The 266,842-nt window shown below is 39.7% G+C and overlaps 2 protein-coding genes across 3 annotated transcripts; both read right to left on the bottom strand.

The window, feature by feature from the left end:
- Positions 1 to 102,719: 102,719 nt before the first annotated feature.
- On the bottom strand, positions 102,720 to 127,385 carry CCDC34 (coiled-coil domain containing 34; the record flags this gene model as incomplete). The annotated part of the gene is made up of 6 exons (XM_080703961.1): positions 102,720 to 102,934; positions 104,893 to 105,034; positions 105,816 to 105,974; positions 112,828 to 112,935; positions 120,997 to 121,129; positions 126,934 to 127,385. 6 exons carry the CDS (start codon positions 127,383 to 127,385, stop codon positions 102,720 to 102,722), a joined length of 1,209 nt encoding a protein of 402 aa, XP_080560087.1.
- Positions 127,386 to 133,635: 6,250 nt separating this feature from the next.
- Positions 133,636 to 241,670, bottom strand: LGR4 (leucine rich repeat containing G protein-coupled receptor 4; the record flags this gene model as incomplete). 2 transcript variants are annotated; one of them, XM_080695355.1, is made up of 18 exons in its annotated part: positions 133,636 to 134,912; positions 137,698 to 137,781; positions 138,030 to 138,145; positions 139,009 to 139,134; positions 139,437 to 139,508; positions 141,936 to 142,007; positions 142,973 to 143,038; positions 145,081 to 145,152; positions 146,623 to 146,691; positions 147,007 to 147,078; positions 147,267 to 147,338; positions 148,433 to 148,501; positions 150,726 to 150,797; positions 151,594 to 151,809; positions 158,883 to 158,954; positions 160,212 to 160,283; positions 183,824 to 183,895; positions 241,486 to 241,670. In XM_080695355.1, the coding sequence occupies 18 exons, from the start codon at positions 241,668 to 241,670 to the stop codon at positions 133,636 to 133,638; spliced, it is 2,856 nt and encodes a 951-aa protein (XP_080551481.1). The 2 variants fall into 2 exon arrangements, with proteins under 2 accessions (XP_080551481.1, XP_080551482.1); XM_080695356.1 differs by lacking the exon at positions 183,824 to 183,895.
- Between the last annotated feature and the right edge of the window lie 25,172 nt (positions 241,671 to 266,842).

Here is a 266,842-nt window from a genome sequence, read left to right on the forward strand (position 1 = left end):
AGGTATAAGCGAGAGTGGGCAAGACCATAGCTCTGGGGTCCTGCTCCTAAACTTACCTGTTAGACTTATACCTTCTAAGAGCTTAGCCACTGGACCCACTTGGCTACTTTTATATAAATTCATTAAAGAATAAATAAAATTTAAAATTCAGCTTCTTCATCACACAAGACAGCCTAGTTGTTACTGATCAACTTGCCAACTGCATGTGTCTGATCGCCATAGCACCAAAACACGTAGTAGAGCATTTCCACTAGCACAGACGACTCTCCTGGACAATGCTGCTGCAGACAATCTGACCATCTGCTCAGACCAAACCTCTTTCTTTCTTTCTACCACCCAGTGCCCTCATTGTTTTAGACTCCAATGCCTTGGGAATAAATGGGTATTAAATTCAACCTAGTCTTCAATTTTCTCATTCATAAAGTGGGCATAATAAGATATCCATCAACATTAATATAGGAGCTAGTGCAGGTAAAGTGATTAGCACAGCACCTAGCACATAGAAATTGCTCAGTTTAACCAGGAATGGTAGTGCATGTCTATAATCCCTATACTTGGGAGGCTAAGACAGGAAAATCATAGGTTTGCAGTCAGCCTCAGCAACTTAGCTAGGCTCTCCTCAACTTAGTGAGATCCCGTTTCAAAACAAAAAAATAAAATAGGGCTGGAGGTATAGCTCAGAGGTAGAATGCCTCTGGGTTCTATCCCAGTATCAAAAAAAATAAATAAATAAAAGTAAAAATAAAAAATAAATTGCTTTGGAAATAGCTCTTACCGATATTGTGCACAAAATCTCCTCTGTGTTCTTAACACCTCACTTTTCATCTAAACCCATGGGTCTCAAACTCTAAATACCTAAGAACACCTGGAAGGCTGGTCTCAGATTGCTGGGACCTACCTCCAGGGTTTCTGATACAGTTGGTCTTGAGGTGGAGCCCAGTAATATGCATTTCTACAGTCTCCCAGAGCTTGAGATGAGGCAGTTTCAAAACTACCTTTGAAAACTGCTTCTCTAAGAGGCTTTTCATAAACCACTTCTCTTTTTGAGTATGTCCATTCCTTCTCCACCACCTCTAGATGTGCTATTCCTTCCACCACTGAGCACGCTCCTTGTCAATTTTCTACCCCTAACTCAAATGACAAGACTGGCCATAGCCCTCTTTCCACCCTACCCCCTTTCTCCATTCTGCCTCTAATGCTTTGCTTGTTGGCTGTTGGCTGTGGGTTAACAGTTATTTGTTTCCCTGTCTGTTTCCCAGACTGCAGGAGTCGTCTCACTGGTGGTACCCGAGGCAATTCTTTGTGGCACATCAATAATTTTTTCAGTGGTACACAGAGAAGCAAACATTAAACCACATGGTAAGTTATTACTGCCGCTTCTATCCAGACTCTACTGATTACATCAGGGAGAAAGCCTTAGTCTTGGACTGATGTGTTCTCACTCCCTTGCTCATAACCCCTCAGCTCAGAACCTGAGTCAGGTAACTCCGTCACATCATACTCATCATCATCAAAAACATGGGACCTTAACTCCATGTAGGGCTGTCGGTGTGCCTGGCAGTGACCTCAATGCTTTGCATTTCTTTACATATATTCACTCACTTAATCCCCACAACCCAGTACAATAGAAAGAATGAATCACTTTTTCCAGTTTCCTCTTGGAGAAACTGAGGTACAGAGAGGACATATGACATATGGTCACACAACTGGAAAGTAGGAGAGCCAGGATTCCAACTGTTAGTCTTCATAGTGATGGGGGGAGGGAATACCCGAGAAAAGCAACTTGCAGGAGGAAAAGTTTATCTTGAATCATAGTTTTTGTTTATGATCAACAGGCTCTATTTGCTATAGACCTATGGGGTGGTAGAACATGATAGTGGAGCACACATGGGGGGAGCCAAGCTGCCCATCTGATCATAGATCATAGACAGTAAGAAGAAAGAAAGAAAGAAAGAAAGAAAGAAAGAAAGAAAGAAAGAAAGAAAGAAAGAAAGAAAGAAAGAAAGAAAGAAAGAAACTGGATACAAAATACACCCTTCAAGAGCTTTCCCCCCGTGACTTACTCCCTCTAACCAGAATCTACATCCTAAAGTTTCCACCACCTCCCAAAAGCCCATTAAACTACGAATCCACAAATGGATTAATCCACTGATGAGGTCACAGTGCACATGATTTTGTTACTTCCCAAAGGCCTACCTCTGAACACTATTGCACTGGGAATTAAGTAACATACTCTTAACCACAATGACACTGAGCTAGATCTTATTTATTATTTATTCATTTACTTACTTATTTATATATTTAGTAGCACTGGAAATTGAACTTGGGGTATTCTATCTCTGGACTACACCTATAGCATTTTATTTTTTAATTTGAAACAGAGTCTCACTAAGTTGCTGAGGGCTCCATAAATTGGTCAGGCTGGCCTTGAACCTTCAATCCTGTTGTCTCAGCCTCCCAAGTACTGGGATTATAGGTGTGTGCCACCACGTCTGGCCTGAGCTTGATTTTAATGATACTTTGTTTTTACCTGTATCATGTTTTTAATAAGATTCTTCCTTCATCTATTTGGGCTGCTATTTTAAAAATTTCATAAACTATATAGTCATATATAACAAGAATTCCACATATTTTCTGCAGGTCAAAAAGTCTAAGATCAAGCCAGGCATGGTGGCACACACCAATATCCTACAACTTAGGAGGCTGAGACAGGAGGATCGCAAGTTTGAAGCCAGCCTCGGCAACATAGCCCTGTCCTCAACATCTTAGTGAGACTCTGTTGCAAAATAAAAAATAAAATATGACTAGGGATGTAACTCTAAGGTAGAATGCCTCTAGGTTCAATCCTTGTTACCAAAAATTAAAAAAATTAAAAAGTCCAAGATCAAGGCACTGGCATATTTGGTGACTGATGAGGACCTATCTCCTGGTTAAAGAATGGCACTTTCTTACATATTTACATGGTGGAAGAAATGAGCCTACTGTCTGGGGTCTGTTATAAGGGTAGTAATCCCAGTCATGATGGCTTCACTTTTATGACCTAGTCAATTCCCAAGGCCCTACCTCCCAACACCATTACCTTGAGGGTTGAGATTTCAACCTATGAATTTGGAGGAGAGCATAAACGTTCAGGCCATAGCAACAAGTTTTTCTGTTTTCTATTTACCTGGTGATAAATTTGTTTTCTTTTTTCTTTCTACTTAATAAATTTTTTTTTAGAGAGGCAAGTTAAGCAGAAGTTAAGTACCTAATAATAGTGGAGTTGGTTATTGAACTTAATAGCTGTGAGGGTAGGACACATCTGACTGATATTTGGAACAACTGGTCTAAGTAGACTGAAGGGTTCTCAAAGGCAGGTGCTTCTCTGTGTTGACCAGGATCTAGCCAGGGTACAGAGGGCACGCTGTCAGGAGCCAGGTGAGGGGCTACCTGTGGTTGCAGGTGATGAAATTCCCCATGGGGAAAAAAAAGCACAGGAAGCTGCCATCTAAAGGAGAACAAACAGCAAACAGCAACTTTATTCTGCAGACCCATTCTTTGCATAGCCTTTTGCACAAAACAGCACAGGCCCACATCAGCAAGATGTGCACATGCATGTTATGCTTTTATTAGTCATTGCACATGCATGTCACACTTTGATTAATCATTGCACATAACTGCATGCAACATGCATGTGTGATATGTGTGCATACTCACCTTGCATCAGCGGCTGTGAGAAGTTATGACATCACCACCAGCTTGTCCCACATTCACTCAGAGGCTTAACTGAAAGGTTGTAAAGAAGGCAATGTTGCTGAATGCCATGTCACATGTCTGTAATCTCAGCACTTGGGAGACTGAGACTAGAAGATCACAGGCTTGAGGATAGCACATGATAACTTAGAAAGACCTTGTTTCAAAAAATATAAAGGAAGGCCAGATGTAGTGGCACACGCTTGTAATCCCAGTATTCCAGAAGCAGAGACCAGAGGATCACAGTTCACAGATATCCTCAGCTACTTAACAAGGCCCTTCACAACTCAGTAAGACCCTGCTTCAAAAATAAAAACACTAAAAAAAAATAGGGCTGGGGATGTAGCTCAGAGTACAATGCCTCTGGGTTCCATCCCAGTACTACAAATAGTAATAATAATAATAATAATAATAATAATAATAATAATAATGGGCTGAGAGTATAGCTTAAAGGTAGAATGACCCTGGATTCAATGGAAGGAAAGGAGGAAGGAGGGCCAGGGAGTCCTAACTTGCTAAGGCGTAACTACAGAGAGAGACTGTTACCACCAGGAAAGGACATAGAAAGAAAATGGTATTAGCAGAGTATGATGAGATATTATTGTGGCCAGCTAAAACAGTGGAGAAGGGTCACTGGCAGAAGCTGCACTGATGGAGAGAGTGAGACAGCCCGTTTTGCTCTGGCCCTCCAAGCTCCTTCATCCTGGCACCTGCTGGAGATGGGATCCATCTGGAAGCCAGAAATTAAAAGAGCCCAGGAGGTCACCCACAAGGATCAGCCCCAAGGAAAGAAGAAATGGACAACTAGCACTATAGCTACACAGCGTGGTACACAGAGGCAGTGCTTCCAGTAAGAGATCAAGGCACACTTGTTGCTTCGAGTCAAACTGAACCAAATGGAGAAATCGGGTGCTAGTTAAGGGTGCTGTGCGGTGAAGACAGCTGTACTCTGGACCTCTAGGGTTTCATTTCCAGTTTATCTGAGCCAGTGAGTCGTCAAGGTTTTACTGCCCTCTCGGGACCCAAGTCACATATGTGCGGGTTGCTGGGGCATGGAAAGTGTCTCGGGCTGTAATTATATCCTCCACCTCCTCAGAGTGTCTAGACTAAGTTGCAAGAGCTGGAAAAAAATGACTACAGCTTTTGGTGGCTCTCAAACCAGTAAGAATTCTTTGCTTGGGCCTTTATCCCGAGTACACAGGGACAAATTCCCAGAAGCCACCGCAACATCTGCTCCCAGAATGAAGATGGAAAGGGAGCAGACATACCTCCTTTAAAAGTTTCTTCAGGAAAGAATCTGAGGAACACTATGAGGAGTCTTGCTGGTGAGCTCCAGGAAGTGTTTTTACCTTGTTTAACACCAATAATATTAATAACCATACTTCATTTTTATAGCATATTTATTGTGTGCCAAACACTGGAGTAAGCATTTTACATACTTTGTTGAATTTTAACCTCTGCAACTTCGCTGTGAGTAACAATAATTGTGTATGTGTGTATGTGTGTGTATGTGTGTGTTTGGTACTGGGTGTTGAACCCAGAGTATTCTACCAGTATTCTACCTCTGAACTACAGCCCCACCCCTTTTTATTTTTTAATTTGAAATAGGTTCTTACTAAGTTACAGTGTGCTGTCCTCAAACCATGATCCTCCTGTCTCAGCCTCCCAACCCAAGTACTGGGATTATAGGCATGTACTACTGCACTAAGATTGAGAATTCTATTTTTATTTTATTTTTTATTTTTGGTACTGGGAATTGAACCCAGAGGCACTCTACCTCTGAGCTACAAAACACAGTACTTTTTATTTATTTATTTACTATTTTGAAACAAATAAATTGCTGAGGCTAGTCTAGGATCTGCAATCCTCCTGTCTCAGCCCCCCACACACTGCAATTACTTACGCATGTCATCGCTCCCACCTAATCCCATTTTTAGAAAGAGATAACTGATGCCTAGAAAGGCAAAGAGAACTCAATTCTAGCTACAGATGACTGAACACTTGTTGTGCCTGGCCTCCTTTTCAGGGCTTATATTAGGCTGAGTATCACAGCAGTTCTCAAAGTGCAGGTCATGGGTCTCGCTGGGTCTCCAAGGGCATTACTGAGAACTCACAGACTAAAAAAATTATTAATAATAACACTAGGACATTGTTTGCCTTTGCCATAGTGTTTACATTTGCACAGATAACAAAAGAAAAAAGGAAGGGAAAGCTGCCTGTGCCAGAGCACAAAGCAAGGCAGGGCAGTAAAAACTCCTGGGTCAGTGAGTTCTTCACCACCACCCACTTCCAGTAGAGAAATGTGAGCGTTCACTGGGCACTAGGCACATGCCTGTAATACCAGTACCTGGGAGTCTGAGATGGGAGAATTGCAAGTTTGAGGGCAGTGTCAGCAACTTAGATTCTGTTTCAAAATAAAAAATAAAAAGGATTGAGAGTATAGCTCAGGGGTAGAACACCCCTGGTTTCAATCACAAGAGAGAAAGAAAGAAAGAAAGAAAGAAAGAAAGAAAGAAGAAAGAAAGAAAGAAGAAAGAAAGAAAGAAGGAAGGAAGAAAAGTGGGGCATGGGGCAGGGGGTGAGGGGAAGTGGCAGTCCACTCAGGCATTTCTTTGAACCGAATGCTTTCATTATATCTCAATCTGTGAGCCCACATCTTGTTAAGATTCCAAAGGAGGACATGGCAAGACCTTTTCTGTGTGTGTCTGAGTGCCAAGGTTGTCTCAAAGAGAGGCACCTACATGACTGCTGGAGTCACAGTCCGAACCACACTCTCTTTCTTTAAAGCTCACCATTTGTACTTGACAGAACCAACAAAAAATTATGTAGATTAGATGGATGCGTGACTGACATGACCTCAAGAATAAACTAAGTGAGCCAGTTACTTCAAGAGAAACAACTAACAGTGTATGCTGCCAGTCCGAACATTTGCGCTTTCAGGAGAAAATTAGAATTTTGGGAAACATATGCCACCATTAACTTGTCTGCTTCCAACTCTTTTCTAAGCTGGAAATGTAACTCAATGATAGAACTATTCCCACCGGGGATGAGACACTGGGTTTGATTCCCACATAGTGGGAAAAGAAGGAAGGGAGGGGAAGAGGGAAGAGGGAGGTAAGGAAGGAAGCTGAAGGAAGTTGGAAGGAAGGAAGGAAGGAAGGAAGGAGGGAAGGGTGGGTTTAAAAAAATTGTAGTATTGATGAATGTAATCTGTATTCATCAGAATGTAATTTTTATTTTTTGTATAAGGATATGTGTCAATATTTGGCAGATCTGCAAAATTCAGTAACCACTATTTGCCAATGTTCAATGTAGTATGTTACAAGGTCATGACAGGTAAAGCACATATTCAAAGTAAAAAACAGTCCATGGATTTTAAGGTTATGTACGATGAAAACTTCATAAGGGTGATTTTGGATTCTACACTATAGCTTTTGAAAATTTTGCATTAAGTTGTGATATAGTATCAAAAATATATAAAATGTACCTTCTTTTTTCCAACAACATATGTGCATGAAGCCAAATGCTTTCTTAACTGCAACCAAAATAATATATTGCAACACATAAATTCCAAAGAGATTATGAGAATCTGTCTTCTATTAAGTCCATATTAAAGAGAATTACAAAAGTATTGTTTTTCTCACTACATTGTTTTTGGGAAATGTAATTATTTATCTTAAAAATGTTAATCATGTAAGCCAGGCCTGGTGGCGTACACTTGTAATCCCAGACCTTGGGAGGCTGAGTCAGGAGGATTGCACAGGTTCGAAGCCAGCCTCAGCTATTTAGTGAGGCAACTTAGTAAGACCGTTTCCAAATAAAGTATAAAATAGGTCTGAGAGTATAGGAGATAGAAAAGCCCCTGGGTTCCACCCTCACCACACACACACAAAAAAAGTTAATCATGTAACATTTTTGTTAAATAAATTTAAAAATAAAGAGCTGGGCGTGATGGTACACACTTGTAATCCTAGTACTTGGGAGACTGAGACAGGAGGATTGCAGGCTCATGGCCAGGCTCAGAAACCTTGTGAGGCCCTCCACAACTTTGTGAGATCCTGTTTCCAAACTTAAAAAAAAGTTTAAATGTCTCATTTGTAATTTCTACTATAATTAATGGCAACTGATATCACCTGTATTTAAAAATAAAAGATAAACATAAAAATCATGGATCCTCAATAATTTTCTGAGTATAAAAGCGTCCTGGAGCCTAAATCCTTATGAACCACCATAGCAGCAGAACCTCAGAAGTACAATGAAATTTTAGAGCTAAGAGCTTTTCAGAAAAAAACACATAAGACTTGGGTCGAAAAACAGGGGCTGGCTCCAAAGCTACAAAAGAAAACAATAAAAATTAAAATCAATAAATGTCTAATTAAATGTCTACAAAAAGGCACTAACATGCCAACTTCATTAACTGTTCAAGTTAGTATTCACAAAGATTTCATTACATCTAATGCAATTTATAGCTTCAATTTTCTCACTCCACAAACCCTTTTAAGTATACACAGTGATTGTCAGGAACTCAAGCCAATCATAAATTAAATAAAAGGTACACAGAGCCAAATAATTTCTAAAATACAAATATAAAAACCCTTACAAAACATTTTAAGGTGAAAAAATATGTTTAATGTCAGGTAAGGGTGTAGTTAGTATACTTGATGTTGTATACTGGGGCCTCCAAACGCCAGAAAATGTGGGCCTCATGAAGGCCCAGCTTGAAACACAGAATCTCATTCCCTTCACATTATACCCTTCCTGAGAAACCTCTGGGTGAAAGGAGATCTTTTCACTAGGCTAAGGAGATATCTTTGGCAGGTAAAGCACTTCCCCCAATGTTTGGAAGGCCTGGGGAAGAAAAGCACATGACAGAAATACAATAAGACTGTCAGAAGAGCAAGAAAAATCACAAGAGGAAGAGAGACAGGTCTGGGCAATAGTATACCGGGCTGGCCTGTGTTTCCTGGGCAGAAGGGATAGGAGCAGTCCTCAAGCCCAAACTCGTTGGTATGCATGAACTTCCTGATAGCTAAAAAGTCTAGGCATCCACTAGGGCAAGAAAAAGTTTGAAAGGGAAGGCGGGGTGCTTTCCAAAGGCTAGCAGTCTTCCTAACGGCTATGGGACTCACCCAGCAGTGACCTCACCTCTGTTCTGAGTGGTCCTTGCCCTCTCTTTGAACCTCAGGGCTATACTCCCATACCTGTCCTCTCTGGACTTCCTTGAAGTGTCCCTCCCATGCCCTCAGCCCCTCGGACCACAGCAAAGCAGTGTGGGCTCTTCATCTGACTTTGTAGTGTCATGACTCTGAGACATGGTTGCCTTCTACTTATTATTACTATTACTATTATTATTATTATTATTATTAGTGTGTGTGTGTGTGTGTGTGTGTGTGTGTGTAGTACTGGGGACTGACCTCAAGGATACTCTATCACTGAGTTACACTCCCAGCCCTTTTTTTCTTTTATACATTTATTAATGTGCTGTAATCATGCCTTACAGTGAGGTTGCAAGTCATACAAACAAACCTGCACTCAGGTCATTTTTATTTATTATTTTGAAACAGGGGTTTTCTAAGTTACAGTACACGAGTTTCAAATCTATGATTTATGATTGTCCTGTCTCAGCCTCCCAAGTACTAGGATTACAGGCATGTGTGCACCACCGCGTCCTGCATGGTTGCCTTTTAATAGGGGTCTCCAAAGAGTGGGATTTGCCACAGTTCTGCAGGTAACTTACTTTCTTCCTCATCTGACTTTTTTCCTAAAGTTTTTGCTATAAATGCACTCACCTTAATTTTTCAAAATGTAAAAGATCTGAGCAAAGTTTTATGAAGATATTCAGTGAATAGAAATCACCACTTTTTGGCAATTAATCACACAGTGCTGACTTTTCCTGCATCAAAATCAGGCGATCCCTCTGTCAAGAGAGGACAGATTCACTTCCTTTAGCTCAAGCTCCTTAGTCTACTAAATAAATAAAATAGAAAAATGGAAAAACAGGATTATGAAACATGAAATGTATTTGCAACATTTTGTTTAGCAAATCAATGCTTTAAGAATGCAAATACATGCAAAATCACAATCCAATATAACTGTGCAATTGATAATATAATTTCAAGATTTATGTAAATCAAATAATGTTTTATGTAGGCAATGTGGCCTGACAGGGAGACCAAACAGTGGAGCTCTATGATGTACAGAAATCTTTGAATCATGTCTATGAAGCTCTGTGACACAGTGATATCATTTGAAAGAAAGAACAATAGTGTAAAATAGGGATCCACCACCAAATTGCCTTCCTCACACACTCCCTCTTTCCACCACCAATGGGTTCTGTTTGTTCTCACACTCTGCTGTGACTTCTGATTTGCATAACAGACCTTACAGCATACTAATTGAATTACTGATGCTTATTGAATATCAAGCCCTTGTTGTTTTTAAAAGTACAGTACTAGCTATTGGAAAAAATGTACTTCTTTCTACTACAAATTTATGCTTTTCACTTTATATGCTAGAAAATTTCCATCTTCTCCAAGTCCACACCATCTCAGGGAAGGATGAATTCTCAAATCAATCTGTTTTCTTTACATTCTATCCAAATCCTTTTGAGCAAGGACACTATGCCTTCCTCCTACACCCTCTCCCTAGGGCAAACATGAATCTCCTGGCAGCTGCTCCCTTTATCCCTCAGGAGGACAACACCTCCTTGCATTGTTATTTCAGTTGATCCAGTTTTGAAGAAGGCGTCAGATGCACTTTCTCTGAATATTTAACCTCTGATCACTGAAAAGCAAGAGGTTTGGATGCTGTCTCTGGCAAGAATCCTGTCCCATCTGCTTCTAGTTCAGAGCTGGCCTTTGACAGCCCTGCATCTCACACCAGGACTCTAAGTGGGTGTGGAAACTGCTTGGGTCTCTGGCAAGTTGAGTAGGTCTAGGGAGAGCTATTTATTTTTCCTAGCAAGAATGAGGAGGGATTTTGTGTCTTAGCATCATGTAGATGTAAGCTTATCACCAGGTTTTCCAGAACAAGTGTGTCTCCTCTGACATAAGGGAAGCTCTGTTATCAGGCACAAAGGCCTTTTCAATTATGACTTTTCTCCAAGGGAACAACAGTAGTCTTTAAAGATAGAAGCAGCTGGTGTCTCCAGACCTCCTTGGAGAATAACATAAAAAGATCTGTCCCAACCCCATTATTTTCTCACTCTGCTCCCTTTAGTTGAACCTCATCATCCCCTTTCCATAATAGAGGTTGAACCCAGGGTTTCTTTATTCACTGAGCTTGACCCCCCCCCCATCTTTTTATTTTTTATTTTGAGACAGGATTTTGCTAAGTTGTCCCAGCTGGCCTTAAATGTGAGCTCCTCTTGCCTCGGCCTAGAGAGTGTGTACCACTGCACCTGGCCCAAAGTCATCATTTCTTGTCTAGAAAACAATAGCTTCCCAGTTGGTGTCCCTTCTTCCTTTGTCGACATGTGCTGTCTTGTTCCTCCTTGTTTTCAATCTTGTCTTTTGGAAACACAAATCTATGCATCGCCACTGCCTTGCTCAAATACCTGCACTAGCTCCTCCTCGTCATTTATAGGAGAAAATACAAGTTCCTTAGCAAATATACTAGGCTCTCTATAACCTCCCTCACCTGTCTAGCCTCAAGCCCCACCCCTAACCTTCTCATACTTCCTGTATCACTCTGTTAGAGTGATGCTCTCCATCTACTTAGCCACAGTGACAGAGTCTGCAAGGACCGTGCAGGTAGCAAGTGTGAGAATAGGAGGAGATAAAGAAAAAATAACTGATGGAGTCTGTACATCTAATTATATCAAGCTCACTCTCACTCTCTCCTCTCTCAGAAGTTCAGCCAATCCAGACATAACCTGGTATATATTTGCGATGGTGATTGTTAAAGGCAACCTGGGTTTTCACTCACTCCAAGGGCCTCCCTGTTCCCTCTTCAATCAGCTCACTGTTTCTCTCTTAAAACTTTGTTCCAATGCTGTTTCCTTCAAAAATCTTTTCCTACCAGTGAGTCTGGATTAGGTGGCCTCCTCCGGCTCTCAAAGCCAGCTCCCATCCTCTGACAGTGGTAATCAGTGGTAATTGTCGATACTGTGCTTGCCTGACTCCATTAGCACTGACCTCTTGCTGAAAGTGAAGGTCATACTTTTCCCTGAGTAAATACACAGAATGGACATGTGTTCTGTGCACCCAGGATCTCATTTTCCCTTTTCTTGGAAGTAGCAGCTGCTACCCTCCTTTAAGGAACTATCATTCCTCTGCTCCTTTTAGTTCAAGCAAAGCTACTAAACCAGACGACTCTACCACCATCAAGGGAAAGGCATCTGACCCAAGAAGTCCCAACCAAATTATTTTGCTCAAGAAGAAGCATAGTTCACAAAGAGCATGAAAGACAACTGGAGGTGTGTCATCTGGTGGCAGCTCTCTAAAGGAGCCATGAGTGCCCTGGTTCCTATATTTTATTTTTAATATTTTTATATTTTTATACAAGTGAGACTTTGCAGTATAACAAATAACCCCCAAACTTAGTAGCATACAATAATATCTATTTATCTCACTATTATGAGTGTCAGCAATTTGAACTTGGTTGAACTGGGCATTTCTCCTGTACTTGGAGGAATTCACACAGACATCTATAAATTGCTATATTGGTTGGCTGGAGCCTGGCTGGTCTAGAGTGGTTTCAGCTGGAAGTTGCTATTCTCCCTGGGTCTCATCTTCAGTAATTCTAACCTGAGCTGATTCAAACGCAGCTAGGCAGAATTGAGAGAGATGGGGTGGGGAGGGAGAGAGAGAGAAAACGAGAGGGTGGGCACACAAGTCCTGTTGAGGGCCAGGCTCAGTCTTGACACATTGTCATTCCTACTATACCCCATTGGTCAAAGCAAGCCATGAAATCAGCCAAGAATCAAGGAAGTGGGAATTAGGCTTTCCTCCTTCATGAGAAGAGGGGAAAAGCCACCTGGCAAAGGCTGTAGAGAGGGATGGAAAAGCATAGTCAATCTAAAAACAAGCAGAGCTTTGTTATTCAGTTGCCTGTTCCTTTTTTTTTTTTTTTTTTTTTTTTTTTGCAGGTCTGGGGATGGAACCCAGAGGCATTTGACCTCCAAGCTATACCCCCTGCCCAATTTTTTATTCTTTATTTTGAAACAGGGTCTCACTGAGTTGTGGAGGGCCTCACTAAGTAGCTGAGGCTGTCCGCGAACCACAATTCTCCAGTCTCAGCCTCCCAAATGCTGGGATAACAAGCATGTGCCACCACGCCCGGCTTGCCTGTTAATTTTTCAATGCATCTCTTTTTAATGAAAAAGTTAAGGTCAGCTTCTGTTATGTGAAACTTAATAGCATAACTTATACCTGCTCAGAAACAAGTGAATGGATGAGTGAATAGGTGAATGAGACTATGTTCTAAATGAGTCAAACTTTATTAAAAAGAATGATGAAAAGGCAGGAATAGAAAAGTGACAGAGGATTGGGTAGAAAGGTAATGAAGAGGGTAGGGTAGAAAGGTGACCACCAGCCGGGTGTGGTGGTATAGGCTTGTAATCCCTGTGCTTGGGAAGTGGAGACAGGAGGATCACGCAGGTTCGAAGCCAGCCTCGCTGGCTTAAGAGACCCTGTTTCCAAATAAAATATAAAATATGTCTGGGAGTGTAGCCTGGAGGCAGAAGGGTTCCATCCCCAGTACCACCAAAAAAAAAAAAAGAAAGAAAGAAAGAAAGAAAGAAAGAAAGAAAGAAAGAAAGAAAAAAGCAAGGTGACCACCATATTAAAGGGGGTGCAAAGTTATGCTACATGCCAATTCCTGTGAGCTTCTCAGAACTTAGGATACCACTTTCCCCTCCCACCTAACTCACCTTGTAGTCACAGCCTCCAATAGTTTGAAATCCCCAAAGAGCCAGAGGTGAAACAGTAAGCTATTCACTTGAAACTGCTCTCTTGTTGCTACTGAAATTGAATTTGAGACCTTTACTGGGTGCGTATATTAGATGACTATCCTCAGGTGTGTATTAATGTAGCCACATATTATAGTCCAGATTGGCTTAAAGTAAGGACATACTTTTTAAAAAAAAGTATTTAAACAAGGAAAAGTCTTAAGGCTAAAGAGATCCTAAGATAGGGTCTAGCATTTCCTAATTTAAGTCCTCCCCACCCCCACATCATTCTAAGTCAAGCCTCCATTTCCTTAGTAACCGATTCCCAGATACTTTAGGGGAGAAGCAAGATACATGGTTAAACAATAAGAAGGTAAAAATGACTAGTATCTAATATGCTTCAGTTCAGAGGATAAGGTATAATTTGGGGAAGAAAATTTTTTAACTTGGAAAACTTTTTTACATAGAATCTCATGAAACATGAAGGCAACATTTGGGGGGAAGTATAGGCAGTGGTGTTTTGTAGTGGTGGTGGTGGTGGTAGTATATGTAATGAAATACTATCTAATTATAAACATGATATTGTATTTTTGTGATATTTAGAAGTTTTGTGCTTTTGCAAGTCATGGTTACCATGGCCTCCAGAAGGTTCCAGATGCTAATCACTATGATCATTTATAATTTAAAAATTGATAAAAATAGAAAATTTCTCTTAAGTTTTTGCGCTTAAAGCCAACATTATTTTTTTTTTCAGCCCCCTGGAGTAAAGCAGTGCTTTTTGAGTTCCATGAGCACTTCTCACCATCTGTAAACCACAAAACCATCACTCACAGCGCTGAGATTCACATCTTTGTGGGTGAGACAAGCAGGAGCCATATCTGCTCTCACCAAGTCTCAGGCTAGGACACGTGCCAAGGCAGGCAGATAGGATCTCCAGTGCTGTGAGAGATGGTGCGATGTTCCTCTGTGGGCGGCCTCCCGGGGAGGCAGAGTGGTGACCTCACTGGGAAAATGAAAACGGTTCAATAGAGAGCACTTATCTTGGAAATGATCGCCCGCACGTGCGGCCAGTGAAGGGATTGTACTTCCAATGCCCTTCCAAAGAGAAAAGCCAGTTTGGGTTAATTCTGTATGAGAAAGAAAGCCTACAGCACTGCTTCTTGACTGAGAGATCATGATTCGACAAGAAAGGATCTCGACGCCAGTTCTACATTAAGATGCAGTAAGGGAACCCACCCTTTAAAAAGCCAAGGACAGAAGGACAGCCGAGCGTGGTGGTGGCGTGATTATAATCCCCGCGCTTGGGAGGTGGAGATAGGAGCTTGGGAGGCGGAGACAGGATCATGCAGGTTCCAAGCCAGCCTTGCTCGTTTAAGAGACCCTGTTTCAAAAGAAAGAAAGAAAGAAAGAAAGAAAGAAAGAAAGAAAGAAAGAAAGAAAGAAAGAAAGAAAGAAAGAAAGAAAGAAAGAAAGAAAGAAAGAAAGAAAGAAAGAAAGAAAGAAAGAGAAAAAGAAAAGAAAATAGGTCTGGGAGTGTAGCCCGAAGGTAGAAGGGTTTCCAGGAACCCCAGTACCACAAGAAAGAAAGAAAGAAAGAAAGAAAGAAAGAAAGAAAGAAAGAAAGAAAGAAAGAAAGCAAGCCAAGGACAAAGTTTTGCCTCTAAAATGAAAGCAGTGTGTACTGTTGGAAGAACATCCCTGGAGAGGACCTAGCCACACAAGCAACCTCAGTTTTTGGCCTCTGATATTTTCCTCCTGTCTCAGTCCATTTTGTGATTCTGTAGTGGGACACATGGGAACAAATAATGTATAATGAACAGAAATTTATTTATCAGATTTCTGAGGTCTTGGAAGTCCAAGAGTGAGAGGCTGGTATCTGGTGAAGACCTTTTTGCTGTGTCATCTCAGAGAGGAAGAGGAAGGGCTAAAGAGCGTGCACACAAGGGGGAGAGAACTGAACCCACCCTTTCATCCGGAACCCTCTCCCCAAATTATGGGATTAATCCACTTATGAGGAAAAAGTCCTCACGATTTAATCGCTTCTTAAAAGTCCCACCATGAAACACTGTTGTATTGGGAGTTAAACTTCTAACATATAAGCCATACAACATTCCCTCCTAAGACATCTCATAACATTGCCAATGCCTCATATCCAGTGTCATGGTGTCTCAACAGCCTACCCACAGACAAAGAGGCTTTACCTGAAATACAGAAACATAATAGGCAGAAGAATCAAGACAGTGTGGAAAACAAGCTAGAAGCAAGAATAGATTAAAAACAGGTCTCTGACTCCTCCGTGGTTGACTTTCTATTCTGTTCTGAGTCTTCTTTTTGCCTAAAGAGCTTCTTTGCTTTTCTTAGTCCACCAGCCGGTGGGTGTGTACAGGATCAGGAATACCAGTTCTAATGACAGGCAGTTTGGTGGGAATGCGTTATTCTATTACTAGCATCACAACTTAATCACCTCTTCAAGAGATATTTATAGAAAATTAACCTAACCAGAGACATTGTAGTGGGAAGCATCAAAGAACTATCTCTTCTGATTACTTTATAGCAGATTGGGACCCAAGGCCTTGGTTTAATTAGCAAAGGGCTATAGCTAAAAGCACCCAAGAGAGAGTGTGACTTGACAAAAAAAATCCTTAGGCTTTATCTGAAGTCTAATCTAGTCCCATAACTTTCTCAGCTGCTGACGACTACAGACATTCTTGCCAACAACTTAGCCAATAGTCTCTCTGGTTTTTTTTTGCCTCAATAAGAAATCAGACCTAAAGTCACCTAAAGTCTATGTGTTTCAAAACTATTGATGGAGATGACAAGTTTTAGAAGTCCCCTTAGCTCCCTTTTTGCTTTCAGAGCTATAGAGCCCATAGCCAAATTTGTTATTTTCCCTTTGTAGCTGTACAGGATTTTCAGGTATTAGTTTCTGAGTTCTACTTGTCCACTAGTTCCCTTCTATACTTAGCTTCCTCTCTTAATTTATCTTTTTGCCAGTTTTGTCTTATTACTCCTATTCCCAAGTAGGTACTTTTATTAGCCATTTCAATTTTTTTTACAAACCTTATTTCAAAAAAATTATCTGAATTTTTAAAAGAAATTACTGGATATTCTCCCAGTACAATACACATCTTAACAATCCATTATCTGAACTATTTTATAGCCTCATAGTGGCAGGGATTAGCTTAGATATTTTTATATAGTACAGATGAAAAGAATTTATTTCCCATGGAATAGATAATATCATAAATTATGGCCCTGTTCAACAATAACTGGTTTTGTATTTAATGTAGCACTCTTATCCAAATATTGGATACCTATCATCTCAAATGTTCCTTGGACTGGCTTCAATATCTTACAGTTTTCTTCAGTAGTTAATGAGCTAAGTACAATCTTTGATACAACTTATATATGTATGAGAGTAATATATATTTTTAAACTACCGCTAAAAACTATATCTAAACAAGAGATTCAAAAATAAATGTGCAACACTTGTGTGTCTGTGTCTGTGTCTGTGTGTGTGTAAAAAATCCATTCAAATTTTTAGCACAGAGAATACACCATCATGTGTGCCAATTAAAAACAAGTCATTTAGGAGTCAGGGTTATGGAATGTAGAATGTGACGGAAGAATGAACTGTACCACAAACGCATAAAACAAACCTCCCTGAAGATAATGGGGTGGGTGTGCTAACCTAAGTAACTCTGGAAATGAGCACAGTCTGAGGGACTAAGCAGAAACAGAGCCATGTACAGTGCTGTACTATAACTGATAAAGTTATTTCCTGTGGAGGGAGTGAATAGCAATTTTTCAACCACTATACATGAATGAATGCTGGGATTCCCAATTAAGCAAATGAATGGCAGACATTACTTACTCTTGGAGATAGAGTTTACAAGTAAGTTGAAAGAGGCTGATTTGAATTAGAAATATTGCAGCCGGGCGTGATGGTGCATGCTTGTAATCCCAGCATTCAGGAGGCTGAGACTAGAGAATCGCGGTCTGCGGACAGCCTCAGCTACTTAGCGAGGCCCTTCACAACTCAATGAGAATCTGTTTCAAAAATAAAAAAGACTAAGCTGGATGTGATGGTGCGCGCTTGTAATTCCAGTGCTGGGAGGCTGAGACAGGAGGATCGCACAGGTTCAAAGTCAGCCTCAGCTACTTAATGAGGTTCTCAGCAACTTAGTGAGACCCTGTATCCAAAAAAAATATAAAATAGGTCTGGGAGTATAGCCTGAAGGTAGAAATCCTCTGGTTTCCACCCCCAGTACCATTAAATAAAAGAAAAGAAAAATAAATAAAAAGACTAAAAAATAGGTCTGAGGTATAGCTCAGAAGTACAATGCCCTCTGAGCGTTGTACTGGGGTTCCATCCCCAGTACTTGCTGCAAAAAAAGAATTATAAATATTGCTATTAATTCATGTTTGGTTTACTATAAGTAAAGATAGTTACATATATAAATGTTAATAAATACATGGGTTAGCATATATATATATGAAAATATATTTCATCTTTATTCAGATGAAACAGCCTAAAAGCAACAATATCATAGAAACAAAGAGAATCCTATCACTTAAACTCAGCAATTGGTTCCTAATATCAATCTCCAAAAAAAAAAAGTCAAAGTTTCTTAGAAAAATGTCTAATTTTAGAATTGAACAGGAGTTATACAATGAGTCTGAAACATCTTGTAGTTCTAAAAAATGAGTGAAATAAATAATACAAAATGATAAGGATACATCAGAGGGACACAGGAGCCAAGGGTTATAGCTCACCATGACCAAAGATGGAAAAATTTCAACAACACCATAAGTAAACTAGTATTGGATTATAATCCAATGTATAAAATAAAACCCAATGAGTATATATTAATATAAATAAGTGAACAAATAAATGGGAGAGATAAAACAAATACTACATGCAAAACTATGTAGATACTCTTTATTAACAGAGGCAAGAGATAAGAAATGACATTCTCCTAAAGATTATAGTATGGATAGGGTGGTGGAGTGGGGAGAAATTTTACAATAGAGAAACCTGACAAATGCTACTTCAGCTAAGAAATTAGGTCAACTCAACATCAAAAGTCATAAATTATGTTGATGATATGTATCCTTTATATGACATGGTAGTAAGAATGACAATTTACATCTGCATTCCTCCTACCAAAAGGCCATAATAATCTGACTCTAATCAATATAAAAAATATCAAATAAATCTCAGATGAGGGAACGATATATGAAAAGTACACATATATTGCATTTAATAGCCTGCATGGGATTCTGGAACAGAAAAAGGATTTTAGGCAAAAACTAAGGAAATCTTTGTAATCTATGGGATTCAGTTCATCATAACATACCAATATCAGTTTACCAATCGTGACAAATATATCAAAATAAAGTAAGATGTTAATAATAATAATAATAACTGAGTGCATGGTATATGTAACTCTTTGTTCTGTCTTTATAATTTTTACAAATCTAATTTTCAAATCTATTCTGCAAAGTATCTGCCAATGCCAAAAACAAAAAGAAAAATTCAAGACAGAGAATTAAAGAAACTTGACAACTTAATATAATGTGATATTCTCAATTGGACCATGGAACCAAAAATGCACCAGTGGAAAAACTGGTGAAATTCAAGTGAAGTCTTTCATTTAGTTGATAATATTGTACCAATATCAATTCCTTAGTTTTGTGACAAATTATGCCACAATTGTGTAAGATGTTAGTGAAAGCTGGGCAAAGGTATATGGGAACTCTCCATGCTACCTTTCCAACTCTTCTGTAAATCTATACATTTTTTTTTACATGCTAGACACACCTTTAATGAGTGCAGAACATGAGGTCAGCCATAGAGATGAGGGAGAAGGAGGTAAATGGGGGTGCTTCTGCCTGCTCCAAAGGGGCCCAACCTTGCCTGGCTTTCAGTAGCTGTGACTCACCCTGGGAGCAGGCTTCAGGTTGCCAGAGCGTTTTTACTGGAGGTTGAACCCAGAGGCATTCTAGCTCTGAGCTATGCCTTCAGCCCTGTTTTATTTTTCATTTGGAAACAGGATTTTGCTAAGTTGCTGAGTGCCTCCCTAAGTTGCCAAGGCTGGTCTCAAACCCAAGATTCTCCTGTTTCAGCCTCCCAAGTACCAGGATGACAGGCATGCATCAGCACACCTGGCTCTGCCAGAGGTTTTGAATGAAGAAAACCAAGCAATGCTGATAACGATGAGAAATGTCCTCATCACATGCAAGTAACAATTCATAGCTTTTATGACATACAGTAGACTGTTTTCTCTTATATGTGAACATTAGAAACTCAGAAACAAGGGTAAGATCAGGCAGAAGAACACAGACTCCAATGGAGTGATGGGTATGTGAAGGGGAGAGGAAAGGGATGGAGATGTAAACATAAATCTACAATTATTTGAAAGTTAAAAGTTTCAAACAATAATTTTGGCTGCATACTGTATGTGATTCCAACTATATGACATTCTAAAAAAAGGCAAAACTGAGGTGAAAACAAAGAGATAAAAGAATAGCAGAAGATGGAGAGGGATGAATGGGTGGAACAGACAGGATTTTTAGGGCAGTAAAAATACTCTGTATACTACTGTAATGATAATATATGTCATATATTTGTCCATACCCTTAGAATGTACAACAGCAAGCACAAACCTAAGATAAACTCTGGACTTTGGGTAATTATGATGCATCCATGTCGGGTGCCACTCTGTTGGGGGATACTGATAATGAAGAAAATTGTGCATGTGTGGGCAGGGCAGGGGTGTAGACATATGAGAAAACTGTATACTTTCCTCTCAATTCTGCTCTGAACCTAAAATTTCTCTACAAAATAAAATATATTCAAAAATCATCTTTTAAAAGTGAACCATAAGAGCTGTGTGTGGTGGTGCACATTTGTAATCCCAGTACTTGGGAGGCTGAGACAGGAGGATTGCAGTTTCAAACTCAGCCTCAGCAATTTAGTGAGACTCTCAGCAACTTAGTGAGATCCTATTTCCAAATAAAATATAGGGCTGGAGCTAGAGCCCAGAAGTAGACTGCCCCTGGGTTCAACTCCCAGTACCATACACACACACACACACACACACACACACACACACACACACACACGTGAGTGAACATAAGGGATAACAAATATGTGTGTAGACTGGAAGCAAGGTATATCATTACCGTTTACCCACTAGAAATAAAAAGTTGCCACCACCAGAATTAATGTGTTTTTAAAAAAGAGATGACCTCTAAGAGAGTAAAGAAGTAATAGTGATCCCCACCATGAAGATGGAGAAGTATAAGAATTGAGATAACAAATCTTATCCTAGAATTTGTCTGGTTTCACTTCTAGCAAAATCAGTGAATTCTGCTTGTCTTTGAACTCGATGGCAAAATCTACCTGCTTAACATTCTCAATAGGAGTGGTCTATTCCAGGCATTGAGCGTGAGAGACAAAGACACAACAATTAATGAGATCATCTTCCCTACATGGTCCAATCACCTGCCCTTTCTACATACAGAAAGACTAGGAGCTATTCCATCCTGGACACGAGGAAGGCTTTATCTTGTGGACCTTAGGAAGGCCAACCTTTATAGCATAGCCATGATCAACAGAGATTCTATAGGGAATGGGAAGAGCTTCTGAGCCTTTCTTGGCTGAGCTACTCCTCCAGACTTTTCCCAAGGTGGATAGAAAGAGATTTCCTGGAATTATTTATGAGGATGTCAGAAGGTCAGCCAGAGTTCTCAGTCCTCACAGTCATTCATTCTTCCTCCCTTACTGGTGTAACAATACCATATGCTGTTTCAAAAGGATTGCTCACACATACTAAAAATCTGTGCCAACTATACTGGTAGATGATGAGGAGCAGGGAGTAGATTCAGGAAAAAAATGATGATGATGATGATGATGATGATGATGATGATGATGATGTGATAATACATATTCCTAATAGGTTAAGCACCATGCTTACCAGCACTGGCTCATTTAATCTTTAGAATAACAAAATGAGATTAATTTTATTTATCTTGACTTTACAGGTAAGGAAACTACTTCTCCATACAGGGGGCTGAAAATCATAAGAGTTGGTCTTAGGTCAAATAAAAAACATCAAAGTGATTAAGAACATGTTGGATGTTGGACAACTATTTTTGCCTCTTTGTCAATTGGTCAATAAAGGATTAAAATCATAATGACTTTTTCTGGTCTATTAATAATATCTACCACAAGTGTGGAGATGAGAGGGCCCTTGCGTGTGCTCAGAATTTGCCAACAAATGCCAAATGTCTTTTAGGTATAAACTTATTTTTTTCACAACATAATATGAAATAAGAACGTTTTAGTTTCTTCCTCTTACGGTTGAGGAAATAAATGTTCAAAAAAATTAAATCAACTTCTTGAAGACCACCCAACAAGTCAGTGGTCCAACCACAATCAGAATCTAGTTCTCTTCATCTTCCTGTGCTGAGTCTTATCCACTCTTTGTTGTACCCACTCAGAATTACAGGGATTCCAAAATTACCTTCATATCTTCTAAGTAACTTTTTTTTCTTTTTCATTCATAAATTGAGGCCTACCTCAAAAGATTATCAAACTTCAAGCTGAAGGAGTCTCAGATGAATTAAACGGGCCATTCTGTCACTGATGCTAGAAGGATTGATATCAGACACCTTGAAAAGCAGAGACCAGGATGCTAAATAGATTCCAGGCCCTGAGCCAATGTTGCTTACTGGTGATACCTGCAGGGAGAGATGTGTTAAGGAGAATCATGATTCTGCCCAAGTTCAGATGAAATAAACAAACATCCCTTGGCCCATTAGTAATGTGCACCACGAGTTAGGGAGCAGGAGGAGCCACACACAGTCCAGAGTCTGCCGTTTCTGCTCAGGAAATGTCAGTCATGACCTGGATGTGTCCTGCAAGAGAGTTAACTGGGTTCAGGCCCAACAGTGGAGCCAAAATGTGCCGATGGCACCCTGCTTCTGCCCACCTCCCAAACAAGGGCAAAACAGCATTGACGGGAAGAAAAGACCTAATTTGAATTTCTTTGGTTTTAATTATTTTGCGAAGAGAGACAAGCCATCATTGCCAAGACCCTGTAGGAAGAACCCAAAACCAAAGAGATTCAGGCCAGCTGGAGGGGATGGAGGGGGAGTTCCAGCCAATTAGCCTTCCTTTGTGACACACCACCCTTTATTCCATCCTCCGGAAGCCTTCATAACACTCATGTGTCAACAGGACCTCAGGAGAGGGGGAAATGTGGTGAGCCAAACCTCAAGAGTAAGAAAGGGGGAAAAATGTGGAATTTCAACCCCAAACTGGACCTTTGTCTGGCTGAACTGCTGTCATTATTTTTTTTTTTTTAATAGAAGTCTCATTGGGCTTTTCTGACCACCAGGAACCAGGCCTCTGAACTCCAGGGGCCTGTTCTTTCCTCTCTGGTCTTACTAAACAGGCTCGTCCCACCATCTAAAAGTCTCTTCCACCTCCAGCTTCCCCAAGTGGGTCAATCTTTCCATGGCCAGACTATTAAACAGAAAGCGATCCTACTGTTTCCTTTAATTAGCAGCTTTTACAGAGTGCCAAATGCCCTTTAAGAAGCCCAAACAGTCTCCTGGTTTCCAGAAACCTGGGCTTAACCAGAGGCAGCAGGAGGCACAGATACCAACACAGAGCCAGGCAAATTAGTCCCCAGGGAATCTTCTTGATCCAGGCTGGCAAAAGAGGTGTGAGATACTGGAGTTAACATGAATAGTGAGCCCAGATTCTGCTAGGTCCTTGCAAGAATAGATCTAGTCTCTCCAGGGTAGTAGATCCAGAGAAGGTAGGTTAGGAAACCTGTACTACTTGGCTTCTAAAGGAGGTGAGATCTATGAAAGGAAAGTCCTTTTGTATCTTTCTTGAGCACCTTTAGGGGTGCTCAAAAGATGCCAAAAATAGATATGAAGTAGAGCTTGAAACCAGAGAAAAACAGAATTGCTCCACTTAATAAACTTATATAAAACATGGAGTTTGAAAAACCCTCCAGGACACAAGGTGAAAGTTACCAAGAAAGGAGATAAGGCAAGGCATTCTGCACAAATCCTGGAGCTGAGGGCTCTGGGGACAGGGACACCCGACGTTCAAGTTGCAGCTCTTTGCTTTTCATCAATATAAACTAGTCCTCTATCTCCCAACCATATCTTAAAAAGACAATATAATAGTATGCTGTGTATGTTGTGTGTAAAAGGAATATATACAGTGTAACCAATTTCTTTTGTTTGATTATTTATTCTGTGTGTATGCATGTGGTACTAGGGATTGAACCCAGGTGCATTCTACCTTTGAGCTATACTCCCAGCCCTTTTAGTTTTTGTAAGGGATCTCACTAAAATCTCACTACATGGCTGAGGCTCTCCTTGACTTTGTGCTCTTCCTGTCTAAGCCTCCCAAGTAGTGGGATTACAAGTGCACACCATCACACCTAGCTTAATTTATAATTTTCTACCCTTGATGCAACTTTTTCGAAGAGCGACATTGTTCTCAACACCGCTGGCTGGTCTCCGACCTCCTGATGACATAGCTACTTTGTGTTTTCTCCTTTTGGTCCAGTGGCCTTAGAGGTGACTTGAATAGAACTTAGCACATACACATTCCCAGGTTATCTTTATGTTGGGCTCATCATTTTGTTTTCAGTCTAAAAAAAATACCTACCTCAAACCATAGAAGCCTAAAAGAATTTATTTCCTTCAAAAGAAGTTTCAGGAGATCCTGTCTTGCTGCCTTAGACCAATCTAGCTCAATCACATGCACTGTTTCCTAGTCCCTCCTCACACACACTAAAGTCAGGTTTTGAAAAGAGGGATTAGTGTGAAGCAGAGACACTCCAGCTTCACTTTTTCCATCCTCCCTTCAGTACAAAAGCCCTCACTTAGAAAATAGAGCTGAGCCGGCATGGTGGCACACACTTGTAATCCCAGCATTTGGGAGGCTGAGACCAGAGGATCGCGGTTCGCAGACAGCCTCAGCAACTTAGTGAGGCTCTTCGCAACTCAGTGAGACCCTGTTTCAAAATAAAGAATAAAAAATTGGGCAGGGGGTGTAGCTCAGAGGTCAAATGCCTCTGGGTTCCATTCCCAGACCCGCAAAAAAAAAAAAAAAAAAAAAGAGAGAGAGAGAGCTGAAAAATGGGAGTGCAAATTGTTTAGTTAAGCACAGGATTTCAAATCTGTACAGGGGGCAATAAGGAAGATCAATATTGTCCTTGTCTTGAAGATAATTTTGTATACTAAAAGGGAAAGACACTTTAGGACAAAGGGGGAAAAATCAAGTAGCTTTAAATAAATAAAAATAGGAGTGACAAACTCTTTTATAAAAAAAAATGCACCATATTTCATGGCATGATTGGCATGACATTGATAAATGTTCTTTTTACCGTCCAAAGTAATTTCTAAAAGATTAGTTTCTCTAAAAACAAATATTCTCAATACTCCATCATCACCAGAGTTATTTCAGCACTTTTTTTTTTGCTAGCTATTAATCTTACTGTTGGTTCTCCTAAGTAAAAGGAGGAAAAAAATCTCATTGTACCGTGATGTGAAAAATAGCTTCCAAATCAGACCTGGTTTTTAAAAATCACAAGTGTGTTATCTACACTTCATTATGCTTTAGTCTTCCCATAGGTAAAATAAGAAATGTCTGTATCTAGAGTTGTTTTAAGGATTAAATGAGAAACTATATCTATAATAGTAGCTAATACTTGTCATATGCAAAGTGCTTTAGATATGTTAATTTTTAATCCTCCTAGAATCAATGGCTCCCTATGGTATATGCTATTATCAACTTCATTTTGCAGATAAGAATATAAAAGTAAAAAAGTTAAGCAACTTGTTCCAGGTCCCACTGTAACAGTACAATACACTTTAAAAGCTTATGTTCCCATCAAATTCACATATCAAAATCCTAAGCCCTGAGGTGATGGTATTAGAGACCAGGCCTTTGGGAATTGAGTAGGTTTAGAGGGTTCCATTTTCATAAATGAGATTGGTGTCTTTACCAAGGACTGAAAATAGGCCCTACGCCTCTTCCTGGGCCCCTGTGAGCACACAGCAAGAAGGTTCTAGTCTAAGAGGAAGTAGGCCCTCACAAGATGCTGTGTCTGCTGGTTCCTGGATTTGGACTTCTTAAGGCTCCATACCTACAAGAAATAAATGCCCGCTGTTCAGAAGCAACTTATTTTAAGGTGTATTTGTTGTAGCAACCTGAACAGACTAAGAAAATGAGGCAGGTGTGTTTGAAGAGGAAACTGAGAATCTTAATAGATGAACATGAACAGAATTAAGGGAACAAAAACAGTAACAGATCCAGAGACTACCTAAAAGATTCATCCTCACCTTCCAGGCTGCAGGGATGAGGAGAAACACCAATATAGGTAAAAACAGGTGATGGCTGAATATATGGGAGCAAAACCCAGCCAGTGCCCAAGCCACAGCTGGGCAGGAACAGCGAGAACGGAGATGAACACTCCACTCTCTCCTCTCTCACCCAATCATCTCCTGCCAGTTTTTCCCATTGATCACACTAAGCTGTAGGCCAGAGGCCAAGGGAAGGCAGATGACATTGAATCTAGGTAGAGGTCAATGTCACTGAGCACAAAGTCAAGCTGCAAATAGACCAGGAACAGAAAATGGAGAAGATTCAAATCTACATTTTTTTTTTTTTTGGTACTGAATGGAACCCAGGGGCATTCTACCTCTGAGCAACACCCCCAGCCTTATTTTTATTCTTTATTTTGAAACAGGATCTCGCCGAGTTACAAAGGGCCTCACTTAGTAGCTGAGGCTGGCTTCAAACCTGGGCAATTCTCCTGTCTCAGCCTCCCTAATGCTGGGATTACACGCGTGTGCCACATGCCCTACCAGATCTTCATTTGTAATCATTAGCTCTATTGCCTCTTCAGCATAAACTCGTTGTTAGCTTTTCTTCTCCATATCTGCAGAACTCAGAGTACCTCATCTCCTTGTTCACCTTGGAAGTAAACAGCCTTTCACTGAAAGTCATGATTTTCACCAGGAGAGGAGAGTACACAGGGTATCCCCATCTTACCTCATCCTCCACATACAGCAGTCTGGGACCTTTTTTCATCTCCACTTTCTCTGCCCTTCTTTTCTTTCTTTCTTTTTGTCTTTCTTCCTTGTTTACTTTTTTGTCTTCTTTTCTTTCCTTCTTCCCCCTTCCTCCCTCCCCTCTCTCCTCTCTCCTCTCTCCTCTCTCCTCTCTCCTCTCTCCTCTCTCCTCTCTCCTCTCTCCTCTCTCCTCTCTCCTCTCTCCTCTCTCCTCTCTCCTCTCTCCTCTCTCCTCTCTCCTCTCTCCTCTCTCCTCTCTCCTCTCTCCTCTCTCCTCTCTCCTCTCTCCTCTCTCCTCTCTCCTCTCTTCTCTCTCTCTCTCTCTCTCTCTCTCTCTCTCTCTCTCTCTCTCTCTCTCTCTCTCTCTCCTCTCTGTCTCTTCTTCCTTCTTTATGGTACTGGACATGTAACCACCCATCTGAAACCCAGGGCTTTGTACATACCAGACAAGTACTCTACCACTGAGCTTCACCCCGAGTCCTTTTCATTTTGTTTTTTGACAGGGTCTCACTAAATTATCCAGGCTGGCCTCAAAGTTGAAATACTCTTGCCTCCATTCCAAGTAGCATGGACTATAGTCATGTGCCGCCAAGCCCAGCTCCCACTTTCTAACACAAAGAGCCTTCCTTATTTCTCAAGCTGGGCATGGCTTAGCCCTCCCTGGCCTGAAACGTTCTCTTTCACATCTGAGCAGGCAGAAGAAAGTAACTTTTTAACCAAAGGTATCTCTCTCCACAAAGAATTCTCACATCATCTGCCAAGAAAACATTTATTCTTTATCAGTGCCTATCTGTGTATAGGACTTTGCCCAGCACTTACACTAAAGAGACCTCATCACATGGCAATTATTATTATTGTCACTTTTCCTAAAGGAGGATATACAGAAAGCTTAGTGGCTATAGAGAATCACAAACACATAAAAAGGCCACGTCCTGGGAGAGAGAGCAGTGCTCCTATGAGAACATTCCGAGAGACCTCCCAGAAGATGCCCCAGCACTAAAGCATCTTGGCTCAGCCTCTCCACCCTGGCCTTGGCCAACATTCTTTGGACAACTCTTCTCCAGAATCACTCTTCTAGACACCTTGAACCAAATGAAGACTTTTTCTTTCTTTCTCTCCCCCCCCTTTTTTTTTGATAAGTTACAGATGTTCTTCTTTTCCTGAGAAATACCCCAATGCATATTATTTCTCACAATGTCATTTCATGCCATGAAAATCGTATTCCTGGCTTTTGGTTAGCAGGATACAAGAAACTTGAATAACCATGACCAATGAAGGGATAATCTTTTGGGTTTTTTTCACTTTTAAACAGACATTTTTTACATAACCCATAAGTCTTCTACTCTTTCAGACATTTGTCTAAGCTAAAATGCATTTTCCTGTTCACATATATAGCAAGTTCAAGCTTGTTTTCATTACTTCATCATCATTTGCCTCTACAATCTATCACATATTACGCAGAGAAGACACCTGAGCCCACCAAGACTTGTTTGCAGGGTATTATTTTAATTAACTTATTTTCATTGTATATGTATTTAAAGTCCATGTGTTTTTATATGCATGTGCATAGCAAAATTATTTTGACATTAAGCAAATGATCATATCCATCATCTTCTATAGTTACCTTTTCTTCCTCTTATGTTTATTTACAAAGTCTTTACACAAAAATTTCCATGTTCTAACTAGTAGAGTTTGATGCCTACAAAGCAAGTATTTGGTGGGTAGAAATGACAATAGACGAATGGAATGAAGATAATAACACAGAGACAAGGTGCCATGAACTTAGCTGCCTGCCCTCGCTGTGGAAATACCTAGGTGCAATGCTGGTGCCTGTGATTCCAGTACTTGGGAGGATGAAATAGGAGGATCACAGGTTCAAGGCAGCCTCACCAATTCGGCAATTTAGTGAGAACCTGTTTCCAAATTAAATAAAAGGGATGGGTGTATAGCTCAGTGGTAGAACATACCTCAGTTAAATCTCCAGTAACACACCTCCTCTCCTCCAAAAAAAAGAAACAGATATTTCTAGCTTTGTGCAAATTTCCGTTGACAATTTTGGGGTGATTATGGGTCTGTCTTCTTGCTACCTTACTTTTATCTAAATCTGAGCTCCCACCATGTCACACTGCGCTATCTTCTATACTGAACTCCTCCTAGTGTGACCTGTCCTACTTTGCTACAGAATTCCTGCTTCTGTGTCTGCTGTTCAGAAGGTGGGGATGGCTCAGGAACTCTGCCTCCTGTTCAAAGCTGGCAGGGTAAGGGCATTAACATTCAATGGATGACCCAGGACAAATGAACAACAGGAACATAACAATTCAGAGTTGTATTCCTACCTGACCTCTTAGAAAATATAGTGGGATGGAGCCCCAGTTGTCTATAGACTTTATCAGCATCTTCCACACCACTGGACTGATTGTGACACTTCTTAGTTCTTTATTCCTGTTCTTTTATCACTTCCCAAAATGAACTACCTACACACAATCTTTCATCTCAGGCTTGGCTTTGTAGAGAAACCCAGGCAATTATTGATAGCCTCTTAACTTATCCAAGCTACTCCTTTTAATCTTCTACAGACTGTCCTACAGAAACCAGAGTAAATATTCTAAAATATGAATTACCCTGCATCATTCCATCATTCCCTATTCAAGATATTCATTCTAGGGTTTTCAGAACAAAATCTAATTCCTTTTACCAACTCCCACAGCTTAGTATGAGCTAACCATTGGTCCTCTCTGATCCTACTTTATTTTTCTCCATACCACAGTATCTTGTATTTATGTTTATCTGTCATGAACCTTTTCCTCTTTGGGGATATATTTTGTATGGTAGCAGAGATGTATCTATTCTGTGCCACTGTATCCCTGGTGCCTAGCTCAGAGCCTGACATTAGGTAGGCATCAAATAAATATTTGTTGAATAGATAATGGGGCACATGATTTTCATTATACTCATGGTTATAATGCAATAACTAGTATTTTATCAGACAAGAGGAAAAAATGCTTTTTGTCAGCTTCTTTGTTTGGGTGGCTTTGTGATATGCTTAGCCAACAATGGGTGATAAATGGGATAAAAATGGCAAAAAAAAACCTTGTGCCAATAATAGTCTTGGGGATAGTAGAAAAAGAAAGGCCATTCCTCCTGATCAAAAGCTAGACATAATCAAGGCTGGATTTGCCCAGGGATATCTAGCTATATAACCATAAACTTAAAGCTATAAAAAAAATACCAGTATTATTGAAATGCCTGCAGGCAAAATTATTCTATTATGGTGAGTATAAATGGCCCAGACCCAAATCCTCTATTTTCTCTTTGAAATAATGATTTGTAAAGTGACTTATATAAAGAGGCTCCTCAGGAATGCAACTATAATACTATAGCAGGGATCATAGCCCTGCCCCATGAATGAGAGGCAAAGATGTGCTGTATCTCATCTAGAAAAAAAAATGTTCTTCATACACAAAAGGGAGTCTTAGAAAGAGTGAACTATAGAGAAGCCCTCAGAAATCGCATTCTTACAAAGAGATGGACAAAAATGTCTCTATTGTGGGCACATTTGCAAAAATTAAGCATGGCCAACACTCTAGAATATTTGGCAACTACCAGAGGGTCAGCCCTCCTGAATAGCCCAAGATCTGCCACTGACCTTCTACATGAGCCCAAGTCAGTGACTGAGTCTTCAGGTTAAATTCTCTTGAGGGCAAGAACTGTCTCATTCATTGTTTATCCCTAACATCCACCCCGGTGCCTGGCACAGAGGAAAGTGTCCAATATCCAGGTACAAATGGATAGATTTGCAAGCCTAAGAGGGGAAGAATTTGTACTCTTAAAAGGCTAGTATAGCTAGTATAGCTAGCCTTTTAAGAGTATGTTGAGTACATGATGAGTAATTTCTCTACTCTTTTTCAAAATATTCATTTGTAAGCATTTTATTTGCATTCCCTGACTTCTGGTTTTCATGATCAATGTGACTCTCATTAGGATATTTTAATTATTTCACATTAGAAACAAATAATGTCTAATCAATGGGAATTGTTGTGTGAGTACTAGATAAAAACTGTTCTTTATTTAGCAATACTAGGAGTTGAACACAGGGATGCTCTACTACTGAGCAACATCCTCAGTTGCCCCCTCCCTTTTATTTTGAGATAGGGTCTTTCTGTATTGTCCAGACTGACCTCAAACATGTAATCCTTCTGCCTCAGCCTCCCAAGTTGCTAGGTTTATAGGTGTGTGCCACCATATCCAGCTGAAGTCCCCTTTCAAACTAAAGGTATTTTGATGGCTTTTCATAGAAAAAGCACTGGATGCTGAACCAGCAGAGATGAACAAGTAAGGATGAGTTACTTACTCTTTCTAAGCCTCAGTATTTACATTTAAAACGTGAAGACATCTGAGAGGTGCATGATGTTTTTGTAGGCCAAACAAGGCCTGTGTCTATTATAAATACCAGAATGTTTTCAGAGACATGTCAGGAGGTATGTCCATTTGATCTGTCCTTAGGTCCTTTCCTGGGAAGAAAGAAGTTATGTGTTTATTATCTATTGCTGAATAAACAAACCACCCCAACGTTCAGTGTTTTAAAGTAGCATGTATTTCAAGTATCATGCACTATTAAATATATAACATGTATTTCTCAAGTCTATGGGCTGAGGGTTAGGCTGGGTGGCTCACTTGCTCCTATGTTGTGGCTGAGGTCATTCAAATGGTGCAATTGGCTGTGAGCTCAGCTGAAGTAGGAGTGTCCAAGTTGGCTCTAATCCTCCAGGGCCTTTGCACATGCTTTCTCTTCATTCAGTGGTCTACCTTGAGCTCCTTTATGGCAAAGAGCCTGGATTCCAAGACAAAGCTTTTCAAGAGGACATGCTTCCATGTGAAAGTATTTATCTAGACTGTATCACATCATTATTTTATCTTTGGTCAAAGCAAGTCACTTGGCCAAGCTGAGAATCCATATAGGGGGAGGAGGACAACATCAAGGCCTGAGCACCAGGAAGCATGGCTCCTAGTAAGAGCAAGAAGTGCAAAGTGGAGACAGGACTTTGCATAGATTCTGCAAAGAATTATCAGCTTCTTTCAAAGAAGAAAACTTCCTTGATCTCCAGATTCTGCCAGTCCACTGTCAGCTGGTGTTCTGACCAGGTAGATCAACTTCTTGAAATTGTTACGTACCTCCTCTTCAACAACTCACCCACGATCTAAGTGACAATTTCAGCATTACAGAAGTTATCTGGCATTTTTCATACATAAAAACTTTTGTCACCTTTACCATCATAATCTGTGACTAGTAAGGGAAGCCCTATGATCTGAAGGGCAAAAAGAAGAATCAAACAGCTAGATTTTAATTCTGCCTCTGGGAAAACAATAAATATTTATTGAGGCCCTACAGTATACCCAGTATACAGTATACTGAGCAAACAGACTGTGGCAATGTAAGAGAAGTGTAACAAATTTTAACACACCAGACTATAATTACAAGGAATCCTAATTTACTGGCATTACATACGAATACAAAAATAATTATTGCTGGGATTACTGCTACTACTGAGATTATTTTACTTTTAAAAACCACTAAACTGTGTATTTTATATGTGCTAATTCATTTAACTTTCATAGCAATCCCATAAGAAAAGTACTAGCATCCTTATTTTAGAGATGAGAGGGGCTGGGAGACATTAAACAATTTTCAAGGTTACTCAAGAAATTAGGCAAAGGTAGAATTCAATATCTGTCATAATTTATCCAACCAGAATATATTTATTGAATGTTTCTTATGTGATAGATTGCATATTTATTTTATTTTTACCCACTCTGTATTCAACAGTAGCTTCTCAATCACATGCCCAGACGAGTTCCAGAGAATGGATGAAGAGATGCTGGGGTCAGGGGAGATCATTATAAAATTAGTTTCTACCCCAAGTCAAAAGAGGAATCTCTGAAATCCACCATCACAAAGCACCAGCTTTTACCTTATGAGAGGCTACACATGGTTTACTCTTCAATGAAAGCTCAACTCATTGAGCTTACTGATTTGGGCCTCCTGCTACCCTGTAATACCAACAGACCACATGAGTAGGTCCTGCCAAGACTTAGAGTTTCTCTGGCATTACTGACATTTTTTGCTATCATGTCTATTGACTTGGACACATCAAGTTTGGATCCTCTATTCCTGCTTCAGCAATTACATTTTGGAAATTAAAAACTTTGCCAGAATTCTGAATCTGCAAGTACTTCAAAAATTATGGAAACTTTACAATAATTTCCTGTCTTTATTATAGAGATACTAAAGAAGAATCTGCTATCTTGAATGTACTATCAAAAAATCAGATTAGGCTAGACATGGTGGCACAAATCTGTAATCCCAATATTTGGGAGGCTGAAACAAAAGGATTGTAGGTCTGAGGCCAGCCTCAGCAAAATGTAGCAAGGCCCTCAGCAACTTAGTGAGCCCCCATTTCAAAATAAAATATAATAAGGGCTGGAGATGTATGTAGAATTTCCCTGGGTTCAATCTCCAGTATAACACACACACACACACACACACACACACACACACACACACACTATTCAAATTAGTTTTGAGGACACACTTATAGTAAAATGCAACATCCTTAGGGCCCTCAAGCATTCTGATTAAATAAGATTTTCCTGAAATTTGGCCCTTGGAGTCGTGTCTGGATGTGAGGCTGGCCATCTTTAGAAGAAACAAGGAAAAATACAAGGCTGGAAAGAGTCAAGTAAAAGAGACAATAAAGTATAATAAGAATTCAGAGGAGACATAGACTCACTGGGTGTCCTGTCCCCAATAAACATCATCGGGAGCTGGAGAGCTGCCTAGGAGTGGGAAGCGAGGACTGAATTAAGTATCTGAATGAAGAAATAGAGAAAGAGTATTAAGTTCTTCTCCACATGGGATTTTGAAGAGACAAATGCATTCCTAAGATGAAGTAAGTGGCTGCTTACCAGTTTCATTTGAAGGCAAACAGGCCCTTCTTTTAATCTCCCTAAGAAAGCGCTCCTGAAACCCCAATATAGGGAATTAAATGTCCCCCAATGAGCCACTTCTTTCAATTCAAGAGTTTACAGAGCACTGCTAGTTTGGGATGAAAAAGCACAGAAGAAAGACTAAGGCTTTGCCACTCAGAAACTCCTTATACCAAAGAGATGTCTGATGTATTTATTTTTAAATAGAAGGTACTTTCCTAGGTGCTTTAACAATAAATCATGTTTACCTTTTTAACATTTTCCTAAACTTTATGAATTATTACAGTGGTCAATATCACTTTCAGAGGATGAGGAAACAGAAGTCAGCATAGATGAGCTTTGCTGTAGGCAGGCAGAGCTGAAGATGAGGCCAAATATCGCAGAGACACCATGAATTCAAGATACCTGAGGACAGAGTAAGGGTATAAACAGGAGGGATATTTTTAAGAAAACTAATTTACAGATATTGCATGTTTTTCTTAAGAATAACTTTCATAGAAAAACAAAACCATTCAAAGAAAGAAAACGTAGATCTGAAAATAGGATTTAAATCTAATCTAAAGTTGTCTAAGTAGTTGAGATAGAAGGGGGTTGGAGCTAGAGGTATACCTCAATGGCAGGGTGTTTGCCTAGCATGTGGAAGGCCCTGGGTGCTATTCCCAGCATCACAAATAAAAGGGGGAAAAAGATATAAAGGGGTTGTTTTTCCAGTCTCCGAAAGATTGTATGCCTTCTATTACCTAGAAAACATCCCTTGAGCTCTATGTCTGTGAGAAAGCAAAGTTTGTTGTTTTTTTTAATACAAAGTACTGATTTTAACCAGAAGAATGCAAATATCTTTTTTCCCTTTTTCTTCTCTATTCTTTTTTATTATTTGTTCTGGGGATCACGAGTATTCTTATAAACGTATGTTTTCCATTATAAATGTGAAAAACACATATTTCAAAAGGAAAAAGAAAATTTGCTCATAATTTGGCATTGTGCTTTTTCCATTTACCATATATTAACATAGCAGAGTCATGATTCCATGTTGCTGTATTGTCTTCACGATCACCATTTAATTGGCCACCTACTATTTTGTATCACAATTTGAAAGGTTTTGATTTTTTAAAAAATATTGAGTGCATAAAGTAGGGAAGATTTTCAATTGAAAATGTCATCTAGATAGCTCCAGAATAATTCATTTTCTGGTTGAAGCAGTCAACTCTATACTCTCAGTATTAATGCAGAAACTCTGTAATTTTTTCCATGAGCTCATTAAATTATCAATGCCTGAAGAAAGGAGTCTCTCTAGGGGCATGCATGGTATTTGTTTGTGAGTTGAATGAGAGTTTAGCTTGCATATTTGCCAAAGTTGTAAGTGGCCCGGGAGATGGGATGCATAACCACTATGGTATATGTCAGATTATGAAAACAAAAAGAACCTGATAGACAAAAAAAAAATAGGAAGAACCAAACAAGATGACCTTTCAGATGGAAAAAGTTGAACAAACTAAGGATGTTCTCACCAGATAAAAGAAGCTTTAGAATGGATGAGATGGTCATCTTCAAATGTCTGAGGGCTTTTCATTTTGACAAGGAAATTTCTAAGAGAACTGTAGTAAGAGGTAACCATGACCATAATCTTCAAATTAAATTATCATTAAAAATGGAGGTATGCGAGAATTTGCCTAGCATAAGGTTCTATCCTCAGCACTGCAAAAGAAAAAAAAAAAAAGTCACAGATTGTGTGTTACAAAGCAAACTATTCATAGGCCTGAAATCAAAGTTGACAGGAGGGCCCCCCATATACACAGTTGGGCAGGGATAGTTTTTCATGTAGGTGACACTTTGGTAAAGAGCAAAAGTATGCAAGGGAGCAAATTGTATAAATGTTAATACAGACCCAGGCATGACGGCATATGCCTATAATCCCAGTACTGAGGAGCTGAGGTGGGAGGATCACATCGTTGAAGTCAGCCTTAAATACTTAGAAAGACCCTCAGCAACTTAGTAATACCCTATTTTAAATAAAATAAAAAATAAAAAGAGCGGGGGGCATATAGCTCAGAAGTAGAATGCCCCCAAGTTCAGTCTCCAGTACCAAAATAATAATAATGATAACACAATATCTCAGACAACATCTCTGAGACAAAAGAAGAAAATAATGTGAGTCTAAAAAGCCAGAAGGCAGCCAGGCGTGGTGGCACACATTCGTAATCCCAGCATTCGGGGGGCTGAGACCAGAGGGTCGCGGTTCGCTGCCAGCCTCGGCTACTTAGTGAGGCTGTCTGCAACTTAGCGAGACTCTGTTTCAAAATAAAGAATAAAAAATAGGGCAGAATGTGTAGCTCAAAGGTCAAATGACCCTGAGTTCCATCCCCAGACCCACAAAAAAATAAAAAATAAAAAGCCAGAAGGTGAGGGGTGCTGAGACCCAGTAGAAACAGGAGCTGGTAAGAGGTTAGAGAAATGGGTAGAACTGAGCCTTGTGTGCATAGTAAGGAGGCTAGATTTTTTTTTTTTCAGAACTGGGGATGGAACCTAGGGACATTCTACCTCCCAGCTACCCCCCCAAGCCCTAATTTTTATTTTTTTATTTTGAAACAGGTTCTCACTGGGTTGCAAAGGACCTCACTAAGTAACTGAAGCTGTCTGAGAACCGCAGTTCTCCTGTCTCAGCCTCCCAAATGCTGGGATGACAAAAGTGTGCCACCACGCCCAGCTTAGGGGGGTAGATTTAATCCAAAGGAATGGGAAGTTGTTGCAGAAGCCTGTACAGGTGCCTGACTTCACCATTTGTTGGTTTCAGAAGATCACTTTGGCTGTAGTGCAGAGAATGGTTTCGAAAGAGGCTGATAATAGAAGCAGGGTTTGACATTGGTATTTTCACATATGTACACAGCCGATGGTACTAATTCCTTTAAAGAATCTCCCCTGCCCTTAGACCACCTCCACCGAGGCTTTTTGTTGTTGTTGTTGTTGTTGTTGTTGTTGTTGTTGTAAAAAGTTTGTCAGGAAAGAAGCATAAAAGGAAGGAAAGGCCTATCAAAGTATGTTTTCTGTCAAGTGTTGTGTGCATGTATGTCACTGTCAAAATGATTTACTTTGTAATGTGAGACTATAATGCACCAATAAAAAGCATATAAAAATTCAGAAGAAAAAGGAAGAGGAGGAGGAGGAGGAGGAGGAGGAGGAGGAGGAGGAGGAGGAGGAGGAGGAGGAAACAATCATCATGCTCCAGGTAAGAGACCATGGCAGCTTGGACCAGAGGGTAGCAGAGAAGAGAGAAGGGAGCAGACCCAGGAAAGAATTCTGGGAGGGAGTGTGTTCCAGGTCTCTGGAAGAGTTCAATGTGAACTGGAACTACCCATCCTCAAGACGACAAAGACGAAATTCGGATTTCTTTCTGCCTCTGTGAGTCTGTGGGAGTCAGAAAAAATAAAAAAAGATTCTAGAAAAGACACAGCCATCTGAACAAAGAACCTGAGGGTTTGAGTCATTGTTCTCAGCGGTTCACATGCACAGCCCCTATTTTCCTGCACATTTCAGCAACGAAAGATACTTGGTTGGGCCAAATTCCTCCGAAGAGTTAATTGCTGGGCAGGCCCCAGGAGGATTGGAATAAAATGGGAGCATGTGGAAGGCATCAAGCTCACAACGAGCATGAGCAGCACTAATGGGACCAGCCCACTGCCAGGCACCGTCCCCATCATGCTACAAATTAGCCAGAGCCTCAGGAATCCCCGTCCAGCAGCTGCTGCGCAGATGTGTGCTGAGCACTGGGATGGGAGCATGGAAAGGAGGCTGGAGCGTAAAGAAGGTACCTATCAACCCAGGCATCCCGGCCCTTAAGGGAATGGCCACCCTGCTTGTCTCCAGGGTGTAACCAGGAAGATCCTTTCAAAATGCCAGTGTGATCACACCTTTATTCCTATCCCCAGTTTTGAATGTTGCAGTGGCTTAGCATTGCGTGGGGTAGAGACCAGTGTCTCTGGGGGATCTATAAATAAAGTGAACATGCATTCTGGTTTGCTCTGGAGAGCTGAAGTTTACGTCTGTTTTGGTAGTTAGTGATAGCCCCTCATTTACTCTCACAAGCATCCAAATGTAGGCGATAAATTACATAGTTCCCTACCTATAAACTTGCATGCGATCTTTCTATTGCTGATCACTCCCTCCTCTTCTGCTGCCATGCTCGGAGCTGTAGTCCCATTATACTTCTTTTGGGTTCCTCCAAATCTTCATCCTCCTCCTGCTGTGGGGCCTTCACATAAGCCCTCCTCTCTAACTGCAAAGCCCACAGGCTACTTCCTCATCCCCACTGATGCTTCTCCTCCAGTTCCTCCCCGCAGGGACTCCCCCTTAGACTATCCCTTAGCCTCAAGATTCACCACTGGGAGTATAGCTCAGAGTCTCAATGCTTCTGGGTTCAATCCCCAGTAATACATACACACAGCATATGTGTATGTATAATATGCATATATGATAAAGAAAATACATATATACAAAAATGAATATAAAAAGGAAATATATATGAAAAAGAAAATTCTAAAAGCTGATCTGATTGAGATCTTTATAGCAATTTATTTATAGTATATAATATATATATATATATATATGTGTATTTCTGAAGTAAGTATTGACTTTTATAATGGTTACCTGTGTGTGTATGTGTGTGTACATGCATGTGTATGCATGTAGTATGTATGTGTTACTGGGGATTGAACCCAGGGGCATTCTGACTCTGAGCTATACTCCCAGCCCTATTTTATTTTTTATTTTATTTACTTATTTATTTATTTATTCATTTATGCGGTACTGGAAATGGAACCCAGGGGCATTCTACCTCTGAGCTACACCCCCAGCCTGAAATTTTTTATTCTTTATTTTTGAAACAGGGTCTCACTGAGTTCCAGAGAGCCTCACTGTAGCTGAGGCTGTCTGCGAACGGGATCCTACTATCTCAGCCTCCCACATGCTGGGATTACAAACCTGCACCACCAAGCAAGCCCGACTTTTTTTTTTTCCCCCAATACTGGGGATGGAACCCAGGGGCATTGTACTCCAAGCTACACCCCTAACCATGTTTTTAAGTATTTTTTTTTTTTTGAAAAAGGATCTCACTGAATTGCAAAGGACCTCGCTAAGTATCTGAGGCTGCTGGTGAACCACAATCCTCTGGTCTCTGCCTGACCGGTCTCCACCTCCACTTGAATGCTGGGATAACAAGTGTTCGCCACCAATTTCTTTTTTTTTCATTCTTTTTTTTTTTTTTTTTTTTTTTTGGTGGTACTTGGGGTGGAACCCAGAGGCTTTCTACCTCCGGGCTATACTCCCAGACCCATTTTATATTTTATTTGGAAACAGGGTCTCACTAAGTTGCTGAGAGCCTCACTAAGTAGCTGAGGCTGGCTTTGAACCTGCATGATCCTCCTGTCTCAGCCTCCCAAGCCCGGGGATTACAAGTGTGCGCCACCACACCCGGCGCGCCACCACTTTCTGCATGGCTTATTTTATTATTATTATTATTATTATTATTATTATTATTATTATGGAACAAGGTATCCCTAAATTGCTGAGCCTGGCTGCAATCCTGCAACCCTCCTGTCTCAGCCTCTTAAGTATTAGGATTACAGGCATGCACCACCGTGCCCTCTTATAATGATTACCTCTTAAAATCGAACTCTTGTTCCAGATACATGATAATAAAAACTCAGTTTATTTCTAAAACTTCTCTTTGGAATGTGCCAGAAAAATCTCAGTATATCTACTAGATCTCCTCAATAATGGCATGATCACAACCTTCAGATGAAGATTTTGATTTCTGCAAAAGCCAACTGGCACTTAGTGCCAAATTTGATGAACAAGTCTGGATGCCAAGCCAAAAAGGGGTATGTAAATAAAAAATCAGATAAACTCTACTGAGACCAAATCTTCAATGCATCTCCTAAAGGAGGCAACACAAACACTCTCTGAGCCCCGGGAAGAAATACGGAAGTCAGTTCATCCAATTAACTTGGACTTACATTGCCTCACTTCAAGGTTTCAGAGATAGTTAGTCCACACCTATTTAGACAGCCTTTGGCTCAAGATATAGGCCAATTTGAACATGCACAATCCAAGGTTATATAGAAGGAAACAAGCTTCAAGGTGACCATTCTGAAAGATAAACCTTGTTTGATTTGACTTCATTTGAAAATATGTGTGCAAAGTCAGCTTCCAGAAGCAAATTGCAATTCTACCTCATACCTGTGTGGTACTTTTGATCTGGTGAAGTGCTTCCCCAAAGTTGATCAGAGACTTCTTCCCAACAAGTGAAATGTTATTTTTAAAAGACTGCTTTCTTCACTTTGGAGAGCCAGGTCGATGGGATTGAGAAGGCAGAGAAACAGAATCTGAGCTCACACAGGGTCGTGAGTCATGAAAGCTGTGGAGGAATACAACACCTTTCCAGACTAAGCCTGACTGGAAAAATAAACACCAGCTCCTCGAGACAGCCACACAACAGGTTCCGTTCAAGTGTACACATCTCCCAGCACCCTCCTGTTCATGCTCCTTCACCACCAATCCGCAGGGCCCACCCTAGGATTGACAAACAAAACCTGGCTCTGAAAGTCCATTCAAACCATCAGGATATTCACCCTGTGGCTTCCAGGTGAGGCAGGGGGAGAAAAAATATTTCCTGAGCTCCACCTTAAATATTCAAGGGTCAAGTAATAGAGCAGCTGCAGGGCCTGGAGCTTTGGATCATATGATCTGCTTCTCGGCCCGTTCAAGACATCAGGAAGAACAGAGAATGAATATTCTGGGGGAATTCTGGTCAAGCTCTTCTCTGAGGCCTCCCCATTTTGCCACTTGCAATCATATGGTGTCACATTTAATTTCCATTTCAGAATGTCAGTGTAATAAATTAGCCTAAGAATGTTTTGCCACCTGTTACTAGTGCTTGTAAGTTGGCTACTTTCTACCTAAAATGCAAGACATTTCACCTGTTTAGAGCACCTTCTCTATCCTAAGTATAAATCTGGAGACATCAAGACCAAAGAAACCACCAAGATTCCCAGACATGCTTTCCCAGAAGTTCAAGGGCATTAAAAATGCAATCTGGTCCTGGCTAGAGGCAGCATGGCCAGAAAGTTCAAGATTAGACCAAGAAGATAAGGCATGGTCTTCAAACCAGCACCAATCTGGGAACAACACAAAACCTTCCAGTGTCCTTATATATTCTAGAAATTAATCTTTGTTGAATACGTAGCTTACAAATATTTGTGGAGAAAGGAGAACTCTTATACGGTGTATATTAGTCCAGCCACTATGGAAAACAGTATAGGGTGCCTCAAAAATACTAGGAATAGAACTACCATATGATCCAGCAATCCAACTACTGGCTAGAGACCCAAAGGAATTGAAATAAGTATGTACAAGAGACATCTGCACTTCTCTAGCCAAGATATGGAATCAACCTATGTGTCCATCAGCAGATGAATGTATAAAGAGCATGTGGTGTGGTGGTATGTGTACATGTGTATATATACGTATACACAGACATACATATGTTCACACATCAAAAAGTACAATGGAACATTATTCAGCTATAAAAATAATGAAATACTGGCATTTTCAGGAGCATGAATGGTATTGGAAGACATTATGATAAGTAAAATAAGTCAGCTATAGAAAGGCAAATACTCCATATTCTCACTTATAAGTAAAATATAAAATATTGATCTCAAAGAAGTAGAAAATAGAATAGTAGCTATTAGAGCCAGAGAAGAAAGTGAGGGAGGGAGAGGTAGAAAGGGAATGAGGTAATGGGCACAAGGGTACAGTTGGATAGAAGGAATAACTTCTATTGTCTGTAGCACAGTAGGATAACTGTGGTCAACATGATTGACTATTTCAAAATAACTCAGAGAATTTTGAATGTTTCCAACACACACAGAAAAAATGATGAATGTCTGAGTTGACAGATATGCCAGTTACATGTTCTGATCAGAAATGGTATACAGCTACCTCACAGATATGTACAATAACTATGTGTCAATTAAAAATAAAAATATATTTTTAAAAAACTCCTGGTGACCAAAATGTCCTCAATTATCTAGCATCAGAGCCAATACTTCAGCAGAAATCTTTTTTCCTGGCCCTGGCCCTTGGCAACAAATAAAGTCAGGATCTTTATTGCTCTGTCTTGTTCAACTCATTTTTACTGGGTCCCTAGAGAAACCTGCCTCTCCCCTAGAGTCTATCCTACTTGTGTGAGCACAAGTTATTGTTCAAACTGAGACACTTTCAAACATAAAATTGGCATCATCAATGCTATTTCTGGGAAACAGGTATTAAACTGAGACTGTCCCATGAAATTCAGGACTTGTCACACTTCCTCGTAATAGATGCATGCTCAGTGGATGACCTGCAACTCATTCCGTGTTTCCCAGGGGAAGAAAAACAAGCAGAGTGATGCCCCTTCCTGAGCCAACTGAAACCAGCATGTCCTCAGGCTGGCGTCTGGCAGCATGCAACAGGTCCTGAAACCACACACCACATCACCTACCATTACCTGGCAAACAAGAAGAGACCTGATATTTATCAAGACAGTCAGACACTTGCCTTCATGACTAAACATCTTAGGGAAAGCCACCACCTCCCGGCCTGGGCATCCAAACCCCAACATCTCCACCTGCCCCGCCCATAGCCCCATCTGTTTTCCAAGGGAGTGGAGTGTCTGCGGTAACCATACTGGTGGGAAGCATTTGTAGATAATTGGTTTACAGGTTTGATGACAGAGTTTCAAAGGAGTGTTTGATTTAAGGTGACCAATGCTTTCATAGTGCCTCTCTCACACTTGAACATCCTTCAGAATCACTTGGTATCTTGCTAACATGGAGATTGGATCTCAGGAGGTCTGGGGCAGAGCCTGAGCGTCTACATTCTACCAAGCTCCCAGGTGATACTGGCCTGATGACCAATGGCCCACCCCTTGAGTAGAAAGGGTCTACGGCAGTTAAAGACTTAATGATAGCTTAGATATCCCAAGTGTTAATGATGCGAGGAAAATTATGTCGATTAACTATTCCCAAAAGACAATGTAGTGAAAGGAAAAGGAAAGGGGAAAAGAATGGGGGTGGGTAGAAGAAATAAATCAAAAGAAAAGTTGGAAAGGAAAGAAAGGAAGAAAAGGAAGAAGGCAAAAGAAGAGAGAAGAAGGGGAACATAAAAATACACTAAATTAAACTAGACTAGAGAGGAAGAAAATAATTTACCTTTAAGTCTTACCACCTCTGGCAAGGTGGGAAGGCATATTCATATTGCCTATAGCACAAGAGAGGCATTACCTTAATATCTAAGGGCCCACTGCAAAAAAAACAAACAAACAAAAAAAAAACTCAATTTCCATCCTTTTCACAATTGTTGGCCAATTACTCAGACCCATAATGTCCTAGAGGACTGCAGAGACCTATAGCATCCTCTAGTCCAGTGACTTTCAAATTTTTTGCCCAGAGTTCACCTGAGAGACACATTTTACACTGTGACTCACTAGATATTCACATGTGCTCTCTCTACAGATAGGCAAATATTTCCTATTCAATTCAATGTCTTACTCATAGCTCATACCTACTCACTTTTCAATTCATCAGACTACAGCCCTAGTATGTGTGGGCTGGTTGTGAGCAGGTAGAGGTTGTTACCCAGGCCTCCTGCCTCTGTCACCATCTGCTTCATAGTCATTTTGCCTTGCTTGGCTTCACCTGAAAACACAAACTCCATAAATAAACTTAAAGGCAAGTGTAGAATCCCAAGGAGGCCCCTGAATCCTAGAGAATAGCAACAGGGTGTAGGATGTATCTAGACAGATGGGCCCCTTCCAGCCTTGCCCTGTGGCCCAGAGAAGTACATGTAATGTGATTCTGACCCAAATTGACAACATAAAAGGAAGAGAGGATGTTTCACCAACAGCCAAGGCCCAAAGGGCTTCAGATGAAGGTCCCAGTGCCTTGGCGCGTTGTGGACTCACTCAGAATTTAGACAGACATTGAGATGAGTGGTGGGTCCCCACGATGACTCAGATATAGTCTCTACCCCAGAAATCAATGGCCCAGAATAAAAGTTGTTAGTGAGCATCCACTCCATAACAGTACTTAACAAACCATCCCCAAACTTAGTGCCTCAGTACATTTATTAACTCTCTTGATATTCTGAGCTGACCAAGATTAGCTGGGTGGTTCTCATTTGGAGCATCCACTGCATTGCCGCCCTGTGTCAGCTGAATGTCCAAATGGTTCATTCATATGCTGACAGCTGACTATGATTGTCAGCTGGACCCCCAGCTGGACCCCCAGCTGGAACTGTCAGCTCATTGCTCACACATAGCTTCCTGAGTGACCAGGGCATCTCCCAGCATGGCAGGCATGACTGTGGCATTCCAAGATAGAGTGACCTGAGGGAAAATGTTCCAAAAGGCCCAGGGGTCCGCTAAGTAGCCTCTGTACTTCCTGCCCTAGATACAAAATCTTGATGAAATACAGTTTCAGGTTTTCAGTAAGGATAGCTCTAGGCATTACTGAGAACCTTTTTGAGAAGACATAATCCCTGGTAGTTTGTCTTTTTATGATCATAGCCATTTATGATCAACTGTCTAGATAAAATAAAGCATTAGGAGTTCAAATTTGCATGTTCCCAAAAATCACTCTGGCTATAGTACAAATAATCTTTAAAAAGAAAATTTAGCTGGGTGTCGTGGTACACGCCTATATTCCTAGTACGTGGGAGGCTAAGACAAGAGAAGCACAGGTTCAAGACCAGCCTCAGCAATTTAGTGAGGATCTGTTTCAAAATTAAAAAAATAATAAAATATGTCTTGGGGTGTAGTTCAGAGGTATAATACTCCAGGATTCAATTTCTAGTAACATGCGCGCGCGCGCGCGCACACACACACACACACACACACACACACACACACACAATTAATAGCTCAATAATGATTTCAACCTCAAGAAAAAGGACACTCAAAACTAAGCCAAAAAGATGTGGATATTATTACTTCATCCCGACTTGATAATTATAGTAGTCTGTAAAAATAAGTAAATTTAAAAATAAGGGAGAAAACAATAAATTGTTTCAGCATTCTCTTTATCTTTTCTGTTTTTAGTAATGGGGTGGAACCCAGGAACTTGCACCTATTGTGTAGATGCAAGCATCCCACCACTGAGCTATACCCCCAGCCCTTTTTATTTTATTACTTTGTTTTATTGAGTCAGGGTCCCACTAAGTTTCCCAAGCTGGCCTCAGGAGTGGCAATCTTCCTGCCTCAGCCTCCTAAATAGATGAGATTACAGGTGTGCAGCACTTCATCCAGCTTGCCATCCACCTTCTCTGATATTGTTCAATTATTTCATAAGGATTTCCATTTAAAAAATGGAAGTAAACATCCTTTAGAGATTAAAATAAAGTTTGCTTAGTTTAAAACCAGGATAGATAACCAGTGTACAAAAATAAATATTTAGTTCGCTCAAATGCTTGTTTTTAGCCGGGCATGGTGGCGCACGCTTGTAATCCCCACGCTTGGGAGGCGGAGACAGGAGGATCGCGCCGGTTCGAAGCCAGCCGCGCTGGCTTACGAGACCCTGTTTAAAAAAAAATAAAAAAATTAAAAATTAAAAATTAAAAAATATATATATATATATATATGTATGTATGTATGTCTGGGAGTGTAGCCCGGAGGTAGATGGGCTTCCAGGAACCCCAGTACCACAAATAAATAAATAAATAAATAAATGCTTGTTTTTCCTTTCCTTTTTCTTCTCTCTCTCTCTCTCTCTCTCTCTCTCTCTCTCTCCTCTTTCTCTCTCTGTAAAGAAATATTTTGAGCTTTAATTTAAAAAAAAAGGCAGCAAATCAAATGTAGCAAGACTATAAGTACTGTGCTAAAGTTGCTTTTGTTTAGAAGTTTTCTGCACTCAGAACTATGTACCCCATAGCAGAAGATCAAACCGCATCTTGGGAATAACTAAGGCCCAACCTGAGACAAAGCACCAAAGAGGGGGAAACATGATCTTTGGCCCTGACAGACTTTGGCAGAGTCCCCAGCTCTGCCACTCCCCATGTCACCACTGTTGGGGTTCCAGGAGGAGCGCTGCTCTCAGCCTTTGATGGGAACACCTGTGGATTGTTGGCCTGCAGGGACCAATTCAGCAGGTCCCGCATGAAGCCTGAGATTCCCCATCTTCACGCTCCCAGGTGACAGCTATGCTCCCAGACTGGACCACACCTGGAAAGGTGAGGATCAAGGATGCACAAGAGCCACTGTCTCTGCCCTTAAAATTAAAAAAATAAACCTCAATCCTTTGAGTTTTCCCTCCCACTGTGTCCCTATTAGCCCAGGAGTATATCAAGTGACATTGTCTCTGCCTTCCGGATCCCTATTAGTTAAAAATGTTTCCCAGTAACTTTGTAATAACTGGTATCGCTTACCCCTCCACCACAGGGTATTTATGGTAACTCACTCCAAGTAATGCTGCATGTGAAAAGAGAGACCCAGCACTGCCCTATACAAAAAGCAGACAGAGGGTTGGGAAGCCCACCAAGAGGCAATACTCTTGTCTCTGTCCAAGAGAAGCCAAGCTTTACCACAGGGCTGAAGCCTGGGTGGCCCTTTGAGTTTCTAGTCTGCATCAGAGGCAAAAAAAATAATTGCTTTATGATAATTAGCCTCTGAAACATGCTTTCAGGGGAGGCATTATTAGACCCATGTTATAGGTGGAGAAACCAGAGACATGGGGAAGCTATTTGGCTCATCCAAGGCCACCCAAAGTGTCAGGAATAAAAATGAGGTTAAAAAACCCCAAAACTCTGGGGCAATCTGCCATGAGCATAGACCTGGAGACACTTTCTGCAAGGAAGGTTGATGTGCTAGTGAAAGGCCTAGATTACAAGTGAAGGGTAGAAATGTTTAAAAGGATCTCAGGAAAACATTTGGTTATTTATTAGAATGTGTTTTATTTTTGAACTTATGTACCTTTCACAATTATTATTTTTAATGTCTTTTATTATTATGTCCAAATACATTATTTAACCTCCCTGTACCTCAGTTTTCCCATCTGTGAAAAACTAGGATAAATGGTAGGATGTTTTGTTTTGCTTTGTGTTATTGGTACTGGGAATTGAACCTTGGCTCATTTTACCTCCAAGCTGTGCCCCAAGCCCTTTTTAAAATTTATTTATTTATTTATTTATTTATTTATTTATTTTGAAATCAGTTCTTGCTAAGTTTCTGAGAGTCTCAACCAGTTGCTGAGGTTGTCCTCGAACCTGTGATCCTCTTGTCTCAGCCCTTCTCGAGTACTGAGATTACAGGAGTGCACTACGACAGCTGGCAATGGAAGGACTTTTCAAGGACTAAAAGAGATAATACATGGGGGATTTCAGCATAGGCCAGTGTGTGGTAAGACTACATAAGTATTAGTCGTTATGGTTCGCACAAATGATGCAATACATTTCAATAATGACTCACCTCTGTGTTTGGCAGGAGCCTGAGGCTTCACCCTTCTGTTCTCTGCAACTCTGAGTGGTGCTAGACTCAAGGGCAGGGTTAAGAGATGACTTCCTGTCTGATTCCCAAAGCTCTGTGACTCAGTTCCCTCCCCAAGGTTTACACTGTGCAGGCCTACTGCTCTAACTCCCCAGAACAAAGAGTCATCATTACGTAGGAGATGCCCAGTTGCTGAGACTATTTTTTAAATTCTCATGGTTTCCTCATATTTTATAATCTTCAAAGTGATTACAAATATCACCTCATTTAAACGCTAGAGCAATTCAATGAAGAAGGCAAAAACTTTTATTTTCTTCAATTGGAGTCTCACTGTGTTGCCCAGGCTGGCCTATAACTCCTGGGCTCCAGCGACCCTGCAGTCTCAGCCTCCCTAGCAGCAGGGACTACAGGCATACACCACAATGCCCTGTCAGAAGGCAGACTCTTAACGTGTCCACTTTATGGATGGAAAAACCAAAACCCTCTGAATAAAGTAATTCCCCTCTCGGTCATACTGATAAATAATATAGTTATTACTACTTACATGAAGACTTAGGGTTAGCCTACTGCCGCTTCCATGTCCCACCAACTGGCCTTGGGGTCTCTGCCGTTGGGTTAACCCCACAGTAGTGATGTTTTAGTCATGATTTCATGTCTCAGTCATACTTTCTCCAGATCAAATGCTTTATCCCAGACACACATTCTGCAGAGAGCTCACAGCAACAAGCAAAATAAGCCACACCAAGCAATGGGACAATCACAGTATCTTCCAATTGAAAGCAATCAGGTGTGACTGAAGCAGCTGTGGAAAACATTTCATCAAAGGAGGCTCCCAGGTCTCCTGGTGCACAGTGCAGGCCTTAGTGGATCCCTGAATTAGGTGACTGAGCCCCAGCAGAGCCTGACTGGGGAGCAGAGAAGGGGTCTTTGGGCAGTTGTGCTGAGTGGGACAGCCCTCTGCCTTGACCATCACATACCTTGATCATCGTTCCCACTAATGACATCAGGGTCATGGCTGCATCACTGAACGTAGGCTGGGAAGTGTGCATGCTCTCCAACTGTGCCCAGTCACTGCCAGTTCAGGATATCTCATCTTTACAAACTTCACTTATTGTTAAAAATATGTTTCTTTGATTTCTTCAAGCCAAACCCATGGAAAAAATAACGGAAACCAAATGCCAGGGAAATGGAGCCAAGACAAGCACATGTGAGCCCTGAAATAACAGGAGATACTGTGGTCACGTCTGACCTTCTGAACCATGCTATGGGTTGAAGCAAAAACAGCTCTGGCTGCCACTTAAGGGGTGCATGGTAATCGCTTATTTATAATGCGGAAAAGCTTGGGTTTAGAGAGATCGCCTTTTAAAACTGTAGCGCCTTAGCTAAGGGACCAGAAATAATAACACTGAGGAATGGTGTTTTAAAGGATTGACCACCCTTTACCTCTGTGATCAATATGAACCCAGAATCGTCTGATCTTAATCTTTGGAGTGGTGAATATTGAAGATCCCCACGGCTTTTGTACAAATGTTTCTTTTCTGATTACACTGACATTTCTGAGCAGTCTAACATAGCAGCCAGCAGCTTGTTACACATAAATGTTGAAGGGCCCAGATGAAGAAGTAAAATCATGACCCAAGGTCAAAGGGGAGTAGAGAGAAGGCCCTGGCTTTCGTACATACCAGCTCAGTCCCCAGCGATAGGGCTGCATCGGACCTGCTGGGGGACAGCCAGCACTGCCATTGCCATGACACACCAGTATCTGCGTTCCTAGACACACAAAACAAGTCACCAAGAGGAATGTGTTCCATGTTAACATTGCCAAGAAAAGACCACAGCTACAGAGTTCACGCAAACGAAGCCTGGTTCCCATGGAAGAGACTTGTATTAAAATAATTGCTAAATCATGCTAAGAACAACTTTCTCATTGCCATGTTGCTTTTCAGATACCAATATTCTCATCCTTTAGTTATATCATTTTATGCATATCTCAAAAATATTCTTTTTCTCTCCGAGAGTGAAAGGTACACTGTAAAAATAGCTTTAAGTACTGTGGGGGAAAATACCCTATACATGAAATAATCGTGGCATATGCCTAGTATATTTAGTATATGTTCAAGAAGCACAGTAGAGCTTAATTGTTTTTACTTTTTTTTGTAGTATTAGGATTTAACCCAAGGATATTTAACTTCTGAGCTCTACCCCAGCCCCTTTTTTAAAAATTTTGAAACAGAGTCTGACTCATATTGGCCCTGAACATGCAATTCTCCTGTTTTGGTTTCCTAAGTACTGGGATTACAGGGGTGCACCACCTCACCCAGTTTCAACTGCCATTCATGTATCAATGTATTTAGTCCTTAAAAACAGCAATTACTGAGGGGTAATGCTTATAATTCCAGCATTTGGGAGGCTGAGACAGAAGGATCGAAATAGTGAGGCCCTTTGCAACTCAGTGAGACTCTGTTTCAAAATAGAGAATAAAAAATAGGGCTGGTGGTGTAACTCAAAGGTAGAATGCCCCTGGGTTTCATTCCCAGTACCACAGACACACAGAAAAAACAGTGATTACTGTTAGTACCTAGAAATCTTTTTTATTTATTTTATTTATTATTTATTTATTTATTTATTTATTGGTGGTACTGGGGTTCCTGGAAGCCCTTCTACCTCCGGGCTACATTCCCAGACCTATTTTTACATTTTTATTTGGAAACAGGGTCTCCTAAGCCAGCGCGTGCGGCTGGCTTCAAACCAGCGCGATCCTCCTGTCTCTGCCTCCCAAGAACGGGGATTACAAGCATGTGCCACCATGCCGGGCTAGAAATCTTTTTTTAAAGGAGTCATGTTTATCAAATTTTTCATCTGTTCTTTCTAAAATAATCCTCTAAATAATAAAAATAACTTCCTGTATTTTTCTACAAGGTTTATTTAATTTTCATACCAAGGTTTATAATTTATCTGGAATTTATTTTAGGTTAATATGTAAGCTAACAATCTAATATGTTTTTCCTAATGAATAACCAATTTTCCCAGTATCATTTATTCCCAATATCATTATCTTTTCCACAGTAGTAATGCCACATTTGTCAAATGTCGCATTTGGGTTAACATTTAGGTTAACTTCGAGGCTTTGTTCTGTCTCTTCTGGTCACAACACAATCTTAGTTACTAGAGTTTTATAACAAGTGTATATTTGGTAGACAATTCCAACACTCTCTCACACCCATCTTGCCTCTTTTTTTTATACTGACCTTTGTCCTTTCACATAAATTTTAGGATCACTTGATTATGTTCTAGAAAATCTCTGTGGAGATTTTCATTGCAATTTGCAAGGTAATTGGGGAGGAACATCTGATAATGAATCATTACATCACTGGACATAGTATGCTCCTCCATTTCTCTTTTTGCACATTCCTGCGTGTGTGAATGTGTATGTGTTACTAGAAATGGAACTTAGGGGATTCTACCTCTGAGCTACACCCCCAGCTATATTTTATATTTTATTTTGAGGTCTCACTAAATTGCTGAAGACTGGCCTCAAATTTGCTATCCTTCTATCTTAGCCTCCCAAGTACTGGGATTATAGGCCTGTGCCACTTTGCCTGGCAATGCACCTCCATTTCTTTTGTCAGCCATTTAAAAATATTTGTCATAGCCAGATGTGGTGGGTGTGGTGGCGCACGCTTGTAATCCCCATGCTTGAGAGGATCACACAGGTTCAAAGCCAGCCTCAGTTACTTAGTGAGGCTATCGGTAACTTAGTGAGACCCTGTTTCCAAATAAAGTAGAAAATAGGTCTGGGAGTATAGCCCAGAGGTAGAAAGCCCCTGGGTTCCACCCCCAGTACCACCAAAAAAAGAAAAATATTTGTCATAAGGATCTTGTACATTATTTTGTACATGTCCTTAAATGCATTAATTTTATGCTAATATGATGGTATATTTTAAATTTTTGTTTTCCTAATTCTTTTATAAAATTTCATTGATTAATAATTTATATAGAAATCTTGCTGAACTTTTATTTGTGCTAGTAAATTTTCCTTCTATTCCTATTTTGCTCAGAATTTGCTAGAAAGTTTGACTCATGAACCTGGGCATGGTGGGACATACCTGTAATCCCAGTATTGGGGAGGATGAGACAGGAAGATCACAGGACACCTTCAGCAATGTAGCAAGACCCTCAGCAACCTAGAGAGACCTCGTTTCAAAGCAAAAATAAAAAGGACTGGGAGTATAGCTTTAGAGGTAGATATTTTTTCTGTGGAGGCAAAAGTCAAGGACATGAGATTCGGGGAGCTTTGAAGGACTATCATGAAAGAGAACCCCTGACAATAATAACAGCTCTATGATATGAGCTGACATTCAGTAGCATTTGCATGTGATTTCATTGGTGCATTACAGTCTTACATCATAATGCTGCTCACAGTGAGAAAGTGACATATATGCACACAGTATGTATGGTGGGCTTTCCTCTGGCTGCCTCCCTATCCCCCACCTTCCCTACACCAGGTATCAAGGTTTACATCGGTACTCTCACATATGTACATAACGTAGGTGAAGTAATTCCTTCATTAATCCCGCTTCCTCTTCCTCTAGATGATCTCCCCAGCTCCACTGAAGTTTCTTCTCTGTTATCTGAAGTTCCTCCGGTATCTCAGTTACTCCCAGGTTTCCACATATGAGCGAAAACATACGATCCCTCGCTTTCTGTGACTGGCTAATCTCACTTAATAGAATGTTCTCCAGGTCTTTCCATCTTCTTATAAATGACTTTATTTTGTTCTTCTTGATTGCTGGGTAGAATTCCATTGTGTGTATATCCCATAATTTTGTAATCTATTCACCTGTTGATAGACGGCTAGGTTGGTTCTATAATTTGGTTATTGTGAATTGTGCAGCTATGAGGATGGATATGCATATATTACTGAAATTCCCTTTGGAAAGATACCCCGGAGTGGTATAACTGGATTCATTAACATTTAAAGAAGCCAGGCCCAGAGCAAAATGTTCTTCCCATGTTCTCTCATCAAACCCTGAAACCCCATGAGGCGACCAATCTGAGATGCTCGGCAAACTTCCTCTGCTTCACATACCTAGAAAATGGCAGGAATCCTACCTCATTCATCTGAACAGTGGCCTATATTCTCCCTTGAACACTCCAATTTAAATGCCAAAATTTCCCTTCTTTACTTACTACCCCCAGCATCACACACTCAGCATGTATTTGATTGCTTCATCTCTTACTGCATGGAAATATTACACAAATACAAACTTCTGGAGGATAACTTCTGAGTCTGTTGTAGGGCCCACCTCAGATGACATCTCTTCCTGGAAGCCTTTATGGATGACTGCAGGCTGGTCGTGGCTCTTTTCAGGGGTCCTGTAAGCACATTGAACCACAACTATTAATTCCGTGGATCTCCTTGCCTGCAAGTAGAAACAGTCTTCTCTCATTCCTCTCTGTATCCCAAACACCTAACACAGATCTGGACACTTAAGAGACAAAGGGCAAGCATTTGATGATTGAATGAATGAATGAATGAATGAATGAATGAATGAATGAAATTATCTTTCATGGACAATATAGCTCAGCTAAATACATTTTCAAGAATGGAGATTTATATTAGTTTTTTAAAATACCAGTTTATTCTAATTGTGATCTGGAAATATGCAAAAATCTCTCTGGAGACTCATCATTTTCTGGTGTATCTGTTTCAAAATTGCTAAGGTATTATAGAACAAGAAGAATATGCTCAGGGTCCCATGACCAGACTCATCTCCATATATTCCCGTGCCTGACCGTCTGCCTCCTGGGTACCGTCTAACTACGTGTCTTCCACCCAGTAATGAGGAACATTCTGTTTTGCCTTGTGACCAAGCGCTGCTCTCCCCTGTTGTGACAGCAAGACAACCAGATGTTGCTTCCTCTGTGGGTGGCCACTCTGGGAAACCCTCTAAATTTTTTTTCAAACCGAAGCATTTACCCGGAAAGCAGTATTTTCGGTGTCTTTTTATTCCTTCTGTTCCAAAAGATGACTTTCACAGAGATGGCCTTTAAAAAAAAAAAAGTAATACATCTAGGTACAGGTACAAATCCACCTGCCCAGGGCTGACACTGGAAGGAAACTTCATCACTCTTCATCTTCACTAAAGACGATAGACCAGCTTACTTTCTCAGAAATAGCCCAGAAATGTCTCAGTCACCCGGCTCCTATTAAATCATGCCATGCTTCATGTGCCAAAATGTTGTTGGAACAGTTCCCTCATGAAAAAAAGAAAAACCACATATACTCAGGGACATAGTTCTTTTTAATTAGCCCCAGATGGGATTTGTTAGTATGCCTCCTCCCATTCCATAATAAATCCTTATAATTAAATAACAGATACTTGTTATTCTTGTGCATGGAGAAGCCAGAAGAAGCTTTTCTCCGCATGAAAAATAGAAAAATGGAGAACAGAGAGGAAAGAGATGAGCAAGGTGGTCTTTTTTGTGCTTAGGTGAAGTAGGAAGGTTATGTGGACACCGCAGGATTCGTCTGAGGAGTCCTACTGACCTCAGACTTCTGCTCTATTGGTTGATTAGAGAAAAGAGGGCTAAATAGGTTTCGATTACACAAACCTCAGTTTGAACCCTGCCTCTGAGACAGAGTGGTTGTGTGATGCTAAGCAAATTACCTGACCTTCCTGAACTGTAAAGTAAGAATAATTCTGCCTCCATTAGAGGACTGTTATGAGCATTAAATCAGACATCTGTTAAGCCCTAGGCACAGTACCTGAAACATAGTAAGTGGATGTAATAACTAATCACATGTAATAAGAGCTATTATTGTTGTTGTTTATGGAGAGCACTGCAAGTACTGTGTAATGAGGGAGATGTATGATGTGAAGTTGTACTAAGCAACCCACAGACCAAAACAGCTTCTCATCTGTGATTGTATCATGATGCCCATTCCTTCTCACAACAAAACCATTGCCTAAGGGCCATCTGAAAACGTGTGCTTAACGGAATTTAAAAATAATGATGCAGAAGCGGGCAGATAATGCAATGGCTATCTCCCACAGCAGGAAGGATTTGTTGAGGGGACCAAACATCACTGACATCCAAGGTCACACTGGATAAAGCCAGGCGCTGAGAGGACCAAACAGAAGAAATGGGCAAGTTTTGATGAGGAAAGAGGCGGGCAGGGAAGAAACCAGCAGCATATCGCCAAGACATGCAGTGAACCTGCTAAGGGGCAGGCTTGGAGATCAGATCACCATAATGTGAGAAAGGTAGAAAGGTTCTGAGACGTGGAAGAAAAAGAGAATGAAGCCCAACTTGGCCAGTTTTAAAATTTTGAATTAAATAAGATCTAAAAAAGGTAAGTAATTTATAAATTGAAGCTATTTCTAAGACTACTAGTGAATGAGCTGGTTGTGTGAAAAATTCTTGAGTCATCATGAATCCTCACACATTTCATTTAAGGCTTAAGTAAGGCTGGGTGTAAGGAAAAATGCAAGAAATTGTAGGAGGCAGCTTGTAGCAGCTAGTACAACAGGAAAACCACAAAGAACATACCCTTCTGTACCTATAACAGAGGTTTCCACCAGACCCCTACTAGGAAGGCACCTGACACCTGTCCTTTGCACTGTCCCAACCACAAACTGGAACCTGATGAGCTAATATGCTAAGGAAAGGTTGAAAAATTATAACAGTTGCATCCAATCAGCACCTACCCATACTACTCCTCAATTAGGTCCTTTATAGACTGACCCCTCCCCTGTCCTCATCCTATGAAAATGCTCACCTTAGACTGTATGGGTGGCTGTCTCTGTTCTGCCAAGAGAGAGGCCTTCCCAGGTTTGCATTGAAGCTTTTCCTTTATGTTTTCAAGCTGTGTCCCGTTTTCCTTTTCTCTTTTTTTTTTTTTTTAGTGTGCCTTTATTGGTGCGTTATAGTCTCACATCATAATGTAAATCATGTTGACAGTGACATATATACACATAGCACTTGGAGCCCCCATCTCCATTTTCCCCCTTCCCTATACAGAGTACTGAGATTGACATTGGCATACTCACATATGTGCATGTAGTCGATAGTAATATTTCATTAATGAACCTCAGTCTTCCCCCTCCCCTTCCCCTAGACCACCTCTCTGGCTCCACTGAGGTTTCTCCTTCTTTTCCTGTGGTTGTGGCTCTTTTTCTAACAGAAATGGCAAGCCCCTATTATCAAGCAGATTTTTAGGAGTGGTGACAGTCCTACCTCTCCCTGCCTTATGGAATTTCTCACAATGCAGCTCTGAACCCAGCCTCAGATTAATTCTACAAGTCAAGAGTCAAAGACTACTCTGCTGCATGAGGGATTTCCAAAGCCCAGAGAACTGTAAGTCGTTTACCCAGCAATGTCCATTAAGTCCATTAATGTGTTGGTAGTCTATTCAAGACAAAGAAAGCATTGCCCCCAGTAAATAAAACTGGGCTGGTGGGAACAGATCCCAGAGAGACAATTCAGATCCAGTACTAGAAAAGGCTCTCTAACACTCAACTCTATTTAAAGACTAAAAGTAGTAAATCCTCACCACCAAATGTGTTCCAATCAGAGGCAGCTTGTAGTAATACAAATATTAAAGAGAAAATGGGACTCTGAGTTTAAAGTTCACTTCCAAGCCTGGTGTAGTGGCACATGCCTATAATCCTAATAACTTGGGATAAAACAGAAGGATTACAGGTTCACAGCCAGCCTCAGGAACTCAGCTAGGCCCTCAGCAACTTAGTGAGACCCTGTTTCAAAATAAAAAATAAAATATGGCTGGTGGTGTGACTTGGAGGTAGAACGTCCTTGGGTTTAATCCCCAGTTACACACACACACACACACACACACACACATACATACATACACACACATACACATACATACACACACACACACACATACATACATACACACACACACACACACACACACACACACACACACATTCACCTTCAATCTTCCGGTTTTGTAAAATAAAAGGCATAACCTCCAGCTACAATAAATTTACATTTTGACCTAGAAAAGAGAAATTATAGGAATAACAACAGATCTAGAGCAACATAAAATGAGCCACATTAATGCTAAAACACTACTGAAAATCCAAAAAGCAGCTGTTCTGAGATGAGTCAAGAAAAACCTGAAGTTTCTCCACACCTGAAGAACATTTGTCCCTTTGCACAAGCAATAATTGGACTAGACTCCTAGTGGCAAGGAGAAAGATTAAATATACAGATTACTTAGGGCCACAAAACTGGGAGACTGGGGTACACAGCTGAGTGGTAGAGCACCTGCCTCGCATGCACGAGGCCTTGGGTTCAATCCCCAGCCCTGCAAAAAGGGAAAAACAAACAAAAATGGGCACAGAGGCTCTCCTGCAGTCCACACAATTCTGCCTAAAGTAGCACAGAGTGTGATGCTTGCCAACAACAAATAACCTCGCATAAACAGTTTCTTTGCCATTTCATGAGATCTGCTTAGTTCTGTTCTCTGTATGTATGGGCCCTTTAGGTCTAGACTCAATATTTTGATTTAAATGCAAATTTTAATTTGATGAAAATAAAATTAAAATGCAAATTCATGGCTTACCCAATTAATTATTATTTCAGGAGGCAGAATTTGTGACCTTGTGATTTCCCATGGGCTTTGAAGTCATTACTTATTCATCCTTCATTTTCATCAGTTTTGGAAGATCTGATTAGAAAAGGGATTCCTCATCCTAGTCAGGAACTAAAGATAAAGTTGCTTAGTGTTGTCTGAATGCAGTTGAGCTGGCATCATCTGGGAGCGCCTCAGCAACACAGAATCTCAGCCCCTTCCCTTCCAACCTTGGCCCCAGACCTGTGAGTCAGAACCTGCCTTCTCACAAGATCCCCGGGGACTCCTGTCTCTATTAAAGTTTGAAAGTCCTAATTGAGGCAGTAACCTTTCAACCTTTGTCACCTGCAAGCTTTAGGATGCAAGAGCAGCCTCTAGAAAACAAAAAGGGGAAAATTATTCTGATTGGAACCATTAAATGGAATCATTGATCAATTTGTCTTGTTCTAGAAAATTCCTGATTGCTAACATGGTATAGCCATGCTTCAGATCGGCTAGTAGAGCCTTCTGCTGTCGTGACCCAAACCCGCTAATTAGTCTCAGTTTGCTTCCAGACTTCAGGGGAGTGGACAGGAAAGCCTTCAACAAGTTCCCTAGGAAAGGCAGCTGTTTCTTGTAAACTGCGATGAGTAAGCCTAGCCGGGCTTCACGTTTATAACCTGCAATCTCCTGCCTCTCTGTCAACAGAAAGATAGCCCTCCCTGCGGGGTGACTTTAGAGGCACCAAGAGTTGCAATACAAGCTCAAGCCGCCGGAGTGTGGTCATGGAGCTTGTCAAGCATTCCGGTGTGAAAAATATGCAAAATAAAAGCTAAATATTGTTCCAAAGATACTTCCTTAAATGGCCACTGACTACAGGAAAAACTGGATTTCACAACATCTTTTCAGAAAGGTGTTCAGCACTTCCTTAAATAAGATGAGGACATCTCCCTGTTTTTAAAAAGTCACCTCGAGTGAGGTTTGTGGGAGTATATCTTAGGATCAGAAAGACTTGGCAGATCAATGCTTGACAATATCATTGGCCAGTTGCTAGTGTATAGTAGTAACTTCGATTTTACATGGCTTCCTGCAAATGTAAATTTTTTAAAAATGAGGTTCACCATTTTCTACAGGCATTTGTTTTGCCACAAGACCAAAATACAAGCCTGAGCACTTAATGAAGAGAATATCAAGACTCCACCTTCTCCAAATAAACTTGGGTTGAAAATAGAATAAATGTAGGATCTTTGTGCTCCTGCAAAACTTGGCCTTTCGTGATCTAGGTCCTTCATCTGTTCACCAAAAGTGCCACACTTCATAAGGAAAACCATCAAGGTTTGGGTTGTGTGTGGGGGGTTCAATGATGGGGTATTCAAAATTAGGGAGAAAAACTGAAGCCCCTGGGGGACAAACATAGTGCCTCACATACAAGTCAAGTAAAAAATTTTCACTCTATCATACCTCCTCCTTCAAAGCAGCCTGGTCTCCTCTGGTGTAACAGACTCTTGAATGAATTTAGTCCCTCTCATTCTAGCCCTAGAATGAGAAAAATCACACCAGTTAAGAACTTGAGAGAGTATCATTAGAAAATCCAAAGCCAACATTGAACAATATATCTCTCCATCTTTCCTGGGTACAAAAGTCCTCAAACAACATTGCCATATGCCATAGAATTTATAATGAATGGTTTTTGCTAAAGGAAAAGGACTTTCTTTTCTAGAAGAAAAAGATCCTCTTTTTTTTTTTTGCATTTTCTTTTTTTTTAATTTTTTATTGGTGCACGGATTCATACATCATAATGGGACAAAAACTTGTGTAGACATACATGCACACGTCACTTGTACATCATTTTTCTTGCTTTAAAACTGATTTTACGCCAGGCGTGGTGGCGCATGCTTGTAATCCCTGCACTTGGGAGGCGGAGACAAGGAGGATCGTGCAGGTTCAAAGCCAGCCTCGCTGGCTTAAGAGACCCTGTTTCCAAATAAAAATATAAAATAGGTCTGGGAGTGTAGTCCAGAGATAGAAGGGTTTCCAGGAATCTTAGTACCACCAAAAACAAACCTGATTTTACATCAACTCTAGGATTTTTCTAAAAAATAAATATACAATAGAGAAAGTGGAAAGGAGAAATCTCAAGGGTTACCGGGTGAAAAAAAAAATCTGTACAACAAGGAACTGTGGTCATATTTTCTTTTCTATACCTCTGCATAAAAAATCTAACTGGATATTCGCATAATGCAAAGATATTTTAAAGAAGTAATTTCTCATAGAGGCCTCAAGCTTTCAAGAATAGACATCATGACTATTGTTTCTCCTGAATCCTAAAGCTCCCTCTAGTGACCAAGAACACACACCAACTACAGGCATGGATAGTAAGCCTATTTTAAATGCTTTCATTTTTAGATAACACTTTGTTTCTATAGAATTTTTACAGAGAGTTGATGATTTAACATAAAAATCTTAAGAACTGTGAGTTATTTCATTTCAAAGATAAGTAAAGTAGGGCTGAGATGGGACAGGGACTTGCCTGAGGTCACATGGCTAAGAACAAGGAAAGTAGGCCTGACTGCCAGGTTTTCTGACTCCTAGGTTGGCTCCCTGCTGCATTGCCTCATATCCTACAGCAAGTATCAAAGTAACATGTGAGTAGCACCATAGATACTCCTTCTTTTTCACCTTCAAGGTGAAAGACACTTTCAAGAGATATAAAGAAGTGATTTTTTTTTTTACTTTCAACACAATTATGAATGTATAATTACAAACGTTTCCATACAATATTGGAAAATTCAAGGACTACACTGAAGTGTATCTACTGATCCCCCGGGACCTCAAGTTAAGAACCCATTGATATTTACTGGATATAATCTTGAGATGCCAAATGCCCAAAGGAGATGAACACTGACGTTCTCTCCATGAGTATGTGTGAACTTTGAAGTTCTTTACTTTCACTTAATTATGACGTTTTCCATGCCTATTTAGCTGCCTCGTTAGCCCATTATTGAGAGTATTTCAAAGGATTCAACAAATTAGTATATATTTGCTAACATTTAAGAAAAAGCTGGTGGATATTGCCACTAAGGCATTCTAGCGTTCCCACAGGCATGCCTGGGATTAGCAGCAAACTGGGATGTTTCTAGGAAAGTAGCAATTTGGAAGCATTTTTTCAAATGTGAGAGCATACCAGTTTAACTGCCTGGCTCAGTGAAAAGCCTGAGGAAGCAACATAGTGAATATAGAAGGGCTTTTCTCAGTGAACAAAATCGAGTACTGCCTGTACATCCTTAGCTATTTCCATCCAGGCATTCCCAATGGCTTGGGAAAAGCCAAAATGAACAGCCATGGCTTACAAGACTCTTAATTTACAAGAGTCTCTTTTGTGTAAGCCCCATGAGAGTAGGGATCATGTCTACATACTTTAGTCACATTCCTAATATCTAGCGTGGCCTCTGGCAGTAGTGCCCACTCAGCAGATACTTCATGAATCCATGAGCAAATGGTCCATTCTGAGTCAGCCCCCTCTGGGAACCTATCCATCCCAGCCCCTTCCCAATTGATCAGTGGCCTCTAGTTACCTGGGCTATTTCCCTCCAACCCTCTACTTAGGCAGCCTCAGCATAAAAAGTTCCATAATATATTCTTGCTGTCTAGGCTGAGTGAAAAACACACCTAAGCAATACTGAACAGCCTACTTAAACCTCCCCCAAAATATATCACAGTTCAGAGGAAATTTTTAAATGTGTATATAAATGCAAGATCCTACGGATTAGAAGAACATCTCAATGAATGAACAGATATAGAAAAAAGTGGTATATGGACACAATGGGTTATTTATTTGTTGTTTGTTTATTGGTGCTAGGGATTGAACCCAGGGGCATTCTATCTCCAAGCTGCACACCCCCTGGCTCTTTTTTATTTTGAAACAGAATCTTACTAAGTTTCTGAGTCTGGCTTCAAACCTGCAATCCTCCTGTCTCAGCTTCACAAGTACTGGGATAACAGGCAGGCACCATCACACCTGGCTCACACAATGGAATTTTACTCAGCCATAAAGAAGAACAAAATTGTGTCATTTGCAGGGAAATGGATGGAATTAGAAAATATTATGCTTTGTGAGATCATCCAGTCTCAGAAATTCAAGATTCGTATGTTTTCTCCCATATGTGAAAGCTAGAGAGAAAATAGAAAACGAAGGGGTATTTAGATAAATGAGAAGAGAGACCAGCAGAACAGTGGAAGGGGAGTGGAAAAGGGAGGTGAGGGAGAGAAAAGGAAGGCTTGATGAGGGAAACAGTTCAAATAATGCTAAGTCCATAAAAGAAGATATCACCACCAATCTCACTAACACCTATGGGGAGCGGGGAGTGGGGAGTGGGGTGGGATCCAGAGAGAATCACACCAAGTGCTGTGTGCGTGTATTTTTCTATCACATTGAAACTATGATGTATAATTACAGTACACTAATAAAAGTGTTTTTTTTTTTTATTTCAGTATCAAGACAGACTGCTGAGGGTGCCTCTAAGCAAGGAGGGCAGTTCTGGATGACCTAACACCTGTTTGGCTCAGTATGTGTTTCTGTGGTTTCTGAGTTGTGATCATATAACTTCCTTCAGGCTTCTCAGAGGCGCGGCTCACCACATGAAATGTCATCTCAAAAATATCTTCTCCAGAGCCGGGCGTGGTGATGCACACTTGTAATCGCAATACTTGGGAAGCTGAGACAGGAGGATCATGGGTTTGTGGCCAGCTTCAGCTACTTACGAAGGCCCTCTGCAACTTAGTGAGACCCTGTTTCAAAATGAAGAGTAAAAAACATAAGGCTGGGGGTGTTGTTCAGAGGTAGAATGCTTCTGGGTTCAATCCCCAGTACTACAAAAAAAGAAAACAAAGAAAAGAATTTTCTCCAGCTCTCTTGGTTGGCAGCTCCCGCCTGTTTCTATAGCAGAGTTCATACTTTTATGACTGTAAATCCAGTGGGAGAAACAGAAGATGCTGAATTCAAAATGAACCGTAAGCCGGGCATGGTGGCACATTCCTGTAATCCCAGTGCTTGGGAAGCTGAGATAGGAGGATAACAGGTTCGAGGGCAGCCTTTGCAACTTAGTGAGACCCTGTTTCAAACTAAAAAATAAAAAGGACTGGGGTGTGTAGCTCAGAGGTAGAATACCTTTGTATTCAATTCCTAGTACCAAAAAAAAAAAAAAGATCTACAATGGCACCTGCCTGCCTGTAGTCCCAGATACTCAGGAGCCTAGAGGGAGAATCATTATTTGAGCCCAAGGGTTGTAAAACACCCCGAGAAACAGCAAGATCCTGTCTCAAGGAGAAAAAAGGAGGGCTAGGGATGTAGCTCAGTGGCAGAGTGTTTGCCTAGCACATGTGAGGGCCTAGCACCGAAAAAATAAATAAAGTCAGGGAAAGGAAACTATAGATACTTTTCCTTGACCTAACATGAGATTTATGCCCTGAGAAGACCATCTAAGTTAGAAATGCACTAACTACACCTACCCAATGCCATAGCTTAGGGACATGGTCCACTATAGAGTACTGTTTGTTCACCCTCTGTGGCCCAGGGCTGACTTAGACCACCACAGCTCACTGCTGATGATTGGCGTGTGGGAGAACATGGTACCACATACCACCAGCCCAAAAGATGCAAATTCAAAACGCAAAGTATGAATTCTGCTGAGTGTGTGTGGTTTCTTACTATCATAAAGTCTAAAAATCTAAGTCAAACCATACTAAGTCAGGACCCTCTGCCCTCAATATACCTCCTATTCTCCAGTTTGTTTTTCTCATTTTAATTCTAGCAAAACCATATGCTTTTCCTTGATTTGAGAAAATTCAGCTTTTTCAGCAGCTAATAGGTACATCTCTGTGAAGCAGGATTCTCTCAGAGAAGAATGAAGATCTAAACTATGACAGGACTGTGGTCTCGAGTGCAGGTTGGTCAAAGCCCCATTTGCAGGTCTTTTCACCTAAAGTTCCCTTTTTTTCTCCAATAATCCTTCCGGATATTCTATTTATTTATTTATTTATTTATTTATTTATTTATTTATTTGTGGTACTGGGGTTCCTGGAAGCCCTTCTACCTCCGGGCTACACTCCCAGACCTATTTTTATATTTTTATTTGGAAACAGGGTCTCCTAAGCCAGCGCGCACAGCTGGCTTCGAACCTGCACGATCCTCCTGTCTCTGCCTCCCAAGCGCGGGGATTACAAGCGTGCACCACCACGCCCGGCTCTGGATATTCTATTTAAATCAAGCTTTTCCAAATTTTAGGAACTTTGCTGCAGCAAAGTAACACCTGGGCTGACATTTAACAAATGGTTTTCTTTAATTCATTTTTTAAACATCACTTCTTTTGCTCTGTAAGTCATCTCCATGAAATATCAGGTTTGGTATGCTATTTTTCCCAAGCCACATTAAACATAAAAACAATTAAAACAAAAAAGAGGAATTGAAATAAACTCACAACTGTTAAAAATCTTTAAAATCAACTTTGCCTACAAGGTCACGAAAATCACCTCCAAATGACATCAAAGGCATAACAGCTCCACTTAGAGAAATTCTCTTCTAAACCTTCAACACCCTCTTGATGCCTTCAACTCAAACCTACCTATTCTCAGCAGACCATCCCACTTCCTTGAAAAGGACAGCCCATCAGATTTTAATTTCTCCAGCTTGGTTCTCACCGTATTCACACACACACACACACACACACACACACACACACACACACACACACCTAAAAGCACACCTTCGTGTCTTCCTGCCCTCAAGTCTTCCTGCTCTGCTCTCAGGAGAGGAGCGGCCCTTCTTTTTTGCCCAAGAAATACCCGTTCCCTTGTGCTCTGCAATCTATTCCAAGGTGTTGCCTCAAGGACTCTACTCCACCAGTCAGTTTTTCTCATGCTTTTGTTTCTCTTAGTTATTTTGCATTGTGAAATATTTCATGCAGGGAGAACATATCGGCATATCCATTCAAATCAAATAAAAGTAACAGTACAAGCACATGTGTGTCTATTGTCCACATTAAGAAAACTCTCTTGCTACCTTCAAACATGCTTTCTGCACCTCCCCAAGATATTTCCCTCTCTCTCTCACTCCAGAGAGAGAGAGAGGCCAGAGGGTCAGCTCTGGCCTTTCTCTAACAACCCTTGTGTGTAGACTTCAGCAACATATCACTTCGTTTTGCTTTAAGTTTTATGTAAATTAAATTTTTATTCGGGGCTTATTTTCTTTGTCTCAATATTATGCTTTGAAGGTTTATCCCACTTTGGCGTGTACAGCAGTCATTCCTTTATTTTCACTTCTCTTGAGTGTTTCAGGACTAACGCACAAGGTCCCTTCATTTTTATTCTGTAGAATATTAGATTACATGACTAATCCACAATTTATTCATCGTGTTTCTGTTGTTAGATATTTGAGCTGCTTTTAGCTTTTTGTTATTCAAAAGCAACACTATTGTGGACATTCTTGTAATTGTGTCTGGGCGTTTACGAGGACTTCTCTAGGGAGTTGGCTTTCAAAAAATGTTTAACACAATTCACTATGAGAAATTTAAACATTTTAAACACAACCCCAAAAGAGTAATAAAATAATATGAAACCTTACTATTTAGCAACCCAGAAGATTAATATCACATGAACTATTAGCAATGCATTCTCATGTTTTCTGTTTCTATTCAATTGTATCATGCCCTATTCTAGTTCTTTTTTTTTTTTTTTTTTTTCCTGCGGGTCTGGGGATGGAACCCAGGGGCAATGGACCTCTGAGCTACACACCCTGCCCTATTTTTTATTCTTTATTTTGAAACAGGGTCTCACTAAGTTGTGAAGGGCCTCACCAAATAGCTGAGGCTGTCCACAAACCGTGATCCTCCAGTCTCAGCCTCCTGAAGGCCGGGATTACAAGCAGGTGTCACCATGCCCGGCTTAGTTCATTGTTTTTAGAAATGCTGGTTAAGCCGAGCATGGTGGCCCACGCTTGTAATCCCCACACTTGGGAGGCTGAGACAGGATGATCACACAGGTTCAAAGCCAGCCTCAGCTGGCTTAAGAGACACTGTTTTCAAATAAAATATAAAATAGGTCTGGGAGTGTAGCCCGGAGGTAGAAGGCCCCTAGCCTCCATCCCCAGTACCATAAAAAAAAAAAAAAATGCTGGTTAACCCATCTGTCTAAACTGACACAATTCAAGATAAGTTAGGACACCTGGTTTGCAAAGCGCTTGCATGGCTTAGCTTTCCTCGGTAATGATAAACTGTTTGAATAGGACTTTCAATTTATACTACCCCCAAACAGAAAATATAAATAACACTTTCCTGTGGCTAATTTGCTGACAAATAAACTTCTAAATTTCTTTCCGATTGGTGGGCATTTCCTGATATTTCACTGTCGTTTTAATTCGCACTTCTCTGGTTACTAAGGAAAATGAGCATATCTTAATGTTACGGGCCTGTTTATATACTTTGGCCACTTTTCTATGAGGATATTCACATCCTGATAAATTCACAAAAGTCCTTAATATTTTCTGTGCTGATCCCCTATGTTGTAAATGAGTTATAAATATCATATCCCACTTCCTGGCTTGTCTCTTGGCTTTATTGTCTCTTTAACTGTAGTCATGCAATATTGCTGAATTGATACATTTTCCCCCTATGATTTGCATTTTTTTTTGTTTAATGCCTTAAGGACTCTTTCTGTATCAAGAGGTTTCATTAACTACTCCAAGTCTCAAAGGGCGATGCTCATGCTTTCACAGTGAAGTCTTCCACCCGCCCAAACCTGATTTTTCTACATTTTATGGGTGCACTGTAATCATACATCCTGATGAGGTTCAGGATGGTGGAGGCAGACGTGTGCACGGCACTCATTTAGCCCTCCCCCACCCACCTCGGCCCCTCCCTCTCCCCCTCCCCGGCTCAGCACAGTGATTGACTTTGTAAGTTCTCGTATGTGCATCGTGTCCATTGAGGCGTCTCCCGCCTCTCTCAGGTCACCTTCTTCACTCATCTAAGGTTTCTCCTCCTTTGTCTGAAGTTCTTCCTATGCCCTGTTTTCTCTCTAGCTTCCACATATTGGGGAGCATGTCTGACTGTTCACTTTTTGTGACTGACTAATCTTACTTAGCATAATGTTCTCCGGTTCTATCCGTTTCCCTAAAAATGACATAATTTTGTTTTATATGGCTCACTTAAATCCTATTGTGTACATATCCTGTAGTTTTGTAATCCACTCATCTGCTGATGGACATCTTGGCTGTTCCGTGGTTTGGCGATGGTGAATTGTGCAGCTGTGAACATAGATGTGCATGCATCCGTCTGGTAGTTTGGATTTTGAAATACAGTGCAAGGTTGGGATCCAGCTTTATCTGATTAACATCCCTGGGTTATCCCAGTACCACACAGTAAATGGCTGAGCTGTGTGCAGTGCTCTGCAGTGACTTCGTCAGGAATCAGGCTGGCACTCCTGAGTGAGTGTGTTTCAGGTCCACATCTGAGTCAATCCAGTATCTTAATCCTTATAGTTCTATAATGAGTTCTAATTCTTGATAAGGCAAGCCCCTCCACACCTCGATCTTCTTCACAAGTTCATGGTACTTTTTCTCTTCCACCTAAACTTTAGAATCACCTTTATTTTTTTCACAAAATACACTTGGCTTTTTATTGGAATAACATCAGAACTATAGCTAAGTCAAGAGCTATAGCTAAGTTGCAGAGCATCGTGGCTCATGTTTATAATCTCAGTATTTCGGAGGCTGAGACAGGAGGATCTCAGGTTTGAGGCCAACCTCAGTTACTTAGTGAGGCCCTCCACAACTTAGTATGACCCTGTTTCAAAATAAAGAATAAGAAATAGGGCTGAGGTGGGGCTTGGAAGTAGAATGCCTCTGGATTCGATCCCCAGTTCTGCAAAAATAAAAATAAAATTAAAAAAGAGAAAGAGATATGTTATTTTATACCATAGACATCTTCCATTTCAGATTATAATGTACCTCTTCCCTAATTTACATTGTCTTAAATGATGTTCAAATATGCTTAGCAACTTTTTCCATAAGGGGGTTTACACTCCTTAGAGCTCTATACTTTGTACTGACACTGTATAAAGTCAGCTGATGGCTGCTGGTGAATGGAAATGCATCTGACCTTTTTATGTCAACATTAGATGAAGTATCTTGCCTAACTTTTCTCATTAGGTAAAATGATTTATCCATAGACTCCTTTAGAATTATTTGGCATCCAGGCCCAGAGCCTGCCATGGGGCAAGGCTGGGTCTGGAGTCAGCAAGGCCGGGCCTGGAGTCAGCAAGGCCAGGCCTGGAGCCTGTTGCACGGCAGGCCTGGAACTGGGGCCTGCTCCACAGCAAAGGGCCAGAGGGTTTCTTCAGCTATGTGGCCAGGAAGCACTAGAAGCTGCCGCTGCCTCACCTGATCTCTCAGCAGATTTCCAGATCCAAGTGACCCCTATTTAAAAAAACATTGGTTGTGAGTGGATCATCCTGTCAAAGTTACTCACCTTCTGGCTTTCAGGTTTTCAGTAAGTGGGAATAAGTGTAGAGAAATAGAAGCTCTAATACATTGTTGGTGGGATTGCAAGTTGGTGCAACCACTTTGGAGAACAGTGTAGAAGATCCTCAGAAGAAGGAAAACGAACTTACCATATGATCCAGCAACATCACTTCTGGGTATCTACCAAAGAGAATGAAAACCAAAATACCAAACTAATGCATGAACAACCATGTTCATAGCTGCACAGTCCACCGGCGCCAAACTGTGGAACCAGCCAAGATGTCCTTCAACGGATGAGTGGATTTCAAAACTATAGGATGTGTGCACAATAGAATTTTACCCAGCCATAAGGGAGAACAAAATTATGACATTTACAGTGAAATGTCACAAAAATAAGAAATCCAATGCTTTTCTTAATGTGCAAAATATTAGGGAGAAATGGGTAACCAGAGGAACTCTAGATGAAGAAGGGACCCAATGGAGGAGCAATGAAGGTGACATATTTGAGGGGATAAGAGGGAGGATAAGAGAAACTCTAAAGCACATGATGTACTTAAACATATCAAAGTCAATCAGGAAGCCAAGCATGGGTAGGGAGAGAGGGTGAGGGAAGGGGTTAGAGATTGGGTAGGGGCTGATTGGGTGATATATGCATGTATATCTCCACAAGTTTTTTTTTATCCCATTGAGATGTATGATTACAATGCACCAATAAAATTTATATAAAAAAGAATTATTTGGCATCGAAGCCAGGCATGGTGGTGCATGCTTGTAATCCCAGCACTTGGGAGGTTGAGATAAGAGGATCGTAGGTTTGCAGCAGCCTCAGCTACTTAGTGAAGCCCTCCACCACTAGTGAGAACCTGTTTCAAAATAAAAAAATAAAAAATAGGGTTGGGGGTGTAATTCGAAGGTAGAATCCCTCTGGGTCCCACCCCCAGTAACACACACACACACACACACACACACACACACACACACACACAATTATTTGGCATCGATAATGACCTTTTCTCTAGTCATTATCATCTTACTTCTTTTTCTTGTCTTGTACTGGGGCCTGGACACTGTATTCTCAGGTGCAGTCTGCCTTCTCTGTTTTCTTCTTGATCACAAAGGACATATTATCATAAAAATATTTGCTATAGTATGTTGTGGTTGCTCTTCTAAAATTAAGAAAGTTCCCTTCTGTAATAAAAGGGCTTTAAAGAGAAAAATTGTTATTTTAGATGTTATTTTGATGATTGTGTGGCTCCTTTCCTTTTGTATTTAAAAAATTTTAATGGCACTATTCAAGTAAAATTGACCTACAAGAAGGGGCACATATATACATTTGATAAATGTTTTTATTAATTTAGAACAGAACAGACTTATTACACAAGACAAAAACATACACATATTAAAGGAAACATTTAATGTGGCTGTGGTAGTACACATGTTTGTAATCCTAGTACATGGGAGGCTGATACAAGAGGATCCCTAGCTCAAGGCTAGCCTCACAATTTTGCAAAACCCTGTTTCAAAATAAAAAATAAAAGGTCTGGTGGTGCAGCTCCAATGCCTCTGGGTTTAATCCCTAGTAGCAAAAAACCTTGTAATATCTGATCAATTTTGACATATGTATATATTTTTGAACCTTCACCACAATCAAGAAAATGAACATATCCATTATCACCCCATATTTTCTCCTGGACACTTTGTGAATCATCCCTTAAAAACATCACTGCCATCCCCATACCTCAGCCTCCCCCCAAATTCCACTGCATTTATTCCGTACAGATTAGCTTGCAGATTCCAGAAATGTACATAAATAAAATCATACTGTGAGTCGTCTTTTTCAGTTTGGCTCCTTTTACTCAATATAATTATTCTGAGGTCCATTCATGCCAAGGATCCCAGTACAATCGCTTTTGTTGCTGAGCACTAGGCCACTAGATGATCTACAAACAATAATTTGTCCATTCATCTGCTGATGAGCATTTAAATTGTTTCCAGGTTTGGGCTATTACACAAATATCCTTGAACCTTCTTTTGGTGAAGTTACTTGGAACCAGATTGATCCCCTTGCTCTTGCTTTTAAGCTTTGTTCTGTGGGACCACAGAAGCAATTATTCTTGTCCTAATTTTTGTCCCAGGTCTGAGGCAAAACACTTCTGAGTAGCATTCCTGATACCTAAAGTTATAAAGATTTTTATTCGGCTGGTGAAACGGGAGCAATAACCAATCCATAATCCTGTTAAATGGTTGCCAATCCAGAAATATCCCCTACCATGCATACACTAAATAGTGTACTTAGCTGAAAGCATGGTGGGAACTCTCTACAAGTCTTAAGAGTCCTCTTTCTAGCAGGGATTGGTGGGACATACTTATAATCACTGTTTTTAGGAAGCTGAGACAGGAGGACTGCAGGTTTGCGGCCAGTTTTAGCAGTTTAGCAGGGCCCTCTGAAACTCAGTGAAACTCTATTTCAAAAATTAAAAAAGAAGATAAGGCTGGAGGTGTAGCCCACAGGTAGAATGTCCCTAGACTCAATCCCCAATCTTACAGAAAAATAAAAAAAAAAGAGTTCTCTTTGTCTTTCCCAGTACTCTGCCCCATGAAGTTCCAATCACCTTGGCCTCCCCAGACTTCCAGCTTCATCTCAACTCAAGCCCATGGCTGCTCCCAGCCTGGATTTCCCCTACCTGTATGCAACTGGGCTGGAAATTCCAGGGGATAAACTGGAACACTTGCAGGGTTCACCTGGCTTCTTTCCCACCTCTTAAAAATCACTGCCTATTGTTTCCTTGTGTACAGAGTCTGAAAAACTATTGTTTCACCCTTTTTTTCTCTTTTTTTTCTCCTTTTTTTATTTTTTCTTTTTAGTTGTTCCAAGTGGGAAGACAAACCTGGTCCCTGTTACACCATCTTGGCAGGAAGTGAAAGTCCTGTATCACACTTGGTGACCGTTAGTAGAACCTCGGGGAATTCTTTGAGGCTCGATTTAGAACTAATTTCCTTCAGAAAAGATTTATGTTTGCTTCTGTCAACAACTTGGAAACACTTCCAGCCAAGGACCACCTGAAAATTAAATTCTTCTCGGCTGGGCATGGTGGTGCATGCCTGGAATCCTAGTACTTAGGAGGCTGAGACAGGAGGATTGTAGGTTCAAGGCCAGACTGACTCTTTAAAAACAGGAGCATGGTCCCTGCTGACCCATGGAGCCTTATCAGCCTGAACCATCATTTTTGGACTTCTTTCATGAATGAGAAATAAACTTCAGTATTTAAACTTCTGTTATTCTGGAAAAGAGCAGAGAGTATTAGAAACAGCCGGTCAGCCTAATAACACATCTCCCAGTTCTGAAACCTCAGTCATCCCAGATTCTTTACTCTTCCCTGACCCCAACATCAAACAAGTCCTACTAAATTGACCCCTTACTGTCTCTCAAATCTTCCCTTACCTCTCATTCCATGCTGCCTCAGTCTAAGTTAGGTGTTTTCATATTCTTTGCCTAGACTAACACAGTAGCTGTTGAAGAGAGTTTTCGAAAACATATACTTAAGCTGGGCATGGTGGCACATGTTTGTAATCCCAGTACTTGGGAGGCTGGGACAGGGAGATTACAGGTTTGAGGACAGCCTGAGCACGTAGTGAGACTCTCATAACCTACTGAGAGCCTGTTCCAAAATCAAAATAAAATAGAACTGGGGGTATGGCTGGAGGTAGAATACCCCTGGGCTCAATCCCAAACACCACACGCAAGAAATAAAAAGAAACAGCATAAGCTTGTCTTTTCTCTTTGAAACTCTACACAAGTTCATCACCCATGGAATATAGTGTGATCCATTTAGCACTACTTCCTTGGCCTTTCACAACTAGGCACTGATCTTCTTTGCCTTCCCTTCCACCTCAAATATTACTGCCAATAATATATACATAATGGGTGTGTAATTATATAAACTTTCAAGTGGTTTTATTCCTCTGTTCCATCATGCACATTGCTTGCTTTCTGTGAGAAGAGAGTCTATCCCTTTGGTCTATATCTAATTCTTCTTGTCTTTTAAATTCTAATCTGTATATCAGCTCACGCAGCCAGTGTTCCTGGATGCCTTCCATCTCTTCCCTACATTTCTTCCTAAAACCATATGCTGAATAAATGAAAATACTTTTAGAGGGAACTAATAAGCAGAGCATAATAATTCAAATGCAAGAAAGACTATTTTCTCTAAAAAACAAAGATCTGGGGAGATAGTGTTTAAACAAATTTGACATCATCATCAACAACAACAACAACAAAATATTGCCAGTAAAATGCGCATGCCACCAAATAGTGGGGAGGGTGAATGAATTATGAGCCATGCATATTCAGGGTTTAGCAAGGTGCTCTGAACATAGTAAACTTCTCAGTGACTTTAAGCTATCACAATAATCATTGTCTTATAAACCACCAAAAAGATTTTATGAAGGTTTCAGAACTCCTCATGTGGTAGGAAGAACCCGGGTACACCCTTAAGACACTGCTGGGAAATTCATTTCACAAATGTGAAAATTAGTAGATTTCCTTCCTAAAAATGAGTTCATTGTATAGCTTCCCTAAGCAGCAGATGTTGCTGGGGAGTGGAAGATAGCCACTCATTAGTAGGAGACCAGTTGATTGCTGTAATTGGAGCCAAAAAACGGTTGTGACCCTCTCTTTCTCTCTCTCTCTTTTTTTAACCTGGATGAGGAGCCAAAGCTCTGAATCTACTGTAGGTACTTGAACCATACAAGGGAAGCGTGGGTGTTTGCATGCATTTTGAATGAATATAGGTAGAATCAAGGCAATGTCTTAGCAGGATATGGGAGGAGTGTGCATGGACATTCAAACAACAGACATATTATCTAGATCTTTATTTGGTAAGAGATTAAAGGACTGATCATAGCTTCACACATACTGCGTGTTTGTGCAGTAATTGTGCTTTACGACTGGTTCTGGTTTCTTCATTAATGCCAAAGATTCTTTTTAAAAATGTAATAAACCTTTTTGGCTCAAACGTACTGGTTCCAAACATTCCTTGGCCTCTTTGTCCTTCTTAATGGTGTTTTTAAAGCCTGCTTTTTTTGTAGCTATACGTGTGTGTGTGTGTGTGTGTGTGTGTGTGTGTGTGTGTTTGGAGTCATAGGTAGGGTGGGAATCAGAAAAGGAAAAGCAAAAATGGGTCTCAGAGGACTGCCTGTATTTTAAAAGTAAACCCACATGGCAACTGTTTATAGTCAAAAAGGATAGCAAAATGTGCCAAAGAAAAACAGTCCCCAAACATAATTTTAGGATTCTTACTAAGTTCATTTAGATGACAACAAAACCTGATTGCAAACAAATATGTTGACATGTCCCCAGGTATGACTGTCTATCATTCACTGTACTGTGCTGACATATGCCCATTTGATTTGCACTGTTGATAAAATGTAGTAGCAAAGCCGGGCGTGGTAGCATACACCTATAATCCCAGTACTTGGGAGGCAGAGTCAGAAGGATCACAGGTTCTAGGGCAGTAGGAGCTCCAGAGTGTGTAGCTCATGGGTAGAATACCTCTGGATTCAATCCCCAATACCACCACAAAGAAAAGAAAGAAGGCGGCAGGCAGGAAGGAAATAGCAACAGTTGTTCTGTTGTTTTGTTATTTTTTGTGTGTGGTACTGAGGATTGAACCCAGGAACATTTTACTTCCGAACTACATCCCCAGCCCTATTTTATTTTCATGTTGAAACAGAGTCTGGCTAGGCTGATAAGAGTCTTACTACTTGCTGAAGCTGCCCTGGAATTTGTGATCTTCCTGCCTCAGCCTCCCAAGTACTGGGAATACAAATGTGCACCATCATGCCTGGTTTAGCAGTTGTTTTAATGTATCATTCCTCAGAGTTGAAGTCAAATTTGCTAAAAATTAGTTTATTCTTTTCTGATTCCACTCTAATTCATAGGTTTATTTTTTTTAATAAATTTTTATTGGTGCATTGTAGTCATACTTCTTTCTTCTCTGGAGTCTGGTGCTGTGAGGGAAGATGGCGCTGGCGCAGCTCCGCCACAATGCGGATCCTTTTTGTTTTCTGCTCTCTGGTTGTTGTTCTTCTAGTCTTATTTTTCTCTGTCCCTTGTGTTTACATTTTTTATTTCTCTGCTGATAGTGTTTTCTAGCTACAAAAAGCGCTGCTTTTGTGGCAATAGAGATCAAGTGTTAGCAGGACTCATAAACACTGCTTTTCTCAGTCGCCATCTTCCAGGAACTAATTCATAGGTTTAGATCACCCCAAATAGCCCCCACAAACTGGAATTTTTATACCCCTACCCTCCTTCAAAATATTAGTCAAGATATCCCAAGAAAATGAAAGATTTTTTTTTTTTTTTTTTTTTTTGGTGGTACTAGGGATGGAACCCAGGGGCCTTCTACCTCCGGGATACACTCCCAGACCTATTTTATGTTTTTTATTTGGAAACAGGGTCTCTTAAGCCAGCGGAGGCTGGCTTTGAACCTGCGTGATCTTCCTGTCTCAGCCTCCCAAGCGGGGGGATTACAAGCGTGCGCCACCATGCCTGGCTTTTAAAGGAAATAATTTTTTTTAAAGAATAGCTGTAATTCTGATATGCTATAGACATTTTCCTCTTTTTCATTTTCCTTATTGCCTAATGCCTATTACATATCAGATACAATACTAGGTATTTTGAAATCCAGTTCTGCTATTAACCAGCAAGTTACTTCTCTATGCTAACGTTTTCTTGTTGTTAAAGGAGAGATAATAAATATATACTAAATATAATAACATATAACACATAATAAAATATTTATATAATAAAGTTGTAAAAATTAACATTAAATGCTTAGAACATTGTCTAGTGCATAATAAACAGTAAATGCCTGGTACTGATAATATTTGCTATTAGTTAAATTAATCTCCAAACTATTTTATTTATTGTGGGGAGCCATTAAGGTTTTCCCCTTTAAGAATACTTCTGACTGTCCCTTGCCCAGAGCCAATAAGGTTTGGGGTCATGGAAAGTTCAATGTCTGAGAGAAGCTCAGATGGAATTGATTGGTTTAACCGTTAAGCGCACAGGTGGTGACGGCATAGGGTTGATTGGTTTGACCGTTATGCACATAGGTGGTGATGTCACGAGGGTTGGTTGACCTGGAGCGGTATAAATAGGACGAGAGCGATAAAACCGGGATCGGTCAGTAGGAGTGTACTGCCAATCCTTCCATGAGACAATGAAGTATTCTATGAATAAAATTCATTGAATAAAATTCTTTTCATCCTCACTCCTCTCTTCAGAACCCATACTTTTGCCGGCTTGCTCCGGCAATTTATTTACTTATTTGTTTATTTTTATTTTTTAAGAGCACTTTTTTTTTATTGGTGCACTGTATTCATAATGGTATAAAGAAAATACTTTTGTAGACATACATGCACACATCACCCAGTCAGCCCCTACCTGATCCCCACCCCGTTACCTCCCCATTCCCTCCTTCCCATGCTTGGCTTAGTGGCTGACATCTAGTTTTATAGCAATTTATCCGATATTAACAATGATAATCTCACATAACAGTTTCATTTGTCTAATACCAAGCTTTTGATGACTTAAAGATAACATTTCAATATTTCTTTTTGCTTTCTTTCTTACCAGAGAATATTTTTTCTCTTTTTTTTTTTTTTAGGTGAAACTATCATACATGTATTTATTTATTTTTCAGAAAAAATCTATCCTGATATGGAATATGGACTCTAGATACCCAAAACAATCTCAAAAAAGAACAAAGCTAGAAGATGTATGTTTTCTGATTTCAGACCATATAAAGCTACAATAATTGAAACAGTGTAGTACTGTTCTAAAGGCAAATATATAAACCATTGGAGTTAAATAAAAGCCTAGAGATAAATTCTTTCATATATTGTCAAGTTATTTTTGACAAGGTTTCCACAAACATTTGGTGGAGGAAATAATAATCTTTTAACTAAATATTGTTGAAAAATAATAATTACATGAAAAAGAATAAAGTTGGACCCTTACCTAACACCATAAACAAATATTAACTCAAAATAGATAAAAGACCTAAATATAAATCTTAAGACTATAAACTTTAAGGAGAAAATCTGGGTCATAAAACCTCACAACACTGAAATTGGCAGTGATTTCTTGGATATGATTTCAATGGCACAGGCAACAAAAGGGTAAACAAACTCCCTAAAAAATAAAAAAATATTGTATATCCAAAGACAATGTAAACAGAGTTAACAGTTACTAATAGAATGGGATAAAATATTTCCAAATGCTATATCTGAAGGTATATTAATATTCCAACTAGAAATCCTAAAAATTAGCAACAATAAAAGCAAACAATACAATTTAGAGATAGGTAAAAGACTAACATAAATAATGAATCTCCACAGATAACCAATCTTAGTTGTCTGTTGGATGGAAAATCTTGTTTCTCTGGTTCTGGTGTGTGTTACCTATTTCTTCTTTGTAGTTAATCTCTTTGAGTATTTTCTCTAGCGCTGGTTTTGAAGACAGAAATTCCTTCAGTTTCTGTTTGTCGTGGAAGCTTCCTATTTCCCCATCTAATTTGATAGTTTTGCTGGGTAGGAAATTTTTGGCTGGAAGTTGTTTTCTTTCAGAGTTTGGAATATGTTACTCCAAGCCCTTCTGCCTCTCATGGCTTGGTTTGGGAAGTCTGGAGTGATTCTAATTGGTTTGCCTCTGAATGTCACTTGGCTCTTTGTTTTTGTTGCCTTTAAGATTCTCTGCTTGGCTTCCACATTGGTCATTTTGACAATTATGTGGCATGGGGATCCTCTTCTCTGATCCTGTCTAAAGGGAGTTCTATAAGTTTCCTGGACCTGTGTATTGATCTCTTGCTCTATGTTTGGAAAGTTTTCTGCTATTACTTCCTTGAAGAGATTGTTGATCCCTTTGGTTTCACCTTTTTTTCCCTCCTCTATTCCAATTATTCTTAGGTTAACTCTGTTAAAATGGGCCCATACTTCTTCAATATCAGATTCCTGCTGTCAATTTTTTTTTTGAAATTAGAAACTATGTGTTCATTTTTTGAATTATCATCTTCTAAGAGCGAGATTCTATTCTCCATGTGGTCTAATTGGTTGTTTGTACTTTGAATTGAGGCCTTTACTTCATTAATTGCATCCTTTATCTCTTTTTGGCTCTCTCTGAATTCTTTTCGAAACACCTCTGTTATTTCTAGTTATTTTCCTGATTTGATCTTCTAGAAATCTCTGAATTTCTGTTTTATTAGGATCTGATGTTGTGGGTTGTAGGCATTCATTGCTCCATTGTTATTCCTCTTTCCCATGATTTAGGAAGTTTGTGCCTTCTCTGGGTTCTTTCCTTGGGTCACTACGACTTCACTTAAGGTGCTCTGGATCTCGAGTCTGTGGTATCTCGGTCCCCACAACTCCTTTACTGGGTTGTATCTCAGAGTCTCAGACCCAGGGAGTCAATTGAGGCTGCTTTAGACCATGGAGGGGTGCCAGGTTGGGCGTTCTCCTATGGTGTGATATCTCTGCCACCACTACTCCCCCACTGGGTCAAGTCCCTGGAGTACAGTACTGGGATTTCTCCTCTAGGGGCAACAATTTGACTCACTGTTGTTGAGTGCGCTGATGGAGGTGTAGTGGACTCGGTGAATTCGCTGCTGCTGCCGCCGGTGGCAATATGGTGCCGCTGCCATGCCCTCGGCCGTGAGGCTGGTGTATTTCTTTTCTGTTTTTGAGCTTCGCTCTGAGTCCCTGCAGGGTGTGCTGAGCCCAGCCTCTGGGAGCTTTAGATGCTCCCTGCGTCGAGAAATCTGCCGAATTCCTCCTGGCTGTTCTGCAGCAGCTCACCTCGGCTTGCTGTCCACGACTCCTCTCTAGAGGCTGGTGGGCTGTTGAGTGAGTGCATTGGACTGGAGCCGTCCAGTGAGTTCACCGCTGCCACTGGCAATAAAGCGCTGCTGCCGCATCCTCGGGCGTGAGGCCGGCTTATCTCTTCTCTGGTTCTGAGCTCCGTATGAGTTCCCCTCCTCTCTGGAGCCTGGTGCTGCAAGGGAAAATGGTGCCCGCCACTTTGCGCCGTGGCTCCAGCTGCAGCACTGCAGTCTGGTTTCTTTCTGGTGTCTCGTTTTTCCAGCCGTCTTTTTCTCTGTCCCTTGTAATTATATTTTTTGTTTCTCTCCTGATGGTGTTTTCTGGCTATGAAAGGTGCTGATTTTGTGGTAATAGAGATTGGTTGTTAGCAGGGCTCGTAAGCCCCACTTTTCCCCGTCGCCATCTTCCCAGAAGTCCTATTTACTTATTTATTTATTGGCACTAGGGATTGAACCTAGGGGTATTCTCCCTCTAAACTACACCTGCAGTACTATTTTTTTTTTTAATTTTGAAACAGGGTCTCACTAAGTTGCTGAGTCTGGTCTCAAATTTCCTCCTGTCTCAGCCTCCCAAGTACTGAGATTACAGATATGTTCCACTAATGCTGGGCTTTCAAAACTATGTAAATATAATACTCCCATTTTATGGATTAGGACACTGAGGTTCAGAAAGTAAAAAAAAGTGCTTAGTTACTCAACAAATGAGGGTAAGAGTCCAAACTGGATCCTATTTCTGCATTATCTCTGAGGCCCCTGCTCCCTGTTCGGGTGCAGTGCCTCCCAATTGGGCACATTTTCATTCTTATGTTGGACATAATGGTAGTTGTTTCTGTGCCTTAGTATCCTTATCTGTAAAGCTAAGGCAGTTAACAGTGCCTACTTCCCAGGCCCATTAGAGAAAGCACTTATTATTACTATTATTATTATTATTATTATTATTATTACTACTACTACTACTACTACTACTACTACTACTACTACAATAGTCCTAATGGCATTCCTTTCTGAAATTTAGGGCTATCTTGAGACCTTATATGGAATGTTAAAAAAATACATTGGCTACACAGTAAAGTGATGACCAATTCTAACCTCATCTTTCACTCAGTGACATGATCATTATATTAAAGATCCTTTTAATGTGTTTAACATTTTATTTCTAAATTTCTCTTTGAACCTCTTTCGGAAGAATCTTAACATCTTTATGTAAAAATAACAGACTCAAACCACCTGAAATAACAAAAGCAGGTTTTTGGTTTTTTTTTTTTTTTTTTTATACAAGGGGATCTGTTTGTTCTGGAATGCCATGAAAGAAGTCAGCTAATTCAGCAGATTACTAGCTTCAAAGCAGTTCAACTTGACCAACTTGGAAGCCCCAGCAGTACTCATGGTCAGCTTACGAATGGGAACTTAACAACTGGCCTGACAAGTGCGCCTAAGAGCTGTGTGTGAGAGAGAGGAACTCAGGGGCTGGGATAGGAGCCACTTTTTCTTCTTGACAGGAGTCTCGTATATGATTGCTAACTTGCTATTTCTAAAGTTATGGTTAATATTATTTTTCTTTTTTTGTGGTCCTGGGGATTGAACTCAGGGCATTCTACCACGAAGCTATATCTCCAGCCCTTTTTCTTCTTCTTTATTTTTATTTTGAAACATGTTCTCGCTAGAGTACTGGGAGTCTCACTAAGTTGCCATGGCTGGCCTTGAATTTGCGATCTTCCTATCTCAGCCTCCCAAGTACTGGAACTACAGGTGTTACTTTTTGATATTCATTCTGGTTGAGGATACTATTATCAGTCATACTCTTTTTTTTTTTACCCCCTAAAACATGACTTCAACTTTGTTTTCTTAAATGGCTGAGCACCACACAGGTCCTCACTAAAGATAGCTTCTCCTACACAGCACCATCAGCTCCTGCTTGTAAAGAGTAGAGGTGGTCACCAGTGACCCAGAATCAGTAATTTCATCTGGGAATGTGTTTTTCCATTTGCATCTGATCTCATGTGTATTCTGGAGTTCTGAGAACAAGAAATTGAAACACAATAATGAGGTCACACTGCTTAACTTGAAGCTGCCAGGGGAAGCAGTCCCGAGTTTCTACCTGGACCTGCTCAACCTCGGCTTCGTCTACTTTCAGTTTTCTCAAGAGTTGAGATTTCAAGCCAGGTGTGGTGGCTCACGCTTGTAATCCCAGCATTTGGGAGGTTGAGACAGGAGAGAGGGATCGCGGTTCGCAGACAGCATCGGCTACTTAGTGAGGCCCTTCGCAACTTAGTAAGTAGAATGCCCCTGGTTTCCATCCCCAGTACCGCAAAAAAAAAAATAAGAGTTGAGATTTCAAATGCCAGACGGCCAACCCAAGTAGACTTTTTCTTTTTTCAGCCTGCAGCTTTCTGTCACTAAGTGGAGGAAACTGCCATTTGGAAGGAAAAACCTTCTTCTCTAGTGCCTGACAATAGGGTCACACAACATATGTAAAATAAGAATCAAACAGATTTGGGATCATCTGTATCAGGTAACTGCCCCTGTCCCCAGTTTCATGTCCATGCAAGCAGGTGTTGGTGAGGGTTAAATGAGATAGAGCTTGGCACATGCTTTATTTTGTATAAATAATTGCTGCATTATATTAGCTTAAGCTCAAAAGAATCTCTATTTTTGCCAAATCATATGATGAATTAGCAATAGATGAATAAGAAATACAATATCAGAAGTAAAGTACTTTTTTGACATTTTTGCAGAATAAGAAATAAAAACCACCACCAAGGCATGGTGGTACAGGCCCCTAATCCCAGCTCTTGGGAGGCTGAGACAGGAGAATCACAGATTCAAGACCAGCCTCACCATCTACTTAGTGAGACTCTTAGCAACTTAGCAAGACCCTGTTTTAAGAATAAGTAAATAAATAAATAAATGGCTAGGGGTATAGCTCTAAAGTAGAATGCCTCTGGGTTCCATCCCCAGTACCACACACACACGCACACACACACACACACACACACACACACACACCACTCATGTTTCATTACCCAATGATTACCTACATAAAGTGTGTATAAGAGTGGCCAAAATGTCAAAGGGTCAAAAGAGAGAAAAACATTATACATGTGGATGAAACAGGCAGAAAACTCTTGATCTTCCTAACAGAAAGCTATTGCCCAATTGCCTCCACCTTATTCCCTTATATGACCCACAGTATAACAAACTCCTTTCATTTCAGTGACTTGCAACCAGCCCGCAGTGCACGCGGCACTTTTGTTTCCTGGTCATTCCATTATACTGCTGGATTACTTATTAATGGTTTGTTTGTTTAACTCCTAGGACATAAGAGTCTGTAATACTCTAATGCAAGGCCTTGAAAAGCTTTTTCCATCCAGTCTGAAATTCTGTACAATAGTAATAAACGAAACGGGTTCCTTTTAATATTAGGAAACAGGAATAATAACAGAGAGTACTATGCAGTAATTGTTTTTCAATCACAGCTTCAGCTTTTGTCAGCGAGTGTAGCATATCATGGCCTAATATCTCTGCTCTTACGAGTAACGTGTTAATCATACACAGTGGTAGTTTTCAATGATTTCATTGTTTTACCTCAGTAATTCTCAGGTAAGGTGGAGTGTAAATTTCTAGGGTGTGTGTGTGTGTGTGTGTGTGTGTGTGTGTGTGTGTGTGTGGTGTTGGGAGTTGAACCCAGGGGTGTTCTTCCTCGGAGCTACACCCCAGCCCTATTTTATTTTTATTTTAAACAAGGTATCACTAGTTGTGGGAGGTGGCCACAAACCTGAGATCCTCCTACCTCATCCTCCCAAGTACTGAGATTACAGATGTGTGCCCTCGTGTTCTGCTAGTTCCTAGAATTTTAATTTCATACCATTAAAACTATGTATGTAGGGCCGGGCATGGTGGTGCACGCTTGTACTCCCCGTGCTTGGGAGGTGGAGACAGGAGGATCTCGCAGGTTCGAAGCCAGCTGCGCTGGCTTAAGAGACCATGTTTCAAAAATATAAAATAGGTCTGGGAGTTTAGCCCGGAGGTAGAAGGGCTTCCAGGAACCCCAGTACCACCAAAAAAAAAAAAAAACAAAAAAAAAACAAAAAAACAAAAAAAAACCCTATGTGTGTATATATAAAATATCACTAACATTTGTTTGTATACTAATGCCAAAAATTAACTTCCCAAATATCAAAGTGAAATAATTATTCATTAAATAAGTACTTCTATTATTTTTCCCTAAACAACTTATGTTGAAATATCAATGTACCTGAATCATTCCAAATTATGGTACAAATTTTTAAACAACTCCAGTGAGCCTCAAAATTTAAAATTTAAAATACACATGACTCTAGAACATCTCTTTAAAAAAATATAGATTCCTGGGCTCAACCAATAATATAGATTCCTATAATAATATATAGTATAAATTCAGGTATGAAGTTCAAGGACACACACACTCTCCATATATATGTATGTATGTATATATATATATATATGTGTGTGTGTGTGTGTGTGTGTATGTATGTATAGATACACATATATATACATATATATACACACACAAATATATATATTTGTGGGGGGGGGGGGTTGGGGATGGAACCCAGGGGCATTTGACCTCCGAGCTATACTTCCTGCCCTTTTTTTTATTCTTTACTTTGAAACAGGGTCACACTGAGTTGCAAAGGGCCTCACTAAGTAACTGAGGCTGTCCGTAAACCGTGATCCTCAGTCTCAGCCTCCCGAATGCTGGAATGCTGGGATTACAAGCATGCACCACCACGTTCAGCTTCCCCAGTCCTATTTTTTATTCTTTATTTTGAAACAGCCTCTCACTGAGTTGCAAAGGGCCTTACTATGTATCTGAGCATGACTATGAACCACAATCCTCCTGTCTCAGTCTCCCAAATTCTGGGATCACAAGTGGGAGCCACCATGCCTGGCTCGGGACCTATATTTTTTAAAGTAATCATAGACAATTTTTGTGCAGGGAATTTGCAACGCACCTTGTTAGAATCACCAACTTATCCATAACACTGATTATATTTGAAAAGGAATTTTGTTGCCACAAGTATAACACAAAACTTGTTTATTCAACTCACCATTAATCCTCGTTAGAAGAGTTATACTAGGAAAGTGAAATTAAACACTTTAAAACTTGTTCCACTTTATCATACTGAGAAGTTAGGTATACGGTAAAGGGGCATTTTCTGGCTTGGTGAGTCAGTAATGCAAACATTGACTGCACACCCATTACATTTGTTCCACACTGAAACATCTTAAAGACAAACACAAGCCTAGATTCTGTTTAGCAGGGCTTTGTCATCTAGTTAGGGAGGCAAGATACAATCACAGAGAAGTTAAGTGGTGTTATTTAGAGTGAATGATTAAATAGTAGGTAAAAGAAATGGGGGCACCGATGGGGGTTGAAGTGAGAGAGAGGCGTGCAGGAGCAGGGGAGGGAGGTGAGGCCGACCTGGAGGCCAGCTTATTACACGTTTGAGTGATTATACTCTCGGACTGCCAGAAACACATGACATTCAGTAATGCAGATTGTGCCTTAGAGTTCAGAGATGCCAACTATAATCAAACCCAGATGCATACATAAAGCGCTGCTTAGCATAAAAGGGACAGATCTCAAGCTCCAGTTTTAGAACTCAAATTGTCCATTTTTTAATGTCAAAAGTAAAAGAAAATACAGATAAGTATCATCCACCGTGGATATTTATCAGAAAATTAATACTTTTGAGGAAAAAAACAAAGAGGTACATGGAAGAGGTACATTATTTTTAAAACTTAAGCTTTTTATTAACTGGTTCAAATTTTATCATGAATAATAGTGCAAAAATAGAGGGGAAATGAGTGTGTTTGCCTCATTATATAGACTATATAATGTAAATGCAAAAGCTTATGGGGCCCCAATACTTGGGAGACTAAAACAGGAGAATCGCAGGTTCAAGGCCAGCCTCAGCAACTTAGGGAGACCCTCTGAAACTTAGTAGCAGCAATATTCAGCATAGTCAAAAGAGGAAAACAACCAAATGTCTATCAACCTACAAAAACACACATTAAATGCAATATAGCTATGCAATGGGATATTCCTCCCCTATAAAAAAAAATGATACATGGGACAACATGGATAAACCTTGAAAACACTATATTAAGTGAAAGAAGCCAGAGACCAAAGGTCAAGTATATGAAACATCCAGAACAGATACATCCATATAGACAGACACTGTCAGAGGCTGGAGGGAGTGAAGAGTGGGGAGTACTTGTAATTGCGGTGCAGTTTTATTTGAGGGTGATGAAAAAATTTGGAACTAGATAGAGGGGGTGATTGCACAACATCATGAATGTTCTAAATACTACTAAGTGGTTCACTTTGAAACAGTTAATTTTATGCTATGTGAATTTTATCTTGAAAAGAGATCTATCCACCACAACAACAAAAGAACCATGGTGAACTAGAAAGGGCAGACCTTGGACTAGAGGCACCCGTTCTCCTGGCCTCTCCACGTGCTGCCGCGTCTCCATGTTGTCGCATATTATTAGGGGAGACGGAAGCTTAGGTTTACATGTAAGAACTCACTAATTCAAGAACTTTAAAACTGTGCTGGGCAATGAAAGCATAGCCCAGGGCTCAATCCAGCCCCTGGGCCACCAATTTGTACACCGTGACATAGTCAATCCCAATTTAAATCCGAATATTTTTAATAGTCTATAAACTCACTTAAATTGTTTCTCATTTTATTGTTAAACTCACTTAAAGTGATTTAAATTTTTAGATGCAGACTAATTAAAACAAAAGTGGTGTGTGTGTGTGTGTGTGTGTGTGTGTGTGTGTGTGTGTGTGTGTTGCTAGGGATTTAACCTATGGCCTTGCACATACTAGGGAAGTGTTCTACCACTGAACTATATCACCAGCCCTTTATTTCTTAAATAGAAGATACCATGACATAAATAAGAGGCCATTTTTCTCCCAACAGCACTATGAAATTACAATCCTTTTACATGTATTTAATCTGAAATAATTCATTTTTCTCTGTGGATAATATTCTTTTGGAGGTAGTCTAAACACCAGTTCTGCCAGCAACTGAATTAATATAGCCTTTCATATACATTTATAACCCGTTAGCCCTGATTAATTATTCAGTTTGGCTTTAGTCTTACTTAAGATCTGCAAATAAAGTAGAGTGCAGTTCTTAATTTAAATAAATTTCATGTATTTATATCTACGTGTAAATGTTCTAACAAACGACAAACTAGCATATTAAAATAGAATAATGACAAAATATCCAATATTTATAAGAATAAAGTGTAACTTTTGAACTTGTTTCAATTTTGAGGCAGCATTTTTAAACTTTTTGTATTAAAATAATTTTGGACTTACAAGAGTTGAGAACATATTATTATTAAGTTGCTATATACATTTCACTCATCTTCTCCTTAGTTATAACCATGGTGCATTAACATGTAGCCATGTATAAACATTTATATAATCATGGCACATTTATCAAAACTAAGAAACTAGCATGGCACAGCACTATTAACTCAACTACAGACTTTATTTGAACTTCTGTCATTTCTTTACTAATGGACTTTTTCTATTCCAGGATCCTACTCAGGATACCACATTGCATTTGGTTGCCCTCTTAGTCCCCTTCGATCTGTGAGGGGCCAGTCTTTCCTTCTGGATATTGTCTTTAGACAAACATTCTTTCCCAAAGTTATTTAGGTCATGTCCTTCTCTCCTGCTCCTTCCACAGGCTATATTTGTACCACAGTTAGGTTCATTTGTCTCAGCCTACTTTCCATCCTGGATTTCCCTGGATCCGGCTGACTCTTTCTTTTTAATTTAAATAGAATAAAAGTCACTTTATGGCCCGGGCGTGGTGGTGCACGCTTGTAATCCCCGCGCTTGGGAGGCAGAGACAGGAGGATCGCACAGGTTCAAAGCCAGCCACGCTGGCATAAGAGACCCTGTTTCAAAAATATAAAATAGGTCTGGGAGTGTAGCCCGGAGGTAGAAGGGCTTCCAGGAACCCCAGTACCACCAAAAAAAAAAAAAAAAAAAAGTCACTTTATGGTGTATAATTCTATGGGCTTTGAAAAATACAAAGTTATGTAATATACCACCACCCTGTACAGATTATCCCACTACCCCCAAAATACCTTTATGCAGTCAGGCTCCTTCCTTCCCTCCTTCTTGTCTGCCTGCCTTTCTTTCTCCCTCCCTTCCTCTCCTCTTCCTCCTCATCCTCCTCTTCCTCCTCCTTCACCATCACCACCTTCCCCTTCTTCTCCTTCTCGTCTCCTTCTTCTTCCTCTTCTCTTCTCTCCCTCTCTCTCTCTCTCTCTCTCTCTCTCTCTCTCTCTCTCTCTTTTGGTATTGGGGATTGAACCAAGGGACATTCTACCCCTCAGCCCATGTATGTATGTATGTATGTATGTATGTATGTGTGTGTATGTATGTATGTATGTCTTAAAATAGGCTCTAAGTTTCTGAGTCTAACCTCAAAACTGTGATCCTCCTGTCTCAGCCTCCCACATATTGGGATTATTGGCATGCACCATCACACCCATCTAGTAAGGCAGTATTTTTTTTTGGAATATGTTCCTTTAAAAGACAAATATACAGTTGACCACAATAGTTATTTCTAGGCTAATATTCTTTTACATTTGCTACTTTTACTTTTTTTTCCCTCTAAGCTTATATTATACTTTAAGAACTCTCCATTATTTATCAAACCCTAAAATTCTCTCTTGAAGAGATATCAAGTCTCAATTACTCATGACATGTCTGGGTCAACCATACATTTTCAATCTCAATTCAATATCTCAACATATCCATTTCTGCTCTCTGAACAGTCATTGCCAAAACAGGTCTATGCTAATCCAAAGAAAATCAGAAAACAAGGTACAGAAGTAACTTCACAATATAAATCAAGGCCAAATATAGGATTTTTGTCATCTGGTACTTTGAATTTTTTTTTTTTACCTACATCACTGCTATTTCCTTGGGCCAAGATTTGTAACAAAAATTAACTGTAACTCCGTTCCTTTAAAATTTCAATGACCATTTTTCTATTGCTGCAAGCCAGAATGCTTTTGGTGCTTTTCCTAGTTCTTTAATTTGAAAAGGGGATAAGTGAAGGTGGGTCATTTAAAGGAAGTAAAAGTTGAACGCCAGACATGGATGAGGTAAGCTGGATAAAACTCTGGAGGAGGCTTTTTGGAAGCCAAGGCTGAGAAAGCACAGTGGCTAGCGGTCCTGAGTTAGTGACCTGGTTAGTCAATAGACAAGAATCTAGAACACATCCAACTGGCAGGCTGGGAAGACCAAGCAATACTCTCCTCAGTCCGGTGCTCCTTAGAAAGGTAAAGTAAAACAGGATTTCTTGTAAGGCCAAATTTAGACCTGTCTGGAATTGAGCAGAGGAAACAGTTTTTAATCTTTAAGTATGTTACCTGTCCTCATGACCCAAGCAATCTGATGGTGGGACCATACATGCTCATGTGGGGGTTTATGTAGACTTGGGTGGGATGGTTTGGGGGTGGTGACAGAGAGAATCACGAGAAAGTCTATGTAAAATTGTGTAGGTATGTTTACCCATGTACATTTTTCTGAGATTAGAGTCATTAGATTTTGTGAGATCTTTCGAATGGTCAAAAGTCCCAAGAAAGACCAAGAAATACTTGGGTTTAGATTATGGTTGAAAAGGTTGTAGCTTCCATAAGTGTACCCAGTCTGATTCCTAAGGATTATAGATTCGTCCTCAGTGTGTGCTGTTTCCCAGAGTCAGGTCAGAGAGGAACTTCACAAGCTGAGCCTGCTCTGGGGTGAGCCCCACAGTTACCCCCTGTATCCTGAAAGACTCCCTTTTCTGGTCTCTTAACTGATTTCTCTTGATCTCTGCTTCTTGAAGGCAAGTTGACTAATAAATGGTATTCTCCTCTTTGTTCTTTTCTTCTCGCAAACTTTCCCTTGGAAGATTTACCTGTCTTTTCTTTCTTTCTTTTTTTCTTTTCTTTCCTTTTTCTTTTCATTTTCTTTTTTCTCCTGGTAGGTCTGGGGATGGAACCCAGAGGCATTTGATTTCCAAGCTACTCCCCCTGCCCTATTTTTTATTCTTTATTTTTGAAACAGGGTCTCACTAAGTAGATGAGGCTGTCTGAGAACCCTGATTCTCTGGTCTCAGCCTCCCGAATGCTGGGATTACAAGCATGCGCTACCACACCCAGTCTCTCTCTGTCTCTCTCTTCTTTCCTTCCTTCCTTCCTTCCTTCTTTCCTTCCTTCCTTCCTTCCTTTTTTTTTTTTTTTTGTAGTACTGGGGGTGGAAGTCAGGGGCATTCTACCTCCAAGCTATACTCCCAGCCCTATTCTCTAATTATTTATTTTGAAACACTGTCACACTGATTTGCAAAGGGCCTAGGTAGTAGCTGAAGCTGTCCACAAACCTTGATCCTCCTGTTTCAGCCTCCCAAATTCTGGGGTTGCAAGTGTACGCCACCACATTCTATTAAGTTCTCCAGCATGAGCTATAATATCATCTTTTTTCTCACTTTTTCATTGAATCCTTCCTTAACTAGGCACATTGTCATTTTACATCATATTGGGATAGAGAGTGTCACAAAAATACATGCCCACCCTCAGCCCAAGTCTTTGAGATTTTGTGTAAGTTTATAGCATTATTTCTATTATTGAATTCTTTTTTTTTTTCAGCACTGAGGATGGAACCCAGGGGCATTCTGCTTCCAAGATATACCCTCAGTCCTATTTTTTATTCTTTATTTTTTATTTATTTATTTATTTATTTTATTTTTTTGTGGTACTGGGGTTCCTGGAAGCCCTTCTACTTCCGGGCTACACTCCCAGACCTATTTTTACATTTTTTTATTTGGAAACAGGGTCTCCTAAGCCAGCGCGCGCGGCTGGCTTCGAACCTGCGCGATCCTCCTGTCTCAGCCTCCCAAGCGCGGGGATTACAAGCGTGCGCCACCACGCCCGGCTTATTCTTTATTTTGAAACAGGTTCTCACTGAGTTGCAAAAATCCTCACTAAGTAACTGAAGCTGTCTGCAATCCCAGATCCTCCTGTCTCAGCCTCCCAAATGCTGGGTTACAAGTGTGCACCACCACGTCAGGCCTGTTATTGCATTCTTTATGACTTTGTCCCCCCACCCTTCCCCAGTCACCCTCGGTTACTTCCCTGGAGCCTCTGCTAATTTAGCTGATGTTGCCCTTATTGACAAATATCCCTCTAGCTTCCACATATAAGCAAGAACATACATCTATTTGTTCTTTGGGACTTGGTATACTCATTATATAGCATAATATTCTATAAATCTATCCATTTTCCTGAAGATGGTGTAATTTTGTTTTTCTTTATCGCTAAATAAAATTCCACTCTGTGTATATACCAAAGTTTTGTGATCCATTCATCCACAGATAGATATCTAGACTGGTTCCATAATTTGGCTATTGTAAATTGTGCTATGAACATGGATATGCAAGTATCCTAATATTCTGATTTCATTTCCTTTGGGAAGATGCACGGGAGTGCTATCATTGGGTCATATTCCTGGTTCCATTCCCAATCTTCTGAGAAACTTCCACAGATTTCCAAAGTGGTTGTACTTACTAGTTTGCACTTCCCCCCAGCAGTGTAATAGGGTTCCAGTTTCCCCACATCCTCACCAGCATTTATTGCTGTGTTCTTGATGACTGCCATCCTAACTGGAGTGAAATGGAATCTCAGTGTAGTTTTGATTTGTGTTTCCTTTATTGCTAAAGATGATGAACATTTTTTCATTTATTTCTTGGCCATTTACATTTCTTCTTTTGAAATGTATCTATTCAGTTTGGTTGCCTAATTTTTTAAATTTTTTTTAGTGTTAAGTTTTTTAAAGATCTTTGTTTATTCTAGATATTAGACCTTTGTGCAATGGGCAGGTGGTGAAGATCGTCTCCCATTTCTAGGCTCTCTGTAGAATTTTGATGGTTTCCTTTGCTGCACAAAGGATTTTTAATGTAATGCTATCCCAATCATTGTTTTAATTTCCTGAGCTTTTGGAGTCTTATTAAGTTTCTACCTGTAGCTATATGTTGGAGTGTTGGTCCTATACCCTCTTCTAGCAGTTTCAAAGTTTCTGTTCTTATTTCTAGGTCTTTGAACCATCTAGAGTTGACCTTTATGGAGCGTGAGAGATTAAGGTTTAGCTCTGTTTTTCTATATATGACATAGTTTTTAAATATCCTGGAATTTTCCATTTGGATACACACCACTCTCCCCAAATTCATTAAGTGTAAAAATAAGTAAAAATACTTTTGTGATTGAACAAAATGACTGTTAATAGTCCTGAACAATCTAAAATGTTGATCTTCTGGAAGTTGGAGTAAAATAGTAGTTAGCAGAGGCTAAAGAGAATGGGAGGGGAAGGAATGGGAAAGATTTGAACACTAAATTATAGTTCAATAAGAGAAGTTCCAGTTTGCTATTGTACCTCAGGTACAGTAACAATATGTACAGATAACAATAATGCATTGTAAATTTAAAAATGTAGAAGAAAATATTTTGAATATTTTCATCACAATTAAATGATAAAGTTTGAGGAAATAGATGCTTACCCTAATTGAAAATGATACAATACATACATACATCAAAACATCATATAAGCCTGTAAATATTTATACTTTTTATGCATTGTTAAAATTTTTTTACAAAAAATTTAAAGTCGCTTCTGATACCGATGTTTTATTATGTTAATTTTTCTGTTAATCATAATGCTTTACTCTGAAGTACATGAGTTCAAAAGCTCAGAGTAAATGAAATCAAAGTATTATGAAAATTTGAAATCTAGAAAATTTAGAGAACGACAGAGGACCATTAAATAACTTACTATAGTACAACATAGTAAGATTGTTAAGAAAAATACATAGGAAACTGGATAGTGAACGAAGGGTCCAACCTGCTGGAGCACGGAGTCAGGGAAGGCTTCGTAGAGGCAGTTTCCGAGTTGAGACTTACTAATTGCTTTCACAACTCCAAGTTGGAACACTGGAGATGGAGGTAAAATGCGAGGCAGTCCAGAAAGAGGGGAGAGAACTAAGCAAAGGCATGAAATATAGGAACAATATGGTTTATGCCAGAAACTTTCAGAAGTCTATAGCACAAGGAGTTAGAGGCAACAAGATATTGGTGAAAGATGAGACTACAGGAATAGGGTCAGATCAAAAGGTGGTACTGATTCCATATTAAGGGTTGAGCCTCTTAGAAGGAAAGCATACATCAGAATGGAGGAAAGGGAGCCGGGCATGGTGGTGCATGCTTGTAATTCCAGTACTTGGGAGGCTGAGAGAGGAGGATTGTACAGGTTTGAAGCCAGCCTCAGCTACTTAGTAAGGCCCTCAGCAACTTAATGAGACCCTGGTTCAAAATAGAAAATAGGGCTAGGGATTAGCTTGGAGGTAGAATGTCTCTGGGTGCAATGGTTCAATCTCCAGTATCACACACATACACACACACACACACACACACACACACACACACACACACAAATGGAGGGGAGGGCACAGGAAGAAAAAGAAATGGTGGATAAAAAGCCCTTTTTAAAACTTTATAGTCCCTTTATTCTCAACTCAAAAGGGTATGTATCTGTTATTTCAATTTGTGGTTTATGTGTTGAATAAATTCAATATACAGAAAAGCACTTTTAAAGCTGCATGAACTGAGTTCTTTTCCAACATTCTGAACACGGTTTCCCTAGGGGAGCACCTCCAAATAGGCTGAAAATCGGCAGGGATAATACCTGCTGAAGGACCTGTGTTATGCTGGTGAATGCTGTGGAGGCAGGAGGGAAAAAAACGGTTGAGAGCCTTTTTTGGAAGCAGAGAGTTGGTACGGCAGATTTGCATTTCTGGGAGGTCACCAGGTTGCTGTGGGGAGAAAAAGTATGAGGAGGATAAGATCAGAAGCACAGAGACCAAACAGGAAGCTGGTGCAGAAATCTAAGTGAGAAAGGACTGGTGCCATGATAGTGGGGATAGAAAGAGAAGTCGGATTGGAAAGACAGTGTGTTCCAAACTTGTCTGCACATTGAAATCAATTGAAAAGCTTCAAAAATGTCTTGTAATTAATTGATCTTGGGTGTGGCCTGGCCTTTGTAATTTTACCCAGATAATTCTCATGTACAGGTATATGTGAGAAATCACTGGTTTAAGGAATAAAGTTACAGAAATAAGTTATTAACCAGACGGAGGTGAAAATGTGGTAGAGATGTGCCCAGGATTGATGGTTCAACCTGGCAGCGCTGAATCATTAACTTAGTTATCAGGATCTCATTGAGCCCTGGCCCGTGGTAGATGAGCAATAGGAATCTGGTGAAGAGATGGCCAAAGGAATAAGACAAGGTGAAGAGCACATATGAGGAGGGGAGGCAAACATTTTAGTCTCATACATGTTGAATGTAAGCTGAGTTTCCTTCATATATCTTGGAAAGGGTTCTTTCCAAACCCACCTCCTCTACTCTAGTTCAGGTCTTTGTATCCTGATTTATGACTGTTCTAGGTTTCTGTCCACTTACTCCATCATGCATACCAACACCAGCTTAATTTTCCTAGAATATAGCCTTCTTTGGGTTACTTTCCAACTGGAAACAAAAATCACACTAAACTAGATACTCTGTAAACTTGCATTAAAAATCTTAAAATTCTGGTTCCAACTTACTTTTCTAGTCTTATGTTTTTTTTTACTCATACCCAATGTGAAGCTAGTTATTTTCATCTATTGATAATTACTAAATATAGTTTTTATTTCTTTGTCCTTTCAGTCCTGAATGCTGTACCTCTAGCCTACAAGTTTATCATGTTCCTTTCTGTCAAGACCAAATCTATCATCTTTCAAAATCTAGCACTGGCCCCTGAGGGCCTCCCTAATCACCCTTTAAGAAAGTAATGTCTTAGTTTTTTTAAAACTACATAGTACTATGTATTAAAGCCTTCCAGTATCCAGCATTCCTGAAGATGCTGAGAAGCACGTTCATCTAAGGAATCTGAAAGAAAACATCATTATGGATCTTTTAGTCCACTTTCATGGCTGGAAGAAAAGTAAAAGGAATCCTGGCAGTGACATGAAAGGTTGGGGACATAGTGGCTATAATACTCTGCCCTGGTGGGATGGACTGTTTATCCCTGGCATCACTTAAGAGCTGCTAGCACATGGTGATAATAAAAATCAGACAACATTCTGGTTGGTTTTATTATTTTCAAATATTTTGCAGAGAAATTACCCCCTTACTCCCTGATCCCAGGGTAGACCTAGCCCCTTTTTGCAAATGAAAGTGCATTTGAAATACTATCAAATATCTCAATAAAGCATTACATGTTTCTTTTCAATAGTGTTGTGATACTAATCTCTGAGGAAACATTAACTACATAGAACATAAGGCTGAAACATAGGTTATTTAGATGTATTAAAGTGCAGTGGCCGTGGAAATGGGCTGTCCAGATCTACTGCCAGAAGCAAAACTGCCAAAAGGTCCCAGATGCTGCACTATGAATGTATTCTGTGTTTTAGTTGAGGCCACCCTGCCAGTGGGCTGCCTCCAGCCAATGGCTGAGCACAGCAGGGATGCTAAATCAGCCCCATACTGCAAGTGGACTTCTCTGCTGGGCATTTTTGGTTTGAGGGATCATCAGCTTGGCGGAACTTTTCTTAGAACAGTATCGCAATATAAAATTCTTCTTCTCCCACTTCCCTTCTCTCCTCCACAGGGGCCAGACCTTCACCACAGTCTTATGGCTCTCCTTGCCTCTGCTGGCTCCATCCTCATTTTTTCTCATAGGCTAATATTCAAATGACCTCTTGTATGACTAATATTGTGGTACTGTCTGTTTCTTAGAGGATCCATTCGGGCATAATGAGGTTATAACTTTTTTTTCCCCTTCTTTTAACAAAGGTTATAACTTTTTTACATTAATTTTTTCTAATTCATTTTCCTGAGTGTGAGAAGCAACTCTCCATAATTTCCGCCAAAGACAACTTAAATGAGTTTCCAAGAAACATATTAACAAAGCATCAAATTTAATTAGGCCAAACAACCCCGCCAGAGAAAACCAAAATATGCCTGAATTTCCCTCAGGGAATTCACATGGAATATTTCCACACAATAATAACAAAGAAATGGATTACATTAAATGCTTTAGCTACATCTTTAAAAGATGGACAACCCATGAAGCAGCACCTATCTTCAGATAGGTATCTGAGGATGCAACTTTCAAACCCAGTGTTTTACAGAACAACTGCAAAAATGTCACCACAATCTAGTGAAGAAAACATCATGGTGTCATACATGGGAAATTTCCCCTCACTGAATAGCATATTGGGAAATTTGTACACTCATACAATAAGTACAAGCAATGATATGCTACACATTTTCTGTGTAGCAAACATTTTACTAGGTATTTTACATGTTAATTTTTGCACCCGCATGGACTAAGCATTATTCAGCCTATTTTATAGAAGACTAAATTGAAACTTAATGGGGTTAAGACACTTATCTAAGTTCCCACAAAACATGATTCAAACTCAGGTAAGTCTATTTCCTCCTCTCAGCAGGATCTGGGCATGGCCCATGGGACTGTTTTTTTTTGTTGTTGTTGTTTGTTTGTTTGTTTGTTTGTTTTGGTATTAGGAGTTTGAATCCAGGAACATCCTACCTGAACTATACCCCCAGCCCTTTTTATTTTGAAACTGAGTCTCATTAAATTGCCGAGGGCCTTGCTAAGTTTCTGAGAATGGCTTCAACCCTGCAGTCCTCTTGTCTCAGCCTCCCAAGTATTGGGATTATAGGCATGTACCGTCACACCCAGTTTCATACCTACACTTCTTAGAGGGAAATGATGGTGCCCTTACTGTCCTAACTAGAGATTAGTGACCGCATCTGCATGCTAAAAATACAAAAAAAAAAAAAAATGAACCATAATAGAATTTTGGGAGTAGAAGGGAGCTTCAAGATCATCTAGTATAAGATGTTTATTGAACAGATACATTAATGAGCATTTCCTTTTTTTCTGACGGAACCCTTCTAAGATTTACCTATGTAGGCACTTTGCATCTCAGCCTACACCAAGGGAGGAAAGCTCTTGGCTGAGGGAATGGGAGTTGTTGGCAGGAATGTTTTGTTAAGCTTATTCAAACTAAGAAAACATTCCGTTCCCACACCACCTATGCTGCCACCAAACAGGAACAATGATGGCTTCCATCTCCCTCTGGCCCTCAGGTGGTTCCCAGGGCCACGAAAGGGAGGCTGGGGAGGCTTCTTTTTTTACTCTGTGGCATATTTCCATTTGTATCCCAACCTGTTTTCCCATCCTCTCTTTCCATATGTATAAGATGGGTAGTGATGCCTTCCCATATTGACACAGCTATTATTTGAACATTCCCTTCCTCAAGCTTCATTTTCCCCTCCTTCCCTCTCTCTACTAATTCCCATCCACTCTGGCTTCTCCTTTTTCTAACTTCATATGCTCATTTTCATCAGCTAAGAGGGTATGAATGGGAAAGAGGGAAGGAGCGGGCTCTGTGGTTTCCAGGAAAGAAAAGGGCAGTGTTTCTTGCTGACTTTTTTCGCTCTTGCACATAGGCATAGCTTCCTCACAACTGACAGGTAATTGAACATTTTCTCTTTTCAATTTTAAGAGGGAATTCATAGTACCACTGCCCTTTCTGAAATTTTTTCTCTTGGGCAGACTGCCATTATCAACAGTGGTGGGTAAAGTCGCTGTCAAGTTACTTGTGTGTGTTTCTCAAGCCAACATATGAATTTAATTTAGGATACTAATAGGTATATTAAGTACATGAATATTATTTGCTATATATTCTTTTTTCATAAAGAAAAATTAAGTTTTTAATCATAAAGTATAATTTGTTAGTGTAATATAAACTGTTCTTTGTTCTTCACCTTGGCCAAGGTATCATAAGCAGGTCTGTGGAAGTTCAAGCTTTGAATTGTCAATTAGACCACTCGCTGTTTATTTTTTGAATAAATAGCTCCATCTGTATTACCTCAGACTCTGAGGTGAAGGAATATTTTGCCATCAGACCTCAAAGTATATTTTCCCATGGAATTCTAAAGATTTTCTTTATAAATGACTAAGAATTTAGATATTTCCTTTGTAACTCTGTTGTAATGTGTCAATGTGTACAAGTTGTCTGAAAGACCCTTTGATGTTCAAAAGCTGACATATCACTCATTGTTGGTTTTTGAAAGAAAAGAAAGGAGGTTATATATGGATCCATACCAGAGTTCTGAGTCTATTCCTCTCTCTAGCCTTCAAAATCATAAAATTTTGAGCCAGGTGTGGTACACACTTGTAATCCCAATCCTTGGGAGGCTGAGACAGGAGGATTGCAGGTTCTAGGACAGCCTCAAGTAGTGAGACTCTTATCAACCTAATGAGACCCTGTTTCAAAATAAAATAAAATCAGGTTGGGGGTAGAGCTAGCTTACAGGTAGAATGCCACTGGGTCCATCTCCAATACCAAAAAAAAAATTTTTTTTCTAAGTTTTGTTTATTTGGGTGCCTCATGCCTGAGCCTCAGCTTAATCTCTTCTTCCTTGGAGTGGAAGCCTGACTGCCAACAAAGGCTAGCCACCTCCACACATGCCCCAGAGCTCAAGCTATAGTAAGTACTGGGTTGACTGTGATGTCTGCTGGCAGGTAAGCTCTTACAGGCTGGGGATTAGGCCAGTCTTAATTACCTGGAATTGAGCACAGTGCTAGGAATTCAGTAGACATCGGAAGGCCTCGTTCCAAATCCTCAGCAGCACCTGGCACTATGGAAGCCCTCCCACTCCTCCTTCCGGACACACCCTGTCTCACTAGAGTGCACTGTGTTCGCGCCCTCCTCCCACATCCTCCTCGCTCCCCCATGGTTCCTCTCCCTCGGCCTTACCTGCATGTTCCTTGGCCACACTCTAGCTGAGTCGGCCTTCTCCTTCCCAGCACATTGTAGGCACATGACAATTGTGCGTTGATTAAAAGAAGGCCATGCTTCAAGTTCTCCTTGGGAAATGCTAGCTGTCTCCATAGCTGTAATTATGTTATACTGATGAAGCCTAAATGTCACTAAAATTTCTCACCTCTGGCAACAAGCCTGTATCTTTAATGAGCATCTTTACATCAATGTGTTCACAACTAAGTTTAGGATCTCCAAGTACGTGCTGCATGTTCATACACAAGTATCTCCTCCTTTCCTTCTCGTTCTCTTGTAAGGAAAAAAGTACAAATCCACAAGGGATAGGTGAACAGAAAAGAATACACTGGCTAACCAACGATTCTAACAAATTCTTGGGAACAGAAAAGAATACAGTGGCTAACCAAGGATTCCAACAAATTCTTGGAAGCCAGAAAGTGGACAGCAGTGGATTATCTGAGTTAGGAGTCAGTACAGACCTCACCTTTTTCTCATCTTTATGGACATTATGATGGCTGAGTTTTTTAGCTGGAATTGGCTGTTTCTTTTGAATGCCTTTTTCTCCCTTTCTTTTCCTATTAACCACCTAAAGGTTTCTGAACACTGATTACTAAAGAAAAAAGAAACTTATTCGGCTTGTAGAACCTTGTGAGGGCTCAGCATAAGGAGACCCCTGAGTCCCAAGGAGAGCAGAGTAAATGCGCTAACTAGACCAAAGTCCAGATGAAATGACAGTTAGTGTAATAACTGTGATGCGCAGAACTGCCTTCCCAGACTTTATGCAGGAATACTGGCAGCAGGCTTATAATCCTCCAGAAGATTAGAAACTCAACAGCCTTAGGGAAGAAGATTGCCAGGTCTTTGGAGGTAACACACAACAACAAAATCCACCATCAACAGTTCTCCCTATACTCACATGGCTTCTATTCAGCTTTTTAATACCCTATTCTTAAATATGAACAGACAGGGATTCACACTGTGAATATAAAGTCAGACAGGGATTAACGAACAATGGAGGAAAACTTCTGAACACAAGAGAAAATGAAGAAAAAAAGGCACTCAAAGGAAACAGCCAATTAAAAATTAAAAATTGCAATCAATGTCTTTAGAGATGAGAAGATGCTATATCCATGAAAGGATGATATAAAAAAGGAGTAAACATAAGAGTACTTGAAATATAAAATAGGTACCGTAAAAAAATGTTATTCAAGAGCCAGGTGTGATGGTATGTGCCTGGAATTCCAGTACTTGGGAGGCAAAGACAGGAGGATCACAGGTTCCAGGCCAGCCCCAGAAACTTAGTGGGATTCTATTTCAAAATAAAAAACAAATAAAAAGAATGAGGATGTAGGTCAGAGGTAGAATGCCCCTGGGTTCAATCCTCAGTACTAAAAAACAAAGAGTTATTCAAGAATTAGACAATAAAATCAAAGAAATCTCATAGTAAATAACCCCCTTACAAGATCAGGGTTGAAGGAGTAGGATAGAAGAAAAGAGAGTACGATAGGAAAAAAATAAGACTTGATTAAGGAAGACTAGTAATTGTAAAGCAGGCCTGGGGGGAACGGCACACAGACTATTGTGGGAAGGAAATTATCAAAGAAATAATACAATAAAATATCCTCCTGGGAAAGGACTATGAGATAGTGAGAAGACCAAATACTATTTCCATCAAAAACTTTTAGTACTATTTGACTTAAAAAAAAAGTCCCTCCATTTCCCACTCCCAGATCTGTCCTTCCTTTCTTCAGCCTCCATCTCTGCCAATATTATTACCAGTTATCATTGCCAGTTAACTCTAACGTAGTCCTGCAAGTTTGGGGAGAAGAAATGATGACATTTCTTTTCTCCAACTCTAATAATCTCATCTGATCCTCAGCCCCTCTCCCTGGAGTGGCTCCACAATCTTATTGTTGGTGGCTCTGTCTTTGGTCTCTACCTCTCCAAACCATTCTGCTACAGGCATGTCTTTGACAGTTTTCCATGGCTTCCCTTTGCAGCCCTGCGACTTGGAGTTGGTAGGCAGGTGCCTTCCCCATCTACCTTGTCCCTATTGCTACTTCCCAACAATTTCATCTCCCTCCTCCTTCAAAACTCTCTTTTGAAGATGATTTCATCTGACCATACTAGCCAGTATTGTTCCTCTTGACTACCAGCTGCCTAACCCATGGCCCTGCTTAACTGAAGTCCTATCCCCCTGGCTCACAGTGTTCCTCTCTCATACGGCTTCTGTCACATTCTTGGCAACTTCTGCATCCACATTAAAAAAAAATCCTCTCCTTACTGTGGCCCTCTCAGATTCTTAATTTCCTCAACTCCATCAATATGTTCCCCTGGGCCACCCACTGCTATGGTCACACTCTGGATCCTGTCGTTGCCACCCTTTGACAAGATCCTACCTCTCCCTCCCCCCTCAAGTACCCTCACCCAGCTCTGCCAACACTCATCTTCTTGAAGATCTCCTCCTCTTCCTGTCATCCACTCCCTGCAGACACTTCAAATGCTTTGCTCCCTTTTCCCTCCAACCAACTCACCCACTTGTCCAAACCCAATAAAACCTTTACTCTGGGCCTAAATCCATACAGCTAAACTTTTCTCCAAAAGTGGAGAAAACCATGACAGAGCGCTGCTAATTGGCCTTACTCTAAGAGCAAAAATATCAAATGGCAAAGCCACTTTGCCCATCAGTCTCATGAATTTCCCTAGAGAATTTGGTTTTTTCCTCTTCAAAATGCTTATTTCTCTATTGCTTTTTCCTCCAATTTATAATATCCCATACTAGCTTGCTTGGCTTCCCTTCAGACCTCACTGAAAAACAAGAAGCCATGTAACAAGTTACCTACCATCATCTTCCCACCAGCAATGCTATTGATCCAGCTACATTCTGAACCTATATACAATGTGTTCTGTTAAAAACAGAAAAAAAGCCGGGCATGGTGGAACACGCTTGTAATCCCTGTGCTTGGGAGGTGGAGAAAGGAGGATCACGCAGGTTTGAAGCTAGCCGCGCTGGCATAAGAGACCTTGTTTCAAAAATATAAAATAGGTCTGGGAGTATAGCCCGGAGGTAGAAGAGCTTCCAGGAACCCCAGTACCACCAAAAAAAAAAAAAAAACCCCAAAAAACAAAAAAACAAAAAAAAACTTCTAGCTTCTATAATAAGCCACCATTTTTACTATTTAAGAATTGCATTTCTCAAATTATCCCCATCTCTATTTTTCCAAAAGGGTTGAAATCAGAGAACTACAGCAACATACACATACCTATGTTCATAGCAGCACAATTCGTAATAGTCAAAATATGGAACCAACCCAGGTCTCCATCAACAGATGAATGGATTGCAAAATTATGGGAAATACACACAATGGAATTCTATTCAGCTATAAAGAACAACAAAATCATGTCATTTGCAAGAAGATGGAAAGTCCTGGAGTACATTATGTTAAGTGAGATAAGAAAGAGAAGGGACATATCTTTCCTCTAATATGCCCAAACTAGGGAGCACACAGGATACCAGAAGGACTCAAGATAATCGAAGGGAAATATTGGCAAAGTTTGAATGGAAAGAGAGGAGAGGAAGAAGGCTGAACTTGATTAATGAGGGTCTACATCCAAATATGTGTAAAAGTATGAATATAGCATGGTTACCCTGGACAATTATTGGTGGGAGGTGGGGAAGAGAAAACGGGGGTGGGGGAGAGGGCACCAAGTACAGTTTAAATGTATACCATTTATTTTCAATAAAATATGTATAAAAAATAAATAAAATAAATTATATTTTACCAAAAAATTATCCCCCATCTCTCCTAAATCTTCAAGCCCCCCCCCATATCAGGAATTGAACCCAGGAGCATCTTACCTCTGAACAACACACCTAGCCATTTAATTTTTGTTTTTTTTAATTTTGAGACAAGGTTTTGTTAAGTTGCTTACGGGCTCCTTAATTTCTGAGGCTGGCCTCCAACCTGCAATCCTCCTCTTTCTGCCTCCCAAGATTACTGAGATTACAGGCATGCACCACTGTACCTGGCTCAAGCTCCCTATTTCATCTGTATCCTTACCATCAGCAGAGAAACATATTTAAGAAACATATTTAAGCAAAACAGAAAATGTCCCTGACCTTATGTTCTTTTGCAGCTGCTATCTCATTTAGCTTTCACTCTTCATATAAAGCTTTTTTCCTCCTCCTCCTCCTCCTCCTCCTCCTCCTCCTCCTCCTCCTCCTCCATCTCCTCCTCCTCCTCCTTCTTTTTTTTGGTGGTACTGGGGTTCCTGGAAGCCCTTCTACCTCCGGGCTACACTCCCAGACCTATTTTACATTTTATTTGGAAACAGGGTCTCTTAAAGCCAGCACGCGCGGCTGGCTTCAAACCTGCATGATCCTCCCGTCTCCGCCTCCCAAGCGCTGGGATTACATTCTTTATTTCAGCCTATACATCTGCCCTACAAATCTTCCTATTTGTTATAGTAATCATCATTTACCTAGTTATGAGGCCAACGCAACTAGAAGTCATATCTGATTCTTCCTCCTCCCAATCTAATACCCCCAAATTAGCAGCCCTCTTTGTTCCACCTTTAAATAGAACCCAAATCCATCTCGGCTTCTTACTGCATCATTCCCGTCACCTAAATCTAAGCTATCAGGATTTCTTTGCTGGACACCGAAAAATCCTTTAATGTGTCTGTTTCCATTCTTTGCCTTTCGATAAGTCAATTTCTTCATAGTGGCCAGAGTGATCTCAAAGTGTAACACAGATCCAATTATTTTATTTATTTATTTATTTATTTATTTATTTATTTATTTATTTATTGGTGGTACTGGGGTTCCTGGAAACCCTTCTACCTCTGGGCTACACTCCCAGACCTATTTTTTATATTTTTATTTGGAAACAGGGTCTCTTAAACCAGCACGGCTGGCTTGGAACCTGTGAGATCCTCCTGTCTCCACTTCCCAAGCGCGGGGATTACAAGCGTGCGCCACCACGCCCGGCATCGCAGATCTTACTAATTACCTGCTGACAATCTTCAGAGGCTTCCCATTACAAAATTAGAATAGAATTACTTTTTTCAACACAACTCAGGATAGATATGAATGACAAATGACTGAGTGAAATTCTTGTTATGATTATAGTTACCGCTAAAAGCATGCTGTGACAAAACAACTGTATCTAAACCTCTCCAGGAACTCAGGCACCATGTATAGGATATATACATATATAATAATAATTATATATGTATATATATATTACACACAAGATTATTGTTATCCTGGAAAATTGTACATTCTCTCTATGAAGGTAAATTAGCTGAAGTAGAATATCATCTGGAAGTTTCACTGTATCTGGGAGGTTCTGACAAGTATGATCAAGGGCTGGGAACACAGCTCAGGGTAAGACATTTGCCCTGCATGTATGATGTTCTGGGTTCCATCCCCAGCACACCCCTCCAATACACAAGGGCAGGCCTCTAAGTCTCACCAGTATTTTGACTGAACAAACACTACTGATTCATAACAGACTGTTTTAGAGGAGAATTTTCTTACATTTGAGATGATATGAATAGCCTGTAAAGATTCCACTGCTGTTTGTCTGCATTGACCAACATACTACCAATCACAAGAAATTTGGCAGGTGACAAAGCTGGCAAAAACATAGAGTATATTCTAAAAAGAAATCACTTTTAAATGAGCAAATTTTCATTTCTTTCTTATCCCTTAAAGAGATATGCACTTTCCCTAAAAAGATACAGACTTCTAAAATTTAACAAAGAACGGAGCACTATTATAATACTCATTTAAACTACTATCTTTAAATGTATTTATTGATAACATCAATGATTTCAACCTCAGTAATATAATATTTTAAGATTAAAAATAATGCACTGATAATCCTAATTTCAAAGCTAGCAACCAAATTATAATTAATGTATAAGTATTTTTACAAAGTGAAGCAAAGTATTACCAGGGTCTCAAGATTATGACATTGATATAAGATCCAAAATACAAACCAATGTTTTTACACTCACATTCTCCTTTGAAAAATCCCTCATTTCTGTATTACAAAGTGAGCTTTCAGTTATTTATTTTAAAAATTTCTACATGGAAAAATATACTAAAACCCATCAACAAAGATCATTTTTGATTATTCTTGGTTTCCAACCTGTTTAGACAAGCATTCATTTTAACAATGCTTGCTTAAACAAATTAATGTTACTATTCTCATAAACATAAGCAAATAACATAGAGCATGAAAGAATATAGGGAAAAACCCTTTGGTCTCATGAGTATTACAATGTAATTTTAATAAAAGCTAGATATAACAAAAATGTTAATATCACTTATTCTGTAAAACAATATACCAAGATCTATTATGAAAGACTTATAAGAGCCAAAATGTAGACAATATCTTCCTCAATTAACCCTACAGACTCCAAATATAAATGCAAAAATTGGTGCTTGTCAATAACCACATCAAATGTTGAGTTGCTGATTGAGCAGTAAATCAAAACTTAAATAGCTCTGGGTAGAAGTACAGTATTTCCCACGTGTACTATCTTTGCATTCTGCACAGAGTTCCAAGACAAAGATTGTTTCTGGCTTTATGAAGTACCAGAGGTGAAGACCTGTGTGGCTGACTGATCACAGGTCTTTTATTCTTCTTTTCCAATAGGTCCTTAGCTTCCTTGGGAGGGGGCATATGAATTGGTTTCCAAGGAATTGGATTGTAAAAAGCTGGTTCTGGATAGGAATTTCCACTGTAAAAACCTAAAATCATTGAAAAATTAGAACAAAACAAACAAAAAACACTTGAGATCACAGAAATTATTGATTTTAAGATTCTTAGAAAACATTAAAATGTCAAAGAGCAAAATATTACTAATAAACCAAACTGATTCATTTAAAGTTGAATACTTTAAAAAACTAAAATACAGTAAATATTAAATACTAAAAGGAAAACAATAATTCAAAGAGTTCATATAATTGTGCAACAAGTTTTACTAAGAAATTTATTGTAGAACTGTTAAAATTTGCCAGGCGTGGTGGCGCACACTTATAATCCCAGCGCTTGTGGGGCTGAGACAGGCGGATCGCACAGGTTCCAAGCCAGCCTCCGCTACTTACTGAGGCTCTAAGCAACTTAGTGAGACTCTGTTTCCAAATAAAGTATAAAATAGGTCTGAGAGAATAGCCCAGAGGTAGAAAAGCCCCTGGGCTCCACTCCCAGTACCACCCAAAAAAAAAAAAAAGTCAATTAAACAGAAATTTTATTTTCTTAACTCAGCCTGGGAAATAACCAATTGTGAACTAGCTTCCCCTTGTCAGATACTGAAATTTACAGGAAAAAATATTTTGCATATATAACTAAAATGAATCAAGATTATTTAGAACGAATGAAATTCTGATTTATTGACACTCTATAAGATTTCACAAATCAGTGTAAATTTAACTGTAAAGCATTCTTCTACTGATACCTATAAAGTGTTTAAAAATATTGTGATGCCTGACATCAATAACTGTGGAGGAGCACTTTGTAAATCATCTTCAAATCTTGCCACTTTATACTTAATTTATAAAAATTATATGAGTGTAAAGAATAAAGACCTAAGAGGTCTAAGAGAAGCACAGCATTTACAGACAACATGTTGCTTGTTAGGATAAAACTCAGTAAAAGCAAAAAATTCACATAAAATAATCCATCATCAATGAATTTCTAGTTTATTTGTATATTCCCACCTTAAGTTTTAGCTTTACAATTTCATTATTTCATAAAAAACCCGATTATTGTCCCTTTTTCAAACAAGAAATAACAATAAAGAAAAGAAAAGAAAAAAAAGAAGGAGCCCTTCCTCGGTAGCTCTCCTGGCTATAACGGATGACCTCTATGACTTCCAAGAGAGGCCTACTCTTGACAGCAGGAATGTCTTTCAGGCCCTGGCAGCCCACTTTGACTGCTGAGATATGTCAACACACACTTCACCAAGATGGTCAAAACAATGACTGGAATATGTTCCATTGTGTGAACAAAACAGAATGGGAGTATTTTTAATAATAAATCACTTAAACAAGTGAAGGCAGCTGTCAGCGAGGTATGAGCTTCCAACATGAAGCACAAAGAAAAACATGCATTGCCATTTATCACAGACCAAACAGAAAGGCCAGTCCATTTTGTGTTTGGTCATGTGCTATCTAGTATTCCATCCTGCAGAAAGAATGTGCCAAAGACACTGGAAGCTCCGCCTTAGAGAGGCTAAAAGGATAGGCAAAATGACCCCTTAAACATATCCTGATTAAGGCTTTATCGTCCAAGAAATGTAAGTACATTTGGGGTGGGAGGTGCTAGAAACTGAACTCAGAGCTGCTGAGCTACACAACCTCAGTACCAAGAATTTACTTGTTTCCTAATGTTAAAAACTATAGCGTTAAAGTGTAAGTTTGCAATTTTGCAGCTATCACCTTTAAGATACATACGTGTGTGTGTGTGTATTATATATAATAGAGAATGACATAAATTTGTAGTATCTCCTTAAAAACATAGTATGTTATAATCTTTCAGAAAACAGTAATTTGTGAAACTATAATGCACCAATAAAAGTATTAAAAAAAAGAAAATAGTAATTTGAAAGAAAAATTTTATGCTCCTATTTCTGTCAAAAAGAAACAAAATGTATAACATTTGCTTTTACAAACCATACTTATGTAAGCCACATAACATAAAAACTAACCTGTAAGTTTTCCATTGGCATAACCATAGCTCTTTGCAGCTGGACGAGGTTTATTTTTTGCATTTTCCAACCATTCCTTAAACTTTTTTTCAGCTATTTCCTTTTTCTCCTGTAATTCAGCTTGCCGTTGTTTTTCTTTTTCCTTAAAATGACAAGACCAAAGAATTTCTAGGGATCATCTGTAACTAAACATTTCATTCAGATTCCCCTGATTTTTTCCCCCAGTTGCTTCCCATCTCAATGGCTTACTGGCCGTAATGCTGAATTATATTTCTTTAACTTGAGAGTAAAATAGAATGTGATTGGGGATGTAATGTTAAAGTATCTACCTCTGAATAACAATAAGACATCAAACCCAAGAAGACAAAGGCAATTTACTGCTAACAAGAAAAAGGGCTGGGCATGGTGGCACACACCTGTCATCCTAGTACTTGGAAGGATGAGACAGGAGGATGGTAGGTTTGAGATCAGCTTTTGCAACTTAGGGACGTCCTCAGTAACTTAGACCCTGTTTCAAACCAAAAATAATAAAATAGGGCCGGTGATGTAGCTCAGAGGTAGAATCCTCCTGGGTTCAATTACCAGTATCACAAAGAGAGGGGTGAGGGTAACTTATACAGCAATATGACTACATTAACGTACAACAATAATATTGAAAAGCAATTAATAACAAAAATGTTGACTCTTATTGAAAAATACTAACAGGTTTATTAATATTTCTCAATGTAAGAAAACCACAAATATATATTAATTTGGAAGCTTAAATACAGCATAACTGAAATAAGGATAATTTCATCTACTTAGTTTATGCTTCAATAGCATCAATTTTCTAATCAAATACTTTTTCTAAAACATAGTTGACACATATGAACACCATGGACACCAAAGCCATGTATTCCAGAAGGCCAGCTTAATGAAAATACCTTTTCTTTCTTCTTCTTCTCACATTCTTCAGCATTTTTCTTCTTTAACCATTCTTGATATTTTTCTTTTGCTTTTTCTTGCAAATGTTCTTTCTCCAGTTCCTTTGCTGCTTTTTCCTCCATTTCTTTATTAAGTTTTTGTTCCCTTTCTTTCCTTTTCTTAAGTAAAAGTGGAGAAATTTTAATTAAAATGTCTGTAAGTGCACTCATATAAGATAGGACTGTTATATACAATAATTTTTTAAACTTTAATTATGTCCTAAAATAGGTGGCATCATCATAGTGGTCAGCACAATGTGGTTTGTGGAAATATGTAACATTTCTACAATTACCTGTCAAGTGTCAGTCTACCTGCTGGCTATAAGTTTCACGATGGCAGTGACAAAGAGCTTGCTCACCCAAGTATACGCTAAGCCTGGGACAGCGGCAAGTAAACAGTAGGTGCTCAATAAAGATTTACTGAAATTAGTGAAAAAACCTACAATCAGTTCTATTATGCCGAATCCTACTTTTTAAAGTAAATATTTAACCTCAATCTAAAATATACCACATATGTACACAGTTCCTAGACAACTTACCAATGTACATACTCAGATAAATGTTTACCACCGGCAAATTGGAGTTCAAATAGTAATGCCTATTGAACACTGCATGTAAGGGTACAAATAAACAATTCTTACATAGATCAGAGGTTGTCAAACAAATCCCTAAATACCAAATCTGGTCCACTAACCACCTGTATTTGTAAATAAAGTTTTATAAAAATGTGGCCACAAGCCAGATGTGGTGGCGCATGCTTATAATCCCCGCGTTTGGGAGGCAGAGACAGGAGGATCGCGCAGGTTCGAAGCTAGCTGCGCTGGCTTAGGAGACCCTGTTTCCAAATAAAAATATAAAAAATAGGTCTGGGAGTGTAGCCCGGAGGCAGAAGAGAAGGGTTTCCAGGAACCCCAGTACCACCAAAAAAAAAAAAAAAAATGTGGCCACAATCATTTGTTTACATATTTATTATTTATGGTTGGTTTTGCACTGCAATAGCAAAGTTGAAGTTTTGCCACAAAGACTGGTCAAGAAACCCTAAACTATTTATGCTATGGCCCTTTATAAAAAAATATATTTTTGAGAGGTACTGGGGATTGAACTCAGAGCCCAGCCCTATTTTATTTTTTATTTTGAAACATGGTTTTGCTAGTTGTCGAGAGCCTCAGTTGCTAAGACTGGCTTTGAACCTGTGATCCTCCTATCTCAGCCTCCCAAGTACTGGGGTTACGGGTGTATGCCATCACATCTGAATAAAAAAAATAATTTTTAACACAGACTATAACTCATATTCACATGGTATTTCAAATGATAACCTATCAAATGCTGCTAAATTATACATACACAATGACATTGCTAGTTCTCTTTATCACAAGTTTGGAAACCAATCTGCAAGGTATAAAAGAATATGCAAGTCAGGCATGGTGGTGTACACCTGTAATTCCAGTACTTGGGAAATTGAGATAAGAGGATTACAAGTTCAAGGACAGCCTCAGCTACTTAGCAAGACCCTCTGGCAACTAAGTGAGACCCAGTTTCAAAACAAAAAATAAAAAGGGCTAGGAGTGTAACTCAGAGGTAGTATGCCCCGGGGTTCCATAACCAGTACCCCCCCCCCAAAAAAAAGCAATACAAAGGTTATATACATCAATCACCCTTACTAGAGCAAAGAAATATAACTGAAAAAAAGTTCCTTCCTTGAGGGCAAATTGTAGAATGTTCTAATATAACTTAACACCCAACTAACATAGGTTACGTATAATATATGTTCAGTGGTCTGCAGTCTTAAAGCCTGCAGCATTTCTCAAGTTGCTATATTCCTTTCTTTTAGGCAATGAACAGCTGTGAAACAGAATCCTTTCATGATGAGAACTCAATAAACCACTGGAATGAAACTGGCTTTTAGCTGCTCCATACTGACAGAAAATTGAAAAGGACCTTGGAACACTTACTGGGAGCTAACTATACCTCTTACTATACTACCTACTCTACAGTCCATACTCTATATGTATGGACTATCAGTGACTTCTTACAACCACATGCAGTAGAGTCTATTATGTCCTAGTTCACAAAAGAGAAAAGGCGCAGAGAGAGTAAGCAGTTTGCCTTTAGTGAATAGCAGATTACAAAAGATAGCACAGTCGTCAAAAATATTACACATATACACACACACACACACACACACAAAATAAGCTGAGAGTGGTGGCACATGTCTATAATTCCAATACTTGGGAGGCTGAGAAAGGAGGATTACAGGTTTGAGAGCAGCTTCAGCAAGTAGTGAGATTCTCCTCAACCTAGCGAGACCCAGTTTCAAAATAAAAATTAAAAATAGGGCTGGGGGTGTAGCTCAGAGGTAGAATGCCCATGAGTTAATCTAATATGAGAAAATTAATATCTGTTGCTTAAACCACCTGATTTGGGTAATGTCTGAAAGACTAATACAATGAGCTTATGAAAAGATGCTAAATAGCCAGTCGTGGTGGTGCACATCTGTAATTCCAGTACTTGGGAGGCTGAGACAAGAGGATCACAGGTTTGAGACCAGCCTCAGCAACTTAGTGAAGCCCTCCACAACTTAGTGAGACCCTGTTGCAAAATAAAAATAAAACAGGGCTGGGAATGTAGCTCAGAGGTAGAATGCCTTTGGTTTCAGCCCCTAGTAACACGCACGCGCACACACACACACACACACACACACACACACACACTGCTAAATATCATTAGATTTCAGGAAAATATTAAAACAAGGGTACACTACTACATACTCAGTAAAAGGACTTATGGTGAAAGATTAACAATATCAAGTTTGATAGTAACAGGAATATAAAATGGTCTAAGCACTTTAGAAAACACATTGGCAAATTTTCATAAACATATTCTCATCATGTGGCCCAGCAATTCAGCCCTAGGTATTTATCAAAGACAAATGAAAACAAATGTGCTCCAAAAAACTTGCACATAAATGCCTATGTATGTCTATTTATAATACCCCTAAACTGAAAACAACCCAACTTACCATCAACTAGTGAATGCATAAGCAATCTGTGTGATCCCATAAACTACTACTCATCAATAAAAAGAAATCAGTGATACATGAAATATCAAAACGAACTTAAAGACTAAAGAAGCCCAGCACAGAAGATTATACATTCAATCATTCCATTTATATGAAACTCTAGAGAATTCTAATCTAGTTCACAGAACAGAGAGAAAACTGGTTTCCTTAGAGCTGGGGCTGACCAGGGACAGGGAATGGGGGTTCAATGCAAAGGGGCACAAGAGAACTTTCTGGAGTGAGGACATGTTCTCTAACTTGACTGTAGTAATGGGTAACGATAGTAAGTACATAAGTTTGTCAAAACTCATCAACTAAAAACAGGTGTATTTCATTGCATGCAAATTTTAGCTCAATAAGATTACTTTTTTTTTTTCTTTTTTGGCAGTACTGGGGGTGTTCGGAACCCAGGGGCTTTGTACCTCCGTGCTATACTCCCAGACCTATTTTATATTTTATTTGGAAACAGGGTCTCACTAAGTTGCTCAGAGCCTCACTAAGTAGCTAAGACTGGCTTCGAACCTTGCGATCCTCCTGTCTCAGCCTCCCAAGCGCGGGGATTACAAGTGTGTGTCACCACGCCCGGCTCAAGATTACTTTTAAAAATCAGACTGGCTTTCTATAGGATTTAAACTAGAGAGAAAGCCTTTAGCTGGTAAGGAGAGAACAGAGCAGCCACTTAGAGTGGTCACTGCTACCAAGAGAGGAACCAGTCACTAAGTAGCTTCAGATTTCTAGCGCACTGGTTCTATGCCACACAGAGGTGACAATAAATCTTCTTTCTCTAAGATGGTGCCCTGAAGGAATCTTTGTTTCTTATAATTAAAAAAAAAAAATGAACACAACTTACTACTTAAGAGTTTCAGACTTTCTGTTTTGGTGCCTCTAATAGAGCCTGCCTGGTGCACAGTAAAAGCTGAGTAAACATTTTTTGAAAGCATGAATAAATACACTGATAACAGTGTTATCAATCATACACCTTGTTGATCTGAATTCGGTTTTTTGCATAAAAATATCAATTGTACTTTGAGCATTAAAAACAATTTTATTTTTCAATAACTCTAAAACACTGAAATTAAAGGCCTTTTAGCTAAATATTAATGCTTTAAAAAACTAATGTAGAAATTAAATTAGTGTAGCAACACAAATATAAGTGTACCAGATGAGATAAGCATTTAAAAGGATTTAACAATTTACAGTCATATTACAAGAAACTAGCTTGGCTAATGGATACATAAATTCTTTTTGTCTGATTTTTTGATAGAACACAGTGAAAATGACTTAGGGAAAATAGCAGCCACAGATAGAGCTAAAATGTGACTGAAGCTGGAGGCAGCAGAGGACCACACACCATGAAATGTAAACAGAGGGGGAAAATGCTGGATGCCAGACAGGAAGAGAGGAACCAGGAGAGTAGTCTTTACAAACAGAGGTAAATGTAACTAAGGCTGAAATAAGAAATCGGATAGTTTTAAAGGAAAAAAAAAGGAGTAATCAATTATTCCTTAACATACACAAGAATTCTACAGAACAGGTAAACTTAATTTCTCAGGGTTCATTTTTGAACCATTCTCAACCTTCTGGAATCTCACTTTCAATAATTAGTGATTTATGTCACAACAAGCCACTTCTTTCCTAAAAAGAATGTTTTCCTCAAAAAGTAGATTAGATCTACTGCCACTAACTAAAAACAGTGAATATATGTCATCGATCCCTCAGCAATGTCTTACATTCTTAGACAAACAACTCTGACTGGCATGGTAAAATGAGTTTACTGGGGATATAAGAAGACAAGAATTTTTTAGAGGGGAGAACATACTACTCTGCACATGTAGAACTATTTTGTTTTGTAGTTAAAAAACTTTAAAAAGGTATAACCTGAAGTTTTGTAATGGTCACACAGACTTATTTTGATTTTGGCATGTCACAAAGAACTCTTTCTTGTTCTATTATGGGATAAAGCACGCAAACACCACGCAAACCACAACGAGCGACTTCTGAGGGTTAAAACACACACGCCTTACACACAAATCTAACAGTCCTTCTTATAACAACACCTGTATAAAGAACATTGCTTTATGTTTAGCTTATTCTTTTTCGACTTACATAGTTGGTAGTCTAAAATTACAACTGAATATTTAAGACTTTTTGCCCTACAATTCAAATATTTGTATTAATTCACAAAACTAGTTTTGTTTTGTTTTTTTCCTTTTTGATGTACCAGGGGTTGAATCCAGGGGCATTCTACCTCAGAGCTACATATTTCAGCCCTATTTTATTTTTTGAACAGGGTCTCTCTAAGTTGTAGATGGTCTTGCTAAGTTGCTGGGGCTGGTCACAAATTTGCAATCCTCGTCTCAGTCCCCCAAGTACTGGAATACAAGCCTGTGCCACCATCCCCAATCACAAAAATAGATTTAAATAACAAAAGCAGTATCATTCTCAATATATAGAAACATACAATAAAAAGCTAATTAACAACAGAATATTTCAAAAAGTCTCTCCTTTTTTGTAGTATTGGGGATACCACTCAGGACTTCGTGCATACTAGGTATCACTCTACCACCGAGCTATCATCCAGCATGTGCACGTGTGTGTGTGTGTGTGTGTGTGTGTGTGTGTGTGTGTGTGTGTTACTAGGGATGAAACCCAGGGGTGTTCTATCTCTGAGCTATGTCCCCACCCCCAGTCCTTTTTATTTTTTGTTTTTTTTTATCAGAAAAATATATTTCAATTCCCATTTTCAGAATTATTTTTCCTTTTGAAAGGGTCTAAGTTGCTGAAGGCCTCACTAAGTAGCTGAGGCTGGCAGTGAACCTGCAACCCTCCTGTCTGGGATTACAGGCATGTGCCACCACACCCACCTCCTCCAGCCCTTTTTTATTTATTTATTTTGAAACAGTGTCGTGCTAAGTTGCTGAGGCTAGCTTCGAACCTGCAATCCTTCTGTCTCAACCTCTCAAGTACTGACACTACAAAGGACACCACCACACCCGGCTCCCAGCCCCATTTTAATTTTATTTTGAGACAGTTTGTTAAATTGCCCCCCTCCAGATTTCTAGGAAATCTATTTGTATCTTTAAAAAAATATAAAATTAAGGACCAGAGTGAAGCTAAACAGAAGAGTACTTGCCTAACATTTGCAAGGCCCTGGGGCTTGATCAGCACTACTACAAAAAATAAAGTAAAAATAAATCCATTACATATCTGGGGTTGCTTTAATATAAAAATTTTTATGCCAAAATTTTTCAGTAAAACTAACATTCCAGGAAGATGGTCCTAGTGATATTGTGTATCCTCCCTAAAGAATCCTGGTAAGAAGCAACAGCACAGAAAGGAAACCACAGGTGGGAGACATGGATGCAATAGAAGTCTGGCTCAGAGAGGAGAGTGTGGAAGGTCTTTAACCAGCCAGACAAAATCGCATTCAGAAGACAGCGGGAGCCATGAAAAATATTTTTTTGAATTAGGGAATGACATTCAGACTTCTTAATTAAGATTAATCAGGCCGAGACATGGAGGACGCATTTATTCATTCCACAAATATATTTCTGGGCATCTTTTACATACAAAAAAAAAAAATGAACAAAAATAGGTTGTTTCAGGTGTGCAACTTTAGAGGTGCCTGCCAACTTAATGGATGGAAATCTGAGACTGCAAAAGTGAAGGGCTAGAGATACATACTTGGTGACTGCAGGCAGACACTAGTGGAAGCCACTGGAAGAAAAAAAAAGTAGAGGGCAAAGGGCAGAAGAGAGAGACTTGAGAAACATCCACGAGGATGGGAGGAGAAAACAAAAACCAAAACAATCCAGAGAAGAAAGAATCTAAGTAGAATGTAAGGAGAACCTCAGTAATGTCAAGAAACTTTTTAAGACCGATGTCAGTATCCACAGGTATGGCTTTTCTCTTTACCTGTTCATTCTTTTTCTGAACCCACTCCTTGTGCCTTTCCTCAGCAATTATCTTTCTTTTTTCACGTTCTTCCATTTCTTTTCTTTTTTCTAGTTGTTGATTTAATTCCTGTGGATTTTATTTAAATAAAAGGCAACATTTAATGGAAGTACCCAAATCACACATTTTAAAAAATGACTGAGGTCAAGCAAATTAAATAAGAATATAGTTTCTATTATAGAACATATACCACTAGTGACAGTAACTTGTGTAAGTAACTAGTCTACGATGAAAGAAAGCATTGGTAAGAAGTATAAGTCATTTTTTAGAAATGCAAATAATTGCTTGGCAGCAAAACACTAGTTTCTTAGACTAAACTTCAGCTAAATTACCCTCATTGAAATCAACTTTCCCACACATAAATTTTGGCACCACTGTAGGCTACTGGCAATAGCTCAAGAGAATTGCAACTTTTTTTTACAGTTATAAAAAGCTCTTAGATTCTTGATGAAGATAAAGGATAAGAATTAAGTAACCCCTAAATTAAAATTTTAATTCAGAGTTCCACCAAAAAAGAAATGTAAAGAAGCTATTCAATTTTCCATAGAGAAAAAAAAAAGAATCCTGAGTTTTCTTCACTGATTTTATAGCTGCTGGGGTATAAAACAAAACCACATTCATATCCCAGATTATTTAACAGCCTTGCTGTCACTCGAATCTACACGTCTGGGCATTTCCTCAGGAGAAAGAATGTGGAAGGTATGGCCAAATAAAACTACAAGTTGAATGCCACCACTCTGTCACTCATCAGTTAAATTACGGCATTAGTTGAGAAACTGTTGAAACTAGACTTCTCTAGGACTCTACAACCATAATTACTGGTTATTTTTCTTCCCTCTTTAGATACTAATAATCAGATATATTTACATATCTTCTACTGGTCCCACTCCTCCTGATCCTTTTCTTCTCGCCAAAGACCCACCTACACGGACATGCGTGGGGGGAAAAGAGTAATTTTCAACTCTAAGAGCAATTCAGGTGTCTTAACTGAAGATAATACTTGACATCAAGAACACAGTATTACACTTTAGAACAACTGATCAAAAGATACCTGGTCTTCCATGACCTCTCATCCTAAAATTCCACTACACAGAAAATAGTTGCCCTCACTCACTCAGAAAGTCTTCAAATATTTAAACACCATACCCTCAAAGCAAATATCCATCTTGGCTTTAAGAATTCTTCACTACCTCTGGAGCTATTATTCCTTGATTAGCCACTCAGCACACTTTTATGGAGTGCTTCTACTGAGCTAACAAGAACTCAGATACGTATATATAAAGATGAAGCCCTAGGGGTCATCAGTTTAATTTCATTCTCTATATACCAAAGAATTAAGTGTTACATTGAGTTTTTACGTATAAAATAAAAGCTCAGGGAAGGGAAGGAAAAGGGGAAGATGAAGAAACACTGTGTAGACCAGGATAGTCAGAAATGAGCAGTTATTCTTAACAAGGAGGAGATGGCTTTAAGAAAAAAGGGGAGAGATGGTGGGCTAGTGAAGGTAAAAAAAATTAGTGTGTGATACTAATTTCCTCTTGAAATAGAAAGAGGTTTTTTTTTGAGTCAGAGTAAATTGAACACTATGAAGCAAAAATACATGCCAAAAAGGATGATTTAACTGTTAATGACAAAGGCTGAGGGCTGCAGTTGAAGTGATCAGAACTATTCTGAGAGAGACTAAGAGATTACCACAGTAAATGTTACAAGGTGAAGACAGTCTGAACTCGTGTCAGAAAATAAGGAGTATATACACACATACATACATATGTGTATGTGTGTATAGATATACGTATGTGTGTACACACACATGACTGTAACAGTCTAGAGATCTGACAGAATATTCCTAAATTTTACTTTCAAGAAAACTTTAAATGTACAACTATACACGATTGATTATATTTATATGTATGTACCCTTTTTTTGCAGTACTGGAGATTGAACCCAAGAGCATTCTACCTCCAAGCTACACCCCCAGCCATATTTTTTATTCTTTATTTTGAAACAGGGTCTCAATGAGTTGCATAGGGCCTCACCAAGTAGCTGAAGCTGTCCACAAACCTGCAATCCTCCTGTCTCAGTCTTCCAAATACTGAGATTACAAGCATGTGCCACCATGCCCAGCTTTATGTACCTTTTAAAGAGTCTTTATATAACCCAGAAATCAGGAGAGGGGAATCAAACCGTGTACAACTATTTTATGGTTGCCAAACTTTAGCATTTGATATAGAGGTTAAAGATGGAAAAGAGATCCAAAAGTACCTAATAACTGCTACAACTGACTGAAATTGCGCTCTGATCGCAGGATGTCTGTCCAAGTAATTTGCCAACACAAAATACACATCACATTCTTAGACACAACTTCTTCTCCAAGGTTAGCCATTTTTAGAATTTCCCACCCTGAATGACTCGTCTGTTCACCACCAAGGCAGACCTCTTCCAGGACACAGCAGGAGTCTTCTTTCCAAAGGCCTCTATGTGGTCTGGGATACCACTGAATTTCAACAGGATTATAACTGTTTTCCCACAGAGTAAACACTAGATTATGGAAAAAACAAACTCCAAAGAGAATCCCAAACATGCATTTATATTTCAATATGTTTTGCCTACCTTCAAAGGACATTTTCTACTTCTGAGGGTAAAAAAAAAAAAAAAAAAGGAGAGGCTTTTTAGAATACCTAGGGGCATTCTACCTGAGCTACACCCCTAGCCCTTTATTTTTAAACAAGGTCTTGCTAAGTGGCTGAGGCTGGCCTTAAGCCTGGGATTCTCCTGTCTTAAGTCTCCCAAGAACTGGGTTTACAGGTGGCACCACCACAACCAGCAAAAGAACAGTTTCGAGTTTCAACAAATCTATATCCTGCTAAAGATATAGAAAAAAGAAAAGAAAAAAGTACCTGAACTAGTTACAAAATAGATAATTTGCATAATTTTGAATAGATTATATTAAAATGTTAACATGAATTTTAATTAAGGTTAAAAATTAGAATTGGCCAAAGACCACAGAGAATATAGAGAGTTAGCTAAGGAATTATGTAAAGTAATAAAAATGTAAATATAATTTAGAAAACCTACAAAACAATATGCTATTTATCTATTTATTTTTGGAGTACTAGGGATGGAACCCAGGATCATTCTACCTCCAGCTCTACCCTGAGCCCTATTATTTATTTATTTATTTATTTATTTATTTATTTATTTATTTATGGTACTGGGGATGGAACCCAGGGACATTCTACCTCCAAGCTCCATCCTCCCAGCCCTATTTTTTATTCTTTATTTTGAAACAGGGTCTCACTGAGTTGCAAAGAACCTTATAAGTAGCTGAAGCTGTCTGGGAACCATGATTCCTCCTGTCTCAGCCTCCCGGATGCTGGGATTACACGTGTGTGCCACCATGCTGGGCTTTTATTCTTTATTTTGAAACAAGGTCTCACTGAGTTGCAAAGGGCCTCACTAAGTAGCTGAGGCTCTCTGCTAACCATGATCCTCCTGTCACAGCTTCCCAAATGTTAGGATTACAAGAGTGCGCCACCACGTCCAACTTTTATGCTAGTTTTTATAACACTAATGTTTCATAACAGTATATTTATCATCTCAATAATACACAGACATGTATAAAATTTTTAAGTGGGTAACTTTAATGTGTTAAAACATTTTTAACTCAGTTTCACAGAGATGTCTGAAACAAATCTAAATGTCTATTGCTAATATCAAATTTATGAGTGGGAATGATCTTTTTAATAATTCAACTATCTTATAAATTCTCTTTTAAGTGTTAAAGGAAAAAAATAAAGCCAAAGTTCAAAATAAATACACAGTCAGATCCATTTATTTCTAAAATACATCTTGATTCTGTGGAAAAAGAATTATATTCCATTCCCAACATGGCAGTAACTGAAACCCTGGCAGAGTTACTTCTCTGGCTCTCATGCTTTTTAGCTTTAATAGGGATCTGAAGTGAATAATTCTTTATATTTAAAAGCTTGTGCTTCTGATAATATGGTTTGTAATAAACTACGGAATACAGTAAATAAAGATAGACAAATAAGGAAAGCATGACTTAGGAAATAAAACAAAGAGAAAGGTGGGACAAGAATATAAAAAGCAGAACAGCTCAAATAATCTGAACAAAAAGCTGGTCAGTGGTCCCTAAGTTATGATATTGCTGGCATGATAGACAGGTAAGAGTCATGCCAGAATGTCTTAGGTACTTCAGACTTAAGTAGCCTTAAGAAATATCAAAATACTTAAAACATGAACAGGCTTTAGTCCTTACAAATAATTATATGATGCTAAATGTCTAATCACTGAGGTAGGAACTTTATGTTTATTATTTTAAAATCTCAAAACAAATCTTCATAGTAGTTATTATCTCTTTTCATACATAATAATAATGAATTCACACTCAGTGCTACCTATGTAATAGACCATATCCTGCTATTCATTGAGTCCTCATAACAACACTATGAAGTAAGTATTTGTCTCCCCTTTTCACTGATAAAGAAATTGAGGCACAGAGGTTGACTTGTCTAGAGTCTAAAGTTTTGAATTTTACTCTTAACCATTCCACTTCTGCCTCTCTGACATCTGGCTTTGATGTCAGTTGAAGAAACTGAGGCCAGAGAAGGTAAATAACTCTCCTAAGGCCACAAAGTTAAAATTTCAGCCTTGTTTAGTGTGACTTCACAGCCTAAGCTCTTTCTAGTTTCCTGTAATTAAATCAGTTTGTACACTGACTAAAAATGACTTGAAGTGACTCTCCGTTTTTTTTTCATATAACAAGTGACTTCTGGGAGGGTAGAAAAGTACCATCAAAAAATGCGGCTTTACCTCTAACTTAACAGATCAGTATTTCCAAGTTGTAAGTCAAAAATCAATACAATGAATTATAATCAGCCCTCAACATAAAAGAGAGTGTACAGTCAGGAGTGGTGGCACACGCTTGCAATCCCAGTACTTGGGAGGCTGAGACCCTCTGCAACTTAGTGAAACCCTGCTTTCAAATAAGAAATAAAACTGGGTTGGGGGTTTAATCCCCAGTGTCTCCAAAAAGAAAAAACAAAAAGAAAAAGAGAGAAGGTGTATATATATGTATGTATAACATGACAAAAAATAGATTTCTCATTGTAAACAAATATGTTTAAATTACTTCTCCAGGGCAGGGGCATAGCTCAGCGGTAGAGACCTTGCCTTCCTTGTGCGGGGACCTGGGATCCCCAACAACACTAGAAAAAAAGAACAGAAAAGAAGCCATTGCACTAAATAATGAAATAATAATGTCAAAATCTGATTTGAAGTAAGAGAAGAATTTGGGATCTCAAAAACACAAAATCTGATTTGAGGTAAGAGAAGAATTTGGGATCTCAAAAACACAAATTAATTCTGAAAAGAAATGAAAAACCTTTAAGAAGGCTATGAATTAGCAAAGACAGAAATAACAATACCAATAGAAAAAAAAATCAGCCATCTTTATACTTTGTTTCATTTAATCCTCACAGAAAATCCTGTGACCTCTACTTTTTTACCTCTCTTGTTCAGATGGGAAAAAATGAAATATAAAAATTTAAATAACTTGGCTAAGATCACCTAGCAAGAAAAAAGCCTAGAACTAGGGCTTTTATTAAACCTGGCTGACACCAAACCATAAGGTCATTCTCAAACCTTATGCCCTGCTAAAAGGGAAAAAGCACTAAGCTGACAGTGTGCTTTTCCAGGAATAAATAAGTATTCTAGAATACAAAGTATCATGTAACAGGGAAATGGCAGAATGTACTAGTCTCCAGAATCATTTGAATCATGCCAAGTCTCTTGAATATGTGAGTGCTGACCTGGTTAGAAACCCATCACAGATATAACAACTGCTTCAAACTGGTACGGAAAATGTTATTCCAAAAAAGATTATGAAGAGCAAAGGTTTAGTTACCATTTTTTTTATGGCAATACAATTATTAAAAGTTTTATCGTGTGTGTGTGTGTGTGTTTGTGTGTGTGTTTGTGTGTGTGTGTGTATGTGTGTGTGTGTGTGTGTGTGTGTGTGTGTGTGTTACTGGGGATGGAACCTAGGACCATTCTACCTCTGAGCTATACGCCTAGTTTTATTTTATTCTTTTATTTTGAAACAGGGTCTCACTAAATTGTGGAGGGCCTCACCAATTTGCTGAGGCTGTCCTCAAACCCATAATTTTCCTCTCTCAGCCTCCCAAGTTCTAGGATAACAAGCAAGCACCACCCCCCTACCCCACCCCCAGCTATTAAAAGTTTAGAATAAACCAAAATGTCCAACCATGGTGAACCAGTTAAGCAGCTTTTAATATATATATATATATATATACATATATATATATATATATATATATGTATATATATATATATATTTAATATATTTTAAATATATTTTAATAATATCAGCCAGTCATGTTTTCAACATCAAAATACTGTTGAAAACATTTTAATGACAGCTGAGGTGGTAGCGCAGTGGCTCACTACTGAGCTAACTTAGCATGCTCAAGCCCTGCGTTTGACCCCAGGCACCATCCAAAAAAAAAAGAATGATATAGAAATATATTAATAATGTAACAGGCAAAAAGAAGTTACAAAAGAATCTAATCCTATTTCATTAAAAGCAAGATGTATACTTCATCAGTTTAATTTGGTTTGTGTTTAGATGAGAAGATTTCAGAATCTAGCAGTTGAAGTTGTACCAAATGGTACAAATCTATATGGATATTAGTTTTTGAGTAACAGACAGTAGGAGTTCAGAGATAAAGGATTCAAGTGATGTAAGCACAACTACTTGTTTTTTGAATCTGGATAGCTGGAGTTCAAGAAGACGGTCATGTACACAGAAATGTCCATAGAAAGGCAGGAACAGAGGATCTGAGACACCTTGAGTTCCATCTCCAACACATACTCTTTGGGAGCTAAAGGGGTAGATTCCTATCTCTATTACAACTTTTTTTCTCCTTTAAGAACTTTACTAAGTATATAGTTGAATTTACTTTAGTTAAATGCACATATGGTAATAATTCATTGTATGTGTCTGTCCAAATACATTTGTGGGGTGGGGGGTAATGGGGATTGAACCCAGGAGCATTCTACCTCAGAGCTACACTTCCAGCCCTTTTTATTTTTTTATTTTGAAACAGTCTCACTAGGTTACTGAGAGTCTCAGTAAGTTGTTGAGGCTGTCTTCAAACCTGCAATCCTCAGCCTCCAACTTCCACCCTGCCTGGCTGTCTATATACATTTGTGCACACAGTCAGCTCTCTGTATCCATGGATTCTATATCCATGGATTCAACAAATCATGAATGGAAAATATTCACAAAAAATTGTGTCTACCCTGAACATGGACACATTTTTTTCTTACTCATGATTCCCTAAACAATATAGTATAACAAATAACTACTTTCGATAATATTCACATTATACTAGATAATATAAGTAATCTAGAAATGACTTAGATTATGTAAGAAAATATTCTTAAATTAAATGCAAATATACCATTTATAGAACAAAATTGAGCATCTGCAGATTTTGGAATCCAAGAAGGTCCTGAAACCAATCTTCTCTAGGTAACTAGAATGACTGTTTTATTTTTAAAAATTGCAAAAAAGAAAATCTGGAAGACTATCTGCCATAATATTAACAATGGTTTAGCCAGGCATGGTGGTACATGCTTATAATCCCAGAATTTGGGAAGTTGAAACAGGAGGATCACAGTTTGCAGACAGCCTCAGCTACTTTGTGAGGCCCTTTGCACTCAGTGAAACCCTATTTCAAAATAAAGAATAAAAAATCGGGCTGAAGGTGTAGCTTGGAGGTAGAATGCCCCTGGGTTCCACCCCCAGTACCGTGAAAACAAACAAATGAAAAACCCACAATGGTTATCTTCAGGTGGTGAAATTAAAGAGATTTTCATTTTCTTAATTATACTTTGCTTGTGTTTTCCATATGCTCTTCTAATGAAGACACTATTCTCTAATAAAATTTATTAAATGGATAGAGTAAAATAACACAAAGGAACACATGTTGTTTTCAGGGATAATAATATTAACATTTTGATTTATAACAGCAGCTCTACTTTGTGAGCTCAAGATTATATAAAAAGAAAACTGTCTAGTTTTACCTCCAGAGCCTTCTGTTGCAGCCGGTCACGTTCTTCTTTTTCTTTGCCAACAAACCACACCTCCCATGGTGTCAGGCTGCTTTCTGGTAAGCCCACCTGTTTCTCTTCTTGGTTATCTTCTGATTCAACTGCACTGCTACAAAAGAGAGGATACTGTAGCACTTGTACACCAAACTCTTTTTCTTACTAGTTAAAAATAACTTAACTATTCAGGAAAGCAAAAATTAATAATATGTTTAATATTGATTTTTTTGGTAATACTGGTGATTGAACCTTGTACATGACAAGCAAGTACTCTACCACTGAGCTACACCCTCAGATCTCAATATTGTAATTTTAAAATATACATATAAAATTAATTATATATAAGTATAAATTTGAAAGATCATGAGAAGTATACTATCTAAATTCTACTATTCATCAAACTGCCTTTACCTTCAAAAACCACATTATTTAAGAACTTAATAGAATAACTCAAACCCAATTTATTTGCTTTAATCTAATTTGAGGCAACTTTTAATTCCTAAAATTTTACATTGTTTATTCTAAAAGTCCTATCCTGGACAACTACCACTAATTATTATATGCATAATTTTTTTTAACCAAATCCAAGGCCTTCTTAGTGTTCTACCACTGAACTGCATCCCCTTCCCCCTGTACACATAATCGTAATCAGATTCTGGGGAAAACTTTTCTTTTTCCCTCCCTTAAATGGTATAGGAAAGGAATAACATGTATATACACAGAATGATGAAGTACATGCACTTAATAATTATGAATTCTAAGGAACGGGTGAAGAGAAGTTGTAGTCTTTCATTTTTCTCTAAATTTCAGTTTTTAAATTAAGAAAAAAGCATACACACATACAGAAAAGATATATGGCCTTTCTCTCTTTTTGGGGGTGGTGGTGCTGGGAATTGAACCCAGGGCCTCATGTATGCTAAGAGCACACTCTACCACCAAGGCACATCCACAGCCCCTAAGGCTCTTCTCTTCAACAGTTAACATTTTGGGTGACTCCCTTTTGCCAATTCTTAAGAGGACACACAACTCTCCAGTCTAGCTATCTCCTATAATCATCTCAACCTTCACAGTGTAACTTGTTAGACTGTCTCTTCTGGATCCCAGGAAAACTATGTGAGTAAATGAAGAACTCAGGGACTTGGCTAGATAAATGAGTCTCACAAAACTCTGGAAAAGCTTAAGAATCAGCACCCATGTTAAGATTATCCAAGACCCAACACAGCTCTAGAGACTAGTCCATTCATTATACAGACTTAGCTTTTTGTCTTTGACACACTGTTCCTTCTAGCAAACAATTGCCTCATCAACTACTATGTACAATTTTTTCTAGATCGATTAGTAAACCTCAAAGATTCAATTTACTCACTTTTTATTCTACTGTTATTCTTCATTCAGTCATGCCCTTATGGAATGTGTACTCTAAGTGGGAAGGAGACACTGCTGATGTCTTATTTGCTATATACTTCTTTTCTTTTCAGTTTTTCAGATGACCTCATCTGTTCTCACAGCTTTGACTATCACTATATGCTGATAATGCTCAGGTCAGTAATTCCAAGTCAGATCTTTATCTTAAGTTCCAGACTTCCATTTCTAACCACTTAGTAGACACCTCTTAGATATCAAATTCAATCAACTAAAAAAAACTAATCCTCTTCCAACATCCACTCTCTCTTCCTCACCAGGAAGTTTACTTTTTTTTTTTTTACAATCTCACTCCCATGACAGTTACCACCATCCATGCAGTTACCCAATTTAGAAACCCAGTTTTTACTTCATCCACTTCCCCTCCTTATGTGTCCCTCTTCCCACGTCCATATAATCACCTAGTCCTGTCAGTTCCACATCTGTGTGGATCAATTTTCTCAAGAAAAAAAAAAAAATTTTTTTTTTTTTTTGCAGTTCTGGGGATGGAACCCAGGGGGTATTCAACCTCCAACCTATACCTCTAGCCCAATTTTTTCTTCTTTATTTTGAAACAGGGTCTCACTGAGTTGCAAAGGGCCTAAGTAGCTGAGGCTGTCTGTGAACCTCAATCATCCAGTCTTAGCCTCTGGAATGCTGGGATTACAAGCATGCACCACCACACCCAGCAAGAAAAAATTTTTATTGTAGAATCATATCCTGGACAACTACCACTAATTATTTACTTTTTTTTTTCAGCCAAACCCAAGGCCTTGTGCATGCTAGGCAAATGCTCTACTTTGAAATCACTCTCTGAAATAAATGGCCTTTCTTGCTCCCTTTATTTTCTTTCTTTCTTTCTTTCTTTTTAATTTTTTTTTTTTTTTTTTTTTTTTTTGCGGGTCTGGAGATGGAACCCAGGGACATTCAACCTCCGAGTTACACCCCCTACCCAATTTTTTATTCTTTATTTTGAAAACTGGGTCTCACTGAGTTGCATAGGGCCTCACTAAGTAGCTGAGGCTGTCTGTGAACCGCGATCCTCCGGGTCTCAGCCTCCCGAATGCTGGGATTACAAGTGTGTGCACCACCATGCCCGGCTTCTCACTCCCTTTCAAACCCCTCTCTACACCTGCTGCCAGAGGTACGCCCCTCAACTGCACCCTTTTATCATGTCATCCCCCATCTTGAAATTCTTCAGTGGCTCCTTTCCACCGTATGAAATCCAAACTCTTTAGCCTGACAACCATGAGTTGACCCCCGCCTATTTTCCAGCCTTCCTTTCTCTACTGGTCAACCCAGATTCTACATTTCAGTCATGCTAAGTTCCTGCAGGTTGATGGAATACGCCATGCTGTTGTGCTCTGCAGCCTTTGCCTACAACTCTGAAATTCCTTTCCTCTACCTCTAAACATGGCCAGATTAAGAGTTTACTGTAAAAAGTCAAACAGCATGGGGTGAATCTCTACCTGATTCTTCCTGGCTGTGTACAGTTTTTAACTTCTTTAAGCCTCTTGTTTTTTCATCTGTGAAATGGAGGTGAAAACTGACTACCTCACAGGTAGAATTGCACAAAACAATCTGTGTTAAAGCACTCCTGTGTACTCAGTAAGCACTCAGTATGCCATTTATTATTAGTAGTACTATACCTAACTTCTACTCTCCTTTCACGATTCAATTCTGATGCTCTTTATCATCTATAAAACATCTGGATTAATTGCCTTGGGCCTCATTTCCCTTGTCCACCTCTGCCAGAGGACATAAGTTCCTTAAAAGAGAAAACGTGTCTTGACTAAGGGCTTGAAATATGAAACAACTGTTGAAAGAAGAAATCAGTCAAATCAGTTATTTTTTTACATGATACTTTAAATACTATATTTTTTGCCTTAACATTTTTAGCAAGTGTGTTCAAAATGTGTAGCATACACACTATAGTCCAATGGTCCAACAAAGCTTAACTATCAGCCATTTATGACCAAAATATTAAGGCACAAATTTCCTACTAGTGGTGTAAAAACCAGGAAAAAAGCCAGGTGTGATGGTACATACCTATAATCAGAGTACTTGAGAGGCTGAGAAAGGAGGATCACAGGTTCACAGGCAGCCTCAGCAACTTAGTGAGACCCTATTTCAAAACAAAAATAAAATACGACTAGGGGTCTAGCTAAGAGGTGGAATGCCTCTAGGTTCAATCTCCAGTACCCCCGCCCTCCCACACACACACACACACACACACACACACAAAAAAAAAAAAAAAAAAAAAACAGGAAAAAAGCTAAACCCAAAGTATATTATGAAAGACTCAACTTTGAACATGTTCTCATTCCTGGCTAATACATCCCAAGATCAATACATTCTCCAAGCATGGTTCTATTTATACCACAAATATCTTGAGCTCATAACCACCATGTGAAACCAATGCCTGCATTTACCTCAAAAAAGCCTTATCTTATTTGTGTGCCACAGACAGATCACTGTGGCAGGCAAGGGATGGAGAAGACATGATACCCCAGGCAGCTCTAGTTTCTCCTCTGTTCTACACTGAGGATGCTCATAGCCCACAACAATGGATGGGTTATGACTCAAGATGCCTGCTCTCATCACCCAGGCTGGCCAGGGCACCAACTAAAGGTTACAATCTCTAAAAGGAAAGGAAGTGCTAGGTCTTCTGAAACATTTAAAAATAATCCCTATTATCTGGCCTCTAAGAAGCAGAAAATAGGAATTCATTCAGCACATATATTGAGCATCTAATAAGCAATTGATGCTTGCTACACACAGGCCTACAAATTCTACATTCTCTGTACAGACCCATACCCTGACTATTCCTTTGATCCAGGGGGACTAAAGTATGATATAGAAGACAGCTTCAGCTCCAAAAGCTCATTCGGGCTTTGAGTGAGACACAGACCTCTGGCTCCTACCCTGGCTGGCTCCATTTGGCACTTTGGCTCCTGGAAGCTAATGCAAGGTCTCAGTAGCTGAGCTGTAGTTTTGATAGCTATTTATTCCTCACGCTGATTAGCTATGCCCACAATGCTTAGTCTTGTTGATTATGGTCAGAAGGTATTTTTCAAAGCCTTAACATTCATTTTAAAAACACCTGAGACCCACGAAGTTATGAATAATCACTACAATGGCCCAGATGTAAGTGGACTCCTGAAACCCGAACACTAAGGTTGAGTTCTACGAGGTTAATCAGAGAAAGCCTCTTGTTTCTACAAGCAATCTGGAAAAGTAGTTTGCTTGGTCACTCTTTCTGATCTCTATTCCCACCAATGTACTTTTACCTCTTGCCTTAAAAGATTCAGTGGTAACCATGTATATGGGTCACTTTATATGCAGATTCATATGTATCCATAGTCATTCTATGAATGCCTTATACTAAATGGTGCAATCTTGCTACTTTTACCTAAAGCATGAGTTTTTCCAATGAGACTTTCTCAGACCTCTTATAATGTGCCTTACATAGCTTGGCAAGCAGAAACTTGTAAATGTTTCCTGAATATGACAAAGATTTTCCCCCAGAATGGACCTGCGTTATTAGACATTCCTGCAGGGATAGGCCATTCACTCCTATTTCCAGACACCCAATACTAGGCCTGCAGTACAGGGAAAAGAGAACCTGGTTAGTATACCTCAGTACTAGGCCCAGGTCTGCTACTATATGTTTTACTTTTCGTTTTGTTTTTGGTACAGAAGATTAATCCTGGGGACATTCTATATCTGAGCTATATTATCAGCCTTTTTTACATTTTGAAACAGGCTAAGTTACTGAGGGTTGCCTTGAACCTGTGGTCCTCCTGCTCCAGTCTCCCAAATACTGGGATTGCAGGCATGCACCCAGTCAGTTTGAGTAAGACTTTTTATTTGCATTCTGTGACATCGTTTTATTATCTGTAAAATGAGTGGACTGATCTGGGATTTATTAATAGTAACTGTATCTATCTTATTTATGTTCCTCAGTACCTAAGCTAGTATGTGGCTGAAAATATTTGCTGAATGAATCATTGTAGAACTAAACATATTTAGATGGTTTAATAATCCCTTTGGTTTTAACATTCTTTGATACAAAGATAACTACTCCACTGAAAGTTCATGCTCAGATCAGACACAACCTCGTGTCCCTTCATGCTGAAGTAAACATTGCTAGTCTGTGCTTCAGCTCTTTAGAGTTAAGAAATTTGTTCACTACAACCTATTACATACATTTTGGTGCTAGGGTTATGGACAAAAATTCTGGAGTCCGCAATTTGGCTTTTAAGGATTCACAACACTCCGGAAACAGCAAAGCTTTGTGTGTTTGAAACTATGTACAGCACATTTTCCTGGATAGTGAGACGGCAGCAATCGTCATATTCTCAGAAAAAGGGGCTAAGATTTAAAAAGCATGTCTTCGTTGGTTATTAGCATTTGCCCGGGACTCTGCGCGGTGTCTATCAGGCAGAGGGTACTCAGAAGGGGCTCATGAATCTTGAGGACGGTGTATGGGCCTGGAGGCCTCGGCTTTACCTGGCGCACCCCTGTAACTCCAATCCTTTCAAACTCTCCACCTTGGCCTCCAAGTCACCGTCATCTTCGCCCACGTCTTTCTCATCATCCCGATCACAGTCGTCCTCGTGGAACGGGAAGCTCTGGAGGCCGAGGGGAGACAGCAGCGACAAGGTGGAATTGCTGCAGCTCTGGGGCGGCGAGGTCGAGCACTCATAGGTCGCCGTCCCCTGGGGGCTCGGGGCGCCCACCATGGGCGCCCGGAAGGAGCCTGAGGAGGACGGAGACCTGGGCCTGTGGTCTGCCGACAGCCGGATGAGAGAAGGGGTTGAAACCGCACGCCAGCGCCCCGCCGCCCGCATCGGGCCCGCCAAGTTCAAACCGGCAGAGCGGAGGCCCGGACGTGCTCTCCCAGCAGGCCCCGCGCGCGCCCGGCCGGCCAATCCCGACTGGCGCCGGCCCCGCGTTGTCATGGCGACGCGTGGAGTCGCGGGGGCTTTGTCAGGGCCTGCGAAGCGTGGCGTCCTCTCTGCGTGGACCTTTCTAACTCTGGCTGGAAACTGTTTGCTGCCTATGATCTGGTTCAATTCTGCTGCTTCCCTGGTTACCGGCGAGGACCTGGCCGGCTGTTGACAGCTTTCAAAGCCTGTTCCTTATTTGCTGTGTTGTTCCAGGACATTGGTACTTGAAATATGTTACCTGCCCTACACAAGACAGCTCCTTTTAAAGGAAAAAAGGCAAAAGTCAAGACTCTCCCACCCTCCGAAAGTCAGGATTATAAATATCAGTCGTGATTTCTTTAAGAACAAGGCCATATTTTATGAGAGAGGAGAAAACCTTTAAATTTACAAGTGTATCCAAGAATACTGTGGACACACTTTAAGTGTTTTGGTAAAACCGCGTTTGTCTGGCAGGGAACTTTTGTGTCTAAGAATGTGAAATTGTTGGACTCCTTCAAGCCTCTGGCATGTGTTAAGCCTCTAACCTCTGCCAAGCACTAGAGTAAATGGTGCCTTTAAATCCATCATTTTGTGGCAAAAATTCGTAGAATTAAAATATGCTGTCATATACATCTTATGAAGAAAGAAAATTTGTGGGACCTCAGGCTTGCACATTCAGGGGTTGAGAATGGAAATAAAGCTAACAAGGGACAACCTGGCTTGGTGGTACATGCCTGTTATTACCAGTACTTGGGAGGCTGAGGCAGGAAGATTACTGATTGAAGGCCAACCTCAATAACTTAAGTGAGACCCTATTTCAAAAAATTAAAAAAGGCTTGGGGTGTAGCTTGGAGGTTGAATGCCTCTAAGATGACCCTAAATTCAGTCTCTAGTACCAAAACCAACCAGCCAACAAACAAAAAGATAGAAAAGAGGTGGCAGACACTAAAGCTAGGTGCTTTATTCATGGTGACAAAACTACATGAACTAGTAGCCAGATATAACTTTTGTCCAATTCATAATGTACATTACTGGTTGAAGTAGCACATGAAAACTGACAATGCCTAAAAACAGCATGTGAAACTGACCAAAACATGATTCAAAATCTTTGATAAAATTTAGATCTGCAAAATTCAACACAGGACACAGAAATAACAGCAACCAAAGACAATTCTGGAGGCAGAAACTATAAACTTAAATTTAAATAAATATATATAATCATGTTAGCTAGGGATGTAGCTCAGTGGTAGAGTGCTTGCCTAGCACATTACGAGGCTCTGAATTCAATACCCAGTACCACAAAATTAAAAAGAAGTTAAATGCATAAAACTTAAATGGCATATTGTTAAAAATTTCAGTAAAAACAATAAAAATTGGAAGAAAATTGGAGCAATTAAAATGAGTAATAAAACTGATCAAGGAATAAAGCTTAGTGGAGTTTTTTCAATCTCTACCCTAATTAGCATTGGTACATCTGGTTAAGCCCTTTTATTAGAACATCTCTAGAGTAACATCAAAAGGTGCTGGACTTCACAAAAAGGTAAGCTTGAAAAGGAATTTGCCAATAGACATAACTTACCTGAAGTGTACTAGAACAGATACAGGTTTTAGTATATGAAAGAGTTCAGGATTCAAATCAGTGGAGTTTGAATCAATTAATATTCTCTCTCTCTCAGTACTGGGGATTGAACGCAGGAGCATTCTAACTCTGAGCTATATTGTGAGTCCTGTTTTATTTTTTAAATTTTGAAACAGGTTCTCACTAATTTTTGGAGATCTTCACTAAGTTACTAAGGCTGGCCATCAAACTGCAGTCCTCCTGACTCAGCCTCTCAAGTACTGCAATTACAGGCATGTGCCACCACTCACGGGTAGGTTTTCTCATAATAAATTTTGTTAAATAAGCTGTTGACCTTTCCACTTTTAGTTTACTCCTGTGTAAAACAGGGAAATCTATTTTATAGTCCTGTTATCTCAATCCTCAAAGCTTCTAGCTCAGGACCTGATAGATAAAAGTGATGTCCCTTGAATTAAAACTTTTCCACTTTAGCTTCTACTCATGGGAACCCAAAAGGCTGTATCATCATCCCTTTCCTCCTCTAGATGTTTTACTAGACAAAGAATGCCCTGTCCTTGATGCTTCAGAGTCATCTTATGACAAACAATTACATTATGTTCTAATAGTACTGTAGCCCCAAAGGCTAGAGGCAGTAGTTATATGGCACAAATGTTGGTAGTTTGAATATAATAGAGTCCGGTGGTCTCTTGTCTCAGAGTTCCTTTTATTTTTTATTTTATTTTATTTTTGGTGGTACTGGGGGTGGAACCTAGAGGCTTTCTCCAGACCTTTTTTTTATACTTTATTTGGAAATAGGGTCTCACTAAGTTGCTGAGAGCCTCACTAAGTAGCTGAGGCTGGCTTTGAACCCGTACGATCCTCCTGTCTGAGCCTCCCAAGCGGGGGATTACAAGCCTGCTCCACCATACCCAGCTCTCAGGGTTCCTTTTAATAATGGATTGATAAGAGGGTCCCTCCCCTTAGATTTTAGGGTACTGACTTAGAAATGTCTTTTTTTTGGGGGGGCTACTCATTTATTTTCACTTTTATGGTATATTTGAGTTAATTTTTTTTTTGCTGACCCTGTAATCTTCTGTAAATAATTATTTTTGTTTAAAAGCCAGTATGCTCAGATTGTTACAAAAATAGCATCATTATCATAGCCTTGTAGCAACATCTCATACAACTTTAATATAATTATCCCTAAACATACTGAAGTATTTACAGATTAAATATGCCTTAGGTTGCTTCAAAATAACCCAAGAGGCAGACGGATTAGAGGGGGGTAGTGAGTAAGGTGAAGACGAAATCTTCTGTGTACTATAGATAACTGTAAAGTGGGGATGGCTATGAGGAGGGTGAGGAGAGACAACTATTTTATTTTTGTTATGCAAATTCCGAACATACTTGAAGTCACACACACACACACACACACACACACACACACACACACACACACTGTCCAGACTAAGAGGAATTGGGTTTTGTTTGTGTTCTAATTTGCTGTGGTTCAGGAATTCACTTAAATTTTATTAAACCCTTTGTTTTCTCATTTGTAAATCAAGGGCTTGATGATTGTGAAAATAAAGCATCTAAGCAGTTGACTACATTAATATGTAGAGCTTTTGTGTGTGTTTGTGTGTGTGTATCATGGGGGATTGATCCCAGGGCATTCTACCTCTGAGCTGCACCATCAGTTCCATTTTATTTTTTACTTTAAAACAGGGTCTCACCAAGTTGCAGAGGGCTTCCCTAGGTTGCTGAGGCCGGCCACAAACCTGCAATCCTCTTGTCTCAGCCTCCCAAGCTGGTGTGCACCACTCACCCAGCAATATGTAGGTTTTTTTTTTTTTTTTGGTGGTACTGGGGTTTCTGGAAGCCCTTCTACCTCCGGGCTACACTCCCAGACCTATTTATTTTATATTTTTATTTGGAAACAGGGTCTCCTAAGCCAGTGCGTGGCTGGCTTTGAACCTGCGTGATCCTCCTGTCTCTGCGTCCCAAGCGCGGGGATTACAAGTGTGCACCACCATGCCAGGCTAGATATGTAGGTTTTTAAGCATTTAGCTTGCTCTTCTCTCCTCCTCTTCTCTTCTCTTCTCTTCTCTTCTCTTCTCTTCTCTTCTCTTCTCTTCTCTTCTCTCTCCTTCTCCCTCTCTCTCTCTCTCTCCCTAGAACCCAGGGACATCTACCTCTGAGCTACACCCCATTCCTATTTTTTAGTCTTTTTTATTTTTTGAAATAGGATCTCACTGAGTTGCAAAGGGCCTTGCTAAGTAGCTGAGGCTGTCCATGAACCGTGATCCTCTGGTCTCAGCCTCCCGAATGCTGGGATTACATGCATGTGCCACCGCCTGGCTAGTTTTCTTTTTAAAATAAAAATATAATTGGGGGCAGGTGTGATGGCTCACACATATAATCCCAGCATTCGGGAGGCTGAGACAGAAGGATCATGGTTCGCGGACAGCCTCAGCTACTGAGACCCTGTTTAAAAAAATAAAGAAAAAAAAATAGACCTGGAGGTGTAGCTCAAAGGTAGAATGCCTCTGGGTTCCATCCCCAGTACCGCAAAATAAATAAATAAATAAATAAATAAAATATATGTATTTAATATATATAATGTATAATTAATGGGTTTCTCTTGGATTTCACAATCTATTTTCTTTGACATAGTTCAGACTTAAGACTGGATAAAACTTCTAAATTCCAGCAGTATTCTTAAATGTTTATGGATGAGTATCAGTGTTTTCTATTGGTTACTTCCAACATTTCTCCTCATACTCTACTTAAAATTTTTAATTTTCCTTCATAACACTAAGCTTCATTACAAATTAAAGCAAAATAAACCACTTTATAAGCCTTTAATATTTCAAAACATTGAGTATAGTATTGTATTTCATACCATATAGAACAGTTTGCCACATATTTCACATATCTGCTATTCTATTTTTTAAATGAATGCAATAAAGTTTTCAATAATTTGAACTTTGGGAAAAAACTTTTAATTAGGATTTTCTTACCAAGTTATGATTTAATATCTATCAGATGTGTAAATATACAAACATGATAGCAATTTTTAAAACTTGTAAATAGTTGGCCTTACAAAATTACAACACACTGTAAATAAATCCCTCCCACATTTTATACAAACTACATGATTTTGATATACAAAGATTCTGTTTTTACATTGACAATGTACAACCAAGACTATTTACAATGCAAAAAAAGTATATAAACCACAATTTAACATTCTGCTACTGGCAGCCACTAAAGGAGGTAGCTTTAATTAAACAAAATGAACAGAAGCCACATTTCCCAACTTGTGTTCTAAAAATAATTTACATAAGATAAAAATTCATTATATGCACAGTATGTACAGTTTAATTATTAAACTGCAATCTAGCTTGATTTTTTTTAGTATATCCAGAATAATGAATATGGCAGTGGGTTTGCTCTTGATTTAGCAAATAGTTCAAATAACATATTGAGCAATTATAATTTTAAGACTCCACACAGTAATAGGTCAGAAGCCCATGGATATGAATCAAGTCAATTTTTAATTTTCAAAGACATAGGACTAAGTTTTATTCTTTTACATTTTTTACTCAATAACATAGTTGTCTTGTCTAACCAGAGCTCAGTATTTGAGCTACTGAATAGGCTCTTTTGTAAATCACAAGGAGAATCTAGGAAAGTTTCCATTGCAATAGAAAAGGTTCAGAAGAATCCAGCTCACTAGGAAATAAATATGTGTTTTGTGTCATAATCACTCCCAGTTTCTTCCAATGATATAAAAGTATTTACCCCGGTATTCAGTATTTTCTGTATAATCCATAAGTAGATGACATACAACAAAACTGGAAAATACTAGTTAGAGCCAATGATACTAGGAAGTGTTTGGGGACATTTCATGGAGCCATCGAATCCCTCAGGTCCTATTAAGATCTCCATATTAGTAATTTAGCTGAATCTACTAAATCCACATAGCAATTAGACCTTTACTTTGTCCTAGTAGTGTGCTTGCAGAACATTGAGGAAAAAAATGATGGCGATTGCACCAAAGCAAGATACAATGACCGGAAACAAATGTTTTGATATTTAAAAAAAAAATCTAACAGCTGTTAATATTGTTTCAAAAACATCTTCAGGTTTTAGATATATAAACTGAACAAAATTTATGATTCTTTTATGTCAGAGATGGAAATAGAAGACACAATAAGGCAGTACCTATGTGTACTCTCACAGTTCTAGCTAGGAGACAAATCCCTTTTTTTGGCCCTGCAGTAAGTTGTCCTGAGATTAATGATGAAACATTAGGTAAAATTAGCCTTCTTTTGTTTTATAAAGTCACAAAACTATTTTTAAAAAATATTAACAGCCATACTTTATTTTGTGCTTAATTCAGAAACAGGTGTAAATTTGCTTCTTGTAGATCAGAAAAACCTAAGTGATATTGCTGTACTATTTCCCAAATCCTTTTCAAGTTATGTTTGTTTCACATAGGCCACACATTGCTTGGACACGGCATCTGTCACGAAATTTGTAATGTAGGCACCTGTTTTTCAAAAATGTCTGCTTTGAGAAATAAACTGCCACCTTCCCCTTCTTCTAAGTGACACCAGGCAGTGATTACAGAACTGCTTCCCCGACAAAAGAACAGAATAGGGTTCACTCTAAAAACACTAGGGTTTTGGCTGATGGGGAAACAGTCACCAACACAGTAGTTCAGTCTTTAACTCTCGGTAGATTGTATGCGTAGCGCACCAAAGGGAATCCTCGACTCTGGTAGAAGCAGGCCCGGCCACAGGCCTGCACTTGGTCAGAACTGTCAGAGACAAAGGAATCCTCTTCATCGGCACAGTCGGAGTGGGCCGACTGTGTGCCACAATCAGACCAATATCCCTCTGGTCTTTGGCAAGAAGCCACTGCCAATGCAGGACAGCTGTGTGATTTTATTAAGTGTTTGCACGATACCGGCTTTGTCAAGAGGAACGATTCGCAGCAGTCACACACAGTCAGGTTCCCCTGCAAGTGTGAATACATGCCGCAGTCGTAGTAGAAGTCCTGTTCCACGCAACCACCTTGGCTACTGATGGAAACCGAAACGGACCCGCTCTTCTTGGAAACACGTCGCTTCAGTAACTTCCAGTCTTCTTTAAATTTGGGGTTGAAGAAAACATACAGGACTGGATTTAGGCAAGCAGGCAAGGGGAAAAATATCAGAGTGACTGACTTCATTATCTCGGGGCTGATAGAGATGGCGGTGATCAGCGGTGCAAAGGAGAAAAAGGCAACGGGGCAAAAAAAGATGCAGTTGGTGAAGATGAGCCACGCCACATGCTTAATCATGCTGGACTGGGAGTTTTCGGACAGGTCCTCTTTTTCCAAGTTGCAGTAAAGTTTAGTGTAGATAATGGCCATTAATAAAAACGCCAGTGAGTTCAACAGCACTAAGGTTACAGTGAATCCTAATGAGGGCGTTTCTCCCGTGGGGAACGGCAAGCACAGGGGTGATGCAGAATATTCCCCTCTGTGGAAAAGGGGGAAACAGCCCGCTAATACAGCACCCAGGAAAGCAAAAAGGGCGGCAACCCGAAACTGCCTGAGATGATTGCTTTTCCCATTTTTCATAATATTTTTGGCAGATAAGCTTCTTTCGACAGCTGCTAATGTCAGCAAAAAGATGGCACTCTCCGAGGAGAAAACTGCAAGAAACCCAGCCACTTTGCAGCCACTGCCAGTCTCCCACCAAATGCCAAATTCAGCGAATCTGCCCCAGGACACGGCATCAAGGAAAGTTAAGATGCCGGTGTAGACTCCCATGAATAAGTTAGACACAGAAATCAAGCCTATGAACAACTTGGAGGAAGGTAGTGCCGCACAGGATGCAAACGTTGTTAAAATGACAAGCAGGTTGAAAAACAGAGCAACCAAGAAAATGAACCACACGGTCAGACGAATCATCCAGCTTCCCAGTAAGTATTCGCAGGGCTTAAAAGCACCTAAAATAAAGAAGAAAGAAAAAATGAAAAATGATTTAGCAAGTACCCTATTTCCTAGTCCTTATATAATTTATAAGTTTATCTGTACGTATGTATTATACTTTAACAGATGTTTACCTCTTTCTTATGGCATTCAAAGGCAACCAAATAAGGCAGGTTAAGATAGGTACAGTTATCCCCATTTTTCATCCAAAGAAACTGACATTTCAAGGCCTTTGTGAACTGATGAAGGTCAGTCAGTAAGATGAGACAAAAACCACAGTGTTGACTATTCACACCAGGCTAGGCTGAAAAAAACGCTATATAACAGAAACTAGAATTGCAAGATCTCATTTTAGTAGTTGAATTTTTGTTCTAATAACTGATTTTGACATGCCAGGTATATCACATATGACACCTGTTTTATTTAAAAATTGGGAATGAAGAAATTTTGACTAAGAAAACTATATGCTTCAATGGCCTAAAAGATTTATCTTTCTAAACTGTTATGAAATTTAACATATTTAATAAAGCATTTTAATCAGATAGTCACAAACCCACAGTCCAGTTTTATACCATTTACCTGATTTCCAAGTAACAGATATTTTTTTTTTCTTCTTTGTGGTACTGGGGATTGAACTCAGGGGCAATCTAACTCTGAGCTATACTTCCAGGCCTTTTTTATTTTTATTTTTTGTATTTATTTATTTATTTATTTATTTATGTATTTATTTATTTATTTATTTTTTGCAGTCCTGGGGATGGAAACCAGGGGTAGTCTACCTCTAAGTCACACCCCCCCACCACTACTTTTTTTTTGTCTTTTTTTTTTTTATTTTTGGTGGTACTGGAGTTCCTGGAAACTCTTCTCCCTCTGGGTACACTCCCAGACCTATTTAATATTTTTTTTGGAAACAGGGTCTCTTAAACCAGCACGACTGGCTTCGAACCTGCGCGATCCTCCTGTCTCCGCCTCCCAAGCGTGGGGATTACAAGCGTGCGCCACCACGCCTGGCTTTGTCTTTTTATTCTTTGAAACAGGGTCTCACTGAGTTGCAAAGGGCCTTGCTAAGTAGCTGAGGCTGTCCATGAACCGCGATCCCGTTCTCTGCCTCCTGAATTCTGTGATTACAAGTGTGCACCACCATGCCCAGATTATTTTTATTTTGAAACAGGGTCTCACTAGCTTGCAGAGGTCTCACTAAGTTGCTGAGGCTGGCCACAAACCTGTGATCTTCCTGTCTCAGCCTCCCGCCGATTACTGGAATTACAAGCGTGCACCACGCTCAGCCCTCAGAAACTTTTTTTTTTTTTTTTTTTTTTTTTTACCACTCTCTCTTAGGAAATGCTAACATGGAAGCTTTTAAGCTTTTAAGCTTTATCTCTGTATGGGGACTCATCATTCTTCATGAAGGAAGGATGGTTCATCTGTCCTGGGAGAAGAGGACCTCCGTTGGGAACTGTTTCTGTTTCATAGGTGAGTAGTGTCACTTTCACCAAAAGTGCCAACACCCAGCCTCTGTCTCTAGAAGCCTGCTGCCTGCTCTGGAGCTAACCAAAGGAGCAGGTGCTCATCACGAGCCCATCACTGTCTGGATATGACTACTAAGTGGAGACGGCTGTAGGTAGAGGAGTCACCACAGGTTCAAGTCTAGCCTCTCCTTTAAGAAAGCTGTTTCCTTCTCATTGGGATATCGATTCATTTTTGTACATTCTGCAACACGTGAACTGCAGTGCAGGTAGTGAGTGAGCTACACCTCTAACTTTTGAAAATTAATATAGAACTATAGTGTGTGTAATATAATGACATTCAGTGCAGTAAATTCCATAAACTCAGGTGAGCCTTACCAATTCTATTTAGTCATCTGGTACGACTGAACTCATTCTCCACACAGTGCACTGTGTTACATATTCAAAGGACATACACACAGCCCTTCTAGAAGCTCATTGGCTCAGCAAGAGTCACTAATGCACCAGAGCACTTTTTTTTTTTTTTTTTTGCGGTACTGGGGATGGAACCCAGGAGCCTTATACCCCTGAGCTACACCCCCAGCCCTATTTTTTTTTTTTTAGCATTTTTATTCTTTGAAACAGGGTCTCACTGAGTTGCAAAAGGCCTCACTAAGTAGGTGAGGCTGTCCATGAACCATGATCCTCTGGTCCCCGCCTGCCAAATGCTGGGATTACAAGTGTGCGCCACCATGCCTGGCCTATGATAGCACTTGTGATTCTAAGTAAAAAAACTGATGTCCAGATAAACCTGCAACATCATTCTAGCAGGAATCTACTTCATAGCACATCATTTAACCAAAAAATTTAATCCTTACTTGTAGAGTAAAATTATAAGCCCATCTTCTCTGGTAGATTAGGCTAAATATTACAATACAACCAAACATGTGGCATCAGTTTAGTAACTTTTCTAAAACTACAAATTCTATGAGGTAAACCAGAAAAGACAAGGCTACATGAAACACACATAAACATGCACCCTAAACATCCTTATGGACCAATAACAATTCAGAACTAGTCCTACACTTACAGGAGCATCAAGAAAGCACCTCTCCAACTCTGTGCAGAACCCTCACCTGGGGAGCTGGTCAACATGCAGATTCTGGCTCAGTGTGTCTGAATCTGAGATTCTGTAAGGGATACCTGAGTCCTAGTACACTGACGACACGATGACTCAGAAGGCCTTCCAGGACTATCTCATCCCACGCCTTCTCACACCCATCTCCCAGAAGTTTGAGATATATTTGTTCAACGTTTACATAAAGCAAGAAACTATAGCACATGGGCTGGGCATTACCTGTGGAAGGTGTACAATGGATGATTATTTGACTATGCTCTTCATTTTCAGCACTGCTGGTGACATTTGCTGCATCTGTGGCACCTGAATATTAAACAAAGTATTTTGAATTTAGACCATGCAGTGCAAAAGAACCACGTGTTTCTACAATGGATTAGTGTAACATAAGTTCAGCTTATGCAAGGTGTGATAACATATTAAAGATGCCGGTAAAACAGTACATGCCATTTTTCTCCCAGGCTTTGTATTGATCCTTCCCAAACTGATTACACCACAGACACTTTGATTAATGCCTCAAGGAGTGTTCCTTTTCTAAAGGTTCATGCACTTGCCTTTCTCCTTTGTCACACTGTGGTCTTGGAGGCCATTATCTTCTGTGTTTAAATTGGCATAAGAGTCACAACCCCAAAATGCACAGCACTGATAAGCATATGGCACTGATAAAGACCTGGAAAAATATTGTAAAACAAACAATGAGTAGTAACTTCACAGATATGATTTTGTTTTGTAATCTTTGAAACCCCCATCTGTGATCAGAAAGACCTGGCATGTTTTCGGTTGACCATTCATCCCCTGGGGGCCTGTTTTCTTACCTATGAAAATAACGCTGGTGAAACTCATAAAGAGGGTCATAAAGATACACCCATGAGCTTCCCCTTTCTATGAGGTAGTCCTTAAAATATGGATGCAAATCAAGTCATATTTAACATTTGATGATATTGCAATTTAAAGTAAAAATTTTTAAATTCCTTTTATATATATCTTAACCATGCCATATTTATCATATGAACTTGGTAGTTTCATTTAGAATTAATGCCCTATGTCATTTGGGGCTTTAGATTATTAAATGAATTTATTTTTTCATATAAATGTAATAAAAATACTTGCTCTCTTCTCCCACAGTAAGATTCTCAAGAACTTTACTACATCTAATGAGGTACTCCCAAAACTCTGAAGTCTCTAGGAAGTATTACAGCCTTGCATTAATTTCTGCACATTTAAATAGTTTCTCACATCTTGCTGCAAATGATAAGCCCCCCCACAAAAAAAAGAAAAGAAACAAAATTCTAATGAGCAGTTACATGATGCTCTCTGAGAGCATCCAGGGCTTCAGCTCAGGTTCTCAACAACTATGGAAAATTCCCATGTTCTATTTTTCACCAAATTTGCAAGGGCAGAGGTAGAAACTAATACTCTTAAAATTACAGCCTGTCAGAAAAATCTGGAAACCATTGCAAAAAACCAGGATACTGTATAATTTTAGAACCTATCATAACTTTAGTGAAAAAAGAAAAATCAGCAAAAACACACCTGAGATTAACAAAGTCCTTGGCTCCTAAGGCTTCTTTCAGCTTGAAGTTGCCCACAAGCTTCAGTTGATTTAGCCCATTCAGGCCTTCCGTAGGAAATGAAGTTAATTCATTGAAACTTACATCTCTAAAATGTCAATGAGAATTCAAGTTAACTCTCTAATATGCAAATCACACAAAAATACCTATCTATGTATTAACATTAATAAATATCAGATCCCCAAGAAGAAGTTTAGGGGTGCTAAAACAACAGACCTAGAATGCACCTTGACATCTAAGAAGCTACTACTATCAATTCGGCTTAGCTTTTACACAAGGGAACAAATAAAGAGAAAAATATTTTTATTTGACCATGATAAAACGTTAAGTTTCTGTAGCACTACTTACAACTTTTGTAATATTACTGCATATAATCATCTGTCTACTTACAGGTTAGTTATTGGCCCAAGCTTCGCAAAAGCTTTGCTATGAATTTCATGGATGAGGTTTCTACTCAGATCTCTGCAATTATAAGAGAAACAACCTGTTCATCTTTTCAAATAAACACTCAAAATGCCAGTCAAGGACTTAGACTACACTTTCCAATCTGAAGTAGTGACACAGTATCTCTGATCAGATAGCAGTCTGCCATGTTTATGTGGATGCCCACTTCTTCACCACAATCTATTTCTTAGAATACCTCCCTGTAGCTGTAATTCTCATGGAGTCTATTTGAAAACAGTTGTGGATTTTCTCCACCTTATCATTCTGGTACTTGTTCAAAAATATTAAATGATATAATACTTGGTACTATTAACTAGGGGAAGAAAAGCCCAGCACTTGACAAAGCTGAAAATAAAAACAGCCTTCCTACTATTTGCCTTTTCAAAGGTTAGTGATAAGGCCTCAGGGAAGACAAACAGTCAATAAGCCAAAGAGGTCATTCCAGGAGGGCTCCAGATACCATTCTTCTCCTAAGCAGGAAGTAAAAATCCTATCAATAGCAGAGAGAGCTCCATATTTAGGAAGACCCTGAAGAATTCAGTTATTACAGAACAAAGCAAAAAAAAAAAAAAAAATCTGTAGCCACACCTGAATTGGGTCTTAATGGAAATTTAAAGATTAGATAAATTCATTCTATAACACATCTCATGGAGAACAGAAAAGCTTGGTGGCAAATCATAAAAAGATCAGCTTTCAGCCAGGCGTGGTGGCGCACGCTTATAATCCCAGCATTTGGGAGGCTGAGCAGGAGGATCGTGGTTCGCGGACAGCCTCAGCTACTTAGTGAGGCCCTCTGCAACTCAGTGAGACCCGGTTTCAAAATAAAGAATAAAAAATAGGGCAGGGAGTGTAGCTCAGAGGCAGAATGACGCTGGGTTCCATCCCCAAACCCGCCAAAAAAAAAAAAAAAAAAGACCAGCTTTCTTTTTTCTTTTTTCTTTTTTTGTGGTGCTGGGGATGGAACCCAGGGTCATTCTACCTCCGAGTGACACCCCTAGCCTGATTTTTTTTTAATTCTTTATTTTGAAACAGGGTCTCACTAAGTTGTGGAGGGCCTCACTAAGTAGCTGAGGCTGGCTGCAAAGCCAGATCCTCCTGTCTCAGACTCCTGAGTACTGGGATTACAAGCATGTGCCACCATGCCTGGCTTAAAGACCAGCTTTCTATTGTTGTCATTTATCAGTGCTCTAGAAGTGATGACAGCTAGAAGCCAGCTCCCGTTCCCATGCCCAGGCCCCCTGAAAAACCATCCTCAACAAAGATACGGAAACCCAACTACCAATTAAATATTCTATTTTTACTAGAATTCATGTTTTCTTTTTCAGTGTTGAGGAAAAAGGAAGAAAGAAAGAAAGAAAGAAAGAAAGAAAGAAAGAAAGAAAGAAAGAAAGAAAGAAAGAAAGAAGCCCAGGGCCTTGTGCATGCTAAACAAGTACCCCACCACTGAGCCACATCCCCAACCTGTTTAGTTTTTTAAAGGGAAACCACTGGAAAAACAGATTCAATAGATGTATTTTGCTTCACTGTCGATTGTTCATACTTTTCTATGTTAAAATAAATATTAATATAGTATATTCTATTTTTATGCTAAAGTTCTATGAAGCCAGTGAGTGACAAATTTTGTACTAGCAACCTCTATTATGCATATATATAATTTAGCTGGGTGTTTTGGCACATGCCTGTAATCCCAGTATTTGTGAATCTGAGAGAGGAGGATCACAGATTTGAGAGCAGTCTCAGCAACTTAATGAGAACTATTTTTAAATAAGAACTAAAATAGTGCTGGGGGAGTAGCTTGAAGGTAGAATATACCTGGGTTCAATCTCTAGTACTACACACAGATTAAATAAATAAATGAGAGAGAGAGAGAAAAGAGATGGGGGGGAAGAGCGCGAGAGGGAAGACCAATCACCGACCAAAGATTTTTCAATGAGAATGTCTGCTTTATGAGCTGTGTTTGTAGCAATAGATACCCTGCTCAGGGGTCAGCACACTTTTCCCTGTAGAGGGCCAGAGAGTAAATATTTTCACCTGTCTGGGTCATGAGGTCTTTGCTGCAACGACTCAACTGCCATAATACGATGAAAGCAGCTTTAGACTACACTTCAACAAAAGGTTTGGCTGTGTTCCAAAAGAACTTAATTTATAAACTGGAGACAGGCTGGATGTAGGCCACAGGCTGTAGTTTGCCTACCCTCATCTAATGAACTGACAAACCGCACCATTATAACTTGAAAACAAGCAAAGCTGCGTCTCTTAGGTTATATACACACACTTCTTTTCATTCACTGATAGGCAATATCATCTATTAGCTAAGGTAAAGTATGTTATTTACAAAGTACCAAGTGGTAAGTGCTATGTTTTAAATATAGCTAATAATATGAAAATCATACTGGCATATAAATTCTAACTTAATAAAAATTTTAATTAATAAGACAAACTTACAGAATCCTTAGGGATACCAGGCCTTGAAAAGTACCTTCCTTTATTTGGTAGATTTGATTACGTTGCAATGAACTAAAAAATGAAGGGGGGGGGGTTAAGAGTGAGAAAGAAAAAAAATATTTTGAAAAATAAGATTTTTTGTTGTTTTTTCAAAATTCAAATACCCATTCATATATAACATACATTGATCTTGTTTACAGAGAACTGTTATTTTCTCATCTATAAAATGAAAAGGCTAGACTAACTGGTACTCTATCCCAAATTATTCTCGGAGTTAACTGGTCCATTATCTAAATTGCTTATCAAGCCCACTCAGGTATGAGGGAAGGAAGATGATGGTAAAAGACCCAAGACAACAGGACAGGAAGCTGGGGAAGAAAGAGACCAAATGGTGGAGAATTAATAACTTCCACTCAGTCGGCACCCAGCTTTCACTAGAGCTGTTGCACGTAGGTCCACAGTGGGCACCAGTGTTCACGTCTGGTTTCCCTCAGGAGCCAGGACAACTTTCTCTGTGTTTGTTTTAAAAGTATAAGCCAGGCGTGGTGGTGCACGCCTGTAATCCCAGTACTCAGGAGGCTGAGACAGGAAGGTTGTAAGTTTGAGGACAACCTCAGCAAGTAATGAGATTCTCATCAATGTAGCAAGACCCTGTTTCCAAATAAAAATTAAAATCGGTTTGGGATATAGCTTGAAGGTCTAGAATGCTTCTGGGTTCAATCCCTAGTAACACACACACACACACACACACACACACACACACACACACACACATATATATATATATATATAGAGAGAGAGAGAGGGTTTTAGCTACCCCACTCTATAAGCATCAATTAGAATGCCTGATAGATGAGAGCCTAAGTTAATGCTGGAGGCATGAATACATCTGACACAATTTGACATTTTGTTGACAGGAATACCTGATTATATGAATTTCTAATTTCTTGATATTAACACCATTTATCCAAAATAGGAAATGTTCAGCAAACTAATAACACACAACAGCAAAAGGAATAAGCCAAAGATCAACTTACATTTCTTCCAGAGCATGGCAACCATTAAAACTTGGAAGGTCTCTTATGTTGTTGTAAGACAAGTCCCTTAAAACAACAGAAATGAACAAATTAATGTCAAGTTATTAGAATACTCTGTGAAAAAATGCTGCACTCAGAAGCCTTGAGAGTAGCAACTAAGAGCCACGTGTGGTGGTATACACCTGCGATTCTAGTACTTGGGAGGCTGAGACAGGAGGATTGCAGGATGGAGACCAGCCTCAGCAACCTAGTGAGACTTTCAGTAACCTAGGGAGACCCTGTCTCAAAAGAAAAAAAAAAAATAGAAAGGATTGGGGGTGTTATTTGGAAGTAGAAATCCCCTGGGTTTAATCACTAGTACCACAAAAAGAAAAGTAACAAAGAGAGCACAACTAAAGTGATAAGAGCTGAATAATAAAAGCAACTATTTTCTCCGTAAGACAAGCTTCTAGAGAAAATTGGTAGCATAATATAGGCATAAGATCTGTTAAGTTCAAGTACATAATGCTGAATGCAGACAATATGAAGAAACACACTATACTTTTCAAGGGCTATTTAAATGATAACATATAATATGTAAATGTTTTAAGTGGTCAAGCTGCAGGTTTTAAAAATTTATACTTCTCAGCCGGGCGTGGTGGCGCACGCTTGTAATCCCCGCACTTGGGAGGCTGAGACAGGAGGATTGTGCAGGTTTGAAGCCAGCCTCAGCTACTTAGTGAGGCTCTCAGCAACTTAGTGAGACCCTGTTTCCAAATAAAATATAAAATAGGTCTGGGAGTATAGCCTGGAGGTAGAAAGCCTCTGGGTTCCACCCCCAGTACCACCAAAAAAATAAAATATATATATATACTTCTTAATATTGCTTATGTCAATGTTGTTTATTGAAAATATTTATCCAATACTTGTTATTGTAAATATTCTCTATGTGGTCCTATAATAAAAAAATCTATAATATAATGATACATGTACTTACATTAAAAAATTGTATTAGAAAAAAATGTCAAAACCGTTAATGTTCAATCCTAAAGCAGTTTTCCCTCACTTTATCATCAAGTTGAAGTGACTCCACTACACCATTTAATTATTTGCTTACTCAATCAGTCACTTATTTTGTTACTATTTCCTTCCACTGAATGCTTATTAACAACTTAATAACTTAATTGTTTGCTTTGGTGACATTTTTACATCCTGTATTTACTTTTAATTTCTAGGTCAACTTAAAAGTTTTTAGAAAGCTACATACTTTCATTCCTAATTTAAGACAGCTTTCAGCCTTGTAAGGTTACCAAAGAAAAAGAGAAAAATACAGGGAGATAACACCCCTGGAAAAATTAGGAAACTGACAAGGAGTCAGGATAAGAAAAACAAAACAAAACAAACAAAAAAAAAACCCGATACAGAATCTACCTTGGTTTTACTTGGTTCAAAATAAAGTCACAAGAGGCGTAATATATGTACAATCCTAGATCCAAATTCAAATGCATTACCTCCCTGGGGTCTACTAAAATGTCTGCTCCTTTACATGAAAGAAAAATAAGACATCAGTATGCCTCAAAACCTCCTCAGGAAAACAGTTTGTTAAAAATAAATAAAACCAGAGCCGGGCGTGGTGGTGCACGGTTGTAATCCCCGCACTTGGGAGGCGGAGACAGGAGGATCGAGCAAGTTTGAAGCCAGCCGTGCTAGCTTAAGAGACCCTGTTTCCAAATAAAAAGCATGAAATAGGTCTGGGAGTGTAGCCCGGAGGTAGAAGGGTTTCCAGGAACCCCAGTACTACCAGAAAAAATAAAATTAAATAAATAAATAAATAAACAAATATAAAACCAGAGCCAGGTGTGGTGGTAGATAACAATAACATCAGTACTTGGGAGGCTGAAACAGTAGGATCATGGATTTCAAAGACAGCCTTGGAAAATTAGAGCGACCCCCAGCAACTTAGTGAGACCTTGTTTCAAAACAAATTAATTAATTAAAAAATAATAAGGCTGGGGTGTGTAGCTTAGGGGTTGAATGCCCATCTGTTCAAAATAAATATATAAACCTGAACATTTGTAAAGTACATAAAAAAAAAGTTATGAGGAGAAGGGGAAAAGAATACAACTTACAATGTCCTGAGCATCTTCTGTTCCTGGCACAAATTATCAGGTATGCTGCTTATCTTGGTACCTGTCAATGTCCTGCGAAAGAACATTACTCATCTAAGAAATAATTCAAGCCAGGATAGTAAACAAGATATTATTCTTGTATTCAAAAATAAATGCACACATAAATCATGTGAATAGAGACTGCATCCTACTGCCCAGTCAGTCTCCAAAGTTAGGGATGTGGGAGTGTTGATCCACTTCACACTTGGTTAGAATCACCTTCCCAATGATGCTAGAAAGCCTTGTGATGTAAGATGTTAGTGTTCCCCAGATGATGGGCTTGACTTCCCACATGGACCAATAGAAAAATAAGAATTCTCAGTCACAGCCTGGCCACAACCACCTGCCTGTTACTCTCACACACTCAAAACATCTGAAAGCAACTTAGCCTCCAAATATCATTCCTATGTTTCCCCAGTGGATGTGGCCCAGCACTCTGAAATATGCCCTCCCCCCGGTCTATCCTCCCACTTTCAGTCATCAGCTCTGGCTATTTCTTCCTCTGTCCTGTTCTAATATCTGACCCCTTCTCTCTACTTTTACAGCTATAATGCAGATCAGATGTCAGGAGGGGTGGAGGGATCTGACAGACCCCGCTACTTGTCCTGCGGGAACTCAGCGATGGTGCTGGATGTGACCATTCTGTGCCTCCTCGAGGCTCTTCTAGCTCTAGTCCCTCTTCTCCTTTCCTTCCTCATACCACCTGCTCAAACATTCTCCACACTGGCAAGCTGCCTTAAAGGTTCAGTTTAAACTCCTTATCTTAGTATTTCCCAACTTTTATATTTTGCAACCTGGCATGTGTGAAAATCGTTAACATTCATATGGCACACTGTGGTAAGGCTCCCATAGCTGGAGACCCGAGCTGCTTCAGGCCTCACTATCTTTCTGCAGGGCTGAGGGCAAGATCTTAGATGCACCTGTAACCCATTCACAGACTTGACACGAGGAGACTTTGCCATAGCCAACTGTTCAGTATTCAAGGCTTGTCATTCAACTATCTGGACTCAATTTTCCAAATCTCCCCATGACACATTTCATCCTATTATAAACATACAATTCTTAGCTATCTGATAATCTGTATGCCCTCCCTGAGTATATTCTTGATATTCCTAGTTTTACTAAATCCTGCCTTTCTAAACATAAGACCCAACTCTGGGAAACCTGGTAATGTTCAATTTCCAAACGTTCCACCTCCTGGGCAAAGCATTCTCTGCTGGTGTACATAGGTTCTGAGTTCCTACAGCACTGCTTCTAATTTGGCACTTATCTGTGCTTTTATATTTTCAGTGACATTTTTAGATTTTCTGTTTGCATAGTATGCTCTACTCTGCTTGAGGTGATTGACCCCAGACCTAACACATCCATCTCTATGCATAATGTTGACAAAGGGAGTTTGAAAGAATGGGAATGAACCCATCATCATCATTAAAAAGCACCAGCACCCTGCTAGCAGGCCTGTGGATGGACCCTCCCAAGCGCCCTGCTCAAAGCCCCACTTACAGGCTCTCCAGGTGGACAGTTCCGGTTAGATTGGGGAATGACTGCACCATGCTGGCACCACGAATGACTCTTTAAGAAATTCAGAGAGAAAAAGTAATTAAAAATTATATTTTTCATTGAGGATATTTTCACTTTGTCTTTTAAACAGTTTACAATTATAGTACTAAAAGCAAAGGTAGTCACCCATCCCTTGATGGCACTTGAGAGCGTGATAGTTTAGTCAAGTGTTCACAATCAATAAAAACCACTATAAATGTCCACAGCCATATTTTGGACTTCTGCCCAGGGAGAGAAACAAATAAAAGACTTTGTTTTCTGAAGCTATGATAATCAATTCTTGTTTTGCATTAGAAGAGTATGTTTTTAAACTTGCACAATACTTACAAGGAATGCAGATCAGATAGATTGTGAAATGCCGAGTTCCCCACAAAAGATAGAGGATTATCATACAAATGTCTGTAAAAAAAATCCAAAAGAAGAAAAGTTTTCATATGTTCACCAGCGCTCTAATGTTGAATTATATTCATAATGTACATATTTCTAAAAGCCTGAATTTTCATTCCTTATCCAGCTGTTTGGCTGGCATTGTACAGATATAGCTTTACATGATTATGTATTTAAAAGAAACTTTCAAAAGTACTTACATAGTTCTTAAAAGTGGATTACCACCAAATGCTCCATCAGGGATAATAGAAATGGAATTGCTATGAAATCCCCTAGAAAGATACAAGAAAAATATATTCAAATGTGCATGTAATGTGAAATATGTTAAAACTGGAGATACTACACTGCTGTTCAATATTATACAAAATAGAACTGATAAAGCTTACACAATTTTTTTTTTTTTTTTGGTGGTACTGGGGTTCCTGGAAGCCCTTCTACCTCCGGGCTACACTCCCACGGGCTACACTCCCAGACCTATTTTTTTAACTTTTCTATGTGGAAACAGGGTCTCTTAAGCCAGCCAGGCTGGCTCTGAACCAGCGCGGTCCTCCTGTCTCCGCCTCCCAAGCGCGGGGATTACAAGCATGTGCCACCACACCTGGCCACAAATATTTTTTTAAATGTGGGGAGCCTACATTTTTAATGCTCTCTTATCTTTTTCAGAACTATATCTAATTCCTTTAAACCCACTGATTAGACTAGTATCTAGCAGGTGTCTCATACACATCATCTGTTGCTTCATCATCAGAGGACTTTATACTATGAGCATCAAGGTATTCCGGCCCCCAAATCTCTCCATTTTGCCTTTAGGCAATGCATGGTAGACTACTAGCTGTCAATCTTTGTTATGCCATATATATTCCTCTGCTCGTAACAAACCCAGTGTTCAAACTGCTCACTCATACTTTTTCATCATTTGAATATTTTCATCTTTCTTTAAATCTGATCAAATGCTTTTCCAAATTCTTTGCTGATGCCTTTTCCAATGACTCTGAGCTTTAACGAAGTCTTTTTCTGGGATGTCTTCTTTATCCCATTCATTCAAAACTTATTTCTACCTAGAAACAGCTATGTAGCTATGTGCCTGTCTTCTGTGGTCTGCCTTCGAGTAAGACTAAGCCTCTAAACTCCTCAAAGGCACAGACTACATACATCATACCTTTTAGTTTCAACATCATCACACCTTCTGTTCAAAATTGTACCAGCTAACACAATTTGATTCATATGATTATGTGTGTGCTCATGTGTGTCATGGATATATATATATACATAGCAGTACAATGATGTTCTAAAAATCTCTCTGTTGGAATATTACATGGTAAATTCAAAGGATATTAGGGCATAAAGAACACAAAACAATACTCACAGCTCTTTTAGGCTAGGAAGGGCTTTGATAGCTTGAGGAAATTCTTCCAAGTTATTATAATTCAAGTCCCTAGAAAAATGAGAGAACATATGTAAAGATACTGAACAGTGATCACAATTTATAAGGCATTTCAGTACAAATATATATTAAAAAGTCATATCTTAGCTGGGCGTGGTGGCGCACGCTTGTAATCCCCGTGCTTGGGAGGCTGAGACAGGAGGATTGCACAGGTTGGAAGCCAGCCTCAGCTACTTAGTGGGGCTCTCAACAACTTAATGAGACCCTGTTTCCAAACAAAATATAAAATAGGGCTGGGAGTATAGCCCAGAGGTTGAAAGCCTCTGGGTTCCACCCCCAGTACCACACACACACACAAAAAAAAAATAATAAATAAAAGCGTGCAAGAGTTTTAATTGAATTTATACTTTTTCTTAGAATGTTGAAGAGAAGGTAAAAAAATACTGCTTCTTCTATGACTATGTAATTTTAAAAGTTCAAAGAGTTTTCAGAGTTGCATGTGACTGGAGAATTAAATAAGCAAATTATCTGAATGCTTATTTCTCAGAAAATTCACTAGGAAATAGAATGCATTGAATATACATTTGTAGATGAGAGAAATGAGCATGAAATTGAGGCTTCCATGTGGAGTTTAGTGTGAAATTCAGGTGTGAGAGCAGACAGCCTGTCCCACCACCAGCATGAGAACTCGAGAAGAGAATGACCAGGAGGACTACAACTGAGTCACACTATTCCAGTCCTCATGCGGATTATGGATTATTAAAAATGTTATGTTAATTAGAGAAATAACCCACAGTGGTCTGCAATAAAAAGACCAGTCTTGGGAGTGTTTAAATTTTAATCTCTCTTAATACAAAGAACATATGATTGGAATAGGATTGCTGTGGTAGATTTCATAATACGAATAAGACAAAATTAAAAGCCTAGTTCCTTTGAGAACTATTTCATTTTTCTTTTCTATGAGAAAAAATAATGGCAAAAAAACTAACTTTGAAGACATCTAATTTTAATATAATTTGAATAGTATATGTGGCCTAGTACCCATTTAAGCTTTTATCTGTCATACTAAAAATTACACACTTAGCAAAGGAGACTTAATTTTGGAACTATCTTCTTCATGAACTTTCAAATATCCATTGATATCTTATCCTATCTTATCCTTGTTTAGACAAGAAGGAAGACTGATAGATTTCTGTAAGATTTGACGTTTTCTCCATAGCTGATAGCTAACCAGAAATTTCAGTTAAACATACTATTATAAACCCTAACCTGGCATGGTGGTGCATACTCATAATTCCAGTTCTTGGGAGGCTAAGAAAGGAGGATCACAAGTTTGCAGCCAGCCTCAGCTACTTAGTGAGACGCTGTTTCAAAATAAAGAATAAAAAGTAGGGCACACGCTTGTAATCCCCACGCTTGGGAGGCTGAGACAGGAGGATCACACAGGTTCGAAGCCAGCCTCAGCTACTTAGTGAGGCTCCAGCAACTTAGTGAGACCCTGTTTCCAAATAAAGTATAAAAAATAGGTCTGGAAGTATAGCCCAGAGGTAGAAAAGCCCCTGAGTTCCACCCTCAGTACCACCAAAAAAAAAAAAAAAAAAAAAAAAGTAGGGCTGGGAGTGTAGCTCATCGGCAGAACACCCCTGGGTTCAATCCCCAGTACAAAACAAAACAACAACAACAACAACAACAACAACACACACACACACACACAAAAAAAAAAAAAAAAAAAAAAAAAACCCTAAATATTCCAACCAGGCTTTATTCATTCATCTAACTGAGAAACTTTCTCAAACTCTCTACTACATCACAATAGCAAATACTATGTATATTTGAATAAAGACATGTGACTAAAATAAACTAAAACAAAAATAAACATCCTACTCTGAATTACACACAGCTGCACAATGTCTGTTACTGAAATAGTGATGTGAAATGCCACTGAGCCGCCAGAAGTCCTGAGTACTTCAGCTAGTGGAAACAGCAAGAATATCATATGCAAAATATAAAAACTTCATTTGTGACACGTTTGCATGTGAAAGCAGGTATAATATGCAAGTCTACTGTAAACAATGAGCAAGGCAACTCAAAGAAACAAACAAACAAGTCTCTCCAGAATTCATTCTAGAAGCTTCAAAGTTCCAAAAGTGTCATATACTTGACAAAAGCAATGTTTTCTGAAAAGGAATCATGCTTTGCAGTTTTGAGCTTTCTTTTTCTGCAGTGTCTAAAACTCCACTCATAATGTGATTGCCCAATATGTGAGTAAACTTACAAGGTCTCCAGGTTATCTAGTCCATCAAAACAGTGTTGACTCAGGCTTTTAATTTTATTGTTATGAAGATGCCTATGGGAAAAAAAAATCAAAATGACTTTCACATCTCCCAATAACACCAATTATAATTGTTTTATGTCTAAAGTGTATGGCTTAAAGGAATGCTCTAACTAAACATTTTAACACTTAACAGGGAAAATAGCATTACCGCTCATGATTGAAAACACAGAAGACGGCCGGGCATGGTGGCGCACGCTTGTAATCCCAGCACTTGGAAGGCTGAGAAAGGAGGATTGCAGGTTCACAGCCAGCCTCAGCTACTTAGTGAGGCCCTCCGCAACTTAGTGAGACCCTATTTCCAAATAAAGAATAAAAACGAGGGGTAGGAGTGTAACTCAGAGGCAGAAGTCCCCTGGGTTCAACCCCCAATTCCAGAAAAATAAAATAAAATAAAAATAAAACCACAGAAGACTGCGTACTCTTTGAATAGAAAAGCCAGAAAAATATGAAATATCCTCGGAACTTATTTCAAAATGGTTTCTCTTCTTTTAACACTGAGTAAACAAATTCATTGCTGGACACAAGTAAAAGCTGTGGAAGTGTTAACTAAATGACCTATTTTTTTTCCTTATAAAATGACTACTTCTTGTAGGGAGATTCAATATCTATCACCAAAGAATAACTTTTTAACTTCTCTTACTTTGTCCTTCATAAGCTCTCATCACATGTAAATCAAAGGCAGCTCCCTCAATCCTTAACTGTTCAGAAGCAGCCTCACTGAGGTACCTTCACAATAATTGGTCATAAGAAAGTTGCTTTTGCCCTTGAAGTAACAACATCCGTGATACTGAAGGGGCGGGACACTTACAGAACTACAAGGCTGGAGAGGTTGGTAAACGCCAAGTCAGGAATGCTGGAGATCTTGTTGAGCGCCAGGGTCAGCGCCTGCAGGGTCGGCAGGTTGCTGAGCGGGTGCACGGGCACCTCCGTCAAGCTGTTATCATCCAGCCAAAGATGCCGCAGCTGCACCAGCCCTTCAAAACTGTCCTCGGGGACCGAGGTAATGTGGTTGGCATCCAAACGCCTGGCAGAAACAGAAACAACCATGTTCAGGAACGCGTTCTTAGAGGGATGAATCAACCCGAGTCATACAGTTCTTAGAGCTTTCAAAACAAAAAAGAGTTACCTTTATCTCTTAAGAAGACCTAATACAATTTAATAATTTTGCCAAAACCAGTGCATGAACATTAGCTCTTTCCCTTCCTTCGTAACAGAGGGGTGTATCCAAATTGAAAACCTTCAACTATCTTTAGCTAAAAAATTAACTTTTTAATAGAAAGACACACTTTAAAAATAAAAAGGAAAAAAGAAAACTGTAACAAAACCCAAGTTAGAATTTGTGTTTCAGAGTACACCTATCAAAGAGGCCAAAAATCAAGAAAAACTAAGCTAAGTAAACAAGCCACTTTTTACTTCCAATGCTACATTGTAACAAATATTTCATATTAAACTTAATCTCTAATTTGGTACCAAGGGGGAAAGACAAAAAAATTACATTTCACAAAATATAGCAAAAAAACTATTTATATAAATTCCCAAGCATCCTTATTATGAATAAGACAAGTTAAAAATATTAGCTTAGCGGTATGGCACATGTCTCTCACACCAGTACTTGGGAGGCTGAGACAGGAGGATCATAAGTTCATGGCCATCTGCAGCAACTTCGTGAGGCCCTCCACAACTTAGTGAGATCCTGTTTCAAAATAAAAAAAGAAAATAGGCCTGGGTTGTAAGCTCTGAGGTAGAATGCCCCTGGATCGAATCTCCAGTATCGCAAGATAAATATATAGACAAACAAACAAATAAATAAATAAATAAATGCCATGTATTGGCAAAGCAAACCTCTCCGTTTCTCTTAGCACTAAATACTTTTGAAAATTAATTTGCCAAAATTAAGAGCTATTAACAGGCCAGTTTTTCCATTGAAAACATCGAAGAGATCCTCTAATCGATAGTACTGTGGCTTTAAAACTTCTTCAATTTCTGGAAATTTTGGAATTAAGGGATATTTTACAAATAGGATTACTCATACTTAAAATTAAGTCCCCATCTGAAAATCTCAAAAGTAGGTCCTAAGTGTTATTGTTGGCACGACCAGGTGTAATTGTTGGAATAATCACCTTTCAACACAGAGACGACCTGGAATTAATAAGATGAGGGCCAGTATGTGCCAGGCAAATCACAACCTTCCTCGCAAATCCTTTGTTGATGTTCATCGCTCACATACATGCCTCACAGCCCTGGACTTCTTTGTGAAAATTAGGGAACAGAAAAGGCTGATGAAAACTCAAAATGACAGTGCATTTTCAAAGAGATAGAGTTTGGCAACTTTCTTTCCTTTTTTTTTTTCTTCTTTAGTACTGAGGATTGAATACAGAGGTATTATACCTACCTCTGGGCTGAGCTGTATTTCCAGCTTTTTAAAATTTTTGTTTTGAAACAGTGTCTTGCTAAGTAGCTGACAGTCTCCTTAAATTGCCAAGTGTGGCCTCAAACCTATGATCCTCCTGTCTAGGCCTTCCAATTACTGAGGTTACAGCATGCACCACCTAGCCCAGCCAGTAACTTTCAGTTTCAAGAAATTGTGCATTTTAGAGAGGGTCCTGTGCCTCCACAGTTTTCTTATCCTGCTCCAACTTGTTTCTGCCACTACAGTATCTTTCTCCTCCAGGCAAGTTCTGGATTCTACTCAGAGGTAACTGACCCTTGCCCCAGACCCATAGTCCCGCCCAAAGGCAGATTAGCAGGGGCAACAAGCACAGGTCTAGGTGTGTACCTCCTGCACACTTTCTTTCTGATAGAGTAAAGATAACTGAAAGAACACTTAAAGAGGGAGAGCTTAGGAAACCTGAGCAACTGCCTTAAGAATCTGCCCAGCAGCAAATGTTTTTAGACCTGTGTATTCCTTGGGCTTCCTAGAACTTATTCCTGAAAAGCACTCAGCATCCTCTATATAACAGACAGGGAAAATACTGGCTACAGCGCCGTGTGGGAGATTTGCTATAATGAAGAGATAGGAATACACATGTTCCAACATACAGATAGGATTCACAACCTCCTGGAACTTCCATTCTCGGGGAAAGACTCTAAACATATAATCACACAAATTAGCCGTATAATGGAACTCAATTATACTCGTAGCTAATTTGATTATCTGCAATTCATTCAACATATTTAAATTGAGCATCTTGTTAGACACAAAGAATAAAGTGGTGAACACACAGGCCTCAGGCCTATCCCTATAAGACTGAGGGAGGGAGGGAGGGAGGGAGGGAGGGAGGGAGGGAGGAACAATAATATAACAAATCACAAAGTGCTATGAAATCAACAAAAAAGAACTGAGATAAAGATAGATGAACACTGAGGGAGGCGAATAGCTACTGAACATGCACTTGCTCAGAAAAAGCAGCTTTAAGAAGGTGATAACTAAATTGAGACCGAAAAGCCAGGGGTGGTGGTGCACACTTGTAATTTCTGTACTTGGGAGGCTGAGGCATGAGGACCAGAGATTTGAGGACAGCCCAAGCAAGTAGGGAAATTCTTATCAATCTAGCAAGACCTTGTTTCAAAATAAAAATAACATAGGGCTGGGTGCCTAGCTCAGAGGAAGAGTGCCCCTGGGTTCAATCCCCAGTGCACCCTCACAATAATACACAGATACAGAGCCCTAAAAATGAGCAAGAGGGAGTAGATGCAAAAACTAGGCAAGGAGTGTATTAGACAAAGATAAAGGCCAGAAACACAGTAGGAGACACCACCAGTAGGAACCAGTGCCTCCCAGGTCAGAGTGGTCAGAATACAAGACAAAGGGTTTAGAGGGACCCTGCTGGGAATGCAAGCAGAGTCTAGATTATGCAGGTGTCTACAGGCTAGGTAAAGGATTGGGCTGTATTTTAACTATAAATTCAAGTTATTCCCCAATTTTTCAGTGTTACAGCAGTTCAAAGTTTAAATGGCTAGCTGGGCATGGTGGCACATGCTTAAAATGCTGAGGGTGTGGCTCAAAGGTAGAATGCCCCTGGGTTCAATCCCCAGTACCACAGGCAAAAAGAAATTTTAAATTGCTTATTTTATTAAACAGGGGATAATGTAATATTCAAAAAACAATAAGCAAAGCACCCCCAAACACATATAATACTGCAACTGAAATTAAGTGTTCTCTAAAAAGTGTTTCAATAGGATATAATAAAGTATAGCTAGGTTTGGTGGTGTATGCCTGTAATTCCAGTATTTGGGAGGCAGAGACAGGAGGATTGCAAGTTTGAAAACAGCCTGGTAACTTACTAAGACCCTATTTCAAAATTAAAAAAAAAAAAATGTAGTTCAGTGGTAGAGCACTCCTGGGTTCAATCCTCAGTATGAAAGGAAGAAAGGAAGAAAGGAAGAAAGAAAGAAAGAAAGAAAGGAAGAAAGAGTAAAATACTATTATAAGGAAGGTTGTCCCTACCTTTTTAGCATAAACCCAGTATTATACACACTATTTATGTTCCTGTAAATTATGTGCCACATACCATCAAAGGATAGCCTTAACTTATAGTAAGATAACTAGATAACCACTGAGCTAAGACAGTGGTGAAACTATGTTCTAGAGAAAACAATAACATACCAATAATAGCATAAATGCAATTCCCTCTATACTATACATTTCCCCAAACTGTAAATTTACATATATGTAAGAGATTAAAAGGAAGACCTATGGAAGAAATGAAAACCTTAGACAGTTAAATCTGAAAAAGGATTTGTGGTGACTCAAATCTACCTCCATTCACCTGTGGGTGTTGGTGACACACCCATCAAGGTGGAGTCTGTACTTAAATGAGATCAGTGTTTCACAGAACAGTTGTCTTAGGACTGTGGCTTCGTACCAATGACCTGCACTTCAATATCTGTCCTGACTAACAGGCCAAGAAAATACTACAATCAGTTATCTCAGTAGGTGTTAAATAGCATCATCTCTCACAGAGTAGAGAGATTATGTGATCTTCTTAAAGTATGTGATTATTTAAACTCCATATTGAGCGAGATGACTATTAACACGCCATTTTATTGTGAAAATGCTGACAATGTATATTAACTATATTCCATTATTTTTCTTTGGAAAATACACTTCCATTTCCTATTCTCAAAAGCCTATTCTACATTTGAAACTCACATATTTTTCAAAACGTCTTGTTTTAAAGGAAGTTACAGTTAAAAATACTATATGCAGATATTTAGTGTTAAAGTCTATGATATCAGGAAATATTATGTAATCAAAATCATTTTCTAATCTTTTTCTCTCTACTAACTTACAGGAATAAGTTAGAATAACTTGTTTATTTTTAAATAACAATAATGATAATATAAATGTTAAAACAGTTTAAAAGTACTGAGGAAAATCTGGGCAATTTAATCTTTGAGATCCTATGATACCATTTAATGTAAATGGTCTAGAGTAAAAAAACTCTAATGGAGCTAATTCTGACATGTCATTTTAATATCCTGCTCAGGTAATGCTAGAGCTGTTTTCATGGCTTTTACGGGTGGCTGATATGCTATTTTCTTTCATTAATACCAACAGTTCACTAGCAGATTTTATATTCATCATCAAGCACATACTTGTGTCAAACACGTCTAGTCGATTTCAAGTCCTCATGAACTTTGCTCCTTTGAGCACTATTCAAAACCACAAGGAAATCTTTCATGTAATTCGGGTCTGAAGATCAGATTTTCAAACTGACTCAAGTGCTGATAAGACTGTTTTACACCATGACAGAATTTCAATTGTATCTAACTTGACCACTGCACCCACTCTGCTAACAAACCCAGGAACACTTCCTTCTTAAATGATATAGGCCTGATGCAGAGCAGCAGCTCCCGCAGCGGGTCCCAGAGTTTCCACCACAAGTAAAAACAGGCCATTGCCTTTAAACCAAAACAAAACAGTTTGTTTTGGTCCAGTCTCTACCTTATCGTAATTTTAGAGATAATTTAAACTAAGCAACTCTATAAATAACACAGTACTTTTTGTTTTTTAAATGTGCAGTACTGGTGATTGGATCTAGGGGCATTCTACCTCGGAGCTACATCACTAGTCCATTAAATTTTGTCTTGAAACTGGGTCTTGAGAGGTTACTGAGAGTTACACAAAGTTGCTGAGGCTGGTCTTGAGCCCGTGATCCTCCTCTCAATTCCCCAAGCACTGGGGTTACAGGTACACCACCACACTCAGCCACATTATGTTTCTGTAAAACATTGTTTCAGAGTGGAAACCTTCGGTTTCTGTGGGAAAAAATACTAAATCATCTACATTATGAATAAATGTCACATACACTTTAATATACTTATTCATATATGTTGGAAAAATCTATTCGTATGTTTTCTTAGTAATTTTTCGGTTCTAAAGTTGAAAATAATATTTTTGTCTATTTTCACCTTCAGAGTGGACCAAATGAGTATTTTGATCATTGAGTCTTGGGAATAATGATCTCATGTGAAGGAAGTTTTAAAGAAAAACAAATTCTGAAGAAGCAAAAGGAAACAAGAACTATTTAAAATGTTTAATGAATTCAGATGTGAGAGTGGTCAGAGAGTTCCTTCCCCACACATCCATCTAAGGTAAGAAAGGGTACAGACTCAGCCAAATAATAGTTCTGTAAAGAAACTCATTCTAACTGATTCATTTTTAAAAGTCTACTCAGAACCTACTCAGTTAGCTGCCATGGACCATAAATCCTTGTATCTCACAACTTACCATTTTTGTTACGTTAACTATTTAACATATTCTACCTTAAAGTTCTGTTTGAACTAGAAATTAAAGAGCCCACACTCTAGATATTCCTTGTTTATGACAGATACAATTTAAAATGTAACATTTATAACATATTTTATCAGTATATACTTTTATTTTCATATTCACTTCCCATTTACTGCTAGAATTTCTCAAAAAAAAAATTCAGATTAATTAGGATTCTGAAAGACGTTTGTCTGGTTTCAAATCCCCTCTCTGCCCTTATTAGTTGTGTGATGTTGGGCTAGTTAAGATTTTCTGTATAGTTATTTGCTCATTAGCTATCAGGTACTTTGATGCAAGAAAAGCACTTTGAATTTATATAAAAATAAATACTTTGTATATAAAGAATGAAAAAAGGAAGAAATCAAAGTGCTATTTGTAAAAGCTTTTGAAATTAGTGACAGTACATGGTAAAAGCCGAGAATTAAAACTATAAACAGAACCAAGTGCAGTGGCACACACGCCTGTAATACCAGTACTTAAGAGGCTGAGACAGGTTCAAGGACAGCCTTGGCAGTGTAGCCAGACTCTCAGTAACCTTGAAAGACCCCGTTTCAAAAATAAAAGTGCCGAGCCAGCTGTGGCAGTGCACACTTGTAATTCCAGTACTTGGGAGGCTGAGAGAGGAGGATCACAGTTTCGAGGACAGCCTCAACAAGTAATGAGACTCTCATCAACCTAGCGAGATTCTGTTTCAAAATAAAAATAAAATAGGGCTGGGCATGTAGCTTGGAGGTAGAATGACCCTGAGCTCAATCCCCAGTATCAAATAAATAAATAAATAAATAAATAAATAAATTATTAAAAAGTAAAAAAAAAAAAAGGCTGGAGATGTATTCCAGAGGTAGAATGTCTCTGGGTTCAATCCCCAGTACCACAAAACAACAAAAATGACCAAAAAAAAGCTAAACAGGCCATATAAAAATCAAACTTTTTCCAACAAAGAAAAACCTAGGAAGGAGGCAACTCAGGCAATGAAGTTGCTCCCAGCAGGTATGCAATGTTCACAGATGTTCTGATTATCATTACTGCCTGAAATAGAAACACCTTGAGGCTGTCAGGGCATAAGCCATTCACGCCAGTCCCAAGAGTACACCCAGCAACCAGTGCTGGGTGGCGTTCTCTCAGCCCTGGAGATGAGAAAAGAAGTAAAATGTACCACCTCCTCTTTGTTAACCCAAGGACATTTTCTAAACAGCAACTGGCCATCCTCATTTCCATCCCGGTGGGGAGGGCACATCTCCCCTTTCCCTGGGATTGCACATTTAACAGCCAGCGTGACCTCTTAATGATTCAGGAACGCAGAAAACCAATAAGTTACTTACAAAGACTGCAGGGCACTCAGTCCTCGAATGGCTTCACTAGGTACTGTTTTCAACTGATTATTCTGGAGGGTTCTGGAAGGAAAATTGGGGTTGGTGATTAGCAATTGTTACCATTTTTTTTTCTTAGAAGCACAATTTTTCCCAGAAATATTTCCACAGGTAAATAAACAAATATATAAAGGGAGAAAAGGGGGGAAAGCACCCAAGACAAGAGACTTGGCAAAAGCATTTTTTTGTAAAGCAAGAAATAAAACTTATATTTTATATCTTTTATTTCTGCCTCAGTCCACCTCCTAACATGGACCTGGTGGGTAATCCACATTTCCAGGGATTTTTCTTTCCCCATAATTAAAGCACCCATCATTGGAGGTACGGTTAATGTTAACTAGAGGTATACTGAATAAACTGGGAAGTATGGTGAGCAAACCCACTGTAGTCCCTAACGCCTTTTCAAACTAGAATAAAAGAGAGCCTGAACCATGGATATTAGGTAAAACTAGTCTGCCAGGAGGAGAGCAGACCTTGAGCTCCTAGGGAGGAGCGGCAATGTTTTCCTGGCACTCAGAGCTAGGGCAGAAATAGAGCCTTAATCATCTCCCAGTTAAGGCCTCGAGAACAAAGGCATAGATCCTTACTGAAAATGAAATCCTTTTGATTTTTTTTTCTAAAACCATCCCTAGCACATTAGTAAAATAACTGCCTGACATAAATCATAACCCCAGAACGGAGCAGATAAAGGGCCCACATAGATCATAGGACCAGAGGGGCCTAATGACCTTGACCAGCAGGGTTGTGAAGAAAGTGGGAGAAGTGGGGGCAGATGGTTCACCTGTTTCTCAATCTGCCACACTCCCATCTGACCACGGCCAGGCATTTACTTCCTGACCCCCTTCACTGGCTCCATAAATCATGGGCATTTCAGTTCCCTCTGCTCTAAAGTGATTTTAACATTGACGCTCTTAGAACTCTTTTTCCCTTTAGGGTTAGCTAATTCAGAGTTCCTATAGCTATAAAAAGTAAGTAAAAATAAAACCCTACAAATAAAGCTTAAATATGGTTTTGATTCAAGGCCTTTGCCGCACAAAAAGCCCAACATTCAACTGTAATGTCCCAGAGGTCAGAATACCCATTATTTAGAGTTTTAACTTTTGTTATCTATACTCAAGTTGCCTAAATCAACCCTGGGCCTCCCACACTACCCATTGGCCACTCCTTAAATCTTTTAAGCCTGGACTAAAAGAAACTGTGCTTAACCTAGCTCCAAGCATGTTGACTATGCAGAAAGAAAATACACAGCCAGCTGCGAAACTCTAAAATTGCATTACTTACAGAACTTTGAGTTCTTTCAACCCAGACAAGGCCTTTGGGTGGATAAAAGAAAGGTCGTTGCCAGCCAATTGTCTAGAAGGAAAAAAAAAGTTGCAAGAGGAAAAAAAAATAGTAATTCAGACTTAAAATTCAGAATCCACAATAACCTAATCTATGATTAAAGCTCTATGTTAAACATTTCTCAAGTCATCTGACATTAAACGTGCCTTAAACCTTTGCTCAAATGATCCCAAGATTCTCCCAATGAGGTAAGTATCTCTAGGGAAAAAATTATTTTTAAAACATCCAATACAATGATTTAAGCAGGCACATTTTTATTCTGGTGAGGTCAAGCACGCCCAAACACATTAAGCCAAATTAAGTTTGCTATTCAAGGTTGCTCTCTGCAGCTTGCAGTGTTTTTCAAGGGCCTTGTAAATACAGACCAGTAGTCGGCAGGCAGGAGTGTTTATACAGATCAAGAGCAAACCCGTCTGTCAGGGAAGAATGCCTTCAGGAGAGGCACAATCAGCCTGCTGTCTCCTCCCAGAGGAAGACAGAATACTCTGTGCAAAAAGTGACAATGGTTAGATACCTAAATTCCCAAATAAAGGCCTACGTATAATATGAATTTCCAAAGTAAATGTTTTCTTAAAATATTTTTGAAATAGCAAATTTAAGTGAAGGTAAGGGTGGAGTAAGGAAAAGATGAACTCTTGGGTCCTCTGGTAAGAAATTTGATCACCCAGATCACCCAGTTCCCCCAGGCACACAGAAATGAGGGGAGAAGTGGAACAGAAACCACTAGGAAGAAAAAGACTGGAAATGATACCGCAACTCATATGTCACTTATAGACAGGTGAACTGAAAAAGTGGTTTTCAGGTCTGTGCTTAAAAATGACAGTTGTGTCCCTATGATCAAATATCGGACTTTCTCTAGATTTCTTAGTTCTGTCTGCATAGTCTCTCAAGTAGGTAGAGTTTGTAACCAACAGAAAGGGAAGAAAGGAAGAAAGGAAGAAAGAAAGAGAAAAAGGAAGGAAGGAAGGAAGGAAGGAAGGAAGGAAGTCGGTCTAGAAGAAAAGAAGAGGTGATCTTTCCCTTCATGTCTCGGGACCACGTAATTAAATCATGAAATCCTCCTTTGTTTTCTTTCTTTTCCCTTTTCTTTTTTGTGGTACTGGGCGTTGAAACCAGAGGCATTCTACCATTGGGCTACATCCCAGCTCTCTTTTTTTTTTTTTTTTTTGCGGATCTGGGGATGGAACCCAGGGGCATTCGACCTCCGAGCTACATCCCCTGTCCTATTTTTTTTATTATTTATTTTGAAACCGGGTCTCACTGAGTTGCAGAGGGCCTCACAAAGTAGCTGAGGCTATCCGCGAACCGCAATCCTCCAGTCTCAGCCTCCTGAATGCTGGGATTACAAGCGTGCGCCACCACGCCCGGCTCCAGCCCTATTTTTTAAAATTTGAAACTGTGAGGGTCTTGCTATGTTGCTGAAGTGGGCTTGACCCTGTGATCCTCCTGTCTCAGCCTCTCAAGTACAGGGGTTACAGGCGTGCACCATCACTCCAAGCCCCAAGTACTCTTTTAAAATTCCTTCTTTAGGCCAAGTACAGTGATTCATTTCTGTAAACCCAGCTACTTGGGAGGCTGAAACAGGAGAACTGCAAATTCAGGGCCAGCCTGGGCAACCTATGAAACTCTGTCTTAAAATAAAAAATAAAAGCCGGGCATGGTGACGCACGCTTGTAATCCCCGTGCTTGGGAGGCTGAGACAGGAGGATCGCACAGGTTCGAAGCCAGCCTCAGCTAAAAAATAAAAATAAAAAATAAAAAGGACTGGAGGTATAGCTCAGTGGTAGAGCATTTCTCTGGCATGCAGAAGGCACTGAGTTCAATCCCAGTATGTGTACATTCATACATACATTCTCTCTCTCTCTCTCTCTCTCTCTCTCTCTCTCTCCCCTCTCTAAAATTAACAATTTTAATTTTAATATTAAAATTTATAATATTTCAAATTTAAAACACTTTTAAAAGGGCTAACTTTGTCTTTTCTAACTCTTTCTGTACACTCCCTATACCCCAAGCCTTGTCCATCAATTTACTCATCCATTAAATAGTATTCATTCCATAACTAAAACAAGTTTCTACTAAGTGTCAGGCATTTACACCCTGATATTAGAGACACAAAGATGACTCCTCTACTAGCCCTAAAATTTAAAGTCACTGAGGTCTGGAACTCTACTTTTAGGTACATTATTTTGTTTTGAAGTTTTTACCCAGTTAAAATGTGAATGGCCTCAAGAAGGATAAATCCTAATTCTTACCTGGTTGACATAGACTTTACCATCCATGTATGTACTGAAGACAGGAGGTGGATAGAAACAACTCAGAAATCAAAGAGGCGAGGACATAGACATTTCTTTAGGAAATCCAGTGCTAGATTCTTAGGCGAAAGCACAAGGCAATCGCAGGGTTTGTGTACCTGGATTCACCCCGGCCCTGTTTTTAGCCTTTTTTATTTTTGAAGCAGGGTCCCACTGAGTTGCGAAGGGCCTCACTAAGTAGCTGAGGCTTTCCGTGAACCGCGATCCTCTCCTCTAGCCTTGTTTCTTATGAGGCATTCTAGCAGCTGAGTTCTACACTGTAAACTTTGTTTTTATTTTTATTGATGTAATTATTCAGAGTGCCAAGTCTCATTGTGGTAAACACATGTAATATATTCAATCAGTTTTGTTCCCTAATACCTTTCAAGGTTTCTCATAACTCGGGTTTCACAATATCTGCTTCAAACCATCAGCCTTGTTAATGTTGATTCAGATGGACACCAGATTGAAAGAATAGCCCAGTAAAGACAGGACTCACAAGTGACCAAACCTTGCTTAATTTATAAACATAAGCAAAACTTGAGCTTTTTTTTTTTTTTTTTTAAATTTGATGGTACTGGGGATAGAACCCCGGGAATTCTATTCTACCTCCGAGCTATACCCCCAGTCCTATTTTTTAATCTTTATTTTGAAACAGGGCCTCACTGAGTTGCATAGGTCCTCACTAAGTAGCTGAGGCTGTCTGAGAATCACGATCCTCCTGTTTCAGCCTCCCGAATGCTGGGATTAGAAGCGTGCACCACCACGCCCAGCTGAGCTTTTTCTTAAATGTGCCCACATGACAGAAAAACAGACTGAAAGCTCAACCAATCAGAAAGAGCCAACAAACTTATAAGCCAACTGCTGAACTGTAATGCATTATATATTTTCTTTGCTTTACCTCTGTGTTCATCCAATAAATCTTTCTCTCTTGCATTCCCTTAGTGAAGCTATGGAACCACTTCTGGTTTGGAGCTGCCCATTCATGAACTATTTTTTATTCAAACTCATAAAAATTCGATAGTGCCTTGGATGACTTTCTTAAAAGCTTCATGGCCTTATACCTCCCAGGATCCACTATATGTACATATAAGAAATTGAAGAAGACAGTTCTAAGGCCTTTTTAATGCTTTCTTTCTTTCTTTCTTTCTTTCTTTCTTTCTTCTTTTTTTCTGCAGTACTGGGGATGGAATGAGGGACATTCTACCTCTGAGTGACACCCCCAGCCCAATATTTATTCTTTATTTTCAAGCAGGGTCTCACTGAGTTGCAAAGGGCCTCACTAAATAGCTGAGGCTGTTCGTGAACTGTGATCCTCCTGTCTCAACCTCCTGAATGCTGGGATTACAAGTGTGTGCCACCATGCCTGGCTTAGTGCTTTCATTTAAAAAATACTTTTCCTTAGCAAATCCTCTTGGTTCTAGACCAGCCAACTTTACTTCTCGATCTTTAAATCTCACAGCCACTCCTTAAATACACAACTGCGATGTTACCTCTCTTGAAAACATCAGTTCTTATAGACATCCCTTATGCACAAATACTTAAGAGTATGTGTTTATTAAACTTAGTCACAGACTCCTCCCTACTGGTCATTTCCTGTATACTAGACTTTCAGGCCAAGTGAATGTGCTTCCAAGAAAAGTGCCACACTTTTGCTACTGTCTATCAGTATGTCAGCTCACTAGCTAGAAACCGCTTTCCTGCAGGCTCTTCCTGGAAAGTGCTCACCACACCAATTCCTCTGCATGCTGCAGTCTCCCTTACACAAGCAAGCTCGCTGTCCTCTTAAGGAGTGGTCTACTCTCCAAGCTCACTCATTCACTCATTAAATTCAACTGATAATGTTCACAGATGAAAGGCAAAGTGTTTAAAAGGTCGCATTTTAAAAGATCAGATTGCAGTGGGCTATCTTTTCCCATGGGCCTCAAATACTCACACTCTGCTCCTCTTAGGTGTCTGAAAGATCAATATTAAAACAAAACAAAACAAACAAACAAACAAAAACAAAGCTAGACAAGATCTGGTCCATTCAAAATGGCTTGGCCATACAAAATGGCACACGTTTGTAATCCTAGTACTTGGGAGGCTAAGAGAAGAGGATCGCAGGTTTGAAGATAGCCTCAGCAACTTAGGCTCTCATTCACTTAGTGAGACCTTATTACCAAATAAAAAGTAATATAGGGCTGAGGGGTAGTCCAGAGGTAGAATGACCCTGGGTTTCATCCCTAGTCCCCCCAAAAAAACTAGAGTCTGCCAAAAAAGAAACATTTTATTTATTTATTTATTTATTTATTTATTTATTTATTTATTGGTAGTACTGGGGTTCCTGGAAGCCCTTCTACCTCCGGGCTATACTCCCAGACCTATTTTTACATTTTTATTTGGAAACAGGGTCTCCTAAGCCAGCGCGCATGGCTGGCTTCGAACCTGCGTGATCTTCCTGTCTCTGCCTCCCAAGCGCGGGGATTACAAGCGTGCGCCACCACGCCCGGCCAAAAAAGAAACACTTTAAACAGACGGAGGCTTCCCAGGATTCTTATTCTTCTGTCTCTAATATTCATTTTTGGTGTGCTCATATCTGAGGATTTTCCTTGAGAAGTTTGGGTTATTGTGTTAAAAGAGTATTTTATAAAACATTGGAAAAAGTAGTAACAGCTGATTATCTTGTCAACCAAAACACTTGTGTAACCACATTAGCCAAAATATTTGCTTCCTTCCCCTAAATCTCTGCCCCTTTAGAAACCATGGGAAAAGTAACCTAACTTCAAAACACATTCTCTTTCTCTTTTACTTATCATTAATATAAATGACAAAATGATTTCTCTGCATGAGGCTTATCCAGAAACACAAGCCAACTATCTGAAGAAATAAACACTGCCAGTGTGTGGTGGGTGGTGATAATGCTATACCAGAGGACACACCACTTTGATTACTTTGTTTCTTACTAGAATAAACACATCCTGGGGAGCCTTGAGGATTGTATCTACCTAACTACCAAGCTGTTGTGTCTCATGAATAGTAAGCAGTTTGGTAAAGCTCTGCTGTTTCAGCATGAGCAACCCTAGAGCCTTTCACCTTTGCTTTATTTTTTTAAATTTATTTTTAGTTATTTACGTGTGTGTGTGTGTGTGTGTGTGTGTGTGTGTGTGTGTGTGACTGAGGATGGAACCCAGGAGCTTTCTAGCTCTGGGCTATATTCCCAGACCTATTTCATATTTTATTTGGAAACAGGGTGTCACTAAGTAGCTGAGGCTGGCTTTGAACCAGCGTAATCCTTCTGTCTCAGTCTCCCAAGAACTGGGATGACAAGCATGGGCCACCACTCCTGGCTCCACATTTTGTTTTATGCAGTACTTTTCATAGTACATCTTGAGGATGTTTCATGTCCTCCAGGAAGGAGGACAGTGAATAAATAGCAGGGATAAGGACAATGTCCCAAAATCTTTGGAAGAAAAAGTCTCGGAGCCCACTGTGAGGGTGACAGTAAAGATTCCTTTTATTTTAGTTATCAAGACAGCAGCCCTGAGAGGTACAGCAACTGACCAGAAGCCACACAGCTAGGAGTGGAGCCAGCATTCCTGTTCTTGCCTGGCTGGCTAGCAAGCTTATCAATGCCCTACTGACCTGAGGGGCCTCTGGGAGAGTCACCAAGAGATTAGGAAAGTATTGCCAGAGCAGAGAGGTGGGGCAGAGCGGACATGGGCAAGTTAATAGTTTCGAGTATCAATAGCTCTCACCCTGCAGACCATGGCTAACAAGAGGTGTGGATGCGTCAGAAGCTCTGAAAATGCAATTACAGGGAAAGTCCACGGTGCCACCTTTCCCGCAGCCAAGGCTACCAGGTGGAAGGGGGTGAGAAGAGACCACTCAGTGAGTGCCAAGGGGCTCTCACTGCAACTCTGCTCATCCTTTAGAGCAGTAAAGAGTGTGTGTGTGTGTGTGTGTGTGTGTGTGTGTGTGTGTGTGTGTGTGTGCAGCTCCCGAGAAAAGTGGTCCTGAGGTAGAACTGTCACCAAAAGCCCTCTATTACCAAAGACAGCCACTTCCCATTCCAGGCTGGGGTTGGCACTTTTGTGCCAAGGCTGACAGTTGTTACACTTCTCATTCCTTTAAGACTTAGTGGCTGGCCTCAGAAAACCTTTTTAATTTAAAGATGTTTTTACTTTTGTCTCATAAACTACACACACACACACACACACACACACACACACACACACGCATGCACGCACACACACACTCTTGTTTGTCTAACAGTTGTTAATTCCTGAAGAAAAAAAAAGATCACTAGGGTGAAAAGAGAAGGGCGTGATCGTGTACTCTTCTGTATGTCCAGATAGACAGCTCCAGGCATCATTTCTTCCCCCTCCCTGCCCTGTATCTTCTGTCTTCAAAGCATCACTTTGCAAGGTCTCAGTCCATCCATCCTACTCTTTCTGCTGCTACCTGAGGTTAGGCCCTGATTTCTTCCGACCTGGATCACTGCCATGAACTTCCACAAGTCTCCTGCTTCAAACTACTTAATTATAATACTGCAAGATCTCAATCTTAAAAAGTACAACTCAGAGCACTTTCCCAAGGGCCCAGTTTTTTTTCCCCCCTGCTGCTAATTCAGCAGATCCCTGCTGGACCTTCAGTATGACTCTCTCCTTTTCCCACCTTAATCCCAGGTTCCTTGTCTCCTACAGTTTAGCACTGCTATGTGGCAAAACATGCTACCCTTTCCCCACCTCTGAATTACTGCTCATAGCATTTCCCTCGCCTCAAATTACCCCCACCCCGGCCTCTGCCCACTTAAACCTTGTTCAGACTGACCAAGAACGATGCTGCCAATATGAGCCCATGATGAAACCACCTTTGATTTCACAGGTACCTCATATGAAGCCTTCTCGTTGGGTGCACTGGAGTTTGCCTCCAGTCACTAGGTACTTCCTCATCTCCCCCTGGGACATTATGTGCCTCATGGAGAAGGATACATCATATCCATTTTGTGTTCTGTTGCTCAAGAACTCACAGGAAACAGACACTTGTGTGTGCTGTACTGCCTCAACTTGTGTGTTGCCCAACATTAAGATTCTGGATTTGAAAACATAATCCTGTCATTTAAAGAATGGAAAGCTTCCCTAGTATCTTTCCTTTTCTCAATATTTTCTCCACTTTCCTTCCTACTCCCTTGATCCCCTTCACACTCCTAAGAGAGAGAAAAAAAAAAACCTACTTGGCTAGATCTTAAAATACCAAATGCAAGGGTATCCATTGTCTTCCTTAGCATATGCAGGAAGCATACCTTCTTGAGGAAGGGCGAGGGGTGACTTTCAGCGTGGGAACACCAGTCCACTGGACCACAGGAGTGTCTCAGTACACTCAACACTGTGCACACGATCTCAGAATTGAAACACGTCTAGGAGTACTTCGGGTGGTGGTGGTTGACCTCTAGGATAATCCTTTTATTCTACTTGCTACAACAGTTCCAGAAGCAGAAAGAGCAATGACAGAGAGAGAAGACAGACAGACAGATCCACTAGACTTCTGCTTGCCTACCGGTTGGAGTCACTCCAGGAACCAGGGTACAAGTGGCTGAGTGTGCCCCGTCTTTAGGAAACTGTCTTGTGTGCATTTATTATTCATAAGGACCATGAATTCAAATTAGGGGCTCCATCCAGGGAAAGGCTTATGGGAGGCAAGTTTTTAATTATATCTTCTACTCTTAAAGCATAATGCACATGAAAATTTCTACATGCCATCTCTCGCAGCAAAGGAAAAAGCAGAAACAGGGCTGGTCAACTATGGCACACTGATTGAGGGTGGGTAGGAATGGGGGGCCACATTTCAGAAAATAAAATGAGCCGGGGACCGTCATGAAATGCCCTGGACTGGGCTGGGATTTCTTCGCATGGGGAACAGTTGAAAGTAACAAGAGGCCAAGTGTGAAATAGATAACAAACCAATTGGTGTTATTTGTCTGGGAAATGCCTGGATTGGGGTTTCTTCAGGTCTCTTACATGCATTTCATTGAAGCCATTTGGCTGGAACTCTAGCCAAGAATTAGCGGTATAAGGAACACAATATATGCACTGGCTAGACACAAGTACCGAGCTGGGCGAGAGCTTCTAGCAGCTGTTGTGAGGAGCCACGGGGTGGGGGAAGGCCCGGGGAAGCCATAGCAACTGCGGCAGGCAGGCAGGAAGCATGCTCTACACACAAATAACAGAGAGCTTGACTCATGACAGCTTCTCTATCACACTGCAGAGGACTGGGCAGCAGGTGATACGGCTCCATCTACTCCTGTGCCTGCCTACATTTTGCAGTGTTGACTGCAAGACGGCCTGGCATGGTGCTGCTATCAGATCCTGCCTGAAAAGTCCTCTGGGCCCCGCCCTTAGTCAACCTTTTTCTACCCCTCAGCCATTCTGTCTTCTCTTCCCTGGCTGTTTCTTTCTACACCTGCCTTTGAAGCCACGCATATGAAAGTATTCCAGATCATACCCAAACACGTCCCGGCTGCTTCTCCTGTGATGCCATTAAATTCCCTCAAGTGGGTGGATCACACAGCGTCACGCTGCCTGCAAAGTACAATAGGTACAACCAGCAGCCCGGGACACAGCCTCTGGAGAGGGCGGCTCCAGATCCACACTGAACTGGGCCAGTATGGCCACCGCAAAGCCTCTACCAGCACATGAGTGACATTCTCCTACCGAACACAATTTGAAACCAGCAGGATGCGAAATGTTGGCAACTGTTTTAAAGAGCATGAAACATGATTATACATACTTCTCTTGTAAATCTTAAGCCATATGTATTAATTTGTATGTGAAGGCCTATGTGCTCAGAAGTGAGCTGGCCCCTGTGAAAAATAAAGACCTACAGAGGTATACTGGTTCTCACCTAGGGATATTTGATGTCAATATAGTCAAGAAAAAAATGGGAGTATCTGCTTAGCACTTTCATTTTTCATTAGCCGTCTCTATTAACCCTTAAAACAACCTTGTGTCAAGCACCTGGTAATCTTATCACCACCTTCTCCTCTTGTTTGGGGGGTGTTTTTATTTTGAAACAGGGTCTTGTTAAAGTTGCAAAGGCTAGCCTTAAATTTGCACTCAGCCTCCACAAGTAGTAGGATTAAAGGCATATGCCGCTACACCTGACTTGACTTTATTTTTCCTTTTTTAACAGATGAGGAATGTGTGTTTCTGTGTCCTCCATGCCTTGACCCAGGTCCTATAGCACAGCTAAATAATGTAAGTTCTAGAAATGAAACAGTGCATATAAAATAATGTAAACTCTAGATGTAGAGCAATGTTGTTGTGTGTCATTTTCTATCATTGCCTTTCTTTCTCTCTTTCTCTCTCTCTTTCTTTCATTTTTTCTTTCTTTCTTTCGATACTGGGGATTGATCCCAGGGGCATTATACCTCCAAGCTACACCCCCAGTCCTATTTCATTTTTATTTAAAACAGGATCTTGCTAGGTTGATGAAAGTCTCACTACTTGTTGGGGCTGTCCTCAAGCCTTCAATCCTCCTTTCTCAGCCTCCTAAGTAGTGGGATTACAAGGGTGTACCACCACATCCAGCTGCTATCATTACCTTTACAAGTACTAAGGACATGTTTGTTTCCTCACAAGTAAAGAAGGCCAACAACTAAACAGTGCCCTGAAGGTTTCCTTTAGACATTCTTCTTACCAGGACCAACTCTCAGCTGACATAGTTGATCAAAGTAGGTCAACTAGTAATGTCTATTTCCTCACCTACCAGGAAGACTTCATTTTCATATAACTTTTATGAAAGTATATGTAAATACTGATAATGATTTAAAAATGCACATGTACTAGGAAACCCTTACAGAAATTCTCAATATTAGCCGGGCGTGGTGGCGCACGCTTGTAATCCCAGCATTCGGGAGGCTGAGATCTGAAGATCACGGTTCACAGACAGCCTTCAGCTACTTACTGAGGCCCTCTGCAACTCAGTGAGACCCTGTTTCAAAATAGAGAATAAAAAATAGGGCAGAGGGGGTGTAGCTCGGAGGTCAAATGCCTCTGGGTTCCATCCCCAGACCCACACACACACCAAAAAAATAAAATAAAATAAAATAAAAAATAAGAAAAAGAAATTCTTAGGTTTTTTTTAAAGTCTTCCTTTACAAAGAAGAAGGAAATTATTTCATACATGTATTGTATTGTTATATATTTCCATTTAAATGCACAAAAACTAAGGTAGTAATGCTTAACAAAGAGTATGTCCCTGCCAAAACTTGGCATACAGGCCACCTAGAACTCTTTTACATACTAAAGAGCTTCATTTAATTCAAAGAAATTTAAGTTCCACCTGCAACAAATCAGCTTTTGTGTCTCCTGCTTCCTCCAATGGTAAGAAGACTTTATTTCAGAGATAAATGAGCAAAAATCCTGGCAATAGTTTTATCTTCTGAGTAAAGTTATCCTGACAACCTAATCATTTACCCTCTGGCAATAAACACACACTACATCCATCCAGGAAATAATATGCTACAGCTTTAAAACAATTTACAGCTAACATCAACCAACAAGTATTTATTGCGTTTCTACCATAGGCCAAGCACCACAGGTATGGCAAAATAAGTACTGAGTTTTCCCAGGACGTTTCTCATTTCATTTCCTTTAAATAAAGACAATCCACCAATGTTAAACTTCAATGGAATTTAGTCTTTACAAAGACTGAAAAAGTTTCTTGCATCAATTAATTAAAAATGAAAAGAAATTCCTTGTCTTAACCCCTTCCTCAATTTCAGGTTCAGCATGCAGTTACTGTCACTGAAGGTCAGACAGGAGAACTATCACAATAGATCTTGCTTTTAAAGAAAAGTCACTGGACTCAAGAAGCCAAGTGTTGCCATATCTGGTGCACAAGATGACAAGGCACGAAATCTGGGGTGAGGAGTAGAGCACGTGCAAGAGGGGCCTGGAAAAGATCAGGGAAGGCTTCCTAGGGCAGAAAGGGCTCAAAGTGGACTGTAGAAAACGAGTAAGATGTGGACAGTATAAAGAGAAACTGTGGCAGATGGTGTTGGCTGCCTACCAACCACCCATTCATGCCTTTCTGGAAGATGTGAGCTTGTTCAAATATCCCCTCCTTCTCAGGACTCAGTTCCATGAGGAAATACCAACTGGCGTTCACCAAGGATGCTGGTCCCCTAACAGTAACCAGTATCGGAGTGGACCCATGACCCTAACTTTGGTCAATGAAATGAGAGAAGTCTTCTGGGGGTTTCTAAGAAAGGTAGATTTCTTCTTAAATGAGGATGATACTGTTCTCTGAATAGACAGTGAAAGTGATAAAAGTCTTGATATAGCTTTTATGGGGGAGAAGACTAGGAAGGAGAAAACTGGGTTTCCTTCTTGTCTTTTTTTTTTTTTTTTTTTGGTACTGGGGATTGAACCCAGGGGCATACTACACATGCAGCTACACACTCAGCCCTTTTTATTTATTTATTTATTTTTTTTATGTTGAAACAAGGTCTCACTAAGTTGCTGAGGATCTAAGTTGCTGAGACTGGCTTCAAACCTAAAATCTATGTCAGTTTCCCTAATACTAGGATTACAGGCATGCATGGGTTCTTGATGGCAGTACCACTCCATAAATCAGCCTTAGAGTAGCTCTACCACCTTGCCATGCACGATAATTCATTTCCTACTGTCTAAGTCACTTTGGATTGCGTTTTCATACTTGCAGCCCAATGTAGCTTAACTAAATTGACTATCCAATAAACACTCTTCCGTATCTATCTCCTTATAAAACCCTGACTTGAGTTCAGGCAACAATATGCCCATATCAAAGGTCCTATTTCAGCTGGGCGTGGTGGTGCATGCTTGTCATTCTAGTACTTGGGAGGCTGAGACAAGAGGACTGCAGGTTCGCAGCCAGTCTCAGGTATTTAGTGAGGCCCGCTGCGACTTAGTGAGACTCTGTTTCAAAATAAAGAATAAAAAATAAAGAGGTCTGGGGGTATAGCTCAGAGGTAGAATGTCCCTGGGTTTAATTCCCAGTTTCACAAAAAATAAAAAGGTCTAATTTCCCAGGATCCTCTGTAAAGTATGCCATGTGACTAGTTCTAGCCAATGTGATGTGAACAGAAGTATTGTACAATAAGCTTAAGATAGTCTCTTAAAAGAAACTAGCAACTGGGAAATACCCCACTCTTTCTTCCCTCCTTTATCTTTCCTACTGCTGAGAACTGGGTGTGTGTGTGTGTGTGTGTGTGTGTGTGTGTGTGTGTGTGTGTGTTACTGGGGTTCCTGGAAGCCCTTCTACCTCCTGGCTATGCTCCCAGACCTATTTTTATACTTTTTAAATATGGAAACAAGGTCTCTTAAAGCCAGTGCGGCTGGCTTCGAACCTTTCGAACCTGCGTGATCCTCCTGTCTCCGCCTCCCAAGCGCGGGGATTACAAGTGTGCGCCACCACTCCCGGCAAGAGAACTGGGTCTTAACAGCTGCAGCTCCTCCAGCCAAGAGTCACCTTGTGATCTGGACGTGGAAGTTACACATAGAGAACTGCCTGCAGTTAGAAATTTCCCTGGGATTAACCACTAGGACCACCAAAAAAAGAAAAAAGAAAAAAGAAAAAAAAAGAAACTCAAAGCAGAACAGCAGGCTCTACATGTCTGTTAACTTTGATGCACAACAGCAATTGTTCCTGGCCACCAGGCTATAGATTTCACAAATATGTAAATAAAATTAAGCTGTATGTGTTTAGGCCACTGTTATGTGGAATTTCCCACTGTAGTCATATCTAATCCCAATACAAGAATTTAGGAAAAGAACAAGCCATAACAAAAGTAGAACAATAAAAGATAGTATATTAAGAATGCAAAGACTAGGTAGGTTAAATAAAAGTGCTGTTAATAACAATAGAGTAAACAAATACACGAGAGGTAAGAAACTGGTTATATAAAATATGAAGTACTCGAATACTGCATATTCATAAAGGATGATAAACCTAGAACTATCAATGTGGAGATATTTATAGTATGTAAAATATACCAACTAATCCTGAATATATTAAGATTTTTTTTTTTTTTTTTTTGGTGGTACTGGGGTTCCTGGAAGCCCTTCTACCTCCGGGCTACACTCCCAGACCTATTTTATATTTTTACTTGGAAACAGGGTCTCCTAAGCCAGCATGCGTGGCTGGCTTCGAACCTGCGCGATCCTCCTGTCTCCGCCTCCCAAGCACGGGGATTACAAGCATGCGCCACCACGCCCGGCACAAGATTTTCTTTTTAAAGGAAACTGTGACATGTACTCAGAGACTTTGAGAGAATATACAACAAAATACCAGCGAGTGGAATTTCTCAGTAGTGAGATAATGGGTGATTATGTTTCCTCTCTTCTTCATATCTTTCTGTTTTCTTCTTTTTAATTTGAAAAAGTGGTATGGGGGTTCTGGGGATTGAATCCAGCAGCATTCTCCCTTTGAGCTACATTCCCATCCCTATTTTGACACAGGGTCTTACTACATTGCAGAGGGCCTTTTTAAATTGCTGAAGTTGGCTGTGAATCTGAGATCCTCATGTCTCAGCCTCCCATGTACTGAGATTTTAAGCCTGCACCACTGCACCTGGCTTCTTCTATCTTCCTATATGTCTTGATTTTAAAAATCGAGTATTCGTTAACTTTATAGTCTTCTTTTTGGGGGGAGGATTCTACTAGGGATTAAACTCAGGTCACTGTACCACTGAACTACATCCCCAGCTACCACCACCATCTCTGCTTTTTATTAAATTTTATTTTGAGACACAATCTCACTAAGTTGCCCAGGCTGGTCTTAAACTTGTGATCCTCTTGCCTTAGTCTCCTCAATAGCTAAATTAGAATACACCACTGTGCCTTGCCAAGTCTAGCTTTTTTTTTTTTTTTTTTTTTTTGGTGGGTCCGGAGATGGAACCCAGGGGCATTTGACCTCCAAGCAACACCTCCTGTCCTGTTTTTTTATTCTTTATTTTGAATCAGGGTCTCACTAAGTTGCAGAGGGCCTAAGTAGCTGAGGCTGTCCATGAACCACGATCCTCCAGTCTCAGCCTCCCAAATGCTGGGATTACAAGCATGCACCACCACTCCTGGATCTCAAGTCTAGATTTTAAAAAGCAGTTATGCTTCATGATCTCTCTCTATTTTGAAAAACCAAGGTGTGTCTATGATTCAAATATTTCTAGCATCTCCCACATGACTTTATTTATTTATTTATTTACTGGTACTGGGAATTTAATTCAGGGGCATTCTACCTCTAGGCTACATCCTCAGCCCTATTTTATTTTTATTTTTGGAACAGAGCCTCACTAGGTTGATGAGAGTCTCAATTCTGCAGAGGCTGTCCATGAACCTGTGGTCTCTCTGTCTCAGCCTCCCAAATACTGGGATTATAGGTGTGCACCATCACACTGGGCTCTCCAACATGGTCTCTGAAGTACACAGATAGCCCAAACTAGTTAATAAGTAGGGAACAGGGGGAAATAATGAACAAATCCTAAGTCAAAGATATACTGTCTTGAGTAAACATGGTATGAGTATGATTGGACAATATACAGAAGAAATGACTTAGCCTATCTTCTTGCTGAAAAATTTAATCATGCTAGTAGAAAGTCAAATACATTTTCATTTACTGTAATCACTACTATATTAAGCCAAAGAACAATCAGTCTTGATTAAAATAAATAAATGAACCAGCAAGCTATGGCTTAATTTGCCTCTCTTAACCTTTCTGAATCCCGTGTCAAAGCCTTTAACAATGAACTTCTTGATTCTCCTATTTGACTTCCCCTAGTCCCTTATTAAATTCTCATTTACCAAACCTAAATTCAGAGCACACTACATCTTTCAGCACCTACACTCTTGAGCTGCTGAGCACTGTAGGACAAAATTTCAAAGCGAGTTGGGTGCCACTATTTAAATTTATATTATTTCACTGTCAACTTGATTTGCATTATGATGTGAGACTATAATATACCAGTAAAGGCATAAAAATGAATTTATATTATCTGAGTTTTCAATGGGACCTGCTTATTCTTTGACATTTCTTTGTTTACTCGACACTGACCCAATTAAATATTTCCTATAGTTGTGTATAGTCACTAGTGAGCTGTGATAACCGTGGTTTCTTTCTGCCCAGCCTACCTTTCTTCTTCCTCCTTTATTTTGCTTCCTTTGGGGAAGCACTTCTCCAGGTTGAGCAATCCTACTGGGTCCTACTGGGTATAAATCCATGACACAGGTGTGGTCACACCATGCTACAGACAGAAAATGGCTCCAGGACAGACCCGGGAGACAGGCCTGGCCAGCAAGACTTCTCCTGGGAGTTTCCTACTGAAAACAGTGAGCAATACTTTTGATATTCCTTTTAGGTCTTAAGATGCAAAACTGTAGTTGGAACTGCTGAAGATTATATTTCCCACTATATGGAGAAAGGCTATTTGCAAGAGGAAAGAAAAACACAAAATACAAAAAACAGACAACTGAAGCTAAGAATACAAGAAAGCTCTTCCAACTTTTTATTATTCTTTTTTTATTTATTTATTTATTTATTTATTTATTTATTTATTTATTTTTGCAGGTCTGGGATTGGAACCCAGGGGCATTCAACCTCCGAGCTACACCCGCTGCCCTATTTTTTATTCTTTATTTTGAAACCAGGTCTCACTGAGTTGCAGAGGGCCTCACTAAGTAGAAGCTGAGGCTGTCCACGAACCGCGATCCTCCAGTCTCAGCCTCCCATGCTGAGATTACAAGCGTGCGCCACCACACCCGGCTGCTCTTCCAACTTTTAAACCTGAGATTCAGTATCATCTGAAGCTGACTCCACCTCTGGACGTCCAGTTCCACATGAAACAAGAAATCCTCTATTATGTCTCAGATGTATTTTTGTCTTTTAAATGCAGTGGGTTCTTGTCAAATATAGTACATATTCTAAGCTTTCTTCATCCTCTAAAAACCAGAAACTATCCTCTAACAGTCCCCAAATGCCTATTTTATTGAGGAAATTCTTTCCTCCAAAATCACCCTCACCACACTATTGAAATGATACTAAAAATGCTTAAAGAAGTTAAGATCCACCAGGCATGGTGGCACATACCTGTAATCCCAGTACTTGAGAGGCTGAGACAGGAGGATCACAGGTTCAAGGCCAGCCTCAGCAACTTGGCAAGACCATCAGCAAGTTAGTGAGAGTTATCTCAAAGTGGAAAAAAAAATAGGGGTGGGGGTATAGTTCAGAGGTAGAATACCCCTGGATTCAATCCCCAGTACCACATATGCAAACAAAACAAAACAGAAAACTAAGAACATCCCTGCCTCCAGTATCTGGCCATGGGTTTCTCTTTCCAGCATGCCAATGTTGAGCTTTCATTTCTCTGTGAAAAACCTTTTCTCCCACAGCTCCCGGGGCAGAGTCCTGCCCTAGTTCTCCTCCTCTGGCATTTGGTCTTCTTCCCACACCCTGATTCAAGTGTTTCCCAAGGACTTGTCTTTGGCCTTCTTCCCTTTTCTACTCCCGCTCCCTTGGCAGGCTTTGACAATCTAATGTCTCCAGTAATCACCTCAAACACAAAGGACTCCCAGATCCATACCCATGGTACTTAATTCTATAATCTATACCCATGACTTCTAGTCTGGATGCCATGTCTACGTTTCGGGAGATCCTCACCCATATCTCACTTGAACTCAACAACTCAAAACTGCATTTGATTATATTCTCCTACCAGAGTGTCTCTAATTTTGTCAAGTACCACCACCTACTTTAAAATTATGTATTATCAATCACCTCTTTCATCTCAGTTGAGCTGTCTTCTTGGTTCAATTTCCCTCTCTTCTTTTGCATAGGGTCCTCCTGTGCTTACAGCCCTAGTTCTGATTCTCATAATTCTCATCTGCACTACTGCCATAAGCTTCTTCATTTACCCCCGCCCCTTTCAATGGCAAGATGTATGCTATGACCTTGCATGTACTGAAGGCTGTATCTGTTCAAGGGATCCCCTAGTTCAGAGAAGTTCAACAGTCACTCAAGAGTGGCTCCATGAGCCTGCCAAGAAAGGTCCCCACTCTGGCCCCAGTCTCCTTTCTAGATTCCTTTCCCATAGCTTGCTTTCAAGAATTCAAGACTGCAACCAGACGTACCATTTTTACTCCCCATCCCAGCTGTTCTCACTATCTTTTGCATACGGCCCTCTGCACATCTCCTCATGAAAAACTCCTATAAACCCCCAAGGCTCCCCAGAAAAGCCAACTCTTTGATGAGGTCTTCTTTAATCTTTCTTGCTAGAAGTAATTTCCCTTCTGCTTTGAACTCCTATAGTTGGAATATACTTTTCCTCTCCCTCGAAGGCAAGAATCTCATTTAATTCAGCACCGAACACTGCTTCCATGGATAAGTTTGCTGGGTTAATGAATGACCTAGTAAATCTTCCTTCCACTTCTCCACAGGTATGGAGGCACACTCTGACCTAGGATAGACACCAGTGAATCCTGTGACCCTGGGCAAGTTGGTTAGCTTCAGTGAAGAAAAAAACAAAACAAAATCCTCCATTTCCTCATTAGCAAAATGGGAACAGATATAGTGTTATGGGTTAAAACAAGTGTTATGGGTTAAAACAAAACCAACAGAACAATGTTGTGGGAGGGCCTATCCAGCACCTGATAGGTCACAATTAATGGAAGCTCTTTTCCCATTTCTCTTTTTCTACTCTTACTCTAGTCTGGGAGCTCCCCAAATGACCTATGAGAGGAAATGGCATGAATCAGACAAGCAACACCCTCTATGAGCTCACTCTGCACATCCCAACATAAGGGCGGTGATCTTCGCTACCAAGCTGTCCTACCAGAGGGCCACAAAGTGGAACAAAAGAGTGCTTCCAACGGATATAATGTTTCTAACTGTCAACCATCACCAGGGCAACTGAGGAGCTATTTTGCTTTTTCTGGGAAATCACTGCAGTTGATAGAGCCTATCTACAAGGCTTTATCAAGGGAGTAGATATTAATGAGTCAAACTTTGGTTTGGTTTGATTTGGAAGCAAAGGTCATTCCTTGTAAGTATATTAGAAGAGAAAAATAGTCGGCTGCTTTCTGCAGTAAGACATCGATTTGTTTTAAATTTGTAAAACTTTTTTCATAGTTTCTACTTGACCCAATGCAGATAGTTGAAATTATTCAAAACTGGCAAAGAGAAATTATTTTTAGGGTAAAATGGAAACAATAATGGCAACCAATAATTACTGTGATTTTACGTGCTAAAAACTTACCACAGTACTCAATTTAATGCTCATGAGGTCCCTAGGAGACAGAATTTATTATTGTAGACTTACAAATGAGAAGGTGGAGACTTTAAAAAAGTAAAGACCCTTACTGTGGTCATGAAATTTGCATTTGATTTTAAACCTCCCTGTTCAGGGCTGGAGATGTAGCTCAGTGGTAGTGGCTCTGCCTGGCATTCTCAAAGCCCTGAGTTCAAACCCTTGCAGTATCACCACCACAACAACCAAACCCTAAAAGCTCCCTATTTTAATTATTTGTTAGTCCCCTTCTGTAAAGCAGTGCGCTGGTTTAGAATTGTCCTGAAGATAACACAAAATGACAAGTAATCTTGAATCCATACTCAGAGAGTTAAAAGTGAAGTGTCCTCAAGTTACATTATGTTTTGAAATGAATGGAATTATCCTAGTCACTGAGCATGCATTAAACAATACCTGACTGAGTGCCAAAGCTGGCAATCGCTTCTACGGCTATTGCCACATCCCTTCAGGGATTTTTCAGGGATGGCCTATGGAAAAGTGGCTAGTATTCCTTCAGCTATTTCTAACTAAATCACCTTCATGACTCTAAACTTCAGCCATTCCCCCAGAGGGCCACCAATACCCCAACAAGTCTAATCGAGACCTGAAAACATTTGTGGCCACGTTGAATCAGTCAACAGATCTCCTGCCAGTGCTAAATGTATGCCTTCTAAAACCCGTGGCTTTCATTTGTACTGCCATAAGAGAAGCCTATATTAACCTATTCCAACTCCTGTCCCCAAGCAAAACCATCTCTCCTCAAGAAAAGATCAAGTTCAAGAAAAAGAAAAGATGGCCATGTTTGTAAGAATTTGTGAAATTTACCTTACCTCATATGGACCTCATGCTTTATGGTCACAAAGTACTTTTGTGTAAATTATTGCATATTAACTTTATAGTTGTCTTCTGAGGAGTCTCATTTTAAAGACTAAGAAAGTGAGGTACAAAAATCAAGAGACTTTCTCAAAGCTTTAGAACCCTGCCTGTATTGAATTTAGAAACAAAACTTAAGTTTCTATATTCCCAGACAAAGTCAGGGTAGGGGGAATCACTGGGTAACAATGTTTATGATCAATAAAACTTTTCAAAAGTAGGTGACATGTGTACATAAAGCAACTGGCAACAATATTATTTAATGTATCTAATGTACACTGAAAAAGTTGGATGGATTATTTCCCTAAAAATAAATACACACAGACTTCACAGTGTTTCAGAATGACCAAGTGCCTGACCTCAAGGTCCAGCAAAACAAAACACCAAATATATGAAGCTGAACGAGGCCCTGGACCTCTTCAGTTCCTCTTCTACCTTTTTAAAACTGACTTTTCTCATGGTTATGAGAATGTACTTCTGCACATATCTTCATAAAACTGAATCCTTTGGGCCCCAAACAGATTGGCTCTCTGTGTTTCTGGTCTCAGTAAATGGCATCCAGTCATTCAGGGCAAAAATCCTAGTCCCCTCCCTATTACTCACCCCATCTAATTAAACTTCAAGAGAGTTTAAACCCCTCAGCTTGAAAAACTCCTTCATGATCTGGCCTCATCTCCTGACGTTTCTCTAGATGCACCTTCCAATCCTGTCTTAACAAGCCACTTCATATGTCCGAATGCTTCCAGAGTTTCTATTCCCATGCCTCTGCACATGCTATGAAGTTTCCCTGGGGCACCCCTACCACCACCCTCATCTGGCTAATTCCTATGTGTCTTGAAAGACTCAGCAGAAGCTACTTTTGGAAGCATTTCCCAAATTCTACAATCCCACGAAAATATTTAGGCTTCTATTGACCCTAAACACACTTCTTCATCTCCATGTCCCAAGTGTTAGTTCGATCTTTCCCTCCACCTTAGATAAACATATTCCAACAGAACTTCCTGCTATGATGGAAATAATCTACATCAGTGCTAATACAGTAGCCACTAACCACAGGTAGCTACTGAGCACATCAAATGTAGCTAGATCCAGGCTGGGGATGGGACTAAGTGCTTGTCTATCATGTGCAAGGCCCTGGGTTTGAGCCCCAGAACTGCAAAACAAAAACAGAACAAACAAAACAAAACATTCTGTGACAAGGGAGTGATTAGTCCAACTAAGAAACTGAATGATTACTTTTATTTAATTAAAATTATTTTAAACTTACATTTAAATAGCCACCTGTGAGCCAGGCGTGGTGGCGCACGCTTGTAATCCCAGCATTCAGGAGGCTGAGACGAGGATCGCGGTTCGCGGACAGCCTCAGCTACTTAGTGAGGCCCTCTGCAACTCAGTGAGACCCGGTTTCAAAATAAAGAATAAAAGGCCGGGCGTGGTGGCGCACGCTTGTAATCCCCGCGCTTGGGAGGCAGAGACAGGAGGATCACGCAGGTTCGAAGCTAGCCCCGCGCGCTGGCTTAGGAGACCCTGTTTCCAAATAAAAATGCAAAAATAGGTCTGGGAGTGTAGCCCAGAGGTAGAAGGGCTTCCAGGAACCCCAGTACCACCACCAAAAAAAAAAAAAGAATAAAAAATAGGGCAGGGGGTGTAGCTCAGAGGTCGAATGACTCTGGGTTTCATCCCCAGACCCGAAAAAAAAAAAAAAAAAAGAAAAGAAAAGAAAAGAAATAGCCACCTGTGGCTAGCGTTATGGTGCAAGACTACATAGCTCTTAGGAGACTGTCACCTCTGCAGACAGGACTACACTTGTGTTTGTATCCCTGGCACCCACCACAAGACCCCACATAGAGTAGGATTCAGTGTTTGTTGAAAGAATAAGAGTGTAAACATCTATAAAGACTTCTTACAAAGAGTTGGGATGTGAATCTACCCAATATCCAAAGCATTCTAGATCCCTAAATCAAAGCTGGGCATGGTGGGGCACCCTTGTAATCCCAGTACTTGGGAGGCTGAGACAGGAGGATCACAGGTTCGCAGCTAGCCTCAGCTACTTACTGAGGCCTCTGCAGATTAGTAAGACCCTGTTTCAAAATAAGGAATACAAAATCAGCTGGGCATGTAGCTTGGAGTTAGAATGCTCCTGGGTTCAATCCCCAGGATCATACACACACACACACACACACACACACACACACACAAAAAAAAAAAAAAAAAAAAAAAAAAAAAACCCTGAATCAAATTTGGCCAAACTCAGTCATATCTTGTAATGAACACCTCATTAACTAACATAGAAAAAACTCTCAGCAAGTCCCTCATTTCTACTCAGGGCATTCAGCTTCCCAATCACTCTTAAATGACTTCCAGATGACTTCTGGACAAATGGCTACACCACTTATGAAATTTTACAATGGCCATGTTAACATCGTTTTGGAATGTTAAAATCAACTAGGCTGTTTTATATAGAAAAAAACAGGACTTTGGCCATATTTATTAGTATGGAAAATACAATGCACATTTAATTCTTTTACCCAAAGATAACATTTTATATATGTTCTACGGCTTTTTTTGTATGCATTCTTAAAATAGGAAAATAAGCACTCAAAGTATGTACACAGCACTCTGTATCACACACTTCCCTAAGCATTTAACATATAGTAATTCGTTTTGTCTTGAAGAATACTACAAGAGAGGGATTAATATTACCCTTGCCTTATAGACAAAGAACCTGAGCAGAGACGGGCTAAGTAATCTGACCCAATTCACAAACTTGTAAGTGGCAAATAATCTCTGCTCAGTGTTTGCTGTGGAAGCATTATATTCATCTAAGTAGTGTGGGAAGAAAAATTTCCCCTTAACTTTATTAAATTCTTAACTGTGATCTCCATAACTGGTGAGAAGCAGAGAGCACAATCTCTAAATCTTATTTGACTCCTGTTCTCCATTCCAGGGGAGGGGCTGAGCTAATAAGGGAGACATTCGCTGGCTTGGACCTAGTACTCAACAGCAGGCCTGTATGGCACAATCTGCAATATGAATTTACGTTCCCTCAGGGTGATATCTCTTTGATGTTCTCAATAGTAAACTCTTACCTTACTACCTCCACATACTACATAATCTACTAACTTCAACTTAAGTCTGGGAGGTTGAATCCAGGGGCATTCCACCTCCAAGCTACACCCCAGCTCTATTTTATTTTTTATTTTGAAACAGGGTCTTGCTAAATTGATGAGTTTATCTTTGAACTTGTGATCCTTCTGTCTCAGCCTCCTGAGTACTGAGATTACAGGCATGCACTACCATGCCTGGTTTAACTTGGCCTTTAAAAGCCTATATTATTTGATTCAAGTCAGAGTTGATATTTTTCACCAGGATCCTTAAAATAGTTTCCAATTCCTTTAAAGACTAAAAGGGTGCATGTTGATTATGGACTTCAAAATATGGGGGAGGCTGAACAAAATGAGGGTTAAAACAAGCTGAGAATAATTTTCTACTATGCCAACTGTCAAGCTGAACCATGGGATGCAACTGGCAAGCAGAGAAAGATTTGTCAAACTAAAGGTGATCCCAGAGAACGGGAGGAAGGTCCATGCCTTCATCCCATTCCCAGCAGTCATCAACCACCATCCAGGGGATCTACAGCCATTCTACTCCAGCTCACGCCTGTGTTGTTGGCAGCATCATGACCCTGAAGCACCTTGTGTTATTTTCTTATGGTGCCTTTGGCAACAATGGTAATTATGCAGCAGCCGTGTTATCTCAGGACCACACTGTAATTAACTTGTGTCACTGCAGGCTTCATGGTTATAATAATTGCAGCCAAAAAAAGTCACATGGAAGTAGCATTTTTTTTTTAGTTCTGGCATACAGAAATAACTTCAGTAATTATACTTTACTGCTTTTTTAAAAATTAAGTTTGTTCCTCCCTCAAAAAAAACAAACAAAAAAAAAACCATGACTTCCTTTGCACAAAGGCCACCCAAACTAAGCCATCTGAATGTCCCCAAAAAGAAACATTGGGCTATCTCTGTAGTAAGAGCTTCCAAAGAGAAAGGAGGAAAAATACATTTATTCATATTTCTCAAAGTAATACTTACAGCTCTTCTAGGAAAGGAAAGTTCTTAAATGCATCTTCTGGTAATTGAGTAATGTTGTTCATACTGATATCCCTGAAAAACATAAAGTTAAGAGCATCGTCAGCTATATGGCCTTAAATCATTTAATTCAATAGAAAACTAAATTGGTGCTGAAAGTTAATAAAGATGAAAAAAAAAAAAATGAACACAGAGCTGGGTGCAGTGACACCTGCTTGTAATCCCAGCACATGGCAAGCTGAGACCGGAGGTTCAAAGCTAGCCTTGGCAATTTAGCAAGGCTCTCAGCAACCTAGAGAAACTGTTTCCAAATAAGAAATAAAATCAGGCTGGGGGTGTAGTTTGGAGGTAGAATGCTTCTGGGTTCATTCCTCAGTACCAAAAAAAGAGAAAAATGAGCACAGAAGATATAAGGAACAGTCATAATTTGGCTACAGAATGCAATGCTCAGAAGTTAAAATCTTTTAGTATAAATTATGTTCTATAACCCAGATCTTGGAATTTCCCCTCTTTAAATATTCTTGGGGAAAAAAATGTCTCAAACTACCTGGAATGAGTGGGCCAGTGTGGCTTCTGAGTGCTCTAGTATTCAAAGTAATTTTCCTGATTAAAACAAGCAAGTGGGTACCCCACGACTTGATCTACTAGATTTACAGCCCAGGGGGCTCCTGGATTTCCTTTCAGGGACAATAAAAGCACGTCCTACCACTATCCCAGCTATATATATTTTTAAAGACCATAAAAGACCTCCAGGTAAGAGGTGTAAGTGGATTTCATTTTTAGCCTGTGAACAGATGCAAGCTAAAGACAAGTGTGTACATGATAAGTATGCAGCCATTTCCAGTTTTTCCTTAGAGTGTCAGCAGAAAGGAGAGAACTCACTCAACAATGTAACTCAACAATTACTAGTTCAAACAGCTAAAAAAAATACTTGAGGATCCAGGCCCCTCTTCCCTGGCAGCAGCCTTCTGAGCTTTCTCTTCCATTCACCACTTGATGTCAACACCATGAAAGACAGGTCCACACAGCCTCATGAGGGAGAGACTCAGTATGCAACGGGTCAGGTGAGCAGTCTTCCCAAGCTTTCTCTGCCTCTTCTCTGGTAGTTAATTCTGTGGCTTAGCTCTTAAGTGTCTCCTCTCCAGAAATGGCTATGAAAGCTCACACTGTGTTGTTCTCTTCAATACAATCAGGTTAAATCATCTTCTCAAGCAGGAGGTTACATTCAGTACCCTAGCAGGTGAGTCCCTTCTCCCCATCTTTCCTCTCATTAAAATTTAGAAATGGAATTCGTGTTCCTTCTATCTTTTCCCAAGAGAGGCCTGGAAAAAAAACTTCTTGGCTTGGGAATAACAGGAATAGCCGCAGGAGCAGCAACAGCCAACATGGAGTACATGTTCACAAGACTACACATAAAATCTCACTTTATAATGAGGAAACTGAGGCTTGCTACAGTAAAATAACCTCCCCAAGGCCATTCAACAAGTAACAGAAAATGTGAACTCCGGAGCCCATGCATGATCCTAACTGCAAACTCTGAGCCTTTGAATTTTTTTAAAAAAATCCAGTTATTCTCTCCACTGGTTGTCAAGATATAAAGCAAATCCTGAGTCCTATCAAGGTTAAAAAGCAGTGGGGTTAGCTAGGTGTGTTGGCACATGCTTGTAGTCCCAAGTACTTGGGAGGATGAGACAGGAGGATCCAGGTTCGTGGCCAGCCTCAGCTACTTAGTGAGGCCCTGCACAACTTAGTGAGACTCTGTTTTCAAAATAAAAGATTAAAAAATAGGAATGGGGGTGTAGCTTGGAGGTAGAAAGCCTCTGAGTTCAATTCCCAGCATCTAAGAAAGAAAGAAAGAAAGAAAGAAAGAAAGAAAGAAAGAAAGCAAGCAAGCAGTAGGGCACATGCAAAGCCCTGAGATCAATCCCTAGCCCCCAAAATAAAAAAGAAAGTAGGAGAGATAACACCTTTGTATCATCATCAATGAATCTCAGGAATTGTACTTTTCCTTGACAACTGAATAAAGAGGAAGAAAGGAAGGTCTTTACCAATTGAGGAGCCAAAGTCTGTATAATTTCTTACAGCAAGAAACTTTCCTTTAGATGAAATTTATGACCACATACAACTACAAGCATTCTAAAATTTGATATCATTGAAAATAACTCAAATCCTAAAGATAGCTTAATATGCTTCTTCAGTAATTATTCTTTTGAAACTCATGTCCTAATACCACTTTAGCCAGCAATCATCATCCTTGGGGAACATGAGAGGGACCCCTTTTTTCTCATATACTTGGGCAAGATACAAGAAAAACAGCACCAAAATGGAGGTCATAAAAAGCAGGCTGAACTCATATCCATCATGAAGCACAGGACCAGGATATGATGCTGGGCCTCAGTCTGCTCACCTATAAAATGAAGTAGCTAAGCTGAATGGCTGGGTGGCTTACTGAACTGACATTATATTCTTGTATGATTCACCTTTTTCTGTAGTGCTCCCCCATGGAGGAGCACACTCTTTCTGACGAAAACACAGGAGGTTCATTTTATAGAATGTTTCTGAACAACTTAACAGAGTGCAAAATGCAAAGCTTACTTGTTTTCTTTTATGAAACCACTGAATCCCTGCTGCTGGAAACACCATTTGGCCTTAACCAATAAAATCATTCCTAAGTATACAACACAACTTTTAACTATATGAAGAGGCAAAGCAATCATCTGATATGAGCAAACACTGATTCTGTAAAAGTACACAATATTGGTCCTTTTTAGTCATTCTAGTAAAAGGAGGGGGGAAAAGGCAACAATAATTTATTGCTTTACAAAATGAGGTGCTCAGCACAGTTTCCTCCAAGTGTTAACACATCTGAATCCACATGAGTAGCACAGTTACAGAAAAAGTGATTGCTTGCTTCATCTGAAAAAGTTCCGGAGAGAACTGATTAATTGCCTCACCAGAAAAAGACACATAATTAGAGACAATTTACATCACACTATTCTGTGCATTCCAATTTTTTAAAAACACACTCACACATATATAATTCTCTCACTTTTTCCCTTAGAGTAACAAGACACAACAGGTAATTTTGCTGCGAGCTGTAAATGCAATTAGTGAGACTCCATATTTACAAACTAATATATGTTCAACACATGATGAACTTTTGTTTTCAAAGCTGCAGACTCAGGAGCAGCACTGACTTTCAAATTTTACTTGATTTCATACACTCAAGGCTCTCTCTTTATGGGTGCTTTTAGTTAATAATTTCTGGGTTTCAGTTAAAAGCATTTTTTAATAAACTAAAAAAAGATGTAGGGAAGAGGCTACAAGATGTTATCTCCAGAGAAGCTCTGGAAACATGTGGGTACAAAGCATAAGGTGGGTGGGTACTCATTTAAAATAATGAGGGCTAATGGTGATAAACAACCTACAGACAGTCTTAAGAGCAGAATTCTAGACCTGACATCACCAACACCAGCAAGAGAGTCCAAGGTACTCAGACTTTATAAATAAGAGGTTAGAGAGGATGCTAGGGTGATGAGTTAAACCATAATAATTTACAAATGGAAGCCCTACGCCAGTAATTAAAGTTCACGAGACTCATAAGCCACACAGATTATTAAAATGCAGAAGTAAAAGAAAGTTTCTTAGAATTTTTTCAGCTAGAAGATACTCTTACAATTCAGTACCTTCAATTTCCCCTGAGCAATGCGATCTCACCAGCAACAGCAATAATTAAAACTAGTCATTTGCCTTCCTGGAGTCCCACCAAGAGATAAGTACAGCAGAAAACAAGGAAAAACCATACAAAGTCAGAACCATCTCTGAAGGGCCATTTCAAGAGTTGATGGCCTTAGTAAGAGGTGAACTTGCATGGTGAGGAGTACTGAGGATTTCAACCCAGACAGGCAAGCACATTCACTGTTACTAGCCATGTGACCATCAGAAAATGTCAAGTCACATGTAATAAACTCACAGTGACAGCTATTATCAGTATCTCTCTTTCTGCTGTTCCTAGAAGCTATCTGAATTCAGTAGAATGAGACAGGAATAGGAAGAGAAAAACCATGTTATTGCCCTGGGTAGATTTTGCAGAGAGAAAGTGCTTTCACAGAAGAGAAATAATAAACACTGCAGAAGACCTCAAACCAAGAGTTGACCCTAAATACTAAGTCAAACTCCAGAACTCCAGGAGTTGATTTTAAGCTGAAAGAAAGGAGAATGAAGAAGAGGAGGAGGAAGAAGAGGAGGAAGGCAGCCAGGCATGGTGGCTTATGCCTATAATATCAGTACTAGGGAGGCTGACCTGAAAATCATAGGTTCAAGGCCAGAGTATAGTAACTTAGGGAGACCATGTTTCAAAATAAGAAAGTAAATAAAATAAAAAGGGCTTGGAGTATAGCTCAGTGGGAGAATCCCTCTGGGTTCAATCCCCAATACCATACACACAAAGAAATAAGTTAGGCCCAGTTATTGATACAGTCATGTACTCCTCAATAAAAGAAAATTATAAGCCGGGCATGGTGGCACATGCTTGTAATTCCAGTACTTGGGAGGCTGAGACAAGAGGATTCCAGGTTCCTGGCAAGCCTCAACTACCTAGTGAGGTCTTTCAGAACTTAGTGAGACCCTGTTTCAAGATAAAGAATAAAAAAAAAAACCAAGCGTGGTGGGGCATTCTTGTAATCCCAGCATTTGGGAGGCTGAGACAGGAAGATCGTGGTTCACAGACAGCCTCAGCTACTTAAGTGATACTTGAGGCCCTCTGCAATTAGTGAGACCCTGTTTCAAAATAAAGAATAAAAATAGGGCTGGAGGTGTAGCTCATAGGTAGAATGTCCCTGGGTTCCATCCCCAGTACCTCAAAAAAAAAAAAAAGAATAAAAAAATGGGCTGGGGGTATAGCTCAGAGGTAGAATGTTCCTGGCTTCAATCCCCAGTACCACACACAAAAAATTAAATTAAATTAGTGTCATAGGAAATTTTTAGAAGAAGAAAAGACAGGATCCATCCTCAAACAGAGTAAGATGACTTCAAGCAATTTAGTGACAATGCTGGGGACAAAACCTACACCTTTTACTTAGTAGGACAGGGTAGGAAGAATCTTTTTTATACATAGTTATTTCTGTAACAGATTTATTGATAGCTAAATCTCTCAAGTACACCAACAAGGAGAAAGCAGTAGTCTGACCTTTGATATTCACACAGCATAATACTTTGAAACTTTTACCACAGAGATTAGAAATTCAAAATTGGCACCTCACTAGGAAAATAAACCTGAACACCCAAATACCAGCAGTCACTGATTTCAACATGAAAAATTAAAGGGTCCAATTGTTTAACTGAAACTGACAAATCTGCCCAGTGGTTAAATTCTCATCTCCCACCCCCCCCCCTATAAAATTCACTACTGATGCTGAATGAAGTATCTACAGAGTAAAGATGATCATGTTTCAACAAGGCGCCTGTTAAAATCCCTGTAAAATGCCTGCTAAGGGAGCCTAACCTGTTTGCTGACAGCCCAGCGTGTACCAGTGCAGACTCTGTCATCCCATCTTCCTAGGGCTTGGGCCCTCTGCTACAGAATTATTGAATTTTAAATATACTGTGACTGACCCAGTGTTAGCTAAATTTGAATAAGCCCTCCTATTCATATTAGATAAAATTGTACTGCTAGCCGGGCATGGTGGCGCACGCTTGTAATCCCAGCATTCGGGAGGCTGAGACCTGGAGGATCGCGGTTCGCGGACAGCCTCAGCTACTTAGTAAGTGAGGCCTTCTGCAACTCAGTGAGACCCTGTTTCAAAATAAGGAATAAAAAATAGGGCAGGGGGGTATAGCTCGGAGGTTGAATGCCCCTGAGTTCGATATCCAGACCTGAAAAAAAAAAAAAATTGTACTGCTACTGCCATACTGTTAATTTTATTTCAATATTACCTGGCAGTTTAGAAAACCACTAAATTACATACAGCTTCTAGGGAACACAGGGTTCTCTAATGTTTTCTCTAGAAAAAGAAAAACGCAATAATGTCCTTAACTCAAAAAGTACATGTTGATAGTAATCACAAGCTAAAACTCTCCCAATGACTTGTCCAGGGTCTTTGGTAATCGAACAGAAATTTCAGGCCAACTCCAGCTAAGAGATGTCTACTGTATGAACAAAACAAACAAACAAACAAACAAACCCCACTAAAATAACTTTGAAAAATGCCTCTAGAGGAACAAATTTGAAGGGAAAGGCTCCCTCTCATTCTTTAACACCAAATTTCTAGCCAAAGCTTATTAAGAGTGTAGTTTTTTTTTTTCTTCTGACACTATTTCATACTTTTGAGCAAGTAATCTTTTTCTTTCCATTCTTTTATAATCACTAAAGAAACCTATGCTAATTGTTTTTTAAAACTGAAAAACAATGAGCCGGGTGTGGTAGCTCACACATGTAACCCCAGTACTTGGGAGGCTGAGACAGAAGAACCCCAGGTTTGTGGCAAGCCTCAGCTACTTAGTGAGGTCTTCCACAACTTAGTGAGACTCTGTTTAAAAATAGGAATAAAAAAAGCCAGACGTAGTGGTGCATGATTATAATCCCAGCACTTGGGAGGCTGAGACAGGATGATTGTGGTTCACGGACAACCTCAGCTACTTACTGAGGCCCTCTGCAACTTAGTGAGACCCTGTTTCAAAATAAAGAATAAAAAAAAATAGGGCTAGGGGTTATACCTTGGAGGTAGAATGCCCCTGGGGCCCTATCCTCAGCACTGCAAAATATATATATATTTTGAAAAACAGAGAAAACCACCCACTATTAATAATACCTACCAATAACTAGTATCATATTTCATGGTTATCAATCATTAAATACTTTTTTTTGGGGGGTGGTACTGGGGTTCCTGGAAGCCCTTCTACCTCTGATATACACTCCCAGACCTATTTTATACTTTTTATTTGGAAACAGGGTCTCTTAAGCCAGCACAGCTGGCTGGCTTCGAACCAGCGCGATCCTCCTGTCTCCGCCTCCCAAGCGCGGGGATTACAAGCGTGCACCACCATGTCCAACAGAGACTTTTTAAATATAAATATGGAACCATATAGGGGTTGCTAAGATATATGCTATTTTTAGCAGCCCATACATAATGGAATGGGAGATCCTTTGGGCACTCCCATTAAATTAAATTCCCATAATGGAATGGGAGCACCTTCACTATTAAAGGCCAAAAGAAATTAGAGGTTAGGAGTTTTTCTTTACAAGAGAAAAGAGGGTATCTTGTCAATATTACATACTTACAAAGTACCCATTATCCACTTATGTGCAAGATACTAATACATTTCCTTTTCTTTTTTTTTTTTTTTACTAGAGATTGAATCTGGGGACAGTTGACCTCCAAGCTACACCCCCAGCCCTTTTTAATTTTAATTGTGAAACAGGGTCTTGTTTAGGTGCTGAAGCTGGCCTCAAATCTGAGATCCTTCTGTCTCAGCCTCCCAATTATTGGGTCTATTCTTAACATGCTATTATTATTCATGATACCACTGCAACATTCAGTTAAATATATAACCTTAAAAAATGTATTATTGCATTTTGAAAACAATAAAAACAACTACCTATCCATAAAGATACCATTTGTCATGCTGACAAAATAGGGCCAAAGTAGTACGTATGCCATTTCAATCCAATATTGCTCCAGAGATAGTTTTCGATTCTTTGTGTTTTGGTACTCCTAGAATCCAGCTAGATGTCACAACACACTGCCTTCTAATGTCACGTGCAACATTTCTGATACAAACAGTTTAGGGCAGCAGTAAAATTGGCTCCATGTGATCTGGTATCTTCCCTGGTATTTCAAGTACCAAGGCTCAGTGCATCCTGGCAGAAGTGATCCAAAACTTGCTTCTTTGCAGCCTGATGAGGATAGCTATCACAGCGACCATATTGATACTTAAAGAATTCCTGCAGAGAAAAGTTATCAACTTGTAAAACATGACGTAGTTGAATATTCTAAGTATATGATCTTCCTAGCAACTCAAAAGGGCTAGAGAAAATGAAAGCTTGAAATCTTAAAAAATAAGCTTTCTGCTCCCAGAGATGAAGAATGTTTAATTCACTTTATGGTCACATACTTCACATGAATTAATAACTATTGTTTTTTTTTCCATTAAAGATTTTCATAGCTAAACTGTCACTGCTATGAAAATGGGGAAACAACACAAAAAAGAAGAAAAATTTGCAAAACCAAATAATTTGTATTTCAATATAGAAAGAAGCCTCAAAATCAACAAAAAAAGTTTGCCCAATTTTAAAGTGGGCAAAAGATTTGAACAGACACTTCACCCAAGAATATACATAAATGAAAAAAAGCACAGAGATGTTTAACATGAGCTATTATTAAGAAAATAAAGATTAGACCACCACAAGATGCCATGCAACTATTAAAATGGCTAAGAATTTTAAAAATAATAGTTAACAATACCGAGTACTAGTTTGGATACAGAACTACTGGGAACTCCTGTTACTGTTGGAAACAATGCAAAATGGAGCAACCGCCTCAAAAGAGTTTGGTGTGTTTTTAATAAAGTAAACATATACTTATGACCATATCATAGCCCAGCAATCCTCACTCTAAAAAAATATAGTGGCCAAAAACTAAAAGCAGCCAAAATATCCTTCTACCAGTGAATGAATAAAGTAACTTTAGAATATCTGGCAGTGGAATATTATCCAACAATACAAAGAACAGACCACTGATACAGACAACATGGAGGAATCTCAAATACCTTTTGCTACATCAAAGAAACCAGATGCAAGAGGTGAGCCCTTAGGGACAAAAACAGAGTAGTGGCCAATAGCTGGTGGGGGGTAAATATTTTACATTGGTGTGTGTGTCTGTTGTGTGTCTGTGTATGTGTGTGTGTGTGTGTGTGTGTGTGTGTTTTATTGGGTATGGGACTCAGAGGCATTCTATGTCTGAGCTACACCCCTAGCCATCTTTTTAATTTTTTGTTTTATCTCATTAGGTTGTCAAGAATCTTGCTAAGTTGCTCAGGCTGGTCTTGAACCTGCCATCCTCCTGTCTGTTTCCTAAGTACTGGATTACAGGCTTGCACCACCACACACAATTATATCTTGATTTTGATAGCAGTTATATGATTGTACTTCTTTTTCCAGACTCTTGGAATTATATATTTAAAAGTGCAAATTTTAACATATAGAACTTATTCCTCAATACCTATATTGTCTTTTTATAAATAAGAATGAATAAAACTATATTTCTTCATATTACCCCCTCCCCGGGGCGGGGGACCACTGTGTCTAGAGGTTCTATCTCTAAGCTCTCAGCAAAACCAAAAAATACAGTACACACCACTGGCTTGGGAATCAGAAAAGCCGGGGCTCTTGTTTTGCCTCCTTTTTTGCTTTTTCCTATCAACTTGCAGCAAGACATTGGACCTAGCCTCTTCTCTTTACTGAACATCTATTAGGTTTATGCCTAAATCCCGGGCCACAGGAGACATATTCTCTATCCCCAAAAGAAACAATAACAAAGCATACTTTGACGCATGCAACCCAGTGGAAGAAGGTGATTAAATCAAACCAAAGCTCAAGAAAGGCTTCCAGCTGAGTGTGGTAGCACACACCTATAATCCCAGCTAGTGGGTAAGTTCAAGCAAGTGGACTGAAAGTTCAAGGCAAGCCTCAGCAACTGCGCATGACCTGCCTCTCAAAATTAAAAAAAGGAGCCAGGCATAATGGTGCATGCTTGAAATCCCAGTACTTGTGCGAGATTGACACAGGAAGATCGCAGGTTTAAGGAAGCCTCAGCAAGTAGTGAAATTCTCATCAACTTAGAAAGACCCTGTTTCAAAATAAAATAAAATGGGGCCAAGAGTGTAGCTCAAAGGCAGAATACCCCTGGCTTCCATCTCTAGTAACACACACACACAAACACACACACACACACACACACACACACACACACACAGGCTAGGGATATAGCTCAGTGGTAGCGTGTTCCTGGGTAAAATCTCTAGCCTCCCCCAACCCCCCCCCCAAAAAAAGAAAAAGAAAACAAGAAAAAGGCTTCTAGTGGGGGCTCTTAAACTGTGTTAGAAAAAAACAATATTACTTTATAGAGCACTGTTATTTTTATCTGTGGTATTACTCATTAGATTGCCAATTTTTCTCAGTAAAGACATGATTGGCATGTTGAATAGAGTAAATCTTCATTATTCAAGACAATCCTGCTTACTAGGGTGTTTGGCATTCATGTCCTTCAGTACACTAATCTTTTACAAACCCAAACACTCCCAAACACTTTTTGTGTTTCTGTGTGTGCAGAACTGGGAGTTGAAGCCAAAGGCATTCCGCCTTCCAGCTATACCTATTTTTTATTCTTTACTTTGAAACAGAATCTCACTAAGTTGCAGAGTGTCTCACTAAGTGGCTGTGAACCTGCGATCCTCCTGTCTCGGCCTCCCAAATGCTGGGATTATAAGCCCAGGCCCCTAAACATTTTTAAGCTGGTAGCACAGACAGAGACGTGTAATCTATTTAGCTGATTGCACACACTTTTTTGAAATAAATATAATGAACAGCTAATATCAAACTTAAGAACATCAGAGTCAGGCACATGATCCCAGTACTTGGGGGACTGAGACAGAAGGATCATAGGTTCAAGGTCGGTGCATGGTAATTTAGGAAGACCATGTTTCAAAATAAAAAATAAAAAACCACTACAGATATAGCTCAGTAGTAGAAGGCTCCTGGGTTCTACCTCCAGTACTATAAAATAAAAATAAAGTATGTCACATACAAAAATAAGCATCATTTTATGACTTTTTTAGATTTACATTTTAATATAAATAATATACACATATATAGGAATGTCTGTGGTTGCGACATAAAATACAGTCCAAGCTGTCTTTGTAGTAAAAAAGAAAGCATGGAAGCCTCAGAACTAGATAGACTGTATCTTGGGGGAGGTGAGGGGTACTTTCTAGGAAGTATTGTGTGTGAAAGTGTGGTCAAAGAGATAAAACCATCAAGCCATTAGAGAGTTGTAAGCAATATGGTCAAAAAAGATAAGACCACCAAGGAATTTGAGCATTAAATGCAACAGGCTACAGATGACAAGAGGACTACCTATCAGAGCAGAAAGAACACCCCAAGGCATTACGGGTGCCCTGTAGAAATCACTACTTTAAGAGTATGGAAAGCTGCCAGAGATTAAGCACATCCAGTCTGCTGCAGAAAGAGCCTTCTTGCAGCTATTATTTATGAGGCAAATGCAAAGCATAGCACTGGCTTGAGAATCTGCAATGGAGCAAAAGCCAGGCAGAAGCCCAGCTTCTGTGAATTTCAGCTTTCTGTACTATAAAACATTTTGTACTCAATAATTCCTAAGGCCCTTTCCAAATCTATCATTATGACTCCCACTTGGGCATTCCTGATCCTGCACATTCCTTGCATAATTAGTAGAATATAAGAAACCCTCAGATTCGTGTTTTCCCCATCTGTACTCGTAGGCACATTTTCTTATGTTAGCAAGTATGTGAATGAGGACAGGCTTACACACAACACCCCTCCTGTCAGAATGACAAGAGTTTAGCAATTAACAAGGACGCATGACTTCATTTTTAAACGTAGTATTTCATGTTGTCATTGTTTATACTTGTGATGAAGCAAAGACACTGAAGGGTGTGTTCTTCAGGGAGCTGCAGATCTTACAGAGTTAGAGAAGAGAGAACAAAACACCAGTATGTGAATATCATACCACCGGGAAAGGCATGTGTGGCTTAAAGGAGGTGTTCTTAAACAGGCAACTTTAAAAAAATAAAAGGAGTTAGGCTAATTCAATATTTTGTAATAGTAAAAAGTTTGAATGTTTCTGTTTTAGTCTTTGTCTTCAAATTTGGGATGTGTTCTAAAGAGAAAAATACAAATGCTCTAATTCTAAAGTAATGTTTATTAAATGGCAAAGAAAAATGAATGCCAAAGACACAAAAAGCACTACTTTTTTTTTATAATTTGATCAAACATCCCACCATCTGGCATCTCATGGAGCAGATAAGGGGTAGACTGTATTATTCCTTGTTTTCTTCCTACGTAATGGGTGTTCTCAGGCATTCTATGGGTGTCAACAGCTGTTCTGCTAACCCTACAATGACAAAATGGTGTTCATTACCAGCCAAGACTCACAGACAAAATGCTACTTCAATAGTGCATTTAACATCAACAAGAAGTATTGTACGGATTATCGTCTGGGCAGATTGAAAACATTCAATTACTTCATCCTAGCAGACATAATGCACTATTCATAAAGAAACCAATCCAACAGCATGTATGATGGTAAATATTCTAATTAACTAAATGGTTTATGTTTTATTATGGCTACACTTATTAACAGAACTGATAGGAAAAACATTACTTCATGGTCCTTGCCTTCAAACATGCACACCCACAAAAACTTCTGTTTAGACGCGTATTTTTTAAACTTGAGCTCACAACCAATTAATGTGTTGTGAAATAATTTTAATGGGCCATAGCCAAATCTTTTTTTTTTTTTTAATGAAATAGAATAAAACAGAACAGAAAAAAAAAAAGTCAAAATGCACCAAATGTAGTAAAGGTACAGACTGTTACAGAAAATTCTGTTTTAGCATGTATGCACTTCTCTCATACCGATTGCAAAATGGAAATGCCCTGGCTTAGCCCCAAGCCTGTGTGCATCCCCTGTCAAAGAGTCAGAACCCAAGGTTCAAGTAATTGGCTACTCAAACCAAATAGTTCTTATTTCTCTATTTATACCAACCTAAAACTACAGCTGCTTTCCAAGTGCCTCCAGGTTGTCCAATGAATTCAGCAACCATTGCTATCTTTCTCTTTGTACCCTAGTATTTTTATTTTTTATTTTATTTTATATTATTTTCTACTACTGGAGGCTAAACCCATTCATTGGCATTATACTTCCAAGCTACACCCCAGTCCTAAATTTCCACTCTGCTACCCTATTGTGGTCTTCAGAAGTATATGATATTATCATGACCTTTTCCCACTGACTGTATATAAATGTTTGTAAGTAAGCTTGCTAAAACCATCTTTTGATAAAATAATGACTTTAAGGTTAAAAAAAAAAGAAAGGAAAAAGAAAAGACAAAACCTATCCTCCAGTAAATCCCTTTTAATACTCTAAATCCAAAAGGGGCCTCCCATAAACAATGTTTGCAGATCCAATAATTGATCAACTGATTGAGGGAAGAGTGTCTCTAGTTTTCAAGACACAGAGGCACTAACCATGTTATGTTGAGGCAAGAGGAAGAATCTAAATGCTAAGGGAGTACACGCCCTGAAGGCTGGGTGCCAAAGGTCAAGGCCTGCATCCAAGGCCTGCACTTGCTCCCTGGGAATTCACCTTTCCCACAATGCAGGCTCGGGAGCAATCCCTGCACTTTAAATCATGAGGTTCACAAGGCCTTCTTCCCAAACACACACACACACACACACACACACACACACACACACACACATGCTCTCCCTCTCCCTCTGTTCAGATGGCCACTTTTTAAAAGACTTATTCTATCCTTAAAGGAATGACTCAAAATTGTAACTAAGATGACTTAATCATTTCTGTTAACTAAATAACAACATTGATAATTGATGGTTTATAAAAATTCATTCAAGATATTCCTCTGGGAATCACTTACATCTCATTAAAACTGCTAATGATTGATTCACTACAGAAGACGCTATGTAATCAAATCACAAGGCCTGAATCTTAGGAAGCAAATGTTCTAAAATCTCATTTTTTAAAATACTGGGCAACACCACTGTGACACGTCTTTAACTTCCAAAGGGTCTCAGAAAACAAAAAAACAAAAAAAAAACCCTTTAATTTCTTTAAATTTTTGCAATTAGTATTGGTGGGTCATATAGTTCTTTGTTTCTTGTTCTGGATGGAAAGCCATGTGGTACCATAACATTTGCTTAATAAGCAAAAAAGACAGACACACCCACATTTCATGGCACACACATTTCATGACAGCATGTTGTTTTCTTTCAAGGGAAAGATTCCGAAGACCTATTGCTTCGTGAACTCATCTGAGAAAATCTCTCAAATGTATAGTTTACTTGATGTTTCATCAAAGCAGTTTTTGTTACTAAATTAGCAGAGAAGAAATAATGTCTTTGGAAACAAACTCCTACAAGAAAGAGAATACATAGTTCTCTCAATCCTCAGAAAAACTAAGTACGTGTCTTTGATGTATACACACACACACACACACACACACACACACACACACACACAGGCTTAATCACAATGAAAGAATGTAAGAAGACTGGAAGGTAAATTTAGACACCATTAAGTGTGGCGACAATACATTCCAGTTGACCTGTTACAATCCTGGTTTACACTTACTGTCCCAGCATAAATACCAAAGGGTGCCCTTTCACTCTCAAAGGTACCTGGAGTTGGTGATAAATAAACCAACCATGCCATTGCAGCACTAAGTAGAGCAGAGCAAGGCTGGATGCACTGTGATGGTAAGAAGGGGATGCTATGGGTTGGATCGCCTTAGCAAAAGGCATGAATAAAAGACAAGTTCCATGTCTGTATTATTCCAGGATGGTAATAATAATATAAAAAATCTACAATTGTCAAGCATTTGTAGAATTTGTCAATATCTCTTTGATCAATTTACTGCCCCTTCACCTGGACCCTATGCTCCACTGGGCTAGGGTCTGTGTTTTCCTCACTGTAGTATTCCCAGTTTCTAGCATGATGTGCCAGATACTACATTAAATGCTTTAAATAATAATTGTAGCAAAGGTTTGGCACTTTCAAAAAGCGGGGCTGAATTTTCTAGTTCTCCAAAGGGAGTCAAAGGCCTGGCTTTAAGGTTTTAGCAGGGAGAAAAAGAAAGAAAAAAAGTACATATACTGTGTGTGTGTGTGTGTGTGTGTGTGTGTGTGTGTGTGTGTGTACTGGGGATGGAATCCAGGGGCATTCCATCTCCAAGCTACACTCTGACCCTTTTTTAGGTTTTATTTTGAAACAGGGTCTCACTGAGTTTCTGAGAGTCTCACTAAATTAATGAGACTGACCTCAAACCTGCTATTCTCCTATCTCAGCCTTCCAAGTACTGGGATGAGAGATATATGCCATTGCACTGGGCTACAAGATATCTTCTTTGCAAGTGACACCTAATCTACTTCTAGGGCAGATATGCAGAAATGCAACATTTCTCATCACAGCAAAGAATGTCAATGGCAAATTTCCTTCCCACATCTACTGCTATAACCAAATAAAAAACTTACATGCAAACACTCTGGGGGAAAAGCAAGGAAGAGAGTACGGTTTTCATTTAAATACAAGTTACTAGATTCAAAAATAGCTTGGGAGGAATGATGTAAAATTGGATTTCAGTAAAACTAATTCTTCTTCCTCAAAATTTCAAAATACAGGCTTTGTCCTATAAATAGCACCTCGTAGAACCACTGAACTAAAAAGTGTAATGGTTCAAAGTTTCTCCCAGAAGCCAGACCAACAGCCTGTTCACTCACCACATGTAGAACGCTGGGCAAGTTCCTTCATCTCTCTGTGCCTCAGTTCCTACAAATGTAAGTGGGGAAAGCAATTCTGACTTTAAACCACTGCTGGGAAGATTAGAAGATAGGATCTCTAGTCTGTGCCTGGCTCCGTGTTCATAGCACAAAGTCAGCTACTGTAATTTTTCCTATTATCATCATGACCCAATCATCATCTAATCTAACCATCTTATTTTAATAATGAGGTAACTGAGACCCAAAAGAGTAAAGTAATTAATAAATCAAACAACCAAGATCAGAATCCAAATGATAATCACAGTCTCAGAGTCCCTCTACTACCTTAAGCTGGAGTACACTGCAGTCATGGTTTAGAAATAGGCCCAGAAGCTGGGGAAAAAATTTCCCCAGAAACAAAGGATCAAATGGTGCTTAGATTCTGAAGTTATCAGGTAAGAGTTGAACCTCTTACTGGAGCTAAACTAATACATTAACATTACCTGGAAAACATCAAAATAAACAAACATATAAAACAAGTGCTAAATGCACTTAACCAAGTAAATACATAAATTCTCTTCATATTAAGGATTCTGTCCCTTGAGAAAGTTTAAAGAGTCTAAAATGAGATAAAAATGTCTAATGTGGGATTCTGAATAACATTAAAGAGAGCAGATGTGTTATTGGCGATATATAGTTTTATTCAAAGAACTCACAGCTTTATTGTTTTTGTTTTGTGTTTTGCTGTTGTTTTGTTTTTCCAGTGCTGGGGGTCAAAACCAGGACCTTGAACATACTAGGCAAATGTTTTAGCAGTGAGCTACATCCCTAGACCCTTTGGTGGTTATTGATCAACAACTCTTTATTGACATGATGAGTAAAATATTCCCTCTGATCTTAAGTAGAGGGGGGAAACTGTAGAGGACAGCAAGGTAAAGAGGCAGAGGGAAGGGACCTCTAAAACTGAGAGAGCTTGTATGAAGACATACCCAGGGGGCAGAACCATCCAGGAAACAGCAAGTGGGCACACCTATCAGAGGTAGGAGACACCATGGACTGTGAAGCAAGGGTTGTCAACACGTGGAGAGACAACACAGTTTAATATTAGAGAAGACACTGAATGCCCCAGCTAAGGCATTTGAGGCTAGGAACAAGAAGCCATAAGTGATTTTTTTTTCAAGGATTACAAGGGTATTTTACAAAGATATGCTGGTGGAATGCGTACAATTTTTCTATTCCCTATTACCACTACTACTACGACTATGACTATGATTAGACTATGATTACTTCTACTTCTTTCTCTTTTTTTGTGTGTGTGGTTTTGGTGATTGAACCCAGACACATCCCACCTCTGAGCCACACCCTCAGCTCTACTTTATTTTTTATTTTGAAAGAGAGTCTCACTAAGTTGTGGAGGGCCTCACTAAGGTACTGAGGCTGACCTTGACCTATGATCCTTCTGTCTCAACCTCCCAAGTACTAGGATTACAGATGATTATGCTCCCCTATTACTTCTTTACAACTACTTTTATTGAAATTATATACTGGTACTCTTCTGCTGGCCCACGCTAAGTGATGTTAGAAGCAGCAGCCCCATAAAAAATGGATTGCTATGAATATTTTAAGAAGGGCAAGGAGATTATTCTGCATAAAATTGCACAAAATTCCCTTTATCAGAGCCCCTGGGGGAAAAGTTCTCTTTGACCTCAATTCCAAGAAGAGCTGTTTCTCCTACACAATTTGTCCTCTTTATATTTTGGGCAAAACGGAATCATAGAAATAGATAACTTTTCCTCTTTCATCAGCTCCTAACACTCTGAGTCAAACTCATAACCCACTATTCACAAATGCATATATTAGGTGGAGAGCTTCAGTAATTCCTATCTTCAAATTATCTTTCCTTAGCCAACTTCAGCTAGGAGGTATCTCCCTCATCTTCTCAGCCATTTAATTTGTATTTTATCTCATGCATTATTTGTAAACTATCTTGAATTCTCTTTGGAATAAAGCAGACAATACTACTGTTTTGCAAGCACTCTCCATATATCTGGCATAACAAATGCACAAACAGGTTCTGCTTGGAAGTATAAAATCTGGGTAATTGTAGAGAGAAGGTTGAAGTGGAAAGATAAACTAGCAGGGATACTAAGGTCCTGAACTAAAATAGCAGAATATGGGACACAGAGGGAAAGGTAAGAGGAGGGGCCAGGAAAATTTTATTAGTGATTAGAAGTTGGAGAAAAAGTGAAGGCAGACTCTGAAGAAGACACAGTAAATTGTTTTTTTTTTTTTTTCCCCATGTTGCTGATAAAGTAAAGCTGCCATCATGTGTAGACAGAGCAGGAGGGAAAAACCTGTGAGGATGCAGGGTCATGTGATAATATTATCCAACACGGAGTTGTCAACTCAATTGAAGCAGAAGTCTCAGATGGGGTAAAGGTGGGGGAGAGGGCAAATTGGAGAATTAAAGCTTAAGATTCAATGGTATTGCTCTAGAAAAGAGATGGGGGAAACAAAATGGCTGAGAACACAGTTTTAGAAATAACCAGAGAAACAGAAAAGGAAGGGAAGGGCAGGAGGAATGATCAAAAAGGGGGTGGGGGACCTGAAGGAAGAGCTTCAAGGAGAGGTGGTGTTCTGTTGCCAACGGCTGTAAGGAAGCAGTAAGCGTGGTAGCCACAGGATTCGGTAATTGGATCATTTGTCAATATGTTTATCACAGCATGAATCTCATGCATATTAACCATGACGAGAATTTTTCCCCTTTATTTTGGCTCCAGAATAGAACAAAGAAAAGGGGAGAATTTCCTGAGGTAACCAGGCAAGATTTAAAAGCACAAAGGAAAAGAAACACAAGGTTTAAAGAGGATGTGTGTAAACATGTGGAGAAAAGACTGCCTGAGTTAGAATCCTAAGAGAGAGGAATAGGGGGACTCCGATGTGACGATGCCCCTGCCCAGGGCGGGCAGGGCAGGAGTATCACTGCCCCCATCAGGGAGCAGGAGGGGCTGACCGGCTGACCACACCTCAAGGATGCAGAATAGATAGAATTCAGATCATCTGCGCATGCTTGGCATCCGTTCCCTCATTCTCAGAGTCCAAGATAATTTATTCTAGGCTGACTCTCACGTTGAATATATTCCTCTCACTCCTACATTACAACTATCTATTTTTTCCTTAGTGTGTTTTCCCAGCTCTTTCTCAGCTACAGTAATTAATTTGAATACACCATCACTTATGTGCCAATCAAAGCTCCATCGAGATCTAAGAAGAACAATAGCATGCTTATATGCACCGTCTATTAATTTAAATTACCAGTTGAGTCACTACATGCCAACAATTAAGCAATCACACACACACACACACACACACACACACACACACAGAGAGAGAGAGATTATACTCCACATTAATATACAAAACCAGAGAGCTCAGAACAAGCAGTCCTGGACAGCCCAGCTTTCCAGATAGACAAAGGTTCACCCTCAGGGGAATGAAGGAAGGCGAGGACACAGATGCTTAAATAACTTTTGATCATGGCTATTTTCTAAAATTATTCTTGTGCTTCTCTATTTTCCAAAATGGCACGTGTAGAATATAATTTCACCTTTCCATGATCTTCCACTAATTTCACCTTTCCATAATCCTCCACTAAGAGCACTCACTGCTGGGGTAAACCACTAGATATGAAAGGGAATGTCTTCCTCCAGCTCACTTCATTTCTCTTCCCTATCCTCATTGCCCCTACCCTAATCCTCAGCATTCCCAGCTCTCCCTGGACCACTACAGCAGCCTCCTTACTAGTCTTCCTTCTTCCGTGCTCGCTGTTCTTAATTCAACCTATGCAGGGCAGCTAATGCAATCTTTTATAATAGAAAACCAAGTTATGTCACTTCTCCCCAAGGGCCTCTATTTGCTCTGTACCAAGGCCCTGCCTGAACTTGCGCCTGCATCCTTCCCAACATCTTCACAAGTCACCCATCCCCAGCTCACATGGACTTCCCTTCTGTTTAACACTGGGATCCTCTCCCACCGCTGGCCTTTGCCCTGGTTATCTTCCTCATTTGCTCTTCCCAGCTCCTTCCGTAGCACTCTCATTCCTGTCTTCCAGTTTCACCCTTCAGATAGTCTTTCCTTAGCCCCTCTGAAGTAGCTCCCGGTTAACTCTATCTTGCCATCCAGTTTATTTGCTCTTTGCAGCTCTTGTCATTTGAATTATCTTCTCTGTTTCCCCTTACTAACAGCTGCACACAACACACCCTGTAGCCAGAATTAACCACTCACATAGGACTTCTCAAAGAGTGATCCAGCATCCCCTGGGAATTTCAGAGATACACATTCTCAGGTCCAGGTCCAGATCTACTGATGAGACATTTGTGGAGTGTGAACAAGCACCCCAGATAATTCTGAAGCACACTCAAATTTGAGAGCCACTGCAGTAGCTCCCTTACATGTGAATGGTCATCCCCATTTACAAGGGCAAAGATCTAGTGTGTCTTCACCACCATTTTTCTAACTCTTAACCAAGGACTTCACATCCTGTAGGTATCTGGGAAAAGGAAGCATACCATTCCATAGCCAACATCCAAGCTACGGGATTAAAACTATATAAACTTCACAGATGTTTAAATGACCAGTTGTCTACTTGGGAGGCTAAAAACAGGAGGATTGCAGGTTGGAGGCCAGCTTCTGCAACTTAGTGAGATCTTCAACAACTTAGTGAGAGACCCTGTTTGAAAACTCAAAAAATTTAAAAAGAGGCCGACACGTAAGATTCCCTTCAGCTCAATTCCCAAAATCAACACACACACACACACACACACACACACACACACACACACACACCCTGGTGTCATTCATCATCACTAAGAGATTGTCTAATTGTCTATCCTGGGTTGCTTTTCTGTATTTCTTCCTTCCTGACTCGGGTCACTACTTTTTCTTCCATATTTCTCGGCTTTCAGGACAAAAGGATTGGTCATGCAAGATGTTCACACTAAGAGCAGTCTCAGGCAGAACATAATGAGTGACAACAGCACTGCCTTTGTGCTGACTCGGGGTCAAATCCAAGCTCTGCCAATTGTTATCTGTGTGACCTTCATCAAACCGATCAACTTCTGTGCTTTAGCTTCCTCATCTAAAAACAATGAATCATGGCATCTACCCCCCAAGGTGGAATCAAGTAAGGTAATTCATATCAAGTTCTTGGATCATGCCTGTCACATGGAAAGCACTCTATGCATTTATTACGTGACACACACCTCTGGTTACTATCCCTACATCGTAGGCAGATTCTTGCCCCTGCTAGCTCAGGACCAAAATCTGGTCTATCCAGCAGGACACTGCCACTCATTCCTAGGCAAAGAAAAAACAAAAGGCATTCCATATATGAGGAACACTAGCCCTGTGTAAGATGAGTCAGTCTTTACAGTTCCCTAAATACTCCTCCCCAAGGTCTGTATTACAAAGGCCAACAGCCTTAACCACCTAAACACTATTTCTCCCCAAGTCCCTCTCTTGGCCTTGTTTTCAAAAGGCTCAGAAGCAAAATAATATTTGTTTAACAAATGTGACACTTTCTGGGAGACAAGTGTAGTTGAATGTACTTGCAAAGAAGTGGTAAAGCCACAGGAGGGAAGTGGGCTGACTTACTTTGAACAAAGTGTCCTGTCCATCCCAGGGAAGAACTAGTGGCAAAATTCAAAAAGAAGAATACTGCAAAAGCAGCCTATTGCTGCTCTTTGAATGACAAAAAGAGAGTTAAATGAAGAAAAAAAGAAAGCATGGAAGAGCAACTGACATTCAACATGGCACATAGATATGTACATACACACACACACAGAACTTACAGACAGTGGCAAACATTTTAGTCACCAGGAATGGCCAAGAAGACTGGACAGCACAGTGCTGACAAACCTGAAAACTTACAAGCTCCTACTGTGTCTGGGGTCCAGTTAAAGTTCCTTGAGATTCTCTCTCAGGTAAAAAATACCACCCAAACTTGCACTTTCTTCCCATGGTACACCTACATTTATCTGTTCATCTGCTCTGGCTAGATCTTTCTCCCACTCCACAGCTGGTCTCTTCCCACTTTTGCTCACACTAGTTCAGCATTACTCAAAACAAGGGTCCATTTTTCAGCAAATGACATAATTTTGTTCTTCTTTATGGCTGAGTAAAACTCCATTCTGTATATATACCTTTTCTTTATTCTCATTTGTTGATGGTCACCTCCGATGGTTCCATAACATGGCTACTGTGAATTATACTGCTATCAACATGGGTATGCATGTAATACTATAGTATTCTGACTTTAATTCTTCTGAAAATATACCAAGGACTGGTATAGCTGGACAAAATGGTGGTTCCACTTCTAGTCTTTTTTTTTTTTTTTTTTTTTATGTACTGGGGATTGAGCTCAGGGGGATTTTACCTCTGAGCCACACTCCCAACCCTATTGTTCACTCTTTATTTTGAACAGGGTCTTACTAAGTTGAGGAGGTCTCATTAAGTAGCTGAGGCTGGCCCTGAACTTGCGATCCTCCTGTCTCAGCTTCCTAAGTACTAGGATTACAAGCATATACCACCAAGCCTGACTTCATTCCTAGTCTTTAAGGAACCTCCATGTTGATCTCCACAGTGGTTCTACTAATTTACAATCCTATCAACAGTGCATAAATGCTCCTTTTTCTTCACATTTTCGCCAGAGTTCATAATTGTTTGTATTCGATGATTGTCATTCTAACTGGAATTAAATGGAATCTCAAAACGTAGTTTTGATTACATTTTTGATTAAGAATTACATTAAATACTTTTTCATGTATTTGCTGGACATTTGTATTTGTTCTTTCAAGAAGTTTCTATTCAGTACAATTGCTCATTTATATTGGATTTTTTTTTTTAGTTCTGTAACGTGTTAGTCCTACTCTATCAAAGGAGTCCCTGGCGGAGTTTTTCTCCTATTCTGTAGTCTCTTTCTACAAACTCTTGATGGTTTTCTTTGCTGCACAGAAGACTTCTAACTTGATACTATTCAATGTATTGATTCTCATTTTTATTTCCTGAACTTTGGAGGTCTTATTGTGAAAGTGTCTACTAGTTTCTATGGGTTGAAGAATTTGTACTATTCTTCTTCCAGTAATTGTAAAGTTTCTTCTCTAATTTCTAGGTGTCATGCTAAGTGAGATCTCCCAGTCACAGAGGGTCAAGAGTCATGTTTTCTCTCATATGTAGAAGCTTCAGAGAAAAACAAGCAACAAAAGGGGCTTCAGATATACGAAGGGCCTGTAAAATAGTGGAAGGAGATTGGGAGAGGGAGTTTGAGAAGGAAAAAAGAATTGATGAAGATAATGCTATGTCCATATACGAGAGTATCACTACCAATCTTACTAACGTGTAGGAAATGAGAGAAAGTAGGGTGGGATTCAGAGGAAACACACCAAGTGCTGTGTGCATGTATGTTTGTATTATCACTTTGAACCTCACCACAATGTATAATTAAAATGAATCAATGAAAGTATTTAGAAAGAGGAGGATGAGGAAAAAGAATAAGAGGAGGAGGAGAAGGAGAAGGAAAAGAAGCTGGCATAATGGCACAAGCTTGTATCCCAATATTTGGGAGGCTGAGACAGGAGGATTGCAGATTCAAGGCCAGTTTCAGCAACTTAGTGAGATTCTGTTTCAAAATAAAAGAATAAGCCGGGCGTGGTGGCGCACGCTTGTAATCCCCGCGCTTGGGAGGCGGAGACAGGAGGATCGCGCAGGTTCGAAGCCAGCCGCGCTGGCGTAAGAGACCCTGTTTCAAAAATATAAAATAGGTCTGGGAGCGTAGCCCGGAGGTAGAAGGGCTTCCAGGAACCCCAGTACCACCAAAAAAAATAAAAAAAAAAAAAAAAAAAAAAAAAAAATAAAAGAATAAAATAGGGCTGGGGATATAGCTCAGAGGTAGAATTGCACTGGTTTCAATTCCCAGTACCACCAAAAAAAAAAAAAAAAAAAAGAGGGCCTGTCTGTAAACTGTAAAGAATATACAATGAGACAAACAGTGAAAGTTCACATTATGGCAACTGGACAAAGGAATTTTATATCTTAGAATCAAAGAATTAAAAACCTTGAATTTATATTGTGCACATTGTCTTTCTTTCCATTTCATTATTTTCTAAAAAATTATTCTGGATTGTATTTTACAAAAGTATCAAGTCACACTGGACCAGAAATTTTCACCCAAAACAAAATGAAACAAAACAAACTGGCCCATCACCACAGATATTTTAAGAAGCACTAGCCTAGACCACTCCCATGGAATACTCTTCTACTCTCTTCTCCCACAGCCTAATCTAATTTTCTCCAAGGTCTCCTCTAAAATATTCTTCCTGAACAACCCACTCAGTATGAATCTTTTTTTCCAAAGTTTGTACCCCATCATTACTTCAGCTGATGGAAATTTTTTTAAAAAGCTAAACGAAAAAAAAAAAAAAACTAAATCATTCACTCCATTCCTGAATGAATTCTTTACACCAAGGAGCCTTGTTTTATTTGCTATAAGTGTATCTTAATCCGTTATACAACACAGAGGATGCACAGTATCATGGCTCAATTTTCAAGTTAAAATGGGCGTAAAGATGGAGTCCAGTTTCCAAGGACCATAGCCAAACTCTGGCCATGTGGCTTGAGGCAAGTCCCTGAACTCTTCTGAGCGTCTAGTTTCTCTTCTGGGATGTGAGGCCAGCATGGTATGCAAAGCCTTCCCAACTCTAAAATTAAATGTTGTCTGTGTGTTCTTAGAAAGGCTCTTGGGTTCTTCACGGGCAAAGGCAGAAACGTTCGTCTACCACAGGGCTGGAGATAGGAAAGTATTTTCTACACTGCAGAGTCCTCTGTGAACTTTACAGCATTATTTTTACTACTCTGCATGCACACGGTGCCCATGGAGAATGTGAAAACTAAATGTAGAAACTTCATATAATCTGCCTCCAACAAAGGACAGCCTGAACAGGCAGGGACCTCCACACTCAAGTTAGAGGAGCCACTGAAAATACAGGCCATCTGGTCTGGAGAAGGTGAGACTAAGAAAGAGGCTTAACGAACCCTTCTGTAGATAAGACTTCTCCATTGTTGCCCGTGAGCAAATTAGGTACAATGAATAGATGGAACAGATGGAAAAGAAACTAACAATTCCTAAGTGTCTAATATGTGCTTTCATGTTTACACCTCTCTCTCCTTTGTTAAAATTCCTAACTCTGGCCTTACTTACCCAAAGTAAAATAATACTAGATGGAGGAGAAGCCTATGGTTGTTCCCCTATACTGAACTGGGAAGCCAGTCCCCAAACAGTAACAGAAAAGAACACTGTTAATGGCTTAGAGTTGCTGCCTTGACACCAGAAGCACCTGGGCAGAGGCTAAAAGACCAGCTGCTAAGGCTATGGAGGATCTTACCATAAATGTGACCCCCCCATAATCCAAGTACTTAAATCAATTAAATGTCCACACCTCCCATCAAATCCCACACAACTAGGGAGACCAACAAAGAATTGGTGGCTTTTATTTTGACTTTTAAGAACATTTACAAAACAACTCTATCCATCTATTTTTAAAAGGAGAGGCCATTTCATACCAAAAAGTCAAAGGGGCATCATCTTAGAATCAAAGATTCTTAAAGTAATTAAAAGTAGACTTACTTTTAAGAATCATATCACTCTGGTTTCAACACCAACATGGTCATCCTACTCCCGGGGGTGGGGGGAAACCACAACAGATAGCCTAGCTACTTACTTATAACTTTAATATCCAGATATTATGTTACAACTGGACACAGCCTCTTTCATTTTTATTAAAAGATAATACTCTTACAACAGTACCCTTTCTAGATAACATTTATCTGGCCAAGTGCCTCTTCTAACCAACTCTATTTTCAACAATAAAAAGAGCTAGCTGCTCCAAGCATGGGGCAAACGATTCACACACCTTATCCTCGCAATCATCATAAGAGGTAGGTTCCATTACTATTCCCATTTTAAAGAAATGGAAATGAAACTTTCCAATGATTTCTAACAGAGATGTCAAGCAGGATTGGAATACGTGGGCAGCGATTTTCTTTTTCTTTTTTTTTTTTTTTGTGGTATTGGGGGGGGGGTGATCCCAGAGCCATTCTACCTCTGAGCTACACCTCCAGCTTTATTTTTTATTCTTTATTTTGAAACAGGGTCTCACGGGTCTCACTAAGTTGTGGATGTTCTCACTAAGTAGCTGAGGCCAGCCGCGAACCTGGACCTTCCAGTTTCAGCCTCCCAATATTGGGATTACATCATGTGTCACCATGCCCAAAGTAATAAACAGATAAAAATGTTGTCCCCTTAATCACTACACCATAATGCTTAAAAACAGAACACAACACCTGTCAGGCACTAACAAATGACTTTAAGAAATGTTCTAGCTGGGCGTGGTGGCGCAAGCTTGTAATCTCAGCATTCAGGAGGCTGAGACCGTAGTTCATGGCCAGGCTCAGCTACTTAGTGTGGTCCTTTGCAACTCAGTGAGACCCAGTTTCAAAATAAAGAATAAATAATAGGGATGAAAGTGCAGCCCTAATGTAGAATGCCCCCTGGGTTCCATCCCCAGTATCGCAAGAAAGGAAGGAAGGAAGGAAGGAAGGAAGGAAGGAAGGAAGGAAGGGTCCTAAAACCACTCGCTTATCCAGAAACTTTGTCCCATAGCAATGGGATTTTCTTTGGTTTGGTAGAAAGTAAAACTAAAACATTTAGTATGTGACTAAAACATACTATTTCATCATTCTCCCGCTATAGTTTTTCTTCATGTATGTAAAAAAAAATCTTAGGGAAATAAATCACGATAGTAGTGATGATGTCTTCTAAGAGCCCTACAACTTTTCCAATTATAGTTTATAACATGGTAGTAAAAATAGCTACACAAACACTTGCTCCTACTGCAGGTGTTAATACTCTGTTCATAATGTTATCTCACAAGTATAACACACATATAAGTATCTTTAGGCCTAAGTATTATAGGTCTGCAAATCCTGTATTTGTGGGAAATCCTCTCATTTCGCTATAACTTAGCCCATCTTTAAACTGCACTGAGGGGAAGAGGAATGCTGAAGACAGGCTAAGTAGGGATGACACTAAAAGACCTGATGCACATCTGTCTATTTGGTTACTAACTAATTTTAATTTCAAATAGCCCTTTACCCGTTTTATTTTGGTTTTACTGTTGTTTCCACCCCATATTTAGATAGCAACATAAGCCATAAAAGTTGGAATGCATCTCAATTTTGGAGGATGGCAGACTAAAAAGCTTAGCTCAGAATGCAAACTGCCACTTATGTGGCCAGGCCAGGACAACCAATGTAAACATGTAAGTTAGTCCAAATATATACACGCATTCGCTGTTATTTTAAAATTTATTCTGCATCTTAGTAAGTTATTTCTTAAAAATAGCCAAGAAACCCTACTGCTTTCACTATTTTGTTTATAAATTGCTATTCTGAAAAGGAATCATAATTATCTATGCATGATCAATAGACCAATGATATGCTATTTCCTAGTGCTGAAATTTTAAAGTGCAACCTAGAAGCAGTCATTAAAATGGATGTATCACCATAAAATTCACTTTTTATAAAGTACTTTATATGTTTACTAAATGCCACCTCGTTAGGTATTGGGAGTAGGTCTGTCCTTTTATCTCTGTAGAAGGCAGAAGGAATGGAAAGAAGGTATTCCTTACTTGAATCTCTTAAAGGGTGTGTGTGTGTGTGTGTGTGTGTGTGTGTGTTTTAAAAGAAGTATAGATGATCTAGTTCAAATTAGTATAGATGATCTGGTTCCCATGTCCATGGGCCAATTCTTTTTTTTTTTTTTTTTGGGGGGGGGGCGGATACTGAGGAATGAACCCAGCGGCATTCTATCTCTAAGCTACACCACTAGCCCTTTTTTATTTTTTTTATATTTTGGGGGTACTGAGGGTAGAACCTAGGGGCTTTTCTACCTCCAGGCTATACTCCCAGACCTATTTTATACTTTATTTGGAAAGAGGGTCTCACTAAGTTGCTGAGAGCCTCACTAAGTAGCTGAGGCTGGCTTTGAACCTATGCGATCCTCCTGTCTCAGCCTCCCAAGTGCTGCGATAACAAGTATGTGCCACCACACCTGGCTCAGCCCTTTTTTATTTCATTTTATTTTCATTTAGAAACAAGGTCTTTCTAAGTTGTTGGGGGTCTTGCTAAGTTGCTGAGTCTGGCTTCAAACCAAACCTGTGATCTTCCTGTCTCAGCCTCCTACATGCTGAGATATTACAATTGTGCACCACCATGACCAGTGGGGCCAATTCCTTTTAATAATCTTGTAAATACATACACAAACCGTATATATTGCCTACTAGTTCTATTTTCTGGAGAACCCAGACTAATACAGGCCATACAACAAATAATTATCCTGTCTAAAATGTCAATATCTAGGTTGAGAAACTCTGATGGCATAAGGATATAGAAAATTTTTTATAAGAGATGTTATGTTATACTTAAGATTTTTCATTTTATGTGCACAGTTCAGTGACTTTAAGTATATGTATACTGTCATGTGACCATTATCACTGTCTATCACAGAACAGACATCCTCCCCAACTGGATCTCTGTACCCATTAAATAATTAACTCCCCATTCCCTACTCATTGCAGCCCTTGATATCTGCCATCCTATTTCCTGTTTCAATGAATTTGGCTACTCTAGGTACTTCATAGAAGTAGAATCATACATTTATCCTTTTGTGAATGACATATTTTACTTAAATAATATCTTCAAGGCTCATCCATGTTATAACCTATGTCAGAATTTCCTTCCTTTTTAAGACTGGATGATATTCCTTTGTATGTGTATAGCATATTTTGTTTATCCATTCATCTGTCATGGATATTTGGGGTACTTCTACCTCCTGACTATTGTGAATAATGCTGATATAAAGAAGGTGTGTAGGTATCTCTTCCAAGATCCTGCTTTTGATTCTTTGGAGTATCAACCCAGGGATGAAATTGCTGGCTATGGTAATTCTGTTTCCAATTTCTTGAAGAAGCATCACATCATTTTCCACAACAACTATACATCTTACAATATCAGAAATTTTCTTCTGTCTACCTTTCTCTGATCTACTTACCTCCCTGTACTTTGGCCCTTTTGTGAAGCAAGTAGTGATTCAGTGCTTAGAAAATGCGTGCGCCCTTAAAGGAACTCTAGGAAACAATATTTCAGTATGAATAGCAGGCCTCTCACCTCCCTTGAGGGACAATTTCCATAATGCATCTGGACCGGGGCGAGGGGTGCAGAAAGGCAAGGAGCACACCTGCCTGCCCAGCCGATGACCCTTCTACCACCAATCCCAAAAGCCACCCCAATTCGTGTTGGTGAAACCTGATCGGAGTAATCCCACATCATCTACGGGGCACCTGTTTGTATTATTGGAGAAAGATCTTTATGCTTTGGGGATCTCTTATTTAATGCACCACGTGGGAAAAGTCTCTGGTTACATAGGGTGAGTATCACCATCGAGGAGACTCTCCTTTTGCATTCAGTCATGTCTATGAGTCAATACTGGAAGAAATAAAGTTCTGTAAACCTATACATAGGACAAAAGTAGGGCCAAGGATGTTCAGAAAAGATTTGAATTTCAATACTGTAACCATATCCCTACAAATACCGTGAGGTTTACCTTAATGTATACCTGCAGAGAACTGTTGAAAAAGGCACAAGGTAATGTCTCATATATTGAGAAGTCCTTAAAGCAGCAGTTCTTAAAATGTGCCTTCAGGACTAGTAGCATCAATACCACCTGCAAATTTATGAGAAATACAAGTTACTGAATCCAGAATCAGAAATTCTGGGGGCTGGCCCAGCAATCTACAACGTATACAGCTCTCCTGGTACTTCAGCATTCAGTAAAGTGCCACAGTGGAGAACCACTATCTGGAACCTACAAAGCTCTTTTGCGCTCATGGTATTTAAACATCACAACAATTTTAGGAGGCTGGCTGGAAAGTGGCTCCTTTTTATAAATGGGTAAACTGAGGCCTAGGGCAGTCACCTGAGTTTTTTATTTTTCTTTATTTAGTACTAAAGAATGAACCCAGAGGCATTCTATCTCTGAGCTACATCTCCAGCTCTTTTTCATTTCTTGTTTGGAAACAGGGTCTCACTAAGCTGCTGAAAGTCTTGCTACATTGCTGAGGCTGTCCTTGAACCTGTGATCTTCCTGTGTCAGCCTCCAAAGTACTAAGGTTACAAGCAGGTGCCTCCATGCCCAGCTGTCACTGACTCTTTTTGAGTGATAAAGTTAAAGCAAACAGAATTAGAACAAGAAACTCATTTTGGTATCATAAACTATATAGCACTAGATGAATAATTAATTGTGCAGCCAAGTATTCTCAGTGTGCAGATGAGGCACTAGAACCCAGAGCAGGTTAAGTGAGCTGAGCCAGATCACACAGCATCATAGTGAAAAGTCTTTCTCTTGTGGAAATTCAATCCTCGTTCTTTATCAAACCAGTACATGCAAGCAGGCAGCTACTTCTACCAGTTAACTATCTCCTTGTGATGAGTCAAGTACTTAGTTAGGGATCCACTAGGTTATTTCACAAAAAACGTGGCACAGGTGACTAAAGAGACTGTTCTTCTCATTAAATAAAAAGTCATTTCTGAAAGAGTAACAGCGTAAGAAGGTAAGGACTTGGATAGGATTAAGGAATGGACAGAAGACTTTCATTTAATCAGAGAAAGAAATGAATGATGGAAAAAAACTAAAAGGATCAAGGAACTTAGTGAGAGTTTAATGAGGTTGAAAACTTTGTGTAGTGATAGTCAAGAAGAAAGGAGGGAGGGAGGGCGAGAGAGAAGGAAGGAAGGCCATACATTTTAACGGTTATGGGTGTCCGCAAGGCCCAAATGTGGGAGGTCTACAGGTAGCCTACCTTCTCTAGAGTTAGGGTTATATTAGGGTAAATAAATGTCTATTGATAACTTCTTGTTTGGCTTGTTCAACTAATAATTTAGGTCCAAGCAGCTTATTTACCTTGTCAAAAGATTTTGTTTTATTTCATTTTACAATTTAGGGGACTTCGCATTTCATTTTAATGTCCTAATATCTACCAGTTATAGTATAACTATCTTCAAGAGATGTCTGAGAAGAGGTGAGTTAAGTGTTATCAGTATTCTGCCAAAAAAAAAAAAAACAAAAAAAACCACAGAGGCTAAGTGGCTGACAGTCTGAGAAGACTCTCAAACAAATGGTTCTCAGAGAGCAAGGCAATATTGAGTGCTCTTCCCTCTAAAGTGAGCCATGCTGGCTTTAATCTAGAAAAATGAAAGGACTGCAGAGAGAAACCATTTATTCTCTATAACCTATTCCTAAAAACTCAACCCTCTGCTGCTTGAAAACCTGGTAAAACAACAAAACAATAACAACAAAACTAACTGGGTAAGACACAAAGTTGCTGGACTAATTTAGGTATGTGTTGCTGCTCACAGCAAAAGAGAAAGGGAATTTGCACTTATCAAGTATTTCCCATGTCACATAGCACTCCAGGCATGGTCAAGTCACTTAATTCTCACAACTAGTCTGAACAATAGATATTATTAATTCTCTCCAGAGAATGAACTGAGGTTCCACAAGGTTAAAACTTGCCCAAAGAGACACAGGCCAGGGCACTTTGTCACCCATACCTTGATGCCTGGAAGGATAAAGAGGAAGGCCAAGTCTCACTGAAGAAAATCTTGGCTGACCTCTGGTCTCCAACCCCACCTTCTGCCCTACTGTCTGAGAATAGAGCAGAGCAGAGTAGACCCAGAGAGCTGGGCCTTGTGCCCTTTCCCAGACACACCCATTACTACACATTCATTCAATGTGGACACAAGGGAGATACTCCAAGTTCATTCTTAGGAGTGAATGGGAAGCAGAAAGTCTGCGCTAATGGGTAAGCAGACGCTGAGCCTCATTTGTCCCACTTAAATTGTCTGTATATAAAAGTAGCTTGAACCAGGCTTGGTGGTCCATGTCCATAATTCCAGTACTTGGGAAGATGAGAAAGGAAGACTGCAGGTTCAAGGACAGTCTCAGCAACTTAATGAGACACTCAGCAATCTGGTGAGACCCTATTTAAAAAAAAAAAAAAGAGCTGGCGGTGTATCTCAGAGGTAAAATGCCCCTAGGTTCAATTCCCAGTACCACAAGACCATTGTCTTCCATTTGTTATTTTGCAACTTTAACAAGTTATGAGGGATTTTATTAAAATTAAAATAAGGAAAGACTGAGGCAAGTTATAAATATACTGAGTAAAAAATATCCTATAAAACTTGAGTACTGACCCCACAAATAGCTGTTACAATATGTGCATATGTATTATACACATACAGACACATATGCATGTTATTTTTTTAAGAGAACTACGAAACAACTAGACCATAAAAATCACCCTTTTATGATAAATTCCAGGGCATACTCATAACAAGAGTCAGACAGATTTTGTTTTCTACCACATAGTTCTATAAAAATAAACTGTCATCACAACATCCTTGTGGTAGTAAAAGGCCATATTTGCCTGCAGTTAAATCCAACAGCAGCTGCTCTGTGGAAAAAAGAGAGCCCAATAATTGGCTTCTTTCACCTCTGTTAATCACGAACAAAAGTGTCATTCAGTTTCAAAATGGACAAAATGCTCCAATGGATGGTCAGCTAGCTGAGCCAATGGGGTGGAATAACAATAACCCTGTAGCATTTTCCTTTTTCCTTTTGTTTGGTCTTTCAAAGCCCTTAATTAAGACCTGCACAAAGCACCCCTACAGGCTTTTTTCAATGAGGCATTACACGCCAGTTTTCTTGTATTTAAAGAAAAAAAAAATAGCAGGGATTTTCTGAAACACATTAAACAGAATACACAATTTCCATTTATTTGCAACTGAAATACTGTTAAAATTTTAAAGCTTAAATATTATCATCAGTAACAAAGCAAGTTCTTTCCCTTTCGGGCTTGGGGAGTTGAGGCTGAATGGAGAGCTGGTGGGGAGGAGGTGGGAAAGCAGGAGCAGAGCAGGGGAGGAAGTGCCAACTCAGAAGTGTTGCTAAACCATCCTCCAGGAAGAAAACCAACCAATTTAGAAAGACCTAGCTTGGTCTTCTCAACCTTTCAAGAGCTTAACACATACACAGCAAAAGAAACAGCAAAACACATGAAATATTCTTAAAGCAAACAACCAGATAACTGAAACAAAGGGCAATTCCAGATGGAATTGAATCAGCTCCTTAGAAACTCCTTAAAAATCACCCAGGGAAAGATAAAGGTTTTTTTTTTTTTTTTTTTTTTTTTAACAATTGAACTATCTCTGCAAGACCCTTGTCTAGTTCTATAATTATTTTCTCTTTCTATTCTGGACTGAACAAAGCTTTGTATAATTATAGTGGATAAGAATCAGAATGTCTAAGCTTTAAAAATATCCATAGCCTAATTAACTTTTCATTATTCAATTTTCTTTTTGCACAACTTAAAAAAGGCTGTTGTGTTCATTTTTAAATGCTCTGAAATATAATCTTTCCGGGTTTCAGACTGTTCTGAAAATACCTACTCCTGCCTATAATTTGTTCTTCCCTCCCCCTCTCACAAATATCCTGAGTGACAGCTTAATGTGACAGCTTTCTTGCCACAATTCACCAAAGGGGAGTGGCAGGTAGGGTTCTCAGAGAACAAATACCTAACAAAGCCATCATTCTGGGCAGTTACTTTCAATCTGTCAATCCAATCCATCAAGTGGAATGTGCTCCGCCATTCTCTTGTAAATGTGCTTATTTCAAACAAGGCAGAACCGAGCAGCTGCCCTGCAGAAGACTAAATGACCCAGCTCAAATGTCACCTGGCTGTGAAGCCTTCCCACTCCCCCAGCAGAGCAAGCTGCCTTCCTCCTCTGGCTCCCACAGCCTTTGTTCAGGCCTCCTGTATGGCGCTCTCAGACTACATTCTGTTTGTGCTGATGTGATCTTCTCCTCCAAGCCGGGTCACCTACGGACACTTGTGAGCCACCATGGCAGAGGGGAGGGCATAGGCTAAGGAGTTGGGCGACCTGGATTCAAACCCTGGTTAGAAATTATAAACCCTACCCTTGGATTTACATTTCCAGTATACATGATGGATGTGTATTTAAACATTTTGTGCCTCTATTTTCTCAGCTTAGAATGGGGATAAATAACACCTTCCTTACATCATTACTGTGATTATCAAGTAATTTAACACATGGAAAGCCCTTCACACAATGCCTGGGGCATATGAAGAACCTGGTAAAATGTTCTAACAGGAAGGACAATCCTTTACTTCCCTCCTGTCTTCTTAAATACAGTAACATACCTGGAAGTATGACAGGAACATACTCAGTGTCCAGGGTATAAGCTTTTGCTGAGAAGCAAGTTAATTCACTTGTAAAATGTCACTGATGTGTCCTTTCCAAAAGCAATTTTCTCATGTCCTTCAATTTATTCATCTTATTAGAGTACATGAGTGACACGCAAGGAGCAAACAAAAGCAAAGGAAGAACAAAAGTTGCCCAGTGAGACCTGGTACCTGCCCTCAGAGGGCTTGCAGACCAGCTGAGCCGAAGGACCCAGCTGTAAGGAGTCTATTAATGGCTGATGTCACACTTTCACAACAGAGTGGACTAATGTGCATTTTCTCAAAACGGTATTAAATCTTCAAATACTTAAAAAATGTAAGCACAACCAAAGTGTCTCCTTTCAGCAAAGAGAAAGCAATAGGGATTAAGGATGTCATTTTTTTTCTTCTTATTTTTTGCTTTGCTGAGGATTGAAGGCTTCCCCTAGTCTGGGCAAAAGCTCTACCACTGAGCTACACCTCCGGCCCTAGGATGTTAAATTTAATATACGTTAGTGAAACTTAAAATTCTCACTAGTACTCCACATTCATGTAACACCATATGTGTGTTCCAGATCTATTTCCTGTGGTGCTACAGCTACAGTTACTGCTCTCTGTAGCACCGTAAGAGTCAAAACTACTAACATATTAAATTAAAGAATGTGGGTCATGAAGGAATGTGTAGCAAAATCATGTTGTTTTTGTAATGCTCTTTTCAAAAGATTTTACCATTAAACACAGGAACACTTGATTAAATACAGCAATTCTAGTAAGCCTTAATTGAAATGAAAATCAATTCGTATTTTAACTTAATAATGGCTAAGTTAAACCTATTAAACATAAACCACCCCTAATTTAAGTTGTTCTTTGGCTGAAAAAAAAGAAAAAAATACTTTGCTATACACTTGTCCATTGTCCAAATTATTTTGTCATAAAACCTGAATTTGATGAGACTGTATATTATGCATTAAAGCTGTAAATACATATTTGCATTTGAAAATGTCAGGTAGATTTACTGCATCTTTTCTCTTTCAAGGGGAAAAACAGACAGAGACATGAACTCCTTCAGTGAGCCATGACAGCAAGCCCCTGAGGGCAGGGGTATGGCCTTTTACCTCCACTCTCTGGGGTGAGACACCAACACACTCTTTTTCAGTCATGCATTGGCATTTCAAATTCAAATAAAACTAAGTGAAAATAGACCATGACAAACTTTTACGTCTCTAATTATTGTTTTCCCATGGAAGTATGCACATGGGGTAGGGAGAACTTCACCTAGTTGATGATGCCTAAATCATAAGTTAACTAAGACGTACGTAATAACAAGTCAAACTCTGCCTAGAGTCTCATTACCTTCACCCAAGAGAAGGTGGTGTCCATTGTTGCGGTTTGGGAGAATGTGGTCGTGATGTGCCTCTCACCCAATTTTTGAAATATATTAATAATCATAGCTTTCTCAAATCTTCCTAGGCTCTTCCCAATACTGGTACATCCATCATCTGAACACTGCCCAGATAGTGATTGGCTGGCTATAAAATAGTCAATGCTTACTTACATATAGTGAATTGTCAAAACATTCCTGGGTTTCAAAAGGGTAATACTTGAATTTAGCATAGTACCATAATAATTAAAGCTTAACAGAAATTCACTTCAATCACTGGGTGAAATGTTGACAATGGTAACATTTTTGAGGAAAATTCTTATTACATGAGATACTACTTCAGAAATCAAATGGCAAACATCTGAACTAGGCTGAATACTTTAAAGCCTTTTAAAAATACTTCAGGGAATATAAAATAGTCCCCTTTTCCCCTCATTTTCTGCTTTCCATGGTTTCGGTTATTGGTGGTAAGCCATGGTCCAAAAATAGGAAATGAAAATTTCTAGAAGGAAATAACACTTAAGTTTTAAACTGCGCACCATTCTGAGTAGGGTGATGAAATGTCATGTCATCCTGCTCCACTGCATCCAGGATGTAAATCATCCCTTTGTCTAGAGGACCCAGGCCACTGCTAGCCACTTACATAGCTATCTCAGTTGAGATCCACTGTCCTGGTATCACCATGCTTGTGGTCAAGGAACCTTAATATTACTTAATAATGAGCCCGATGCATGAGGAGGTGAGGCTGGCAATTCTAATAGAATGAAGAAAAGCCATAAAGTACTTCCTTTAAATGAAAAGTTGAATATTCCTGGCTTAGTAAGGAAAGAAAAAATTCATATACTAGGGATGGTAAGAATGAATCGTCTATACAATCATAAAGAAAAAGAAATTCATATGAGTTTTGCTGTCCACCTCAAATCGCAAAAGTTAAGACCACTTTGTGTGATATGAAGGGAAAAACATTAAATTTCTGTGTGTAAACATAGAAAAAATAGCATATATGTGCTATTTTTATATTATAAAATAATATTTTATAAAATATATATATGGTTTGCTACTATCTGCAGCATCAAGCATCTTCTGGACATCTTGGAACTTAGTCCTCCCCCCCATAACTCCTGCCCTATGACTACCGTATCACAGGAGGGCTTTGGTTATTTCTCCAGTACTTACTGATCAATTCTTAATGGACTGAAATTGCCTTATTACCTTTATCTCTTCAGTAAATGCTGCTGACATTTCTTAGGTTAGCAAAATGAGTTGGTTTCCCTAAAAAATGATGGTTTAAGGTAATAATGTCTTCTACAGATGAAAATCAAGATGGAATCTGGCTACAGGAAACATCTCACTCAAAAACACCTTCAATTAAGTCCAATAAATCCAATAATCTGCTAACACTACAGCTGCACCCCAACCAACATGTTGGCTTACAAGTACTCTTATTGTAGAATATAGAATTACCTTATCAGGCCATTGTTATTCCAGACCCCCTCTAACAGAAATGAGGCCATTAATATTGCTTAAGAAAATGGAAAGGGATTGATTTTGAAAATGTGTAACAGGAGCCTTAGAACTAAAGCTCTAAAATTCTGTTGCCAAAACAAAATAAAAAGTAATATCCAACAAGCCTTATAAATTGTCTGCAGAGACATGGGCATGTGACTCTACTTGAAGCAAAGCCTTGGGTAGAATTAATACTTTCAATTCCTCCTGGCAGAGTCCTTTTCTCCTGGCAGAAAATACACACTTTCAATTCCACAAACGTCCACTTAGAAAATGGAACATAACTTCCCATAATGTTGCCATAAAAAAAAAATCCTCTCAGAAAATCTTGTTCCCATCTCTATTTCTTGCTCTCGAGCTTTAAATGCAAGAACAACTATATTTTGAAATACAACAGAAATCTCCTTTTGCCAACCCTGCATACAAACCTCCCAGTTTCAACCAAGTCTAACCCTCTTGGTTACAGAACAATGTCCAATGGCCTAACATGTAATGATCTAGCCTATACTGGATAGCTAAGATAACATCTGCTTGTCCTACAAAAACTCTCATAAATACTAAAGTTTGTACTGTTCCAAACTAAAGTACTTTTTAAGACTTAAAACTAAAGTTTTCAGAATCTATTCTTGTTCTAAAAGTTGGCATAATTTTTTCACTTAAAATAAGGAAATGTTAAGTTTTAAAACCAAGACCACCAGAGAACTGTTCAGAACTGTTTCATCATGAATGGCAACTTCAGACAAATGCTTCACACTACTCCTCTAACGAAGAACACCCACCAGTCATCATTTAAGAACTGAGGCCCGAGTCACTGTGTCAAGGGTATAAATTATGGTCCAAAGACAGCTTCAGGCACTAACTGAGCTTGGAATTGCTTACTGAGCAACCATGTTGTTCCAAACAAACTAAATGTTTAACAGGCTAAAGGACAGTGGAGGCAATTATTGGAAGGAAATTTCTCACTAGGCCAGAAAGGAATAATTAAGTCTTTGCATGCTAAATCACATCACTGGGGTTAACAATGAAGTAATCAAGTGTAAATGGTGACAAAGCCCATCTATAGGACTCATGAAAGGAAATTAAGGTTGTGGGTAATCTAGACTATTGTTGCTTAAATACCACAAAAATTAGTCCCTAAAACTTCATTCATTCTTCCTGTCTTTATACAAATGTGTGTGCTTTTCGTGGGAGGCAAGAAATTGGTTAATCTAGCAATTAAGGCAAATATACTGAATCGTCAGAAGTAAAACACCACTCAGCTACTAATTCACAGGCAGAGATCCAACATCATTCCCCATACTACTTAGACTACCGAGTGCTCAGTAATGAAATACCTCCATGATCGGAGGTACGCGTGTTCTATTCAAAAATGAGACTAAAACCGCTTTAATTATACACCTAATGGGTACTTCGGATGCTGACTTTCTCTGCTTCAGAGCACGTTATACACAGCTTGGGGTGTTGGCAGGAAGCTCTAACAACTGCTCAGTAACAAATTAAAACAAGTTTTGCTCTCAAGGAGCAAAATAATGTTGACTATGAAGTTAAAAGGTCCAGACTGAGACTTTGGTTATGTGACCACAGGTGGGTTGCCTTACCTCAGAGACTCAAATTCTCACCTTATTTAAGGGGTAAAGCCAAGACTAAGACTTCTCGGGACTCTAAACTGGCCTGGTATGTTTGTTATTGTCATCGCAATTTGAGATAGTTTAAGACTCAACAGAAGTTGCAAAAATAGGATAGTGAGTTCCTGTCCACCCTTCACCTAGCTTTTCCCAATGACAACTTCTTAGGTAACTGTAATAGTTTAGCTAAAGACAGAGGTTTACATTGGTACTACAAATCTACTAAACTAGAGACCCTGTCTAGATTTCACTATTTTTTATGTGCTATTTGTTTTCTATTTCACTATTTTTTTTTTCAATTACACCTGTGGATTCATGTACTATCACTCTAATTAAGATAAGGAACTGCTTGCTCTTTTTTGTGTGTGGGTATGGGTATGGAACCCAGGGGTGTTTTACCTCTGAGCTATATCCCCTGCTCTATTTTATATTTTTATTTTGAAACAGGGGCTCACTAAGTTGCAGAGGGCCTCCTTAAGTAGCTGAGGCTGTCCGTGAACCATGATCTTCAGGTCTCAACCTCCCGAATGCTGGGATTACAAGTGTGCGCCACCACGCCCAGCTAAGAAATCCCCTTTTGATGCCCCTTTACAGTCATGTTGTCTCTCATCTCTAACCCTAGCCACCACTGATCTGTTCTTTGTCATTATAATTTTCTAATTTCTAGAACGTTATACCCAGAATCATACAACATATAACTTTGAGAATGGCTTTTTACACTTGGCAAAAATAAAAAACCATGAGATCTATCCATGTGGCCACCATGTGTCATTGCTCTTTTATTGCTGTCTCATACTCCAGTACATTGACATATCAGTATATTCTACCACATTGGTTTTTATTCTTTTTATGTTTCAATTAAGTTATAAGTCAGGGGTGGGAAATTTCTAAATCTTGTTTCTCCATGATTTACATGGAGTCGTACTTCACATTTCTCTAGGTATTGACTGATGATCTTCCTATCTTTATCATTCATATCCTCCCTGACTGCCCTAAACAGCAACCTCCTTCATTGCTATACTATTAGTGACTGTGTCTCATCCTGCCTCTCCTTACATATTTACTACTCATGCCTGACTTTATACATTTTGTTTCTTTATTGCCTACCACCATCTCTATTCCATAGAAGACTACAAAAAACAGGGGAAAGTAAAGGAAATCATACCATCTGACAGATAACAAGCCACAAACAATACAAGTCAAGGAGTCTTATAAAAAATTAAAGATTTACATGATTAAAGAGAAGACCTTTTCTTTTTTTCTTTTTTTTTTTTTTTTGCGCTACTGGGATGGAACCCTGCAGCATTCTACCTCTGAGCTACACCCGCAGCCCTATTTTATTTTTTATTCTTTATTTTGAAACAGGGTCTCACTGAGTTGCATAGGGCCTCATTAGCTGAGGCTGTCCTCGAACCAAGATCCTCCTGTTTCAGCTGCCCAAGCAGCTTCCCAAGAACTGGGATTATAATCATGCGCCACAGTGCCCGGCTAGGACCTTCTTTTCTAATAATGTACTTTCTTCTGCTTTGTATTCTTAATACACTCTGGAGGGCTACAAATTATTCTAGTAAAATTATACAACTAAATGTAACAGGATTTCTCCCCTATTAAATGGGAAATTTGTCAGATGGTAAGATTTCCTGTTTTCCCAGTCTTCAACAGGCCTAGTACTTGTAGGCAACAATTACTTTGTGAAGGTAAATAAAATGATTTTTTACAGAAATACAAAGAGAAGCAAGGTCTGAAAAATATCAGTGAAAATCCGATGTTATGGTTTATATTACTAAAAGACTCAGCAAGTAAATAATTATTGTGTCTCTAATGATATGAGTATAAAGAGGCCCTTGAAGGACATAAACTTTTTGTTTTTTCCATAGAAAGATCTGGTCTCTTTGATAGATGGTCCATAAATACTGAGTTCTAGGGCTACTGCAGTGGGTGACCTTCAGATCCCTTCCAAACCTACAGTCTAAAGAGCTGAGAAAAATTAAGCAGAGAGGTCAGAACAGATTTAACCTCTCTAGAACTAGTTCTTCATCCATAAAACAAGCACTTCCTCATATCTAAGACACATAAGAGAAACAAACACCAACATCTAGGAAAAAAAAAAAAGAAACAAAACTGAAGGATACTATGGTACTCACTTAACCAAATAACCTTGGTCTAAGAAAATCAACACCCAACAACTTACCTGCAAAGCCTCACCTCTCACCTGTGGACATTAGCCCTCACTCCCCAGGATTTCTCTGTCTCTAAAATGGGGACAACAGCTGGGCATGGTGGCCCATACCTGTAATCCCAGTCTTAGGAGGTTGAGACAAGAGGATCACAGCCTCAGCAAGTAGCAAGATTATCCGCAACCTGGTAGCGAGATCCTGTTTCAAAATAAAAAAATTTAAAAGGGCTGGGGGTATAGCTCAGAAGAAGAATATCCCTGGGTTCAATCCCCAAAATCATAAAATATAAATCAGGGATAACAACAACATATGCTTTACAGGCTGCATGTTATTTAGTGCATGGTACTCAATAACATTATTATTTTTTTATTATTATTAGCATCTAAATAAGATGATGATAATTATTTATCTGGAATGGCAAGATGAACTATAAAGTTATTCATGACTAAGGATGTAGAATAAGTGAAATGAAAAAGAAAAATGCTTTCAGGAGAAGATAACCTTTAAAAACTTCTAGCAATAATTGCCCAGATCGGGCTGGCCATCACCAGTATACCGAAATGGTGGTCACAGATTCAATCATGAATAGCCCTACTGCTGAAGGAAAAAACACACAGATCCAAACAGGAACTCATGAAGTCTGTAAAATATTAACAGCTTAATAAACATCAGCTCACACTATCAACAAACACAGTGTTCAAGTCAACTAAGGAGGACCAACTAAATTAATACCAAGTTGACTAAATGAAATGCCTTGGGGGGAAAAAAAGGCTCATGGGTGATTCACTTTTATGCTGACTTCCCTATAAAAACATCTTCAACAGGAGAGGCAGGAAATTCCAGTGAGTGAAGGGGCAGCTATATGGAAAGCATCACACTGCACAGCTGCCTTCTTAATCTTCTTCACGGTTTTGGTTTAAAGAAGCACATTTAGAAATTTGCTCCTGAAGAAACAGAAAAGGGAGTCCACGCATAAAGCTGATCTTCACACACCACATAGTTGGATTCCACGCAAGAAAGGAAAAGTATGTAATGATCCTTTTCTACCATAGAAAAACACTCTTAAGGGATGTGAAGGTTTTAAATGAAAATGAGTAAAACACAGGATTTACAAGCAAAAAAAAAAAAAAAAAAAGAAACAAACAAAGAAAACGACAGGGATACTAAAGAATATTTTTTTAATACTATGAATGCTGGGCAAGGTGGCGCATGCTTATAATCCCAGTGCTTGGGAGGCTGAGACGGGAGGATCGTACAGGTTCGAAGCCAGCCTCAGCTACTGAGTGAGGCTCTCAGAAACCTAATAAGACCCTGCTTCCAAATGAGGTATAAACTAAGTCTGGAAGTGTAACCTGGAGGTAGAAAAGCCCCTGGGTTCCACTCCCAGTACTACACACAAAAAAAAATACTGTGAATAAAAAGTAACTACGTTTTACAAACAATGCAGAGATTTTTAAATCATCGGTTACTATTAAAGCAAGTTATGGCCTCCCACAGAATGTACATATGTAGGTGAGTGTATACTTTGGTACATGCTTTATTTTCAGTTCCGATATTTTTCTTTTCCTGGAATAACATAAAACTTCTCACTATTTTGTTTATGTCACCTTTTTCTTTTCCAGTAGACTGCCAAATATCCAAGCGGACTACAGAAATGAACAAACTGAAATACAGAACACCCGAGCTTTAGACAAACTACCAGCTGTAGTGGGTGGTGTGAGAGGTGTGTGTAATGGCTATGTGGGATGTGTGAGCAAGTTACCTAATCCTTTAAAGCTCAGTTTACTCAGCTATCAATGGGAACATGTCATAGACTGAGGGTTTTTTGTATGGAAATTAGAGTTAGCATGTCTAAGACACAAGTAGACCCAGAAATTCCTCACCAAGTTTCTACTTTTGTGGACCAGATTTTCTAAACACAATACATTACTAATTTAAAGGGGGTTTTGTTTTGTTTTTCACTGTAAGCAAAATGTTTCACATTAGTGGGGCATGGTGGTGCACACGTATGGTCCCAGCATTTGGGAGGCTGAGACAGGAGGTTCTCAGTTTGTAGGCAGCCCCAGAAAAGTTCTTAATGAGGCCCTTTGCAACTCAGTGAGACCCTGTTTCAACATAAAGAATTAAAAAAAAAAAAAAACAGGGCTGAAGGGTTGTAGTTTGGAGGTAGAATGCCACTGGGTTCCATCCCCAGTACTGGGGAAAAAAAAGTTTCACATTGGGATTTCCACAGAAATCTTTAAGGGTATCAGAGTAACTGCTGAGAATAAAAAAGACAGCTAAAGGCTGGGCGTGGTGGCGCACGCTTGTAATCCCCGCGCTTGGGAGGCAGAGACAGGAGGATCGCGCAGGTTTGAAGCTAGCCGCACGCTGGCTTAGGAGACCCTGTTTCCAAATAAAAATGAAAAAAAAAAAAAATAGGTGTGGGAGTGTAGCCCGAAGGTAGAAGGGCTTCCAGGAACCCCAGTACCACCAAAAAAAAAAAAAAAAAAAAAAAAAAAAAAAAAGACAGCTAAAGAATTCTACTTCTTTGGAAGTTTAGACTAATAAACAAATTCAGTTTTTAACAGGTATTGCTGATACTTCCTACTATACTAACAATATACCCAAGCTGTAAATAACTGGTGATAACAAACCTCACTAAGTTCTAAGACATTAAAATCAAAACCAACATGTTCTTATAAACATATACTTACCATATGATCCAAGATCTAGGAATTTATGTAAATGAAATAAAAACCTATGCTCATACAGAAACTTCCATGTCAATATTTATAGTGGCTTCATTTATAATTGCCCAATACTGTAAGCAAAGCAAATATTCATCAGTGGGGAAATGAAGAAATGGTAGTATATCCACAGAGTAAAACACTCCTCATTCATGAAAATGAGACTGTGTGTTGACTGACTCAACAACATGGTGGACTCTCAGGTATGGTATGAAGACACAAGAGACTGCTTTCTGCTTCATTCAATTTATGACTTTCTGCCAAAGGGAGCAACATTAATTAAGAGACAAGAAGTAGAAAACAGTTCAGCATAAGCTAGGCATGGTGGCACAAGCACATAATCCCAGCACTTGGGAGGCTGAGACAGGAGGATACCAGGATCGTGGCCAATCTCAGCAACTTAGAGAGACCCTTGGCAACTTAGCAAGAGTTTCAAAATAAAAAATTAAATAGGGCTGGGGGTTTACCTCAGAGTAGAATGCCCCTGGTTCAATCCCCAGTACCAAAAAAAAAAAAAAAAAGAAACAAAGAAAAAAAAATGGTTCAGCAGTTGTATAGGACTGAGGGTAGGAAGAGGGGTTAGTCACAAAAGGATATATGAAAATTTGGGGGAATGATGAAAATGTTCTAAATCTTGACAATGGTAGTGATCCTGATTTCAAAACTTGCAGAACTGTACACTAAAAGGGGTGAATTTTAATAGCAAGAGGTTTGAGGACTTTTCTCTATGAACTCAGTTATCAAAGTCAGTTAAGGTAAGGTAGATGGACTTACCAAAATTAAACTATTTATTTTAGGATAAAAATATGGACTCACTAAAAAAGGAGGCAACCTCATGTAGATTCATTTTGTGAAGAACCCAAAACAGGAACTTTTTAAAATTTAGCATCCTGCCAGGCGTGGTAGTGCATGCCTGTAATCCCAGCATTTGGGAAGCTGAGACTGAAGGATCATGGTTCATCGACTGCCTCAGCTACTTAGTGAGGCCCTTTGCAACTCAGTGAGACCTTGTTCCAAAATAAAGAATAAAAAATAGGGCTAGGGGTATAGCTCAGAGGTAGAATGCCCCTGGGGTTCCATCCCCAGTACCGAAAAATTTAAAAATGTAGCATCCTCAGAATCGACAAACATAAATAAAACCGTTATCACCAAGAACTACAAAAGAGTTTACTTCTACATAAGATATGTGAAAGGCAATCATTTCTATGAGCATATCATTATATAGCTTATGTTCAGTTATGATAACAAAGAACATTAGAAGTACCAAAATACCTTTTCCAGCCAGGCATGGTAATGCACACCTGTAATACCAATACTTGGGGGGCTGAGATAAAAGGATTGCAGGTTCAAGGACAGCCTCAGCAATGTAGCAATACTCTCAGCAAGCTAGCAAGACCCTGTTTCAAAACAAATAATAAAAAGGGTTGGGGTATAAGGTAGAATACCCCTAGGTTCAATCCCCAGTAAACACACACACACACACACACACACACACACACACACACACACACAGAGTACCTTTTAGATACTATATACATTTAAATAGTTAAATATTTGGTTTTATCTGTGGTTAAACAATGAACAGATCACCTCCTGTAGATTATTCTTGTCAATGCCAGCCCACATGTCTGGGAAACAAACGAGAAAACCAGAAGTTCAGGCTGGGAGAGCTTTAAGTGTCGGAAAGGATCCCGACAAAATAGAAGCTATTATTTCCTCTGCTAAAGTCATGAATCTTCTCATCTCTGCCTATCATATAGTTACTGGACATCACCCAAGTTAAAGTGATGCCAAGGGCTAATTCTTAACAAAAAACAGGACCTGAGAAAAATAGGAATGAACATAACCACTGCTTTCCACATTCTTGGTTATCTCTTGCCATACCTGCCAAGTAGCTTCCCCACCGTAGATTCAGATGGCACAAAGTGAAGCCCTTAATGCTAGCAGAAAGCAGGTACTATGCAACAGAAACCTCTAAAGGTCAAGGCAGCAGTGCTTGGCCAACACAAGAATGCTCGATTGATTTCCTTCTGTAGACTAACAAAAAGACAAACATAAAGGTAGACAGACCTCAAGGCCCAGTCTACTGGGAATCAAACATCTGTTTTCCCAATATACACCACTTATCAAACCTGTAGGTCTCTCTCTCTCTCTCCCACTCACACACACACACACACACACACACACACACTGACAAATTCCCATTAGTGAAATATATGATTAAGTAAGAAACCTCACTATGTAAGCAGACCACACAGTCACACAGACTTAATTCAAACTGATATTAGAAACTTACTTACCCAAAACACAGGATTTCCTTCCCACAGAAAGTAATGGGGCTTTGGAAAACACGGGTTGATCCTAGCAGCAGAGCCTGTGGTTAGTGTACAGATCTGCCAACCTACCATGAAGCAGGAAGCCTTCTGCTGCATGCCCTCACAGCCCGGACTCTGTTTGTAAAGGCTAGGAATGAAATATTCCATATGTTTTCTTTGTCCTTGACATATGGCTATTGAAAGCAAGGCCACAGTAGTCTCCCTGCTGAGGGACTGGGTCAGGCTATTCATGTGTAACCAGGCAGATGTCAAAATGGTAATGGGAAAAACATCTCAAGCATTTTTTTTTTAAAGAAAGAGACTCAAGATAGAAAATACACAACTGTATTCAGCCAACCTAAATAGGTTGTGAGCACCACTGCCCCATTCCACTGCTGTTCTGGCTTTCTAAGTCATTTTCAAATCAGATCAGAATCAAAACTCAGGAAAGTGTTTCAAGTTTCTAAGAAAGATTTAACTATGCTTAACAAGAATGCCAGGGACTGAGGGTGGAGCTTAGGGGTGGAACGTGTGCTGAGCATGTACAAAGCCCTGGGTTCCATCCCCAGCACACACATACAAAAGAAGAATACCGTCTAACTTTTTACAAATATAACAGATTTTAAACAAAGGACTTTAGTTCTAAAAGTACTTTTAAGAGAAAAAGCTTTCTCTATCCACAAAACATGAGCAATAATCTCAAATGTAAAACACACACACACACACACACACACACTCTCTCAAAACCAGTAAAATATCACTTTTCAGGTAGTTATAAGAAAAAGTTCTCAGCTAGGCATGGTGGTGTACGCTTGTAATCCCAGCATTCGGGAGGCTTAGATAGGAGGATCGTGGTTCGCAGACAGCCTCAGCTACTTAGTGAGGCCCTTCCCAACTCAGTGAGACCTGGTTTTCAAAAATAAAGAATAAAAAAATAGGGCTGGGGGTGTAGCTCAGAAGTAGAAGGCACCTGGGTTCCATCCCCAGTACCACACACACACACACAAATTCTCTCATAATCTGAGAATTTTTAGAATACAGGAAAGTGAAGAAATAAGAAAACAAACTGTCAGTCCTGAGCAAACTCTATCCATGCCCAACATGAAAAGATAGCAAGAGGTCTGAGAAATTACAGGGAGTACTCACTGGCGGAAGACTTCACAAAGAGTTAGCTTTGCTTAATGAAAATCCTCAAGCTACTATCAGGCAGGTCACATACTCCTTTGTTCCGAGGAATAACACTGTGTTCCCCTGTGAGAGTACTTTGCTGTTTGACCAGCCGTCTCGAGAAAGTAGCACCAAGTCACAAAGGCAAAAATACCTGGTTTCCCCTGAGCTTTCTCCTCCAGTGAAACTGTCCCTCCCCACCACCAGGCTTTCTTGTTGGAAAGGCGAGTATGTTTCTCCACCAGGATCTTTATGGATTTGTGCATGAAAAACCTGCCCACTGAGTGGTCTTCTCCCACTGGCACAGTAGCTCACCTGTAAAGTTCACAATGAACTTTGGCATCTGATATATATCCAAAGAACCTAAGAAATGTGGTTGAGAACTTTAAAGTCCAAAGCAATAATAACACACATAAGCAGTTGCTCAGTCACTCCCCCAAAACATAAAACAAACAGGGCATTCACTCTGTGCCACTCAAAAAAGTCATGCTAGCCAGGCATGGTGATGCACGCCTGTACTGCCAAGACATGGGAGGCTAAGACACAAAGACCCCAGGCTTGAGGCCGGCCGCAGCAATGGAGCAAGACCCTGTTTCAAAATAAAAAGAAATAAAAATAAAAAAGGGTTGGGGATAAGCCTCTGGGTTCAATCACTAGTACCAAGAAGTGAGGCTGAAGAGAGTTCCTAGGTATGTGGCATGGCTATAAAGCCAGGTTCCCTCTTTTTGCAGATGGGAAATCTGAATCCAGAGTGGTTAAGTGACTTGCCTTAGTTGAAAAATTTCCTGAACTCAGGGGTCTTGCTTCCTTGTGCCACATTCTCAAAAAACAATAATAATAAATAAAATCACTGTTCGCTGGGCGTGGTAGCAACATGTTTGTAATCCCAGCATTTGGGAGGCTGAGACAGGAGGATCACAGTTCGCAGCCAGCCTCAGCTACTACTTAGTGAGGCCCTTTAGAATTCAGTGAGATCCTATTTCAAAATAAAGAATAAAAAATAGAGCCGGGCATGGTGGCGCACACTTGTAATCCCCACGCTTGGGAGGCTGAGACAGGAGGATCGCGCAGGTTCGATGCCAGCCTCAGCTACTTAGTGAGGCTCTCAGCAACTTACTGAGACTCTGTTTCAAATAAAAATATAAAATGGATCTGGGAGTATAGCCCAAAGGTAGAAGGCCTCTGGGTTCCACCCCAGTACCACCCCCCAAAAATAAAGAAAGAAAGAATAAAAAGTAGGGCTGTGGATGTAGCTCAGAGGTAGAATGCCCCCGGGGTTCCATCCCCATTACCACACACACAAAAAAGCATTCTTCGAAGTCAGTTCATAAAAAGATTCCTATAAAGGGAGAATATCAATGTCAATCACTAAACCAAACATGAGAAAGAGAGAGGGGGAGGGAAGAGGGTGGGGATTGGGTAAGGGCCAATTGTGTGATGTGTGCATGTATGTCTTCACCATCTTGTACCACATTAAGATGTGTGACTACAATGCACCAATAAAAAATGTAAAAAATAAACATATAAAGAATATTTCCAAAAAATTAAGGAAGGAAGGCTGTAGAGTTGAGAGACATAAAAAGCCGGTGACATGACCATGGGCTCAAAGCAACCTTGGAGAACTGAAGAACTGAAGGCCAACAAGAAAATGTTTCTTTGTAGTAAAATATTAAGATTAACTAAAACTAATCAAATGAGAAGGACTAATGGAAACGGCACAGAAAGAATGAAAACCAGGCGTGTGTTAAGCTGCTAATTATCAGTTAATAAAACCTAAATGTGTAATTTTAAGAACACGATACCAAAAATATTGAAAATAGATTAAATTCATTTAAAACCCCTTTTTTAATATACTGAAAATTGAACCCAAAAGTGTTTTCTGCCTCTAAGCTACGCCCCAGCCCTATTTTATTGTTTAGTCTGGAGCAGGATTTCTCCAAGCTGCAGACAGCCTCACTAAGTGAGAACCACTGGCAAGCACGACAAGGCCTCACTAAAATCCTTTTCTTCTTAACTCAGGTGTGATCATTTTAGAGTTCTGTGAATATCTCAGTTTATGTAAGAAAAGGAAGAAGCCTGGGAGCAATTATGACATTTTAAAAATGCAAATACTAGATTAATTTAGCACCTAAAACAGAAGACTAAAGAGCACAAGGACAGTCTTTAAGAAACCTGAAGGCTGAGCATGGTGGCACATGTTTATAATCCCAGTACTTGAAAGGCTGAGACAGTGAGGCCCTCTACAATTTAGTGAGACCCTGTTTTAAAAATAAAGAACAAAGCCAGGCGTGGTGGTGCACTCTTGTAATCCCTGCGCTTGGGAGGCTGAGACAGGAGGAGCGCACAGGTTTGAAGCTGGCCTCAGCTACTTAGTGAGGCTCTCAGCAACTTAGTGAGACCCTGTTTCCAAATTACACATAGATAGATAGATAGATAGATAGATAGATAGATAGATAGATAGATAGATAATAGGTCTGGGAGTACAGCCCAGAGGTTCCACCCCTAGTACCACCAAAATAAATAAATAAATAAATAAGAACAAAAATAGGGTTTGGTGTGTAACTCAAAGGTAGAATGCCCATGTATTCAATCCAAGTTCCCCCAAAAGAAGAAAGAAAAAAACCTGAAGGGCCACGCGTGTTAGCATACCCCTGTAAACCCAGTGCTTAGGAAGCCGAGACAGGAGGATCACAGGTTTGAGGCTAGCTCATCTATGTAGCAAGGCCCTCAGCAACTTGGCGAGACCCTGTTTCAGAAAGATAACTAACAAAGGTTGAGGGTATAGAATGCCCCTAGGTTCAATCCCTAATACAAAAGAAAGAGAAAGAAAGGAAAAGAGAAGAAAAGAGACCTGAAGGTTCTAACTTGACATTATTTGTTTTCTCTCTCCTAACTACAGAAGAGAAATTAAGAGACTTCAGGGTAGAGCTGTTAAGGTTTTAAATCATTCCAGACACTGTGCTCTTTGGATAATTCTGCAAGAAAGCAGCTGTCTCAGTCACTCTGCACACATGAGAAGAGTGACAATCTAGAACTGAGTGCCAATCATGGGTCACCCCTTTCCTAGAAATATCTGGACTGCCAAGCCCTTCCTGTACTATCCATATAGTTTCTTCCCAGGCTTCTACACAGAAAGCATATGCCCTACAGAAATGGGGAAGAAAAAAAAAAAAAAAAAAAAAAAACCCCTCACAGCCCAGTCCCTGGAGTTTCAGAGAAGAGATTGCCCATCTGGACGCACACTTCCCACACCTCCCAATCTGCACCTTCAAAATCAGAACCGTGAAGAGAAGGAAGGACTTGGTTCCCTTCCCAGGAAAGCAGCTCCCGTGGAACCTCAGTGCCTAGGGCAGTGGGGGAAAGACCTGAAGCTATCTCAGGCACACGCTTCTGCCAAGCCTAGAACACCTGAGCTCAACGAGTCAGTTCCCTGCCCAACTGATGTCACTCTTCTGACAAAAGAAAATCTCCCCAAATAGACTTCAAAAAAATATAAGGGGATGAGGAGAATATAACTCAAGAGCTTTTTTGGACCCTGGGTTCTACATTCTGACACAAATACAGTATCAAAAATATTATGTTGTCAGGGTGCAATAAGGCTTTTCTCATCTTTACAACAGTCAATTTTATTTTTAAAATTCTGTAAAAATTATAAATAAATAACTACATTTCTCCTAATGTAAAAACAAAGTAGCTAGCCAGGCGTGGTGGCCCACGCTTATAATCCCTGTGCTTGGAAGGCAGAGACAGGAGACCCTGTTTCCAAAAAAAAAAAAAAAAATTTAAAGTATAAAATAGGTCTGGGAGTGTAGCCCAGAGGTAGAAGGGTTTCTAGGAACCCCAGTACCACCAAAAAATAAAAATAAAAAATAATAATAAAATAAAGTAGCTAAGGGGACTTAGGCAGCCTTTTACTTATCTTGATTTGCAATACTTAAGTACAAATTAAATATGAAGGATAAAGGACCACTAAATGCCTTATAATTTATTAAATATGCTTCCTCCACATGTTTTCTACCAGACAACTGACTAGCCTGGGATCTAAATGTACACCCAGCTGCCTCCCAAAATATCTATGGTTTACATTTCCTTACAAGGATATTCTTATAGTCTATGTGACAACACATTCCCCTAGGAGCATAGTTTAATGTTTTAAGATCTTTCACAGAAAGCAAGGAAATGTATTTTCTTTTTTATTTTAATGTTCATTTTTTGAACCTAGGCTATTAGAAGGGCATTTCTCAAAACTCAACCATTTTTATCTAAAATAAGAGATGTGTAATGCCAAATTTTGTGGTGGGGGACAACCTGGCTAAGGTGCTTTCTAGACAATTAAAGTAAGTCATGGCAAAAAAAACATGTTTTAGAGACTAAAAACAATCGTATCACACATTCTAAGTTTTAATTTAAACATGACACAATACTTCAGGACACTTTTAAGAATCTTCCTCAAAATAATCTAACCACATGCAATGTTTAATAATAAATACTTATCTATATGCAAACCAATCCAAAATATAATACTATATAAGTACATTGTGCTATCTAAAAAGGGGTATTTGAGTATTAACTTGCTACGATCTTTAAAAAGTTGAGTAGTTATGGAGCCTATTTGAACTATAAAATTATTATCTCTCTCATGCTGAGACTGACCTCTAAAAACTTATGAACTTGCCCAGTTTCAGACAATAGAGCAGACACCTGGCATACAGTTTGACCATCAGGTGCTTAAAGACACAAAAGAAATGTCAAGAAGGCAGACAAATTAGCCATTGTGCAAGAGTACAGATTTGCTAAGTGGCCTGGATTTTTTCTTTTCCTCACTGACAAGATTTAAAGTTAGAGCATTATATCATCTTCAATCAAGCTTTAAAACACACACACACACACACACACACACACACACACACACACACACTTCAATGAACAGAGTTGGGAGAAAATTAAAAAAAGAAAAAGTTATCTAGATTCTTTTTATATATAGGAAAACAAGCTTTGACATTGCCAAAAATGGGCCACTCAGGACCGTTAAGGAGCAAGCTGTATAACATACTTTTAAACTCTAAACCTTGAAATCTGGTTTTAAAATCTGAAAGAGTAAAGCTCCCTTATCATGAACACTCTAAGTTGGATTCATTACCTTTTTTCAGAGTTAAAGGCATATTTGGCAGAGTTTAACTTTCTACAAAGGTATACCAACAAGTATTGTGCTTTATGGATATCAACTTTTTTTTTAACACAAACAAAAAGTGGGAAACAGTCTTAGAAGGATTTTGATGAATCACTAAAGAATTCTTACAACTTAATATTCTAAATAAATTTATACAAGTTCAAAATAAAGAGACACTGGCCAGTTAAATGCTGTGGCACGTGCGTGGAATCCCAGCACTTAGGAGGTCAGTTTATGGTAGTTTGGTGAGACCTTGTTACAAAATAAAAAATAAAATAGTGATGGGGTGTAGCTTAGAGATTGAACCCTCCACCCAACCAGGTTCAATCCTCAGTACCACATGGCAAAGGAGAGGTAGGAAGAGGAAGAGGGAGAGAGAGAGGGAGAGGGAGAGGGAGAAGGAAGGAGAGAGGGAAGAAGGGAGAGAGAGAGAGAGAGAGAGAGAGAGACATTAACCAACATCTAATCTAATACCAACTATTTATTAATACGAAAAATGAGAATAATGAGTAGGCACAACCAAGGAGACCAAAAATCCAAAACCAACTGTAGGCTGTCAGTACTTTCCACAATTTAAAGATGACTAAAATAAAAACCCAAGAGACAGGGAAAGAGACACCAAGAAAATGCCTAAACTTGTCTGGATCCACCTACTAACACAGATCTTTGATCTTTCCTGAGAGATTAAGCTGTCAAATATAACCTTACAATTCTAATGTTAAGAGCCAAGTGCCTGGACATTAAATACTTGAGGTACCATAACTGGCATAACCATTTAGTTAGAGTGGAAATCATAAAATATTATTGTTTACTGCAGACCTTACGGAACCTAGAATAAAAGAGTTACTGGCACTGTTCAGGCCACAACCAGCACATTGTTGCTTTGTGAGATAAGGTGTTCCCCATTTGCTGGAAATATTCCAGTTGAATTGAGGAATCTTCTAGGTGCATAAGAGAGTCTATGATTTAGACACCTATACATCCCTTAATCCAATAGAAAAGACTCATAAATGCAAAAAAAAAAAAAATACAGGCTGGGGACATAGTCAGCGGTAGTGTGCTTACTTAGCATGTGTGAAGCCCTGGGTTTCATTTCCGGCACCATAAATTAATTAATTAGAATGAACTAACTTAACTAAATGAAAGTCAGAAATGCAATTAAATAGAAAACTCTTGCCAAAAGAGTTGTTGACTTGTTGACTTTGCGAAGGAAAGTAAGGCCCCTGAGGGGTTCCAAATGTCATTCACTCAAGGTCAATCCTATGAAGCAGTGTCAGATCTGGACTTGGCTTCCTAATTCCCAGCAGAATTCTTTTTCCTCACTGGTATTTAAAGAAAACCAGTGGTTCACTCTTTTGTAAAAAAGAGGATCTATATTGAAATACATATTGTTTTTGTTTTGAACAAAGTTCATCTGTATACCAAAACTAACACACATCTTGACACTATTCTAACACTAAAATTTATAGGTAATGATTCAGAAATCAAAGAATATCAAAACTCTACCCTCAATAAGGCACAAACATTTAGCCACTGATTACTGATCTGACTTGCCAGGGAACATATAGTAGATATTGTAAGATATGTAAGAAAATGCTTTCAAACTATATAAGACCCCATTTCAAAACAAAAAATAAAAAGGGAAGGGAGTATAGCTCAGAGGTAGAATACCCCTGGGTATTCAAGGCCCAGTACCAAGGAGAAGGAGGAGGAGGAGGAAGAGGAGGAAAGGTGTTTGGTATACTGAAAACATATATCTTGGAGAAGAATCTGAGATGATTGCAAATGGAAGAGAAAAAAAAAACAGATTCTTTAAAAACATTTCAAAGACTTCAGGTGAACCAACAATTGTGTATAGAAAGCTTGGTAACCTGTTCAAGTACAGGATACACACACTGTGAAGATTTGAGCGATTATGACTAATTAAGTGGAAGTGAGGTCGTTGAGTAACTTTTTGTACAGTATCCAAATTACTGAAACAGAGTGATTTTATTTTCCAAGTCTTAAGCCATACCCACAGAAAACAAGCAGGGCTATTCTACCCTAGCAAAGCTCCTTAGCAGCTCATGCATTCTGTAGCAAGTCTCCATGGCAAATTTCCTAACACACACTTCTAAACACACAAAAAAGAACTCCTCCAAATGAATGGTAATAAATAGCTTTGTGTGACTTTAAGTAGAGGAGTATTCTGCTACTCCTGGGATCGCTGGGGGACAGGATCAAAACATAACATTGCTGTCACCTTGCCATCCTAAAAGTAGGTAAGCATTATAAAATCATAGAACTTCTAGAAGCAAGAAGCAGCCTTTGAGATAATCTAGGGAGTCCAATTGCTTTACCATTCAGATAAGGAAATTATCACCCCCCCCCTAAAAAAAAAATGGAATGACTAGCCCAAGGCCACACAATTACTCAGTGGTGAGGGAAACTCTATGATCAAGGGCTCAGATCCAGCACTCTCTTGCGAAGCCACAGAAACAGCCTTTCTAATCTTAAAATTATGAGCCAGGCATAATGTAGGATGTGAACATTTGTGCTCTCCGTCTACTATGGTTCTCGAACTTTGCAGTAGTCATACATAAGCCAGATAGCACATGTACACCATCCCCTCCCTACGATCAGTGTGACTTATCTCTTTCTCCCCCAGTCTTGGAATGCAGATGATTAAGCTTATTGCCTATAACACGGGAATAGCCTTATAACCTTCAATCCTTTTGATAAACTTGGGAATTTTAATATTAGTAAGGAGACTTCCTTTAACACACCTCAGGGGAAGTTGTGACACAGGATTCAAAATTACTGTTGAGAAACATAAACAATTGGTACAGGTGCAGTAAATGGTGTGAACATAGGAATCCCATCGACAATACTGAGGATTATATCTGACTCTGTCCCCAGACTCTCTGGCAAAGCAGCTTTCAGCAGGAAATAGACAGTTTGACTGAACAAGTTTAAACGGGCCTGAAGGAGAAGAAGCAGGTATCCTGTCTCTGGAGGCCTTCTCAAATCTGGGCAAAAGGATAAATGCTGAGAATGCTAAATTTGAAAATCCCCTGTGGGAATAGTATCTGAATTCCAAGCTCTAATTCTGCTCCTCAGTGCCTTATGTCCTTATTTATTCATACCACCCTTGTAAGTGCCTCCCATGTCCCAGGCTTTGTGGACTCTGAGTTGAGCAAAATAAAATCTGTGGCTTCTCTTAGTCCTCAGGCTTCCCAAGTGGGACACATAACCCCCTCCTGGGTGGAGGCGAAAGTACTATGGTTGGACAAACCATTGAGGAATAAGATGAAAATAAAGAACTGCGATTAATGACTATAATCTCATCTTTTCAACTGCTGTTTTTGTGTTTGCAGTTTTATGTGTAACTTGCTCCTGATATTAAGAATAGGCAAACAAAAGCTTAGGGACCAAAGACCTCATCTGTCTCTCGGTGGATGGGTAGAGCGGCTCACAAAAGCTGTGCCATGGCAGCAGACTAGAAAATCTTGCAAAGCCATCTTGGATGGTCCCAAAGCATTCTGTGAGATGAGACAGTGAGCAGACCTGTATAGCACCTGGCCCTCCTCATGCAGGGCTTTTGAGAACCAATGGGGTTCCTCCTGAGTAGAGTGCAAACATACTGCCTTTGAACCTCCCCCCTTAGAGAGGGCCATCATGTAAGATACGTTCTTCGAGGGTGACATGAAAAATACGAGTGAAATAAAGAGGTATCACAATAGACCTACAGGTCACAAGTCAAGGAAAATAATTTAACCCATTTGCTCATCACAGCTTGGAAAGCGCTATCTTGATGCTGGGTTTGCTGTGATCTGGTCAGGTGCTGGTTATTTTCTGTTACCAAGCCATGAACAGTAACTTTCCTAAGGCTTAGAGATGAGGAAGATTCTGCATTCCACTGTCTCCCTCCAGTGAGTTCTACAGGAAGATGCCCGATGCTCTCTGGAGAGGAGCACATGTTCATAAAACTTTTTTTCCCCCCAGATTTTAGGAACTAATGCAAAACAGGTCTTTTTCCTTATAGGGCAAGTTCACTCATTAAAATTTGAGAAATCGGCTAAGCAAGATCTTTACAACCAGTCTAACTTGCAAACCATGCTTTTCTATTATGGGGTGAGCCTTGAAAGAGGTTCACGTCAAGGCACCTTTCTGCCTCAATTCTCTAAAAGTTCCTAGGGGATTTCGGGGACAAAACAGCCCACCTCTTCTATCAATTTCTTCTTTTTCTCTGTTCTCCCCAATCTGGTTCAAACTTTGCCACTTAATGGTTCATGCTACGAAGCTAACTCTTTTGGTGAAAAGCTAAACTTCACCAGACTGTAGGAAAATACCCTCAAACACTTAACCACACCTGAGACAAGGATGAAAGCAAGGGAAGGGGGTCTGCAGGGGAAGCAGGGTACAGGCTCTGAGGCAAGGGTCCCCAAAGCTCACAAACCGCATTCTGCAAGGACACACATACCTCGTCACCATCCACCTGGAAATGCAGCAACATCTGGCTTGCCTAAAAGGGATACCTTGAGAGGACCTGCTATTCCTTTAAAACTGTCTTTTTCTAAGAGGTCCCATTCAAGAGCTGTAAAGTAAAAGGAAATCCCCTTCACCCAAGGGCCTGACAACCCCTTCCTCCCTCAAGTAGTGCTTTCGCTGTTCCTGATGTAACCAACCTGCCATGCAACACAAGAAGGAAAAACAAGAACACACAACCAGCCTGGCACTATGTCGCCCTATTCCTTCTCTATCGGTGGCATTTGCCAACACCACCTCCAACACCTATGTCAAAATCCTCTTCTGTGTTAAGCTCTCAGGTCTCGGGTCGGGTCGAGGAGGGAGGCCGTGGAAGTCAGAGCCTCTTGAGAGGCAATCCTGACCTCAGACAACTGGGAGGGAACATTCTGCTGGTACCTGGTGGCCTGGGCTGAGCATACATATGCTCTGGAAGGTTTTTTTCTCTTTTAAGATCGGTACCTCAGGTCACCCTTCCTTTTTTAAAAGGCCTTGCTGGGTAGGAAGTGTATTTTCACCATGAGAAGCCTATAATTTCCCTTCCTTCTCCCTTGTTTTCTGCGGCTCCCCTTGCGTCCTCCAGAGCCTTGGGCTTGTGTGGGTGAGTCCAGAGGGGATCTGGACAGAGAGACGCACTATCTGGATCTGGACCGGGCCACCCTGGAAGGCAACCTTGCGCCCACTGAGATACAGGTGTTTCTTCTCCCCCCAGGCTGGAACCCAGGCTTCCGGGGTTCCCCAGGGAACGCGCCTCCTTCTGCAAACTCGGGCCAAGGTCTGCGAGCCACACCGGGGCCAGTGGCGAAAGCTTCTCTAACCTAGCAGGGGTCCGGGTAAAAAGGCTGGCAGGGGCAAGCGTTTCCAGATTCCTCCCTCTTTGGGGACCCTAGATACATTTGCTACTTAGCGCGCGCGGTGTGTGTGTGTGGGGGGGGGAGGTTGGGGTGTGTGACTGTACCCTGAAAGTCTGGGAAAGAGAGCCACTTTCAGCTCGAACCCGGACCGGCCAAGTTTGGGAAGCCCACGGCGGGGGAGCGGGTGCCGGGCGCGCACGCACACTCGCAGGTGACCCCGGTCCCCCGGCCCGGCCCCTGGGGAGGTGGGGTGGCCGCCCCGCAGCGCCCCCGCCCGCCCCCCGGCCCGCACTCACAGCGCTTGGGTGAAGGCGCTGAGCCCCTCGGGCACGGCCGTCAGCCCCTTCCCGGAGCAGTCCACCCGACGGTCGCCGTCGCAGCTGCAGGGCGCTGCGCACAGGGGCGGCGCGGCGCCGCTGGGCCCGGCCGCGCCGAGCAGCCCCAGGGCGAGGAAGCAGAGCAGCCCCAGCGGGCCCGGCATTGCTGCGGCGGCCTCCCGCGCCGGCCTCGCGCCCGCCCGCTCGCGGCCCCGGCGCGTCCGCCCGGGGGCAGCCGGCCTGCGCTCTCCTCGGCGCTCCGCTCCGCTCCGCGTGGGCTCCGAGCTCAGCAGCCCGCCGCTCCGGGGTTTCGCCCTTCCCGCTGCTCCATGGACGCGCCGAGCAGCCCGCTCCTCCCGCGGCTCAGGCCAGCCCGCCCGGCCCGGCGCAGCGGCAGGGGCCGCGCTCGGCCATCGCGCGCGGAGCTGCCCTCGGCCTCCAGCCGCAGCCTCTCTTCAAGGGTGCGGGGCGCAGCCTTCAGCCATGCCGGCCCCTCGCCGCAGCCCCCGCCCCGGCGCCCGCACCGACGCCGGGACTCGCTCGCCCGCTCCCCGCCGCCGCTCGCGCCCTTCCCGTCCTTTTCCCTTCTAGGGTTGCACGCTCCCCCGGCCGCAGGGTTATGCAAATCACTTAGGTACATGCAAAACTAACCCTTCTCCCGGAGCGCCATTGGCCCGGGGAGGTCTCGGGCTCATTACTATGCAGGCAGGGGAGCCTCCATTGGCCAGGAGTAGGACCAGAGAGGCGTGTTTCTCGGGCGTGAGTGACAAGGTGGTGGTAGTGGTGGTGGCGGCGGCGGCGGCGGCGGAGGTGGTGGTGGTTCCAGGCAAAATCCCTGACCTGGCCCTGGATTTTGTGTGGCAGGTTGTGGATTGAAGGTAAAAGGATCGAAGGACGGAGTCTGGCGCTCCCCTCCCCCACTCCGCCTTTTTCTTTCCTCCGCAGAAATTGGATCTCCTAAATTGGATGACCTGAAAAGTAAAACTCGCCTCCAGCGTTCAGTTAAGTTTCAAATGACTCTCTGCTGTTCCAAAGGGTGAGGACATTGGGAGCTGTGCAAACGGAAAAACGATTTTGAAGAAGGGGGAAAACGTTTCCCTCATTCTGACCCAAATCTTTGGGTTTTAGCTATGTACTAAATTAAAACGTGTGCCCCTCCAGCATTTCACTACACCTGGGATCTTTATATCCTTCTTCATTATACACTTGGTAGTTAAGTCTTTGCAACTAATCATCGGTGATACAGAAGGAGGAGGAGGAGGAGGAGGAGGAGGAGGAGGAGGAGGAGGAGGAGGAGGAGGAGGAGGAGGAGGAAGAAAGATCCCAAAACCCAGGGACGTTTGAAGATCACTGAACAGTTTCTCTAGACAACAAAACATCTGAGGGCTTGCTGACTACCCTTGAGAATCCAGAGACAACCTTGGTGTTATGTAATACACAGACACATTCCCTCCTTTCTGAAATGTTTCCTCCAGTCAATCTACAGGACTCTATCTTCTGTACTAAATACAACTTTATGGGAGCCTTCTTCTTGCTTTCTGCTATGCCTTTTGGGTTGTTTTACGCTATAATGGAGCCCCTTTTAGGAATCCATTAAATTAAAGCAAGAAGATTTTAAAAATGTCACCGTCTATATAAAGTTAACTAGTCATCTTGTGCAAGTAAAATTAAAGACAATGGAAACAAGTTAGTGCAGACCTAGAAGGGTTTGTTGTTTTTTTTTGGGGGGGGGGCTGGGGATTGAACCCAGGGACACTGTACCTCCAAACTATACCTTCATCCCTCTTTTTTATTCTTTATTTTGAAACAGGGTCTCACTAAGTTGTGGAGGGCCTCACAAGTTGCTGAGGCTGGCCACAAACGTGCAATTCTCCTGTCTCAGCCTCCAAGTGCTGGGATTACAAGCATGTGCCACCATGCCCTGCTTAGAAGGTTTTTTTTTTTTAATGAAAATGTTTCATTATCTTTATATTTAAGAGTTTATCATAAAAAATATGTCAGGTTGGTTACATGACTAACATGCTGTAAATATGTGCTAGAGAGTCAATAAATACAATACTATCTTCCCTTCAAATTTTGGGAATGACAGTTATTCTTCCTGTAGGGTTGAGGAAAAAACTTATAAAAATTAGATGGGCAACCGTCTAGTTTCATTGATAAGATACCGAAAGTTCTCAGAAAAAGTGTTCTACCTAAGATAGCCACAGAACAATGCCTGGCTCCTTCTCTGGTGTTCAAGGAGCCTTCCACAAAGTGGCTTTCATTGTTTAAGTCATTTGTATTATTTTCTAGTAACTTTCATGACTAAACAAAGTAAGGAGAAATTGTAAAGTTTGTTTCTCTAATTGATTTAAGTCCTCTCTTTCCTAATTACTCTGAAAAATGACATAATTTCTCTTGCAAGATATTACTTTCTTTTGCTATTCTAAAATGATAACTTAAATACTGATGCACTGATTAATTTTATTTTGGCCAAATAATCTATTTTCTTATTATTGTTGTTGTTGTTGTTTGTACTGTGAATTGAACCCAGGGATATTCTACCTCCAAGTTACACCTCTTTTTTTAATTTTTTTTTTTTTTTGAAATAGGGTCTGGCTGACTTGCTCAGGGTCTTAAGTTACTGAGGCTAGCATCGAACCTGTGATCCTCCTGGCTCCACTTCCCAAATACTAGGATTATTAGGTATGCAACACCACACCAGGTTTGTTTTCTTTAAGAAAAAAAAAAATTTGGTAGTTTGAGGATGGGGATGTAGCTTAGTGGTAGACTATCTAGCTTGTGAGAGGTTCTGGGTTCAATCCCCAGTGCCACAAAAATAAATTTAAGAAATCAATGAAATAGTGTTCTTCAGATTTTAGTGATTATAAGAATCATAGGCAGAGTTTGATAGAAACATACAGAATGATTTAGTAGGCCTGGTTGCAGCCCAAGAATCAGCATTTTGAAACACAATTTACAGAACTTTATTCTGTCCTTTCCGGGAATAAAAGTTTATGGCAGGAAATCTTGGTGAAAGGAGAGATTCAGACTTTAGAAAAATGAGAGAGGTTAATTTCATTGAAGAATAAACTCCTGTTGCTTGTCAGTTGAAGAAGTTAAGAAAAAAAAAAAAGATTCAAATTTGCAGCTTAGCCAAGAAGACAAAAGATCAGAAACAAAGGACTTGCTAGGGAAGAAAACTGGTAAGATATAGTAAAGTGTTAACATTTCTTATAGCTGCTACATTATGTGAGCTTTGCATTAATGATAAATTGGCCTATTCATCTTCATCTCTTGGATAAGTTGTCCAGAGAAAGTATAAAAGCAAAGAAAATAAGCCAGGCATGGTGATAGATACCTGGAAGCCCAGTACTTGGGAGGTTGAGACAGAAAGATCACAGACTTGAAACAGCCTTGCCAACTTAGGCCCTTAATAACTTAGTGAGACTCTGTTTCCAAATAAAAAAATAAAATAAAATAGGTCTGAGAGTGTACCTCAGAGGTAAAATTCTGAGCTCAGAAGTAAAATTCCCCTGGGTTTGATTCCCAGCATCACAAAAAAAAAAAAAAACCTTACTCTTTCATAAACATAAGAAAAAGATTTTAAAATGAACCACATATAAAGTTGATGGCAAACAAAAAATAAAAATCAACTTGAGTCTCTGCCTACGGATGGGTCACCTCTTTCTAATTTCTCGTGGCTGTGGATTTGTACATTTGTAGCATACACAGCCAACATAAAAAGTGGACCCTGCCTCACTGTGATGCGGTTTGGGCCATGGAAGTACCCCCTCCTGGTGATGCTGGCCTCGGCACCCTTGCACTCAGAGCATGGGGCTTGTAGACTGGTGGACATGCTGGACTTAGGCCCCATCACCTATTGCTCTGGCAATAGATCCTGAGCAAGTATCCACAGAGGCCCTATTTGCTGGGTGAATGGTCCAAGAAGCTCTCAGGCTGTGCTAAAATTATTACAGCAACCAGCTTAAGAAATAAGCCTTGTGTGGTAGCGAATGCCTTTAATCTCAGGACATGAGTGCCTGAGACAGGAGTGTAGTTTTGAGGCCATCCTCAGCAACTGAGAAAGACTCTGTTTTGAAATAAAACTAAAAAAGGCTGAGGGTGTAGCTCAGAGGTAAAATGTCCCTAGGTTAAAATTTTAATACCAAAAAAAAAAAAGTTTTGTTTTGTTTTGTTTTATAAAGGGCTAGTGGTGTAGCTAAGAGGTAGAATGTCCCTGAGACCAAACAAACAAACATAAACAAATGTGGTTGATGATTTCTTTGTACTCCTTCCCAATCATGTTCCTTTTCTCCTTCCTCTCCCTGAGAAATAATCATTTTCCTAAACTTTATATTTAATTCCCATGCATGTTTCCCTATGTGTGTGTGTGTGTGTGTGTGTGTGTGTATATATAGATGTATATATGAAATACAACATGTAGTATTATTATCTAAATAATATTCAGTAGTGTTTTGCAACTTGCTTGTTTTCACTCAACCTATGAGCTTTATCCATGTTCATGAAAGTAGCTGACTTTTGTTTTTCTAGTACTGGAATTGAACGCAGTATTTCTCTACCAGCTTTTTTTTTTTACTTTGAGACAGGGTCTCACTAAGTAGCCAAGTCTGGCCTCCAGCTTGCAATCCTTCTGCCTCAGCCTCCTAAGTAACTAGGATTACAGGCATTTGTCACTGCACCCCACTGCTATTATCAATTAATTTTCATTACTACACTGTATTCCACTGAAAGAATATGCCCAGTGCATTAGTCAGAGTTTGCCAGAGAACAGAACCAACAAGACACATTGAAACATATAGAAAAAGATTTATTCTGAAGCACTGGCTCATGCAGTTAAGGGAACTAAGTGCCAACATCTGCTGTGGACATGACCCAGCAAAGCCAGTGGTTTAGTCAAAGTGCAAATCCCATAGTATGAGAATAAGGGTAGATGTGGTATAAGCTCCAATCTGAGGCATAAGACCTGAGAACCAGGACCACAGGAATCCAAGGGAGGAGAAGATGGATATCTCAACTGAAGCAGAAAGAGCAAACCCACCCTTCCTTACCTGTTGTTGTATTCAAAACCACAGTGGATCAGATGATGTTTCTCTGCTTCCATGAGGGCATCTTTACTCAATCTACAGACCCAAATCCTAGCCTCTTCTAGCAACACATTCACAGACACAAGAAGATATAATGTCTTACCAGCTCTCTGGTCCTCCTTTGCTTGATCAAGTTGACACATAAAATAAACCACTGTGCCTAGTATTTATTTATCCATCCTCTTAGTTAATACTAGGCTTATTTTATTTTTCTAACAATGCAACTATGAATGTCTTGTATATATTTTCTTGCTCTTATACCCAGGCATACAGGAGTTTCTCTAAAATGTACAAACTTACTTTATAGACACGTGCATGTGTGCATGTGTATGGGTGTGTATACGTGTGTATGTTTAGTGGTAGAATTGTTGGGTCATAGATGATATGCATTTACCATAAATTGATTTCAAAAGTAACTGTACTTACTGATGCTTCCCTTAGCAGAGAATATGAATCTCCATAACTACATCTTACCGCCATCTCATAAGACATAAATATTTGCAAATACAATGCATATGAAATGAGATCCCTGTGTGTTTTAAATTTTCACTTCCCTATTTATAACTGGATCAGTTCATGTATTAGCTGGAAATCCCAGTGTGCTCTACTATTTGTTGTCTATTTGCTTTCTTTGCCTGTTTATTCCAATTGGGCTGTTTATATTTGCTGTTACTGTTTTATAATAGAGATCAGCCAAGTTTTTCCAGGTAGTAAATTTTCTTTGGGGCCTGTGGGTCAGATAGTCTCTGTCATAACTCTTCACCTCTGTCATAGTCACATGAAATCAACCATATATATTACATAGGCAAATAGATATGGCCATGTTCGTTCTAATTGTTTTTTTTTTTTTAACAAAAATAAATGTTGGTAGCTGGGTGTGGTGGCACATGCCTGTGAACCCAGTACTTGGGAAGCTGAGGCAGGATTGCAGGTTCGAGGACAGCCTCAGCAATATAGCAAAACTCTTAGCAACCTAGTGAGACTCCATTTCAAAACAAAAATAACAAGTGCTGGTGGTATAGCTCAGAAGTAAAGCTCCAGGGTTCAAACCCCAGTACCACAAAAGAACAAGAAATGTTGGACTAATTCTGGATCATAGGCCAACCTACTTTATAGGAGGCCAACCCTACTTTATAGGATACCAATCCTTTATTCAAGGATTATCCTTTACTGATTATTTTTAAAAACCATTTATAGGATTATGTAAGCTTCAGATGGATATACCTCAAAGGTGACCATCTTTTCTGGCAAGTTGAGATGAAGCACTTCCAACATTTTGATCTCCATGGTGAGCACATGTTAGGGGTTCTGCTGCAGAATGAGTCAAGAGGCAGCAGGACAAGCTGAATGAGTGGCCCAGAGGAAGGCCTGGGCTCTTAGAGTTTTCCTTACCCCTCATCCAAAAGTCACTCCAAATACTTTTTATCTGATGGAAGCACATAAGCTATGAGAAATGGCTATTGAGTTTAAATAAAAGCACAGGTACCAAACTGCCACTGAAAATTAGAAGCTGTTTATCTTAAAAATATGTATATATCTAAGCCCAACGTGGTGGCATACTCCTGTAATTCCCGTGGCTCTAAGAGGCTGAGACAAGGCGATCACAGGTTCTAAGCCAGTCTCAGAAACTTAGCAAGATTCTGTTTAAAAAAAAAAAATAACCGGGCATGGTGGCACATGCTTATCATCCCCGTGCTAGGGAGGCAGAGACAGGAGGATCGCACAGGTTTGAAGCCAGCCTTGCTGGCTTAAGAGACCCTATTTCCAAGTAAAATATAAAATGGGTCTGGGAGTGTAGCCTGGAGGTAGGAGGGTTCCATCCCCAGTACCACCAAAAAAATAAAAATTAAATTAAATTAAATTAAATAGAATAAAAATAAAAGGCTGGGGTATAGCTAAGAGGTAGAGTGTACTTGGGTTTCATTCCCCCAGTACCAAAAAAGTAAAAAAAAAAATGTATCTATATACCAATATATAGATACATATATTTAAAAATACACACACAGGTAAACATTTCAAGTCATAAAAGACTCAGTAAGTAAAGAAATAATATTAGTTCTAATTCCTACTGCTCTGACATCTGATGGGCAATTGAACTGAATCTTCAAGGCGAAATAAAGAAAGAATATTAATTCTAATTCCTGCTGCTCTGGCATCAGATGGGCAATTTAATTGAATCTTCAAGGTGAAATCTATTTTTACCACCAACTGCAAGTGGATTGTTTACAGGTTCTGATCCTCCCTGTTTGCGTTCAGGGCCTTGGGATGGACAAGCTCCTGCATGAGGCTCCAGAAGTTTGCCATCATCCTCTCATGGTCTTAAATAAGGGGCTTTTTCCCATTTGTCCTTTCCTTCTGTGTCTCAAAGTCCACCAAGTGGTCTCATTATGCATAGGAAAGAGCATGTAATATTTTAGGGCTAATTTCAAACAAGGTCAAAAATATAACAATGTAAAATTGCCGACAACTTGAAAACATCCTGGTTAATGTTACACATGGCCGACTCTGGGCTCCTGGGCCCTCTGCACCTAGAGTTTAGGCGCTGGTGGAGGGAGGGTGGCCTGCAGCAGCACGTTCCCTCTGCAGAACCAATGGGGCTGTAGGATGTGAGGGCTGCTGGCCCTTTTAAAACATCACCAAAAAGTCTCCTACTCTCCTGATCTGGCTGGATATCTTGAGGTCAGATATCTCTTTCAGATTTCAATAGACCCATATTGACCCCAAATTTTCAAACCATTTTTATTATTATTATTATTATTGGTACTAGGGAGTTAACCCAGGGATGTCCTACCTTTGAGTTACACCTCCAGGCCCATTTTACTTTTCATTTTGAAACAGGGTCTTTAGTGCTTAAAGATAGCCTAGAACCTGCAATTGTCCTGTCTCAGCCTCGCAAGTTCTGGGATTACTGGTGTGCGCCATCAACCCTGGCTTTTTCCTTTCAATTCTAACCAAAGAAGAGAATGAGACCTGAGGAAATGACTTCTGAATTACAGAACCACACATGGGCTCCGAAGTCTGAGTGCATAAACTATTGGTGAACAACAGAACTAGGGAAAACCTTAAACCAGTGTTAAATTAGACATTCAGAGAGATAGAAGAGTCAAGATGGGAAAATCAGAATAGAAAACCAAGAAGATTGATGCCTGATTGTGCTGAGAATTTATTAAGCCCAAAATGGCAACACAAAGTTCAGTCATGGAGTTAGGAGCTTTTTGTTCCTTCAGAATTCCAAATAAAACTTTAATAAAAACTTCAGAAAGACCTTAACATGAAGCAATTATTTCAAAGAACTCTGAAAAACCTGGGGGTGGGGAGAACACTGTGTATCCAGAAAGCTCGTACTTGGCACAGACCAAGGGTGGTGGAAAGGTGAGGCCAAAGTATCCCGGGGAGGTCTTCTTTGTCTGCACGAGCATATTTGGAAAGAAATCTAGAAAGGGAGACAATAAGACATTTTTAGACCCAAGAAGAAACTTTCAGTAGGATGTGGAGGGATGGCTTCAGATTCTGCAAATTGTCTTTCTTTTCCTAACCTGGGCACAATACTGTCTCACAAAAGACACTCACAGGTGGGTATGATGAGGCATTCCTGTAACCCCAGTACTTGGGAGGTAGAGACAAGAGGATCGCAGGTGTAAGGCCAGCCTCAGCAACTTAGGCCCTATTTCAAAAGAAAACATAAATTAGGGCTAGGGGTGTAGCATCGACATAGAATGTTCCTGAGTTCAATCCTAAGTACCACAAAGAGAGAGAGAGAGAGAGAGAGAGAGAGAGAGAGAGAGAGAGAGAGAGAGAGAGAGAGAGATACTCCCAAACTGCTTTTGGGTAATTCCCAAGCAATTCATTATTTTTTGTGTAATGGTAGCTACCTCGACTATTCAAATAAGTAAGAGAAGTGGCAGAATGAAAATTTCAGCAATCTTTAGGTGTTTGAAAATATCCTCAAAGTAATTTTCAAAATAAAAGATCCCAAGGCAATGCCTTTAAAAACACAGGCAAACAACCAACCACATGCAATTTTCAGGTACTTTGTTAATGTGCAAAGCTCAAAACAACAATAAAAAACCGTGGATACCAGCCAGGCGTGGTGGTGCAGGCTTGTAATCCCTGCGCTTGGGAAGCGGAGACAGGAGGATCGCGCAGGTAGGAAGCCAGCCGTGCTGGCTTAAGAGACCCTGTTTCCAAATAAAATATAAAAATAGGTCTGGGAGTGTAGCCCAGAGGTAGAAGGGTTCCATCCCCAGTACCACCAAAAACAAACAAACAAACAAACAAACAAACAAACAAATTGTGGAGACCAGACCAATGGCACTGGACATTAATATCTAGTTGCCAAAAATGCTATTTTCCAGATCTGGCTGGCAAAAATCTGGTACCACTTAATAATATCTCTCTCTTCTTTGCCTCATATTAAGTATTAAAACATAAGTTTAGTTTGTCAAACACTGGATAAAATTGGAAAAAATGGAATATGTAAAAGAAAATGGAAGATTTTGAGGTGATCATAAAATATATGGTAGCTATATATTTTATGGTAGCTATATATCAGTTTGCTCCTTTTATTCTAAGATTACACAAAGTTAGCTGGATGTGGTGGCACACGCGGTTCTGGGAATGGAACCCAGGGGCATTCTAGCTCCGAGCTAAAACCCTAGCCCTATGTTTCATTCTTTATTTTGAAACAGGGTCTCACTAAGTTGCAGAGGGCCTCAGTAAGTAGCTAAGGCTGGCCACGAATTTGTGATCCTCCTCTCTCAACCTCCCAAGTATATGTCAACAAACAAACAAACAAAAACCCACAAAGTTGTCAAGTTTTTCAACATTTTTTTCCCATTGATGTTATAGGCGATCTCAGATGAGCCTTGAATGTCCAGTGTTGGAAAGTTCCTGATTCTGCAGGGCAGGATGGTGCACACCTATAATCCCAGTCCTTGAGAAGCAGAGACAGGAGGATTATAGATTTGAGGCCAACGTCAGCAGCAGGTTGAGACCCTCAGTAACTTGGCAAGAACCTGTTTCAAAATTAAATATAAAACAGGGCTAGGGCTGTGGTTTGGTAAAATGCCCTGGGTTCAATTGCCAATACAAAAAAAAAAAAAAAAAAAAAGTTCCCGATTCTGCTGTAGCCCCACATCCAAATTTATGACTCTCTGCTGAGGTCTGTGCAAGTTTGGGTCTTATGTGAAGCAAACACTGATAAAAGATAACTTATGTGAGAGATTTATTAAGGGAAACATTTATGAGGGGAAATAGGGAGGGAGTCCAGGGAGACTGGCAGAGCCATCAGACTGTGATTCCAATCTGGCCCCAGGTGAGGGAGAAAAGGAAGGAAGTATCTCAGACTGAAGACTAGGGAGGCTAGACTTAGTAGTGCCATGCTATGAAGTCCACAGCTCCTGTGGGAGCCCTAGGACATTCACCTATCAGAGCAGCTCCAGGCCTCCCAGGAACAGGCCCGCCTTTGCACCTTCCCTGGGCTGGGTCTCTGGCTGGAACCAGGCCAGCATGAGGGGTGAGCAGAAGTGTGGTGATGGACTCCACGACAGGACTGCTAGTCTTCCCACAGGCAGTCAGCAGAGAGGTGCATGTTCAAGGCAGCCTCAGGATGTAAGGTATGGCATGAAGTTCCTCTATTCCAGTACCTTATAGTGTATTTAGTTCTGTAGAACTCAGAAATTCAGGGTTAGAAAGGTACCCAGCACTCACTTTTCCTAAGGCTTAAGAACACAGAAAACGTTATGGCAGTGCATGCCTGTAATCCCTGTACTTAGGAGGGTGAGACAGGATTGCAGGTTCAAGGACAGCCTCGGCAACATAGTGAGACTCTCGGCAATTTAATGAAATGTGCTTCAAAATAATAAATAAATAAATAAATAGGGCTGGGGTTATGTCTTGGAGATAGAATCCCCCTGGGTTCAGTCCCTAACCCCCCTCCCCCAGCACTGGACAACAACCTTGCCATTCTTGGATACCCCTGGAATTAGCAGATTCAAACCTTCATGGGTAGGAGAGTCCACCTCTAGGTAGTGGGTAGTTGCGGTGGTTAAAATATTCTACCTTATATTGTGCCAAACCCTTTCTCCTTGATATTTTCTAAATCCTCAGCAGTAGAGGATTAGAAATACGGAATGTGAAGATCATGGGTTAAGTCTCCTCATTCTTAGTAATACATCAGATCCACGGAGGATAATAAATTACCTCAGGCAACATACCTATTACTAGCAGAACTGGAGCTAATATCTAGGCCAGTTGCTCTTTCTCTTCTATAATTGGTTTAATTTTTATCTTTAATTTTCATGGAAAATAAAAGTTTTGACATGTGTATTGTCACACAAGGCAATTTAATCTTAGTGACTCAGATGGTATTTTTCTTAAGCATCCTGTTCCAGTGTAGGTGAAGATAACTTAAGAAATATAAAGTCAAAATGATTTCTATTCAGCTAAAGCTGTCCATGTTAGTAGGACTAAAAACAATACTAAATACACCCCCTCCTTTAAGCTAGACTCCAAAACTTTAAGCTAGATCCTCATATCATTTGATATTTTATGTTTGTTGTGTTTTCTTTTAGGGTATTTTTTAGAAAGAGTTATTTCATCACATCTGAGAAGTTTTGAATTTTTTAAAACACATTTATATTTAAATTTTTAAATAAAAAATCATTGTAATCCCTATACTTGGGAGGCTGAGACAGGAGGATAGCATGTTTGTAGCCAGGCACAGCAACTTTGTGAGGACTTTTTCAAAATCAAAAATAAAATAGGGCTGAAGGTGTGGCTCACAGTTGCCTCTGGGTTCAATTCCCAAAATGAAAAAAAAAAAAAGAGAGAGAGAGAGAGAAAGGAAGAAAAAAGAAGAAAGGAAGGAAGGAAGGAAGGAAGGAAGGAAGGAAGGAAGGAAGGAAGGAAGGAAAAGGAAGATAGAAAAAGACAAGATCAGGTACATTTCTAAGCTTAGGCCTATTCAGTTTGCAAGAACTGAGACTACTAAAATAGAAACAATAACACTTTGTCGCCACCTTTTGGTATTATATAAAAAGAGAAAAAGACTAGAATACATTTGTAAAGAGCTCAGTAGGGGAAAAAGTGTGTGTGTGTGTGTGTGTGTGTGTGTGTGTGTGTGTGTGCGCGCTCACACACACACACTCCTATGTTATTAACTCATTCCCTCCTTCATTTTAAAAGAACTTATTTATATGATAAAATAATCACAAATTTGGGCTTCAAAAATTCTATTTTGCCAGTATTTTTAGCAAAAATGATTGTAAACTAAGTATTTTGTTTCCAAGTATCCTACTTATAAATGACTCATTTGTATTTTACCTGGCTGCTGGGACAGCACACTTTCTAGACTTCACTTGTAGCTCAGTGGTCACTCCCAACTGCTCCCACTCTTGGAAGCACTCCTCACTGTGGGAGCTGGAGAGAGGCTCCCATTGGGATCTGGGGAGAAGAAGCAGGCCTTTATCCACCAAGGAAGTAAGCAAGCTTTGCCCCTGGGGATGGAAATGGTCACAGTTTGGTCATCATCCAGGGAAGCCTGTGATTGGTGGGGTCAGTCTGGCAATTTTTTTTTTTTTTTGTGGTACTAGAGATGGAACCCAGGGGCATTCTACCTCCGAGCTACGCCCCTAGACCTATTTTTTATTCTTTATTTTGAAACAGGGTCTCACTGAGTTGCAAAAGGTCTCACTAAGTAGCTGAGGCTGTTTGGGAACTGTGATCCTCCTGTCTCAGCCTCCCAAATGCTGGGATTACAAGTGTACGCCACCACACCCGGCGCCAGTCTGGCAAAATTTGAGGAAGTCAATTTTCTTCTCAAGCCCGAGTCTGTGTGTCTGCCCAGCTTCTAACAGTGTGAGCTCTGTGAGTTCCAGAGGTTCATTTTGTTCAAAACATACAGAGCCCCTCTCCCTAGAACATGACTACCACATAATAGACATTTGACAAGTGTTTGTGGTAGGTGTGAATGAATAAATAATAAAGGTAATATTGGCCCACATCTGCCACTCATTTATTTCCTTCTGTATTAAGAACTCTTGTCTTTTTTTATTTTCTCTTGAAAGTACTGGGGATTGAACCCAGGGATACTACACCACTGAGTTACATTCCAACTCCTTTTTATTTTTAAGATAGGGTCTCTCTAAATTGCCAAGGCTGGCCTCAAGCTTGTGATCCTCCTGCCTCAGCCTCCTGAGCATTCCTGAGATTACAGGTGTGCACCACTCTGCCTGGCCTGAAAGAAGCTTTTTATTTGTCCCTATCAAAACCCCCAGCTCCCTAGATACAAGCCTCAGTGACTTCAATTCCCATCATTCCAGTCTCCCTTCAAGTGTCATCTTGTCAGAGGCCTTTCCTGTCTCCAGCATCTAAAACAGTGCCACTGAATTCATTCCTTCACATCACTTGTTCTCTCAACAGATAATATCTGCTTATGTACCAGGCATTGTTCTCAGCTCTGAGTTAACAATAGTGAATGAAAGGTCCTGCCTGCCCTTGAGAGGTTGATCATCTTGAGGAGGGAGTGAACTGACAATGGTTTCCTTTGATGAGAAGAAACCTTTTAGTTTGAAGCCATCCCACTTGTTAATTATTGCTTTAATTTTCTGTGCTTTGGAGGTCTTGTTGAGAAAGTTACTACCTGTGCCTATATATTGGAGTGTTGAGCCTATGCCCTTTTTTAAAATTTATTTTTATTGGTGCATTGTAATCATACATCACATTGGAATATAAGACTTGAGAGGATATACAAGCACACATCATCCAATTAGCCCTCATCCAGTCCCCATCCCATTCCCTCCCCCTCCCTCGATCCCATGCTTGTTTGGTGATTAACTTTGATACATTTGTTTATGTACCTCCTGCTTTTTAAAGAGGCTCCATCCTCCCCTATTCCATACCCTCTGATTGGTCACCTTAATTGCTTCACTATAGGGCCCTTTCTATAGCTCGACCACTTCCTTTTGCCTGTTTCCTCCTAGTTATTGCTGATTAGGGGAAGCGTCTGGTTTTAATTTTCTGCGATGTTTCTCTGTGCATGCTGCGTTGCAAATACCGATCCCACTCTTGGCGGCCCCAGTTGTGGCCTGGCTACCCGGTGGACTGATCCAGACCTTGCTGGCTCAAGCAGCGGCCTTGCCTCATGGAAGGCCCTGGTTCTGGCCTTGCTGGCCCCAACACTAGCCTAACCCCTCAGCTGGCTCCAATCCCAGCCTCGGAGGCCCCAGCACTGGCCTTCCTCATGGCAGGCTCCGATGTTAGCCGATGGCCCCAGCATCAAGCCTATGCCCTTTTCTAATAACTTCATCGTCTCTGGTCTAATTTCTAAGTCTATGATCCATCTCGAGTTGATTCCTGTGCATGGTGAGAGGTAAGGATTTAGTTCCGTCTTTCTACAAATGGAAAGCCAGCTCTCCCAGCACCATTTGTTGAAGAGGCTGTCTTTTCTCCAGCGTATGAGTTTGGCCCCTTTGTCAAAGATCAGTTGCCTAGCCAGGCGTGGTGGTGCATGCTTGTAATCCCCGCACTTGGGAGGCTGATACAGGAGGATAATGCAGGTTCGAAGCCAGCCTCAGCTGGCTTAAGAGACCCTGTTTCCAAATAAAATGTGAAATAGGTCTGGGAGTGTAGCCTGGAGGTAGAAGGCCCCTGGGTTCCATTCTCAGTACCACCAAAAAAAAAAAAAAAAAAAAAAATCAGTTGACTATAGGTGTGTGGATTTGTTTCTGATTCTTCTATTCTATGTCACTGGTCAGTATGCCTGTTGTTGTGCCAATACCATGCTGTTTTTACAACTATTGCTCTATAGTATAATTGGAAGTCTGGGATTGTGATGCCTCCTACCTGATTTTTTTTTAAAAAAATTTAAATATTTTTTATTAGTACATTGTATTTATACACCATAATGGGGTAAAATCTTGTGTAGACATAGATGCACATATCACCCAGCCAGCCCCCACCCAGTCCCCACATCACTCCCTCCCCATCCCTCCTTCCCGTGCTTGGTTTAGTGGTTGACTTCGATATGAATAAGTACATCATGTGCTTTAAAGAGTTTCCTTCTCCCCACCCCACATAGTTTTGATTTGCATCTCTCTGATGGCCAATGATGTTGAGCATTTTTTCATGCATTTATTGGTCATTTGAATTTCTTCCTTCGTGAAGTGTCTCTTTAGTTTGCTTGCCCATTTTTTTATTGGATGATTTTTTTTTTAGTGTTGAGTTTCTTGAGTTCTCTGTATATTATAGGTATTAGTCCTCTATTGGAGGGGTAGGTGACAAAAATCTTTTCCCATTTTGTTGGCTCTTGATTGAGGTTCTTGACAGTTTCCTTTGCTGGACAGAGCTCTTCAGTTTCATGCAGTCCCACGTACTGATTCACTTTTTGGTTTGTTGTACCTTTAGGGTCTTGTTGAAAAAGTTTTATCTGTGCCTATGTGTTGCAGTGTTGGACCTATGCCCTCTTCAAAGAGCTTTAAGGTCTCTGATCTAATTTCCAAGTCTTTGATCCATCTTGAATTGACTCTTGTGCAGGGTGAGAAAGTGGGATTAATTTCCAATTTTCTGCATATGGTTAACCAGTTTTGCCAACACCATTTGTTGAAGAGGCTATCTTTTTTCCAGTGTATGTTTTTGGCCCCTTTGTCAAAAATCAATTAGCTGAAAGTGTGTGGACTTGTTTCTGGGTCTTCTATTCTGCTCCATTGGTCTATGTATCTGTTTCTGTGCCAGTACTATGCTGTTTTTATTACAATGGCTTTGTAGTATACTTTAAAGTCAGGTATTATGATTTCCTCCATCTGGTCCTGGGATTTTCTTTGGTGGTAGGTTTTTTATTGCTGTTTCAATTTCTCTTATTGTTATTGGTTGGTTTAAGTGTTATGTATCTTCTTGACTCAGTTTAGGAAGGTTGTATTTATCTAGAAAGTTATCAATTTCCTCCAGATTTTTCATTTTGTTGGAGTATAGGTTTTCAAAGTAGTTTCTCATAATCCTCTGGATTTCTACACTGTCAGTAGTAATATCTCATTTTTCATCTCTTATCTTCATAATTTGGGTTGATTCTCTCTTTTTTCAGTTAGGTTTGCTATTCGTCTATCTTGTTAATTTTTTTCGAGAAACCAGCTTTTGGTTTTGTTGATTTTCTGTATTTTTTTTATTCTTTACTTTGCTAATTTCTGCTCTAATTTTAATAATTTCCTGTCTTCTACTGGCTTTGGCATTAGATTGTTCCTGTTTTTCAAGGGCTTTGAGGTGTGTCATTAGGTTATTTGATGATTTTCTGTTTTTCTTATGTGAGCACTCAGTGCTATAAATTTTCCTCTTAATACTGCCTTCAAAGTATCCCAGAGGTTTTGATATGTTGTATCTTTATTTTCATTTGTTTCTAAAAATTTCTTGATTTCACCTCTTACATCTTCTATGACCCATTCTTCATTCAGAAGTGTGGTGTTCAGCCTCCACATGTTCATGTGGTTTCTTTGGGTCTTTTTATAGTTGATTTCTAACTTTAATCCATTATGGTCTGAAAAGACACAGGGAAGTATGTCACATTTTTTTAATTTGCTAGTGCTCACTTTGTGGCTCAGGATGTAATAAATTTTGGAGAAGGTTTCATGAGAAGCTGAGAAAAATGTGTACTCCACTATAGTTGGGTGAAATAGTCTATATATGTCCAACAGGTCCATTTGATTAATGGTGTTCTTTAGTTCTGAGGCATCTTTACTGACCTTTTTGGCTAGAAGATTGGTCTAATGGTGTGAGAGGGGTGTTGTAGTCTCCCAGTATTATTGTATTGGGATTTGTGTGTGGTTTAATGTCACAGAGAGTTTATTTTATGAAAGTAGCTGCACCTATGTTTGGGGCATAAATGTTGATTATTGTTATTTTATCTTGTTGAATTGTTCCTTTTACAGGTAAAAAATGACTTTGTCTCTTCTAATAAGCTTGGTCTTAAAGTCTACCTTGTCTGATATCATAGTTGTTACTCCTGCTTGTCTTCGAGTTCCATTGGCATGGATTACCTTGCTCCAGCCCTTTACCTTAAGTTTGTTTCTATCTTTACTTGTAAGGTGTTTTTCTTTCAAGCAGCAGATAGATGGGTTCTGTTTTTTAATCCATTTTTCCACTTTATGTTTTTTATTGGGGAATTGAGGCCATTTACATTCAGTGTGATTATTGAGAAATGATTTTTAATTCCTAACATGTTAAGGTTTTATTTCAGTTTGAAATACTATTTGTTCTTTTTTGCTTAGTTGTCTGATGGATGGAAGTTATTGTTTCTCTAGTTCTGGCATGTATTACTTATTTCTTCTTTGTAGTTAATCTCTTTGAGTATTTTCTCTAGTGCTGATTTTGAAGGCATAAATTCCTTCAGCTTTTGTTTGTCATGGAAGCTTCTTATTTCCCTATCTAATTTGAAAGATACTTTTGCTGGGTAGGAAATTTTTGGCTGTAAGTTGTTTTCTTTCAGAGTCTGGAATGTGTTACTCCAGGCCCTTCTGGCTTTCATAACTTGGTTTGGGAAGTCTGGAGTGATTCTAATTGGTTTGCCTCTGAATGTCACTTGGCATTTTGTTTTTGTTGCCTTTAAGATTCTCTCCTTGGCTTCTACATTGAAATTTTGAATATTATGTGATGTGGGGAACCTTTGCTCGGATCTTGTCTAAAGGGAGTTCTATAATTTTCCTGAACCTGTGCATCAACCTCTTGTTCTATGTTTGGAAAATTTTCTGCTATTACTTCTTTGAAGAGATTATTGATCCCTTTGGTTTCACCTTCTTTTACCTCCTCTATGCTGATAATTCTTAGGTTAGTTCTATTATGATAGGCCCATATTTCAATGTGTAATTCCTGTTGATGAATTTTTTTCTATGTTATAAACTATGCATTTATTTTTAGAGTAATCATCTTCTAGGAGCAAGATTCTATTCTCCATGTGGTCTAATCGATTGTTTATAGTTTGAATTGATGCCTTTACTTCAGTGATTGCATCCTTTATTTCTTTCAGACTCTCTCTAAATTCTTTTCTAAAAATCTGAATTATTTCTACAGTTACATCCCTGATTTGATCTTCTGGAAATCGCTGCATTTCTGTGTTATTAGATTCTGTTATTGTGGGGTTGTAAGAGCTCATTGCTCTGTTGTTGTTCCTCTTTCGCATGATTTCAGAAGTTTGTACCTGTTGATTTTGGTATATTTCTTTCAGTCTCTAGGTGTCAGCTGGTATACTAAAGGCCAAGTTGTGTTCAACAGAGAAGGTTGTGTAAGGAGGGAAGTGAAGGAGTACATGGAAGAATAGGGTAAGGTCTCAGATAGGGTCAAATAGTATGAGTATATGAGTTTGTTAAGGTAGTACATACTAGAGATTAGAGATAGAACCAATGTAGTAGAATTCTAGTAACCAATGTATAGTTTCTGGTATAGTGATATGAATTGGATTCAATACAGGACTAGGGAGTGATAAAACGAAGAGAAGAGATAGAAGAGGGATAGAGAGGAGAGAGTAGATTTGTACAAGGGAAGAAGCTTGGGAGAGGATTTAGTATGAGGGTTAAAAAAAAACAACAAAATCAAACAAACAAAGCAAAACAAAAATCATAACAACAAAACAAATAAAAAAAACCCCACAAAACCCCTCCAAAAAAAGAGAAAAAAAAGCAATCAGGTATACATTCAAACAAAAAGAATGAAAAAAATCCAAACAATCTCAACAATGAATTGATGCAACCCTACAAATAAATTCAGCAATCTTTCTCTGTGTAGATACAAATTGCTACAGGCACCTTTCCCTCTATGAGTCTGGTTCTCTGAGTCTTCTCAGTCTATGCAGATGGTTGATATCAACGCGGTTGGATTTAATATTGAGTGGAGGTCACCCTCCACACTTTCCACAGATTTTGAGTCTAGGTCTCTTCCTGTCTCTGTTGGTAGCGTATGCCTCTGAGACCAAACTCAATGTAGGAGTCTCAGCTCTACACGGCTAGGGCTGGGCTAGTCTGACTTCCTTCTGTTCCCCACGATTGGGATGTCTGTGGTATTCTCAGCAATCCTACTCATTGGGTTTAGAGTTAAGTGTAAGATTACCCCCACACTTTCCACTGATCTGATCCTGAGTCTGTCTGAGCTTCTGATATGATCAACAGCAGATCCCACTCCCACCTTCTCTGGGTTCTTCTCCAGTTCACCATGACTTCACTTCTTGTGCTCTGGATCTCTGGGGGGTATGGTAATCTCCGCTGCCACCACTCCTTCCCTGAGTTGTATTGCAAAGTCTCGGACCCAGGGAGTTTGTTGCAGCTGTGCCAGACTCTGAGGGTGCCGTGCTGGGGGCTTTCCTTCAGGTAACTGCGACTAGGGTGTAGTAATTTCTGCCACCCCTACTTCTGCACTGTGTTGAACTGCTAGATCTCAGACCCAGAGATTTTATCAAAGCTAGTTGAGTCCCTGAGGGTATAATGCTGGGATGTATCCTGTAGGGGCCGCAATTTCACTTATGATTGTAGTGGCACTAGGCTGGAGCTTTGCTGGAGCTTTCATGGGCGTGGTGAACTCAATATGACATCACTGTCACTGCCACGCCCTCAGCCATGAGGCTGTCATATCTCCCCTCTGGTTTTGACCTCTGCTCTGAATCCCTAGAGACCATGATGGGCTTGGTCACTTAAAATTTTAGCTCATCTTTGCACTGAAAGAACTGCTGAATTACATCTGACTGGACTGCAACTTGTCACTTCAGCTCCTTTGCTTTTCTTCCCTGGAGTCTGGTTCTGTGACGCAAGATGGCGGTGGCCTAGTGGCCGCTGCCACAACAACACAGTTTCTTTTCTGCTTCTCTGGTTATTCTAGTCTTCTTTTTTTGTCTCTTGTATTTATGGCTTTTATTTCTCTATTGATAGTATTTTCTGACTCTGTAAGGCATTATTTTTGATGCTATGGAGATCAAGTGTCAGCAGTACTCAAAGAAGCTGCTTTACTTGGTTGCCATCTTCCCCTCCCTCCTACCTGATTTTTATTGTTGAGGATTGCTTTGGATATTATGGGTCTTATCTTTCTCCATATAAAGTTCATGACTGATTTTTTTAGGTCTATGAAGAATGTCATTGGTATTTTAATAGGAATTGCATTGAATCTATAGATCACTTTTGGTAGAATGGCCATTTTGATAATATTTATTCTGCCTATCCATGAGCAAAGGAGATCTTTCCATCTTCCAAGGTCTTCTTCAATATCTTTCTTTAATGTTTTATAGTTTTCACTGTAGAGGTCATTCACAACTTTGGTTAGGTTTATTCCTAGGTATTTTACTGGTTTTTAGGTTATAGTGAATGTAATTGATTTCATTTTTTTCATTGTGGATTCATTGTTGGCATAAAGAAAAGCACCTGATTTCTTTAGATTGCTTTTGTATCCTGCTACTTTTCTGAAATGGTTAATCAGCTCCAGTAGTCTTTGGTTGAGTTCTTTGTGGCTTCTAAATAATGGATCATATCATGTCATCTGCAAAGAAGGATAGTTTCATTTCTTCTCTTTCTATTCAAATTCCTTTTATTTCCTTCTCTTCTCTTATTGCTGCGGCAAGAGTCTTGAGGACTATATTGAAAAGGAGTGGTGATCATTGGCATTCTTGTCTTGTTCCTGATTTTATAAAAAATTCTTGCAGTTATTTCCCATTTAATATGATGTTGGCTTTGGGTTTATTGTATTGCCTTAATGATGTTGAAATACATTCTTTCTATTCCAATTTTCTGCAGTGTTTTTAACATAAATGTGTGTTGCATTTTTTGTCAAATGCTTTTTCAGCATATACTGATATGATCATGTGGTTTTTGTTCTCAGTTCTATTTATGTGGTGAATAATGTGTATTGATTTGCATATGTTTAACCAGCCTTGCTTTTCTGGGATGAAACTGACTTGGTTGTGGTGTACAATTCTCTTGATATTGTTTTGAATGCATACAGCTAGTATTTTGTTTATAATTTTTGCATCTATGTTCATTAAGGATATTGGTCTGTAATTTTCCTTTCTTTAGTTATCTTTATTTGGTTTGGAGATTAATGTGATACTGGCCTCATTGAAGGAATTTGGGAGAATTCCATCCCTTTCAATTTCCTGGAACAATTTGTGAAGTATTGGGATTAATTTTTCACTGAAGGTTTTGTAGAATTCGGCTGGAAACCCATTAATGCCTGGGGTTTCTTTGATGGCAGAATTTTTATTGCTGGTTCTATTTCTTTGCTTGCTATTGATTGGTTTAGGCTTGCTATGTCCTCTTGGTTCAGCTAAGGTAGGCTATATATGCATAGAAACCTATCAATTTCTTCCATGTTTTCCAGTCTATTGGAGTATTCATTTGCAAAATAGTTTCTGATAATCCTTTGAATTTCCTCACTGTCTGTGGTAAGGTCTCCTTTTTAATTTCAGATTTTAATTATTTGAGTTGATTCTCTCTTTTGGTTAGGTTGGCCAGGGGTTTGTCAATCTTATTAATCTTTTCAAAGATCCAGCTTTTTGTTTTGTTGGTTCTTTGAATTGTTTTTTTTGTTCTTTATTTCATTTATTTATGCTCTGATTTTAATAATTTCCTGCCTTCTTCTGGCTTTGGGATTACACTGTTGCAGTCTTTCTAGGTCCTTGAGATGTGTCATTAGGTTGTTTACTTGGCGACTCTCTGTTCTTATGTGGGCACTCAATGCTATAAACTTTCCTCTTAACACTGACTTCAAAGTGTCCCATAAATTTTGTTGTCTATTTTCATTTAATTTCAGAAAATTCTTTATTTCTCCCCTAATTTCTGATCTTACCCACTTGTCGTTCAGTACTGCATCATTCAATCTTTATGCATTTAAATAGTTTTTTGGGGGGTTTCCTGTTTTTGATTTCTACTTTCATTCCATTATGGTCCTAAAAGATGCAGGGAATTATTATACTTCTTTTGAATTTGCTGGTGCTTGCTTTGTGGCTCAGGATGTGATCTATTTTGGAAAAGGTTTGTGGGCTGCTGAGAAGATTGTGTATTCTTCTGTTCCTGGTTTAAATATTCTGTATATGTCTATTAGGTCCATTTGGTTAATAGTTTTCTTTAGTTCTGAAGAATCTTCACTCATTGTTTGCCTTGAAGATCGATCTAGTGGTGTGAGAGGTATGTTGAAGTCTCCCAATATTATTGTATTTGGGTCTATTGAAATCTGATGTCTAGAAGGGTTTGTTTTACAAATGTGACTGCCCCCACATTTGGGGCATAAACATTTACTATCATTATATCTTCTTGGTGGATTATTCCTTTTAATAAAAGGAAGTGCCCTGTTTTGTCTCTTCTGATGTGTTTTAGCCTAAACTCTGTTTTGTTGGATATCAGCATTGCTACTCATGCCTGTTTTTGTTTTCCATTAGCATGATTTTTTTTCCATCTTTTCACATTTAGTCTGTGAATGTCTTTGGCTGTGAGTTTCTTGCAAACAGCAAATATTTGAAATATGTTTTTTAATCCACATTGCCAATCTATGTCTTTTGATTGGTGAGTTAAGTCTTTTGATGTTCAGAGTTATTATTGAAATATGATTTTTCTTTCCTGTCATTTTGTGTTCTGTCTTCTGTTTGGTGTCCTGCTATTTCTTCTTTACTTAGATTCCCCGCTGATCAACTTCATCTCTTTTCTGGTTCTGAAGTCTGCTTCTTTATTCTTCTTTATGGTTTATTTCTTTAAATATTTTCTCTAGTGTTGGCTTTGAATTCATGAAATTTTTGAGATTCTTCTTATCTTGAAACACTTGTTTCTCCATCAATTTTGATAATGTTTTGGGGGATATAGTAGTTTTGGTTGGAAGTTGTTTTCTTCTAGGGTCTGGATAATATCATACCATTCTCTCCTGGCATTCAAGACTTGGGTTGTATAGTTTGGGGTGATTTTTATTGTTTTGCCACTACATATCACCTGCCCATCCTTTTCTTCTCACTGCTTTTAAGATTCTTTCATTGCCCTCTATGTTGGTCATTTTGATTATTATATGGTGTGGGGAGGTGCTTCTTTGATCTTATCTTAATGGTGTTCTGCATCTCTCCTTGATGTGTAGGTCCAAGTCTCTTTCCATGCTTAGTTAATTTTATGAAATTATTTATCTGAAGAGATTATAAATGCCTTTGGTACCTCTATCCCTTCTCAATGCCTTTTATCCATAAGTTAGGATGTTTCATGTTGTCCCATAGTTGTTGGATGTTTAGGTTTTGTGGCTGTAATGCCTTTGGTATGCTGTTATCTGTGTTTTCAGTTTTGAATTAACTGTCTTCTTCTTTTTTTTTTTTTTTTTTTTTTTTGGTGGTACTGGGGTTCCTGGAAGCCCTTTTACCTCTGGGCTACGCTCCCAGACCTATTTTATATTTTTGAAACAGGGTCTCTTTCGCCAGCACGGCTGGCTTCGAACCTGCGTGATCCTCCTGTCTCCGCCTCCCAAGCGTGGGGATTACAAGCGTGCGCCACCACGCCCGGCGTGAATTAACTGTCTTCTAACAGTGATATTCTACCTTCCATTTCATCTAATCTTCCAGAATTTCTTTCTATTGCTGTCTTCATTTATTATTGACTCTTTCATTTCATTTCAGGCCTCTTTCTGATTCCTTCTTAGTGTTTCTATTTCCTCTTTCATTTCCTGTAGACTTGTTTTAAAGCCTTTCATCATATTGTAAATCAGAATTTGAAATTCCCCTTCTTGCATTTCTTGTAGATTAGTATTTGTGATTTCAGTTGCCTCTTTGCTATTCCTAGTTCTTGTATATTCAAGGTTCTCAGGCTTGTTTTTCTGATGTCTTCCCAAAGTTTGTGGGTATTATGTCTAATTCAATCTTAGTAGGAATTTAGAGGTGTTGGCAGGTAAGCAGTCCTTTTTCCCATGGTGAGGGTTGGGTAATGGCAAAGGAGCTGGGGCGATGGGTACAGGATTTGGGTAAGGTAGAGAATATGATTAGGTTGGGTAAAAATTTAAGTATAATAAGGTAGTATCTGGATGCAAATGAGAGAAGGTTAGATAGTAGGACTCTTGTAGTTAGTAGAGTATATATGGAAATATGGAATACCTTGAATATTAAACATAGAGATACAGTAAGGGAAAATAACATTTTGATAGAAGAGAGTAGATAGGCTAGTGTGAGGAAGTTTGTAAAGAGAATGGGGGGAAGAAGCAAACAAACATGAATAAAATAACAAAACAAGATGTAAAAGCTAACAATTATAATTTAAAAAACAGAGAAAAACAAAAGAAATAAGAAAAAGAAAGAGAAAAGAAAACAAAGGACAGATATAAAAGAAAAATAAAATAAAAAGAACTAGCGACAGTGTGAACAGCAAAGCAAAACAAACAACCAAAACCAACAAAAAAAAAACCTAAATAAATGACAGAAAGAAAATAAAACAAAACAAAACAGAACAACAACAAAAAACCAGAAACAAAACAAACATACAAAAAAAAGTCCTACTAATTTACAAATATGGGGCTAGGCCCATATAATATTTGCATGTCTGATCACTGGTAGATCCTGGAGTATATTCCAATGTCTCTTATTTGCTCTGTACCCTCTTGTCAGTTTTTAACCCAGTCTCTGCATGATTCTCTCCCTTGCCTTTCACAGCTTTGTGCAGAGGGTGTCTAATATAGACTTGGCATGGCCCCTTGTGACTTTGTGCAGGTACTGCACCTTGTGCACCTTTCCTGTGTCTCTGGAAGTTCTAAATGGACTAGCCAGCTGGGTCTTTTCTCTGGGTGCACAGGATTACCTGGATGCCTTGTTCCAGGTCACTGGAAGGCTTGCTGTGCTGTGCTGCTGGATCCCAAGGCTTTTCTGGGCACACACGGTTACCTGGTTCTCCTCTGGGTCTCTGGAGGGCTGTGCCGCTGTGGGTGCCACCTTTGGTGAGAACACAGGATTTTGGCTTGGGCGCCGCTCTCCACTTAAGATGTTGGAGGTCTGTGGCTGCTTTCAAATACATGGATTATTTATCTGGATTTTTTGAGGCTGCTAGACCAGGACTCGCTGTTTGGGCCTGCAGCCCGCGATGGCACTGGTGGCCAGTCTGCGGCAGGTCAGTCACATGCTAGGACTTTTTGCAGTGGATCTCACAGTTCAGTTACTGGATTCCTTCCTCTGTAGTTCCTATTTCTGTTTTGGTTCATAAACTATATTTATTTTGCTTGTCTAGATGCTGCCTTCTCGATAGTTGAATTTTGTTTCAGCTACTGAGAAGTGCTGTGTCCCACAG

The sequence above is a fragment of the Muscardinus avellanarius genome (genome assembly GCF_963383645.1).
Source record: "Muscardinus avellanarius genome assembly, chromosome: 1".
Classification (NCBI taxonomy): domain Eukaryota; kingdom Metazoa; phylum Chordata; class Mammalia; order Rodentia; family Gliridae; genus Muscardinus; species Muscardinus avellanarius.